At 43.2% G+C, this 288,358-nt stretch overlaps 1 protein-coding gene across 2 annotated transcripts; it reads right to left on the reverse strand.

Annotated features, from left to right (window-relative positions):
• Positions 1–37,623: 37,623 nt before the first annotated feature.
• Positions 37,624–214,143, reverse strand: LOC126355933 (CD151 antigen). 2 transcript variants are annotated; one of them, XM_050006504.1, is made up of 8 exons: positions 213,989–214,143; positions 165,836–165,873; positions 76,691–76,780; positions 67,494–67,685; positions 67,204–67,374; positions 57,148–57,225; positions 44,371–44,478; positions 37,624–39,006 (listed from the first exon to the last, which is right to left on the reverse strand). In XM_050006504.1, the coding sequence occupies exons 3-8, from the start codon at positions 76,766–76,768 to the stop codon at positions 38,959–38,961; spliced, it is 675 nt and encodes a 224-aa protein (XP_049862461.1). In that variant the 5' UTR covers positions 76,769–76,780; positions 165,836–165,873; positions 213,989–214,143; the 3' UTR covers positions 37,624–38,958. The 2 variants fall into 2 exon arrangements, with proteins under 2 accessions (XP_049862461.1, XP_049862462.1); XM_050006505.1 differs by lacking the exon at positions 165,836–165,873.
• Positions 214,144–288,358: the final 74,215 nt, after the last annotated feature.

The raw sequence follows: 288,358 nt of genomic DNA on the forward strand, positions 1-288,358 counted from the left end.
TTACTCAAAAGTCGCCACTCATGATGCTTCTCTAAAAGTCACAAATGTTAGCAAGCCAGGAAAAATACATCATTGCATTTTTGGCTAAATTCTTTTTAGATACTATCCAAGGCAGATGTGACAATGGCCACCATGCAGGTGTGGGCATTGAGGGCCTCTACTTAACATTTACAGAAAATGTGGGCATAGGCTTCAGTTTAGAATGTCACTTCCCCTCCTACACTCGGCATTTCCCCTACAGCACATGCCCGTAGACCCTACCACTACCGTTCTCCCCACACATTCCTGCAATATGCGCATCTAGCGGCATTTTGCATGCTCTATAGTTACCTTATCAGTCCACTTAATTTTCGACGTTCTTCTGGACCACCACATCCCAAATACTCCAATTCTCTTCTGTTCCAGTTTACTCACAGTCCTTGTTTCACTACCATTCGATGCTGTGCTCCAAATGTACATTCTCAGAAATTTCATCTTTCTATTGTTTGTACTGGTAGACTTCTCAAGGCCAGGGATGCCCTTTTAGTCAGTGCTAATCCGCTTTTTATGTCGTCCTTGACCTGTCTGTCATAGGTTATTTTTCGCATAATGCAGTCATTTCCTGAGAGTTTGATGCCATACTTGACACCCTGCAGTCTCTTCAAACACTGAATTCAGTTCTGGAGCATTCAGCCCACATTTCCTTTGACTCAAAAGTTGTAGATATCGATGCACGTGTTGAACATGGTTGGGCTGTGTGATGGAAGTCCTCAAAACTGTGTGTTGATTATAACTGATTCCATTTCTGCATCACATCACTTTGATGCCTGTGCACACATTGAGCTACTTCCTTGTTGACAAGCCTCCTTCACATTATGTTCACTCTAGTGTTCCATAGGTGTGTCTAATGCATCACTGCTGATGCTTTACTTTCAACACTGCGCTGCAGTCAATTCAGGTGGGGGTTTCTCCCCCCTAGGTATCTGCGTGTATGTTTACAAACAACATCAGGGGCAGATAGGTACAGGAACACTCACCATAGCAGCGGAGCTGCATGATGTATCGAGGTGATACAACAATTTTGTTGACGTGTGTATATGTATGCTTGCAGAAGAAGAGAAGTAAATTTGACATTTTCCATTTTTGAGATGGAGACTTATTTAATTTCCTCCCTTATAGTTGTCTGTCTTCATGTTACCACAACACAAGAAACAGAACTGCATCCATGTAATCAGTTCCAGAGTGTGGACCAGTTTGAATAAGTCACACTTGAAATATGAGGCTAGAATATGAAAAGCCATCTCCTAAACGGTGCCATTCTGTAGTTTCTGTAGTTTGTTGCAGCACATTAGTATCTGATGGCTATCATATCAAAACTTGAAAAAAGAGCAAATTCAAATGGTGCAATTGTTGTACTTGTTTGCTATAACAGTGCTCAGTGTGTCATTATCATTGTAAAAAAGAAATTCTGATAAAAATTATCAAAAGTCTCTTTTTCCCTCATTGTGGGTTTAGTTCATTAGTCTCATAACTTACATAATCTAAATCATTTGAGTTAGGTACAAGAGACATATTAGAATTGTGATAGAACTTCATCGTCAACATCGTTAATTGGCTCATAAGAGACTCAAAGCTCCTGTCGTACCTCTTATGTTGCCTTCAAATGCTTCTGTCTTGTGGTGCTTCCTGCCAATTACTTGTGCCCATCCTATTACACATTGTTTTTATTTTCATTTACTCATGTACCAAATGACTTCTCAATGAATATTCTTGAAATTACTCAATCCTCTCTCATCATCATCAGATTGCCTGCCCATTGAAGTCATCTGGCATTTATTGCTCTTTACTGTTGCTTATTGTGATGACATGTATATTTCTGTGTTGTGTCTTCACTTCCAGCTTTGTGATTCATTATTGTTGTTGTTGTTGTGGTCTTCAGTACTGAGACTGGTTTGATGCAGCTCTCCACGCTACCCTATCCTGTGCAAGCCTCTTCCTCTCCCAGTACCTACTGCAACCTACATCCTTTTGAATCTCCTTAGTGTATTCATCTCTTGGTCTCCCTCTACGATTTTTACCCTTCACGCTGCCCTCCAATACTAAATTTGTGATCCCTTGATGCCTCAGAACTTGTCCTACCAACCGATCCCTTCTTCTAGTAAAATTGTGCCACAAGTTCCTCTTCTCCCCAATCCTATTCAGTACTTCCTCATTCGTTATGTGATCTACCCATCTAATCTTCAGCATTCTTCTGTAGCACCACATTTCAAAAGCTTCTATTCTCTTCTTCTCCAAACTATTTATCGTCCATGTTTCACTTCCATACATGGCTACACTCCATGCATATACCTTCAGAAACGACTTCCTGACACTTAAATCAATACTTGATGTTAACAAATTTCTCTTCTTCAGAAACGCCTTCCTTGCCATTGCCAGTCTACATTTTATATTCTCTCTACTTCGACCATTATCAGTTATTTTGCTCCCCAAATAGCAAAACTCCTTTAAGTGTCTCATTTCCTAATCTAATTCCCTCAGCATCACCCGACTTAATTAGACTACATTCCACTATCCTTGTTTTGCTTTTGTTGACGTTCATCTTATATCCTCCTTTTAAGACACTGGCCATTCCGTTCAACTGCTCTTCCAAGTCCTTTGCTGTCTCTGACAGAATTACAATGTCATCAGCGAACCTTGAAGTTTTTATTTCTTCTCCTTGGATTTTAATACCTACTCTGAATTTTTCTTTTGTTTCCTTTACTGCTTGCTCAATATACAGATTGAATAACATCAGGCAGAGGCTACAACCCTGCCTCACTCCCTTCCCAACCGCTGCTTCCCTTTCATGCCCTTCGACTCTTATAACTGCCATCTGGTTTCTGTACAAATGGTAAATAGCCTTTTTCTCCCTGTATTTTACTCCTGCCACCTTCAGAATTTGAAAGAGAGTATTCCAGTCAACAATGTCAAAAGCTTTTTCTAAGTCTACAAATGCTGGAAATGTAGGTTTGCCTTTTCTTAATCTAGCTTCTAAAATAAGTTGTAGGGTCAGTATTGCCTCACGTGTTCCAGTATTTCTACGGAATCCGAACTGATCTTCCCCGAGGTCGGGTTCTACTAGTTTTTCCAATCGTCTGTAAAGAATTCGCGTTAGTATTTTGCAGCCGTGACTTATTAAACTGATAGGTAATTTTCACATCTGTCAACGCCTGCTTTCTTTGGGATTGGAATTATTATATTCTTCTTGAAGTCTGAGGGTATTTTGCCTGTCTCATACATTTTGCTCACCAGATGGTAGAGTTTTGTCAGGGCTGGCTCTCCCAAGGCTGTCAGTAGTTCTAATGGAATGTTGTCTACTCCCGGGGCCTTGTTTCGATTCACGTGTTTCAGTGCTCAGTTAAACTCTTCACGCAGTATCATATCTCCCATTTCATCTTCATCTATATCCTCGTCCATTTCTATAATATTGTCCTCAAGTAAATTGCCCCTGTATAGACCCACTATATACTCCTTCCACCTTTCTGCTTTCCCTTCTTTGCTTAGCACTGGGTTTCCATCTGAGCTCTTGATGTTCATACAAGTGGTTCTCTTATCTCCAAAGGTCTCTCTAATTTTCCTGTAGGCAGTATCTATCTTACCTCTAGTGAGATAAGCCTCTATGTTCTTACATTTGTCCTCTAGCCATCCCTGCTTAGCCATTTTGCTGTCGATCTCATTTTTGAGACTTTATATTCCTTTTTGCCTGCTTCATTTACTGCATTTTTATATTTTCTCCTTTCGTCAATTAAATTCAATATTTCTTCTGTCACCCAAGGATTTCTATTAGCCCTCGTCTTTTTACCTACTTGATCCTCTGCTGCCTTCACTACATCATCCCTCAAAGGTACCCATTCTTCTTCTGCTGTATTTCTTTCCCCCATTCTTGTCAATTGTCCCCTTATGCTCTCCATGAAACTCTGTACAACCTCTAGTTCTTTCAGTTTATCCAGGTTCCACCTCCTTAAATTCCCACCTTTTTGCAGTTTCTTCAGTTTTAATCTACAGTTCATAACCAATAGATTGTGATCAGAGTTGACATCTGCCCCTGGAAATGTCTTACAATTTAAAACCTGGTTCCTAAATCTCTGTCTTACCATTATATAATCTATCTGATACCTTTTAGTATCTCCAGGGTTCTTCCATGTATACAACCTTCTTTCATGATTCTTGAACCAAGAGTTAGCTATAATTAAGTTATGCTCTGTGCAAAATTCTACTAGGCGGCTTCCTCTTTCATTTCTTACCCCCAATCCATATTCACCTACTACATTTCCTTCTCTCCCATTTTTTCCTACTACCAAATTCCAGTCACCCATGACTATTAAATTTTCGTCTCCCTTCACTATCTGAATAATTTCTTTTATTTCATCATACATTTCTTCAATTTCTTCGTCATCTGCAGAGCTAGTTGGCATATAGACTTGTACTACTGTCGTAGGCATGGGTTTCATGCCTATCTTGGCCACAACAATGCATTCACTGTGTTTTTTGTAGTAGCTTACCCACATTCCTATTGTTTTATTCATTATTAAGCCGACTCCTGCGTTACCCCTATTTGATTTTGTATTTATAACCCTGTATTCACCTGACCAAAAGTCTTGTTCCTTCTGCCACCGAACTTCACTAATTCCCACCATATCCATCTTTAACCTATCCATTTCCCTTTTCTAATTTTTCTAACCTACCTGTCCGATTAAGGGATCTGACATTCCTCACTCCGATCTGTAGAACGCCACTTTTCTTTCTCCTGATAACGACATCCTCCTGAGTAGTCCCCACCCGGAGATCCGAATGGGGGATTATTTTACCTCTGGAATATTTTACCCAAGAGGATGACATCATTATTTATTTATACAGTAAAGCTGCATGCTCTTGGGAAAAATTACAGCCGTAGTTTCCCCTTGCTTTCAGCCGTTCGCAGTACCAGCACAGCAGGGCCGTATTGGTTAGTGTTGCAAGGCCAGATCAGTCAATCATCCAGAATGTTGCTCCTGCAACTACTGAAAAGGCTGCTGCCCCTCTTCAGGAACCACACGTTTGTCTGGGCTCTCAACAGATACCCCTCCGTTGTGGTTACACCTACGGTACGGCCATCTGTATCGCTGAGGCACACAAGCCTCCCCACCAATGGCAAGGTCTATGGTTCATGGGGGGGGGTCATTATTGTAGTATGAATCAAAGAGCTCCCTCTAAAGTTTGTTTTGAAATACTTGTAGTTGCTGTTTCTCCCTTTTCGTTAAACTCCATGTTTCTGCTTCATAAGCTAGAGCTGGTGTGATGATGGTGTTGTACAGCATCATTTTAGCTGTCCTTGTCAGTAGTTTAAAACTTAGAAGCTTTTGTATGGAGTGGTAGGCTCTGTTAGCATTTCCAGTTTCATTTTCAGTTCTGCTTGTCTTATTTTGTTTGTCTGTCATTGCACCCAGAAATTTGAACTATTTAACACATTTGAATTAATGTTTGCCAATTACTAGATGTGATCAGTTGTCTTGTTCATCTCTACTTCTTTGAACTATCATGTATTTTGTTTTCTGGTTGTTTGCTCTTAAGCCAAGTTTGAGTCTGCTTCTACTGTCTAATCTCTATTTAACTTTTCCAGTGAGCAAAATAATATCTGCGTACACTAAAACCTTAACTGTATTTCTTTGGACGATCTGAGAAGGTACTAGTTTGAGTTTCCTGACAATTCTCTCCATGGCTGTGTTAAAGAGAAGAGAGAAACATGTTAATAACAGCATCCTAAATGTAGTACAATTTTTTTATGTTGTAAAAAGAGATCTAATTCTAAATTACTTCTTGCTCAAATTATCATTTCAACCTTCATGAATTATTCTGCTGAATGGTAGTATTTACCTCATAGGATCTGCCGTAGTCTCATTATTAGACTCTCTGGCTTTATATTAAGTGTGTTTCCCATTAATTTATCATATATTTTGATTTGCATCTACTTCTATACCCTACAAAACACTTTGAATTACATGGTAGAGTGCACATTTCATTGAACTAATTATTAGGGTGTTCTCCAGTTCCATCATGCCTGGGTCACAGAAAGAATGCTTGCCCTAAGCCCCCATGTGTGTTGTAAGTAGTCTAATCTTGTCTTTGTGACCCCTATTGGGTCAGCATCTACATCATCTATTCAATTCAATTCAATTTATTAGTGTCCTTGTAGTATATCATCAAAATGACATAGGACTTCTCAATAAACTTTACAATTTAAAATACATGTACATGAAAATTTGTAATTGAATTTACTTGTCACTTAGACATTATAATTTTAATAGAACTATAAGAACATTAATACAAAAATATACAAGTAGGATAACAAAAAAAGCTAGTGATTCTCACATCAAAGATTATTTCCATTCTTACATCAACACTGTTTCACACTTTCATAGAAACAACAAGTATTTAAATGTGAGCAATTACACATATTTATTAACTGCTCTTTTATTGTCAATGTTTCATAAACTCTTCAATACTGTAAAAACTATTTCTCAATAACATATTTTTTTAATTCTCTTTTAAATATGTGCAGTTTTGGTATTATTTTTAGTTCTTTGGGGAGAGCACTGTAGTGGATTTTGGGTTGGTATAGTACACTTTTGTGATACATAGCTGTTTTATGAATTTCTCTGTGGAAATCATTCCTATTCCTTGTTTCGTAGTTGTGAAACTCTCTGTTTAATGTAGAAAATTCCTCATGTTCTTTTAAGAAACATATGCTTTCATATATGTATAAGGATGGTAGTGTCATGATTTTTAATTCTTTGAAAGCATGCCTAGAAGAGTCTCTATATCCTATACCTTTTATTATTCTGACTGCCTTCTTTTGTAGTCTAAATGAATGTTTTGTTAGACTGTTGATCCCCCAAAACTGTACACCGTATCTTAATAAACTGTTCATGAATGAGAAATAAACACATAACACTGTTTTAATATTACATGAGCTTTTAAGCATTCTAAATATATACTATGTATTAAAAACAAAGATTCCAAGACTTACCAAGCGGGAAAGCGCCGGCAGACAGGCACATGAACAAAACACACAAACACACACACAGAATTACTACCTTTCGCAACCGATGGTTGCTTCTTCAGGAAGGAGAGGGAAAGACACATATCCATCCGCACATACACAGACACAAGCAGACATATTATATGTCTGCTTGTGTCTGTGTATGTGCGGATGGATATGTGTGTGTGTGTGTGTGTGCGAGTGTACACCTGTCCTTTTTTTCCCCTAAGGGAAGTCTTTCCGCTCCCGGGATTGGAATGACTCCTTACCCTCTCCCTTAAAACCCACATCCTTTCGTCTTTCCCTCTCCTTCCTGAAGAAGCAACCATCGGTTGCGAAAGCTAGTAATTCTGTGTGTGTGTTTGTGTGTTTTGTTCATGTGCCTGTCTGCCGGCACTTTCCCGCTTGGTAAGTGTTGGAATTTTTGTTTTTAATACATTTTTCCCATGTGGAAATTTCTTTCTATTTTATTTACATCATCATAAATATATACTATGTTTGACTTAATTTTTTGTTCAATGATATTACATGCTTTTCCCATCTTAAGTATTCATCAAACCATACTCCCAAAAATTTAGTGTATGATGCTTGTTCAATCTTACACATACCCAGTTCTACTGGAAGGGTAGTTTTTATTTTATTTGTAATATGTTTGAAGTTGATCCACATTGTTTTTTTAGCATTCACAATGAGTCTGTTTTCATTACACCATCAGTCTGCTTCGTCTGTTGCTAATGTGACTTTTTCCTGTAAGTCAGCTTCACTATTTGCTTTAACAAACAAACTTTTATTGTCAGCAAACAGTACTGCCTCTGCTTCAGATAGTTGATTTGGTAGGTCATTGACAAATACACTCCTGGAAATGTAAAAAAGAACATATTGACACCGGTGTGTCAGACCCACCATACTTGCTCCGGACACTGCGTGAGGGCTGTACAAGCAATGATCACACGCACGGCACAGCGGACACACCAGGAACCGCGGTGTTGGCCGTCGAATGGTGCTAGCTGCGCAGCATTTCTGCACCACCGCCGTCAGTGTCAGCCAGTTTGCCGTGGCATACGGAGCTCCATCGCAGTCTTTAACACTGGTAGCATGCCGCGACAGCGTGGACGTGAACCGTATGTGTAGTTGACGGACTTTGAGCGAGTGCGTATAGTGGGCATGCGGGAGGCCGGGTGGACGTACCGCCGAATTGCTCAACACGTGGGGCGTGAGGTCTCCACAGTACATCGATGTTGTCGCCAGTGGTCGGCGGAAGGTGCACGTGCCCGTCGACCTGGGACCGGACCTCAGTGACGCAAGGATGCACGCCAAGACCGTAGGATCCTACGCAGTGCCGTAGGGGACCGCATCGCCATTTCCAGCAAATTAGGGACACTGTTGCACCTGGGGTATCGGCGAGGACCATTCGCAACCGTCTCCATGAAGCAGGGCTATGGTCCCGCACACCGTTAGGCCGTCTTCCGCTGACGCCCCAACATCGTGCAGCCCGCCTCCAGTGGTGTCGCAACAGGCGTGAATGGAGGGACGAATGGAGATGTGTCGTCTTCAGCGATGAGAGTCGCTTCTGCCTTGGTGCCAATGATGGTCGTATGCGTGTTTGGCGCCGTGCAGGTGAGCGCCACAATCAGGACTGCATACGACCGAGGCACACAGGGCCAACACCCAGCATCATGGTGTGGGGAGCGGTCTCCTACACTGACCGTACACCTCTGGTGATCATCGAGGGGACACTGAATAGTGCACGGTACATCCAAACCGTCATCGAACCCATCGTTCTACCATTCCTAGACCGGCTAGGGAACTTGCTGTTCCAACAGGACAATGCACGTCCGCATGTATCCCGTGCCACCCAACGTGCTCTAGAAGGTGTAAGTCAACTACCCTGGCCAGCAAGATCTCCGGATCTGTCCCCCATTGAGCATGTTTGGGACAGGCTGAAGCGTCGTCTCACGCGGTCTGCACGTCCAGCATGAACGCTGGTCCAACTGAGGCGCCAGGTGGAAATGGCATGGCAAGCCGTTCCACAGGACTACATCCAGCATCTCTACGATCGTCTCCATGGGAGAATAGCAAACTGCATTGCTGCGAAAGGTGGATATACACTGTACTAGTGCCGACATTGTGCATGCTCTGTTGCCTGTGTCTATGTGCCTGTGGTTCTGTCAGTGTGATCATGTGATGTATCTGACCCCAGGAATGTGTCAATAAAGTTTCCCCTGCCTGGGACAATGAATTCACGGTGTTCTTTTTTCAATTTCCAGGAGTGTATTAAAAACAATAATGGCCCTAATACAGATCCCTGTGGTACTCCGTACAAAACTCTCTCGAATCTTGATGAATATGCCCTATCTGCATGGCTTATCTCCACCTTCTTATACCTGCCGACAGATATGATTCAAACCATTTGTGGGCAACTCCACATATCCCATAGGCATATAACTTCCTAAGCAGTAACTTATGGTCGATGACATCAAAGGTCTTTGATAAGTCTAAAAACAATCCACAATTTAATTCCTTTCTATTTATGGAATTTAGAACAAGTTGCAAAAAATTGAAGATAGTTGTTTCAGTTGATTTATTTTTACGGAAACCATTTTGCGCATTAACCAATATTCTATTCTTAATAAAAATTTTGTATAGTCTATGATACATTATCATTCCTATTATTTTTGAGAAACCTGACAACATTGATAAATTGTGGAGTATGTGCGTATAATTTTAACTGGTCTTTGGGCAGTACAAAATTCTGTTTGTGTTTCATCTTGCATGTGTGGCTAAAAGATTGTCCTGAAATAATTTTTGCTTGCTGTGTTGAAAGATTATAATTTTCTAAATTTATGCAGAACAGTTAGGATTTGTAGTTTTTGAAATAATGAGTGACAAGATCCTTTTTGCTGTGCAGTATACATGCATCTGTCCATTTTTCTTCCGCAGTTTTAGTATTCAAGGCACACTATTTGAACTCCTCCTGAAAATTATACCATAATTAATGACAAATTCAAATAGCTGTGCTATTTTTGTGCACTCACTTGAGTAGAATTTACCATTATTTGCATTGAAAACAAAAAACTGCATAATTTATTTGATAGCAAGTCAGTATGCGTATTCCAGCTTAATTTTTTGTCCACATTTAGTTCAAGGAATCTGATCGTCTCAACTTATTCCATAAGCTAAACAGTGGAAAATCCAAGATGGAATATGCCAATATTATGAAAAGGATGGTTCCTGACACCGTATAGAGGAGGTGCTGAGCTGCAGATAGGCACAACAAAAAGATCATCAGAATGTGAGCTTTCAGCCAACTCACAGACACATGCTGCTCACAGTCTGACCCCTCCAGAGATTGTGGTCATGTGTGTGTGTGTGTGTGAATGTGAGCTTTCAGCCAACTCACAGACACATGCTGCTCACAGTCTGACCCCTCCAGAGATTGTGGTCATGTGTGTGTGTGTGTGTGTGTGTGTGTGTGTGTGTGTGTGTGTGTGTGTGTTGTCTATTTCTGACAAAGACCTAGTTGGCTGAAAGCATACTTTCTGACATTCTTTTTGTTGTGCCTATCTGTGGCTCAGCATCTCTGCTATATGGGGAGTAGCAACTATCCTTTTCATAATGTTCTTACTCAATAAGTTGATTGATATGTCATATTGTAAGTCCCACACATTCTGAATGTTTCATTTGGCTTTCATGTGACTTTTTGCACTGTTTAGTTTCAACCCAATTTACAGGAGCCAGTTTCCTAGGGTATCAACTATTTTCACAATAGACCTTGGAATTTTTTCTAAATTATCAGCTTCAGTTAAGGTGAAAGTATTGTCTGTGAACATGACTGACAGGGAATTTATACTTACAGGTAAGGTATCTATGTAGAATAGGAACAGGATTAACTTTGAAATGGAGCCTTGAGCCACACCTTGTGATACTGGACGCCATTTAGAAGAATAATTCACTTTTCTGTTCTGCGGGTATGATGTAAGCCATTTCAGAGCATTGTCCTCAGTCTCATATTTATCTAAATTGTAGATAAGCACAACACAGTTTGCTGAGTCGAAGGAATTTGTAAGGCCACTGAAGGTAACTGCAACTTTGCTCCTTTGATGTAATGCTTTGCTTATATTTTCAATAAATGTATTTACTACATCTAGAGAGCTTTTTTCCTTGTTGGAATCCAATTTCGTTACTTACAATAATATTTTTTACAGTAAAATTATGAATCTGGATTGCAGATATTTTCTCCAACACTTTCACCAAGGTTGTATGAATAGAAATAGGGTAATCTACATCTACATGACTACTCTACAATTTCGTCAAATCATATTCAAGCTATTTCTCTACTGTTCCACTCTCAAATAGTACGTGGGAAAAATGACACTCCAGTCTTTGTGTGTAAGCTCCGATTTCTCTCTCTCTCTCTCTCTCTCTCTCTCTCTCTCTCTCTCTCTCTCTCCTTTTTTTTGCAATGATCATTTCTGGCTATGTAGGTGGGCACAACAATTTTTTTCACATTAGGAGAATAAAGTGGTGATGGAAATTCTGTGAAGTGATTCTTCAACCACAAAAATGCCTTTGTTTTAAAGATTGCCATCCCAACTCATATCATATCAGTGACACTGTGCTCTTACTTTGCAATAGTACAATATGAGCTGCCCTTCTTTGAACTTTTTTGATGTCCTCCATCAATCCTATCCGATGTGATCCCACATTGTGGAGCAATACTCCATAAGAGGACAGGTGGGCATAAAGAAGTCTTTTTAGCAGACTTGTTGTTTCTTCTGAGTGTCCTGAGTTTTGGATCACCATCCCCACAACATTATCTATGTGATTGTTCCAATTTAAGTAGTTAATAATTATAATTCCTAGTCATTTAGCTGAATTCACTGGTTTTAGATTTGTATGATTTATTGTGTAACTGAAATTTAAGAGATTCCTTTTAGTACTCATTTGGATAACTTCATACTTTTCATGTCCCATAGTAGTAAACTAGAAATCTGATACAGGAGCACTAGCACGGTGGACATTTAAAGCCTCAACAATACAGTCAGCTTGAATGACAAATACAATACATTTCTTCAAACCTTTATTACATTCATTGATAGGTCTTCCCATTAAAATACTAAAGCAGATATGCAGTACTAATAATCAGCCGATTTGGATAACTAATGGCATTAGAATATCATCTAGGAACAAATGTGAGCTGTATCATAATATGAAGAACATACAGACTGGATACAGAATTTCACTACAGAGAATATAGTAAAGTGTTGAAGAATGTCACCAAACAGACTAAAACAGTGCATAACACTAGAGAATGAAAAGCTCTCAGGACAAAATTAAAACTATATGATCAGTTGAGAAAGAGATATCAGGGCAGAATGTGGTTGCTCAACACCTTACATATTTCTTGTGGGAGAAAGAAAGTGTTAGTGATCCATCAGAGTTGTACAAAATGTTTGATAATCACTTCCTGTCAGCAGTCATGAGCTTGAGTCAAAAGTGGTTCCCCCCCCCAAGTTGATGCTACAACACAACTACATCACATACTGTTGCAGGAAAATGAAACTGAATCATTTATTAAAAATCACTAAAGAGTAAAGACTCCCATTGGCGTGACATAATGTCAATAAAATTCTTCTGGGTTAGAGACCGCATTGTCATTTATAAAATTCCAACGTTTCGGCGTCTGTTGCAAGACGCCTTCCTCAGGCGAAACGTTGGAATTTTATAAATGACAATGCGGTCTCTAACCCAGAAGAATTTTATTGACATTGACAACGGCCGCAGAAGCCTACGGTTACATTTGGCGTGACATAAGTTCAAGTAGGATTACATAGACCAGTGCCCTCCCTTACACTGACTCTGTACTTAAGTCATCTGTGCAGTGAGTCTTTCAGGTACACTCTGTTGTTCCCTGACAGACTGAAATACTCAGTAAACCACTTTTGATGTTTTTGCTACCAGAGTCTTTTTGTAAAGGTTTTGAGAAGCAATGTATAGGAGAGCAGCAACACGTCTCGGTACATACAATTTGCTATCAAACTCACAGTTTGGCTTCAGGAAATGAGTAGGCACAGAAAAGACAACTTATTCTTTTGTATGTGATACACTAGTGGGACTAAATGATAGGTTGAGGACAAAAGGTCTTGATTTTGTGGACAATCATGAGATTAAGCAAAAAGTTCAAAAATGCTTCACACCATATCTGGAAAGTATGGGGCAGAAGGTTGTACTCCAGTTTTTAATCTCACTGAGATAATATTAAGTGGATGATGTCACAGGGTTATATTCTGAATCCTTTGCTTTTCTTGATAGTATATATCAATTCTTTCCATCAAAATGACAGATGACTCAAAACTTTTTTTCCTTACAGACGACACAAGTGTTATTGTGAAAGACATGAAACATAATATAAACAATGTAGCTAATAGTGTAGTTGGTATCATCAGGATATGGTTTTCAGAAACAGATTAACACACATCTGTAACAAAATGCAGTGCATACAGTTTCTTAAACAGAACTCCTATGAAAATGAATAATAATAAAATATGGTGGAACAGCCTAGTACAATTTTTCAATTGGCTGCCGCTTCGATGTTGTAAAAGCGAAATTATACTGCCTCCAAGGTGATCAGTCAATAAAGTTGGCTATTTTAAATTCTTAGGACTGATGGTAGATGGAAAGCTTTCTTGGAAGTATGATGTTCTAAACCTTGTGCAGAAACTGAATGCTGCTTTCTTCACTACAAGAATAATGTCCACAACTTCTGATGCTGAGACATGAAGGCACGTTATCTTTGATTACTTTCAGTCTATTATCTTGCAAGATGTATTTTTTGAGGGCATTTTTTTGTGTATCACCAACTTAGCCTAGAATATGCTCGTCAGATTAATCTGCGGTGTCAGTTCTCAAAATTTTTGTAGGCTGTTGTTCAGATGTCTCAAAATTCTAACACTGTTAGCCATGTACATATGTTTATGGAATTTGTTATTGACAATACTGATACATTCAGAAGAAACTACAAAATTCATTCAGTAAACACCAAATGGAAAAATGAAAAGCACTTGGGTAACCCGACCTTAAGCATTATATGGAAATTTTCAATAAGCTTCCAGCAGAACAGAACCAATTAAATGATAAATTCCAGACATTCAAAGCAGAGTTGATATGTACGAGGTACACTCATATACTGTACAGGAGTTCCTTTCAGCAGTTAATGTGTTATCCACTTGTAAACTCTGACAATTTTTTCATGTTTTACTGATTCTCTTGTTCACATGTTTTCTCATCAGCATTCTGTAACTATGTACTGACTTGTTCCTTGACCAAGTAGTTTTGGATTGCATGATCCCACAGAACCTTATAAATGTTGCTGTTGTTGTTGTTGTTGTTGTTGTTGTTGTGGTATTATGCCTCAAGGCTGGGTTGATGCAAGTCTGCATACTACTGTATCCTGTGCAAGCCTCTTCATCTCTGAATATCTACTGCAACCTCCATCAATTTGAGCCTGCTTACTTTTTTTATCTCTTGGTCTCCTTCCACAATTTTTACCCCACACTTCCCTCCAGTAGTAAACTGGTGATCAATTAATGTCTCAGAATGTGTCCTGTCAATCAGTCCCTTCTCTTAGTTAAGTTGCCTTCCAGTTCTATTCAGTACCTCCTCATTAGTTACATGATCTACCCATCTAATCTTCAGCATTATTCTATAGCACCCTGTTTCAAAAGCTTCTATTCTCTCCTTGTCTAAACTGTTTATTGCCCATATTTCACATCAATACATGGCTACATTCCATACAAGTACTTGTCAGAATTGGCTTCCTGACACTTAACCGTATACTTGATGTTAACAACTTTCTTTTCTTCAGATATGCTTTTCTTGCCATTGTCAGTCTATATTTTATACCCTCCCAACTTTGACCATCCTAGTTATTTTACTGCCCAAATAGCAAAATTCATCAACTGTGTTTAGTGTCTTGTTCCCTAAACCCTCAGCCTCGCCTGATTTAACTTGACTGCTTTCTGTTATCCTTGTTTTTCTTTTGTTGATGCTCATCTTTTACCCCCCTTTCAAGACACTGTCCATTTCATTCAATTGTCGACTGCTCTTCCAAGTCCCTTGCTGTCTTTGACAGAATTACAAATTGTCATCAGAAAACCCTATTTTTCTCTTTTTTTAACATTCCCTGAACTTTAACTACACATCATACAAAATTTTGCATCACTCCGGTTCCCAGAACTCCTGAAAATAGAGGTTGATTAGGGATATTGTATCACAGACACAGTCCCTTTGACTGTCCAGAAATGTCACAGCACCCGCCAAAAGATGTAAACAACCATGCATTAGCAGTACCTATTAGATGGAGGGGGTCTGACAGCCAATCAGTTCCAGTCATTCCACCAGTAAGGAGGTACACGGCTCGTGTTGTCTGTAGTTCAACCGTGCCTAGACGATCTACACTGCAGTTCGATCGCGTCCAACATGGAGGCGATACAGAGAGACAGGAACTGTCGGTGACATGTGTGAAGTGCCATGTCTTTGAACCGATGTTCTTTGACTTTAGTTCAATTTGTCTATGTCTTGTTGCATGTCATGTTCAACAGCTTCTCTTGTATTCGCTTTGTTCAGTGGTAAAATAAATGTTGATTCGACTGCAAAAGTTTGTCATTACGGTTCCACACCAAGTAATACCCACAGAGAAGAAAGGTAGTGGGGGCACATACACATGGTCCTTTTACAAAACCCTGAAGATAAAAACCACTTGGCATCAGATTGTGTGTGAATGTGGAGGTCATGCAAAACAAGCTTTATCATTTGGCCTCTTGCATCCAGTCCAGCAATCAGTTACAGTATCGTTTAACAAATTGTGTACTGAGTTATGCCAGTGAGACAGTGCACCATCTTGCTGCTGTGGTTTGGCTTCTTCTAGTTGAGGAAAGAGTCACAGGTCTAGCAGAACAAGATAAGAAACACCAGTTACAATTGCTTCACAAAAAAGGTAAAGCCAATAAACTTTCTGCCAGGATACAGGCTAAGAAAAATTCAATTTAAGTAAGTCTCGTTGCTACTGCACCATCTCTTGGGGATTTGCTGACCCCTGGATGCAGACATTTTGTTTGTTTGTGTGTGTGTGTTCACATTTCCACTCAGATAAAATGTTGATTCATCACAGAAGATGACATGATTCTGAAAAATTTTCATCAACATGGGAAACACTTCATTTGTAAGGTTGGCATGTAAACCTTAGTCTCTGGGTTTAGAGCTTGTAACAACTGCAAACAATAAGGATGCAGTTGTAAGCATTTCCTTAAAAGTCTGCACACATACATCACTGGAACTGCTAATTGACGACTAGCCTTCCAAACTGATTTCCTGCAGCTGCGCGTGAGATTCTCTCAGTTGTTCAGCACGCCCTTCAGCCACTCTTTCTCACTTTGTTGTCTTCCTTTTCCATGCAGCTATACAAACAAAACCATTTGAGTGCTCTTTCAATAGATGTATTATTTATAACTGTAAGTCGAATTTCATAAATGCAACAAAGGCTTAAAAGCCTTATATTCATTATGAAAGAGCCTGTATATTGGTACAGTGCACTGTTGTGCACAGACCGATAACATTCTCTTGAAATTTCTGTGATTTGTGCAGGCATTTGATCTGTGATCTACACAATTTCTAGGTGTCTTAAAATATCTCCTTTGTAAAAGATTTCAGGGATATGAAGAGAGCATTGGCTTTGACAGATAACATACTTTTTACTCAATTTTCATTAATGCATTGTTAATTATAAAAATATATGAATAGTGTTGCATTTATGTAAGTGCTTATGTGTGAGTCATGTAATGCATTGTGAAACACTGAAAATTGTTCTGTGATTTCAGGTGATGCATTAGGGGGAGATCATCACTACGTGTGCACTGCATGTGGTAAAACATATCTTCACTACAGAAGCCTTTACCGGCACACTGTTTTTGAATGTGGTAAAGAACGACAATTTTCTTGCCCTGTTTGTCCTTACAAAGCTAGACACAAGGATCATCTTAGGAGACATTTTGTAGTACGACATTTGGATAAATAATCATGAATCTGAATCCATAGACACAGATTGCAATTAAGCTGTGGAAAAGTACAACAGATGGATCCATGTGTAATTTCATTCACCTGACTGTTTTTATAAGTTTCATTTGTAGCTATAGAAAGTTGAAGTATAACCACTTAACCTTCTCTTTAGTTTCTTTTGCTAAGTCAGCAGTAGGTTTTGTTCCCATTTATTATTGGGAAAAAATGTTTGATAAAGTTTGATATTTCTGATTGAAGTGACAGATTTTCTGATATGAATACTAAACTGACATTAAACTCATGCAAAACACAGCACAAAGGGACTACTGTTTCCAAAATAATGAATATTATTTCATTAATAGTTGAACTATTCATATTTTTTGTAAGAAATGAATGGTGGATTGAGACATGCTCAGTCTCATGTCTACACGAAGAATCTAGATTCTCACTACCATTTGATTCAGTCTTCACTCTGATAGTAATTGAAGCAATTTGATCACTTTCAGAATGTACCATATCATTTCGTGATTTGTTTTTGTACTGTGAATTTCAATAAGCATGGCTCTCGCTGCCCGTGAAACATGAATGATGCCCTTCACTTTCCACTTCCCCTTCTCCCTCCCTCCAACCCCCACCCATTTGACCTGCAAAACATAAACACATTGGAAAGGCTAATTTAGCTTTATCAAGATGTTAGTGAAGGCCACATAAGGGCAATCATACATAATAACATCTGCACATCTCCGAGAAAATATCAGCACACGATAGGCAAGCAAAAACTGTCTAGGCCTAAGTGTATGTGTTTCCAGAGAGCTTAGAACACCATTGCAGCATTAGAGAAGTGCAGTGGTGATTGCTGTGAATAGCCGGAAGTCAGTCCCATGGGTAGTTCACTTAGTCTACTGGTTGCCAGTTAATTCGTGGAGGATTTTGAAAGACAGGTACTTGATTTGGTATCTTGTAAGCATAAGGTGTGGTGCAAGTATAAGTATTACCTTCATCATGTGAAGGCATGCTGAGGAACAGCTCAGTGACTTCCTAAGACATCTGAACAGACTCTGTGCGAACATTAAATTCACTGTGGAGATGTGCTGGTTACGAGGAGTAGTGAGAATCTGGGCCACAGTGTGTACCAGAAACTGACTCACATGGGCTGATACTTGCAGGAACTTCCAAATCGTCGTCCAAGGCAGAAACAAGGTGTGATTAATATGCTCATAATTTACTGTGTGGTGTTCCCTGTGTATATCTGTAAGTGTATATTCTCAGACTTGTGTTTCTTGACTTTTGGTGGTTTTAACTTTCTGTAGCTGAAATAACACTATTTTCTGCATGATGGTGCAGATTATCAGATGCTGTTGCTGTTGTAGTCTTCAGTATGCTGGAATTGAAATGCTTCAAGATATATGGAATTTTTATTAATAAATAGAGATTTTTCTGTAACAGTCTCCATATATCATTGTCTTATAAAATATAACAACTTCTTCTACTCGAAACTTTACCACATAGGGAGCATCACAAAAGCTGACTTCTCATGCTCTGACTTAAAACTGTAAAATCAATGAATATCATATTTACTATTACTGTTTCTGCATACATCTCTCACAGTATTGTTATTCTGCAGGCATTTATCCTGGGCGTGTCACACTACTCCAACCTGGGACAGAGACGTATGGAATGTGCATAAGCACCCACATAGGTACTTCATTTCGTGGAGTTACCTCGATCACCACCCCACTTTGAAGACACAGCAGCTCTCCACCCACTTATTACGTGCAAAAATACGCAAAGAAGCCTCTGAACACTTTAATTCTTATAACTGTGAAACTTTTATATAGCTTGAAGATTGCAATATCATTCACTGGCTAGGTAGATGTAGGTTTACACATCACTCTACGACAGCTTCAGATGAATGTATGAGCTGCAGCACCACAGGTGTGAGACACAATAGCTGGATTGTCTCCTGGGGTACAATGGGTACTCCACCAATTGTACGCACATCAAAAAAAAGTTTTGCAACACCCTGGTTCCCAGAACTCCTTAAGACAGACATTGACTGTAGATATTGTATCACAGACACAGTCCCTTTGACTGTTCAGAGATGTCACTAAACCTGCCCAAAGATGTAAACAACCATGCACGATCAGTGCCTATTAGGCGGAGGGGGTCCGACAGCCGATCAGTTCCAGTCATCCCACCAGGACAGAGGTACACAACTCGTGTTGTCTGTGCCTAGAAGGTCAATATCGCAGTTCAATCGTGTCCGCATTGTTACTTTGTGCCAGGAAGGTCTCTCAATAGAGGAAGTCTCCAGGTATCTGAGAGTGAACCAAAGCAATGTTTTTTGGACATGGAGGCAATACAGAGAGAAAGGAACTGTCAATGACATGCCTCGCTCAGGCTGCCCGAGGGCTACTACTGCAGTGGATGACTGCTACCTACGTATTATGGCCCGGAGGAACCCTGGCAGCAATGCCACCATGTTTAATAATGCTTTTCGTGCAGCCACAGGACATCATGTTACGACTCAAACTGTGCGCAATAGGCTGCATGATGCGCAACCTTCACTCCCGATGTCCGTGGTGAGGTCCATCTTTGCAACCACGACGCCATGCAGCGTGGTACAGATGGGCCCAACAACATGCCGAATGGACTGCTCAGGATTGGCATCACATTCTCTTCACTGATGAGTGTCTCATATACCTTCAACCAGACAATTGGCAGAGATGTGTTTGGAGACTACCCGGTCAGGCTGAATGCCTTACACACACTGTCCAGTGAGTGCAGTAAGCTGGAGGTTCCGTGCTGTTTTGGGGTGGCATTATGTGGGGGTAATGCAAACAGCTGGTGGTCACGGAAGGTGCTGTAATGGCTGTATGATATGTGAATGCCATCCTCCAACCAATATTGCAACCCTATCAGTAGCATATCTGCGAGGTGTTGGTGTTCATGGATGACAATTCACGCCCCCATCGTGCACATCTTGTGAAAGGCTTCCTTCAGGATAACGACATTGCTCGAGTAGAGTGGTCAGTACATTCTCCAGACATGAACCATATCAAACTTGTCTGGGATAGATTGAAAAGGGCTATTTACGGATGAAGTGAAACCACTCTAAGGGATCATCGCCGTTGAGGAGTGGGACAATCTGGACCAAGAGAGCCTTGATGAACTTGTGGATAGTATGCCATGACGAATACGGGCATGCATCAATGGAAGAGGACATGCTACTGGGTACTAGAGGTATCGGTGTGTACCCGTCACCCCTACCCCTCCCTATCCCCACCCCCTCCCCAAACCAGCACATCTGCATGGTCCACTTCTGACAAAACTATTTCCAATAAATAACCTCTGGATATCTGAAATCGCTTTATGGCCAAACAAAACTTCTCTGGTATTCCAAACTGCAAGCTACTTCAAAGATAGCAAAATGATAACCACCTCTGAATGTCTTGTTGTATGGTGGTACAACATACAAAGTGTGTTTTTCATAAGCAATAAAAAGGGGGAAAATGATTATGTTGATCTCTATTCCAATTTTCTGTATAAGTTCCAAAACTCTCGGAACTGACGTGATGCAAAACTTTTTTTGATGTGTGTAAAAGAAGTGTGCTGAAACCTAACAAATGGCAAAGAAACAAGTCAGAAGAATAAAAGTTAGTTACGGTTTTTTTGTCGTACATCCGCAGAGTGACAGCTGACAAAAGATCCCGATACAAAAGTGAAGAGGTAATACATCAACAAATGGCTATGAAAGCCTCAACAATTTTATAGGTCACATTGAAAAATTGTGACTGCCTGTAATTTCTCTATCAGGGAAATCACACAGGATCATAGTACAATAGGAATGGGATCTCATTAAAAATAATTGTCATTTTGCTATCTTTGAAGTAGCTTGCAGTTTGGGATACCACAGAAGTTTTGTTTGGCCATAAAGCGATGTCAGATATCCAGAGCTTATTTATTGGAAATAGTTTTGTCAGAAGTGGACCATGCAGGTGTGCTGGTTTGGGGAGGGGGAGGGGTAGGGGGGATGGGGAGACAACAGGTGTATGTGATGTAGTAGTGGGAGCAGTGACGGAGATAGAGGCAAGGGGGGGGGGGGGGGGCAGAGACTAGCAGATGTTGAGACTGGGGGGTTACGGCATCGAAAGTTATGCTGCATGGAAGAGTCCAGATAGCATAGGCTGTGAAGCTGTTGTTGGATGCTATGCTGAGCAATTGTGCAGTCCAGCAATCTCTGTACCACAGATCAGCAGTGACCATTCATGAGGCCTCTCAGAAATGTCTTCTTCAAATTGAGGCCTATGTCTGATACTACTTGACTTCTTTTGGTGAAATGCCAACTTTACCTGTACTAGCGTGGTTCAAGGACACCCTTACCAGGTTGCAAGGAGGGCATAGTCTCCCTCCCTCTCCCACCTCTCCTCTCCTCTCAATTCACTGAAAGGATAAAGATTAGTGTAGTATGATGTATTTCTTTCAAGAAAATGTTTCGAAAGTCACTATTATGCAGGTTTTTAACAGGGTTGGAACAAAAATTTTTTATGGCTATTTAAAAGGCATCATTCATCTTCCAATATATTAAAAATATTCCACCTCACCACCCGTTGTCATCGTCTTCAGTCCTGAGACTGGTTTGATGCAGCTCTCCACGCTACTCTATCCTGTGCAAGCCTCTTCCTCTCCCAGTACCTACTGCAACCTACATCCTTCTGAATCTGCTCAGTGTATTCATATCTTGGTCTCCCTCTACGTTTTTTACCCTCCACACTGCCCTCCAATACTAAGTTGGTGATCCCTTGATGCCTCAGAACATGTCCTACCAACTGGTCTCTTCTTCTAGTCAAGTTGTGCCCCATGGTACATATTATCATTTGGGCATCTTTGTCTGCTCCTTATGTCCTCCTTTCACTATCCATCATGTTTTATTCTGCTTCAAAGGTAGCAGAATTCCTTCACTTTGTCTACTTTATGGGCCACAGTTTTCATGCTAAGTTTATTGCTAATCTAATTTCTGGTATGCATTACTTTCATCTTTCTTCAATTTACTCCATAGTGTGTGTTCATTAGATTGTTCATTCCATTTAACAGGTCCTGCAATTCATCCTCACTTTCACAGAAAATAGCTCTGTCACCAGTAAATCTTATCATTGATATCCATTCACCCAGAATGTTAATTGCGATACTGAACTTTTATTTTATTTCTGTCATTGCTTCTTTGATATAAAGCTGGAACAACAGCGACAAAAGAATACATCCCTGTCTTACACCCTAGCTAACCTGAGCACTTTTCTTTTGCCTTCCAATCTTTTCCCCTTTGGTTTTTGTACATATTGTATTTGACCTATATCTCCTTATAGCTTACATCTATTTTGTGGTATTTTCGAACATCCTCCCCATTTTACACTATCACATGCTTTAAGTCGACAAATTCTAAGAACATGTCTTTATTTTTATTTATTTTTTTAAGTTTTGCATCCTTTATCAAGTGTTATGACAGAACTGTCTCTCTGGTGCCTATCTTTCATAAAGCCAAACTGCTTGTCATTTAACAGATCATTTTTTCATTTGTCTGTATAGTATTCATGTTTGTAACTTTGATGCACAAGTTGTTAAGTTGATTGTGCATTGATTCTCCCACTCATCTGCTTTTGCTATTTTGGGGTTGTGTGGATGGTATTTTCCTAAAAAGCCTCATGGTATATATCCATGCAACTAGTTTCCGACCTTATGTCCATTTTCAAACCAGTCTTAAATGTAAGTCTAATGAGACAGTCCACCAATTTTATTCATCATTAGAAACCATTACATGAATATAAAATGTTAGACTTCATACAGTTATATAATACAGTTTCCTCCAAAACAAATGAAGGTCGTGCTCAATTGGAAAGAAACCACATTAAATATTCATATGGAGTCTAACATTTTGTATTCACGTAATGATTTTTAACAATGAACGTAACATTTGTTCTCATATGTACATTGGTGGACTGTACAATTACACTTACATTTAAGGCTATTATTTGAAAATGGGTGATGGTTGGAACTATCTCCACAAAAAGATGACTTATCGCAACTGTGACGGGTATTAGAGAAAATAAACATATCTCATACCAAAGTTGCTGGTCCTACCTTCCAGTATGTTGGAACTTTGTAAATCATTTGAATGCTACTTCCCCAATGATTTTAAAAATTTTGAAGGAATGTTATCTATGCTTTTTGCCTTACTTGATTGTGAGTCTTCCAGTTCCCTGTTAAACTATGACTATTACTGGATCTGAATTTACGAGTGAAATGACTCTTGCACTATTAATACTATTAATGTTGATGCTTTTAATTCCACTGAAGGTTGTTTTGCCTTTTTTTTTTGCGCTGAATTAGTCCTTTGTGTGACTATTTCTTTTTCAATTTCTTTTCATTTTTGTTGTAGCCATTTCACCTTGGCTTCTCTGCACTTCCTATTTGCTCCTTTGTGTATTCCTTTCTTTTCCTCAACATTTTTGTACTTCCTTCTTGCATCAGCCAATTAAGTATTTCTTTTTTTACCTTCATTGTACTTAAACTCTGGCTTTGAGTTGAAACAGCATGGAATGACAGTCTTACTTGTCATCCAGTCTCAGTTTAATTCCCCTTCAACTGAATTGCCCATTGTGGTATTCATTATCACATTATCTACCTACAGCCTTAGAGAACTGCAGATTCACCTCACCATTTCTCTGTTCTTTTATTTATTTATTCATCCGTGGAACAATAAATATTGTATGAATATCGTCAGTTTATAATACATGAGCACACATTTACAATGAAACAGATTTCTCATATTTTGTGTAGTTTTTATAACAAGTCATACACACATTTATAAGTACATCATATTTTGGTGATAATGTCATATGTTGCTAATAATCTACAGGGTGTTTAAAAAATGACCGGTATATTTGAAACGGCAATAAAAACTAAACGAGCAGCGATAGAAATACACCGTTTTTTGCAGTATGCTTGGGACAACAGTACATTTTCAGGCGGACAAACTTTCGAAATTACAGTAGTTACAATTTTCAACAACAGATGGTGCTGCAAGTGATGTGAAAGATATAGAAGACAACGCAGTCTGTGGGTGCGCCATTCTGTACGTCGTCATTCTGCTGTAAGCGTGTGCTGTTCACACCGTGCAAGTGTGCTGTGGACAACATGGTTTATTCCTTAGAACAGAGGATTTTTCTGGTGTTGGAATTCCACTGCCTAGAACACAGTGTTGTTGCAACAAGACGAAGTTTTCAACGGAGGTTTAATGTAACCAAAGGACCGAAAAGTGATACAATAAAGGATCTGTTTGAAAAATTTCAACGGACTGGGAACATGACGGATGAACATGCTGGAAAGGTAGGGCGACCGCGTACAGCAACCACAGAGGGCAACGCGCAGCTAGTGCAGCAGGTGATCCAACAGCGGCCTCAGGTTTCCGTTCGCCATGTTGCAGCTGCGGTCCAAATGACGCCATCGTCCACGTATTGTCTCGTGCGCCAGAGTTTACACCTCTATCCATACAAAATTCAAATGCGGCAACCCCTCAGTGCCGCTACCATTGCTGCGCGAGAGACATTCGTTAACGATATAGTGCACAGGATTGATGACGGCGATATGCATGTGGGCAGCATTTGGTTTACTGACGAAGCTTATTTTTTACCTGGACGGCTTCGTCAATAAACAGAACTGGCTCATATGGGGAACCGAAAAGCCCCATGTTGCAGTCCCATCGTCCCTGCATCCTCAAAAAGTACTGGTCTGGGCTGCCATTTCTTCCAAAGAAATCATTGGCCCATTTTTCAGATCCGAAACGATTACTGCATCACGCTATGTGGACATTCTTCGTGAATTTGTGGCAGTACAAACTGCCTTAGACGACACTGCGAACACCTCGTGGTTTATGCAAGATGGTGCCCGGCCACATCGCACAGCCGACGTCTTTAATTTCCTGAATGAATATTTCGATGATCGTGTGATTGCTTTGGGCTATCCGAAACATACAGGAGGCGGCGTGGATTGGCCTCCCTATTCGCCAGACATGAACCCCTTCTTCTTTCTGTACCGCCAGAATCCAGAAACAATTGAACAGCTGAAGCAGTACCTCTCACCTGCATGTGAAGCCATTCCGCCAGACACGTTGTCAAAGGTTTCGGGTAATTTCATTCAGAGACTACGCCATATTATTGCTACGCATGGTGGATATGTGGAAAATATCGTACTATAGAGTTTCCCAGACCGCAGCGCCATCTGTTGTTGACAATTGTAACTACTGTAAATTCGAAAGTTTGTCTGTCTGAAAATGTACTGTTGTCCCAAGCATATTGCAACAAACGGTGTATTTCTATCGTTGCTCGTTTAGTTTGTATTGCCGTTTCAAATATACCGGTCATTTTTGAAACACTCTGTGTATCTATGTTAAATATTCTTTTACAGTATGACAACTTTTACTTACTAAGAAGGTTTTAAGCTTTTGTCTGGAAGTGATTGGCTCATTTATTCCTTTAATTTCCTGTGGTAATTTGTTATACCGTTTTATCCCATTATAAAATATACTTTTTTGCGTCTTTTCCTTGTTCTTTCTATCTAGATGGAGGTGGTGACAAGATCTTGTTTCATGGTCATGTATTAGACTGTTTGTGTTATACATGTTGAGATTTTTCTTAATGAACATTATTTTCTGAAAGATATACTCACAAGAAACAGTTAGAATGCCTAGTTTTCTAAATAATTCTACACAGTGGGCCCTGTTGTTGCTGTTTGTTATTATCCTTATGGCTCTTTTTTGTACTTTGAACACAGTTTGTATGTTACTGGCAGTTGTTCCCCAAAACATGATCCCCTAGCTGAGAACTGATTGTAGATATCTGTAATATGTTATTTTAAGACAGACATTATTGCATATCAGTCCAAGGATTCCTAGAGCATAGCGTGCTGTGGATAATTTCTTTGCCAAAATGTTGACATGGTTTGTCCATTTCAATTGTCTGTCTACATTCATCCCTAAGAATTTGGTACTTGTTACACATTCTAATTCTTTATTATTAACTTTTATTCTAGTGGCATTGTGTTTTTTGTTCAATTGGAAGTTAATATAGTTAGTTTTCTTTACATTTAGGGTTATTTTATCTTTTAATGACCAGTTGTGGACATCATTGAGAGTCTCGTTTGCTCTTTCTGACAGTTGCATTGGATTTTCACCTGTTGTTACTATGTTGCTGTCATCAGCAAAAAGAATTTTTTCTCCATGTCTGATACTTTTTTGGAAGTCGTTAATGTATACAGGGTGTTACAGAAAGGTACGGCCAAACTTTCAGGAAACATTCCTCACACACAAAGAAAGAAAATATGTTATGTGGACATGTGTCCGGAAACACTTACTTTCCATGTTAGAGCTCATTTTATTACTTCTCTTCAAATCACTTTCATCATGGAAAGGAAACACACAGCAACAGAACATACCAGCGTGACTTCAAACACTTTGTTACAGGAAATGTTCAAAATGTCCTCCCTTTGCGAGAATACATGCACCCACCCTCCGTCGCATGGAATCGCTGTTGTGTTGATGCAGCCCTGGAGAATGGCGTATCGTATTGTATCACAGCCACCCACAATACGAGCACGAAGAGGTGCGGATTCTCGTCAGCCCACACATGTTGATTGTGAAAATTTACAATTTGGTGATGTTGGAAGGAAGCCTCATCCGTAAAGAGAACATTTGCACTGAAATGAGGATTGACACATTGTTAGATGAACCATTCGCAGAAGTGTACCCGTGGAGGCCAATCAGCTGCTGATAGTGCCGGCACACTCTGTACATGGTACGGAAACAACTGGTTCTCCCGTAGCACTCTCCATACAGTGACGTGGTCAACGTTACCTTGTACAGCAATAACTTCTCTGACGCTGACATTAGGGTTATCGTCAACTGCACGAAGAATTGCATCATCCATTGCAGGTGTCCTCATCGTTCTAGGTCTTCCCCAGTCACGAGTCATAGGCTGGAATGTCCGTGCTCCGTAAGATGCCGATCAATTGCTTCGAACGTCTTCCTGTCGGGACACCTTCGTTCTGGAAATCTGTCTCGATACAAACGTACCGTGCCAGAGCTATTGCCCCATGCTAATCCGTACATCAAATGGGCATCTGCCAACTCTGCATTTGTAAACATTACACTGAGTGCAAAACCACGTTCGTGATGAACACTAACCTGTTGATGCTACGTACTGATGTGCTTGATGCTAGTACTGTAGAGCAATGAGTCGCATGTCAACACAAGCACCGAAGTCAACCTTACCTTCCTTCAACTGGGCCAACTGGTGGTGAAGTACAGTACATACTGACGAAACTAAAATGAGCTGTAACATGGAAATTAAGCGTTTCCGGTCACTTGTCCACATAACATCTTTTCTTTATTTGTGTGTGAGGAATGTTTCCTGTAAGTTTGGCCGTACCTTTTTTTGTAACACCCTGTATAAGAAACAATATTGGGCCTATTACACTTCCCTGTGGTATGCCTATATTCACATGATCTGGGTCAGACAGGTGTTTTACAAGGGAATTGTTTGAAACTTGCGATATCTCAACTCGTTGAACTCTCTTTTCCAAGTATGATTTGAACCACTTCTTTGTCACATCTCCTATTCCTATTTGCCCTAATTTATGAAGTAATATTTTGTGGTCAACTGTATCAAAGGCCTTTGACAAGTCTAAAAAGATATCACTTACATTTCCACCTTTGTCTAGTGCTTCTAAAATTACTTTAGTGAACTGTGCTATAGCAGATTGTGTGCCTTTTCTGGGCCTAAAACCAAATTAGTCACTGGAAAGGAGGTTATATTTATTCAGGTAATTTAGCAGTCTTTTTGACTAGTATTTCTATTATTTTAGAAATGATAGACAGTATAGAAATTGGCCTGTAGTTCCCTACATTTTCCACATCTCCGTTTTTAAGGATAGGTATAACTTTTGCTTGTTTTAGGTACTCCGGAAAGTATCCAGATTCAAAAGATTCATTTATTATGTCTGTTAATGGGCCCTTTATGTAGTTTATACATTCTTTAATTATGCTGACTGGGATTTCATCAAGTCCTACTGAAGTTTTATTGTTTAGTTGGTCTACTACTAATGGCACCTTCCTTTCTGTAGTTAGCAAGAGCACCGCTGAGTTTGTTGGCTCGTTCTGAGTAGGTGAATCATACGTATCTGAAAATTTCTGCTGTAATTTTTTTGCAGTACTACTGAAATATGAGTTTACAAAATCAGCTATTTTTTTAAGGTTACCTACTAGTACATCTTTGTTTTTAATATGTGAATTGAGGTCCTTTTTAGCAGAGTTAGATGTTTTCTGTTTGACAATGTTCCAGGCTGCTTTGCTCCTGTTTTCAACTTGAAGTAATATTTTGTTGTTTGAAAGTTTTTTTTCCAGCTAGCATCACCTTTCTGTATATTTTCCTGTACTTTTTGTAGAATTGCAGAACTTCTGGGTTATATTGATTATTTTTTATGGAGCTGAGTTATCTAAGAGTTTGAGGATTTTTTGATACCTGTAGTCACCCATTGATTTCTCTCTGTAGTTTTAATTTGATAAAGAGTTTTGGGGAAACATCTCATCAAATCTGATTTTAAAAATTGGCATGAACTTAATAAATTTCCGATTTGCATTAGTTTCTACATAGATTTCCCCCAAATCTTCATATTGTAGCTGGGATTTAAACTTATAGAGGGCTGATTTGGAAAACATTCTTTTGTATGTACACAGTTTAGGAGGAGTTTCTACATGAATGTTAGTTTTTAAGATCTGGCAGAGGTGGTCTGATAGGCCCAGGTTTTGGACAACGATATGACATTTTTTACCATCAATATCTGTAGCTAAATGATCTATAGATGAGGAAGATTCTTTCGTTATTCCAGTTGGGCAGTTAACATGGGAGGATATTCCATAACAGCTTAGAATATTCACATATATGTGGCTAGCCTTATCAGGCTTCATCATATTAATGTTTAAGTCACCACAGATAATTACATTTGCTTTTGGTCCAGAAACCTTGTCTACACTTTGATTCAGTTTTGAGAAGAATATATCAATGTGTCCACTGGCAGAGCAGTACACACAAAATATGACTAATTTTTTTTTTTGTTATGCCAGGTCCTATTATTTCCACAGCGGAAAGTTCAGAATGTTTATCCTCCCACAGATCTAAAACATCATCTAACTTTGAATGAATGACATCTTTTTTTTACATAGATACATGAACCTCCACCATTCATTGAGATTCTGCTATAGTAACATGCAAGATCATATGAGGCTAATGCAATTTATTCAATTTCCTTTCCTTTCCTTTCCTTTCCTTTCCACTAGTGTTCAGTGATACACAAAATTTGGCTATCAACAGTTTCCAATTCTACTTCTAGCTGTTGTGCTTTGTTCTTTATGGCTTGAATGTTTTGGTGAAACACTGTTAGGCATTTGTTTTCCCTTATCTTGGTGGCCTTCCTTCCCTTTAGACCTGATGCTAAAAAAATCCTTTAGATGAGCTGGTAGCACGGTTATTCTTCTGTTGATGACAGTGGAGGCGAGTCTGTTGCCAGTTAGACATGGAAGTTGGCATATCTAAAGGTATCTGCCTTGTGTTAGTCTTGTAACTGAGGCCGGGTACCAAAAATCCTGCAGAGTTTCAAGTTTCCTGGTTCTTGTGCTTCTTCTGTTACTGCTGATGATGGTGAAGCTGGTGAAAAGTCTTTCACTGTTTAAGACTGAGGAAGGTTCAATACTGACAAAAGGTCGTTGGCTGCTGGCACATCAGGCGGTATGAGTGGCGGCAACTTGAAATTAGCGGAGATTGAGCCCTGGTGGATAACGAGAAGAGAGGATATATTGAAGGGCAAGTTCCCATCTCCGGAGTTCGGATAGGTTGGTGTTCGTGGGAAGTATCCAGATAACCCGGACGGTGTAACACTGTGCCAAGATGTGCTGGCCGTGCACCAAGGCATGTTTAGCCACAGGGTGATCCTCATTACCAACAAACACAGTCTGCCCGTGTCCATTCATGCGAATGGACAGTTTCTTGCTGGTCATTCCCACATAGAAAGCGTCACAGTGTAGGCAGGTCAGTTGGTAAATCACGTGGGTGCTTTCACACGTGGCTCTGCCTTTGATCGTGTACACCTTCCGGGTTACAGGACTGGAGTAGGTGGTGGTGGGAGGGTGCATAGGACAGGTTTTACACCGGGGGCAGTTACAAGGGTAGGAGCCAGAGAGTAGGAAAGGTGGTTTGGGGATTTCATAGGGATGAACCAAGAGGTTACGAAGGTTAGGTGGACGGCGGAAAGACACTCATGGTGGAGTGGGGAGGATTTCATGAAGGATGGATCTCATTTCAGGGCAGGATTTGAGGAAGTTGTATCCCTGCTGGAGAGCCACATTCAGAGTCTCATCCAGTCCCGGGAAGTATCCTGTCACAAGTGGGGCACTTTTGTGGTTGTTCTGTGGGAGGTTCTGGGTTTGAGGGGATGAGGAAGTGGCACTGGATATTTGCTTCTGTACCAGGTCGGGAGGGTAGTTGCTGGATGCGAAAGCTGTTTTCAGGTTGTTGGTGTAATGGTTCAGGGATTCCTGACTGGAGCAGATTCGTTTGCCACGAAGACCTAGGCTGTAGGGAAGGGACCGTTTGATGTGGAATGGGTGGCAGCTGTCATAATGGAGGTACTGTTGCTTGTTGGTGGGTTAGATGTGGACGGACGAGTGAAGCTGGCCATTGGACAGATGGAGGTCAACGTCAAGGAAACTGGCATGGGATTTCGAGTAGGACCAGGTGAATCTGATGGCAAAGTAGTTTGGTAGAAGGAACTCATGGCTAATTACTCAGTGATATTTTGATTGGGTGGTTGTGTAGTATTTCAGAATCAAGTCACATATTTTGATATTGCAAATGAATTAACTGCTCACTATGTTTTGATCTCCGTTATATCACATACACAGGAATAGGTAACAAAAATTTACAAAAGAAAGTATATGAGTAATTCACCAATGTTCATGCAGGAAGTGTTGTCTTTTGTTACTGTTAGCATAGAATTTGGTTTCATTAAAGCAGTTGTTCAAAAAGCTGACTACAACAATCATCACCAACCACTCAGTGACATATTGTTGTTCCAGCCATTGTAGTGAAGAGGTTTGTTTATGTTTACACCAGATGACCCAAGAGGGAATCATCATCATCATCTAACCAGATTAATCACAGGACACGATTCATTGAACAGTGACTGTATCATGAGTAAAGTTTTCTGGTTCTTTCTCATGATGAAGCCACATCAGAAGGCCAGTAGAAAAAAATTCAGCGGGGAAAGGGGGGGGGGGGCGTACTTTCGAGCACCATTTCATGGGTTTCCATTTGTACTTGCAGGAAATACAATTATTTGATAATGATTTGTTGGAGACCACATGTTCCTACTTAATGCCATTCAAGCATTTTTTAACAAAATTCAGACGTTTGTCACATACTGTACCATGCGTTCTGTAGGACTGTTGTCAAGGTGTAGTACAATGATAACACAGAACACAAATACAATAATCGAAGCCAAGTAGGTGACATTTTGGCTGGCATAGCAAACCTCATGACATACATTTCTGTCAGTGGTCATCGCAGAAACAACTGTCAGATCGCAGTGTGCAAGCCACTTTTGAGAACATGCAAGTGGTCCTCTGCTAGGCATGTTGACAACTTCATTCCAATATTATTGCAAATTAGTCATGGAATGCAAATTTCATGGCAGCTGCAATGGGTGTAGATTTAGTATCCAACTGACAGATAAAAATCTGTGCCGGACTGGAACTCTAGCCCAGATTTCCTGCTTATTGAAAATAGTCACCTTAACCATTTTGCCTATCCATTCACACTCTCCAACTCGATCCAAACCTCCATTCATTGTCCACTTATATTGTAGTCTTGTGTATGTCTCTTTTCCTAAGCTCCCAAATTACTTGACTCCTGCTCAGGGAGAACAACATTACCACACAGAATCTCTACCATTTTTATCATTGTGCTCCATCTCTTCTTGTGACACATGATTTGACAATCAGTAGTTGTATGAAATATTATTGCAAATTATCAGGTTGGTTGCTGTACCTTTGTGATCCTCTTAATGTTACCTTTCAACGGGGTAATCAAAGATTGTATATTGCCCATTATGGCTTAACCTACCTTGATACTGATGATGTTCGTGGGTTGCTCCAGTCAGCACAGTCTCCAGGTGTCTCACGCAGTGAATATATCTCCTCATAGGTTGGCACGCCATCCCAAGTCAGCCACAATGATTGATAAATTCTGGCTTGGAGTTGAAACAGCATGGAATGACAGTCTTGTTTGTCATCCAGTCTCAGTTCAACACTATGCTCAACCTGATTAGAGGCACTGTTGTTGCCCAGGCGTGGCAGTTCTGTGTAGTAAATTGCACATCCTGTAGACAACAAAATGACCTACAAATTTAATCATTTTCTCTTCCTATTATACTGTGTAACCACAGAATTAAAATTTTGTTCTTTTCTATCCTTCCTGGTATGTATTCATTCACTCACTCACGTCCACAAACACAAGCTCCAATGCAATTTTAATGCCAGCAGTGTGTGTTTCTCTACATATTAGTTTTTCCTGAAGATTATAGAATACTTCTCTAAGTGAATAAATGCTGTGTGGCTCTCAGTTAAATTGTGTGTTATTTTCCTTTTTTTAAAAAAAAGGAAATTTCATCAAAATATGCCATGTGCCCCTAACCTTCCTCTATGAAGACTCATTTATTCTGATAAATAAATGTACTGTGCACTGTTCTAGTGCATGTATTGTATGCTGTGTCCAGCAAGTAAATACCTCAAGCCGGCCATGGTAGCTGAGCGGTTCTTGGCACTTCAGTCCGGAACTGCGCGACTGCTACGATCACAGGTTGGAATCCTGCCTCGGGCATGGATGTGTGTGATGTCCTTAGGTTAGTTGGGTTTAAGTAGTTCTAGGGGACTGATGACCTCTGATGTTAAGTGCCACAGTGCTTAGAGCCATTTGAAGCATTTTAAATACCTCAAACTCTGGTGGTTGCCTTTATCTCCTTTTTTAACAATGATAACTTGTCTCCTAACATTCTCCAATTACAGTAAATGTGTTAAGTAGGGATTTTTATCCATCCAATTAAATTAATAAATACAGTTAACTTGTCACCTAAGGTTGACAATACTGCTAGATTTATTCATTTACTGTTGGATATTGTCACACTTAAGAGAGAAAGTGAATAACAAGCAGGCTTAAAAATTTGCTTGTCTTCATTCCGTAAGGCGATGCAATGTCAAATTTTAATGCAGCTTCTGTAGTTGAGCTATAGTTTTTGTCATCCACAAGCACATAGCAGATTATTTACTATGAGAGTTCAGATAGTCCTGCAGTCTTTCAGTGGTTTTAGTATACTGATGAATACCTCATTTTTTCGTAATGAGATTTCCCATAAATCACACCAGCAGATCACTTCATAGATTCATTACTGAGGGTAAGGTGGTCTGCATAAAGATGTGAAAGTAATTACTTTTTTCAGGTTTTTTTCTAATAATTGCCAATGTTTATTTGCAGTAACTTGACAGCACCCATAAAAATTTGGACAATAATCTAAGGATTATTTTGTATGTTCTGATTATTTTCTTTATTAGAACATGCTTGTGACAATTAACATACTAGTTTATAAGCAAAGTTGTTCCCTTGTGTTTTACCAGAGTATTTTCATGCCACTATTATTTACACCATGAATATATGAAGTTTCCACTGCTTTAATTGGAATTCCTTCGATGTTCATCATCTGGATGGCCTGCCAGTGAGCACGTCATGTAGTATATCATTTTGCTTCTATTACATTTTTTCATGTAGCACAAATGTTTATGTTTAATCGAGAAAGTGATTTATATGGCTTAAAGACTCATTACAACTTCGAGTGACAGATTATCAGTGGCTCATGACGTAAAAACTCTGAATAGAATGTGAAACATTACGTGTACAATGGACTAACTTCTGATTGTTTCAGGAGTAGGATCACAGTAGAATTTTAATTAGCGGCATTGTTGATAACACTTCATATCGTACAAGAGGAAGATGTGTACTGAAATGCAGCAAGGAAAATCGTAAAATCGTCTATGTAAAATTATAATTTCATGAATGGAAAAGGTACGTTCAATTCTTTGGTTGTTTTAACCTCTCCCTTGTTTGTGCCTCAGAACATTGTTTGGTGTGTTGTAATTGTAGGGAATGTCATATCCTGGGAAATCAGTAGACCCAGCACCATGGTCATTTATGTTCAATTTAGTATATTAAATTTTGGACTTTATTGAAATTTATGTGCAGCTTGGACACTGATCCTCAGTCCTGCAGAATGAGTATGTCATAGCACCAAGACTGCTTCCCCATGGTGTACGATTCTGCCTCTGATTATTTTAAGAATTTTCAGAGTCTATGATCACCAGAATTCTGCAGAGCCACAGATATTTTATTCAATTTGGAATAATTAGTTTTATAACTGGGAAAGCGGAAGATAATTTAAAAATTTTGGAGAAGGGACTTCTCTTGCCCCAAAGTTTTCATTCAAGTTACTAGATATTATTCAATCATAGTAATCTAACTTCAGTTTCACAGGGTGAGGGAAGTTAAAATTATATCTATGAGCTGACATGAAACATCTTTAGTTGAGGGTCACAATCTGGAGACTACAATTTACTGGCATGGAAGACTATGAAAATGGCATTTTCTTTATTGAGTTTTCAAATTATAACTTCATTTTATTTATACTCACTTTCGTATGATTTTGTTACCATGTAGAATAGACTTAAGACCAAACCAATATGTTTTCAATGGAGTCAAGCTATATAATGTACTGCCACAAGATGTCAAAGACAGGAGTAGTATGTAATTTGAAACAAGTCTAAGTATATTTACTAAATTGTTTTTACTCTACTAAAGAATTCATCCAGTAAAAGTTGTTATTACCAATAAATAATCAGGTTGACCAATAATGCAGCTAATGAGAATGGAGTATATTTGTAAACAACATTATGCATTTCTAGTTTGTGAATTCAACAACATAATCTGAAAGTCGTACCATCAGAGACTGTAGTGATTCAAGAATTTCTGTGTAAATTCTAGAACCACTCAGCCTTCTACTGTCTTGAATACATGAGTGTGGGATAGCAGAATCCTACCTACTGTGCGTGAGCGTGCATTTGTGCAGGTTTACAATCAGTCGTGGGAAGAAAGTAGACATGGCGGACAAACGGCATTGACGAGTACTTGTCGGGCAATCCATAAAGGTTTTATTGAGTGTGTAAGGAAGAACCATGGAGTTTATATGCAGCTCTATGCTTATTGTGTCACTGACTATTGGTATTAAAACAAGGACAGTTGAAAAAGAACTCTTGACAAACTTGCTATAGACAAGACTTTTTTTTATTCATGTTAAAAATTATGGTATCCAAGTGAACTTTCTTTCAACTGTAACTCAATTTCTTTCTGATGTTCGGCTGTACGAGAGACTTACAGGAAGTTACATATTTATGTGAAAAGTGAGAGTTTTACTGTGTATTGAGGTCAAATACATCGTTAATTGACGAAAAGTAAAATTTGTATGTCTGCTTATTTCATAAGTAGCAAGAATCTAAAAATCACTGAACCTGGCATTATTTGATGGAGAAGTAGTCGAGAGGGTCTCAAACAGCCAGCTAGCCAGAAAAGAAGAGTGGCTGCAAGTTCGAAGTAAGTCACGTCATAAAGAAGTGGAAGGTGGTTTGAGAGAATAAACAGATGTAACCCAGATCCACACTCACACTTTAAGTTGTTAGAACACCACCTCTTTCATTTCTGTTGTTAGCGATAAGTTCCTTCCATTCCTTTTATCATACATAATTCATTTATTTGAAAGAAATTTCTCTAGAAATGAATGAATAAATAAATAAAAACTAATTTTTATTTTAGCTGTTATATAATGTATTATTTTTAACCTTACTCCATTTCTGATGCTACTTGCTTCTTGTACTGCAGTCATTGTGACAAAGTTATTTAATAACTCTACGGGTGCCACCCCATAAAAATAGCTTCCCATGTCAACTTATTACTTCCATCAATGTGCTATTTTCACAAACAAGATTAGTTTATTTTGGTATCTCACTAAGAATGGAGAAACATTTTATAGCCCATGTTCAATATTCTGTTATCATATTGACTGATTCCTTCACAAACACTTTGAACTCTCACTAATTGAATCATATCTCAGCAATAGAAAATAAATTGTAACGCATAATAGCCAAAAGTCACAGACTAAGTATAAAACGAGGTGTTCCTCAGGGCTCAGTGCTTGGCCCACCGCTATTTATATTACTTGTAAATGACTTTCCGAGTAACTTACCCTGCAAATCTATCCTCTATGCTGATGACACAACATAAGCTAATTCAAGAAAGGATATAAACAAATTTAAGGAGGAAAGTGAAGAATGTCTCAAAATATCTAACATCTGGTTTAAAGCTAATGAGTTAACTATGAACCGTGGAAAGCCTGTCAAGATAATCTTCAGTCTATCAAACAGCGACATTGAGTTATCTTCTGTTTAACTACAAGAAATACACATTGACTTGGAATTAACATGGAACACACTTACAGATTATGTGTATGTCTAAAGTTATCACAAGTTATCTACCTACTAGCCAAACTAAACATGTGTTACACAAGATTTATTACTTCATTCATACTATGCCTTCTTTCACTGCCATCTTCAATATGGCATTCTTTTATGCGGTAACTCCCCAGCAGCCAAAAAAATTTTCACTTGGCAGAAAAAAGCAATTAGATGTCTTTATGGATTCACTGACAAGACCTTATTTTAAACACTTCAAAATTTTCACAGTCCCATCTCTTTGCATATATTGTTGCCTATTAAACATAAAAGAAAACAAACTGCTACACTATAAGGAAATCTGTTCATCAACACAATACTCAACAAACAAATAAGATTGATATATCCACAACCAGGCTTAAGAAAACCCAATCTAGCTATGAATACATAGGCATAAAATTATTCAACACTTTACCCATACAGGCTCAATTGGTCTCACTGGATATTTTCAAAACTAAAACCAAAGTGTGGACGAAGGAAAATACTTCCTATAGTATAGAGGAATTTCAGAATAGTTGTAAAGATGACAATTTATCGATAAATTAAGGCATACTGCCAAGCACTTAAATGTGAATTGCAGAGTAATCATGTAGATGTATGTATAGATAGATATGGGTGTAGAGGCAGCTATAAACTAAGAGGGTACAACACTGCTATATTTTTACGATGCAATATTTTGCTACGTAAAACATAATTTACAAATAGCTGTAATTCTTCTGACTACATCAATTGCATGTCAATGCTGAAAGATGGATAAAATAAATAAATGAATATTAATAGGAATAAGGAATTTTTTAAATATTAATTTCTTTATTTGTATATTACATATTTTCACACATTCTCCTTTATTTAAAATGCACTCTCTTCAACTGTTACATCAGTACAAAAATTTAACACAGGTGTCTAGTTAATGGGTGTTCTTCATATGATACAGTGGTCAGCACTCAATAAAATAAAAAACTCTTCATTGTTATGTTGAATTTGCAGCACACTTCATTTTAACATTTTATCAACTACAGGAAGTTCACTTTAAGCATGTTCTTCACTACTACTATGTAAGAAAGAAAAACTTAACATGCCTGAACAAAAACATTCACTTACATTTTACTGACAAGAGTATCAGGTACAAAGAACATTTTTTAAGGAAATGGGTTGACACCATAACATTTTGTTTACACACACACACACACACACACACACACACACACACACACACACACACACACACACACACAGAGAGAGAGAGAGAGAGAGAGAGAGAGAGAGAGAGAGAGAGAGAGAGAGAGAGAGAGAGAAATCAAATGTGACATTGTGCTTTACTATCCATGCTATCACCCATGCTTCCTATTTTTGCAGTAGTGAAGCACTATCAAAATAACCCACTTCACAAACAGTATGTTCACTTTCTAAAGTGAAAATTCGACTTTAACATGAGAGGTAATAACTCCTTATAGACAATGTGCCAATAACTAAATATGTTTTGCCACTGACATAAAATGAAGAGTAAGTAAGGTTGGTGCTTTCCTATACCCACATAATGAATGTGGGGAATAGTTACCTTCTTGCTAAATGAAATAATTGTGATTTTACACAAGAATTATTCTAAATATCTAGAAAATGAGTGTGATGATGTGCAGACAATAGAGTTAAAGAGAATTAAAGTAACTGCAAACTGGCAAGAGCATTCTGCCAATACAATTAACATTTTTAACAATAAATTAAATTCTTGTAGAATATTTCTAAACACAGATGCATAAAGGAATGTTGGTGTAAAGTAGTATGAAAAGCCATATTTTGTATACAGAGATTAATACTGACACACTACAGCAGTCCACAATTCATATATATATGAATATGTACAAAGCAATATTTAAATTTGTGCGTGTTGTTTATATTAAGATGAAACTCACTGGTCTTAAGCTTACAGGACACTTCACTGTCTTGTAAAACCATCACTTTTTCTTAACAGATGACAATTCCACTATAAATTTCATGTCTAGCATCAAGTTAAACATCCTTTACATTTTCTTGTCTGTAGCATTTGTAGCTACAGATATTTACAAAAACACACTCTCTGGTTAAGTTCTCCGATTAAATTAAACTCCCTTTACACAACACACATCTGTGTTCCAATCATGAACACTGATTTAGAAGTGGGGTTTTATTCAATCATCATAAACAGTGCACATGAGAAAATCATCCCCAGCAACTGAAAAAGAAGTTTTCATTAGGCAGCTACAAAACAAATTTATCCTATTGTTTACATTTATAGAATGTGTGCAGTAACTCCAACACTAGAGATACACTTAATTATATAGCATGTGCTAACACTACATTCTTGAAGCTAATATGATAAGCTGCTGTTTATGTCAGAATATTATTTCAGATTATGTACAATCTGATCCTCAAATTCTGGCAACACAGCCAGTTAATTGCAATCTCCATCAAATAATTGTTATAACTACAGTTTATTTTTATTACATTTGATGTTAGTATTTACATTTCAGAAACTTTTCTCAGCAGAGATTCAGTAAAATTGTTTTAACTTTTCCACAGTTAATACCAAATTCAGCTGTCTTGTAATGTACTTTAAACATGATGCTCAATTCTTTCCTTAATAGGTTTGAAAAACTTATTTAGAAACATCCACAATAGATTTAATTAGTCATATTTGAATCCATCCTATAATATTTTAGAAAGACATGAAACATGGCTTTCTAAAGCTCATGAGGAAAAAAAGGTCGCACGCATCTTTCTTATCGGCACAACTTCCTTTATCTGTTCATTCAGGCTTGTTCAAGGCCTAAGTAGCAAGCAGCTGCTTGGAGCACCAAGCTGGGAGGTGCATTCCTTAACAAGAAATTTAATACTTGTTCAGTATCTACATCTACATCCATACTCCACAAGGCACTGTGCAGTGCATGACAGATTTACTATTACTAGTCCTTTCCTATCCTGTTCCATTCACAGACAGAGTGAGGGAGAAGTGACTCTCTCAAAGCGTCTACGAACTCAATTTTTCCATCTTATTTTCATGGTTCTTACACAAAATACACTTTAGCCGCAGTAGACTCCTATTTCAGTAGGCCTCAAATGTTGGTTCTCTAAAATTCTGCACTAGTGTCTCACAAGGAGAGCATTGTCTTCCTTACAGGGTTTTCTATTTGAGTTCACGAAACATCTCTGTAATACTTGCAAGCTGATCAAATCTAGCAGCATACCTCCGAACTGCTTTGATGTCTTCCTTTAATCCGACTGGTGGGGATGCCAAACACTAACTACTAAAGATTAGGTCACACTAGCTTCATACACACCGTTTTCTTTATGAGTGAGGAACACTTCCCCAAAATTCTCCCAATAAAACAAAGTTGAGCATTTACCTTCCCTACTACAAACTTAATATGCTTGTTCCATGTCATATTGTATTTCCTCATCATACCTAGATATTTATCCAATTTGGCTGTCAAGCAGAACCTTACTAATGCTGTATTCTAACATTACAGGAATGCTTTTCCTACTGGCCTGCATTAAATTATATTTTTCTATATTTAGAGCAAGCTACCATTCATAACCACTACAAATGTTGTCCAGGTCATTACTTGTCTCCTACAGTCACTAAATGACACCAACCCAAACACAGTAAATTGTTGCTCACCCTACTCATCAGATCATTGATGTAGATAGATGACAAGTAGTCCTGTAGCAACTCCCTGGGGCACTCCTGACGATACCTTTGTCTGATGAACATTCACCATCGAGCACAATGTACTGGGTTCTTTTACTTCAAAAGTCTTCAAGCCACTCAAATATCTAGAATCCTAAACTGTATGCTCAGACTTTGATCAACAGCCTGCTGCGGGCCCCTTGTCAAACACTTTTCCAAAATATGGGCATATGGAATCAGCCTACTGCTGTTCATCCATGGTTTGCAGGATGTCCTGAGGGAATGGCAAGATGAGCTTCACAAAGTGATGCTTTCTAAATTTGAGCAGAAGCTTTTCTGTCTGAACCAACTGTATTACATTCAGACTCTGTTTTCAAGAATTCTGCAGCACTCCAATGTCCAGGATATTGGTCTGTAATCATGCAGGCCTGTTCTATTACCTTTCATATATGCAGGAGCCATATGCACTTTTTTCCCACTTACTGGAGACACTTTGCACTGGGCATAAGAATTTCAAGTGATAAATGCGGGCTAAATAAGGGGCAATGCCACTGAGTACTCTCTGAAAATTGAATTGTGATTCCATTTGGACTTGGAGAGTTATTTGTTTTGAACTCTCATCTATTTCTCTGTGCCACAGATGCTTATTTCTATGTCATCCTTGTGGGAGTCTGTACAACTGTCAAATGACAATTTGTACAATTCCCTTTGTGAATGATCTGTTAAATCTGAACTTTAAAACTTCAGTTTTATTTTTGCTGTTTTCTATTTGCACCTCAGACTGGTCAACAATTGAGTGGATAGAAGCCTTCAATCTGCTTAGTGATTTTATGTATTATCAGAATTTTCTCGGGTTCTCAGCAACATCTTTCCCTAAGGTATGAGGATTGAAGTAGATGTGTGCTTCACATATTTTCATTTTATTATTTCCCTGTACATCATTTACATGATATAGGAATTGTCACAAAGTTATCATACAAGTACAAGTACTACAACACTTTCAAGGCATTTTGAAAAGTATAATTTAGACATGTAAATTAAAATTATTGGCAATAAATTTATACACAATCAAAGCATTCATCTGTGTAATAGAAAGTTTTGCTTAGAAGGTAATTTTTTAGGTCAGTCTTAAGTTTTACTTCATCTACTATTTCCTTTATGTACACTGGCAGAGTGTTGTAAAGTTTTATTCCAAAATAACTTACATGCTTTTGGGTTTGTGTTGTCCGTACCATTTCTACATACAAATTCTTATGACTTCTAGTATTATAATTGTGGCAGACCTCATTTGTACGTAGATTTTTCATATGTGCTCGTGTACATAGAATGCTTTTAAATATATACAGTGATGGTATTTGTAGCTGTTTGAAAAGGGGCCTACAAAGAGTTCTTGGAGAATTGTGTGTTATGATTTGTATAGCTCTTTTCTGAAATTTGAAGATGTCTTAAGATTTATTTAGTTTTACCCCAGAACACTATGCCGCAAAACACTATGGACTGAAAGTAAGCAAAATACACTAGTCTAGTACAGTCTGTGCTGCATACTCTAGATAATATCCTCAATGCAAAACATGCCAAACTGAGCCTGTGGGATAAATACTTGAGATGCTCTTTCCAGCTTAAGTTTTGATCAATGTGAATGCCCAAAAATTTTGTGGATTGCACACTATCTCCTTATCAATTAGTTTTAACTGGCGGTACATATCATATCATGGGTTGTTTTGCCATACTGTATATAATTTGTTTTACTTAATATAAGTGTTAACTCGTTAGCCATTGTTGTATATATTTCAGGACTATGTCCCTTGTGGTGGTTAATGATTTTTTACCACCACTTATAATTATGCTAATGTCATCTACAAATAATATTTTGGTAGAAATATTTGGATTTTTATGCCATTTATATAAAGCAAGAATAATAAGGGACCAAGAACACTGTCCTGTGGGACATCTATTTCCAGTTTCTTTGCATCTGAAACCCACTTTATTTTCTGTTCTATTTCTACCATCTGAATTCTATCTTTAAGGTAAGATAGAAACCATTGCCTCACAACTCCCCTTACACCTGTGTCCTCCATCTTGTTTAACAGAATTAGGTGATTTACAGTATCGAAAGCTTTAGACAGATCGAAGTTAATTCCCACTACACATTTTTAGTGTCAAGACTCCTGACAATCTCTTCAGTATAGGCACCGATACCTATTATGTGCTGTGGACCAAGTGAAAGCCATGTTGATTGCTGTTCAGAATTTTGTAAGCATCTATGTATTGATATATTGATCATCTTATTGTCACATGAATTTCTTTTAACTTTTGGATGTCAACTTACTTGGCACAAACATCTCCAGGGTGCAATTTACAATCAGTTTAAATTTTGCCCATAATTCCTTTATGTCCACCATATTGAAGCTAAATGATGTCCATTTTTTGTCCAAGTGGGATGCTAACAACTGTGTACCTGCTTTTTTCTAGTATAAATACTCTCCTTGCCATCGCGATGGTTTTATTAACAATAGTAACCACTGTCACTATGACGACATGATCACTAATCCCAGTTTCTGTGTCAACTGTTGAAAAAGTCAGGCCTGTTTCTAGCTACAAGGTCTAGAATATTTTCATTGTGCCTGGGTTGTCTAATTGTTCAAGGCTGCTTTCAGAAAATGTGTAAAAACTTACTTCACAAGGCTGTCTGCCCATACCACCTGCAGTGAATCCATAGACATCCCCGTCTATACTCTATAAATTAAAGTCACCTCCAACTAATGACAGATGATCTGGGTATTTCAGCACTGCTGTTTGTAAGATTTACTTAAATGATTCTAAAACTATTATGGCAGAATCTGATAACTAATTTAAGTTCACCTAGGTCTGCTACTAATGTCCACTGTCACACTGAAAATCAATCTAATTGGAGACAATATTTTTGTCAACAACAATGAACACCCACCCCTCCCCTGAGAATAATTTGAGTGTTACAAATACTTTGACAAATTACAGTTAAAATTTTGAGAGTCTAAGTACCTGCACTCCATACACAACCTGATTTTGCTTTCTGCATATCTAATGGCAAGTGTTCGGAGGACCTTAAACAACAGCTTAGCCTAAAAGACTCATATGCCTCTGCAAGTACCCTGCTACCTGAGCAACTGTTTCTTTGTGTAGTGCACCACTTAATCTATGAAAGGAAGTCTTACAACTCTCCACCCATAATGCAGATCCACAAATCTCCCACCATGACCCTCCACTTGACTCCAAACCAAAGGACCCCAATTGGTTTTGGGTACAATGCTGCAAACTGTGATCTCAACTTGCATCTTGCAACCAAGACCAGCAGTCTCCATCTCCACAAGCCACCTGTAGGAAATGAAGGAAAACACAAGCAAGTGGTGTCATTGTTGCTAAAATGACTACTATTCCCTGCACCCTCAATAGCCACAGGCAGGGCTGCCTTCACATCTCAGATGAGGTCCTACAGGAGACATACTGAATGCAGATTAGAATTCTTGCAGGCCCTGGGCTCTGTTTCCATCAGGGTTTACGCAAGACACCTAGCATTGGAGCTTCCATTAAGTAGTGACCCCCTCCAAGTGAACTCCAATAGCTCAGACCAAACTGTCCAAGATGGCAGTCATGCACATGTGCACGTGTCTCCCGTTCTTCTGATGAAGGCTGTGGCTGAAAGCTTTTGTGTAAGTGTCTAATTGTGCCCATCTGCGACTTAACATGCCATCTTTACATTAAGTAGCACTATCTCTTCCTACAGTGTTTATGTTCCAACCTGGAATTTCCATTGTTTGATTTAATCATAATACTTTGTTTTCTTACCCAAAACACTTCAACAATTTCATTTTGTTTAGAAAATGTTTTAATGTTGCTCCACTACTGGCAAACAAATTTATCACTACTCACCATGATGCATGCTACACCTATACCAGCACCACCAATCACAGTTGCATGATCTTGCACAAATTTTTCAGCTTTTTCAAGGCAGCCAGATTCCCATGGGTTGCAGAAAGTCTGAAAGTAAACACAGATGTAATTACATTACTTTTAGATACCGCTTAGGCCACATAGCATATGGTACTTTAAATACAAAGTTAAGACTCGTCCACACACTATTTTACTGGATACTTAAGAGATGTGCAATGCTCATTATACTCTTCCCTTCTCAAGGATTCATCAGTGATTTAGGAAGAGCTGTTGAAGAAGGCACTATTAACATTTTTCAATACACTACTATTGTTGCGTTCTCTATGATAGCACAAATAATTTCTTCATTCTTGAGTTTCTAAATGCCATCATTAGTACTAAACGGAGGGTCAAGTTTGTGTCACAAGACATTAATGACTAAAAATACACAAAAATGTTGACTTCTGATTTCTGTCCCCCAAAGTCCTTGTTTTAAAAGTAGTTGACAAAAAAATTAACATATGCTGGAAATCTTTTTATGGTGCACATTATCTTGAAGTAGTAGAAGTAGAAAGCATGTGTGTTAAAAATATAGAATGTCTCGTCTTATTTTCCTGCACTAAAATTACTAACACTTGTGTCTTAAATATATTGTTACAATAAAAATGCTCAAATGAGTCTAAAACACTAACTTAGGAGATGACTGGAATATCACCCAGAATGATTCAAACACAATTTAAATTTAATGCAAATCAGCAGGTAAACCTGTTGCTACACACACTTTCAGTTAAAATTTACTGTTCAGATATTTGTATACCACAGGTACCCACACAATGGTGGACCCTCTGTTAGAGAAGAAACCTGTGTATCTTAAGATGGCAACCTATCCTGGGATGCTGTTTCCTCAGTGGCCAGGAGGTGGTGTGCCACATGAGGGTTGATGGCTTGACTGATTACAGCCACTTACTTGCAGCCACTTTCACTCCCACTGACATGATGTGCCTCAGCAGCAAGATAATATTTAAGTGAATGGCACATTGGGCCACTATGTGTCATATGCAGGCACCCTCAGCTGCACATTTGCAGTAAAGTATTGTCTTATCCCCAGCATCACAATGCGTACAAGGGTTTTCTTCATTCAAGAATGTGAAGACTGTCCTGTCTCTTAAAATGGCTATTATAGTGTCTTGCACTGTACTGAATATCATCACAGTATTAGTATCGACTGCTGCTGACAGTGCGTCAACTAACTTGAAGAAATTGGTGGGACTTGCAGAAAATGAAATTTCACTTACTCCCACCCAAGGGCACTGGGGTAGCAGAAAGCTGACTCCACAGCAGCTGCAACAGTCACATATGTGTAATGTTCTGCCATTGCCCAAACAAGGTCTACAGTGCTTGTGTGTAGGCTCCCTTGTGCTAGCATGACTTAACATTGGAAACCTGGAGCGTGCGTTTGAAATTTCCCTGATAGCTCTCTGTGCTTTAGTGGAAAACTCAGTTAATCAAGTTCAGGAACTTTCACTGACTTTTTTATTACTTTCCTAATTAACTGGTCTTGCTTTCACCATAAAAAGCCAGAAGTCAGGTCGTTCATTGTTGGTCTTCACTTTATCTTTCATTGTTTCTGTTTGTGACCACAAAGCAGCAATCATTCAACCAAGGAACAAGCTGCTGTCCGAGATTGCCCAAAGACTAATGTGTCAGCAGCCTTGTGGATCACATCTGTTACTCACTGACAAATGGAAACTGTAATGCAAGAAGCTTCTGTTCAACATTTTTATCAGACTTTGTGGGGACTGGAAGGATTACTATTCTCACTGGTGTTATGACGTAGTAAATAATATAATATTACTCCTTACATATTGTTGGTTTCTGGAACTTTTGAAGCTGAGTGCACCTCTTCCTGGTGGAGGCATTGTCAGGAAGGCATTGTCTTTATTTTAATGTCAGCAATGACCAAGTGTAGTACTGGTAATGTTGTGCGCACATGCACATGTGTTTTTTTTTTGTGTTTTCTGAAGGCTTTTATCTACAGTTAAATGTGTAACAGTCTTTTCTTTGTGCTCATCTGCAGCAACTTACCATGTTACCTGTACCGTGACTAGCCATCTATCCTTTTCCAGTTATTATTGTTGCTAGTTGCATCACAGTTTAACTCCCTTCTTGTTCTAAATCTTTCACAGCATATATGTTGCTGGAGGGAATGAAATATCAACTGTACACCATGGTCAAATGTAACAATTGTTTCTGTCTAGTGACATGATGGATGCATATTCTTGCTTGTGTGCCTTAGTATGATTTGCAATGGATTTGTATATTTAAGTTATTGAATGACAATCTGGTGAGGTTTGTATGAATTACTACTGAACAGTAGTGACAATTATTGCTACTTCCTTTGGTAACAAGGGATTTTGTATTCCTTGGGACACACTACAATTGATGTCAAATTTTATAAAAAGATTCTTAGGAGAAATTGGCTTAATAATAAAGAGAATAGGTGTTTTTTCTTTGATTATTCCAATTTGGAAAGAAATAATAACATACTATAGTATTAAATTGCTAAATGAATTAGATAACCAAGCAGCTAAAGATTTATTTACTTACATTCCTTCTGCAACTATGTTTCCTGTATATAGTGAGAAGAAATCTATCCTTTTCATAATAATAATATTCTCTTGTATTTTGATACGTGAACGTGACATTTACATTGAGACTGAGGGTCAAGGAATAATGTTCATCATGAATTGTATAATATCGCTAGAATATGCATCACATTCATTGGCGAAGTGCTTTTTATTTATGCTGTCTGGTCTCAACAGCTAGAGCTGCATGTGTGTGAATGTGTGTGTATTTTCTCTCATTCAGAAGATGATCTTTTGGCTGAAAGCTTATTTGTTTGAGAGTCGTCTTCTTGTGCCTATCTGCAACTCAGCATCTCCGCTATATTGTGATTAGCAATCTCTCCTTTTCATAATATTGTCATTTACACAGTTGTACATTTGCAGAATCTGAAGAATGCTGCGCTTGTTAGTATCCAGGGTCACAAAGCAATAAGAAGGTGAACTAAATAATATCAAATAATTACAGGTGATGGAAAAATTAGTCACCAACACCAGAGAACACCACAATGTCCATATAAGGTGACCCCCATTAGTATGAATACACTCTTGTATTCATTGCTGCTTGACAGCAAATAGCCTCCAGATATCTTGAATTTCTTGCGATCCCCGAATGGCATGCTGTGTCATTTCATGAACACTGCTGTGTGCAAGTTTGTATGAAAGTATATATTTTTCCATCACATCCCACACATCGTATATGGGTGACAAAAGCAAAGGGGACTTACCAGGTCAGTCAAGCATTTTCATATTTTAGAAGGCACGTATGATGTGAACTGCAATATGGGATCTTGCATTAATCTGCTGAAATACGACATCTGGTACACTGATCAGTAAGAGTATAACAACAAGGTTACCATTCTTTCCATGTAGTGATGAACATTCAGCCTACTTTTGACAATTACCAAATCAGTTCTATCATCATATCCAACAGCTTAGCACAACACAATTCCACAAGTTGGAGAAGTAAAAGTGTTGAGAACAGCTGATTCATGTGACTATTCACTAGGTCATCCGCAGATACTTTGGAATTATTGTGTCCACCACAAACAAAAGTGAAACTCATTGCCAGATTCCACAGAATGCCACTAAAAGAGCCAGCTGACTTTGGTTCTACATTAGGCAAGTCACTCATCTACGGTAAGTGGTCATCAGTAAACGAAAGGTGACAACCTGATATCTCCACTAGCTTTCAGCAATCAGTTACCAACAGTTTGTGCTGTCACTGCCTGTAACACCTGCCCAGACTTCAACTGTTGCCTTTTGTTCCATGTTAGCTCCAGTTTAAGAACCCATGGTCATCTCATGGTATGGCCCTTTTTGTGTGTGTGTGTGTGTGTGTGTGTGTGTGTGTGTGTGTGTGTGTGTGTGTGTGTGTGTGAGAGAGAGAGAGAGAGAGAGAGAGAGAGAGAGAGAGAGAGAGAGAGAGAGAGAGAGATATGGATGGTTTGTTTAAAAGATGGAGGAAGGGACCGAACTGCTAGGTCATCAATCCCTTGTTCGGATTAAAGTAATTCCACAAGGGTGGGAGTAAAATAATCAAGACAGACAAAACGCAGGTGGAAGAAAGAGAAAACCACAACAATGACAGAAGGGCAACAAACACTAAAATTGACAAGAAAACCAGAGAGACCCAAGAAAAATGTAGAAGAGATCAAAATAAGAGAGCAGATTACCATGGCTGGCTCACCACTAGAATAAAAAGGAGAAGCCAGCCACTCTGTAATGCGTTAAAACCTCCACCCTAAAAGCATTAGGATGGAGGACACACAGGAACTTGCGCTAATTTAGATCAAATATAAAACCCACCCTCAAGAATAAAACATAAAACTAAAACTGCTGTTGAGCCACTGTTGCCACACACCAAAGGGTGCTGTGAAAGTTGAAAGTCCACCGCGGAGTGGCTAAAAGTGGGCAGTGCAGCAAGAAGTGGATGACCGTCATTCGTGAGCCACAGCGACACCGAGGTAGATCCTCACAAAGGAGGATGCAGCTGTGCGTTAGCCACATATGGCCAATGTGGAGCTGCCAGGGACAATTGATTCCCTGTGAGAGGACCGCATGGAAGACTTCCACACATTCGTAGTCTCCTTAATGACACAAAGTTCGTTGCATGTACTGTTATGCCATTCCATAACCAAAGCTGAAAAATCCTGCAGCATAAGACAGAACACAGGTCAGTTTCAGAGATGCCCATCTCCAGAAGAGGTTTCCGTATAGCCTGTTGGCACATTTGTTGCCTGTGCTTCCGATGTGTCCTGGGGTCCACACAAACACCACTGAACGACGGGTCAATTCCAGGACTTCTGACTGGACACTACCAAAGGAGGGTGAGGGTAGCACTGGTCAATAGCTTGTATGCCACTCAAGAAGTCAGTACACAGGAGAAATGAATCACCAGGACATGAGTGGATGTGTTCAAAAGCACGAGATATGGCCACCAGCTCTGCAGTGAAAACACTGCAGCCATCTGGCAAGGAGTGCTTTTCAAAATGTCCTCCACAAGCATATGCAAAGCCTACGTGATCATCAGCCATCGAGCCATCAGTATAAACCACTTCATGGCTCCGATACATGTCCAGAATCGAGACGAAGTGATAGTGGAGAGCCGCAGTGTTAAAGGAGTCCTTAGGGCCATGCGAAAGATCCAGAAGAATCTGCGGCCTAGGTGTACACCGTGGAGGTGTACATCAATGGACCTAGAAGAGAGGTAGTAATGGAAAGGACTCCAGTTCAGACAGAAGGGACCGCACGTGAACTGCAATCTTAAGCGCTGACCTGTGCCGCCAATGCGGGAGATGAACTGTTGTGGTTGGGGAAAGGAGACGGTAATTCAGATGCTCAGGAGAACTACAAATGTGCACAACATAACTGGCGAGCAGTTGTATACGTCGGTTCTGCAGTGGATGGACTCTGGCCTCCACAAGGTCACTGGTCACTGGACTCGCTCTAAAAGTTCCCGTCACTAGACAGACTCCACAGTAGAGCACTGGGTCAAGTACATGCAACACTGAGGGTGCCACCGAACCATAGTCAGACTGCCAGAGTCAAGGCAAGACTGAGAGCAGCAGCAGAGTAAAGCTATCTGCACCCCAGATGGTGTTGCTCAGGCAGTGGAGGGCATTGAGGTGCTGCCAGTACTCCCGCTTCAGCTGACGAAGATGAGGAAGCCATTTTGATCAAGTGTCGAAGACCAATCCTAAGAATCGATATGTCTCCACTACAGTGAGTGATTGTCATGAAGGTAAAGTTCTGGTTCTGGACGATTGGTGCAACGCTGACAGAAATGCTGCACATACGACGTGGCAGTTGAAAACTGGAAGTCATGGGCTAGATCCCGTGACTGCACCTTGTGGATGGCTCCCTATAGGCGCCGCTCAGAAAAACCAGTAATGGAGGAGCAGTACAAAATGCAGAGTCATCCACATACAGAGGAAACTGATGGCCCTACAGATGCTGCTAGACCGTTAATAGGCACTAAAAATAGGGAGACACTCAATATGGAGCCCTGCGGAATGCCATTCTCCTGAATACAGGAAGGGGGGGAGGTGTACTATGGGAGGTCCGACTTGGACATGGAAAGTATGGAGCGATGGGAAGTTTTGGATAAAAATCAAGAGCGAGACCCACAGACCCCACTCACACAATGTGGCAAGCATATTATGTCGCCAGGTCATGGCGTATGCTTTACATAAGTCAAAAAGATGGCAACCAGATGTCGGTGTCTGGACAAGCCTGTTCAGATGGCAGATTCGAGGGACATAGATTATGAGTGGTAGAGCGAACCTGACAGAAGCTGCCCTGACACAGAGCCAGTAGGCCACGTGACTCCAGTACTGGAGGAGCAGTACGAAACGCAGTCATCTGCATACAGAGAAGGTGAGACTGACGGCCCTTACAAAGAATGTTGGTGGGGCTGATGGGTCGATAGCTATCCACATCAAGCGGGTTTTTATTGGGTCTGAGCGCCGGAATGATGGTGCTCTCCTGTCATTGCGAAGGAAAGATCCGGCTGAATGTGATGAAAGGATGTTGCTTGTAGTTAGATGAGAGATGTTTAATCATCTGGCTGTGGATGCGATCATGCCCAGAAGGTGTGTCAGGGCAATGTGCAAGGGCACTGGGGAGCTCCCACTCTGTATATGGGGCATTATAGAATTTACTGCAGTATGTAGTGAATGAGAGGATGTTCCCTTCCAGCCGCCGTTTGTATGTGCGAAAGGCTGGGAGGCTAATTCTCTGACGCAGAGGCTCGAGCAAAGTGCTCAGAATTTGTGTCTGCGTCGGTACATAACTCGTCATTTATGGTAACATTGGGGGACAGCTGTTGGGGCCTGGTACCCGAAAAGACTTTTCATCTTTACTCAGACTTGGGAAGGTGATGTGTGGCACCCAATGGTAGAGATGCATCTCTCCCAACAATCCTCCTCCCATTGTTTGATAAGGTAGCAAACACGGGCATGGAGTCGTTTAAAGGCTACGAGGTGCTCCAGGGAAGGGTGCTGCTTATGCCGCTTTTGCGCCCAGAAAGCCTTTTGAATCAGACAACATACTCATGTTCGTGAAAATTCAACTTGTGCACAGATGACCACTGTCTCTGGCTGCCAAGGCCATACATTACTGGATGCAGCAATGACTGAGTGCAGTATCACGAGTCTCAGACAGTGCCGATTTAGCTCTTGCATGGAGAAAGGATAATTGTAAGACTCAAACTGGGATCTGAAGTCCAACTAGCCCCTCACTGCAGTCACCCAGTAGTAGCAAACTGCCATATCTTGGCTGGCAACCTGGCAGTAGTTGCTGCAAAATGCTCTGCCATTGTCTGAACAATGTCTCTGGGTGGTGTTTGGAGACATCGCTTCTTCAGCACTGTTGGTGTTGGTGAAATAGTGTTTATCAGAAACCTCTGGATGGCTTCCCAAACTTTTGTAAAAAGTGGAATGGTTGAGAGAGTCAACAAATTCTTGCCATGACCTCCCTTGCTCTCATTCATTACACACCGTGCCTTGGCTCTTGCAACCCGAATTGCTGTGAGGCTCTCTGCTGTTGAGAGGTGTTTAAACCACTTAAGAATGGCACTCATCGGCCCACCATGGTGCAAGTTTCCTCCTAAGATTGAGACTTAGGGATGGATATGTCAGTGGCATGATGTATTACTTGTGTAGTGTGGTCCATTCACGCCTGGATGCTGCCACAGTGTTCAACACAGTCAGGTGACTTAACAGAATCCATTTTGGTGGCTTCTGTTACAGCAATCCTTCATTCAGTAAGTGGATCCACTGTGGGAAGTGGTCAGTGGAATGAAGATCATCAGTTGCTTCTCATTGTGCTGAGTTGGCTAGGGCTGGAGAGCAGAGAGAGATGTCAGTAGCCAAGGACAACCCACAGCAATTGAAAAATGAGTGGGGCTGCCATATTGAGGATGCACAGCTTCCAAGACGTCACGAGTTTCTCAAGGACTTGACCCATGGGGAAATTTTAGCTCAAGCTCCGTAACACATTATGGGCATTGAAATCGTGCAGTAGAAGAAACAGGCGGGGAATTTTTGCAATAAGGCCTGCAACAGCATCAGAGTCTATCATGTTCTGTGGAGGTAACTACAGGAAACAGATAGTTATCTTCTGACCCACATGAACAGCAACAGCTACTGCTTGTAGGTAAGTGAGCAAGGGAGAAGAGAGGGAAGTGGTGTGCATGACTGACAAACACAACAACCCCTCCCTTGGCAGTTTCTCCAATCAGGTAATTCTTTTGGTGGAGGGTATAGCCCCATAGGTCAGGTGGCTTTGAAATGTGTTTCCTCTAAACTCAAGGACAGGGAGCATGCTTGCGTCAGGAGTTTCAGTTCCTCCAAATGAGTCCTGAACCAATTTATGTTCCACTTTAGTACAGGAGCCATTTATCACAGAGTTCCAGTTTCACCCTCTATTTTTTTCTATCCAGGTACTTATATTTTCAAAAATTGATTATTTCGTTGAAACATAGCTATAGTCACACTCGTGGTCATAACATGTTAGTGAATACACAAGAATCACTAAAATCATTTTGGTTTTACTGTGCTGATTTGAATAGGTTTTTTTTTAAATTGAAAACTCCTCAATGAACAATACCAGTAAGGAATATCACATGTGTTAGTGAAAATGCCACCTTTCTGGTAAAAAGGTAAATATGTGGTTTTTGCAAGTGGTGTCCCCATTCATTACCACAAATATTACCAATGAGATGACAAAATATTGTTACATTTTGCGATCGCTTGATAATGAAATTGCTGATCTGATTTTCACATTTTGTGTCCAAATCATCAACCTTTTCCCCATATGCAGACTTTAAAGTATGTCTTACAGTAGTATTTGAAGACTTAAGAGTCATGCAAAGCTAAAATATTGCTAACCAAAGTAGAACTAGTAAACAAAACAACCATTTTTTATCCAAGAGAAGTGTGAAGGCAGGTTGTGGGGCAATGCAGGAGCAGGGTACCACATGACATTCCAACCAAAAGCATCGTGCTACGTGCGCACGATATATTCTCAAGAGAACAGTGACAAAGAGGCTGCCAGTCAGTTCCAGAAACAAAAGAATAAGGAGGGAAAGGCAGGACCCAGGCCAGACTACCGTGCTAAATAGTGCTTGGTTAGCCATGGGTCCTTGGGTTGCAGCAGGCAATGGGACTTCCATCCAATCCCTCAAGCAACTAACAATGCTAATGAGTTCTATGTAACACTGAGTAGAAACCACCATCACAGGGAAAACGTAGACTAAATAAGCCACTTTAGGATTGTCCACTAACACCAGAGGTATCATATCAGCAACCTAAACGATTTGCTGTATGGTGGCCACATTAGGGCAGTCTAGTAGGATGCGTGCCATTGAGAAACGGGCATCACACCAACGGTGGGGTGGATCCTCACGGAGGATGTGGGCGTGGATCAGCCAAATCTGGCCAATGTGAAGGCCAGTGGAGTGTTAATGTATGGTGTGGTACTGTATGCCAATGCATCATGGCCCATATTTCATTGATGGCACTCCTAAAGGGGTATAATTTACCCCTTCTTGAGCTGTACCTTACTTTAACTAGTCCACTTCTTATAATGTGTCAAATAATCCAGTATCAGAATGTGGATGTCCTACGCACAATGTTTATTGTTGCGAAATGACAACTAGTGGTACAGTTAGTGGTAACACAATGGGTTTCACGTTTCTAAACCTCATAAGTTCTGAAATATGTAGCTTGTAGAGTACAGCAATGGCATCACCATTTCTGATGTGATGCACCACATGTAGTACTGTGCTCAGGGCAAGGGTTGCCTGCACTGGCACCTGCATACTGCCCTAAACATACCAGAATCACCACGGCACGCTCTACCTTCAGTGAAGAAGTGTCTCCTAATTTGGTCTGCTGAACTGCTCTCGTACTGTAACGTAATTCACATTTGCTGCCAAATTAAAACCTGTTTTCTAGTGGCTTGTTACATTTGTCATCTAGTCGATATGTTGGTCTTCAGTAATGAAGAAAAACTAGACATTTTAATTTATGGCGAATGTCACAGAAATGCCACTGCAGCTGTGACACTGTATGCTGAACGCTACCCAGATCGGCGGTGTCCGTCACGTCGAGCCATTGGCAACATCTGCAAGACACCAAGACATTCGTGGAAATAGGAAGCTGGGCTCCAACAAAAATGTCTATGTACAATGCCAGCGACTGGCAATGGAAACGAAATTGCTATTCTGGCTGCTGTAGTGCACAATCCACAGGTGGGCGTACAAGAAACTGCACGAGGTGTAGGAATAAGCCACAGTAGTGTGTGCAGAATCTTGCATCGGCATCTGTTTCATCCGTTCCATATCTCACTACATCGTGAACTGTACAGGAATGACTTTGAATCCCGCATTGCGTTCTGTCGTCGTGCACTTCCGCAGTTGCAAGGTAATCCAGTATCCCTAAGCAATACGCTGTTTACAGATGAGGCTTCATTTACAAATCATGGTAATACGAATCTGCAGAACATGCACTACTGGTCCTTGCAAAATCCCCACTGGGTTTGCAAAGTCGCTCATCAATGACAGTGGAGTGTTAATGTTTGGTGCGGTATTGCAGGTCACTATTTTTACCGTGGAACATCGAATGGACAGTGATATGCATCATTTCTTTAACACACACTAACACTCCTCATCGAGGACCTAGGATTGGAAACTCATCTATCAATGTGGTTCCAACATGACAGATGTCCCGCACACAGTGCAAAAGTTGCCGGAGACATTCTATATGCGACATTTCCAGATAGGTGGATGGGGCGGGGCGGTACAGCGCAATGGCCAGCACGGTCCCAACAATACAGTTTCTGTAGGTGACAGGTCACGAGTAAATGTGTTTAGCTAAGTGAATTCAAGTTTGTATCTCTAATTGTAGCTCTAGTTGTCATTTAGTTAGAACAAACATACATTTACAATTCGAAAAAAGTAACTTTGCGTTGGACGTGTTACTTGTTTATTTTTGTGGATTGTGCATACCTTCCCACTGTGTGAGCCCCTGACACAGGCAGTGTGAGGTGCATGCTCGAGTCTCAGGACTTGCACTTGCTGTGCGCTTAATTTATTTCAAGTGTCAACTTCGCTTCACAATTATGTAATTGATGTATTGCAATGCAACCAACGCCATTATTTATGTGATTTTTTTATGTTATTGACTGCATACAAAATAGTGGGTGCCCATTTAAAAATAAACAAGTTTGTGTTGAAAATAGTATTTTTTACATTTTAAAATTTTGGATAGTATTTGGTTTCCTAAGCCGCTGCCGCACATTCGTGCTGGTGAAAACAGTTTTTGAATATCTATTTATTGTTCCAGGATATTTGAGGAGGCCAGAGTTAGGTAAGACACCCTGTAATGGTACTCATTTGCTAAATCTCAATTTCCTATCCATTTTTGTTCTCGATATAGAATAGTTTCTACTTAGCATAGGACAGTTTCTACTCACTGTCAGAAGATTATTTGAACAGGAAACAACAAGTCTATGAGCTACATTCCATTTAAGCTTTTTGCACAAGGTTATCATTGCCCATGATATGCCACGATAATTTGGCCTAAATGTAGACACTCAGAGCAGCATTTGGGTTAAAATATGAACATACTTTAAATTAAAGAAATCTTAAATTTATTTTTTCTGGCAATAATGGAGAACTGAAATTCCATGTAATCACTGTCTTGCTTTAATTATGTTGGATACTCTCAGATGATACTTGCTACTGTGTAGTCTTACCTTATTTTTTCATTTTACTAATGGAAGTATAATTGCAAAGGCATCCAGCAACTGCTTTAAAGGAACCCACAATACTCTTCAGTGTTTCTTTGGGCATAAAATTCTAAGTTACGTTCCACTTGCTGGAGAAATTCACGAGAGAAAATGGGTTATGCCAATATGCCATTGTAACTTTATCCACATATGACTTGCTATCAAACATACGGTTGATGCGAGGGGGGGGGGGGGGGTTGAGACACCATAAGGTTTTGCTTTTAACAGTAACAGTGATTCATTCCAACTACTGTCTTTACACATACTTTTTCAGGACAATATCTTAATACCTAAATAATTAATTGGTTTGGCAAACAATATGTTGGTAGGTTCATTGTGGACAGAAACCTAATAATTATTTTACACATTATCTTTACTTACAATTTTTGTGTTTCCATAACTCACAGCATTACTTTTTAATGCCTGTTTAGAATGATAATATGCCAGTTTGCATTTCAATCAAACAGACATTGAAATTTAACTGCAAGAACTTTGGAACAATGTTTTTGACTTCCTGCAGAACATTTACGATTCCTCCATAACAGGCCGTAATACACTGCCTCCTAACGAACTGACCAACAGATTAATACAGAACACTGACAACTTTTTCGCCAGCACATTGATTTACTGAGTTATTCTTGCAAACTCAACAGATGATTATAAACTACATGCAGTACAAAGCTTATGTTTAATGCAGTATATCTTTGCAGAATACATTCTCTCACACTCTCTTACATCTCTTCTTTCACAGTTGTGGCACTTGTAATGACTAAATTATCTCCCTATAAATTTCTTATGTAACTTTATTCCTTATTTCAGACTACTGCAATAGGGAGATTTTTGCTGAAATACTGATACTTACACTTGTCTTTACTTTGCAGCAACTGTTTGGCAGTTCATCTCCCCAGCTGCTGTGGTCTTGGATTCCGCAACATTTCAGCTGCAAAAAGAGATTGTGTGTGTTAATATATTTTACGCTCAGTCGTTTGATTCTGTCACCTGACTGCACTGCATTGCATTACACTGTTTCAACTCAGTTGCAAAAATACTATAATCATTTGTAACCAGTGAAATAAATACATGTGTGGATTTATGGGATTAAAAGATCTGCCACATCTCACTCTGTTGCTATATGAAGGATTTGTTGATTAAGGGTCTCTTGGTCAAGACAGTCACCCGGTGTTAGTGATGTCTGCCAGAAATTTAATCAGATTGTAGTAGTATATAGAAGTGGCAAAATTGAGGCTCTAGCAGCAATATTTATGTCCAAGCTGAGAAGTAATTTAAACAGAACTAGAGGTATGTGAGGTTGAGCCAGCACATTACGGGTCTCCCAGGGCTCAGATGTGACAAGAGAGACCAGATCCTCATCCAACACACCTCGCCTGCCCCCACCACCTTTATTAAGGGCTAAGACAGTTACATAGCAAAGAACAGCTTCTAGCCAGGAGATTCGTAATAATTAAAGTGAGAAGGCTAAAAACACAGTGGACAGCAGTTGGACTGACATTATCAAAACCAGGAAAGATAAATCATAATGTCAGTACATTAGTGGCGACGGACAAATGCTGCCATAAATGTAATAAATGCTAAAAAGATCTTCATCCCCAATATTCAGTTCAAAAAACCTCAATATTCACTCTGAAACACCTGGTACTAGGTATTTTGAGCAACCAGAGTTGTTCCTGACTAATTTTAGAGCTGTCAGTGTCAATGACAGTAGCACCCTGATACACTGTAAGAACTGAATGGAACAAATGCTGATATGTCAAGGATGTAACAACATTTTGGACCTGAAATAGATCTGTCCTACATTATGGTCTGGGTGCTAAAAAAGTGGAAGAAGGGTATGAAGGTGTGGGTGCAAGAAAACACCAAGCACATTCTAAGCAGGTTAGGTGGAGGTCCCAGCAGAGTGCCTCAATGTGCATCACAACAGGTAACCCCACCCAAAGACCAGTTTTGTTTTGTTGTTGCTTTATGATGCAAAACTGAGGTCATAAGCACCAATGTCATAACTAAAAACGGTCAATTACCAAATGAATTTGAAATCTACAATACTCAATGTTTAATCAATTGGAGTAGAAAGATCGCAAAAAAACGAGCACTTCCACTCTGAGGGGGGAGTGGGAGGGGGGGGGGGGGTAGCGGGTGTGGTGTGGTGGGGGAGGGGGGCGGTGGGAGGGTGGAAGGGGGGGTTTGCTTATATGGTTAAAAATGAAATTTCCTTCGCCATATTACTATAATGAATAAAAAGTAAAACACTAACTATAGCTGATGCTGGATCTACTAAAATATCTGGTAATTTGGATGCCAAACATACATTAAAATATAATATAATATAATATAATATGTCTGCTTGTGTCTGTGTATGTGCGGATGGATATGTGTGTGTGTGTGTGTGCGCGCGAGTGTACACCTGTCCTTTTTTTCCCCTAAGGGAAGTCTTTCCGCTCCCGGGATTGGAATGACTCCTTACCCTCTCCCTTAAAACCCACACCCTTTCATTTTTCCCTCTCCTTCCTTCCTTCCTGACGAAGCAACTGCCAGTTGCGAAAGCTTGTAATTCTGTGTGTGTGTCTGTGTGTTTTGTTCATGTGCCTGTCTGCCGGCGCTTTCCCGCTTGGTAAGTCTTGGAATCTTTATTTTTAAAATATAAACAGTTATAAAATTGGCACTGGGTCAGAAAATGGTACACTGTCAAGGGTTGGTTGTAGTAAGCACAGAGTGGTGCGGAGTCTCCACTGAGACAATGGTGCCCAGTACACTGCCTAGCTAAAATTACCTCACGACAAGGGGTCAGAGGAAGTTGGCCAAGCTGTTGGACAGTTTAATTTCCCAGAGTTTGTTCTCATATAGAAAACACCAGTGTTCATGCCACAGGGACACAAATGTTCTTACGTGCAGCAACACACAGATCATCTTAACCAACAGAATAGCTAAAAGGCCTGGGTAATCAGCCGCAACATTGGCGGCAGCATTCCCCAACACTCCAACATGATCAGGGAGCCACATGAACATCATGCTGGCTCCATCATCATCAGTCAGTGAGTGAGTGGAGGCACTTAGGTTTGTTGTACTAAGGGGTGGTATGTGTACAGCACATAGAGGCTCTGGAGAGCACTAAGTGAATCTGAACGTAATACACAATTGAGAAGCATGTCAGCAGATGTGATGGGTGGCCTAACAGAGGGCAGAAAGCTCTACAGTAAGAATTAACACTGTTCTAGGAGCCAGTACTGAAATTATTTTATTGTCAATGATAAAAGTACATCCTGCACCGCGGATGGTTTGGTTGGTTTAAAAGAGTGCGAAAGGGATGAAACTACGAGCTATGAGGACATCATCAGTCCCTTGTTCCGAAGAAAACAATGCCACAAGTGAGATAATAAAACAAAAGAGACTGACAATTCGAAACAGAATAAAAGGGAAAAATCACAAGAACAATGAAGGGCAACCAACATGTAAATGGACAAAAGGGGACAAGAAAACCACAGAAACGGGATGAAGAGATTAAAACAACAGAGCAGATTACCATGGCTGGCTGACCATGAGAATAAAAAAGGAGAAGCCAGCCACCCTGCAACACATTAAAACATGCATCCTAGAAGCACTAGGGTTGAGGACATACGTGAAAACTTAAATCAAATGACAAAACCCACCCTCACGAATAAAGCATAAAACTAAATCAGTCAATGAGGCGTTATCAGATAAAACTAGCAGCAACGACTCCGGTAATCCAAGATTTCATCACTGGGCAGTCAATGTGGGACAGTGCACCAGAGTACGGGCCACTGGGCACCGCACCAACACTCAGGCGGGTCTTCACGGCGTAGGAGGTAACCGTGGGTCACTCGAGTGTGGCCAGTGTGGAGCTGGCAGATGACAACTGATTCCCTGTGAGAGGCCCGCTTGGAAATCTTCCAGACATTCGTAGTCTCTATCGTGACACGCAGTTTGTTGTGCGTACTGTTATGCCATTCCATCTCCCAAAGCCGAAAAACCCTACGGTGTAAGTCAATACTTAGGTGCACGAGAGATGGCCACCAGCTCTGCAGTGAATATAATGCAGCCATTGGGCAAGGAAAGCTGTTCAAAATGACCTGTGTGGACGAAGGCAAAGCCAACACGACCATCAGCCATCGAGCTGTCGCTGTAAACCCCTTCAGAGCCCCAGAACATGTCAAGAATCAACAGGAAGTGACAGTGGATAGTGGCAGGAGTAACTGAGTCCTTAGGGTCGTGCAAAAGGTCCAGACCAATCTGCGGCCTACATGTACACCATGGGGTTGTATGTGGATGGACCTGAATGGGAGGTGGTAAAGGGAAGGACTCCAGTTCAGACAGAAGGGATCCCAAGTGAACCGCAATCATTACCCGTGACCTGGGGCGCCGATGCGGAAGAGTAACTGCCACAAATGGGAAAATGAGATGGTAATTAGGATGCTCAGGAGAACTACAAATGTGTGCAATGTAACTGGCAGACAGTTGTGCATGATGGATCTGCAATGGAGGACTCCGGCCTCCACCAGGACACTGGTCACCCGACCCATTCTAAAACCTCCTGTCGCTAGGCGAATGCCACAGTGGTGCACTGGGTCGAGTACATGCAACGCTGAGGGCTACTGCCCGCACTTCCTCTTCAGCTGACGAAGATGAGGCAGCCACGTCAATCAGGCATCAAAAACCAATCCTAATAATCAATATGTCTCCACTACAGAAAGTGGATCATACAGAGCCCTGCAGAACATTATTCTCCTGGATGTGTGTGTGTGCGTGTGTGTGGGGGGGGGGGGAGACACATTATGGATGGGAGGCACCAACATTGACACAATGACACAAAGTCTGGAGCAGTAGAAAATTTTGGATAAAAATCTGAAATGGGCCCCAGAGGCCCCACTCATACAATGTGGCAAAGATATGATGTCACCAGATCATGTCTTAAGATTTTTGTAAATCAAAAACGACGGCAACCAGATGTTGGAATCTGGAAAAGGCTATTAAGATGGCACACTCAAGGGAAACTAGATTATCAATGGTGGAGCGGTCCTGGCATAAACTGCCCTGGCATGGAGCCAATAGCCACCAACTTACCATACGTTCTAACAGCTTACAAAGAACGTTTGTGAGGCTGATGGGCCAATAGCTATGCATATCAATTGGGTTTTTACCAGGTTTGAGTACTGGAATGATGGTGCTCTCCCACCATTGCGATTGAAAGATGCCATCACATCAAATTCAGTTGAAGATGATGAGATGTCGCTTGTAGTCGGACAAGATGTGTTATATCTGACTGTGGATCTGATCTGGCCCAGGAGCTGTGTCGGGGCAATGTGCAAGTACATTGAGGAGCTCCCACTCTGTAAATGGAGCATTATAGTGTTCACTGTGACGTTCAGTGAACGAGAGGGTTTTCCTTTCCATCCTTTCCTGACATATGCTATCAGGGAAATCAGCAGTACAACAGAGGGCAGTCTCTTCCTGGGATCAAACCATATAAACAATGATAAAACTGTGAAACATACTTAAAATGGAAGAAAACAAAGTTATGAAAATGTGATCTGAAGTACAAGTTTTCTTGTATAACATCAAGCTTTAGACCACTTTGGATCTCTGAATACACCAAGGCAGCAACATGTTCTGTCCCTGGCTGTGTATTCAGAGGTCTGACAGATCTAGATCCTGAAGACAGACAGCAGCACATATCCCAAATGGCTTGGTTGCATTGGGCTGATTCCTGAACAAAATGCTAATGACTGAGGTAACAGATTTTCAGTGCCTGACGAGCCAAAAGTGTGAGTCACTGAATTTACCTTTAAGTAGTATCAAACTTTTCCAGGGTCAAAAAATGCACAAACCAAATGGTTCTGCCATAAGAAAGACTGCTCTATTGCCATCTTCACCAGTATTAAGTTTTCAAGAGTGAAACAGTAGCACCTGAAACCACACTGGGAGCATCTCCGGTGACCATGGGATTTGAGCAACCAGACAGGGCCGTGGTTGACCGTGCTTTCAAGAGTCTTACACTTACTGGTTGTAAGGGTTACACTCAGGTAACTGTTGGGGGCACTACAGGTCCTTGCATGGTTTCCATATTGGAATTAATATTGCCTCCTTCCAAGTCATGGGACACTGTCCATCAAACCAGATCTGACTGAAACAAGATAGCTGCTGTCCTTTCGTTTTAGAACACAGATGACAGCATGGCATAATGAATCATCAGGTCCAGCAGCAGTGTGTCTGGCTGCAGGCAGAACTGATTCCACTTCCCACATGGAGGTGTAAGGTTGTAAATTTCCTCATTATATGAGCAGGGAACACCTGAAATGCAGGTGTTTGTCTGGATGATGCACTAATTGTAAGAAAGTGTTCAGCTAGAACCTGAGACCTATCTTCAGGCACCCCCACTATGATCTCATTATTAGACACTGTAACAGAACATGTACTGGCCTTGCCTGAAATCCGCCCTATTGATATCCAAATTTCTGCAGTTGAAGTGGACTGGTTAACTGAAGTAATGAATTCTCTCCAGGAATTTCTCTTCTGTTCTTTTATTACTTGCCTTGCATGTGCTATCTCAGATCTGAAGACATGAAGGCCTTCTGTAATTGGATACTATTTGAAGTTCTCCAGAGCTGTTTGTCTGGCTCTGATGGCCATGTGACAGTTGTCGTTCCACCAAGGTACAGGCCATCTTCTGAGGTGGTTGCTAGACCAGGGGATGGGCTGTGGCAGCCTGTTGGACCTCACAAGTGATGTGGGCCTCTGTCTCCTTTTTGTTCAAAAATAGCCTGTCAATTGTAATGCAGCCAATTTGGCCTTTGAATTGTTCATCTTCGTGGTCCCCTGTTTATCACCGTCCGAGTCAATAGACGTCCATATTGGAAAGTGGTCACTAGAATGTAGATCTGTAGCCACTTCCCACTGAACCAAGCTTGCAGTAGATAGGGAGCAAAAATAAAGGTCAATGGGTGAAAAAGACCCTATAGCTGTGGAAAAGTGTGTCATCTGACGCAAGTTCAAAAGGCAGATATTGTCATAATATATGACTCACTCAACTCGACCCCTGGAACAAGTGTTAGCCATGCCCCACAGCAAACTGTGTGCATTGAAGTCCTCCCCACAAGGAGGAATGCGTGTGGGAGTGCCTGGAAGCTTTGTGTCAGTGCGCCTGCATCCAAAGGAGCATGAGGTGGAAGATACAAAGAATACACTGTGATTTTTAAATGGCACTAGAACAGTCATGGCAACTGCCTGTGTGGCCATTTGTTTGTTTTGTTTCATTTTAGGGCACAAAAACAACTAAGGTCATACACACCCATGTTATAACCGTAGAACACAAAGATGAAAAAGGAGGTAAAAGGAGTTAAAAAGCAACTACACATTAAGCCCAGTTGACAGAAGGAAATACAGCTAAAACCAGGGACTTCCTCTTGGAGAAAGATCCATGAGATACACTCCAGAGACAAGGGAGGTCCTGAACTGAGAGGAATATCCATCATATTGCTGTGACACGTAAAAAGTAACACACAGTCAACAGCCCGTGTGCTGTTCACTAAGACGGCCAAAACTCATACGCCAAATGTAAATTAAAATGTAAATGGTTAAAAACATGGCATTTCATCAGGAAATGGTGAACTGTCAAAGTCTGATGACAATGAACACAAAGTGGTGGGTGGTCATCACTTACCAAATGGTGATGGCTAAGAAGATTATGCCCAATATATAGCCTAGTTAAAATGATGTGGTGATGTCAAAATGACATCGTCTGCTGTCAGGCGGCAACACAGATCATTGAAAGGAATGGAAGAAGTAGCGTGCCAAGATATGAGGACTACAGTCTCGGCAGCAGTGTCAGCGGCCTTGTTTCCCCTTTACACCAACATGACCAGGAACCCACGAACATCACAGTGGTTCCATTAAGAGTGAGCAAGTGAAAGCTTTCCTGGATCTGTTGCTCTAAGGGAGGGACAGTGTACAGCACACAGAGGCTCTAAAGGGCACAGACAATTGAAAAGCCTGTATCACCAGATGTACTGTGTGGCCTGATGCAGGGCGAAGAGCTCCACTGTAAATACTTAGCAGTGTTCCAGAAGCCAACACCAAAACTCGTGAGTGTCAATGACAAAGATGCACTCAACACCACAGTCAGTTCGAGAGCCATCATTGTACAGAAAGGTACTAGTGTAAATTTCTGGGCAAAGTTCGAGAAACTTATTGCAATAGTGCAAGTTTGGAGTAGTGCCCTTAGGAAGCGAATGAAGTCTGAGGTGAACATGGGCCACAGCATAAAGCCAAAGTGGTGAAAGGTTTGCACCCACTGGGAAAGTGGCAGGGAGTGTGAAGTTAAGCTACCAGAGCAACAGCCAAAAGCCAACTACAGGAGGTAACACAGAAGTAGGGTATGCCCCGTACTGGCGGTTGAAGGAGTCATTGAAGAAAGACACACAGGATGTGTGACCAGACATAGCAGACAAACGTCATGTGTATCTGCTGAGGAGAACACCATGTTGGTATTGCAGCAGTAATTCAGCAGTTTCTACATACAGACTCTCAAATGGGCTAGTGGCGAAACGGATGCCACGATGGTGGATTGTATTTAGATGGCATCTGTTATCAAGCCACTCCACCTTAAGCCTGTGTCTAGTAATATTGTTCTCCCCTGTGGGGGAGTTAACCCCTTAATGCAGGTGTGTCTGTGACTTTAAAATAAGTTTCTTGTAAGCAGATGCAGTATGGTTTCTCCTGGACCAGGAGCTGTAATTCTTCCAAATGTTATCAGCATCCATTCAAAGTCCACTGCAACACAGACATCCCTGTGGGAGCCATTGATTAGCAATGGTTGGTCTTGTCTTTCTCCCTCAAAGGAAGTGATTTACCCTAGAGGGCAGGGGAATGTTAGCTAATGCCTGGCTCTTGTTCCCCCCAAGTGGGAAGCCAAATCCTCAGAAGTAAAGTCTATGTGACAGGGAGAGCACTCACTGATCTGAAAGTTTAAGCTGCCACATTGACTTTTTTGAGGGACTTTTTCCTTATTTATGGGAGGAGTTGATTGCTTGGGTTGAGGGGATGGCTTAGAAGGCTTCTGATGGTGGGCAGCAGTATGTGGCTTAGGTTGTAAGCCTATTACCAGCATGAATAATTTCTGGTTCGAGTTTATCATGAGATGCTAGGGAAACAAATGTCAACCCATGCAGAGTCCTGCATCGCTGAGCAAGTCTTATACAACCGGGGGGAGGGGGGGGGGGGTGGCAACGAGTGCCACAGAGGTTGCCCACTAGAGACTTACTTCAACAGCCATTCACCTTATCGGCACATAGTACACTGAGGTCAAGGGGCTTCTTATAGATGTAAGTACCTTCCTCATGGCCCAGGCAATGAAGCCAAGGCCCCAACACACAACATTCCACCACCGCACCACACTGTGGTCACTGAAGCATGCCTGAAGCTTATGGTACCAGTTGACTGGCAGTGCATAGCAGTCCCTAGCCCCAGTTCAGGAACCTGGGGTTAGCAAGCCTGTATTCAGCAAATGAATGTTGAGCCCCAGGGAGGGAGGAGGGTGGAAGGATACTGAAGCTCTTGCAAACAGTTCAACATGAACCAATACACAAGTACAAACACTACCCTGAAGGAAAAAGAGACCAAACAGTTTTTCATCTTTGGCAGTTCAGTGGACTCCAAAGCTTGACCCACACCTGGATGAAGGGAGGAGGTGTTCCCAACGAGAAGATTTAGCGCTTCTGACATTCCTTGTACTGTGTTTAGTTAGGTAGTGTGCCATAGCACGAAGCTGCTTAAAAATTAGGAGGATGGACTGTGATGGATATCATTTGAGAGATGCCTGTTGACTGTCCTGAAATGGCTGTTGCTAATTCTTTGGTCCACTATGGTACCAGACAGTGGCAGAAGAGGCCTGTAGGAAGGGGAATAGCAGTACCAGCTGCATTTGTGACCACATCATGTGTGTGACCCACAACCTAGTTAATGCAATCTGACTGAGGGGCAAGGTGACAGAGGTATACAACTGTAAGCTGACCATTGGAAGAGCCCAACACTGTAACTGGTCTCTGCTTGTGACCCTGTCAGATTTTTGCAGACTACAGTAAGTATTCCTTTGACCAGAACATAATTGTCTTAGATGACTATTCTAGAAGATGGCAGAAAGTGACATAAATAAGGTGGAATTGGTGCCTACATGTGAAAAAATTATGTTTGGTGATCTTAAGGGTTAATCTGTCCCTGTGCAGCGACTGCATATTGTTTAACTATTATCTTAGACAAACAAAAGGGAATATTACAACTCCCTGAAGGATTCCATGTGGTCTGCAATTGTCATTTCATGTTAAATACTTGAAAGTGGCACACTGACAGTAACAACAACAATAATTTTACTGTCGCTATGCCAATTTTGGGCAGTGCGAGTCATTCAAAAATTCATAGCAACTGTCGATCCAAGATCAAAGGAAATTCAATTTTTAGGAGCAACTGTCTGAATTAAAGTTTTTAAACTTCACACATGCTACTACAGATAACTGAGTAAACATCCTGAATATCAAAATACAAGAAAAAGAATTTTTTTGGGGCGGGTGGGGGGAGGGAGAGGGAGAGGGAGAGGGAGAGAGAGAGAGAGAGAGAGAGAGAGAGAGAGAGAGAGAGAGAGAGAGAGAGAGAGAGAGAGAGAGAGAGGGAAGGCATTCTTTAAATTCTTGATTGAGTGCACCAGTGGCATGCAAAATTCTTTTGTCATTAAGAGGGCAGGTCTGTCATTGCATTAATGGAAACCACATCGTTTATCAGCGATTTCTCCCCTGCTACAAATTTCTACTACTGTTTTACAGTGAAGTGAACAAATTAAGAATCACATAGATACATACTTAACAAACCAACAGACATCTACAAATGTTACAATACTTACATTAATTTGAGTGTTGTCCCATGCCCTTTGCACTTCTGGATTCTCATGGTACCTCCTAATTGAACTTTCCATTTCTTTGTACATTGTAGTTTTAACTTTTTCACGGAAAACATATCCTAGAATTCCTCCAATAAGCATTGTAATGAATATCAGGAACACTATAATGAAGTACTGAAAAGATTAACAGAATTAGCTAAAAATGATAGCCTTTTGTTCCCAGTCATTGAAAGAAAAATAAATCGGTAACATGAATTTATGCAAAAAAAAATAATTTTAATAAAATGACATACCATGAGCAACATGCAACGGACTTCCTTTACCGCTCCAAGACAGCCTAAAAATGCTATTAAGGACACAATAGCACCAGTTACTATTAGTATATAGACAGCTCCCATGAACAAATCAGTTCCAAGAAGCTCATTAACATAGGATTTGTCAACCAGTGTCCATATTCCAATTCCCAAAACAACCAGACCACCAATCTGGGAAGAGAAAAGAATAAAACATATAAACTGGCCAAATAAACCTTGCAATTTTCTCAAATATTTTCATTATGCTAACTTTTGCAATTAACCTGTTACACTTTAGCAAGGAATGTAACTTTCTTCCATTGCATTTTAAGAGCTAGTATACTACATGTTGCAATAAATTAATACAATTCAGTATTTCACTGCCTGTTTACTGTCTCATTTAACAGCAGAATATGAAATTAAGCAGAATTTATTTTCAAAATGAATCTTTGGAAGACAATGGACATTCTCATGAAACTGTTGTGTAAATGGAGAGAAACAGTGTTTGAGGAAAATTTTTCAAGTTTGTTGACACCACAGTAACTTTGTGTCAGAACCTAGAGAGTGTGTGAAACTGGAGAAACACTGTGCCCATGTCTCTAAGCACTGTTAGATCGGTGCCTGTTGTAAGTAACTCCTTAAACTACTAATGTTATCTGGAAGCTAAAGTTAGAATATTAAACCTGCTGCTGTTTTACTTTTCCCATGTCGGAACTCCATTTAGTTATGTTGTTTGACGCTCATTATTAAATTAATATGTAGCAAATGTTCAAATGTAGGTATCAACCAAAAATGTTCCCAATTGTGTAAGAATTCTATTGAGGAAAGGCCTGTTACTGGCATGTTTAGCATCTCCAGTGATCAGAGTATTTTCAGCTTTAAGTACTAGAGCCAATAAAGTAGCCTTGAAATTTATCACTTTCACATATTTCATTATTAACATATGGGCAGTAAATGTAAAACCTGTAATTTCTATTGATCAGAAAAAAATTGCAACCTGTTGTATTTTGTAGTTATATATATATAATTTTTCACTGTGCAGTTTAACTGCCTTCCACAGAAAACTATGTAGTTAGCAACTGTGGCCGGTCACCAACATTTAAAAATTTAAGGACTGATTCACAGGTGACTTAATTCAGTCACATTCGCACAATTCAAAAGGAGGTTCCAGTTAACGATTTCCAGGCCAATAATGCAAACAAATATACTGAGCCTCCAAATATGTTAGTGATCACCTCATTTTCATTATCACTGCACCATTTCAGTCATCATCACAGTTTAAAATGTTGGATAATTGACAGCTGGCATGACAAATTTAACAGCCATGATAGTATAGTTTCATTTTAACTAATTAATGGAAAATCTCATATAAAGATGTGAAACAATTACTAACAAAGAGATAGAGGGGCTGGCCAGTACTTACCTCAGCTCAGTACAGCCGATAGAAACACAAAAAAACAACCGAAAATTTAAGTTCCTTCACCAGGGAGGAGAGAGGGGAAAGAAAGGGAAGAAGGGAAAGTGGATTTAGTTACTCACAACCCAGGTTATGAAGCAACAGGGAAAAGAAAACAGGGAAGGTAGCAAGGATGGAGACATGGTTGTAAGAGGGAAGCCAAAGATATTCTACTGTAGGTACTGTGCCAGCTTCAAACAAAAGAGGATGCATACAGAAGTAAAGAGGTGTATAGTATAAAGATGCATGAATGGCTAAAGAGGAAAGGGAAAGAGGAGAAGACTGAAAAGTAAATGGGAGTGAGGATGTTTAACGTAGGTTCAGTCCAGGGGGATGGCGGGATGAAAGGATGTGCTGGAGTGCAAGTTCCCATCTCCGCAGTTCAGAGGGACTGGTGTTAGGTGGGAGAAGCCAAATGGCACATACGGTGTAGCAGGTTCCTAGGTCCCTAGAATTATGCTAGAGGGCATGCTCCGCTACTGGGTATTGGACATCTCCTAGGCGGACAGTTCGTCTGTGTCCGTTCATGCGCTCAGCCAGTTTAGTTGTTGTCATACCAATGTAAAAGGCTGTGCAGTGCAGGCATGTCAGCTGATAAATGACATGTGTAGTCTCACACGTGGCCCTGCCTTGAATTGTGTATGTTTTCCTAGTAGCGGGGCTGGAGTAGGTGGTTGTGGGGGGATGCATGGGGCATGTTTTGCAGCGGGCTCGGTTACAGGGGTAGGAACCGCTGGGTAGAGAAGGTAGTCTGGGAATATTGTAGGGTTTAACAAGGATGTTACGGAGGTTAGGGGGATGACGAAAGGCAACTCTGGGTGGTGTGGGGAGAATTTTGTCAAGGGATGATCTCATTTCAGGGGTTGACTTGAGAAAGTCATATCCCTGGCGGAGTAATTTATTGATGTATTCGAGGCCAGGATAATATTGGGTGACAAGGGGGATGCTTCTGTGTGGTCTGAGGGTAGGAATATTGTTGTTGGACGGGGAGGAATGTATTGCTCGGGAGATCTGTTTGTGGACAAGGTCTGCAGGATAGTTGCGGGAGAGGAAAGCACTGGTCAGGTTATTGGTGTAATTGTTGAGGGATTCGTCACTGGAGCAGATACGTTTGCCACGAATACCTAGGCTGTAGGGAAGGGAGCGTTTGATGTGGAATGGATGGCAGCTATCAAAGTGAAGGTACTGTTGTTTGTTGGTGGGTTTGATATGTACAGAGGTGTGGATGTGAGCTTCAACAAGATGAAGGTCAACATCCAGGAAGGTGGCTTTGGTTTTGGAGAAGGACCAGGTGAAATTCAGATTCGAAAAGGAGTTGAGGTTATGGAGGAAATTAAGGAGTGTTTCTTCACCATGAGTCCAGACCACAAAGATGTCATCTATAAACCTATACTAGGCCAGGGGAAGCAGCTGTTAGGTCTTCAGGAAAGCCTCCTCCATGCGGCCCATGAAGAGGTTGGCATAGGACGGAGCCATCCTGGTTCCCATGGCAGTTCCCCTGATTTGTTTGTAGGTCTGGCCTTCAAAAGTGAAGTAATTATGGGTGAGGATGAAGTTGGTAAGTGTGATAAGGAACAAGGTTTTTGGAAGATCTTCGGGTGGGCGTTGGAAGAGGTAGTGCTCAAGGGCAGAGAGACCATGGGTGTGAGGGATGTTTGTGTAAAGGGATGTGGCATCTATGGTGACGAGAAAGGTTTCAGGTGGGAGAGGAGTGGGAATGGATTTGAGGCGTTCTAGGAAGTGGTTTGTGTCCTTGATGTAGGATGGGAGTCTGCGGGTGATAGGTTGGAGGTGTTTGTCTACCAGAGCTGAGATACGTTCTGTTGGGGCTTTGAAGCCTGATACAATGGGACGGCCAGGATGGTTCTCTTTGTGGATTTTGGGTAATAGGTAGAAGGTAGGGGTACGTGGCTCAGGTGGATGAGTAAGTCTATGGAAGCCATTGTGAGGCCTTGTGAGGGACCTTGGATTTTTAGGATTTTCTGCAGCTCAGTCTGGGTGGAGGGAATGGGATCCTGGGTAACAGCTTCGTAGGTTGAGGTGTCAGAGTTAACGCAGTCCTTCTGCCACATACTCCACACGGTCAAGTACCAGAGTTGTGGAGCCTACAACTGTGGTACTTGACTGTGTGAAGGGTTCCAGACACCGGACTGGTCCGTTCAACGTGACCGTGACTAACTTCATACACTCTCTGCAATGAGTATATCATAACTAATGAAAATTAGTGCAAAACTGACTCAGTCCCAAATTTCCAACTTTTTGCAAGCACTCAACTTCTACTATTAGGCTCCTTGCAGGTAGTCTAGAATCACCTCGTCAGTGTTCCATCCCATTACTTCTGAATGAACACAGCTGAATAGGACTAGCATGAAAACACACGATAGGCAATCACTGCATACTCTGCCTCAAGGGACATACCTCAGTCAAACTGAATTTACTAACAAAATTGATAAAAAGTAGTGGGGGATGAAATTAATGACAATATTATGTCATTGCAGCTTTGAGTGATATTGCCATTACCTCCATCCATTTTTTATAAGTGAATTAAGTTTGTGTGATAGACCACTAGTATTAGGACTTCAAGCCATATAATTTGTATGATCTCTCCTGGCTGTGGTAACTGGGATGAGCACACGCCCACACCCTCAATGAGAGAATTTTTAGTGGGCAAACATTAAATATGGTGTCCCATAAGGTTTGGTCCTTTGTCCATTTCTGATCCTAGCCAACAATTTTTTTTTTTACCTTTAAAACTAGAAAACTACTCAAAAACTCATGTTTCCATCAGAGAACAGTGGATAAGTCTACTGTCATGTAATTCTAAAGGAATCAAAATGCCTAAATGGTACCAGAGAGAGAGAAAGAGAGATCAGTGGTTAGACAATGAATGTGAAGTTCCTAAATATTCCAATAGATACTAAAATGAAGAACCACCAAGCATGTGGATAAATTAAGCAAAACACTCAGCTCTGTCCTATGTGTGAACCAGTAGATGGGATTTCTAATTGTTATACTCTGTTCTGCCCTGTGGCATAATCTTCTGGGTCAAGAAAGTACTAAATTTACTGAAGCATGAATAAGAATTTTGTGTAAGTTTGTGAAAGTCTCTTCAGGGCCCAGGGATTCTTACGTGTGACTATGTATTCCCCGATATTTATGATTAACAAAAGGAGCATATTTAGGGTTTAGTTTGTAACAACTAGAATTTTAAAAACAACAATTTTCATATATAATACACATCCCTTTCTACAGTTCTGGGGTATAAAATAATACTAGCAAATGTTACGAACAAAATTTAAAATATCCACATATCCAAAATAACATACCAATCCAGTTGGATGAAAAGTGGAATATTACTGGGATGGTTTTTGTCAAAATATTCCTCATTCCAGTGCATGATGAACCTCTGCCAGAGTATGTGGTGAGCTGTTCCACTATGGAGTTATACTATTTAACATCATGTACCAGGCCACCTGACAGTGTATGGTGGAGGGTGTATCTAGTATCACTAACTGATCCCCCTTGCTTGTTCCATTCGCAAATGGCATGTGGGAAGAATTACTTTCAGCAAGCCTCCGTATTAGCTCCCATCTCTCAAATTCTCTCATCTTAGTCATTTTGTGAAATATGTGGGAGGAAGCAATATGTTGTCCGACTCTCCCCAGTTATACTTTCTTGAAATTTCAATAGTAAACCTCTCAGTTATGCACATGCCTCTTTTGTAGCCTCTGCCACTGGAGTCCATTGAGCCCATCTGTAACACACTTGTGCCAACCCAACAATCATACGATGGAGTGTGCCCCTCCTTGTTTGATGATCTCTACCTCTTGTCAGTCCTACCTGGTAAGAGTCCCAGCATGATGAACAGTAATCAAAAACTGGTTGAACGGGTGCCTCGTAAGCCACTTCTTTCATGAATGACTTACACTGCCTTAAGATTCTGCCTATGAATCTCAGTCTGGTATCTGCTTTTCCTACTGTATGTTTCCATGTGGTCATTCCTCTTAGGTCACTCTGCATAGTTACTCATAGATATTTTATGATTCCTAGTGTTTCCAGCACTATCATCAATAGTGTAGTTGCACAGTTGTGGATTTCTTTTCCTATGTATGCACGATATGTTACATTTATTTATGTCCAGGGTCAACTGCTGGAGCCTGCACCATTCATCAATTTTCTGGAGACCACTGCTAATTGTTACTATTTTCTGGCATTGCTACTTTCTTATAGACAACTAAATCATCTGCAAACACTCAAAGAGGTTCCAACACTTTCTACTACATCATTTTACATACATCCTAAACAGTAAAGGTTCTATTCGATGAGATTTCGGGATTGCAGCCGGATCACGTTGACTTCTTGCCACGATATTTCGGCTGGCAATCGTCCAGCCATCTTCAGGTGAGTGTGCGTCACTGGAGACTGCAAGTTCCGGGAGTCAGCTTTATAGCAAAAAATTGGCGCGAAAACGCATGCGCATTGGCCACCGTCACAGGAGCGTCCTCTGTCGAAGTCCGCGCCCTCTGGAGCTACTGTTCTATCTTTGGAGCGCTCCAAAGATAGAACAGTAGCTCCAGAGGGCGCGGACTTCGACAGAGGACGCTCCTGTGACGGTGGCCAATGCGCATGCGTTTTCGCGCCAATTTTTTGCTATAAAGCTGACTCCCGGAACTTGCAGTCTCCAGTGACGCACACTCACCTGAAGATGGCTGGACGATTGCCAGCCGAAATATCGTGGCAAGAAGTCAACGTGATCCGGCTGCAATCCCGAAATCTCATCGAATACTCAGTACGCCGGGAAAACTTCAAGAATCACAGTAAAGGTTCTATCACACTTTCTTTGGGTATTCTGAAATTACATCACTTGATTTTGTTCCATTAACAGCAAAGTGTTGAGTTCTATTTGCAAGGAAGTTTTGAAACCACTCGCAAATCTGGTCCAATACTTGAAGCTCTTTACACTAGATGGCAGTGCGGGACCATGTCAAAGGCCTTCCTGAAGTCAAGGAACACGGCATCAAACTGAGCACCATTGTCTCCATCACTATGCGAAGCTCAGCTTGCTCTGCTCATCCATGAGATTCAAATTTTCACTTGGCAGAATCCATGTTCATTTTTATAGAGGAGATTTTTGTTCTCTAAAAGCTTAATATTAGAGCATAAAACAGGTTCCATAACTTGTACAACAGTTTTTATGTCAATGATATGGGCCTATAATCACATGAGTCTGTCCTAAGACTTCATGAAAACTGGAATGACCTGGAGTTTTTTTTTTAGTCACTAGCTATGCTTTGTTGCTGCAGTGTTCTATGATGAACTGCTGTTAGAAGGGGAACAAGTTCTTTCACGTAATCTTTGAAGACTCTTACAGGTATCTGGGCCTAATGTCTTTCCACTACTAGGCAGTTTTCGTTGCTTTCCTATTCTGTGTTAAGTTCTCAATATTTGTCATTTCAACATTTGTACAACAACTGAAAGGCAGGATGGACCATATTAGCATCTTCCATACTGAAACAATTTTGAAAGCCCAAATTCAGTATTTTGGCCTTCTCCTATCTTCCAGTTTGGTGCAATTATGGTCACTGAGTGACTGAACACGATTTCTAATCACTTACCAGTACTTATGTTATTTAACATCAAAACCTTTTAAGGATTTTAGTCAGATAAATTTAGAGTATTTTACTTCACTGAATGTTGCTCTCTTTGCTGTCCTTCCACTCAAACGGAACATTCCACTGCAAATGGTTGGTGAAAGTTACTATTAGTAGCATAGGAGCACATGGCAAGGGATCTCTCACAACCTATATAATATCTTTGTTAAACTTTGTGTCATTGATTTACTTTCTACTTTGAGACAGAGCCAATTGCGAAAGCTGCCATGTTGTATGTCAATTTACTGCAGTTCTACACAATCTTAAGTGGCTATGAACAAGCTTTTCACTTCTTCTATTACTATGAAACGAAAGTTGCCAAGAACAATGACATCACTGGCAGAGATTGCTTCTGAACAAAACTGTCAACTTAAATGGCTGTTTCACAATTTATTTTATTTACTTCTCTTATGACGCATCACCCTTCTTTCCACTAAAAGAAGGAAACTTTCCTAATTGCCCTGGTAATAACTATCTACATATTTATTGTCTCTCCTATTTCCCTGGTCTAAATATTTCCTGCACTTCACCTACTCCTATCCATCACAACTACCTAACCATATCATCCCCCCCCCCCCCAAAAAAAATCAGCTTCTTACTTTTTCACCCCTCAAAAAAAAAAAAAAATAATAATAATAATAATAATAATAACAATGGTTTGATTCAGAAGTATATGAATTATCATCCTTTCCGTTCCAACTCTGCCTATGCAAGCACACATCCTCTGAAAAATAGAAGGTCACAGGTGTGTGTGTGTGTGTGTGTGTGTGTGTGTGTGTGTGTGTGTGTGTGTGTGTGTGTGTGTGTGTGTGTGTGTGTTTGTTTTTTGCCTTTTCTTTTCATAATATTTTTACATTCCATCCTGGATTTTCCAGTATTTGATATTGAGGGATTAAATTGTTCCCACTCCTCCCAAGACTTTCCAGTAGTGTAAAAATGCCCTGAATTTTTAGTACCTACTTTCATTCATTTCTTGAAAATTGAACTTCACATAATTAATGCATTATGTATTACTTAATGAAATTAAAAAATGATAAAGTTTTTGAAAGTTTAGATGTCTGGCATGCAACCTCCTTCCAAAGCTCTAGAGAATATTTCATTGGTGGGAAGATAATTCAAATAAATTTATCTGGTAGTCTAACTAGTTTATTTACATACCAGTAGATGATGTACCAACTATCTTATAGATTTCCAACAACTGCACTCTATTTTATTTATTATTTACTTATAGAATTCTTGCTACTACTTTTTTACCCATTATGTTTGCTGCAGGTATTCTATATTCATTTAATTACAATACTAACAGCTTCTAATGCAATACAAAAATTTTTCAGTTTTCAGTCAAAAGGAGGTTGGCATCTAATAATAAAGCTGCATGCAACTGAAACATCCATCTGCCACTATGTTTTAAAATGTTTGCCAGCTTTGAAATGTAATCTAGTGATTATTTTTATCAGCTCTGCGATTTATAACTGACTTAGTTCTCCCACAATTGAACCTTAAAATACTATATGACTAAGCAGTTTCACCTTAAAATACTATATGACTAAGCAGTTTCACCTAAATAAACTTCTAATTAAAATACAAGAATATTTCACACCAATGAAAAATTATCAGTACAAACATTGGTATATTTCTCTAGGCTATAAAACATAGTTACAAATTTTAGTTTATTAGTAATCTGAGTGGACACACTTTGGGAACATAACTGAACTACACGTAAAATTAAGCTTCGAGTCAACTTTCAAGCCATGCCAGTATAACTTTGTTGGTAGGAGTTGGCTGCAAAATGAGTAACGCTTAGGATCTAAACTTAACCATTTTGTAGTTACTGTACTTTAACAAAAAGATAGTCCAAAGCGATAATCATCCAATCTGTCATTGGGTAGACGCTTATCACTTTTTCCTTTTGCTTCTGTAACTTCCACATCTAGCACGAAGCTTTTAAGCAAATATTTCTGAAGTTCAACAGGCTTGAATGTTCTGAAATTTTATCAGCTGTTCCTGAGAACTACTAAACATTTTAAGAACATCAAATTATGTTATCAAATCAGAATTGAAATTAAGAATGAAACTTCACATTTACTTACAAATATTATGAAGTTAGCCACAAACATGCTGTACTTCATACATTGGCCACAGCCATCCATCTCCCTGCCGAAGCCCATTGTTCTTTAGATCTGCGAAGGAAAAAACAAAAATTAGTTGCAACCACTCTAAGTACTTTATATGGTAGGAGATGTCTTACTGTAATGCATTAACTTTTGTGTATTTGTTTACCTTGGGGTTTCTCTCATGTAAGATATGTCATTTTATAAATAGATGCAGCATGTAATCACACCAAATTTGTTTACAAAATAGCAAAAATTTTGAGGATTGGGGAGGCATGTGTGTGTGTGTGTGTGTGTGGGGGGGGGGGGGGGGGGGAGGAGATAGTTATTGTAAAAGTAAGGTTTTGAAACCTATTGTAAAAGTAAGGTTTTGAAACCTAACACATCGGACACATTGGACATTGGGTAACTATTCTGAGAATACATGTGACGGCAAAATTGTTTCTAATCTAGGACTCCAAACTGAGTCCTACTTATTTGCAGTCAGTACCCTGACTGCCTTTCAATCACCACTAATTTGTCTTGCAGCTTCTATCCGTCCTGCCTTTTAATAGCATTCCAGTAAACTTTGCTGCAATGTGCAAGATTCAATCTAAAAATATTCTGGAAGTTTAGGACTATTTCTACACTACACTCTCCTACAGGAGTTCTGGTGGAACAAGGTATGCAGGAGAGCTGTTGAGACAGACAGAAGGAAGTGCTAGCAGAGAAGTTAGGCAACTTGTGAATACATCCTTTAAGAATAACACAAAGAAGACCATTGCCCACAGAAGCCAGTTTTCACCTGTCATGGGATTTCAAAATGGTGTGACTTACACTGAGATCTTTAGGGATTTTGATATCTGGTGAGAAGCAATCAGTTTATTCTGAATCAGTTAGAACAGTTTATTCCATATTTACATGCTTGCTACATAGGGGTGACAAAAGTAATTTAGTGTGTAAGGATTCAGTGTGTGTTGAGTAGTGCTCATGTAGAAATGCTTTGAGAATAGGTGTGAGGAAAGGGGAGGGGTATATTTATTTAGGAGCCAATGGAGCAAACAAACGTGGAGAAATTACATAATGATCTGATGATTCATGCCATGTTTAGACTTCTAGTTGCAGGATTGGTTCATACATTGGTTATTGTTCAATTCATATTGTGCCCATGAAGAACACAGAAGAAACTGCCACAACTATTGCAGCATGAATAACGATTGCTGGTTTGACCTACTATAGACCATCACTGAAATGCTGAAAAACAAAATAGCAGATGATGATATGGGATATCAAGAAAGCCTTCTAAAGAAGGCTCAAGAACTAGTATCAAATGATTAAGCTAGGAATTGACTATGATCTAGTACATATTATATTAGTTTAATTTTAGCAAGCACCAACGCGCTTGAGCTGTCATTTTCCTCGCACTCCACATGCAAAATAAATGGAAATAACACCTAATTAGCAGCACAATGGAAAATGTATATGCTATGCACTTTACACTGTTTTGTGGAGTATAGATATAGATATAGATGTAGATGTAGATGTCCACCAAAGCACACATGCGTTTCCAAATTATGCATTTCCAAATTTTGTGCCAAATACGAACAAATCAACTATATATTAGAGGGAACACAAAAATGTGGCATCAGCACCTGCAGCTTCCTACCGGTGGCCACAGTCGCAGTCTAGAATGTACTACAAGACAGATGGCGACTTACTGTGAAGGACACACACACACACACACACACACACACACACACACACACACACACACACACACACACAAAATTGCTGCCTGCGCGGGGTCACTGGTGAAGGCTGTGACCAAAAGTTTAATGTAAGTGGCTTTTAATTGTGCCTGTCTGAATCTTAAAGTGTCTTCTTTATGGTAAGTAGCAGTGTCTTTTCCTACATTGTTGATATTCCTACCCAGAGTTTCCATTGTTTGAAGTCACAATCTCTGTGACAAGGTTCAGTTACTGTTACAGTATGTACCTTTTTGTTAACTTTAATCTGGCAGCAATGGTGCCTGTGGCGACAACTGTGTACTAAAACAGCAGGTGCATATGCCAAGCATACAGGTGAATGGAAGGCTGTCAATGTTGACACCCTTGACGGAGATATGTTCCTAAAATGTGGCATCCTTTTCAGCTGGATCAGACCATATCTCTGGGTTTCACTATATCTCTGCCTTTCATTTTAATAGGTGCATACAAATGATGTATGTCCCACGTGAACCTCTACAACTATCCCTTCGTGTCCAATATCCTTGTATATATTCTACAGATGTAGGATTTGAAGGACTAAATAAATACAATGCCTCCAGGACCAGTTTAAGGCTCAAGTGACAATAGCAGTTGCTTGGCGCACAAATTGAGAGGAGCGTACCTAACACTTGTACACAGTAGGAATCTTAGGCCCCTAATTACCAGGGGCCATCAAAAGATTCCACTCGAGGGAGGTGGTGGAGTGTATACGATGGGGTTATATGTGGGATGACATGTAGGTAAGGAACAAGAAGTTAGTGTGGCTTTCACATCTTAAGCATGTGTGGTAAATGTGGAAATATTATTACCAAAAACTTGAAGAGGATGAATGTGCTGTTATTCTTTCCTTGGCGCCAAAGAACAAACACTGGTTACATCCATTAGAGACTGGGGAATGTGTGTGGGGTACTGTGACTGTCTGAATCACCATTGTGGAGCAGTGCTGGCTGCAGTTCGACACAGGAGACCTGTCGATCTTGAGACCAGCCTCATCCACTCCAAAATCAAGTGGGCAGTTGATATGATTAGGGCAGACTGGCACATAACCACTCATGTGCTAGCACAGGACTTCAACATCAGCTTCAGTAGAATACGAAACATCGACACTAGCATCTTCCCCACATGATATAGGAATAGTCATATAGAAAGAGAGAGAATGTTAACAATTAAGGGAAACAACATTTTGTTTGTTACACTTTACACATTTTACATGAAACGTGAGAGAAAAAAAATTACAAGATTTATGCAAAGAAAAATCCATTAAGGGGAATAACCTTTTCTTAATTACACTTTAATATTTTTCTTTATTAAACTTAACGTATTTCGTGTTCTATTTACATGCATGTTGGAAAAAATGGATTATGCAGAAATATCAAAAGATGATCACTATCTGTTTAGATAGAAATTCATCAACATTATAGAAACTCTGACCTTGAAGTAGCCTCTTTAATTCTTTTTTGAATATATGTAAGTTTTGTATGCTTTTTATTTCTATTGGTAAGGCACTGAACGTTATTTTTGGTACAAGGATTTTGAATGTATGTTTCTATGGAAATCGTGCCTGTTTCTGGTCTGATAGTCGTGTACTTCACTGTTTAGAGACGAGAATTCTTGATTTGACTGCAGGAAACATTATGATTTATTCAAGTGAGTTTTGTCGCCTACTTCGATATTTTTCACGGTTTTTTAATAACTTTGTCAATATAGCTGCATAAGGCTCACACTCCTTTTAGTTTTAGCATACTTTTGATTATTGTAAATCATGTTTCACTTTCTGGGCATTGTCAGTACTAACTGATGATGAAATTCTTGCAGCTTTTCTAAAAGATTTGTCGGATAACTAAGTATGGGATGATAAAGGCAGTGGTATCAATGCAAATTCTGCTAATGATCCTGCGGGTTTAGGTTTTGATGCGAGTCATGAAGAAGCTTTAGGTTTTGATGCAATTGTTTAAAGCGTTTGATGCAATGTGCACCAGTGGAGCTGTAAATCAGTGTACCTGAAACTGGGATAAATGAGTACATGTAAAATTCTCTCAAAAGTATAAAGATATCAGAGACTAAAACTGACATAAGGTGGAGGTAATTTAGATACCTATTTTCTTCAAAGGAAGAAACACCGTGAAACAATGCATCGCAATGAAGCATGTACATCGCTGTTACAAACTGGCGTACTGCAGACCTAAAAGGCTGCATTCTTGCGTTCTATTTTTACCAAGCGAAATTAAGCTAGGGTGCCATTAAAATCAACGTTCAGCGCTCTTCTATAGTAAAATACTACAGTTGTGATATGGAATTTGTAACCATGCTAAGACTTAGATCTGCTTATGGGCTGAGAAAAAGATCAATTAAATATTTGTAACTGCTTATGAACTGTACTGTGAGCTGTATGGGAAAATTTCACTTAGGGAGTTCTGGAGAAATGTTACTGTGGGACAAATGAATGCAAAACATATCAATCCCAAAGCTGGAAGCAAAGTTCCAAAATAAAGCAATATATGCGAAAAAGAGGAAGGTTTGCAAGCCCGGATCGGGCGTGTGGGCAAACTGGGTATCTGCCCAAATTCATATTCTCTAAGAAAAAGAATCGCGTTTCGCAAAGGGCCTAGCATCCAGCGCATGTCGGTCTGTCGATTGTTCATATGATTTTGAAACGCATCCCTGTTGGTTTTTGAATAATTCTGAACACATTCGAAGTTGATTTCTGAACGAATCATAAGTTCATTTTTGAATGCGTGCATAGTGTGCGCCTATGATGTGTGTGCCAGGGTAATCCCCGTCGCATCTAGAAACAAAAAAAAAAACTTTCCCGCAGACAAACGGGGACGGGGCTATACGAGACAAGCTGAATAAACCTTAACGAATGAATGAATTCCAATCGCTTTTTCCTGGGTGTGCCAATGATAAGCTTTGTTATAATTACGAGCGAAATCCATAGATACAGATTACCACGGTGGAAATAACTAACAGGTAAGAAAGACTACGTATTAGCTTCTCTGTGTACCCACGAAAATGAAATTTTGGCAAAATTTTCGCCTGATAGTTACCCGGTTAGCAGCTGCTTAAGTTCTATTTTCGGAATAGCGCGGAAAACGCGTTATATGAACACACAGTTACGCCTAGCTGGATTATAAACTTGGGATTGCTAAAATGATGATTCTGGCAGGGTTAATGAAGTAAACCGGAGAATGTTTTGACAAGATTTCGTGACAAGGTTGATTGTTAGAACATGGCAGGAGAGGAAACGGAGACCTCAAACAAGTTATATAGAAGAATATGATTTTCAATTTATATAAAAATACCGTACTATTTATCGGTTTCATGCTTGAGAAACTGGAGCGTAAGAATGAAATGTAAAATTACTTCCTAACAAGAAACTTTTTGCTTTTAGTAGGCCTATAGGCATCTGATATTACTTCGTGCATTATATTGTATCGGTTTTCTATGTAAATGAGGTAGATAAAAACGACCATTTTCTACCAAAACAGTTTCGCTTATTTGGTGTGTTAGAACTGGTGCAATTATAGAAATCCGCATTTCGTTTTTATCTGAACAGTGACAAAATTGACACAGGCCTAATCAAATCCAGAAACCTCACCAGTCTTGGGTACAATTAGTCTTAACAGCTTTTTCAGTATTAGACCACGACATTTTTATTTTTCATGTAGCAAAACGTTTGACGAACATTGAGGTAATAGATTCTTTCACAGAAAGGAAAGCAAGCCGTGTAAAACTGTAGCAAGATTAGAGAGGGGTGAAAAAAGGAAAAAACACTGTTACCTAAGGACAGAGAATGTGTACTGTCTTGCTTGTCTCTACTGGTTGTGTGTTTCCTCAATTTGATGTCACACAAAAGAGAACGTCATTAGCTAATAGGCAATAAAGAGTGGAAATTTTCTCCTGGTCGCAAATAATCCCACCCATTGAGTGTTTTTTTAAGGGAGTTAGGATGTCAAACAGGCCCACTGGAAGCAGGAGAGGCATAGCAGAATTTTAATTTCCAGTGTCTTGAATATACGTTTGATGGTTTCCGTTACAAAATATACACGTTCGAATTCCACAGAGCGAAATACGGCGACATGCGATAGAACAATGTTGTGTGAAGAGGCGTGCGACTGCATTTCGCTCACGTAAGACCAGACCACGTATCTTCCATTTATTAAACATGTATGTTTTATATGTATGTTTTATCAAAAAGATGTGAGCTACATAATTAACACTTTTCCAAAAAAATTTTTTTCTTTTTTGACGTTTATCTCGTATGCTTGAGGGGTGGGGAGGTGCCACTATCAAGTTTTTGCCCCGGTTCAGGAATATCGTAGATCCGGGACTGAAGTTTTGATGTAGGTAGTAACTGAAAGGTTCAATATGGGCCAAACTTAAAATGTTTGCTTTGTGGAGTATTTCTCTGCTGCAATAAAAATATTTTTGCTGCTCTCCAGTTAGTAACTGTAACTGCCTTCCTATGCCCAATGATTTGTAATCTTAGTGCGTTCGAACACCTTTGGGTTTCTTATGTAGGAAAAGTGCTGTACTGATAACTGTTGGTCGGCAAACCACTGGAGCTTCATGAAATGCTGCAAAAATAAAATTCCTAGAAAAAAATCACTTTTGTTATTTACTGCTTGTCCATGAAAAATTGAAATTTGTGTGGTTTTCAAGTTCTTGCAACAAAGGGTGAAGCTAATTACGGTTAAGACTGACCAGATAAGTTAATAACTTCCCTCTGGCGGATGCGCTACGAGAATAAATTCTAAGCGAATCGAGTATGTTCCAAGCAGCCAGCTGGACGATCGAATTTTAACGACCGATGAAAGTGAGAGCCACGCAGCAAAGCACATTCTTGCGGAGAAAGCGAAGCCGCCTCTGGCGCTCTCCGAGATTATTGTTCTTAGTCGTCTGCGCATGCGCAATACCCGCTCAACCACTTCGGCAGCGGTGCAATCTGAGAAGCTATAGGACCGAGATCACTTGAAAAAGAGAGGGTATAGCGGCTTAGGATGCAGTCACTACGTTAACATGGGGCTTCCCAATGCAGTTTTTGTGAACAGACTTCCCAATAACGTACCGCTTCTCAACAGTCATGAAAACACTCCAATATACGATCCGGACGGATTCATCTTCCACTATCTACATCTACATCCATACTCCGCAAGCCACCTTCTATTCCAGTCTGGTATTGTTCGTGGAAAGAAGGATTGTCAGTATGCTTCTGTGTGAGCTCTAATCTCTCTGATTTTATCCTCATGGTTTCTTCGCAAGATATACGTAGGAGGGAGCAATATACTGCTCGACTCCTCGGTGAAGGTATGTTCTCGAAACTTCAAGAAAAGCCCGTACAGAGCTACTGAGAGTCTCTCCTGCAGAGTCTTCCACTGGAGTTTATCATCTCCGTAACGCTTTCGCGATTACTAAATGAGCCTGTACCGAAGCGCGCTGCTCTCCGTTGGATCTTTATCTCTACTATCAACCCTATCTGGTACGGATGCCACACTGCTGAGCAGTATTCAAGCAGTGGGCGAACAAGCGTACTGTAACCTACTTCCTTTGTTTTCGGATTGCATTTCCTTAGGATTCTTCCAATGAATCTCAGTCTGGCATCTGCTTTACCGACGATCAACTTTATATGATCATTCCATTTTAAATCACTCCTAATGCGTACTCCCAGATAATTTATGGAATTAACTGCTTTCACTTGCTGACGTGCTATTTTGTAGCTAAATGATAAGGGATCTATCTTTCTATGTATTCGCAGCACATTACACTTGTCTACATAGAGATTCAATTGCCATTCCCTGCACCATGCGTCAATTCGCTGCAGATCCTCCTGCATTTCAGTACAATTTTCCATTGTTACAACCTCTCGATATACCACAGCGTCATCCGCAAAAAGCCTCAGTGTTTTCCGATGTTATCCATAAGGTCATTTATGTATATCGTGAATAGCAACGGTCCTACGACACTCCCCTGCGGCACACCTGAAATCACTCTTACTTCGGAAGACTTCTCTCCATTGAGAATGACATGCTGCGTTCTGTTATCGAGGAACTCTTCAATCCAATCAGACAATTGGTCTGACATCCCTTATGCTCTTACTTTGTTCATTAAACGACTGTGAGGAACTGTATCGAACACCTTGCGGAAGTCAAGAAACACGGCATCTACCTGTGAACCCGTGTCTAAGGCCCTCTGAGTCTCGTGGACGAATAGCGCGAGCTGGGTTTCACACGATCGTCTTTTTCGAAACCCATGCTGATTCCTACAGAGTAGATTTCTAGTCTCCAGAAAAGACATTATACTCGAACATAATACGTGTTCCAAAATTCTGCAACTGATCGACGTTAGAGATATAGGTCTATAGTTCTGCACATCTGTTCGACGTCCCTTCTTGAGAACGAGGATGACCTGTGCCCTTTTCAATCCTTTGGAACGCTACGTTCTTCTAGAGACCTACGGTATCTCCTATGAAAACGCTGACACATTCTTGGCCGGCCGCTGTGGCCGAGCGGCTCTAGGCGCTTCAGTGCGAAACCGCGCTGCTGCTACGGTCGTAGGTTCGAATCCTGCCTCGGGCATCGATGTGTGTGTGATGTCCTTAGGTTGGTTAGGTTTAAGTGGTTCTAAGTCTAGGGGATTGATGACGTCAGATGTCGAGTCCCATAGTGCTTAGAACCATTCGAATCATTTGAACACATTCTTGAGACTTGCTTGGGTTGTCGGGTTTCTACTTGATTTTTAAAATGTCCGCTAATATGAACGATGTGATTTTTTGCTGTGAAGGAGGAGAAATACTGGGTTGCTAAGACCTTAGCCATTTTGTAATGTGAAGGGAACAGCCAAAATGCTAGCTCAATCGAATACTGCAGTATATTTCCAGAAGCTGTTTATGCTAAACAAAGATTGCAAAGCAAACCGAAAATCATGTTGACAAAACAGATTCAGGCTTTAACATGTAGATGCATCAGCAAAAATTGTTTCCGACATTCTCTTTTTTGTTCGGAAATCCGATTACGTACGAAGTGATACACGGGACTTTAATCTCATGAGGAGTCAAGCGGATATCCTCTGGTATTTCAGTACCGCATTATGTGGATCGTGAGTAAAAACAAATAGTGCTCATATGTTTCTTTCGACGCCTATGATGCCAACAAAAATGTTTCCCATTATAAACAGCTTTTTAAAGTGGAATTTACTTTCTTTGTTCGGTGGAGCTGTCCCAAATTCGTCTTGTAGGGTATTTTGTTTAACAACGTTTACGCTGCTGCAGGGGCTTCACACAAGAAGAGTGAAGTCGAGCAAGGGAAACATAGTCAACAAATGTTTCCAGAAAAGCACTTAACGGAATATAGGTAAAAAAACGCATGACTGAGCTCTTAATCAAATAGACACGTCGCATCAAACATTTGAATAGACTCCTTTTGTAAAAGAAGGATTTCTTACATAGGACAACACTGAAATCAGACGTTTATCCGGATCTGTCATTTTTACCAAGAGGCCAAGGAGGTCAAGTTTCTCAGAAATGGGAGACGTTTGGATTTCACCTCATAACATGAAACGTGGTGTGTAAAGCGAAGACTTTATGGGCAACAACCAAAATCATAGAAGATACGCAGCATATGGATTGAAGAAAGAAAGAAAGAAAGCTCGTGGAAAAAGCTCTAGGTCAGTGACAAGCCTGAATGGCATAAAAGATTGAAATAACCCATAGCTGGCACCAGAACAGCATTAGTGGCCATGAAAGTTTCGTTACAGTAAATTATTACAATGACAGTCTTATTTACGTATGCGTTAGTAATCTGTCGAAAATATAACAATTCTGTCACCAGTGTGCAGTGATTTACCAACATGAGCATTGATACAGTACGAAAGACTAACCTAGATCAAGAATGAAGTGGAATGAGAAATGGTGATTAATAGGGGAATTTCAACAGAAGGACTAAGAAAATAATCAAAACAGAAGAGAAGAATAGAGAGGACGCGACAGCAATCAGAAAAGCTTAGAAAGATGATAGGACTGGAAAAGATTGTCGCTCGTTTGTCACGTAGTAAACTGCAGGAATATACTAAAATAGAATCTACGCCAATGAAGGGGAAGATGTAACCACCTCTTGAACGCCACTTGGTTTTGGATCTCTCAGCTTTGTTACAGACACGTGACAAAAACGACAATGGAAACAAGAACAATTTAATTACGTTAACGTACAGCCAAGACGTTGACGCTTGAGCTGTTTTATTATTTACGGAATTACGATCAATACTTCAAGTTTGAAGTCTTAGGCACTACGAAACCAACGAAGAGTAAACAGGTTGAAATGTTTTCTGGTCTCGTGTAAGCTGTCTGAGGATAACAAATACTGATATCAGGTAACCTCTGCAGTCTGTCATATCTGCATTTATAGACAACCATTTATGTATAGCTGTAACCTTATGTGTGTGTTCACTATTCGTACCCTGTCTTACAATATCGCAATAGTCTGAATTGGAGCTCTACCAACTCCTGTTTGGTAAGTGAAGAAATTTCTCAAATTTAGATCTACATTTAGCAAGAGCTTTCCTGCACATTGTTACAGTTGTCTGATCAATTTAGATTTTTATTTAGCATTATGAAGAGATCTATCACATTAAAAAAAATTATTTGGGTAGGTCTACCTTAAACCGTGATATATTATTCATAATGTATTTATTTATCAAGTTAGGTTCAGTTTAAGACAATTTTCCACTCATTCCTTGACAATGAAGGAAGGTTAGTAGAAATTCTATTCTTAGGACTAGAACTAAGATATGGATAGAATTCATTGACGTATCATTGGTACAGAAGCTTGACATTAATGCAAAGTCCGCTCCTTTTCTCACTGTCTATCAATGCTGTCAACACAATCTCTCGTTCAATTTTTGTTTATGACTTCTATTCCGCAGTTGGCTCATTTGTGTGTGTTCCTCAAGCAACTGAATAACCACATCAGCACACTGAGCAAGTAAGCAATTTCATTCTGAAAATGAGCTGAACAATTACAAACGTCGTCTCGAAATCAGTACAAAAAAAGAGTCATTTCACACCTGTTCATGACATTTTGAAACCGGCACTGCAATGCCACAGTTGAGCGAAGACTAAACGTGAAAAGTTTATTTGCTTTGACAACTGCAGGAAAAATGCGCGAGGGTGCAATTTGGAATAATCTCATGGGCTTAGTTGTAACTAAATCAAATAGGTAATTTCTTCGGTAGGAAACTGGAAAAAGGTCCCTCAGTCTACGAAAGTCATATACAGTCGCTACAGCATGCATTTAAATACTGCTAAAATTGTTGCTGTGGTCTTCAGTCCTGAGACTGGTTTGATGCAGCTCTCCATGCTACTCTATCGTGTGCAAGCTTCATCATCTCCCAGTACTTACTGCAACCTACACCCTTCTGAATCTGCTTAGTGTATTCATCTCTTGGTCTCCCTCTACGATTTTTACCCTCCACGCTGACCTCCAGTACTAAATTGGTGATCCCTCGATGTCTCAGAACATGTCCTACCAACCGGTCCCTTCTTCTTGTCAAGTTGTGTCACAAACTCCTCTTCTCCCCAATTCTATTCAATACCTCATTAGTTATGTGATCTACCCATCTAATCTTCAGCATTCTTCTGTAGCACCACATTTCGAAAGTTTCTATTCTCTTCTTGTCCAAACTAGTTATCGTCCATGTTTCACTTCCATACATGGCTACACTCCATACAAATACTTTCAGAGATGATTTCCTGACAAATCTATACTCTATGTTAACAAATTTCTCTTCTTCAGAAACGCTTTCCTTGCCATTGCCAGTCTACATTTTATATCGTCCCTACTTCGACCCTCATCAGTTACTTTGCTCCCCAAATAGCAAAACTCCTTTACTACTTTCAGTGTCTCATTTCCTAATCCAATTCCCTCAGCATCACCCGATTTAATCCGACTACATTCCATTATCCTCGTTTTGCTTTTGTTGATGTTCATCTTATATCCTCCTTTCAAGACACTGTCCATTCCGTTCAACTGCTCTTCCAAGTCCTTTGCTGTCTCTGACAGAATTACAATGTCATCGGCGAACCTCAACATTTTTATTTCTTCTCCATGGATTTTAATACCTACTCCGAATTTTTCTTTTGTTTCTTTCACTGCTTGCTCAATATACAGATTGAATAACATCGGGCAGAGGTTACAACCCTGTCTCACTCCCTTCCCAACCACTGCTTCCCTTTCATGCCCGTCGACTCTTATACCTGCCATCTGGTTTCTGTACAAATTGTAAATAGCCTTTCGCTCCATGTACTTTACCCCTGCCACCTCCAGAATTTGAAAAAGAGTATTCCAGTCAACAGTGTCAAAAGCTTTCTCTAAGTCTACAAATGCTAGAAACGTAGGTTTGCCTTTCCTTAATCTATTTTCTAAGATAAGTCGTAGGGTCAGTTTTGTCTCACGTATTCCAATATTTCTACGGAATCCAAACTGATCTTCCCCGTGGTCGGCTTCTACCAGTTTTTCATTCGTCTGTAAAGAATTCGCGTTAGTATTTTGCAGTTGTGACTTATTAAACTGATTGTTCGGTAATTTTCACATTTGTCAACACCTTTTTTGGGGTTGGAATTATTACATTGCCTACACCACACCTGCTTTGTTTGGGATTGGAATTATTATATTCTTCTTGAAGTCTGAGGGTATTTCGTCTGTCTCATACATCTTGCTTACCAGATGGTAGAGTTTCGTCAGGACTGGCTCTCCCAAGGCCGGCAGTAGTTCTAATGGAATGTTGTCTATCCATAACAAGTTAGAGAAGTGACAATCATCGTATTTAAAGAAAGGCAGCAGGAATAATTTGTTTTATGCCTCTTAGAAAAACAATTTGACAACATCTAAATTGAAAGACAGCAAGAACTTATCTCTCGAAAACCAAGTTAGAAAAGACGAAGCATGGGTCTTCAAAGCGGAATTTACCAATATTCTTACGCTCCCTCTTAGTTCAAACGCACCCTAACAACGGCTAGCAAAGGTGCACGTAAGCTCACACTTCAATTTCTCCACCCATGAAAGGAACGGGTAGAAATATGTAGCACAAGGAAACATATCCTCCGCCGTTCATTTCTTGATTTCACTAACGCCAGGATTTCGCAGAGAGACATCGTGCTTGCCTTGGGGCACCTTTCACTGCTCCGTGGCCTTGCAGAAGTTACGCGTCTTTCACACCGCGCGCTGTTAAAGGCGAATGGCCGCCAGTGTCTTCTCCCTACTACCTATGGCGGGAGGGAGACGTTTGTATTTCAGCTGCCATTACAACGAATTTATCACCGCAGCAAGTAGCGGTAGGAATAGATGGCATCTAACCGTGCAATGCCTGCACCTTGTTGCCAGCTAACTGAATGCATTCCATCATTTTGTCTTGTCCATATCCTAGAAATATATCCCTTGCGTTTATTACAGATATTTGTAAACACTTTGTATAACGCGCCATAAAAAGAGAACGACCGATATTGTAGCTAAGTAATGAATATACACGTTAGTCAGAAACAGACTGAAAGCCTTGTAAGGGTGTTGTGGCGTAGGTTGTGGTGCCAGATCTCTTAGCGCACGAGACTGTTCAGCCCTTAGGTCGGGTTCGATCCTTACTATCCTACCATGCCCAAATTTTGTATCGCTCAAGTGCGGTTTTAGGAAACCGAAGCAAGAAGCAGAATCTTGCGGGCCGCTTGATTGTGCGCGCGACCACCTGATTGGTCAACTCGAATGCTGATTAACTCTGGAACAGGGCAACGCTCGAATGTTTTTCTTGACAGTTATTTCTCAGCACAACCAACCTTGCAACACCCTTACAAGCTTTTCAGACAGTTTCTGACAACCCTGTATAACAGAAGCACAGTACAAGAAACCTTCGCCATAGTCGCAAAACAATCGACGGAGGATCCTTTGCATATATCGATGGGAAAAGACTAGGAAAATCTTCCTCTGTTCGTTTGTCCAAGGTTCATTATACCAAGAGGAGAACACGATTTTGATCTCAGTATGCTTATCATGCGTAGGAAGTGGCAAAGAGGTTTCTCGGCAGATAGCGATCATTCGACGGCATTCCTGTTCCAGTGACCAATTACTTTTTCGCATAAGGAAGTAATTGTGGGAGAATAATATTCGAGCTATTACCAAAGCTTTTCGAAAATTTAGAAATGTGAAAAACATTGCATGCCTTACAATGTTTGTTACAGAGCTTAAACTGAACTGTATTTTTTAAGTGGAAATTACTAGAAAAGCTGTTTTGATGACTTGTTACGTTCATACCCGCGATTTTACGCAAGGTCCATCCATATTCGTTTACTTTGAACGTGTCTCTGGAATGGGCGGCGGTTCGTTCCAGTTGTGGAATGCAGTTTACAGGTAGCGCCCAATACAGTTATCACATACTCACCGGTTGTTGCACTTTTTTTCTCAGACGCATGTTGCCCTGTTTTTTCACCTCCTGTTTGGCTCACGAGGACAATACGGCAAGTGCCATAACGTGATTTATCAGGAACTTCTCTCAGTGGGTCAAAGTAAGTGAACCCGTATTTCGGCTTATCCGTAGATACTCGACCTTTTCTGGGAAAACGACGGTCAAAGTTTTCGTGGCACTTAACGAGGGGTACTCTAAAAAGCGGATTTTTTTAAAGCTATATATTTTAATTTTTTTACAAAACCTTATCCCCTTCAAAATACTCTCTATTACAACTAATACATTTGTCCCACCGGAGCTTCCAGTGTTCGAAACATTTTTTGCAGTCATCTTTAGAAATGGCTGACAGCTCTTACCTCGTTTTTTCTCGACTTCTTCAATGTTACAAAACAGCTGTCCTATCACGCCCCTTTTCATGCGCCGAAATAAAAAGTAGCACGGAGCCAGAGGTGCGTGGGGCCGCTGAACCATGCCATTTTGAGACACAGAGATGCCTGTGTGCAGGTGCGTTGTTGTGGTGGAAGAACCGGTCTCCACTCTGCCACAAGTCGGGTCATTTTGACGAACACTGTTGTGCAATCTTCTTAAAATTCCAAATAAAAGATCTGATTGACAGTCTGCCCTGGGGGAACAAACTGAATGAAGAATACCTTTGGCATGAAAACAGCAAATCAGCATTGTTTTGATGTTTGTTTGACCTTTTTTTGAATGGGGTGACGATGACGTCTTCCACTGTCATGACTGTTGCTATGTTTACAACTCAAAAACAAAGCATTATGACTAGAAACAAATTCGACAGCAACCGTTTTCATTCGCAGATATTCCGTTACAATTCGCTGAACCGAGATGCAAAATAAGCAATTAATCTCACAGCTCATCAGTTTTCTGTTGGTGGTCTGTAAGCACAAGTGCTCTAACTTCTTAAATATTTTCGTCGATTCGGGCACTTTATGGACGTGCAGAACAAGGATTGTCATAAACCGAAATGTCGCAATTTTTTAAATCTAGCAAACCACTCCTACACGGAATTTTTACCACTGCGCCATCTTGGTAAGCTGGTTTTAACATTAAACAGATTCAGCAGTGTTTTTACCTAGTAGAAAGCAAAATTTTACAGCTTCACGTTGTGCACTTAGACTTGCCATCATAAAAAAGCTGGACAAGAACAAAACAGCGCCAGCAATAACAGTCACTGCAGAGGAACAGAGCAAGCCAGGTCGACAACAGAGGCGGCACTGAACTGGCTATGAGTTGCGCTATACACGCCTAGCGGCAGAAATGTGTACTACACAAGCCCCGCCCACGGCAATGTTATTCCGGTTCTTTTTTGGGTACCCCTCGTATGTGCCATTTAGCGAGAATATAGTTCAAGCTTCTGTGTTCCGTGTTCGAAACCTCAATATTACTTTTATTTTTTTGTTTTTCATTTATGCACCCATGTCTGTGAGAAGATTACTACACTAATGTTTTCCGGTGTATATTTATATAACGTTGTTCTAATTTGTCTGAGTTGTATGTCAGGTGACTGAATTAAAGAATTAGAAAATTTGGAATTGTTTTTGGTGAAATTTCTGTAGAGTATTTTGGTTCATGATCAACTGCAAGCGCCAGTTTTCGGAAAAGTAATCCGTTATGCATAGTTTGCGCCGAAATTATCTCCACTGCACGAATTATTGCCACTGTGTCAAACCCACCTTTCGTGTGATGATAGGCACCTCAACTGAGCGAGTGCATAATATCCTCCATGGAGAATTGGCTATGAAAAAGCTATATGCGAGTTGGGTGCCGCAGCTGCTCAGTCCTCCAAAAGCGCGTCCTGCACAATATTTCAACGCAGTGTCTGGCTATGTTTAATCTCAAGACGTTTTGCGCCGATTTGTGATTGCTGATGAAACCTGGATCCATCATTACACACCGGAGTCTGAACACGGACAAAGGCTGAGGGAAGTGCACCGAAGAAGACAAAGGCAATTTTGTCAGCTGGTAAGATGGTGGCGACTGTCTCTTTTGGATTATCCAGGAATAATCCCTGCAGATTGCCTAGAAAAAGGCAGAATCCTAAGTAGGCTCTATTATGCTAGATTGTTGGACCGTTTAGAACTTGCATTGGCTGATAACAGACCGCAGTTGGCAGTAAAACAAATGCTGTTTCTCCAGGATAATGCGTCATCCCACACATTAGCGATAGCAACGATGAAAGTACATGGACCGGGCTTTGAACTGGTTCCTCAGGCGCACTATTCTACTGGTCTTTGCCCCCCAGTGACTTCTTGTTTCATAACTTACAACGTGGGTTGCTGGGAAGATAGTCTTGTCAAATGTGTAAGTGGTAGTTGTCAACGAGTATTTTGCAGAGTCTGGCAACCTATTTTTCCAATGGAGAAGCTAGAAGGCCACTGGGTCTGATCTCTCAAAGGAGACTATGTCGAGAAGTAAGACGAGTTGTTTACTATTTTTCTTGATTGTTTTTTTCCAGATTTATCAGACCACCAGTGTATTTCCCTGCTTTGTACTCAGCCGGATTATGGGCCGCTTCTGGTCCAAATGTGAAGTGAAAGACCAGAAACGATTTAGCACAGGCAGTGTAGTAGCTAGGCACCCTGCAGCGGATCGCTCAGATTAACTGACCTAATTCACGCCCACCGCGTGCCAGAGGCTTCTGTCTGCTTGTGGGGCCTGAGTCACAAGCCCTGGTGAGCTTGCAACGTGACTCACTATCCTTGATCTCGACCCACGATAGGGGAAAGCAGGCGTTACGGCTGGTAGGAGGTCGACCGCTCCAGCGCCGCTCTACCGTAGAAACAGGACGGGCTAACGAGCTGGGCACACCGTCTCTGGAGAACGTATACTCTGCGTACAACTGAGGCGTAGCGCCGTATACCGATCCTGTCTTTGGAGGCGATTAAGTGGGAGATGTGTCTCAGAGCTGTAGAGTGGCAGATGGTGACGCGAGACTGGACGCGCACGTAGTTTATGTATCAGCCGATAGAGGGCAGTATTGGATAGCGGGACTGATTTTAGTTTCGATTGTGCCCACTAGAGTGCACTGAAGAAATAGAATGTTATTCATAGTGTTATGTCTTTTTGTGTATGTAAAATGTTATGTGTTTTAGCAGTATGAATGATACGTGAGTGTGGTTTAAGGTTAATATGAAGATAATTGTTTAACGAGCTATGTAGTGCGATTTAGTGTGGGAACATTTCGAAGTAGTATGGACATGGACAAAGGGGATTTTTGTAGAATAGATTTGTCAAGTAAGTTTATGGTAAAGGGAAAGTTAATTCAGATATAAATAACAATAGCAAATAACTTTATGAATAAGAAAAACTTCAGCATATTGGATAATTGCGGCGGAAAAACTGCAGTCGTTAGGTTTACTATTTTGCGATTGGTTATTGGTGAAAAGCACGGACTGACGCGGGAGAATTGTTTTGCTATTGGCTGTTGAGTAAACTGACCAATGGTAAGGCAAAATTCTTCGCGCGCCTTTCTCTGCTGATAGAGAAGACAGAGTATTCTAGAGAGGAGTCGGAGCCTAGCCATGAAACAGTTCGGACGTGTGTAGAAGTAGTTCCGATGGAAACGGTAAGTTGCCTGATCTAGCAGTGTTTCATACACCAAAAGTGTGGTAAAGTGAGGGCATAATTATTCCGATGGGCGTGTAGAAATTTCGGAATTATTAAGTGAGTTTTGTGAAGAGAAAATACATATATTCCGCGTGGAGTATTGAGCAGCTCGGTGGCTAAAAACTGTGACTGCATTTGGTACCGACAAACTTAATATTTGGCGAGCATTCTCAATCAAAAACAATCAGTATTTTTGTAGCTATTGCGTTTTCTGGAAATGCAACACCATGAACTTGCTAACGTGAGTGAAAGGGATTGTGAGTGACTGTTGAGACTAGGCAGTGATACTAGTTCATCCAAGTTTCAGAATATATTAATTGAGGACAGAATTTCCAACCTATCATTTCGCGTGAAAACTTTCTCCCGCAACGTAGATTAGTGACTTTAATTGCAGCCTGGTTCACGGCGAAGTGCAGTAGGTTTCACTCGGCTTCCCTACTGATGATCTGCTGAGACAATGTTCACAGGTAGGTGCAGGTTCGTCGTAAAGGGACGGAAAGAACCGCACAACGAAACTTATCTGTCTTATACGTTTTACTTGTGCTGGTGCGTGCAATCTGCACAAATAAAAACGGCGAGACTCATCTGTTCATTAAATTTCTCCACGATACCTTTGTTGCAACCATTAAGCCGATGTGATCTTTGTGTTTTGCAGGTTTATCGAATTGATGAAACTTGCTTTGATGTATAAGCAGGTCATGACCTAAACTTAGCAAAGCTGAAAATATGAGCATTAGAATACATTCTCTGTTCAGTTACTATTGGTTTTTTCGTTCTTGGGCTTGCTGTAAGTAAAAAATAGTAATTGACAGCTGCTGCAGAAGATGGCCATTCAAACAAACATTTTATGTTCAGTTTTATGATGTATTGCTCGACCAGTCAACACGGAAGACGCCTTTTGCTGTGTGTAGTGACTAGTCTGCGCGTGAATCGCTGCAGCGTCCTACGCTTAGTGCCAAAGTGGCGTCCCTTCCGCGCATTGTCGGTTCGTATTCTTTTGGAAATTAAGGTAACACTGTAACGAGTTTTTAACGCTTTTCTGCGTATGACGTCAGTCTCTACCATCAACTGCCGTTCCGCCAAGATGGAGCGACATCCCATACTTCAGGTCTTTCCACGGAAGTCCTGAATGAAATGTTACCACACCGAGTCATTTATCGCTTTTGGGACAACTGGTCTGCTCGTTCGTCCGACCCAATCGTGACCAAAACGTGAAGTTTACAAGTAATGCCCAGCCAGTATCGCCGAGCTACAAGATCAAATTCGTCGTGGATTCCGGAGATTCCGAATGGCATGTTGCGGCTACGTTATTCTGTTTTTCCATATGGTGGGCACTGCTACAAAAGAGCAATCGTGCTACAAGACTTCGCACAATGCAAAACCATTGCCATACATACAGTAGGAAAGGAAGTTGATTGCAGCAATTACGGAACACTAGCAAATGGTATCACACCTCCAAAATACTGACAGTCAAAATCAGAATGAAAGGAAAATTAGATAAGCTGACTGAGTTGAGGTGGAGGTAAGAAACCTAATGATGAGGTCATTAGTTCCTCGACCCAAGAATGGGGCATCAGGAAGTGGGGACATCCACTGCCAACGTTTTCTGTTCTAGTCAGTTACAGTAAAAGCGAGAAGGCTAAAAATTTAATGGACGTATTTTGTAGCATCAATAAAAACAGCAGGATGAAGGAAATAGGGAAGTCACCAGGTGGGTGTTGCTGGAGCGCTGCGCGCGACAGGAAACGCCGACGACAACTGCCCTACCCCTGATGCATTACAATCGCGAGACCCCGCTATTCAAAGTTGGATACCCAGAACAGAAAATTGAGTGCTGCAGAAACGAGGGAAACAACCGATCAAAACAGAGCAAAAAAGAGATGAAAGTTTCCTTGTCGGGGAATCCCCAGATCTAGTACATAGCGGTTGACACCCCACCCCCAACCAACCTACGCCTACTCCGGGGGTAGATTAAAACCTTCGAACTGAGAATGAAAACCACTTTCACAGAGAAAGTGGAGGACCAGTTCAACCACACGTGAAATGTCCGCCAATATCAGAGGTAATTACTCCTGCAGTCCCCACTTAGCATGGAGGCCACAAGGAGAGGGCATTCCACCAAGATATTAACTACTGTAAACAAAGGCTCCACAACCACAATGTGTGTGGAGGGGACTCATTACATAAAAGGAAACTGAGTTAACCTGGTGTGGCAGATATTGTCCACGTGAAAATTAGGTAAATCTATTGGGGAAGACCAATTTAGATCTAGAGGAAGCAGAGGAACAAGAGAATCAATTTTGGACTTGCACATGTTATTGGAGAGAAGGTAGGATGTGAATAGAAGAACTTAACCTTACCTTTAATAACTTAGGGAAAGCTGTTGACAATGTGAACGGAATGCTTCTCTTTAGAAGTATAAAAGAATAGGACTAAACTGGGAGCACAGAAGAAGAATTACTCAACTCTGAGTCGAAGCACAAAAACAAACCCGTAACAAAGAGGAAGAGGCCATGATTAGAAAATGAGCTAATGATATCGTGATAGTTGCACACTCCGAAACAGAACTATGTTGCGAGTCCTATCAGAAACTATGGAAACTACAAGTGAACAAACGAAAAAAAAACAAGCGTAATGGTAGCACCGATAAGTATGGGAGGAATTAAAACCAATATTAAAATTATTGTCAGAACTGACCAGGGGAAACAATTTTGTGAGCTCGCCAATCACAGAGGACAGTAGACGCTTAACGGAACTGAACGGCAGCATTGGCAAAGCAGGCATTTATGACTAAGAAAAAGATATGAATACAGATCCTTTCCGTGAAGTGCACTGCTTTTTGGAAGGGGAACTTTGACTGTGGGTAGGTTGGAAAGGAATAGACTAAGCTCCTGAAAAGTGAATAAGGTGGAAAATGACAAGAACGAGTTGGACAGAAAGTAAAACTTTTAGAGCTCAAGGGACGCCAATGAAGAGAGAAGATTATTGAAGGAAATGGGAAAAAAGAGAAACTTTATCATGTCAGACAACACCGTCGTTAATATTCTCGAAGGGAAAGTTCTGGGAAAGAAAGTAAGAGGAAGGCATAGGATGAAGTATTTGGAAGACATCGAGGAGAGGATAGGATGCCGGCATGTGAAACTAAAACGAACAGACGATGACGTGTGATTTTATCAAGTAGGCGTCAGCCTTCAGAATGTGGGTGTATGAACACATTACCCAATGTTATTTTCATTAATTACCGATACGAACTAATCCTCCATAAAAAGGATATGTATCTTTAGCAAAAAATAAATATTTACACTTTCCTCTGCATTATTATTTTATTTTCAAAACCGGCAGGCACTTCTGGCACACCGTGTGTAAGACGCGTTTCATGATACCAAGTGTACCGGTATCAAATGAGCGTTTTTTTGTGAAAATGAAACACTAATTTTGAATTGAAAAGTAAAAACATTTTATTCAAAGTACTGACCATTGATATATGTACATTTTGACCACCTTTCTGGCAATTTGTGGACACCACGCCAATAGAAATGATGTTCTTTTGAACAAACCAATCGGACACCCAATTTTCGACTTCTTCGTAGGAATCGAAGTGTTCCTCAGCCAATGCGTGTCCCATTGATGAAAACAAATGGTAGTCGCAAGGGGCCAAGTCTGGTGAATACGGCGCTTGGGGTAGCAGGTCCCTGCCAAGTGTTTTGATTGTATCCTGAACCAGTTTTGCTTTGTGTGCAGGTGCATTGTCGTATAAAAAATTACTTTGACATGTTTTCTGCCCAATTCTGGTCTTTTTTCGATCAATGCCTAGTTCACATTGACGATTTGTTGTCTGTAGCGATTAGTATTCACAGTTTCATCGGGTTTTAGAAGCTCATGATACACCAAATCTTTCTTATCCCACCAAACACAGAGCATTGTCTTCTTGCCGAATCGATCTGGTTTTGCAGTCGATGTTTATGGATGGTCCCGGATTAACACATGATTTTTACCGTTTAGGATTCTTAAAATAAATCCATTTTTCATCGCGAGTAACAATTCGATGTAAAATTGATTTTCCTTCATGTCTTTGAAGCAAAATTTGACAAATGGTTTTTCGGTTTTCCATCTGTCTTTCATTCAATTCATGTGGCAGCCATTTTCCACACTTTTTGATCTTTCCCATAGCTTTCACGCGGTCAGAAATTGTTTGTTGTGCAACATTTAGCATTGCTGCCATTTGCTTCTGACTCAAAAGTATCATCTTCATCCAATATTGCTTGCAATTCGGCGTCTTCGAACTTTTTTGGTGGTCTTCCACGTTCTTCATTTCATATCAAAATTATATCTGAACCGTTGAAACCATCTTTTGCATGTTGCTTCTGATAAAACATGATCACCATATGCCTCTACAAGCTTTCGATGCGACTTTTTTTCAAATGAAAACAAAAAATTAATGCTTTCCGCAGATCATCACTTTCTGGTACAAAATTCGACATTGTTAACACGATGAAAACATATGATGATGAAGATTGTTCCGTGACTTGATGTATACTAAATATCTTTGACAGATGTCATACCAACGAAACAAAAAAAAAAATTAAGGCTCGTTCACAACAAATGTTCCCTATTGACACTTTTGTATCTTGACGCTCATTTCATACCGGTACACCTGGTAAAGAGTAACATATGAAAGCAGGGCTCTTCCGCCGTCCATACTAATCAGGTAAGATTACTAGAAAATTCTGGCGAGTGCAATGCCTTTTTCCATCCGACTTACATCTAGCAGGGCTTTCCAACGAACCTTTCGTCAGAAGTATGTAGGTGTAACGTGTATGTGGGAGGAAACAGCAGACCCGCAGTGCTCCGATTCTTATCTACAGCTTGCGGTGACACAGATGCCGCCGCTAAAAACCTGACGGTACTTGCTGTTCACCTGCACCACTGACTCACTCCTACTGGTACTCAAGTGTTAGTACAATATCTCGTCGGTTCTAAACTGAACGCTGGTAAAAAGGATCTCTTACACTGCTTGCAGTATGACGTTCTTTGGGCATGGATATTGTATGATGGTATTATTTCTTTAATGGGACATAACTACTGGCTCATCAGTCCCTCCATTTCATGAAACACACAAAAAGTTAAAGTGAAACGTGGGGACTTGGGCGTTCCAACAATATAATCAAGTCAAAGAGTTTAAAAATGGCGCGAGAGCAGTCTTAAGACGATAGGTGAAAGAAAACTGAGATAACCCAGGCAGCGTCGTGCACAAGAGAGTCTAAAGGCACAATAAGGTGAGGGGGCGGAGAAAGTAACCTGCGCTGATTTGGGGGGGGGGGAGGTACCCATTGCAGGCGGAGTCTCTCTCCCCCCCCCCCCCCCCCCCCCCACAACCACCACTGAACACTGAAAGTGGAAGAATATTATAGTTTATTGTAAAATACGGTTTCCCCAGGAGATCCAACACTTTGGCAGTAGCTGTCCCGTCATCCTTAAGCACCTGAGGTAGTGAGGCAGGCAAGCTGAGAGAGTGCCACAGCTCGGCCAGCAGGCCGCACGCGAGAACTTGATTTATGATGAGACTGACGCAGTCGCAGTGGCGACGGGTCTCCTGACGCACAAGGAACCAGCTGGTGAGTCGTGTGACCAATGCGTAGTCGGCCCAACACAGTGGCAGGCCTAGAAAGATGTACGCCACACCTTAGGACTTCTTAACTGCTTTGGGTCGTAGTAGACCGCCATTCCTATTCCCAGAACCTCAAAATATTGAGTCGAAGTTGTGATCGTAAGTCTGGGCCAGGTGTCCTGACGTCAAGTCCCGTTCGGCGACTTTAGCTAGACAGCTGGCAAGTTCATTTCCTGGAATGCCTATGCGGCTTGGTGTCTAGATGAAGGTCGCTGTCGTTCCCGAGCTGTAGAGGTCAACCATTGTCTTGGGTGTTGGGGACACACAGATTATTTTTGGGACAGCAGAGGGATTTGCCTTTTCAGCAACTCGTTACAAATCAGGCAAGGAGTCTGACGTACCGCAAAGCCTGAGGTATGGCAACCAATTCTGCAGTGTAAACACTGCAGGCGCTCGGCAGTGAGTGCTTCTCGTGTGCCTTTGCATGTGCAAAAGTGTAACCAATCTTGTCGTTGACTTTTGATCCATGTAGATGCATACTGAATTAAAATAATCGTGGAGGATCGAACGAAACAGGTGTCTGAGAAGGGTAGGGTCAGCGACCTTCTTGGGGCCACAAAAGAGGTCCATATGTATCACAGGATAGGGTGCAGACCAGGGTGGGTGTCGAGAGGGAGTCCTAGGAACAAGGACTGCAGGAGGCTGTTGGAGGTCCTTCAGTAGAGTATCGAGTCGAACCCCAAAGGGTCTACCCAGTTTCTGGTTGTGCGCGAAACTGTTGGTTGTGGAACGGGGTAGAGTGATATGACTGAGTAGTCATCTGACAGGTCCTGACTGCACAATTATCCAGAAACCGGTGTCGTCTACTCCGTAGAGGTGGGACACCGGCTCCTGCCACGAAGCTACCAACAGCACTCGCACGGAGGACTCCCCACCGCCAAGCGCACGCCAGTGTGGTTAACAGGCTGCAGCAGGCTGCTACCGACACACAGGGAGCACATCTATAGTCCAAGCGAGATAAAATCAGCCCTTTGTAGAGTCGCTGAACTATGTGGTCCGCGCCCCACGTCATGTTACTAAGAAAACGGAGAGCATTCACCTTCATGCATGTTGACTTGACCGCGAGAGCGCTACGGTCGCAGGTTCGAATCCTGCCTCGGGCATGGAAGTGTGTGATGTCCTTAGGTTAGTTAGGTTTAAGTAGTTCTAAGTTCTAGGGGACTGATGACCTCAGATGTTGAGTCCCATAGTGCTCAGAGCCATAGAAACCCTTTTTTTTTTGGAAAAAGTTTGTTACTTAATGTAACTGCTGAACAAGGTAAATTTCTAGGTGCAAGTGCACAGTCCGCAAAAATGCACAAGTCGTGATTTTGCAGGAGACAATTGATAGCAGTGATTCTAAGCCCACTCATGTACACTCCAGACAGTCCCCTGAAGTTGACGAGCAGCTGTGCGCAATTATGCAGAGGCGTAGTACATCATAGATCATTCACATCCAATGGCGGATTGATGGCGATAGATAACAGCGTTACTCACAGAACCGATTTCTGAGGCACTCCAGTTTCCTGTACATATTGATTGCTAAGAATCGAACCTATCCAGACCAAAAAAATTCGCAGATAGGAGAGTCTGAATAAAAAGGCGTAAAATGCCCCAGAAACCCCACTCATGCAATGTAGACAGGACGTGATGTAGCCGGGTGGTATCGTGTGCCTTCTGCAGATCAAAGAACACAGCACTCAGATGTTGGCCATGCGCAAAAGCATTGCGCACAGCAGAATCCAGAGGAACCAGGCGAACTGCCGTGGAACGGAAAACCCTGAAGCTACTTTGGAATCGTGATAAGATTCGTGCCGGCTTCAAGGCACCAACAAAGACGGCGGCTGACCATTCGTGGATATTGGAATCTGAGCGCTTTATGTTTTGCCTATAAGAATCTATGTGCGCTTTGTGCGTTTTGCCTGTAAGAATCTTACTGTCCTGCGTGCTTTAACTTTGGTGAACATTTGCATGGATCTGTGTATGCAGGAAACCTGGGACTTATTCACTCTTCTGATAATATGCCACTTGTTGCGCATGGTCTTAGCGTGGAGCGAAATGCGTAACTGTCTGAAGCGCCCCCCCGCCCCTCCCCCCTTCGTACTAGCTGCTAAGACTTTCTCTTTAATGGATTGAGCCATGAGAATCTGAAAGGGTAATGCCTGCAGACAGCCACACACTTTGCGCAAGGATTTCAGAGTTGCAGCAGCGAAAAGATTTGGCTATACCAACCATAGGCTAAACAAGGATCGAAAAGACATCTGACGCAGATTGTACTGGATTCTGAAATGGAAACCAGACCTAAATAAGCGATTATCAAAGACGAAAAATGTGTAGAATGGAATACAGCATTAGCATCAAATACGTCAGCATGCCGTAATATTTTGCGTCTAGTGTGTAAGGCAAGCCTTTGTAAATTGTTCAGACGAAAGGTGGTTACAGTGGCACACGTACAGAACACGGCCTAACTGCAGAGACTGCACGCTTATCCGCAGTGACCGGAGTGTCCGAACACAAGAGACGGCGGCGAACAGGTGTCGCCAAGGAAACGACCAAGTGGCCGCGCCGGGTAAACACGGCGGCGGCGTCAAAACGTGTTTTGGCGTGGGTCATAGACCCCTGAGCGGTCGATAGGACTGGACTGCCCACGGCTGCTGACCCATCCACACTGCGAGGCTCCGGCGAGGCACTTCAACAACACTGCGGTGTCGCCTGTCTGAATCTGTAGCACACCGGCAGGGTATCAAACCAGTTACGTGATAAAATTGATTTCTTATTACGGAGAACTAGTATGTTACCTTTGAGACTCGGACAGATGACGCAACTTTAGCGGTATCACAAACATATACAACCGCTCGCTAGACGAAAGATCCGTACCAAAATACTGGGAAGTTGCACAGATCACACTAATATTCAAGTAAGGTAGGAGGAATAATGCACTAAAGTAGAGGTCCATATCATTAAGGTGGATACGCAGTAGGATCTTAGAAAATATATTATGTTCGAACTATGAATTACCTCTAAGAGAATGGCCTATTGGCACACAGCCAACACGACGGCCCGCACGTCGTTCGCTAGAACGGCCGATAACTCAGATGGCAAACATACGTTAGAACTTAAGTGGTTAAAAAAGGTTGATGACAATGAGCACAAATTGGTGGAGGATCAGTACTTAAACGGCGATGGCTGAAACGACAGTGCCTAATGCGCAACCTAGTTAAAATGATCCCGCGACTTGAGGGCCGAGAGGAGGTCGAAGTTTAATTCCCCGGACGTTGTTCCTACGAAGAGCAGTGGTGATGCCACCTGCCGGCAGACGCGAACAATGAGATTACCGGAAGGAATGTAAGAACTAGCGGGCGAGGTAGGAGGACTGCAGTGTCAGCGGCTGCATTTTCCGTCAGACCGACGTGACGTGGAACCTGTGTCAGCACAGTGGTTCCATCAGGAGTGAGCAAGTGCAAGCTCTGTCGGACCCGTTGCACTAAGGGATAGACTGTGTGCAGCACACGGGCTCTCAAGGACGGCACATTTCAAAAGCCTGTGTCGCCGGATGGATTGCGTGTCCCGATACAGGGCGAAGAGCTCTGCCGTAAACACGGAACACTGTTCCGGAAGCCGATACCGAAAATCGTCGGTGTTACTGGCGATGGCCCACCCGACTACGGTCAGTTTGATAGCCACGAGTGTACATAAGGGTACTGTCGCTGAGTTCAGTACGAAGGTCGACAAACTTACAGCGGTACATCGAATCTGGAGCAGTTCCCTTAGGAAGCGAATTAAGTCCAAGGTGAACACGGGGCATCGCACGAAGCCAAGTTGGTGAAGGTTTCACACTCATCGGGAAAGTGGAAGTTAGCTTGGAGTTAAGCTGCTGGAGCAATAGCCGAAAGGTAACTCCAGGAGGTAACAGGCAAGAGGGACGCGCCCCATGCTGGTGGTCAAAGGAGTCGAAGTTTGGTCAAATTGGGACCATTTCACCACGGTTGGAGGCGGTTTTGCATTTGATCCTAATACCCCAGAATTTGACGGTTTATCTGTGTGAAATTTAGATGTTAAGTCCACAAAAGTCTCACTGTCTCGCGTATTTCAGCTTTCGAGTGCTTGGCAAGTTGCCACCCCAGTCCACTCGCACACTGTGCTACACCTGTTAACCGTACACTGCAGAATGGTCTGCAGGACACCTGGAACATGTAATCCCTACTTGCACTGAGGTGTGTGCAGTCGTCTTAGAGTGGGACGAGATGGTCTAAGGTCCGTAAGTACTGAAAATGGAGTGGGCGGGCCACGTGGTCAGGTGAACGGGTACTGGGACGGCGGAGGAAGTTGTTTGCAGGGTTCCAGCAGGTAAGGCACCAGCGACACGGCGGCCTGGTGGGAGCTGGGTAGAGGAAGGAGAACACACGAGCGTGTTCTTTGGAAACGTGAGGGCTCGAGGCTGTGGCTGTCTAATGACCACCAGTGCTCTTCATCCCTTTATAACCAAATCAGGTACCGCGTAGTTCATCTTCGACACTGTTTGCGGAACTAGTGTCCAATTGTAACACATCAAACACTTCGATACTGTGTGTGTAGAGGCTCTCGTTCAGGACGATGTAGGGAAAAATATATTGTACTTCCTGTTGGTTCTTTTTTCGTCAAGAAAGAATCTGTAAACCTCGTATGTAAGCACCAGTTGTTTGGATAGTTGGTCATTGAATCACATGTACAGCCAGATGTTCAAACAAAGAATTAATCAGCAGAGAGTGTGCTTTTCCGTTAAGCATGTCACGTGCAGCGCCTGTCAAATGATTATCAGGCGGGCGACGCCCATTCGTGACAGAAGCCAAGTTCAGCTCGCAAGGTCACTGGGACAGGCACGCATTTGTTTACGACCTTTAACACGTGTGGTTCTCGTAAAAGGCCCAGCAACAAAACACACGGGCAGTATGGAGACTCCCTACGTCGGTCATTGGGGGATGTTCGTTGGCTACAACATCCCATCAGTGCCCCCACCCCAACGTAATCTATACGGTATTCGTTATTTTAGTTTCATCTATTAAATCACAACCGGTTTCACTCTATATGACCATCAAATGGTAGAGTTACAGGAATGTCCCGATGACATGATTTGAAGTGCTTAATCCCCTAATGAATCGTTGAGAGCCAGACACGGTGTCCATGAAGTCAATCGTCAGCTTGGAAACTATTAAATAATCTTCGTTTACTGTAAAACTTTTAGCAGCTCTCAATTTTTGTTTTCCTTTGTGTTTTATTGGGGTTTTAGCTGAAACTGGCGACGGACCAAGAGAAGGAGCAACGCGTCTCGTATGTATAATTTAAATCTAGGGAAAATGTACTGTGGGAGGGCAGCACGGGCGCGAACAAGCCTACGGATGCGGTTCAGAAACTGTGCACGGGCATAGCCGAGGACCTTTCTCAAGGTGGACTTTCCTCTGTGTCTCAAGCACAAACTGCCCATAAAGTGTTACGCATGTAGTTACCTCGTTTTGCGTACGGAGTACAAATGGCACGAGCTTTGCAGCCAAACAATCGTCTTCTGCGGTAAGCAATAGCGCGTTCCGTGCTGGGCTCCAGAGATACCGACAACTACCACCTGAAAAAGTGCGTGTTCAGATGAAGCAATGGTCCAAGTTTCTGCAAATGTTAGTTGCCACAACATTAGGATTTAGGTCTCCGAAAATCCACAATATACACTAACGCATTCGTGACAGCCCAACACCGGGTGTTTGGTATGACCTAATTCACGATAGGATGATGGGGACCCATATTTCTTCGCAGAGAAATCGGATTTTTTTGCACGGGCATGCCCGAACAGTTTCTGCTACTACACGTCGAAGAGCTGCAGCGATTCATCACCTTCCAGCTTGATGGTGCACCGCCATATTGGAATGTAAATGTGCGGTATGTGCAGAGTGACATTTCCTGAGAGGTGGAGGGGTCGTGATGGTTCCATCGTATGGCCGCCGCGCTCTTTCCCTGTCACGCCATTTTAATTTTTTATGGCGATTTACGTTAAGGATCGCGTTGACACAAAAAATCAGTCAACGTAATCGCTACCCTTCCTGCAAGTCAGTGAAGCACCGAGAACAGTTGTACAGTGCTTACTCCTATATGGGCAGAATTGTAATATCGCATTGGTGTTCTAAAAGCGACGAGGGGGGGGGGGGGGGGGGGGGAGCAATTAAATTCTGGCACAATAGGGAAAAAAAGGGATGCTACACGTTTTGCAACAAACCACGATGCTATCTCTCTATTAATTTAGAAGTTATGATCTTTTGAAATGATAGCGGGGCTGTATGGACACCCTGAATTTTGGAATACAAGTATAATGTGAAACGTCCCCTTCATATCGCTCTTTATCTATTCTGATCAACACTGAACTGACACACAATATTTTTAGCGCAACGCAATCTGACTTTCAATAATCCCTACAAAAGAATGCCCCTGACTAACAATAACCTATACGTTCCATGAATCAATTACCTCACAAAAATCTTCGTTACTCTAACTACTGCAATACAGCGAGCTCCAACTGCGCAACGCTACGCGCTGTTCACATCCAACTGCCCAACACCACAATAGCGAATATACCAACAATTCAAACCAGCCACAGACTGCACACAGCACAGTCAGTGATTTTCATACAGAGAGCTACGTGACGTTACCAACATAAAAACCTAAACAGCCTACTTACAAATGTTTCATTTCGTTGACTTTGGTGTAAGCACAGCCGGCAGTACGCGCTGGGCACAAAAACCAACATGCAGCGCTTACTAACCATATTCCCTCGCGGTATCTGACACAAATAGTGACTAGACGGAATTCAGCAAAATAATATGCCGCAAACGTTATGCATGAAATATGTAAAACATTCTCAGTTTTCTTGTTGTGCCAGTTCGGGATAAGATCTTTAGCTTTCGGCGATAGCCTCTACTGTCATCGTTAGGAGTAACTTTTTTCACTGCTGCTGTTGTGGCCTTATATAGCCCGTGGATGACTTCTGATTGGTCTGCTGTCGCAATACTGTAAGAGTCACAGGTGTGTGGTGTCGGCAGGCACGCGGGACATCTGGCAGGTTGTTGCGATGACAGGCGCCTCGTTCAACGACTCGCCGTGCTTTTTCTTACTGCCAGGCCTCTGTAGACATTCTGCAAGCCACTACTAACTAATACCTGCAATACTCAGTCGTAGCTAGTGTGACCAGACGTCCGGATTAATCCGGACATGACCTTTTTAGCTCTTTGTCCGGTGTCCGGCGGATTTTTACAGTGTCCGGCTTTTTCGCAAAGTTGCGTGTAATACAAATTCACAGTTCGTCCCGTTCTGTTGCTATTTTCTTAAGTACTTCAACTATTGGCACAGCCTTAGTGATAAACACGCACGAAGGCGGTGTCAGTAGGTGGCACAAGGATCGTCGATGTTATCGTTGATCGACCTATAAGCGAAGGCAAATATCGATTATTTAAAATTTTCGTCTCGTATCTTCGCTTTGTATTGGCTTGGGTTCCTGTAGTGCACGTTGAATTTGCGAGTGTAATTTTTAACCGAGTGAGTTACGTAAAATATTTGGCTATGCCTCAACGAAAGTGTACATTTCCTGATGTTCTTTCCTGCAAACATCCGGCTTTCAAGAAAGGGAGAAATGAATTTGAAGCGGAATGTAAGATATGTGGAGCTGGAACGTACGTCTCAGTGGCCAATAAAGGTAAGAAAGAACTCGACAAATTAACTGTCATGGTTTTATTTGTTGTTTCACAGTCATTCAATTTATTTGTATTCGGAAGGTTAAAGTGCAGTTTACATGTCGTTAGCTGCTGTTTGAATTGTAGATGTTGCTAGAGGTGAAGGGAGGGGAATGGTCCTACGTTTTCCACTTTGTAAACAATTCCGTGTTGTTGACAACAAAACAATTGACGCCACACAGTCACCACAATCAATGTTTTTAATTTTTTATATTGCTCAGTTAACTACCAAGGACCATCAGTAACAACTGACAACTAGTTTTAATTCCCGGCAGGAACACGCAATCTTATTGGCTGCCTGAACGCTATAAGACGAAATGGAAGTTGCTTTGTCACTGAAATGTTAATTTCTTGCACAGGTGGCCAAGATCTTTAACATCACATTGCCACTCAGAAACATAAAAGAAAACCTTCAGGCTTCCAGCTCAATGTCTAGGATAGAGACATTACTTCAGCAACAACAATCTACTTCTGCTATAAGCCACAGAGTTCTTGCTGGAGGAGGAGCATTAGCATTCCATAATGTTAGACATCACTTTAGCTACAAATCAATCGATTGTACGCCAAAGAATGTATGTATGTTATGTCTATAAATAATAAACTCATTTATTTAAATTGAACGTATGTTTGATGGGGAATACTGCAGATGAATATACCACCCGTCAGCTTTGACCAAGTCACATAAAACTAGCCAATCAGGAGTGGCGTTTAGGCAGCCGTCTTCATTAAATCTTAAAACTAAACATAAAAACAATTGATGCCACACAGTCCCCACAATGTTTTTTAATTTAAAATAAAAAAATATTGTTCTGGGAATCACCACCTGAGCACCACTAACAATTAACTATTGGTTTTACCGGTAATTCGATGCAGTCACGTGACTTGTCCAAAGCTGACGGGTGGTATGCTCGTCTGCAGTTGACCCGTTTGATGTGTCCCTTTTTTCTTCCTTTGTCCCTTTTGAAGCCGTTTGTCCTTTTTAAACAATTGCATCTGGTCACCCTAGTCATAGCTCTCTGCTTAGAACTCACTTCCTTTATAGACGCAGTTTAGTACGTCACGCATAGCGCTGCCACCTGTGAGGACTTCATGGGCTGGAGCGGCACTGTTCCACGGTGTCTCATTTTTTCAAGCAAAATTAGCGAGGAAGGAAGTGCAACATTACTTATTGAACGCCCCATGTAATTTAAGAACACAAAAATCCTGGTAAAACTGCGAATGTTCAGAATGGCTTCGAGTACATGTGGTAGATGAGATAAAAGTACAGTATTCGATCGAGTGTGAAAGAAATCAGATGAACAATTGCGCCAGAGCTTTGCTAAGCACGCAGCGATTACCTCCATACTGGAACTTAGACTGCAGCGTAGACAGTCCTCTCGGCAATGCAAGACACGTCTCTTAACACCACTTTCCATCTAAAAAATGGTCTCTCGCTCTATGAAAACCGCTGGCCATTCTTTGGCGAATCTCCTGCACTGGCTCATTCCGTGTTAACAGCCCAACTGATCTTGTATACAGGCACCTACTCCTACAGGATCAACAATTTTTTTCTGTTAAGTTTTCTGGTAAGGTCGATATTGCACGAGGCCTGTGACTGTCTCCTCAGCCGAGTTTCAACTGAATGCTCTCGCTCTCACTTCCTGACCAAAAACACGGTCATTATACAAAATGCTCTGCAACACGCGACCAAGAGCCTTGCATAACCAAATGTGTACCATGCTATGTATCTGTTATCTCCCTCTCTCACGCACAGTTTTAAAATTAACTATGTAAACTTGATACCGCGTCCTGGCACACTTCCTGTTAGGTAGCAAGGAATCAAAATATTGTGATCGCTACATTTCCTTTAACAGAGCAGACCAACTGAGTCCATGTACCATTTATTAAGAACTCGTTGTGGACGCAACTACACGCGTCCTCTCGGCTATGTTAACCATGCTTATTTCAGCATGTACGTGAACACCCAAAAAGTAATGCACCACATTTTTTCACAACAATTATTTGGAAACCAAAGAACACAAGTTATCAAAAGAGAATCGACATTGACATTGTAAATGTTCTAATGAATTTTGTTTGCATTTGAGGTGGTTATTACCACGCTTTTAGTATTTGTTGGACATTTCAGGATGGCGTACACCCTTCGTTCCTCTCTGGGATTCAGAAGAGCAGCATATGAAAGATAAGTATTTAGATGAATTACGTACAGGTTTGGAATTTATGTTTGGTAGTATAACCGGCGTATTTATGTTCGAAGTTGTTAGAGTAGGAAATCTGCTTGAATTTATATAACCAAGTATGACTCTGAGCCTTTGTCTAACTGTAATGATTCCGCTTTGTCGTTTAATGTCAGGTTACGCAGATGCGCCGAACGAACTACTAGGTTCGATTACACTGATTCGCCTTTTTTTTTCATGTAATCTCCTCCCCATTCTATTGCCCCCCCCCCCCCTCCACCAGCGAGCCAAGGCCTGTATGTCCTACCGTATTTCCAAACGAAAAACTGGGGGATATTAAAATCTTCAGGTGAACCACAATAGCTTACGTTTTCACAAAAGCATTTTTCTCGCTTCCAATACCCTTTTTTAAGTAACTCTTTCTTGGATTTTATGTTCAGTATCGAGAACGAGCGAGATCTTAATATTTGTTATTGACGATCAACACATTCTTTACACATTGTGCAGGAAGGCTTCCTTCCATCAATGCATTGTATATAGATAAGGAAACTTTACTTTCCCCGCAGCTACATTGTGGGCAGAGATCGATTAAATAAAGTATTTACAAACGTTGTATGTTCGTCTCCGCCATCTACCAAATTTAGCTTTCTCTAAAAATGTTGATCCGTTTTCCGGTTTGACCTGTTCTCTTACAAACTTCTTTTGGTGATTTTCTTCAAACATTTCAGTGTCCTCAGCAAGAACATTTCTATTTATCAAACTGGCTACAGCATCTCCGACACCTTCCCGATCAAGTTCTTTGCTAATAGTTAACCTGTGTAACATATTCATCGTACTGTCTCATGCATTTGCTAATGTAGTTTAATTTGCTAAAGTAATCACTTTTCAGCCATTCTGGAACCAGCGAAAGCCTATACAACCAGTTTGTTAGTACAGTTCGTGGAGCTAAAACCGATGGTGCTTTACTGTATGAAATTCACATGCTGCCTGAGCTGCTATCTTCATATCACTTTTACTGTAGGTTTGCTGGAAGAACTCACCAATTCTTCCCAAATTGCTCTGTGCTGCTTTACTTTTTCGTGCTTTTTGGTACTAACATGATCCATACTAGCTGGTCTCCCACCATGTAATCTAGATGAGAAAAACATGAAAGTAAATACTCTTAAAATTATAATAGTAATAAGCTACATGTAAGATACGGTCATGCGTGGACGCAGGAGGCGAAGCTGCAGGCTCTGCACCCAATTTTCTTTATTTATATTTGAGACAAACCCACAGCATGCATTATCTCACACATTTCTTCCTTCAGAAAGAAATTCATTTAGGTAATTTTTCCTAAATTTGTATTTACGGTCACCTTTAGGCATATCCGAAACATTCTTTAGTTTCACAATAGCTAATATTAATGACGTAGCGAACACCACGGCCAACTCTTAAGCACTGTACACTACTCTAGAGGCGTGAAGCTGAAGATCAAGTCGCATGCCACGACAGTCAACGATCGCCTGAAGTGTTGCCAACCTTCTTTCATCTCTCCCAATTTACACCCACTTTCACTATCAGACCGCCAGTTGTACCGACGTCATAGAGCAACTTGACACAGAAGTCCAAAAATTGGAAGTGGTTTTACAGTTTTATAAATTTGCAAACGGGGGTTGAAACAGAGTTAATAGACGGGAGGAATCCGGACAAAATGGGACATTTGGTAACCGTAATCGGTACTACATTGTTCTGGTCACGAAACCATTTGGTCACTGTGCTCTCACCTCTCAAAACATCTTCCACAAATGGCGTTCTTTAATGGGTCAAACAAATTCCAATCTGGAGTTAGGTCACGAGTGTAGGGTGGATGGTGTAACACTGTCCAACCCTGTTTAGTGATGTATTCCGAAGTCCTCAAACTTGGGAGGCCAATGACCTGGTTATTGACTGCACACACACACCACACACTTCTTTTGCATATTGACAGCTTCAGCGCTAACTGCCGAGTCGTTATGAATCGCTCCTCGTGAATGAGAACATCAGCAAGCTGTATCTAGTCAGATGACTGCCGCGAATGGTGTCCGCGAACGCTGCAAATCTGGAATATCTGCCGAACCGCCGTCTCAAAATGGCCTCACTCTGTTTCACATCTCGAGTGCAGCCTTCTGCTTTTACAATGATTTTAATTTAGCTATCATATCCGTCAGCCTTTGAGCTACAAAACTATGTCTTCTGAGAAATCCAAATGTTCCAGGCGTTCAATGAATTCCCCACAGTAATCGTCTCCTGCCCGCTGTGACTTATCTGAGTCCAGGACAAGTAGGAAGAGAATTGGCGTCAAAACAGAACCCTGCTGGACTTCTGTTACTCTGTTGGATCTGTGAGATTTCCCTTGTGGAGCACACAACATTTCTAGCCATCATGTAGACCTTTGATGATTAGACTCTTCTGTGGTACATCATACTTCCACAACACCTACCACAGCACCTACCACAGCACTGTTTTACAGAATCGAAGGCCTTTCCAGAATAAATGAAGTCAGTTACATGGTTGCCTGAAATTACACTACTGGCCATTAAAATTGCTACGCCACGAAGATGACGTGCTACAGACGCGAAATTTAACCGACAGGAGGAAGATGCTGTGATATGCAAATTCTTAGCTTTTCAGAGCATTCACACAAGGTTGGCGCCGGTGGCGACACCTACAACGTGATGATATGAGGAAAGTTTCCTACCGATTTCTCGTACACAAACAGCACTTTACCGGCGTTGCCTGGTGAAACGTTCTGATGCCTCGTGTAAGGAGGAGAAATGCGTACCATCACGTTTCCGACTTTGATAAAGGTCGGATTGTAGCCTATCGCGATTTCGGTTTATCGTATCGCGACATTGCTGCTCGCGTTGGTCGAGATCCAATGACTGTTAGCAGCATATGTAATAGGTGGGTTCAGGGGGGTAATACGGAACGCCGTGCTGGATCCCAACGTCCTCGTATCACTAGCAGTCGAGATGACAGGCATCTTATCCGCTTGGGTGTAACGGATCGTGCAGCCACGTCTCGATCCCTGAGTCAACCAATGGGGACGTTTGCATGACAACAACCATCTGCACCAACAGTTGGACGACGTTTACAGCAGCATGGGCTGTCAGCTCGGAGACCGTGGCTGCGGTTACCCTTGGCGCTGCATCAGAGACAGGAGCGCCGGCGATGGTGTACTCAACGACGAACCTGAGTACACGAACGGCAAAACGTCATTTTTTCGGATGAATCCAGGCTCTGATTACAGTATCATGATGGTCGCATCCGTGTTTGGCGACACCGGGGTGAACGAACAGTGGAAGCGTGTATTCGTCATTGCCGTACTGGCGTATCACCCGGCGTGATGGTATGGGGTGCCATTGGTTACACGTCTGGGCCATCTCTTGTTCGCATTGACGGCACTTTGAACAGTGTACGTTACATTTCAGATTTGATACGACCCGTGGCTCTATCCTTTATTCGATCCCTGCGAAATCCTACATTTCAGCAGGATAATCCACGACCGCATGTTGCAGGTCCTGTACGGGCCTTTCTGGATACAGAAAATGTTCGACTGCTGCCCTGGCCAGCACTTTCTCCGGATCTCTCATCAACTGAAAACGTGTGGTCAAGAAAACTTCTGGTCAATGGTGGCCGAGCAACAGGCTCGGCCCAATACACTAGTCACTGCTCTTGATGAACTGTGGTATCGTGCTAAACCTTTATGGGCAGCTGTACCTGTACACGTCATCGAAGCTCTGAGTTAATGCCCAGGCGTATCAAGACCGTTATTACGGCCAGAGATGGTGGTTGTGGGTACTGAGTTCTCAGGACCGATGCATCCAAATTGCGTGAAAATGTAATCACACGTCAGTTCTAGTATAATATATTTGTCCAATGAACACCCGTTTATCATCTGCTTTTCTTCTTGGTGTAGCAATTTTAACGACCAATAGTGTATTTGCTTCGCTCTAATGTGGCCCTAAGAGTGTCACAGGCAATCCTGTCTTAGGAACATCGTCAATTGAGCATTATAGCAGAGGTTGCAAATACCTCTTCAGTTGTAAGGTTCTTTTTATTTAGAACACGACCGGTTGCTCATGTGCCCATTATTAGGTGTTATACTGAAAATATGAGTCCGGAGGTAGTAATAGTTTTTACACGCAGTAGCACACAAAAGAAGTTCCATATACCGTTTTAGAAACCGGTTGTCCGACTAGATGCGGTAAAATCTAAGTGAACGGCAAAGTGACACCAGACAGTACTACGAACGACCTCGTCGTGGGTAAACAACTATTCAACTAACAACACTTCCTGCTGTGGCCACGAACGCCGAGCAGAGTTTTGAATTAGTGATTTACTTTCGAAATGAAAATAAAAACCATCACTCACGAACTTACATGAAACGCGTTAAAAGTACAATGTGAGTGGTAAAGGTACATATTGAACAGGGGAGCACAGAACTGACGTAAAACTAACAAAACTGGCGACATAAAATGTATAAACCGTAAGAAACAATGAAAATTTTTCCCTTTCCACGAGTGGCGCATAAGTTTTTAATTTCGTGGGGATACGTTGGCGACATGGAAAAGCACATGACACGTGAGCGAAAAGAACACACACATGTGCCACTCCTATTAAAAAGCATCTCGCTACTGAACAAAGTGGAAGGTACCAACACCTTACAGCTCACACTGTCGAGAAGTACTATGCCAATTAATAGCTGGACTTGCAAGCCACCCGTGGAAAAGGAGAATTTTTCATTTTTTACGGTCTATACACGAATGAATGTCACCGTCTTCTAGTTAGTTTTATTGTAATTCTGTACTGTCCCTGCTCAATAAATTCCTTTATCACTCATAATCTACTTTTCACCCTTTTCATGTAACTTTCTCTGTAATGGTTTTTATTTTCACTTTGAATGTAAACGCTAGTTGGCGTCTCGTTCTCCTTCCTATCAACAGACGGTACTACTTTTGCCACTGTGCTTAGTCAGTTATCTTCCCCCTTCTTGCACGCTACTCCGTGCTCTGCGGTCGCAGTCATATGCCGCGACCTGTGTTCTTCCACCGCGGCGCTCCGGGCCACAGCACGAAGTGTTAATTGTCCAGGCGTTCGTTGTAGATTTTGTACCCAGCCAGTGGTCCGTAGTATTGTCCGGTGTCACTGACTTCGGTTTTACCGCACACAGCCCGACCGCTGTTTTCTAAAATATTATGTGGAACTTTGTTACTACTACGTGTAAAAACTCTTGTTAATTTTCAGAACACTACTTGATGTTGGGCATATAAGAGCACGAAACCGGTCGTGTTCTAAATAAGAAGACCCACAACTGAAGCGGTATTTTCAACCTCTATCCTAAGAGATTAATAAGATCAACTGCTGTGACCGAATACCGGTCTGTTCTTTTAAACTAAATTTTTAATCCTATTTTAAATAACTCTGGTCAGGATCTTACTGTGCACTCACTGGCAGCTATGTAATACCACGCCAGTTGTTATAGTCGAAAAATTTGCTGTTCTGGGATCTTTACGAACTACCTAATTTTCCATTCCTTTGGGGATTTGTCTTCGAGCCAAGTATGCTTCAGCAAGGGATGGAGCATTTTAACGATACTTTTCGAAATTGGTTTTCAAAAGTTCCGGTGCTACGTTGTCTACGCCCGGAGCCTTTGCATTTTTTTAGGCTTCTCAAAGCACTCCTAATGTCGCCCTTTCTGAGACACTGCAGATTTACATCTTTATCTGCTCCCAATTCCTCTAGAACATCCATCACCCGTTCCTCTTGGTTGTCTTTACGATTTAACAACTCCTCGAAATGCTCCTCCCATCTCTGTCTCTTTTCGATTGTAACCACCACCCCAAATTACCAGGGGATTTATGGCATGTAATATAACTGTGTGGCACTCATGGTGTACAACAAGGATGTGGATTTGAGAGAACGTTTATAGATTTCTGTGAAGGGGAGTTTGCAGTCTCGTGACAGCAGCAAGGCTACGTCAGGAGAGTAATGAACTGCAGCGAGCTTGTCAATTTCCCGAATATTTCACCGACGTTAGGGGCGTTGGAGCTCTGGCACTGTACAGATGTAACCAAGGTCTAGATGTCGAGAACCTGTGTGTGTGTGTGTGTGTGTGTGTGTGTGTGTGTGAGAGAGAGAGAGAGAGAGAGAGAGAGAGAGAGAGAGAGAGAAAATCACGAATAATCAAGTACGGGCAAGTGGCCAGAATCTTGGTAGTGGTGTGGGAAGATTGTCCACTGCGAGGGCTGGAGGATGGCAAGTCAACAACAGTTGTGGCGGGTGCTAAGCGCAATTGTGGGAGTGAGGTCATGGCGGCTAATTGTGTGCGCTCCCACGGGCCAGCTCAGGAAGTCGCGCAGCATATTGAGGCTGCTTCAGTTTAGTGGGTCCACGCAGCCGCGAAGAGAGCTCCAGTACGAAGCCCTCCAACGATCGTGGGGAGGAACACAACACGAATTTTTACTAACACCCACTTTTGATTTTATTTACATTTTTAACATTCGTGATCAATGTGCAACGAGTACTCCAAGTTTATCACGTCGAAAAATAAATTTACGTAATGTTGTTTTGCTTTGTTTGCAGGTGCATGTCTCCAGTCTTGGCATGCACTGAACTCCCATGCCCCACTACGGTAACGGACGGCTACAGGGGTCTCTCAATGTAGCACAGCCGTTCCTAAAGTGGAGCATCGTGAGGTAATTCGTTTTCTGTACTTTAAGCAGAACGCTGCAACAATCCGCACTAACTTGCGAAAGTGTGAGGCGAGAACGCACCATTATTAGGACTCAGCGGTTAAGTGCAGCGCGCGGATAAACATGTCTGAATGACCGACAGAGAAGTGGCAGACCATTCCTTTGTGAAGAATCGTGGATCTCAACACAAGTGGGAGAGCCTTCTCATTCGAATACGGCTGAGGCTGTAGTGAAGAAAGCCCACCAGACAGTAGGTCTGAACATGTCGCACCACACTGCAAACATGGCGAAAATCATTCCCAGCTGGGAGCGGCGAGCACCCACAATAATATGAAGAAAAACAGGAATGATCGTATGGCACTGTGGGCCGGGATGCCCCATTCGGGGGAGTTCGGCCTCCGTACTGCGAGTCCTTTCTAGCTGACGTCACTTTGGCGACTTGCGAGTCAATGATGATGAAAATAATGGACACACAACATCCAGTCCTTTGGCGGGAATCTAAACCGGGCACCCTGCGTGGTAGCCGCACGCATCTGTCGAATCGAGGCAGCGGCGGCATCGTTGGAAGTGCAAGGTCCACCCAGGGTATTTCCTTACCTGCCCAGCATATAAGGGTCGAGTGTTGCTTGTCTGAGTACGACCCTCAGACAAAGTAAGCAAAGCAAGCCGTTGTGTGGATTCACAACCGCCGACAAGGCTGAACGCTTAACCACCGAAGGATGGTAGTGGTGCGTATCTTTCGGGATTGTTGTGCCGTGCTAACACGCTCATACGGGAACGAACCGTGACAAAAGAGTACCACTTAAATCTCCGGACGAGGTAACGGACAAAGTCATGCACGTGCTGCCCTGGGCAATCAGATTTTCTCTTTCCCACCATTCTCCTGACATGGCAGCCAGCGGCTTCTTCCTCTGCCCTCAGATGAAAAACCATTTCATGGCAGGCATTTCCAGAATCTGAATGACGACGTGCTTTTAGAGGGGAACGTTCCATTACCAACCACAACGCGGACTTTTACACCTACGGTCTTTGCCAAGTCACACACAATCGGAAGAATATATCATTCGAGGGTGAAGACTTGGACTAACACGAAGTTCCATGGTGACATTTTTCCCATGCTCTTCGTGTAAGCACGAGGGTCATTCGATAAATTAAAAAGCTACAAAGTTCTCGTCGTCCACTAAGCTATCTCCCAGTGTATCACGCTCAACTCAATGGTTCAACAATCTTCGTTGCGACAGAGTCTACAGCTGCTATGAATTTTTTGAAGATTTCGTGTTGCCTTCAGCTGCCATACTCTCTCTGTAAGATTGTACAGTTTCGACCTTAGGCCATTTTGAAGTATTTTATGGGCTTCTGTTTAGTTATGTATTATGTCATGTACTTCCTTGTTCCTATGACTGCATGTAATTTTCACAATACATATTAGAAATAACTTTTCGCTATTTTAGGGGCACATTACTTGTGAGTAGTAGTTAACATCGAGGAATTAAAGAAACTTTTTCTTTAAAGTCAGTACCACCAATAGATTTGTTTATTTATAGTGTTTCACTTACACAACCACGATTTCGGCTTCAAAGTGCCTTTATCAAGTGTTTTAAGTGTTATAAATTACCTAAGATGGCATAGTGTCGTATTAAAATACACTATTAGACAAATTGTCTAAGAGTCGGTATTTCTGGCAGAACCTACTGCTTTGTTTCATTACTGCGGACACCATCTTGACTCAAATTTATAACATTTGAAACACTTGATAACGGCACTTTGAAGGCAAAATCATGGTAGTGTAAATGTAACACAGTAAGTATACAACAGTCTAATGGCGCTACTGACTATGAAAAAAATTAAAGGAACGTCCATAAAATACTTCAAGATGACTTAAGGTCAAAATTGTACAATTGTATATCAAATACAGATAATGGTAGCTGAAGGTACCATGAAATCTTTCAAAAAATTCATTGGTTCAGTTATGCAGTTCCCACCGCGTCTTGTAGCATTGTTATACCGTAGGAGTTGTGCTATTTAGGAAGTAAAATAACTGATGATGGTCGAACTAGAGAGGACATAAAATGTAGACTGGCAATGGCAAGGAAAGCGTTTCTGAAGAAGAGAAATTTGTTAACATCGAGTATAGATTTATGTATCAGGAAGTCGTTTCTGAAAGTATTTGTTTGGAGTGTAGCCATGTATGGAAGTGAAACATGGACGATAACTGGTTTGGACAAGAAGAGAATAGAAGCTTTCGAAATGTGGTGCTACAGAAGAATGCTGAAGATTAGATGGGTAGATCACATAACTAATGAGGGAGTATTGAATAGGATTGGGGAGAAGAGAAGTTTGTGGCACAACTTGACTAGAAGAAGGGATCGGTTGGTAGGATATGTTTGGAGGCATCAAGGGATCACAAATTTAGCATTGGAGGGCAGCGTGGAGGGTAAAAATCGTAGAGAGAGTCCAAGAGATGAATACACTAAGCAGATTCAGAAGTATGTAGGTTGCAGTAGGTACAAGAAGATGAAGCAGCTTGCACAGGATAGAGTAGCATTGAGAGCCGCATCAAACCAGTCTCAGGACTGAAGACAACAACAACAACAACAACAACAACAACAACAACAACAACCTCTATCTAAAGATCTCTCTTGCGATGTGAGGCAGTTTTGGCACAAAGTTGGCATCTCCGTTTGTATGGAAAAAACGCACTTACTTTATATACCTGGTGTTCTGTACAGAAGGTCAATATACAAGCTATATTTTAATCAGAGGGTTGGTGGTTTTACAAATTAGAGAGAAAGGTACAGATGTGATTGTTAATGTTGTTTTTCAAATAATTATCAAGTGCTTATCTGAAAAAGGACTTTCTAAATTTTGAAGGAAACACTACACTCAGTTCTGTACAAGTAGAATCATACTAACAATAGAAGACATGCGCGGAAAAACAGACTAACCGTCAAATGTAAAAGCTTAGATTAGTTCTGCCATCCGTTGCTCGGCACAGAAACTATCAGAACTGACCGTCTCCCCAATTTTGGTAGGTCCCGTACCCAGCAACAAACCGATAGCAACCCTTATGTCGAATCTTCTACATTTGGGGGTTAGCCCGTTATTTCGCTAATTTCTTCAGTCGATGCAGCAAATGAGGAGGAGTCAGTAAACAGTAGAATGCAACAATTTGTGTATGCACATATTGACGAAAACTTAATGGAAGAAGCACATTACTAGAAAACTGAACGAAAGAAGCACATTACTAGAAAACTGAACGAAAGAAGCACATTACTAAACATCTCAAATAATTAAGGTCGGCTACTTTTTGCTCTTAAATAATTAAGGTCGGCTACTTTTTGCTCTTCGTGTAACTAGTTTTGGAAACAAACGAATCAGCCACCTGACATTTTGTCATATCCACGCAGTGTCTTATGGAATAATTTTCTGGGGTAACTCACCATTCAGTGCACAAATGTGAGAGGTAGGAAATGTTGTGTTCACTCACAGTTGTCGTGTAGGTAACTTTTCGAAGAGTTGGACATTTTCACTGCGTTGTCACTGAACATACATCCACTAACGAAATTCGTCATAAATAATTCAACATAGTTTGAGAAGAATAGTGATGTGTATAGCTACAACACTAGAGGAAAAATGGCCATTACACATTACTGAAACCGTCAATGGCTTAAATGAGTTCAATATGCACCAACAAAAATTTCTGATCATTTACCCAATAATATAGCATGTCTGACAGGTAGCAAAGCAAGTGTTGCATCTAATCCAAAATAATTTCTCTTAGTGAACTCTTCTTCTATTAACCAATTTCAACTCGGAAAGGAAAAATTTCATGATCTATGGAAGTAACCAGAACAGTGAGCCGTACCTTGTCCAGAATTCTAAACTTTTAAGTAGATTAAAAAGACGACACGAATGTTTCTGGAGAATCTGTCCATGCATTTTGATTACGAGACCACAAAGCATCAACATGATTGGAGAAACTTTAACAAGGTTACCAATATGACAAGCGACCGTCAACCCATTAGCGCCCATAGTTCTTCGAAGAAGTCTTGCTCATTAGTCGTTATACGTAGCTGGACAGTCTACTGAAATACAAGACTAATTCCCAATAACGGAGAACAGCGCGTGGTGCTCTAAAAGCAGCCAGTTGTAGCAATGTGTGTCCAGACTGCGTCAGTACGCTTAGACGAGGTCCGAGTAGTATCAGCGGTGCCCACAGAGTATCACACACTGCTCAGCACCAACTTACTTGCTTCAGGACATTTTCCAATATTGTACAAAGTGACAGAACTGTGCGCCTCGATTCGAACGTCAAAAATGCTCCCGTCACACGGCTTCTAATCATCTACGCAACAGGTCCACATGACCATGAATACAGACAGCTACCTGCGATTGCTTAGTTCCAGAGTCATTTTACCTGATCCTATAGTAGTTCGTCGTTGCCAGCCGCCGCCTCCCCCGCCCTTGTTCCTACATTTGCAGTACTATCGTATCCGCATTCGATGCCGCCAATGTTAGGGTGAATCAGATCTGTTTCCCGAAGAACGATAATTCTGCAGCGTCCGAACTCACAAATACTGCAACACAATCAGGACGAGGATTAATGACATTTGCTTTTATTTCACAGCTCTTCACTAGCTGAACTTTATAGAAACTATTTTTATGCGAAAAACGACCAGTAAACTGCCGCATCAGTTTTTTCCTACTATACCTTTTTGGGTCACAAATAGCACTTTTTCAACATATGCTTGTTTCAGTTGTACAAGAGAACCTAGAAACGGTTACGGAATACCCTATTTCCTACTCTGAAGGAAAGACATTACGATATGTGCTGTATATTCGTTAAAAATGAAGTTCCTTCTCTAGGAACGCAGGCGCCGTAATGAGGCCGCTGGACAGATGTATTTGTGTCAAGAACGGAGAGCGTAACATTGGTGGGAGGGGCCTCTTCTCTGGGTCACAGCTCACCGTCACATGGCTGCGCCCGGACAATCTCTTCGGAGACAATCTGTTCTGTCTGCCTGTTGTCGGAACATCTGCTTTTCTGTCAATCGTGCACTTTGGAGGATTTAATATTTAGCTAGTAGTTGCTTTGGTTTATTACTACGTACGTGTCCTAAGGCTCTACTTTACAATGTTTGTCCATCTTACAAAGACGTAGTCCTTTCTGCCAAGAAGGACGTTAAAAAGTGCACACGTTTTCATTATTATGAAAGTTTCTACTAAGAACGATAACCCGTTTTATTCGACAATGATTTCTTAGTTTTCAGCTAGCAGAAATATAGCCTAATCTCGTCATTCGGGAGTGCTGTATTTTGGCAAACCACTAAGAAATAGTCATGCCCTTATCTCCCTTCACCTTCGAAGGTCATTTTACATTATTATTCTTTCAATCTGGATTTGAGGTATAGAATTGATCAGGAATGGACGAGTGCGAATTTTTGAAACATTTTCACTGACAGGGCTATTGGAAAAGAGATCTCTGTTAATGAGAGAAGCTAGGACAATATTTGATGCCGATAATGCAGAGAATCAGATTATTCAACTTTGCACTTTCCTCATCCTTGGATGCATCTGTCGCTTCTTACAATGTAAAAACATCATTTACTGCATTAAAGAATGGTACTGCGGATACACGCATGAGCATAAATGGAAATAATTTGCGTTATCATCTATCATATGCGTTTTAGTGGCAGGAGAGTCAACAGAACCGTTCACGGTTCGACTTCGATGCAGCTCTTTTCATTTAAGCAGAGAGGTTGTATTTTTAAGGGAATTGGAACATGTCTGGAAAGAAGGATAGTGGAAGGAACTGGTTGTAGTTTATAGTAGAGACCAACCCCGTAATTTATCTAAATAAGAAGCGGGAAACCAAAGAACATTAATTTCGAAGTTGTCGACGGATAGTTTCGAACTACCTCAGCTCTTTAATCCAGGGGTTGCTCGCTGAGCGCCTCAAGGCGCAGAGCTATTTCAGTCTATAAACTGAGAACTAGTTGTTGTACATTGTTTTAAAATAAAATGAATCACAACAATGGATGGAATTCTGACTGCATGTTTTTCCTTTAACTGTGCATGTTTGGTCATTTGATAGTGTACGAATGTATGCATATTTTCAGATTTAATTGCGCATGGAATTCCTGGCTTTAATTATTGAGCCTTAGAAGGGCGTAAGCAGTTCTTGGATGAAAGGGTGGAGGTGGGGGGAATACAGGGTGAAGTTTTCTCGGACGAATTCAAGCAGCCCACTGAAATAAATCTTTTATAGACGAACTATAAAACGTGCTTTCGTCACAAATCTCTTCCGCTCTCCACAAACCCCTCCCCATTGTTCCGTAACGGAACTGGTTTTCATAACCACGCATCGGCTGAGTGACTAGATTAGGCGATATTTTTGCCATTTGTCCTGCTAATGATACAAGTTTTATTTTTAAAAAAAAAAAAAAAGGTACAGAAAGGAAATGCAACCACCATCGCTTGGGCGATATAGGCAAACTCATGTTTATCTTTATGCACTGATATCAATTTAATGTTATTTGTAATAGTTATGTTTACCGTTCCTCTGCCTTGTGATACTGAAAAATGAAAATCTATTTTCCTCTTTCTTCTTGTTACAAAGTTATCCATAATTGGAAACTACACACCAGTAAACGACACAATAAAAGTGAACTACAGCATATACAGGGTGATTCAAAAAGAATACCACAACTTTAGGAATTTAAAACTCTGCAACTACAAAAGGCAGAGCTAAGCACTATCTGTCGGCGAATTAAGGGAGCTATAAAGTTTCATTTAGTTGTCCATTTGTTCGCTTGAGACGCTGTTGACTAGGCGTCAGCGTCAGTTGATGCTAAGATGGCGACCGCTCAACAGATAGCTTTTTGTGTTATTGAGTATAGCAGAAGTGAATGGACGACAGTTGTTCAGCGTGCATTTCGAACGAAGTATTGTGTTAAACCTCCTGATAGGTGGTGTATTAAACGTTGCTATAAACAGTTTACAGAGAATGGGTGTTTGTGCAAAGGGAAAAGTTCTGGACGGCCGAGAACGAGTGATGAAAATGTAGCACGCATCCAGTATCTGGAGACGTTATAGAATTGGCTGTTCCCTCAGCTCGAACAAGAAGCACAATTCATATTTCAGCAGGATGGAGCGCCACCACATTGGCACTTATCTGTCCGTAACTACCTGAACGTCAACTACCCGAGGCGATGGATCGGCCGCCAGGCAGCCCGTGACAGAGCACTTCATCAATGGCCTCCAAGAAGCCCTGATCTTACCCCCCGCGATTTTTTCTTATGGGGTATGTTAAGGATATGGTGTTTCGGCCACCTCTCCCAGTCACCATTGATGATTTGAAACGAGAAATAACAGCAGCTATCCAAACTTGATATGCTACAGAGAGTGTGGAACGAGTTGGAGTATCAGGTTGAAATTGCTCAAGTGTCTGGAAGGGGTCATATTGAACATCTCTGAACTTGTTTTTGAGTGAAAAAAACCTTTTTAAATACTCTTTAATGATGTATAACAGAAGGTTATAATATGTTTCTTTCATTAAATACAAATTTTTAAAGTTGTGGTATTCTTTTTGAATCACCCTGTACATTAAATTCAACTACAAGTTGGGACTGATCTGATTAACAAAAGCAATAACTGATCTAAAGCAAGGTCAACAATGTAGGGCAGTTTGTCTTGGCTAAAGTAGTAATGGGGATGTAGCCTGTTGTCCTCTCGATATCTAGATAAATACACTAAATATATTCATGGCCTTGTTGACTATAGGTAATGTGCATCCCTTCTTCATCATATGATTGAATATCAACATATCTTAATTTCACTACGCAGCACCTGATTTGTGTGTGGTTTTTAGATGACGGGAGTGTCCGGACCCTTGACCCCTCCCCCTTTTGGATAGGCCCTATCTTATTTTTTGGTTTTTGATATCGAATACCTATACTTTAGAGGTATGGAAAATGTTCTTCGCAACAGCAGACATTTCTTTGATTCGCGATTAACTTTGTGATTTCCTCATGTATTGCTAATCACTTATTTTTTCGTCATCGTGGCCGTGTTTATCAGCGCCATCTTCCGCTATCCATTTAGTAGTCGCTGTGAAAGTACTTTGAGCAGTGCTGTTAGGCAGTTTCCAAAGCACTAACAGAAATCTCTCAAAATCTTAACTCAGAGGTCTGATGAAGCTGAATCGGTCTTCGTGTCGAGCTGGAAGTGGAGTCGCTCAATGAGTAACACACTTGGAAAAATTTCCAGTGCCGCAGTGATTGTCAGAAATGGTGTGATAATTTTCCTACAAAAATATACTCAGATGAAGTGCCGGTTGGGCCCACACACTTCGAGCAATGACATCAAACGATGTCATTTGCCATAAGCAGACATCTTTCTCAGTGGAACAATTAGTTCGATTATGTCACAGTGATTTTAGTTCTCTTTCTCTAACGAGTGTAGTCCCCTTCCTGTTGTTGCATATAGTTACGTACAGGGTGACCAAAGAGTCCGGAATAATATAGGTAGAAGATTAAAACTGTCGCGCATGCTTGAAATGGCATGAGGCTTATTGAAACTGAAAAGTGCGCAAAATAAACAATAGATGGCGCTTCACGTGATACAACAGAAGTAACTGGCATAACAGTTAATTTTTAGAATTTTTAGCAAAGGCTGTGTTCTGTGCAAGAAATACTCAACATGTTTGCCGTAGGATATTGTCTTTCGATTTCGGGTAATCCCACAACCAATAACCACACGGGGACCTGGGGGACCACACATGGCAGCTTTCCACGCAATCCTCACCAAATGATGTGCGCCAGAGATCTTTCACAAGCTTAACAACATGGGGCGGAGCGCCGTCCGGAATGAAAGTCGTAGCTTCCAGCAGGTGTTTATGAGATAGGCTGGGAATGATATGACTCCCTCTCCCACGAAATACAATTCCATACAAGAACAACATGCGTCGTCACTGACTTGTTTGTGCCCAGTGCGATCTGTTTGCCAGTTTTTGCACTTTTTTGCTTTCAATAAAATCCCATGTCCTTTTACGTATGTGTGTGAATTTTTACGTCTCTACCCATGTTATTCCGTGAATTAGTACATTATCAAATGTTAACGAACTTTTGTGTCACCATGTATACAGTGAGTGAGACAGGGTTGCAGCCTATCCCCGATGTTAGTCTTTGTATTGGGCAAGCAGTAAAGGAAACAAAAGAAAAATTCGGAGTAGGAATTAAAATCCATGGAGAAGAAATAAAAACTTTAAGGTTCGCCAATGACATTGTAATTCTGTCAGAGATATCAAAGGACCTAGATGACAGATGGACGTAATGGGCAGTGTCTTGAGAGGAGGATATAAGATGAACACCAACAAAAGCAAAACGAGGATAATTAAATGTAATCGAATTAAAACGAGCGATGCAGCGGGAATTATATTAGGAAATGAGACGCTTAGAGCAGTAAATGAGTTTTGCTATTTGTGGAGCATAACAACTCATGATGATCGAAGTAGAGAGGATATAAAATGTAGACTGGCAATGGCAAGGAAAGCGTTTCTGAAGAGAAATTTGTTAACATCAAGTATTGATTTGAGTGTCAGGAAGTCTTTTCTGAAAGTATTTGTAAGGACTGTGGGCATGTATGGAAGTCAAATGGACGATAAATAGTTTGGACAAAAAGGGAACCGAAGCTTTCGAAATGTGGTGCTACAGAAGGAAACAGAAGATTAGATGGGTAGATCACATAACTAATGAGGAGGTATTTAATAGAATTGGAGAGAAGAGAAATTTGTGGCACAAGTTGACAATAAGAAGGGATAGGTTGATGGGACATGTTCTGAGGCATCAAGGAATCACAAATTTAGCATTGGAAGGTAGCGTGGATGGTAAAATTCGTAGGAGGAGACCAAGAGATGAATACACTAAGCATATTAAGAAGGATGTGGGTTGCAGTAAGTACTGGGAGATGATACTTGCACAGGATAGAGAGAGCTGCATCAAACCATTCTCTGGACTGAAGACCACAACAAACAACAGTATGCATTGTTTCCACGTGTCAGCATCGCCTGCCACCTATCCACTTCTTTACATTGCAGCCCGTGCTGTGTGTCAAAAGCTAGTTGCTACCAACAGATCTAGGAATATAACGAAATGGTAGTTGGACTGCGAGTGGATAGGCTAGCAGTGGTTTGAAGTGCGCCAGCAGAATCTAGTAAAGCCACTCGCAGGCGAGTATAAATAGCCGGGGACTGCCGCGACGTGTGCCCGGCCGACTCTGACAGTTACGCAGAATCTGTGAGAACACCGGCTGGGCACAAAAACTGCTGCCGGCGCCATTACACAGATCTGCTCGCTCATCAAGGTCTTTATCCAGGTCGACGACGTCTGCAGGGTACGTGACTGACTCATCTGTCGACGGGGGCATCTGTGGAGGACTCCTGCGCGGTCGAAGCAAAATGTTTGGCACTGCCTGGCGAGAAGCTTTTGCTTCTACAAATATATTTAGCTTTTCCTTGCATTAACGTAACATATTTACAATGCATATTTTCCTGGCCTTCACACGTGCCTCGATACAAAAAATTCATTCGATAATACACGCTAACGCGCAATAAATAGCAACAATGGCAATTACAAACCCTGCTATTGTACCTTAATTCGAGTTCTTCCGGCTCACGCAAATGATGCTTCATGTTAAGAGTATTTCAAGAGGGAGAATTCTGGGTCTGAATGTTTAATCAGTCTTGTGTGCTTTATTCCTAACTATATACTATTAAGTAGTTACAATTTAACAGAAAATGGCCTTTGAAGCCAGAAGGTTTTAGAATGTGCTCGAGACTCTAGAATAACTGAACAGTTCGAAATATAAAAGCTAGCGAGACTATGAAATTTAATAAAATATTAATAAAAAGATTCAGGAAAGTGAATTGTGAGTAAAGGAGGTGGTTAGTACTTCAGGAATTAAAAAAAAAGACGTGAAATACTGAAGCAGGTCGCTAATTTAACCTGTACTGGTATAGTGAATATATATGACAATGCTACAGTTTTCATTTCAGCTTATCAAGTAAACACGGCGAACCGAGGGACACTGGTTACACTGTTTTCATAAACAATTCCAGTGACTGCGCTATAAAAAAATAAACTTTGCGCTATAAACTGACGCCACCGTTCTCTACCGACCGAATTTTGAAGGTTTTTCAGAGATACATTTGGAGTGTGTTGGTATGAGGTACTCGCGGAATCCAGTGATTCGTTACTGAGTGACAGTGTAGTTATGTCCGCCCCGAAATCCCCAAACAGTAATGAATGAGAGCTAGAGAGGTAAGAGTGAAGTGGCTTTCACTGTCAACGGTTAAGTACTGCGGGTCAGTGCAGCGAGTTTTTCCAAACAAGACGCCCAGCGCATGCTGTCGACATTTGCACTGTTGGGCACAGAGCGCAATGCAGATAGAAAGGTAAATGGAGGGACAATAAGTAAAAAAAAATGCAGTTAGTTGGTAACGTGGCACAGGAGACCGCAGTTCCTTGTACCGAGTACTCAAAATATCCATGAACCAAAATTTTGTTGGTGTTCGGACTCACGCTGTAAATATCGTCTCAGCCAACATGGGAACCACAAGTAATAACCGCTCCGAATACACCTCAGTCTCCTCACTTAAGGAGGAAAATACGGCTAGTTCTGTTGCGCAACATACAAACAACTGAGACATTCCAAAGACTAAACCTACTCTATATATAACGCGTATGTGCGTGTTTACCGTCATTGTTGTATGTTTTGGTGTGATTGCTCCTTCACGCAACAGGATGTGCGGAGATGATGTCAAACAAGTGAGAAAAGCATAATGCTGGTATTATGAACAGTGGCGTACACAATTTTTCCAGTATGAGCAGCAGAGATGTGAACGAGTAGCTGTACATCTCCAGATTTGCACCTGGTGGCAAAAACAATTTAACTAATTTTTCCGAGTGCATTAGAATATCTACCAAGTTTCGCTGTCATGCTATAATTACAGGCCACAATGGACTCCAGGTAGCTGCACTTTAATTACATGTCGGACCTCCTTTTAACTGGCGTGGTGCAGCAACTGGACGCGGCATGGACTCAAGTCTTTGGAAGACCCCTGCAGAAATATTGATCCTTGCTCCCTCTAGCCGTTCACAATTGCTGAAGTGTCGTCAGCGCAGGATTTTATGCACGAACTGACCTCTCGCTTATGTCCCATAAATGTTTGATGGAATTCACGTCGGGCGATTTGGGTGGCTCGAATTGCCCAGAATATTCCTCACATTTATCGTGAACGATTGTGGCCTGGTGACATGGCACACTGCCGTCCATAAAAATTCCGTTTTTGTTTATGAACATAAAGTCCACTAATGGTTGCAAGTAGCCGAACATACCATTTCCAGTCAACGATCGGTTCAGTTTGAGCGGAGGACCCAGTCCACGTAGAAACAGCCCTCACCATTATCGTGTGCTTTGTTGACAACTTGTTTCGTGATGGCTGCGCACCAGCTCTTACCAACTAAAATGGAGAGTCATGTGATCAGGTCACGGCTTTCCATTTGTCTTGGGTCCAACCTAAGCACTTTCCAAACTAAGCACCAATTCATTCTGGAACTAATTTCACGTTTTATGTATGGATCGTCGTGTGCTCAACACTTTGGATACGTTATCACGTTCTTAGCACAGATTTTCGAGCTGTAGTTCATTCTGTTTACGCAAACACGTAGAAATTTTTTGATCACCGTGCCACACTGTGCTCCGTTTAAGCCTTGTCAATGGCTGGCAAGAGGACTAGCCTTGTACGGAAGATGTTTGACGATTTTTCATCCAGCGACGATCGCTCTGCCGCTGTTTAAGTCTAGGAAAAACAAGTAAGCGGGCGAAGTGACACCTACGGCCAAGGGGATTCCAAGAAAGTACTCGATGCGACGGTTGAGGTGGTTGCGTCACATCATTCCACTGCACGCTGAGGGCGTTCTGTTTATTCTTGCACCGACGCACAACTGCCTGCCAGTTCTTGGATAGGCGCCAATTCCTAGTAGTCATTAGGGAAGTCAAACAGCCACATGTTCCTCAATATACTACCGCCGTTTTCTTTTGAGGCACGATTTTATGTTCGGTGAGCTGTACTTTTGAGTGCGACAAAAATTTATTGCCGACACTTCCTTCGCAGGGTGCTTAGGGGAATGCGTGCATCCGTTCCCGGTGAGGACAACTTTGGTTTTGTCTGGAGCAGTTGAAAAACGAGCTTACATAGAGTTACAGAAACACCAAATCTAACAATTTAATTAAAGCTCGCCTACTGCTGTTAAATGAATTTACTAACCGCTGTGTTTGGCAGACAGCAGCAGATACGTCCTGGAAAATACTGTTAGAGTCCACAGCAAAGCAATTTTACTGCATAACAACAGCAAAGCCGGCCGTGGTGGCCGTGCGGTTCTAGGCGCTGCAGTCCGGAACCGCGGGACTGCTACGGTCGCAGGTTCGAATCCTGCCTCGGGCATGGATGTGTGTGATGTCCTTAGGTTAGTTAGGTTTAAGTAGTTCTAAGTTGTAGGGGACTGATGACCTAAGATGTTAAGTCCCATAGTGCTCAGAGTCATTTGAACCACGACAGCAAAACCTAAAATGCTTCTCAGCATATCATCCCCCCCCCCCCCCCTCCTGTGCATTATCGCTTCACTGATCTATTCATCTCCTCCTCCTGATGTCCATTTCAAACCTCCCCCTCCCCCCCCCCCTCTCTCTCTCTCTCTCTCTCTCTCTCTCTCTCTCTCTCTCTCTCTCTGCTCCCCCCCCCCCCTTCTTCCCTCCACCCTCTGACTTTGAACCTTGTTTACTCGCAAGGCAAACGAAACCTTGATTGAGAGTTGAAGCTGCTTAAAATGAGTGGGTAGGTCTTTTGGGATCACCAGTATACGGAGTTATGAAAGAGACCTGTCCACTGTCCAGCTGTTGGATCTGGATCTTTGAATATAGTAGCTCTAATGACAGTATCTCTGGTTAAATCTGCGAATGGATAGCATTTCAAAGTTCGGGCATTGAGATACCGTACTAATATTCTAATTACAAACCGATAAGGCATAAATAGAACTTGAGACGAAGCAGCCCTGCAGTCAAGCGACTAGCGTCAGTTTTGGTGTTCTCATAAAGATAAGTAATTTTAGATTATAACATTCAATTTAGATACTGATTACGTGGTAAATATGTGTATTAGTGTGTTCTTTAAGCGTACCATTAAATGTTTGATTTTTCTTTACGTAATATAGCAGAAATCGCTTTAAGATCGTACAGTCGAGTTATAGTCGTATTTTCTGTTTACGTTTTGCCGCAGCAAATCTATAGAATTTCGTTTAATTGTACTTTGCACTCTTCAGCAATTTAACTCACATTTCTTTAAAGTAGCGTAAAGTTTAAGTTGTTTCAGAAATTTTGTTTACACACAGTTGCATATAGGGCAAATTTGTGGAATCATTTTCGTGTTTATCTGTAATTTCACTGACTTATTCTTAATAAACTATTACTTTTATCATGAGCGAAAAGTGCTTGACTTGCTGTAGAATTGCCAGGACGGAGCTTTGGTGTGACGGGTGCTGTACTTTTTTCGATGTGGGTGACTGCAGTAGCGTGGGAGTAGGGGAAGTAAATGAGACTCAGTGGTTTTGCAGGCTATGTAGTCGAGATAGGAAGGTAGTAGAACAGGAGGGGAAAATTGCCGCCCTTCGGGCTGAGTTAGACAGGGCCAGGGGAGATCTTGACAGGTTAAGGAGGGAGAAGGGTAAAGAGAGGAGGAACAGACCCAGAACTTTGACAGCTTCGTGGTGAATGTGGAAAGAAGATTTGACCTGTTGCTTCAGTTAGAAGCTGGTGAGCCTCAAGCAGTTGCAGGTGTAGACAGGGCACAACAAAATTTCAGCAGCAGACTGAAAAGTAAGAATGTAGGGAAATCAGTCAAGAGAAAGAAAGTGTTGTTGTTAGGTAGTTCCCATGGAAGAGGTGCTGGCCAACTTTTGCAGGATGAACTAGGATCAGAATACCAGGTCACCAATTTTTTTAAACCTAGTGCTGGTCTGGAGCAGGTGACAGGATTTAGAATCACTTTGCAAAGATTTGATTAAGGAAGTGACCGTGGTTGTAGTGAGTGGGGCAGGTAACAGTATCGACAGAGATCCTGGGTACAGTATAGAGTGTGACCTGCCAAAGATTGCAGCAGCATCGAGGCATACTAGTGTTGAGTTTGTATCTGTTCTTGGGCGCCATGACCGACCGCATTTGAACTCTTCTGTCAAGAGAGTTAATTTGGAGCTGGAACGGTCGCTTATGTCGGGTGCAAGGTCACACATTGGTGTGGTTCCTGTTGATTCTCTCAGTAGGTGGGATTATACTAGGCATGGCCTTCACCTCAACAGGAAGGGGAAGGGTAAACTGGCTGGGAAAATAGCAGGAAAGTTAAAGGGGGGAGGCACTGTCATGAGTGGTAAAATACCAGTGGTTGTAGGGTTCAGGAGGGTAGAAAGAAACCAAGTTTTAAGAGAGGTTAGGATTGAGACAAACCTTCAGTTTGAGAAAGAAACAAAAAGCGTAATTCTAGCTTATTACATCAGCATAAACAGCTACTGGTTAAGAAGTGTCAACAATCAGCAGAAATTTCAACTCTGCTCAATTTTAGCTCAGTAATGTGAAATGTTAGCTATCTTTATTGCATCAAAATATTCAGGGACTGAGAAATAAAATTAATGAATCAATTATCCGCATAGAGTCCTCAAACCCACCTGACAATCTGCCTCTCTGAACGCCATGTGACCACTGGCATAGAACTTTTAAGTGTTACAGAATTTAGGTTAGCATCTCACTCGAAATGGAGAAAGGAGGAATTTTCACACTCGTCAGGAACTGTCAAATTTAAGAACACAGGCATTAATATTTTTTCCCTAGAAGAGCATATGAAAGCATGTGCAACATAATACGAATTTCATTAAAAAACTTTCACTCTATCAATTGTATATCGAGTACCTGCAGGTAACTTTAGTCTGTTCATAAACCACCATGAAGCTGTACTGACCCAATTAAGAACCAAAAACAAAGAAATAATGGTTGCAGGTGATTTCAACGTAGATCTCCTTAAAAACTCTCAATACGGACTTATTTGAGTTAGTAACACTATCATTCAATTAAATTCCCACTGTAAAGTTCCCAGTTAGGGTAGCCAATTGCTGACAAACAGCCATTGATAATATCTTTATGGATAAGTACATTGAACAAAATATTACAAAACCGATAGTCAATGGTCTCTCAGATCATAACATGCAGTTCTTTCTGTTAAATGTTAATTCTGAACATGATATAAAATCTGTTAAATCCGAGCTCAAGAGCAGGCAATAAGCCAAAAATTGATTATTTTAGGACACTACTCAGAGACCTTCACTGGAGTGATGTTTACAGTGCTCATGGTATGAATGAAAATGGCAACACTTTTGCTAATAAAGTGCTTATCTTATTTGAACACAATTTTCCCCAAAACTAACCAAGGTTAGAGCAAATTCTTCAAAGAAGCCATGGATTACTCAAGGAATAGGGGTATCTTGTAAAATAAAAAGAATACTATCTGTCAATCTGAAACAGTTCTGATGTTGATGCTACAGCACATTACAAGAAGTACTGCAAAATATTAAAGACTGTAATACGGACATCAAAGCAAATATATTACAAGGAAAAGATAGTCATATCAGATGACAGAAGAGAGAGAACATTGGATACAGTAGAAGCAGACATGAAGACGAACAAAGAGCATTAAGAGTAAATGCTACATGGTGACATGTGTAGTGTGTTGCAGAACTTTTTAACAAACATTTTATAACTGTTTCTGAAAAGATGGGGTTGTCAGGTTCTGTAGATGCTGCTGTGGAATACCTCAGACCAGACATTTCAAGTAAGTTCCATAATACGAATTTGACCCTGACTACCACAGCAGAAGTAATGTCCATCATAATATCTTTAAAACCAAAAAACATCTAGTGGGTATCATGAAATATTAACAAAGTTAATTTAAGAATGTGATTCTGACTTCAGTAACATATTAAGCTATCTGTGTAACCAGTCGTTTATCAATGGAATATTTCCTGAATGGTTGAAATATGCTGAAGTTAAGCCACTCTTTAAGAAGGGAGATAAGGAAATAGCGCCGAATTTCCATCCAGTTTCACTTTTGTCAGCATTCTCAAAAATTTTAGAAAAGCTAATGTACAACTGGCTTTACAACCATCTTATTTCAAATAACACACTGTCAGTCACAGTTCGGATTTACACTTGCAGTGAAAATGTGCTTAATTCATTAGACAAAAAATTGCAGGCAACTGGTATATTTTGTTATCTGTCAAAGGCATTTGTGTAAATCACAATATCCTGTTGAGTAAATTAGAATATTGTGGCGTAACAGGAGATGCTACAAAATGGTTCACATCTTATCTCACGCCGGCGCGTATTTACACTTCATCTGGTAACACTGCTTTCGTGTTTCTCCTCATGTGGCGGCAGTCGCAATCAAACGCCCCAGGCTGCTACTTTAATACACAGACCTTTACTAAAATAACCACAAATTTTGCGATCTCATTTTGTCGGAAAGCTGTCTATGAAGGGTAACAGAAAATACCTGTTTTCACAGCTGTTCGTTGCGCCTGGCTGATAGGTGAATCCATTATACGTTATTGTTTAGCTGAGAGCGTAATTGGAAGGCAATTAAGGCTGAGCGACCTGCCGCCCGATCTCTGAGAATCACATTAGCAGCGGCACAATTACACACTACAAATGGACTTTCGTACTATTTTGGAAGTAAAGGGCCCGATATGAGTATACTCCACTACGTGTGTTACTGTACAAAACCATTAACACGACGAGTTGCCAGAGAGCTTAAACGGACATACTGACAGAACGTCAAAACCAAGTTTGTTTACTTCGTTTGCAGTTATTGTTGAATTGTATTCATACCGATTCATACTGAATCATTAAGTTACTTTCTTTTTACCTTCAAGAGGCTCCTCTTCAACAATCTATTCGCCGTTACAACGTTGTGTTGGAAGCTATACATGAGTCGTGACGTTTATTGATCCTGACGATCAGTTGCGTTAAACAATAAAACCAAGAATTCGTGACTATTGCAATGTATACGATGCCTACGTAACGTTAATGTCGACTATTTTATATAATATGAATCAGTGCACTGTATGGCACATTTTTATAACTAAGGTTGATGCCGTTCATTTAATACCGCCTAGCACGATGTAAATGCCTTATGAACACGATGATGGACATTGGACAGAAACTTGTTGCTGAAGAAAGAATATTTATCAGCAGCTCTTCACGGTATTACGTTTTTCAAATAGCGGCGAGTGTTGTGTATATTTTGGCTATAAATATACGGCCACTACACTGTTCATAGTAGCCTAATCGTAATCCTATTTCCTCATTAGTTGTTAGACCTATTGCCGCTCAAATTACTCCTGTTGCTAGCAGACGTGAGGTGCTTGCAAAGATTACCGATTTGTTTCTCCCCAAGGGATACAATCTTTCCTTGCTAGACTTCGTTAAACAGAGTGTGTCAAATAGTTAAGTCTTAAGGTGGATCGACGTTTCACAGCCGAAAGATCAAGAGAAATGGTTTGGTTGCATTCCCAGAACCTAATAGAGCAATAAGTAATTATATGCAAATTACATTTTAAGAAAAACGTATTCGAATAAGCTCGAAACAGGTACCACCTTGAGTGAACAACAGTACATGCTCAGTGGCTAATATATGATCGTTACCAGAATGAATTTTTATTATGCAATGGAATGTGCGCTGATTTAAGCTTCTTGGCATATTAAGACCGTCTACCGGGGCTGCACAGAGGTGAGGATTGATCGCGTAAGTCTTATGGTGGAAGATCCTTCTACGGCATAATTCCCATGTACGGTCTGTCAGCAGGTTGGTTTATTTTTGTGTGTTGAGGTCAGGGGAAGTTTGAAGCCGAAGTACAGGCTCTGCTTGACCTATGCACCTTTGACCGTACTGACGCGTATGACGTCTCGTCAACAGTACATGTGCCTGTTCTCCATTACACATGGAACAGTGATTCTCATACTTTTTTGGTTAAGATCCAATACCGACATTGTCGAGAGATCGAGCTGTGATAGTAAATTTGCGATCTCCCTACCTCGGCCAGGAAGCAGGGTTCACTCCACAAGCGGTTATGCGTGTTAAAATCTCCCAAAAGTAGGAAAGGTTTAGGGAGTTTATCAATCAGTGCAGCCAATACATTCAGGGGTACTGCACCATCTGGAGGAAGATATACATTGCAAGCAGTTATTTCCCGTCGTCCTTACCCTGACAGCCACAGCTTCAAGAGGGTTGAAGGGTCACAGTTTCACTACAGAGTTCTGGACCCTGGAGGGCAATTTTCTCCTCGTGGTCAATACGCGAGATGTATGTGTGGCGAAGTAATATGTTTTCTAACTCCTGGAAAGCGCTGTCCCGAAATTTCAGTAGTAAATCTCTCCGTGATACACAACGTCTCTTGTAACGTCTGCCGGTGGAGTTTGCTTAGCATCTCCGTAACGCTTTCTCGCCAGCTAAACGATCCCGTGATGAAACTCGCCACCCTTCGTTGGATCTTCTCTACCTCCTCTATCAGTCCTACGTGATAGGGATCCCAGATAGATGAACAATACTCAAGAATCGGGCGAACAAGCACCTTACAAGTCACTTCTTTCGTGGATGAGTTACATTTCCTCAAGATTCTTCCGATGAACCTGAGTCTTGTGTCTGCTTCTCCCACTATCTGTTTTATATGGTCATTCCACTTAAGGTCGCTCTGGACAGTTACGCCTAGGTATTTCACAGCACACGCTGTTTCCAGCTGTTTCTCAGCAATAGTGTAGCTGTATAGTAGTGTGTTTCGTTTCCTATGCATGTGCAATATGTTACATTTATTTTCCCCTGCTCTAGTCTGGTCTCATATCCTTCATTTCCTACCTTTTTGCGATTTCTTCTGCTTTGATCTACAGTCCATAACACGATGATGCGTTCAGAGTCCACAGTTGCCCCTGGAAATGTCTTCAAATTTAAAATATGGTTCCGAAGTGTGTCTTACCATTAAATAATCAATCTGAAATCTTCCGATTTCTCCCGGTCTTTTCCACGTATACAGCCTTCTTTCATGATTCTTAAACCACGGGTCAGCGATAGTTAGAAACTGTGCTCCGTGCAAAATTCTACCAGGTGTCTTCCACTTTCCATCCGTTCCCTCCGTCCACATTCACCTACCATTTTTCCTTCTCTTCCGTTTCCTACAATCTAATTCCAATCCATCACAAATTTTCGTCTCGCATAACTATCTAAATGATTTTTTTCATCCCATTATACATTTCTTCAAATGTCTTCATCATCTGCGGAGTTAGTTGGCATATAAACTTTTATTGCTGTCGTGGGCGTGGGCTTCGTGTCCATCTTGGCTACGATAATCTGTTCATAGCAGCTTACCCGCATTTCTATTTTATGATTCGTTATTAAACCTGCTCCTGCATTACCCCTATATAATTCTATATTTATAACCCCAAATTCACCTGACCAGAAGTACCATTCCTGGTGCCACCGAACTGCGCTAATTCCCACTATAACTTTACCCTATCCATTTACCTAGACAAATGCATTTCCTAAATTTCATTACTTTGCATTAATTATTTTTTTGCGCCGAGATTTTTTTTTGTCAGAGTACTTCAGCAAGAAATCGGCAGCATACCGGAGAGAACGACATGCTTCGAGAGCCAGAAGCGAAACAAAAGGTCTTACGTTAGACGACGTGCATACGTAACAGCTGTGCAAAGATGGCAGTTAGTTCTATTAATAGGTGAGTATTCTACAGGAATTCGCAATAGACGTGTGCTGAAAGATGTGTACACTTCTCAGAATTTCGGTAATTTAACGCTTGTAGATTGGAGTAGTGTCAGGGGCTGCTTAAACATGTAATTGCATGTAATACATATCGACACTCTTCCCCCCCCCCCCCTCACCAATTCAGACAGATCGCAAGGGTCAGCGATTAAAAAGAATGGCTTCTAAGTACTCGCCAATAATACGCGCGGTGGTAAGAACCTGGACTAATAGTTACTTTACCTACTCTTTATGCAAAAATAATATAAACACAGCGACTTGGTTGCATTATATACACGGTCTAATTCACTCGTTCCTGACCTGGGTGGTAACAACCCCTGTGCGGTAAAAACAGAAGGTTTCAATTATGTTTCAGTCACAGCATTAAATTGATGAAAGACTTGTTATCACTATTTCGTAAGAATGATACTGATTACGTAAGTCACCATTAATTAAATATTTTATTTGAAATTCTAGCAATAACGCTTGACAGTGCCTTGTGGGGTTACAGCTTGTGAAACTAAAGCTTATATACATAGCTGACCCACCACATATACCGTATAGTTTGTACCATTCATTTATGACAAAATTGAGACATATGCTTAAATATCTCGTGAAAATACGTTCCGGGTTGCAGGTGGTTCCCGCAATAGACCAGAAACTGCTTCATTACTAATTTCACAATGATAAATGCTGTAATTGACAACGTGTTAGCAACTATGTAACGCTACTACACTGCTGTAGGCCCTTTACAGTATTATGATTGGTATTAGTGGGAGTACTAAGAGAGACAGCAATGGCAGCCTGAAGTCTTCCAATTTCTACTAATTTGGAAGGAAGGCGTCCAGCAATGAAGTGATTTATGAGATAAGTATAGTGCACGCCTTTTGACTTGGTTGATTTTTAATGGGATTGACGCTAGTTCTCTGAGGAAGTCTAGACTCAGCATGGGCCAGCGGCGGATACGTCGACCAGACTGGACCGAGTCATCGAGTAGTTGTGCTTTCCTATGTAACACGGGGCCAGAAATATTTTAAATTCATGATAAAGGGGCTTCTTATTCGTGTAAGTTAAGCTGAATGAATGTTTGTACTGTGTTAGTCCAACTACAAGTAAATGACTTGAAACTGTGCGTCCCTACAGCATTTGCGAGAGTATGCTGTTCGTTCTGAATACTCGATATGGATGTGTCCGTTTTTTAGTATTAATTGCGTTCTGTGCGTGTTTTGTTTTTAACAATATGATTAAATCTTTAGGTGAATGTATGACAGTTGAAATAGATCTACGTATAATTGTCTTATTGTAGACGTCTTTTCACATTATTCTTATTTGTGTAAGGCGTAACTGAGGCGGAAACACTCATTCACAGCCCATCAGTGCCTAGATGAGTGCGGGTAGCCGCCTGGAAACCCCATACAGGCCGTCAAAACAGAACCCGATGTCGAATCGATACAGCAGTCACTTCAACGATCTGAGATTCTAGACGATACTGAGTAGCGCCTTCAGCGGGTAAACAATTTTCTATTTATGATAATGATAGACCAGTTACACTGCTCTTTATGAGTTTTATTGCATACATCACAATGAGCTCATTTCGCAATATTCCCATCGTCGGGTGTACTGTAAATACATTACTATAGTTAGTCTATTTTAAGCTGTAATGAGTTGTAAAGGTATTAAACATTAGATTCATGTTTTAACCGTACGTGTAATATCGATGTTGCCATGTTCTGTCTTTATAGGAATTTGAATTTAGACATCACTACGGCGTCCGTTGTAGACGTGCTGTTGTAGCTGATTTTTAGATGTAGATTAGTCAGTTTTTTTGCGTTATTTTTCCTCTTGGCGGCTTGGCTGACATTGGATCAGTGATATTACATGTTTACAAAGTTACCACTAGAAGCAGGTGGTATCTGGAAAATCTGTTACATTTTGAGTACCTACTTAGGTTCACCTGAAAGCACCTCAGGCTTGTGTTGAGACTTACTTGTATTTTATTTTTACGTAGTAATTTTGTTATGAGCGGTGTGCTGACCACATGCTGCTCCGTGTCAAAGTGACTGCTGAGGATGACATCGCGGCCGCTAGAGGTACCGTTGGGCCTTCAAACCTGTTCTGGCGGTTTTTTTCGTTTTATGGTCTGATGTTTACTTGGTGTGTATCTTTGTTGTTCTGTGTTTATGTTGTAACTATGGAAATGTGTTAGTATCACCGGTTTGTTTCATTTCCTGCTTTATAATATCAAAGTTTTCAATATATCGGTATTTGTGTATGAGGTCGGTTTGTTCGTTCAGTGTGCATTTCAGTATACTGTACCTGTTCCTTCAAGGATTTCTCCCTTTTGCACTGGAAATCCTCCATATTACGCAAAAGGGGGCAATCATGAACACCTTAGGGGAATAAAGATACATGCTCAAAGTAACTCCTTATAAAACACGAAAACGGGCAAAATAAAGAAGATATTCTTAGTTGTAACTATGTTAACATGTGATGGCGCTGATCCACTGTTATCCAAGAGGTCAAGACTTAAAACAACACACAAAAACTTACTAATGTATATCTAAAAATCAGATGTAAGAGCATATCTACAAATAAAGTGTAAATACAAATTACAACAACGACAGCATATGGCAGCATCAATATTACACGTAAGGTGAAATGAAATGATCGTATGGCATTTATTGGCTGGTATATCCCCTTCGCGGTTTGGCCGCCGTATTTTAAGTCCTTTTGGCTGACGTCACATCGGCGACTTGCGTGTCAGTGATGATGAAAATGATAGACACACAACATTATGTCCCCTGCTGGGACTCGAACCCGGGCCCCCTTGCGTAGTAAGCGGTAACACTACCGCTACGGAGGTGGACTAGACGAAAGGTAAAAACACCAGTTCAATGTACACCACCTTGGCGATCATAGCTACAGTTCAAAATAGACCATCGCCTATTAACGTATTTTATTTACACAACATCTGACAATGACATTAAACCGAAATTCCCTCACTGACGTTTGCGCAATAAAACTAAAAAAGAACAGTGTAATTGGGTATCATCGTCACATTTCGCATTGTACGGCCCCAAAGAACAAAAATTTACTTGTTGTGAAGGGACACAAAATCTGGGCTAGCTTGTATAAACCAAATTTTTTTCCGTTACTCATATTAATCCATGGAGAAGAAATAATGTTGAGGTTCGCCGATGAGATTGTAATTCTGTCAGATACAGCAAAGGACTTAGAAGAGCAGTTGAACGGAATGGACAGTGTCTTGAAAGGAGGGTATAAGATGAACATCAACAAAAGCAAAACGAGGATAATGGAATGTAGTGGAATTAAGTCGGGTGATGCTGAGGGAATTAGATTAGGAAATGAGACAAAGTGGTAAAGCAGTTTTGCTATTTGGGGAGCAAAGTAACTGATGATGGTCGAAGTAGGGAGGATATAAAATGTAGACTGGCAATGGCAAGGAAAGCGTTTCCGAAGAAGAGAAATTTGTTAACATCGAATATAGATTTATGTATCAGGAAGTCGTTTATGAAAGTATTTGTTTGGAGTGTAGCCATGTATGGAAGTGAAACATGCACGATAAATAGTTTGGACAAGAAGAGAATAGAAGCTTTCGAAATGTGGTGCTACAGAAGAATGCTGAAGATTAGATGGGTAGACCACGTAACTAATGAGGTACTGAATAGAATTGTGGAGAAGAGGAGTTTCTGGCACAACTTGACAAGAAGAAGGGACTGGTTGGTAGGACATGTTCTGAGGCATCAAGGGATCACCAATTTAGTACTGGAGGGCAGCGCGGAGAGTAAAAATCGTAGAGGGAGACCTAGAGATGAATACACTAAGCAGATTCAGAAGGATGGAGGTTGCAGTAGGTACTGGGAGATGATGAAGCTTGCACAGGTTAGAATAGCATGGAGAGCTGCATCAAACCATCTGAGGACTGAAGATCAGAACAACAACAACAACAACATTAATTCATCAGGGAGTTAATGTTTTTTGTTACCATGTAAAAAATGTTCAAATGTGTGTTAACTCTTATGGGACTTAACTGCGAAGATCATCAGTCCCTAAGCTTACACACTACTTAACCTAAATTATCCTAAGGAGAAGCACACACCCCCATGCCCGAGGGAGGACTCGAACCTCCGCCGGGACCAGCCGCACAGTCCATGACTACAGCGCCTCAGACCGCTCGGCTAGTTAACCATGTAAACTTGACCGCATGCGCAAGGGATTTTATATGCTCTTGGAAAAGCTGGGACATGTTAACAGTTCGGATTGCCGAGATTGTTGAATCTTGGAACTCTTACCTGACTCTCCAGCATTAGATGGCGAAATGCTAGGCACTGAAATGTGCCTTGGACCGCAGCCTAACGCCCACAAAACAAAATTCACAAAGGACGCAAGTACCGGCCGTGAAAACTTGCACTGTATGGTCTGCCATTAACACATTCTACGTAGACAAACTACATTTAAAAAATATATGAGTGCACTTCACTGAATATGTATCAGGGCAGTCCATCGAAGATGCGGGTCCCACGCAATCATTAAACCGGTTGTGCAACCTGTAATGCACTCGGGCGAAGATTGAAAGCAACAGCAATTTCACGAACAGACTTTGAACACAATGCGGCGACCCCTAGTCAGGTACTTTGATGACAGACCTACAGAAAGCTGGCTAATCTGCTTGTAGTTCCACTGACCCGCCCCAATACGTTTGGGAGAAAGGAGAAACCTTATGCCGACTGCTGTTTGCCTCGAAGCACGACCTCGACCCCAAACGCGAGTAGCGCAGGCGGCTATCTGGGCTGTGACGGCAACGAGGCCTTGATCTCGTCACACTGGAGTCCCTCGGCGTACATCTAGGCTTTCCGTACGCCGTTAAGGACGGGGTTGCAGTCACATCGCACTGAACATTGATTTCATACTGAAAGGGTACCACTAAAGTTTTTTTTTTTTTAAAGTTCTACGTATCTTGAGAAATGTGTTCCCATTTTAAGATGTATTCGTCGATCCCCTAATGTGCGTCTTGCTTTTTGTTATAGCCACCAGTCCGAATAGCCGCTCAGAAATTCCCTTCTCTCTCGGGGTACTACACAGGCGCTCTATTCGCACTATCATATCCAGCCTCAAAATCAAGGAGTAGGTATGTGTCAATAACAGATCCACTGCTTTTTCGTTACGTAAATAAATTGCAATGAAACTTGCTAGGTTCAATAATTTGAGTATTAGCATTAATAGCACAAAATACTAGAGAGTTACGTGACGTTGCTTAATGTTAGAAAGGCTGCTTATTACTTAACTGACAGACCGGAAACAGCTGACTGTAGGAAACTAATAAATCCAGCGTAACTAAGGGAAAGTTGGACAGTGAACGCTAGTTCAAAGAAATAATTAGGAACCATCAAATCGTTAACGTAAGCCTTATGCAATACCCGTTACGCTGTAACGAACGCGTTACATTAGTATGGGGACGACTGTATCGTTCACCCTGTGTCTGAAAATGGTACACGTTTCATTTTGTGGTGTTTCTGCGCGACATAAAAACTCGGACGGGTATTTTCCTGAAAGTTGTCAGGGCTGATAACGGCCTTACTGACCGTACCGCAACAACGGCGGCGGGTTTCATGCGGGCGTTACTCACTCGCAGCGCTGTCTCAACGACTGAGTCCTGGCCGCCAAGAATGATACAAAATTGGTAAGCTAGAATGAATTCATACTCTGAACACTAGAACTTCCATTTTGATATATACGAGTTAATCATATTGCTGAGGTTGGCATCTCCTCTTGACGTTTTTCCATGTTTTTTGCGACTTAAATTTTTTTTTAAAAATCCTTTCTATGCAAAACCTTTTAATTCGCCCAAGCATGTTTCGAAACCTGTTACCTTGTGTGGGTTTATTTCTGTGAAGTATAATAAAACATTTATTAAAGCTTGTATTATACTTTGCAAAAATGAACTGAACCCACACAAGGTAACAGGTTTCGAAACATGCTTGGGTGAATAAAAAATTGGTGTTTTGCATAATGCAGATTTAAGAAAAACCCAGAAGCTTTGACTGATACAGTTTGGAGGGAATTTTATAGGTGACAGTACTTATTACATACCAGGGAATGTGTTTGTCCACTGAAAATATGAACGAAATCTCCGTTCTCCAGATTCAACGGGTGGGGGAGGGGGGGGGGGCGTGAGGGGTGTCGGCTGCTGGTAGTGAACCTCTGCCCCCACCGCTTACCCCTTACCCCTTACCCCTCAACCGTCCCCTTGCGGACACCTATGGTAATATCTGAACCCTGATGCAGCACGGTATGGATTACGGTGCACCAGGGGAAACTGGGTACGGGTTTTTAGAAATTACCACAACCAGTCGCCTTTTTAAATAGATGTATTTCAGTAAACTGTTTCGAGTTGCCTAGCAGCTCATCACGTGAAACTAGGTATAACTAAAGACATTGTTAACGTAAGGTCATTCAGTTTGTAAGTGTACTGTGACATCGCTGGTTTGGTTGTGGAGTATCTTTGCGGGCAGCCGCGCCTGCAGAGTCGATCGCGGGACACGGAACTGTTTAGTTGTGTAGCTCTGCATGCGAGAGGCGTTGTTAGCAGGACGTTGAAGTGTTGCTAAAAGTATTATTACAGTAAAGTGATAAAGTAAGTGAGCAGTGCTGCTGATAACGCATTTGTGTGCCCTCTCGTTGCGCGTCGTACCTTATAGTATCAATCATCCGCGCCGTGTTCTGCTTCCCACAATGAACTAATGTGAATCGGTAGACATTAGTTACCATGAAAGAGTGCAGTGTCTTGTAGCGAGCGTAAGGACGTGCGTTCGATCATCGCGTTTCCGCATCATCAAGAATCACCCGCGTCGTGTCGGTTACGTGTACGCTCGTCTAAATATTTTGTGGACTGTTAATCATCCATTAATTGGGATAACACTTCTGAATTAGAATGTAAACACTGCAACCTGCGATTTTCCTTTAATCGTCTCAGAAAATAGATGTTCATAACAGACATAGGACAGTGTTGTTTTAACGTTGAGTGGCTCCCCTAAACCCGCTTGCATATTTCGATAGGTAATTCCAGGCAAGCCAGCAGCAGTGTGGAGCAGAACAGCACGGCCGCCGCAGGGTTACCAGGTACGTGGTGTGGGCAGAGCGCACGGTCAACAAAAGCAACCGTCACGGAACGGCAAACAGTTGAAAGGGACCTCCACCACCATCTGTTCTACCGGGCGTGTTACAAGTTGTGCAAACACCGTCTCCGTTCCGCCAGTACATCTAAAACCTGCGAATCTCTGAAGTGCATGGCAGAGGGCACGTCCCACTGTACAAGTTGTTTTTTTTTTTTTTGCCGTTCCATTCATGTGTGGAGCGCGGGAAAAATGGTTGTATTCCTGTGAGAGCAATATGTAGGACATTCCTACAGTCATTTAAAGCTGATTCTAGAAGCAGACTTTCTCGGGACAGTTGGCGACGCTCTTCAAGACTGCGCCAGTTCTGTTGTTCCGACACCTCGGTGACACTAGCGCTGGTCACACCTGCAACTACCTTGTGCTGCTCTTCTCTGTACGCGTCCAATATCCCCTGCTAGTCCTATCTGGTACGGGTCCCACACACCTTCGAAATATTCTAGGATGGACCGTTAGATGATTTGTAAGCGGTCTTTTTAGACAGATTTGCATTTTCGTACTATTCTGCCAATACACAGAAGTCGCTAACATCCTTACCCCTGACTGAACCGATGTGATCGTTCCACTTCAGTCCCGACTAAACCTTACACCCAAGTGTTTGTATAAATTCATAGTTTCCAGCTGTGACTCACTAATACATTCATAAGACACTTTCGTTTTTTTTTTTTTTGAACTGCACAATCTTATAGTTCTGAACATTTAAAGCAAGAGGCCAATCATTGGACCACTAAATACTATCACGGTCTGACGATATTTGCACGGGTATGCCCAGACTGTACTTCGTTGTAGATGACTGCATCATCTGCGGGAAACTGACGTTACCAGTAGTATTGTCGACATTATCATTAACCCACAAGCTGCAGAGATTCAACAACAGATGCCTGTGAGACATCCTGGGGATACGGTGGCCAAATGTCATCCCTAACGAAACTCTCTGGGAAAGAGAACTGAAGCAAATTCAGCTGCAAATCACAAGCAAGAAATGCAGATGGTTAGGACATACTTAGAAGCCCAAATGAACATATTGCGAGAGAAGCACGTGACTGGATCCCGGAAGGACGACGGAGACGAGGCAGGCCCAAAATGACGTGGGGACGGTCAGCTGGAGAAGGCGGCCATCTGCAAGGAGTAGGATGCGAAGAAATGAACATACTAGCAGAAGACAGAACAATATGGCGATCCTTTGTTGCAGATCTATGCTCCACATAAGGAGTTAAAGGAATTAATAATAATAAATCATTAATATACAGCAAGGGATCGAAGACACTTCCCTCGGGTACACACGAAATTATTTCTTTATCTGTCGATCACATCCAAGATAACATGCTACGTTCTCCCCACCAAGAAAGGTCAGTGGAGTCATGTTTCGTTTGGTACCCCATATGATCGAACTTTTGACAATAAGCGGAGTAGTGGACAACTCAGATTTAGTGGTACAATGGCCCGTGGAAAAAAGCAGAATGAAAGCAGTCAAAGGTCTAAGCTTATTAAGTGCAATACGTAGACAAACTGAGCAGTCGGGGAATCGCAGTCTAGTGGTCAGCTATTTTTCTGTAAGCCAGACGAGCCGTGGTCAAAACTTTTTTTCGCGACGTTATGAACTGTCCAGTAGCTGAAACGTTGGTTCTCTAGTCTTCGCAGTTGTCATACTATACATTGGTTAAAGAATATGAATCATGCAAGAACACGTTACCGTCGCAAGTAATGTGTTGAATAGTGAAAGCAAGCGAGATACATGTCTCTCAGAAATGAAAACAAACAGGTGTGAACTATGTCATAAAGGAATCCAGGAGTGAGAACTTCCGAAACGGAATGCAACTTCAAAAACGTTAAAAACATACGTTTTGACAGAGCACAGACAAACCGTGTTTTTGTAAAAACTTTCGTTCATTTATTGCAGCTTAGGTGACAAACTACTATGTTTCCATCATTTCCTTGGGAGTTATCACATTCATACAGTCATCTAAGTCGGGCAAGCAGACGTATCTCACCAGGCGTACAAATTAGGTGCACCGATAAGAGATTCCTGTCATATGACACACGTACTGTCAACAATGCCGAGTGTGACACACAAGACGTTTTGTGTCTGAGGATTCGGTTAGCCTTGTCACCAAACGTTTTGAGGTTCCCATTCGAAGGGCACTTCCTTTTGGCTGCTACTGATAGAGCAATTGTGCGGAATCAACTGTCGTTATAGACCCTACCGGTTGGCAGTCCAACACGGTGACCACTTAGCCGTGACGTCGCTGCTCTACATTGCGCTTCTTGTCCTTGGACCGTCCCGTTCACCGTTTCTATTTTGCTACTGTTACCACAGTTCAGTACACCACCTCCCTGTTTTCACGCTTCATCTGTGTTCCATTTTTGACAAGCTGTACATTGGGCCCTCTTACTGCTAAATCTGGGAGGGAGGGAGGGAGGGAGGGAGGGGGTAGAGTTTGCCCTGTGAGTCGAATGTTTTTCGGAAAACGAGAAATGCTGCATCAGCCTGACTGCCTTGACCCCGGCTTTCAGGAGATCGTGTGAGAAAAGTGCGAATGAAGTTTCACACGATGTATATTTTCGAAATCCAGGCTGTCCTCTCCGAGGGACCTCAGTGTAGGCGAGTGTTGGTGGGAGAGGTGAGCGGCGGGGCAGTGTCAGGTTGTGGGAAGGCGGGGCCGCCTTTGCCATGCCGGCCCGGCCCTTCACGGACCGACGCCCACGCCACAGCAGAGCACGGCTCGGCTCGGCACGGCACGGCACAACACAGCACGGCAGGCTCTGCGCCTCGCCTCGCAGCTACGGCCGTGCCAGGGACGGCAACACCGCCGGCGCCGCAGCCACTGCAAGCCTCCTGCCTTCTGCAGCGCCGGTTGGCGGAATGTGCCAGGGCGCGCGACGCGGTGAAAGTTTGCCTCGTCTGCCACGCTGTACTGTACACAGGAGGTGCGCGAACACACCTACCTGCTGCTAGCGTCCCACATACTCCGGGCATTGCAGTTTACCTGATACAGCCCACACAGACCTGTATCCTGAAAGCCATGCACGAAGGGCAAGTGAACAGTCACTAGCGTTGCCAGCTTTTTACAGAGATCGAGGAGGAAGCCTACAAAATATACAATTCAAATAGTGTTTTCTACTAAGGAATATACTGGGTGGTCCGATGATCATGACCGGGCCAAATGGTGGTGTTGTCGTCTTCAGTCCTGAGACTGGTTTGATGCATCTCTCCATGCTACCTTATCCTGTGCAAGCTTCATCTTCTCCCAGTACTTACTGCAACCTACAGCCTTCTGAATCTGCTTAGTGTATTCATCTGTCTCCCTCTACGATTTTTACCCTCCACGCTGCCCTCCAATACTACATTTGTGACCCCTTGCTGCCTCAACACATGTCCTACCAACCGATCCCTACTTCTAGTCAAGTTGTGCCACAAACTCCTCTTCTCCCCAATTCTATTCAATACCTCATTAATAATGTGATCTACCCATCTAATCTTCATTTTTCTGTAGCGCCACATTTTGAAAGCTTCTATTCACTTCTTGTCCATGTTTCACTTCCATACATGGTTACACTCCACACAAATACTTTCAGAAACGACTTCCTGACACTTAAATCTATACTGGACGTTAACAAATTTCTCTTCTTCAGAAACGCTTTCCTTGCCATTGCCCGTCTACATTTTATATCCTCTCTACTTCGACCATCATCAGTTATTTTGCTCCCCAAATAGTAAAACTGCTTTACTACTTTAAGTGTCTCATTCCCTAATCTAATTCTCTCGCCATCACCCGATTTAATTCGACTACATTCCATTATCCTCGTTTTGCTTTTGTTGATCATCTTATATCCTCCTTTCAAGTCCTTTGCTATCTCTGACAGAATTACAATATCATCGGCGAACCTCGAACTTTTTATTTCTTCTCCATGGATTTTAATACCTACTCCGAATTTTTCTTTTGTTTCCTTCACTGCTTGCTCAATATACAGATTGAATAACATCGGGGAGAGACAAACCATGTCTCACTGCCTTCCCAACCACTGCTTCCCTTTCATACCCCTCGACTCGTATAACTGCCATCTGGTTTCTGTGCAAATTGTAAATAGCCTTTCGCTCCCTGTATTTTACCCCTGCCACCTTCAGAATTTGAAAGAGTATTCCTGTCAACATTTTCAAAAAATTTCTCTTAGTCCACAAATGCTAGAAACCTAAGTTTCCCTTTCCTTTATCTTTCTTCTAAGATAAGGCGTAAGGTCAGTACTGATCTTCCCCGAGGTCGGTTTCTACCAATTTTTCCATTCGTCTGTAAAGAATTCGCGTTAGTACTTTGCAGCTGTGACTTATTAAACTGATTGATTGGTAATTTTCACATCTGTCAACACCTGCTTTGAGATTGGGATTGGAATTCGAATTATATTTAACGAAATAAGCGTCAAACGAAAAAACTACGAAGAACGAAACTTCTCTAGCTTGAAGGGGGAAACCAGATTGCGCTATGGTTGGCCCGCTAGGTCGTGCTGCCATAGGTCAAACGGATATCAACAGCGTTTTTTTTTAAAATAAAAACCCCGATTTTTATTACATATTCGTGTAGTACGTAAAAATGAATGTTGTAGTTGAACCACTTTTTCCGCTGTGATAGATGGCGCTCTAATAGTCACAAACATATGGCTCTCAATTTTAGACGAACAGTTGGTAACAGGTAGGTTTTTTAATTAAAATGCATAACGTAGGTACGTTTGACATTTTATTTCGGTTGTTCCAATGTCATACATGTACCTTTGTGAACTTATATCTGAGAACGCATGTTGTTACAGCGTGATTACCTGTAAGTATCATTAATGCAATAAATGCTCAAAATGATGTCCGTCAACCTCTATGCATTCGGCAATACGTGTAACGACATTTCCTCCAACAACGAGTAGTTTGCCTTCCGTAATGTTCGCACATGCATTGACAAATGCGCTGACGCATGTTGTCAGTGGATCGCAATGGCAAATATCCTTCAGCTTTCCCCACAGAAAGAAATCCGGGGTCGTCAGATCCGGTGAACGTGCGGGCCATGGTATGGTGCTTCGACGACCAATCCACCTGTCAAGAAATATGCTATTCTGTACCGCTTCAACCGCACGCGATCTATGTGCCGGACATCCATCATGTTGGAAGTACAGGGTGTTTCAAAAATGACCGTTATATTTGAAACGGCAATACAAACTAAACGAGCAGCGATAGAAATACACCGTTTGTTGTAATATGTTTGGGACAACAGTACATTTTCAGGCAGACAAACTTTCGATATTACAGTAGTTACAATTGTCAACAACAGATGGCGCTGCTATCTGGGAAACACTATAGTACGATATTTTTCACATATCCACCATGCGTAGCAATAATATGGCGTAGTCTCTGAATGAAATTACCCGAAACCTTTGACAACGTGTCTGGCGGAATGGCTTCACATGCAGATGAGAGGTACTGCTTCAGCTGTTCAATTGTTTCTGGATTCTGGCGGTACACCTGGTCTTTCAAGTGTCCCCACAGAAAGAAGTCACAGGGGTTCATGTCTGGCGAATAGGGAGGCCAATCCACGCCGCATCCTGTATGTTTCGGATAGCCCAAAGCAATCACACGATCATCAAAATATTCATTCAGGAAATTAAAGACGTCGGCCATGCGATGTGGCCGGGCACCATCTTGCATAAACCACGAGGTGTTCGCAGTGTCGTCTAAGGCAGTTTGTACTGCCCAAATTCACAAAGAATGTCCAGATAGCGTGATGCAGTAATCGTTTCGGATCTGAAAAATGGGCCAATGATTTCTTTGGAAGAAATGGCAGCCCACACCAATACTTTTTCAGGATGTAGGGACGATGGGACTGCAACATGGGGCTTTTCGGTTCCCCATATGCACCAGTTCTGTTTATTGACGAAGCCGTCCAGGTAAAAATAAGCTTCGTCAGTAAACCAAATGCTGTCCACATGCATATCGCCATCATCAATCCTGTGCACTATATCGTTAGCGAATATGTCTCGTGCAGCAATGGTAGTGGCACTGAATTTTGTATGGATAGAGGTGTAAACTCTGGCGCACGAGACGATACGTGGACGTTGGCGTCATTTGGACCGCAGCTGCAACACGGCGAATGGAAACCCGAGGCTGCTGTTGGATCACCTGCTGCACTAGCTGCGCGTTGCCCTCTGTGGTTGCCGTACGCGATCGCCCTACCTTTCCAGCACGTTCATCCGTCACGTTCCCAGTCCGTTGAAATTTTTCAAACAGATCCTTTATTGTATCGCTTTTCGGTCCTTTGGTTACATTAAACCTCCGTTGAAAACTTCGTCTTGTTGCAACAACACTGTGTTCTAGGCGGTGGAATTTCAACACCAGAATAATCCTCTGTTCTAAGGAATAAACCATGTTGTCCACAGCACACTTGCACGGTGTGAACAGCACACGCTTACAGCAGAAAGACGACGTACAGAATGGCGCACCCACAGACTGCGTTGTCTTCTATATCTTTCACATCACTTGCAGCGCCATCTGTTGTTGAAAAATTGTAACTACTGTAATTTCGAAAGTTTGTCCGCCTGAAAATGTACTGTTGTCCCAAGCATATTGCAACAAACGGTGTATTTCTATCGCTGGTCGTTTAGTTTTTATTGCCGTTTCAAATATACCGGTCATTTTTGAAACACCCTGTACATCGCCATTCTGTCATGGAGTGAAACACCTTGTTGTAACATCGGTAGAACATTACGTAGGAAATCAGCACACATTGCATCATTTAGATTGCCATCGATAAAATGGGGGCCAATTATCCTTCCCTAATGGTGCACCATACATTAACCCGCCAAGGTCACAGATGTTCCACCTGTTTCAGCCATCGTGGATTTTCCGTTCCCCAATAGTGCATATAATGCCGGTTTATGTTACCGCTGTTGGTTAATGACGCTTCGTCGCTAAATAAAACGCGTGCAAAAAATCTGTCATCGTCCCGTAATTTCTCTTGTGCCCAGCGACAGAGCTGTGCACGACGTTCAAAGTCCTCGCCATGCAATTCCTGGTGCATAGAAATATGGCAGCGGTGCAATAGATGTTGATGTAGCATTCTCAACACCGACGTTTTTCAGATTCCCGATTCTCGCGCAATTTGCCTGCTGCTGATGTGCGGATTAGCCGCGACAGCAGCTAAAACACCTACTTGGGCATCATTCGTTGCAGGTCGTTGTTGACGTTTCACATGTGGCTGAACACTTCCCGTTTCTTTAAATGACTTAACTATCTGGCAAACGGTGCGGACCCTTTAATGATGTTGTCCAAGATATCGAGCAGTGTACATAGCACACACCGGTTGGGCATTTTGATCACAATAGCCATACATCAACACGATATCGACCTTTTCCCCAATTGCTAAACGGTCGATTTTAACACGGGTAATGTATCACGAAGTAAATACCGTCCGCGCTGGCGGAATGTTACGTGATACCACATACTTATTTGTGATTCTATCACAAAGCGCAAAAAGTGGTTCAACTAACACATAGTTCTTTACGTACTACACGAATATGTAATAAAAAATTGTGATTCATATTTAAAAAAACGCAGTTGACATCAGTTTGACCTATGGCAGCGCTATCGAGCGGCCAACCACAGCGCCATCTGGTTTCCCCTCAAGTTAGACGAGTTTCGTTCTTTGTAGTTTGACGCTTATTTCGTGAGATATTTGGCCTGGTCACTATCAATGGACCACCCTGTATTTAAAATGTCCATACCTGCCTCATTTTACATTACTGATTGTGTCTATTTACAGACATTGCTTCTTTTTCCAAAGAATCATTAGATTTCACATTCGTAAATAATTCTCTACAATTAAAATTTACTGCTACTCGCAGCTCTGCTTTTACAAGCTCTATGGTACATTTCTTGCGCACCTCTGTCCATTTATGGTTCATTAGGGAAAAAATTCTTTCTACCTCAGCATTTGAACCAAGAATGCTTAATACAAACCCAACTACTTTCAGCAAGTTGGGAACCTGAAAATCTTTGGCATACAAGGTACAGGAAACACTAACCCACCTTCTGTTTGCATTGCCTTCCATAGATAAGCTTTCCTTGAAAATATTCTTTACATAACAAAGTTCCTCGTGCAACAATTCTTCATCTACATTATCTATGTGCACTGACTCCATTATTACTTGAAGAGGCTTAAATTTTTGCTCAGAACTTAGACAAAGAGATAGCGAAGACTCAATTGACATTGGCAGTTACCCTTCAAATTTGAAATTCTTGAGCAGCTATGTTTTCAATGACGCACAAAATTCCGTAAGATTATCTTCAATGCGTTTCTGGTTAGGGAGCAAATTAACTTATTTAAGACGTGCTGTATCAGTAAATGACTGGCCTTGAATCAGTGTCAACAGGCCAAGAGTGAAATCTATGGACTCATGACCAGTGTACGGAAACTATATGCATACTGTTTTCATTGTCCTGCCATTGTGGTTCTGTTCGGTAGCCATCGGAAAAATCCTAAATTCGTGCCGCAAAACATCACATTTTCCTTTTTCCAAATATCTTTTCTTAACGTATTTTTTCAAACTCCCCTACCATCACAAAACAGTTAATTTTCTTCACTGAATGAAGGCAGCCTGGGCGATGCAGTATTTCTCGACCCCAAAAACATCTAACTCTTGACTGCACCTACGTTTATTAATCAAGGACTGTCAAGGGCTTGGTCCATTTCGAGAGTGCAGCCGCATAAACTTAAACGTCCCCTTTGAAAAATTATACAAGACTGTGTGTAAACTGACAATATTTTTAGCGCAACGCAATCTGACTTTCGAAAATCCCTACAAAAAATGGCCCTGACTAACATTAACCTCTATGTTTCACAAATCACTTACCTCACAAAAATCTTCGTTACTCAAGCTACTGCAATACAGCGAGCGCCACTACTGCCAGCTAAATAAAAGATTCAAACTACTGAAGGCACTAACTACTGATAGGCATAGTTTGTAAATGAAAGATTTTAATACAGAACAAACAATGTATTTACCTTAATAGAAATAATATATATATAGCAGTTCATGACATCCAGTCTTACAAATTTCAAAACTCCGCCATATCTCTCCCCACGTCCACCACTGCTGGCGGCTCACCTCCAACTGCGCAACGCTACGCGCTGTTAACGTCCAGCTGCCCAACACTACAATGGCAGACAATAATGCAAACCAGCCACAGACTGCACACGGCACAGCCAGTGATTTTTCATACAGAGCGCTACGTGGCGTTACCAATAAGAAAACCTAAACAGCCCACTTACAAAGCTGATATTTCGGCAGTATACCTTAGTCGATTTCAAGGTGAGCAAACGCACTGGAACTATAGTACATGTTCCGTCGCTTTAACCTCGCTGTCTGTTCTGGTCTATACGCCCAGAAATTTTTATGAATTTCGTTGCTCATTGTTTTAAAAATCAGGTAAACTTTAAGAAATGGGTGATTCAGAAAACGCATAAGCAAGACGATTAAAAAGTTTTGTTAGTTCGGCCATTAGGGGGTGATCACTTCAGACTATACTGCGCGGTCAAATACTCATTAGTTTTCTACTTTATAGTAATAAATATTTTTGTCGTTCCAACTTAATCTGAAAGAACAAGACCTCCGGACTTACAACATCGTGTTTGTTTTTTGCTTTTTCCGAAACATGGTTTACCACTTCTCAATTACGAATATTTATTGTATCTGCTCTGTTCGAACTGTGACACCATGCCAATTAGATCATTAACAAATGTTGGGCTGGAAGAATCAGTAAATCCAACAGACGAAGGAAAACTTTCCAAGTTTGAAAATTATGGAAGTAATGCATCCGAAGGCAAGTGTTCTGGCGGTGGCGACGACAATACGCAGCCTGTACTAAACAGTTTAGGCTCTTTCTTCCTAAAAATGGGAATGTTGGATGGCTGGCTATAAGCTTCGAACACCGCCGAGAGTACTCCAAGAGTTACCAGTTAACGATCAGCACGACAAGTAGTATTTCTACAGTGCTTCAAAATTAAATAACGGAGATAAATACTGAGGGCACAACATTGTTGGAGAAACTTTGCAAGTCTGCTCGCAGAACAATGCATCAAGCAAGTGTTTAAGAGCAGTAGATTCTCAGAGTCACCTGATGCATTCAAAATCCAGAAAATGTGGCAAATTTGTCAATCAGCGGCAACAAGAAAATCTACTAAAAGTGCACGCTTTAATCCGTGTGCAGAAAGCAATGAAAAGCAATGACAAGAAAACATACATTGTCTGGAAAACGTAATAAACATCTTTCCGAAATGTCACCTCGGCGAATCTCTATGATAAAATCTTCGAGTTGACAGCCGAGTCAATGTGTTGTTTTCCAGCAACGTTTCAGCAAGTTTCTTACTTGCCATCTTTAGGCGAAGTGGCAAGTAAGAAACTTGCTCAAACGTTGCTGGAAAACAACACATTGACTTGGCTGTCAACCCGAGAAGATTTTATCATGTCACCTATTTGTGTCCATACTGCAATCAGCCGAATAAAATAGTATGGAAAATTTAATACGGATCTCCTACATTTTGGTACGTAACAAAGTCAAGAATTGTATGAAAAGGTATTGGAAGTTATTCTGCAGTTTTTTAATGTCGGGTCATACTGAAACAGTACATTTGAATAAAACGTTCTGTCTTCAAGCGGCGTCAGTTCGAATTAAATCGTCGAGCTTTCGATGACCAGCTTGGCCACCGTCGTCAGGAGTTCACTGACTGCCGGGGCTGCTACGGTTTCTCGCGTATGTAGGGATGTTGGCATTATCAGCAGCCAATCACATAGTTCCAATGTGGCGCGTGTATGAATCGTCACGTGGCGCCAGGGGCAGGCGCCACGTTTGAAACTGCCGCCCCTGCGTCGCGCATTTGTCTTTGCGTTCTTTCGATGTCCAAGCCCGCCTCCATGCCCTGCTCAAGCGGCCGAGATTCGTTAAACGACAACAATTTCAACAGAGACCAGCGTTACAGACTCAGCAGGGCTTGGGGACGGGCGTTGGACGTCGAAAGAAAGCACAGACAGATGCGCGATGCGGGAGCGGCAGTTTCAAACGTGGCACCTGCCCCCTGGCGCCACATGACGTCACCGGTGCTGCCACGAGCGATAGCTCCACTAGCTGCCCGGGTCTATCTGATTGGCTGCTGATGCTATCATGCACACACAAGCGAGAGACCGTAGCAGCCCCGGCAGTTGCACCGGACACCCCACAGAATAGCGGGAGTCCCGCTGCTTACACACCGATTCCGACAAGCGGCACATCGTTTCTACGCGGCAGCACGGATGTCGGAGAACAAACTAGTCCGCAACCTGGGCGAACAGGTGGCCGGGTCTGTTGCCAGAGTGAAGGCACGCCGCAACATTAGCGAGACGATCCACCAGCAGCAACGCAACCGCGAGGACGATTCGAACGAGAAGACAACACTCAACACCCCAAGGAAGTAGGAAAGGCGCGATCCGCTCACCCTGCAACTCACCGGAGCATGAAGCTCCGTGAATTAGCGTAGCGTAGCCCTGGCAGACAGTGAACTCCTGACGACGATAGCGGAGATGGTAATCCAAAGCTCGAGGATTTTATTCGAACTGACGAGGCTTGAAAACCGAGAACGTTTCATTCATGTTTGCCGTCGGGGAAGACTCCGAGGGCAAACAGTACATTTGTACGGCAAAAGTGAACAGAACAGCAGCGTTAAACCATAGAAACCACAAGCGCCAGAGATGGTTGGTTGCTTGATTTGGAGGATGCGACCAAACAACGAGGTCATCGATCCTATCGGATTAGGAAGTGATGGGGAACGAAGTCGGCCGTGCGCTTTGAAAGGAACCATCCCGGCATTTGCCTGGAGTGATTTAGAGAAATCACGCAAAACGTAAATCAGGATGGCTGGACGCCGGTTTGAACCGTCGTCCTCCAGAATGCGTCCAGTGTGCTAACCACTGCGCCACCTTGGTCCGTCGCGAAGAGTGCATATTTTGAATCTGTGAATTGAATAGAACTGCACGTCCAAAATGTTAAACTTTTCGTTTTGGCCTGTTGAAAACTGCAATGCCCTCATGTGTTCTCTTTTCCTCCAATATTTTTCATCTTTTCACCACGTCGTTTTATTCATTCAGGTTCATATTTTTTCCTTACTGCTTCCTCCTCGGACTCGAGAAATTAACACTTTTCTGAGAATTATTTTTCAGCTGCTTTTTCTGCTTTTATGTGCTTTTCTTTTAAGTCTTTGAATCCAGCTTGTTAATTTCCTTCACCAGAGATACTTGATATCTCTGATAACCTTGAGTCATTAATCATGTATAAACGTAAAAAGTTTCCTCGTCTCAATTTTTTTGTATTTCATGTTCTCCGGGCTACTTTCTTATCAACACAATTTAACACAATGTTTTAGCAAATTTCTGCTCTAAAGGCAAAAGTTTTGTCGTCGAGTATACGTAACTACGACAGTAACAACGTCCGCCTTGAGGTTGAAGTTCACTCTCGTGTCCGCGTTTGCTTAGAAATTTATTTTTGAATAGCTTATCCCTTGGGCAAATTTTTTCTTCTTTTCTATCTAATAAAAAGTCCACTGATGTTGCTATAACTTCAGTGAAGCATGTAGAAAAGTACACTAAATGCTCTACGGTTGATGACAAACTGTGAAATGAAGAGTTGTAACACAAAATACAGAAAGCAACGAAAACCACACGATGTGCTACAAGGTTTTCAAGTATGTAAATAATTACCTTAAAAACTGATATTGTTCTATTATGTGCAGGTAGTTTAACAGAGACAGTAGAAAACCCACTGATGCTTTAGATTCAGCAAAACATGTAGAAATTGGTAGAAAAGTAAAAATTGCTCAAGTTCAGACCTATACAAAAACAAATAGGACAGGTTTTATATTCACAACAGGATGTTAAAGTAAAATTCATTTAAAACTAAGTTTTACAATACAGGTATAAGACTGCAAAGCAGGCAATGAATATTTGATATATTTAGTTAAACTTAGCTTTCATATGGTTCTGCCTTCTCAAATAATTCTTGTGACAGTAATTTGTCCATTTACACTGTGTTTTTATAATTATCTCATTCTTGTTTGTAGCTCTACATGCTCTGTCATTTATTTGATTTCAAAAGCGAAAAGAGCGTATTCCTCACTAATGTCACATCTCAGCTCAAGCTCACAAAAATGCTAGCAGAGTTGGCAGTTGACTTCACTTATCCACTAACGATCTTTATGTGACGAGTTCTAAGCTTTGGTTGGAAAACAGCACGGTGTTGAGCGTTCAGAAAACTTTTCGTATCACCACGTCAGTTCGTTGGCAGGTTTTCTGCTGGGGTTAGTTCGTAACACCTAGCGTTTTGGTAGAAGTGGTGCTGTGTCGAAGCGATATCTTTTCCTCGAAAATAATTATTTCCTGTGCTGAAGCGCAGGGGAATTTATGGGACTCACTGAATGACCAACAATGTTCTTAGAAACTTCGCAGCAACGACAGACGGTAATGAGCTGACGTCAGTAGACTTGTCTCGTTTCGAAACTTAAAGCTCCGCGACCGTTCTGGCCACTGTTGTTGGAGGTGGGACGGCATACATCACCACCATCGTACATTCAACGGAATTCGTTGAAATATTCATTAATGCGGTCGCGCCTACACCAAGCGTCTCTAATTTGGCAGTTGCTGCATGAGCTCACCCCTTTGGAGCAAACCAGAACTACTTCATCGCAATTCTTATTTTTCGTTACATATGAGTTTCAGTAATCGTCTTCACATTCTGTGGAATAAGCGAAGGACAAATCAAATGCGTAACGTGAAAGCGGGCCGATACATATGACAGTACTTACAACCTAAAGACAACAATTTCCGTAAAACGTCAGTTTTACGATCATTCCAGAACACGTAGGCCGGGTGCAGACTGGATGTGAAGTAGACTGTAATACCATGGGAAGGATAAGGAAACCATAACCGTCGCTAGATGAAAGCGTAATGCCCAGAAATATTGTCATGATGGCTTATACGTAAGGAGTGATATGACTCAATTTACGCATTATATACTCGAATAGCAAAATAACTTTTTTTACGCTTTCGAAAGCCTACTTTTGAAACGGACACGGTAAAGATGATACCCAACAGAAAGAAAAAGCAAACTTTTTCGATAATAATATTGTGGCAGTATACAACAGGCATTTTTTAGTTCAACATTTTGCTGATACAGGACCAACAACCTTTAGTATTTCACGAAGAGTTTATTATCAAATCCATCATGAAATGAAATGTTTGGCTAGGACCTCCCGTCGAGTAGACAGGTCGCCTGGTGAAAGTCTTTAGTCGCAGTTGAGCTACATACGTTTGATGACTAGTTTCGGACCAACTGCTTCATTCTCAAGCATGACCTGAGGCTGCACTGACAGTGCCTGATCTTATAACAATGGCAGTAGATGCTTTACACAGTAATCATGGATAAGTGTCGCCATCGACGCGTGCCTACTTCGCAAGTCAAAATTCTAACTTGCTAAGGAGGCACATGTTGATTGTGACATTCGTCTACGATTACTCTGTAAAGCACGTATTACCATTGTAACGTTCGTCATTAACATCGCGCAACGTCAGTGCAGCCTCAGTAGGTCAAGATTGAGAACGAACCAGTTTGTTCGAAACTCGTCGCAAAATATATGTTCCGGTATGCCGTATACAAGAACTTACTTAAACACATCATATGGCAGTCTAAATAACACTACAGATACAGTAGAGGATTGATCACACTATCTGTAAACATTAACAACCATGCAGAAAGACAACAGTAACAAAAGATACAGTTCCAAGTAAAAATGTAAGTACTATCTGACATCCGCGTGGCTGAGCAGAATCCGTGTATGCCCGTTTATTTATTAAACCTGACCTGATTAGAGCTGTCGGTCACTCTTAGATCGGACCAGGGTTACGAATACTAGCTTTTTACGTCATTGTTATCTAAGAAATAACTTTTAATTACATAGTCTTCAGAACCCATCTTAAGCGTCAGCAGCTGTGGGGCCTGGATACAGAACTGAGGGCAAAAGCCGATACTTGTCACTGTTCACTAGTTTCAAAACAATATGGAAGCGTTCATCCTGATGGTAACTTAATTAGCTATGCAATTATTTCAGGCAGAGTTTAACTCATCACAGGGACAGTTAGTTTGGGGGATGGAGGCAGAAAAAGTGTACCAGAAAAAATGATCCATCCGATATTCCGTATTGATTTGAAGATCATTGGGTATTGTCGAAACCAATCTAAGATTGTGGAACGAACTTTTTTTTAACTGACGCATTTTATTACCAAAAGTGTTCAAGTGAATTTGACAAAGCGTTCTTGGCAGTTTCGTTAGACTTACATTTTTATTTATTTTTCACTTTTAGATTATACTGTAAACGAAACGCTCTTCTCAGACAATTGACTTTTGTAAAAGACGTGAATGCAGTCCGGATGGACACGTAGCTTACATAGGTAAAGCAAATTCGACAGTACTGCCTTTACTCTTCGCAACAGAAAGATAAAGCGTGTCCGAGACCACTTTACGGAAACAGTCCAAACTCCGCTGGCAAGAGACCCAGGGGCTGACGCAACGGTATTTCTGAAGTAGCGGAAACCTCCAGTGCTGCTAACTTGGGCAGCATTCGTCCATCACTGGCCTACTTGATCGCACGTCTGCCTAGCATTGCCTCTCGGACTTGCGAAAGTCCTGTGGAGAAAGCAATACTGTCTACAGTTTCTTCATTTTACCGTGGAAGTGCCCTTAGCTTCTTACGCCAGGCGTCTAAGCTCTCCAAATTATAATTTTGTGTGCTGGATCTGCTTGTGTGACAAGCTAAACTGCGGCTTTGGTGCAATTTTTTTACAAGCAAATTTCTATAAATGTTTACCCCATATGGGTTCATTCAGAGGCCCTACCTTTTTTAAATTTATAGATCTTCCGGAAATCAGAACTGTGAAAATTCCTAGTATCTCCATGTCACATGGTTTGTACTTTTAAATGTCGTTTGTCTCCCCTAAGGACATGAAAAGTCTCGAATGCTGAAAAATCGATACCCGACATCAGTGATCGCTAGAGATGTGCGGTTACGTTTCGACGCTTCTGGGAAACTATGGTACTCCGCAGTCAGGCTTTATGCACGTCTCAGAGACTACACTGACTGTTTTAGAGCTATTTCTTCACAACAACAACCACCCTTGCGTAATCCAAGTGCCCAGGAGTTTTCCTAAGCCGCAGACCACCGGTTTCATTTCCTCCGACGCTGCACTTCCGCTGTACGCAACTTAGCAATGCGAACTCACGAGCCACATTCGTCATCGTCGTATTTCGCCGAAAAGTTGCTAAGTACTCTGTTGGCGTCATCTTCCGCGTTTCGTCGTCTCGGTATTTCAGTACGTGAGTCCTCTTTCAGCGGCAATGTTTGGGACGCTGTAATCGCACGAATGCCTCTACACATAGGCTAAAATGTTGCAACACATTCTTTCCTAAGGAGAACTGCGCTATACTATTATCGACAACTTTTTTCTTGCTGATTGTAGTGGCAGTTGCTTACCTTAAGAATATTACAATACACTTCTGTTGTGCAATCACCGGTAGTAGCTGGTTGCTTGTAATGTAGATGATTGACAAACCCAAATCGAATAACTACATGAACGGTACTAAAACTGAGAAAATAATGTTTGCCGGTACTGAAACGTTAAAAATGCTAAGTGTACACTGTTCATTTTCCACTATTTTGCACATATTTTCCGCGTTCGACTAACGAAATTCATAAACTAACATTAAACCTTTTCGTGACAGGTATACGCATTTCACCTCAGTCAAGAGACGAAATAAAACATGTATTAAGACAAATTACACCTGACGATGGACCCACAAGATCCGAAAGGCATCGTGTCGTTAATAAAAGACGAATACGTTGTGGCTAATGGTGTTTAATTCATACCTCCAATGTTTTGAACACAGTCAAGGATGTAGGTTGCAGTAGATACTGGGAGATGAAGCTTGCACAGGATAGAGGTGCATGGAGAGCTGCATCAAACCAGTCTCAGGACTGAAGACAACAACAACAACAACAACAACAACAACAACCCAACGTATTTGTACCTCCCTGATTTTTGTAATGCAGAACAGAATATGTTTTATCGTAAAATTTATTTTCGGTATTACCCATTAACACAAAACGGTGATTTCGACGATGGAGGAACTTAACCAAATACAATATTTTAACAAGCAGTAAGTAGGCTAGTGTAGGCTATGTGATTTCTATACAAATTATTCTCAGTCCAAAGATTAATCTGGGGAATATTCCGAACTATGCGCTTCCAGTGAGGTAAGACAAATGTAGCTATTTAAAATGTCGCATCTGTGGAAGTCTCAACGAATGAACATTAAGTCCATACAAGATGAAGCAGGGCATACTCTTTGTTGGCATAATGATACCTCACACAAGTGCCGGAGTGCGTACCGGAAGGTACTAGAATGGTTCGTAATGGGCAAAAGTCTCACAAAACGTGCCGTAAAACAACCAGTTGACTAATCTGTATCATGATAGCGATCGTTGCTGTGGTGGTCCGGAATTCTGAAACGCCTTGCAAAAAGTGAATTGTACTCTTTGCATAGGGCACCACAGCACTCCAGTATTATGCAAACAATACCAAGATCCAATTTACATCTGTGTCCAGTAATCCAGTTTTCTTTCATGAAGAACCTGCTCATATTGAAAGTATTGGTATCTGGAGCACAGTATCCCAACAGCTCATTTTTGGTCTAGTGTTCGACGAGGACGTGCAAGTTTTCCCTCCAGCCCAGTCGTCAACCAACGGAACATTACTTTGCACCAAGGTAGAGCAGTTTGCAGCAGACATTCAAGTTGTATGCGTGCATATCGAAGGTAGGATGCTTTTCCCGTGATGTTAATGGTGCCTCATTTTGGAAATTTGTCTACTCCAATGCTCCTTAGTGGGTTGAATGAGCCGCTGTATAGAGTTAAGTGAGCCTCACCTCCTCTAACATCTGATGCTTATCGTGAGGGATATCGCTGTGCTACACGTGTGAATGAAGGCTATGCAATAAAACAGCAAGTTTTCCGCCATCGGGTGGTCACCGCAGGGCCTCAGTTTATTAGTTGTTGGACAGGCAATGCTGTACAATGTCTCCGTGAGAGTTATTTTCGATTGATAATATCCTAACCAGAAAATACGTCTATTTTTCGTAGTGTTAGTAGCAAAAATCGCCAGAATTCATGTCTAACGAGTCCAGTGGCATTCTGGCACACTCATACACAATTTATAGCTTTCCCTGCATCTTCCATTCGCTACGCTGGGGGGCAGGGCACACTGTTGAATTAAGTTACCCCAGAACTATCCTAAGATAGTGATGTGTGCGCATCGACCTAGCGGTTATCGATCCCGTCTGGCGCAAAGTTTGCCTGTATAGAGCGCTCCTGAGGCGAGGAGCAGACACGAGAGTGAACACGGAGCCGCTAGGAGGCGTGTTTTGAAGCACGCCGGGCGGCAGTGAAAGCTGGCAATGCGGAGAACTGAGACTGTTGGTGATTCTGACGTCCACTGGTTGACGGGACTCTGAGTGGATAGCCTTGTTTCTGCTCACGACGGCATTGGAACCATAGATGTTTTTGGGTGGGTGGGGGGATAGGAGGGTTGAGCAAAATTACAGCCTATGAACAGTGGTAACAACGTCATTTAATTATTGTTGCCTCATTCGAAATTCTCGTCCCCAGGGAAGCGTCCTGGGACCTCTGCTGTTCCTGATCTATGTAAATGACCTGGGTGACAATCTGAGCAGTTCTTTTAGGTTGTTCGCGGATGATGCTGTAATTTACCGTCTAGTAAGGTCACCCGAAGACCAGTATCAGTTGCAAAGCGATTTAGAAAAGACTGCTGTATGGTGTGGCAGGTGGCAGTTGACGCTAAATAACGAAAAGTGTGAGGTGATCCACATGAGTTCCAAAAGAAATCCGTTGGAATTCGATTACTCGATAAATAGTACAATTCTCAAGGCTCTCAATTCAACTAAGTACCTTGGTGTAAAAATTACGAACAACTTCAGTTGGAAAGACCACATATATAATATTGTGGGGAAGGCGAGCCAAAGGTTGCGTTTCATTGGCAGGGCACTTTGAAGATGGCAACAAGTCCACTAAAGAGACAGCTTACACTACACTCGTTCGTCCTCTGTTAGAATATTGCTGCGCGGTGTGGGATCCTTACCAGGTGGGATTGACGGAGGACATCGAAAGGGTGCAAAAAAGGGCAGCTCGTTTTGTATTATCACGTTATAGGGGAGAGTGTGCCAGATATGATACACGAGTTGGGAAGGAAGACATTAAAGCAAAGACGTTTTTCGTCGCGGCGAGATCTATTTACGAAATTTCAGTCACCAACTTTCTCTTTCGAATGCGGAAAGATTTTGTTGAGCCCAACCTACATAGGTAGGAATGATCGTCAAAATAAAATAGAAATCAGAACTCTAACAGAAAAGGTTTAGGTGTTCGTTTTTCCCGCGCGCTGTTCGAGAGTGGAGTGGTAGAGAGATAGTATGATTGTGGTTCGATTAACCCTCTGCCAAGCACTTAAATGTGAATTGCAGAGTAGTCATGTAGATGTACTTCAATCTGTGCTATGGGTATTGCCAACTGCCAGTCCTGAACGATTTCGTTAGTAGTGACATCCCCGTATTTTGATGATTTATCAAGTGTGGTTAATTTTTTTTATTTTATTTGCTTAACCAATTGATTGCTTGACGTTTTCCAGGCCATAGTTTATATTGCCATTATTGTCTGGCCTGCATTCCTGAAGCACGTATGAACATGTGTTGAGGCTTGTTGAATTAACACCATCTGTTTGTGTGTTTCAGAAGCTTGTCTTGTTCCTTTGTGTTCTCTCCCGTGTGTTCAGCAACCTGCCTGAGGCGGCCTGTTGATTGTTGGAGAGTAAAAGGGCTCGTGCCAAGAGCGGCAGTTCATTTGTAATGAAAGGTAAGCCGTGCAATCCTGCTTTGAGGAACGCCTGCGATTATAACCATTATCTCTTGGTGCATTTGCAGTTGCGTGAGTGGTGGCTTAATGTTAAAACCAAGAGTTTCTTTAATGTACACAGTAGTGTTGAACTATTGTCGAAGTTAACTCTAAAGTCATTCACTTGTCAACTTTTGAGAGGTTTCTATATTTAATTAGAGTAAATTTTATGAGAAACTTTGTCCTAAAATTTTATGCTCTGTGTGTGTGTCTTTTTTAATTTTGATTTTATTAGTAGATGCCAGCTTAGAGTAAGACCAAAAGTTATATTCTCGCCTAGTTATTTTTCTAGTTGAAGTACCAGGCTTATTTATTCTGATTGCTTTGATAGTGGTCGTTTAAATATTACTACTTGGTAAAATCTATTTTAGTCTTATTATTTTAATAGCTTGCCTAAAAGTTTAATGCTAAACGAGCTGACGTTTGTCTACCTGGCTTAAGATCAAGTCTGGTAGCGCACTGATTCTGTATGTATATTTCGCACTTTTTTTTTAAAGAAGTACCAACGAATGAAACTTGCTCAGAGTTATATTGTAATAATGTCCATCATGTTTGAGAATTATGGCCTGTGCTAGTGTAAAGTTGTGCTACAGATAGTATGAGCAGTCTTAGATATTGGCCCTTTGTAGAGCTCGGGTCTTTTCGTCCAGTTCTCAGTTAACGAATTGGGTCAGGCTGGCAAGTCCCTACTAACCACATCAACATCTTCATACATAAATACTACTCTGGTCATGTAACAGCGGCACTCACATTTGCGGAATATAGGGATCCAAAACCAGTAAAGTTTACCAGACGGCTATTTTTTTTTAATATGCCGAGAAGAATTGTCTTAGAACAGCGTGAAATATGAGTAAAAGATACTTACGTGCAGCTGTTTCAGTTCGAGCGGGATCTCTCTAAAATCTGTAAAGAGAGAAAATTTAACAAGTGATCAATTTCTCGGTTCATGCTAAAAGATATGTAGCATGGAGAATTCAATGGCGTAGGTTAATGTAATTCACGTAACTTATATGTTTACACTGCAAATAGTAAAATCGTGCAAAAATTTTTTTTTCAGACTACCAACCAGTTTTAACCCAAATGTTCAGTAATAACACCGTATTTCGTAACAAATCATTTCGCACATGCTACCTGCAGTTTCGACATACTGCCCAACAATTCTGTTTACCCTCTTTGCTAACGCCAGCCTCTTCTAGCGGGGATTGTCCGCTTGTGTCTTTCGCTGTCTGTCCGTATTTCGCATGTCTTCATTTTTCTTATATTTCTGTGGCAACTCCGTCTTTCTCAAAGTTCACATTTGATAGAATAGTATGTCCCAGATTCTTTACTAGACAGGTCAAACTGAGGTGATAACCACTGTATGTTCCACAATCTTATCTATTCTTAGACGTACATACTCAGTTCTTCCATAAGAAAACTAATACGTATCAACCGCATGATGATAAAAGAGGCAACAGGAACAACTTTTTTCAAGGACAGTACCAACAGCACCTTTATGCGGGAAACAACAAACACTTCAAAGTATACTCTTAAATCGCACTCTGCAGGTATTCTGTAATAAGTTCGATTCACCCTGAACGTCATTACATCATAAAAATCAACTTCAAAAGGGTTGACATTACTGATAAAGCAATTTCCGCAATGAAAGTTTTTCAGTAGCTTCTCTATGTTATTTATGCACAGCGCAGGCTATTACTTTGTTCATGTATCGCAAAACGTAAATATTTCGCCGGTTGGTTATGGGCATCATCAGGAGATAACACTCACAGGAAACCAAAGCACTCCCGCAACCTACACAGCGCGTCACGAAAACAAAACGCAAGCACTGGAAGATTAAGAAGCCGTAAAGGCACCAAGTCCGCTACAACATGTGCAATCGCAGTGAGAACAGGTCAACATCAGATGACAGGCGACTTGGCTGTGGTAGGTGAGTCACCTAACGCAAACCTCCCGTCAACGTCCTAACATTCTCTAGAATCTCAACACCACCTACACGAGTAATACCTACCTAAAGCACTTTGGGGTTCAGACCAACCATCGGGGTGAGGACAATTTTACTTCTGATTAGGGGAAACCCAAAATGCCTCAGTACCAATTCTCAGTGTCTTGAGGTGCGAGTGTACTCAGTTGCCAAAAGTTACACAGGCTTAATTTCATTTGCTTCCTCACCAGTTCCTTTATTTGGCCCGGCCGTCATACTCAACGCTCTCTGTACTACATTTCCAGTTTCAGTTGTTACCGCTAACGCCCATCGCAGCACAAAATCCGAAACTGGCGAGAAACAGGAAGTTATGGAGAAACTAGTTTAGAGTCCTGTTATCTATTTGCAGGAAATTTTACAGGGTCTCTACACCGAAATGTCATTTTTGAAGCGGTTTAAAAATAGTAAATCTGTTTCAGGTCTGACTTGTCCGTTGTGTGCAGAAACACCTAAAGTTGCAGCTTAATTTGTCAACGTTTGGGGCGTATTCATTGTTGTCCGTCCAAGCGAAAATTGCGTCATTTCAGAAGGCACAAACCGTACTTTGGTGCTCGGAGTTAAAAAAAAAAACAGTTTCGTTGTGTTTATATGAACGTAGCACCAGTCGCCATGAGGATAAAATCATGGCATAGGCAGTTCCTGGACAGTAGGCAGCGTTCTGAGGAGTCACGCAGCGGCCACCGTGAGCCTGGATATTAACCCTAGGACGCCTAACGAAGGGGGGGGGGGGGGAGGAGGGGGTTCGTTGAACTTTATGTCCCCTGCTTTTGTCCAAGTAACTTTCACACTGCATATTCCCTTTGAGTTATTGTCTTGTCTACTTTATGAAACAGTGTCAATATATTTTATAGAAAATTCCTGCTTTGAAAGAAAAAAATAAACTGATTATGGGCCCAACAACCCCCACCCCCCTTAGGCTTCCATGCTATAGAAAATTTCCCTTAGTAGGACTTCGTATTTCTCATCTCTTCAACAATGCAAGTTTCTTGTGGGTTGTTCTTGGTATTCACAACAATCGGTTTACTTTCAGAGGAAGTGATTGTTGATGTCAGTCAGCTGTTATTTATCTTGTAAACTTGCAGTGAGTTAGTGCAGTTTCCTACTCTTCACACCCAGACTTAGAAATGACAAAGAATACGTGACTTGTATTTAGAAAGAGTTCTGAATGAAATTTTAGATGAAGATTCTGAGTCGGGGAGTGAAAGTGAATATGAGGATGGTGTTACAGAGTATGAGTCAGATCGGAAAGTGATGTTAGAGAAGATGAAGATAGTTCAGCTTCAGGCAGTCACCATCAGGATGTTATTGTGGCTAAGTCTGGAAGAAGGTACGTAACCACACAGCCTACAATTCGTAGGAGGTCTGTTGCTAATATAGTAAGAAAGAAGGCAGGAGTAACTCCAGCTGGTGTTTGCCGTTCACCTGGAGAAGCCTTGAAGTTACTTCTTACGCCTGACATCATGGATGTTATAGTAAAACATTCAAATGAAGAGGCAGTTAGGCGAAATGTTACTTTGACTAATGAAAAAGAATTCTATGCCTTTATAGGAATCCTGATACTTAAGGGGGCAAATAAGGACAATTCTGTCAGTGTACACGATCTTTGGTCAGACCTAGTGGGTCGGCCAGTTTACAAGGGTATTATGGCAATGAAAGGTAGGTGTCATTTGTGTAAGAGAAGCTAAAACAAAGAAGCAGAAGTACAACAATGTAAGTCAACCAAAACAGTATTGTGGACAGTGCCATAAACGTGTGTAACACACATTCAGAAAAAATTGTGAAGTATGTCTCTTGCCTTGAAGTGGAGGACTACTCAGTCTATTGTATATGAACACATCTGTGTTTTGTATTGTAATATGTCAATTTTTTATTCACTCAATCCAATCTTCATAACAATTAACAACATTTATAAACCGATGCTTTAGTTAAAATACATAAACCATTTTGAAAGTTGTTATTTTTCGTCAGTAAACTTATTTAATACCTGTGGGCTCGCCGAACGCTCCCCTTAGGCATCCAAGTTAGAAAAGAGGGCTTGGGCGTCCTAGGGTTAAGTGAGAATGTCTGCCTAGCATGCCAACCAAGTCCTAGGAAACGAATTCGTCAGGATTCACGGAACTTCAGATGTCAGTGAAACTATCACATGATCTTTAAAAATCCGTTGCGTATTCATAAAAGGTGCAGATCCACAGGCCGTAGAGCCCGATGATAAGTACGGCGGCCCTACACAGTATCAGCAAGACCGGTTCGAGAGCATTTTCCCATAGAAACGACATATTTGACGCAACACAACCACCTCCCCCCCTCCTCCCTCCTCAACGTTTTCCTTCCCTTCCTTATACATTCCTTGCCGTTACTTCGGCTCTTGATGAGACCCTTGAAAATGCATCTAAATCCATTGAGCGTGGAAATGGACTGTTTTCGCTATTAATTACGACACACATAGCTTAAAAATTTTGCACTAAGGGCGCCTCCATCGGGGTTTCAGCTTGGTGCCCTAAGCGACCGCTTGTGACGATTGAGCCTTAAAGCCAGCTCTTAGTACCACGAAAAGGTGCGTGATAGTCCGAAAGTGAATGTGTGGTGTGGTCTCACTGAGGAGACAGTGACAGGAATGAGGCAGCTAGAGATGGTGTACTTTGGTTTCAACGAAATGGTGCTCCCCTTCCTGGTCGTTGGATGCTCTGACAATTCTGAATTTAACATTTCCAGGAGACTGGACTGGACTGGACGTGATGGACCCACGAATTGGCCTTCTGGTGACGTCACGCCAGTGGATTTACACGACGGTCAGGGTCACCAGTGCCGGACCTTCGAGACCTCCGTACTAGGATGGTGGAAGTTACCAGCACCCTCTCTCCAGACACGTTGCAGAGGACCCGGGTGGATATTGAACGCAGACATTCGTGTCACTGTACTGGCTCTCGTGAAAGCTTTTTGGTATGTAAACAATTTTTTTCAAAACTTAACACAAAACATTTTTAAGAGGGGAAATAAAATTTAATTATGTGTCGGGAACAAACTGAAAATAGGGCATTTCGATGTAACTGCCTTGTATATTGTAGTCTCAAAATGTTAGTGTTTACAGCGACGGAACGTAATCATTTTTGCAAAGCCGTATATTTGCGTTGTTAAGGCCTAACGCTCAGAGCTTCCAAAACTGGTGCAGCAACTACAGCTTTGTACAGATGCGGATGTCCGGAATAATACAATGGGGCGAAAAGAGTCATGGGTAGCGCTGTGAACAAGTGGCGGTAGCATGCAGAACACAAAGCATACATAGGCAGTGCATTGTTAAGCTATCATTTGTTATCAGAGGATTCGTGTGAAAACGTTTCCGATGTGATCATGGCCGCACGATAACAATTAATAGACTCTGGGAAATCTTAGAAACACTGGGTAACAGAAGAAATACTTCAGTTGATCGATGAAAGGAGGAACTACAAAAATGTTACGAGAAACTCAGGAACACTGAAATACAAGTAGCTGAGGAATAAAATAAATAGGAAGTACGGAAGCACAGGGAAGCTAAGACTAAATGGCTGCATGAAAATTGTGAAGAAATCGACGTGATAGTCGGGAGGACTGACTCAATATAGGAAAGTCAAAACAACCTTCCGTGTAATTAAAAGCAGATATGGTAACATTAAGAGTGCAACGGCAATTCCCTTGATAAATGCAGAGAGAGAGAGAGAGAGAGAGAGAGAGAGAGAGAGAGAGAGAGAGAGAGAGAATAGGCGGAAAGAGTACACTGAAGGCCTGTATGACGGGGAACGTTTGTGTGATATGACAGAAGAGATAGAGGTGGATGTATTAGAATCAGAATTTAAGAGAGCTTTGGAGGACTTGAGATCAAATAAGGCAGAACAGATAGACAACATTCCATCAGAATTTGTAAAATTATTGGGGGAAGTGGCAACAAAACGACTATTCACGTTGTTGTGTAGAATATGAGTCTGGTGATGTACCATCTGACTTTCGGAAAAATATCATCCACGCAATTCTGAAAACTGCAAGAGCTGACAAGTGCAATAGTTATTGCACAATGAGCCTAACAGCTCATTCATCCAAGTTGCTGACGAGAGTAGTACACAGAAGAATGGAAAAGAAAATTAAGAATGTGCTAGATGACGATCAGTTTGACTTTTGAAAAGGTAAAGGCACCAGAGATGCAATTCTGACGTCGCGGTTGATAGTGGAAGCGAGACTTAAGAAAAATCGAGAAACATTCTTAGGATTTGTCGACCTGTAAATAAAGTTTCAACAATTTAAAATGGTGCAGTATGTTCCAAATTCCGAGAAAAATAGTGGTAAGCTACAGGGAGTGACGGGTAATATGCAATGTGTAGAAGACCCTAGAGGATCTAAGTGTGGCCGACCAAGAACGAAGCGCTCGGATTAAAAACGGTGTAAGACAGGGATGTAGTCTTTCGCCCCTACTGTTTAATCGGTACATCGAAAAAAACACTACTGAAAATAAACGAAAGGTTCAGGAGTAGAATTCGAGGTGAAAGGACATCAATGATACGATTCGCTTATGAAATTGCTATCCTGAGTGGAAGTGGAGAGGAATTACATGATCTGCTGGATGGAATGGACAGTCTAATGAGTACACAGTATAGACAGAGTAAATCGAAGAAAGACGAAGGTAATGAGAAGAAGTAGAAATGAGAACTGTGAGAAACTTATCAGGATTGATGGTCACGAAGTAGATGAAGTTAACGAATTCTGCTACCTAGGCAGAAAAATAACGAGTGACGGACGGAGCGAGGACACATCACAAGGAGACTAGCACCGGCAAATAGGGCTTTCCTGGCCAAGAGAAGTCTACGAGCATGAAACATAGGCCTTAATTTGAGGAACAAATTTTGAAAATGTACCATTGTATAGTAGTGAAACATGCACTCTGGGAACATCAGAACAGAAGAGAATAGAAGTATTTGAGATTAGTGCTACAAACGAATGTTGAAAATAAGGTTGACTGATAAGGTAACGAATGAGGAGGTTTTGCCTAGAATCTACATCTACATTTATATTCCGCAAGCCACCCAACGGTGTGTGGCGGAGGGCTCTTTACGTGCCACTGTCATTACCTCCCTTTCCTGTTCCAGTCGCGTATGGTTAGCGGGAAGAACGACTGCCGGAAAGCCTCCGTGCGCGCTCTAATCTCTCTGATTTTACATTCGCGACCTCCTCGGGAGGTATAAGTAGGAGGAAGCAATATATTCGATACCTCATCCAGAAACGCACCCTCTCGAAACCTGGACAGGAGCGGAAAGGAATATGTGGGAAACACTGATAAGGCGTAAGGCCAGAATGATAGGACATCTGTTAAGACATGAGGGAATGACTTCCATGGCACTAGAGGAAGCTGTAGTGGGCAAAAACTGTAGAGGAAGACAGAGATTGGAATACATCCAGCAAGTAATTGAGAACTTAGGTGGTAAGTGCTACTCTGAGATGACGAGGCTGGCACAGGATTGGAATTCGTGGCGGTCAGTCAGAAGACTGAAGAGAGGAAAAAAAAAAAAACAGTTCTTAGGCGCATAGGACACGCCATTTCGGAAATTGTTAGGGGATCAGTATTCAGAAACCCACAGTGTTAAGAGTGTGGCGAGAGTACCAAATTACACGCATTACATTTCGCCACGGACAACGCAGTGGCCGACGGCCTTCACTTGAAATCAGATAGCAGCGGCGTTTGTGTGTCATTGCGAAGAGACAAGCACAACAGCGTGACATAACCGCGGGAATGAATGCGGGACGTATCCGATAGGACAGTGCGGCGAAATCTGGCATCAGTGGTCTGCGCTTACCAGACGGCCTACGCCAGTGCTTTTGCTAACAGAGTGGAAACTGTGGCCTGGTCACATGAGTTGATAAAAGCTAGTGGTAGGGTTCGAGTACGGCGCAGAACTCACGAAGTCACAAACCCACATTGTCCACAAGGCACTGTGCAAGCTCATGGTAGCTCAATAGTGACGTAGGCTCTGTTTTCATGGAATCGACCATGTCATCTGGTCCAACTGAACCGATCATTTACTGGAAATGGTTACGGTCGGTTGCTTAGGATGATTGGCAGCCTTTCACGTACTTCATGTTCCCAAAAAATGATGGATTTTTTATAGACAGCAATGCGCTATGTCATCGGGCCAATTGTTCGCGATTGGTTTGGAGAACATTCTAGAGAGTTCGGACTAATAATCTGTACAGCCATATCGCCCGACTTGGGACATAATCGAGAGATCAGCGTGTGCGCAAAATCCTGCACCGGCAACGCTTTCGCGAGTATGAACGGCTATAGAGGCAGCAAGGCTCAGTATTTCTGCAGGCGAATTCCAAAGACTTTTAGAGTCCATGTCATATCGAGTTCGCTGCACTACGCCGGGCAAAAGGAGGTCCGGTACGATATTGGGAGATGTCCAATGACTCGTCACCTCAATGTATCCACTTTTTGGTTTAAAGTTGAAGGACAGTGTCGGCTTATACGGTATGCATCAAAATATGTTACTAGCACTCGGCGAACGAAATTGCATGAATCACCGACACATGAATGTATTGCCTGCGGGCATGCTGGGGATGTGTGCGAGGCGCAGGTGGGGCGGCGGCCTACGAGCGCTTCACGCGCACCTATCGCGACCTCCTATTACTTGCAATCTGTGGAGCGCGCTCTAGCCGTCGTTAGCTACAAAACCGGTGGATTTATCAACGTTTCTGATAGGCATACTTAGAAGCACAAAACGCAGTCGTCACACTTGCGCCACAGTGATATGATTTAACATTATGGTGAATGAACACGGATTAGGTAAATGAACCATGTGACTTACATTTAACGATGTGCAACATGTAACAACTTCATTTGACTTCCAACTACCAAATGTTCTGCTGAGAATTTCACGAAATTCAATTCAGTAATTACGACACAATGTTGCAATCTGTGGAGTGTGTGAGGAATATGGCAGACTATATTGTATTAAAATGTTACTGCGAGCTATGTTCAAGATTTTATTCTATGAAATGTAAATTACGAGGTTGCTTCGTTCAATACTGGGTGGAAATAAACAGAGCGTAGCGAGTGATTCGGTGCAGGCCACATACATAGCGAGTGATTCGGTGCAGGCCACATACATAGCGAGTGATTCGGTGCAGGCCACATACATAGCGAGTGATTCGGTGCAGGCCACATACATAGCGAGTGATTCGGTGCAGGCCACATACATAGCAGGCTGCTGAAACATAGGTATCGCTACAGTCGACATAATCGTCCTGAGAGATTCAGCAACTGTTTATTATTAAGACAACTCATTTATTGTTCCGTCTCATTTACACAATTTCAATTAGATTACATGTATCGATCAGTCTGGGTCATCAGATCTACATAGTAGAGTCAGCAACCAGTCTTGTCTATTCAGAACGCCATATCAGATTACTCTGATACGTGGTTCTGGGCAGAAAAGATCGGTTGCTGACGCTACTTAGATCTGAAGATGTGCTGCTCCGAACATGTAACCTACGCCGGAACATGTAACCTACGCTAATTAAAAAGGGTAGAACTGTGACAGAACAATAAATGAGATCGGTCTTAATTATCATAGCTATGTACAACAATCGGTGCGTTCGCGGAAAATGCTCAAGAAAAATATTTCCGCTTTCTGCAACTAGGTTAAAATATTGCGCTTTCTGCAGTCATAATGTGGTGAGAGAGCAGGGAAAGGGAAGTAACGATCAGACACACAATGGTGGTTCTGACACATTTATAAGGATGTGGTCAAATTACAAGTCTCCCGACTCAGCAACATGCTACATCCTTAACGAGGCGAGAGCTGCTCGCAGCATATCTAGTGTAATCAGAGCCATACGTCGCCGTATGCTATCCTTCAGATCAGTAAGAGTTGATACATGACTGATAGACACCGTCTTTCGGATAGTCTCACAACTGAAAGGAAGTTGGTTGGTTGGTTCGTTGATTTGGGGAGGGGACGAAACAGCGACGTCATCGGTCCCTTACGATTAGTGAAGAGTGAGGAAGGAAGTCGGCTGTGTCCTTTCAAAGGAACTATCCCGGTATTTGCCTGAAGCGATTTAGGGAAATCATGGAAAACTTAAACCAGGATGGTCGGACGCAGGTTTGAACCGTCGTCCTCCCGAATGCGAGTCCAGTGCGCCGACCACTGCACCACCTCGCTCGGTACAACCGGAAGTCACCTGGATTTAAGTGAGGGGATCTGCAAGGCCACACATCTTGGAACCTCATACAGATGATGCGGTCGTCACCGAAGGTTTCTTCAAGCAAATCTTTCATCCAGCAAGCGACATGAGGTGTCGACCCACGTTGCACGAAAATAGTGGTGTGGATACAGTTGCGTTCTTGCGAAGCTGTAATCACGTGTTGTACAAGGCGGTCCTTTAACTTGCAGGTGTCACTGTACACATATCATTTCCGCGAGGTCTCATCTGTTCCAAAAAAAACGGACCGAGAATGAAGGAGCTTGTGAGATCGCACCATGCAGTCACATAAGTCGAATGCAGTGGATGTTCGTGCTCGACATGTGACGGAGTAGAACCGCAGTGAGACAGTTCTGTGCAGTCAAGCACTGTTCACAGTAAAATCGCTGTTGTTCGTCCAAAGAATGTTCTCCAGGCACATGTCTTTTCCATACGTGCCGAAAAAACGAATGGCAAAGTCACGGCATTGTACCCTACGTTGGGGCTTCATTCTGAATGTTTTAGGGATACCAGAGTAAAGTGAACCTAAAATCTGTTGAACCGTTGAGCAGGGAAGAGACTTCCCGTGACAGCTCGAGTTCTGGCTGCAGAATCTGAGGCACGGTCGGGTACAGCTACAGCAACTCCATACACAACCGCCATGGGAATGCCCCCCCCCCCCCCCTCCCATCTGTTTCTTAAAATATCTCCATAATTTCTTTAGCCTCTTCGCAGCCGTTTCTGTCGATGCAGCGCTGCTATTACTGCACGTTCTCATGAAACAGCATTACCACCAGGGTACGATCTTTCTTCTCCGTAACCATTCCGTTTCGTGTGGAAAACTTCAACCTCCTTTACACTAATGGCTACTTCACAAAAGAAGTCAACATGCGTCACCAAATGAAACAGGATATTGATGTCAAAACAGGAAACATTTCACATTCTGACTGCTTACAGCGCCGTATTTTCACCTGCTGACTGGAAAGTGGAACTGCTTTTCGGCAAACCAATGAACATAACTACGACCTTTCAGCGTACTCCACTAATCGGTGAACATACCTGAGATATTTCAGCGTCCTGTGATGCATACAGCCCGCACTGCAGCAGCGTGAACACATTAAGTTAAATTATAGCACTTGGTATTAAAATTTAAAAAAAATAATTTTTTCTAGGAAGATGGCTTGAACGTACGTGAGCAAAAAAAGTGTTGTGGCACTTAAGTGCAGTGAGAAATGAGTTTAAATTTGACACAGAAATACGTCCGGTTGTTAATTCACAGCAAAGCTTCAAAGTCAAGTGCGGGCTTCCGCAGACAAAAATTCATGCTAGAGTACTGTCACAGTAGTGGTGTTTTGTGAAACACCTAATGCGGATAAGGGAACATCTCTCTTATCCGCACAGAATTCGACATATAACATTTTGTATATTGAAAACACGGACAGCTTTTATGAATTCTCTCTCCGTACTACTTAGCTTTCGTTAACATCTCTAAAATTCAAGAATGAAATCTTGACTCTGTAGCGGAGTCTGAACTGAGATGAAACTTCCGCAAAAGCCAAAGGTCTCGAGTTAGAGCCTCAGTCCGGCACACAGTTTTAATCTGCCAGAAAGTTTCATATCACCGCACACTACACTGCAGAGTGAAAATTTCACTCTGGAGGCATCCCCCGGGCTGTTGCAAAGCCCTGTCTCCACAATATGCTTTCTTCCAGGAGTGCTAGTTCTGCAAGTTTCGCAGGAGAGCTTTTATGAAGTTTGGAAGATAGGAGGCGAGGTACAAAGCTCAGATGGTTGAGCATTTGCCCGCGAAAGCAGAAGGTCCAGAGTTCGATTCTAGGTCCGGCAAACAGTTCTAATCTGGCAGAAGTTTCGTCTCTAAAATTTATAGTCATCAGTTCGAGAGGATCACTGCGTTACTGAAGATATTACTCTGGGAAGACTGTGCAAGACGCGTTTCCCCATTGCAACTCATACGTATAGAAGAAGACAGGCAGTTTCGGCCTGACACGCCATTCTTTAACGCAGCTAGCCCAAGGTCGTAAGACAACGCTGTGGCAACACAAGGTATACACAGTGCTTCCGTGTGTTGCACGTCGTCTCCAAAAGCAGGGGGTGGGTGGGCATGCAGCAACTACAGCTTCTGAGTAGCTGGTTGCGTGCTGCACTGCTGTGGGCGATCCCTTCCTGTTCTTGGAACGCCATAATCTCTACAGTCGATAGACTGAAGCGGCCACGCTCAGTGCTTACTACATCTCAGCACGTTGAAAGTGTACGCCTGTAGTAGGTAATACGAGCAGAGCGGGCAAGCGTAGAAGTGAACCTATCTACAACATATAGATCTGGTATCTCTGACCGTATTCTAACTAGCTTAAGACTAATTGCCGGGTGAAATATTGCATATGTAAGCTAATATTTCACTGGTTATCATTTAACGCATGGCAAATACATAATTGTCAGCAGATAATGATTGATTGAGCCGCTGTGGGGACTAAACTGGTGAGGTCATCAGTCCCACCATTCAAAAGTTACATATGTAAGGTAGAAGTGTCCGCAGAAAGCTGGTGGATCCAGTCAGAGGGGTCAGAATATAAAGCGAGGAAATTACGAATGCACACAGTAGAAGGCATGAAATAAAAGAGCGTTCTTTGCAAGGGCGCATGGTCATTGGACCCAGACTCAGAGGTCACAATCACCTTTCTCCTGCTTCCGGAGTAAAGCAAAACCTTACAACTGAACATAAACCACGTCCACGTAGAAAACTGAGAAACAGATCAACCATCGGTGGATCGTCTGCTAACATTAAAGACAAAGAATCTAAAAGGCTATACGTAGTAAGAAAGCCCAAAAGAAGGGGACATTCCAACACTATGTGCTCCCACAAGTCTGGCTTCACAGCCACATCATGTGGGCGGCTGGTTACACAAGAGAAAACAATGGGTGAGCCTAGAATGATCAATGCACAGACAGCATAAGACAGTGGACTGCTACTGAGAGGAGCGGAAGGAAGAGCGTCAAACTGCAATAGACTCCTTGATTGTGTGGAGTTTATTATAGAGCGCAGTAACGCACCAGATTTCATTAAACTTTTGGATAAAGGAAGATTTGATATGCACCCACATATCTGCGCCTGGAATGGTGGCAATTGTCTGCCTCTAGTCAAACAGTCAGTCTTTTTCATTCCATGGGGTGCCCACATGACTTGGGACCCAGAGAAAGACAACTCAGTAGGTGGCATGGCCAAGGACCGAGAGAAGATCATGGATAGCAGAGATCAAAGAGAGAATCCCACCCAAGGGCTGGCATCAGGAGGAAGACCTCCCTAATTTGCAAAGAGGACACAGTACAAAGGGTGGTCACGTAAATGTCGAATGACAGTTGCATAAGAAACCAAGATAATCTACACTGGACAAAAGCACAGTGCTATAAATATGGAGATTAGTAGCAGTGTCTGCACCCCAAGATATGCAGGAGGTGCAGAGCATTAAGCTTCCGTATGCAGGTAATCTTTGGGTGGTGAAAATGGGGCAGCCACATCAGCTTTTTATAACAAAGAAGGCCCAAGAAACGGCGCTTTGCTACAGCATCTAGGCGCTGGTTGTCTAGGTAAAGTTCTGGATTGTGGTGTACTGTGGGTCGATGACAAAAATGCATAACCAGCGTTTCGGAGGGAGAAAGCTGGAAGCCACGGGAAAGGGCCCACGCAGAGGCCCATCAGATGGCACCTTGGAACTGACCTTCAGCAGCTGCCATCGAGTCAGAGCTGCACCAGGTGCAGAAATCGCCGACATGCAATGCTGGGGTAAGCAGCGGCCCAACAGAGCTTAGAAGCCCATTGTGGTGATGACTGACAACACAGAACCCTGTGGGGGTACCATTCTCCTAGGTGTGATGGGTGCCAAGGGAGGTGCCACCTCGAATTCAGAAGAGCCAGTGGGATAAATACTCACGGATAAAGATCAGAAGTGGGCTGTGAAAGTCCCATTCGTGGAGGGTACCTGTGACAGCACCAAGCTATGTCATATGCTTTATGTAGGTCAAAGAAGACTGCAACATGTCAGCGTTTAGAAAAAGCCTGTTTGCTATTTCAAACCTGAGTAAATAATCGGTTGTAGATCATCCTTCCCAGAAGTCACTCTGAAATGGCGATAAGAGGCCCAGAGATTCGAGTACCCAATATCGTCTCGAGCGATTTTCAAAATACGTACCTGATTCTATGTCTACGAGGGCATGGTCTAGAAATAACTAAAACACCTTGAATAGGCCGCTAACTGGGTGGTAGCTATCAAGATACGTTGGGTTCTTCCCAGGCTAAAGAACAGGGATAACTATGCTATCTCACCATTGCGAGGAGGAGACACTTGTGAAGCAAATGTAGTTGGCAACCCTTAGTAGATGTCTCTAGGAAATGTCCAAGTGTTGGATCATCTGGTTATGGATGGAATCTGGGCCAGGGGTTGTGTCATGTGAAGAGGTAAGAGCCTGCACCAATTCTCACACAGTGAAGGGTTCATTATAGGCTTCAGCTCAGTGGAGGTTTAAACAAACAGTGGATTTCTTGAACTCGTCGTTTCTTTCAGAGAAAGGTATCAGGGTACGATGAGGACGCCGATGGTGTCACAAAGCGTGTTCTGCAAGGACCGATGGATCAGTACACAGAACAGCCTTTAGGACCCTTGGTAGTTAATTGTCGCCTAGATGGCTATGGAGCTTGGACTAAACCTGAGATGAGGCATACATCCCCAGGGAGGAAGCAGCACTCTCAGCATTCCTTTTTATTGTGCTTAATAAGGTAGCAAGCCTCAACATGGAGACACCTAAAAGCGATTAGGTTGGTCTCCAAAGATTCGTTTAAATCGTTGTTGCGCCTGTCAGCAGCTCTGTACAGCGAATGCTACATCCTTGGTTCACCACAGTATCGGTCGACGAAGGGGGGGGGGGGGGGGGGTGGAGGACACACACCTATTGATGGGGTATAGCAGCGCCAGTGGCACCAAGAAGAATGGCAGAGATGTCTTGCACCACCACATCAATGCAACCCAGGAGAGAGATTTAAGTGCAGAGCAGATGTATATAAAGGTCAATTGGCTCTGCAGAATGCCCAACGCAAGTGTTATCTGTCTGCTAGTGGCTTATCGATACCCAGTAAAGGTGGCACTATATTTGGGGCACCGTTGAGGTGTTTCCGCGTCGTGAGTCGGCAGTACGGTTGGGGACAGACCAGCAGGCAGGTCGACCACAGGCACTGCCGGATGGAAGGGCTGTAGCCGCGAGGGGCACAACCTAGTTGTCAACCGGACCCACGAAGTTTGAGTGGGCCTTCATTCAGTAGTGAAACTACCATTGTGAGATCTCGCGTGTTGCTGCTTGCAGTGTCGCCGAGATGAAGAGCAGCGAATGAAGCGTTTGGCGAAGGCCTTCCACCACTTATTAATTGTTGCATTCTGTGTGTTATTTGTAAAGTTCAATCTGTGGTATTTCTCCTGCCTAGTGGCTGCTAACGCCCAAGTTACCTGCCCTGGAGCTTAGTGTATGTTACTGCAGTGTACTTTTCCTCGCCTTGCCGCTGCTGTACGGTAAGAGGTGTAGTTCGACAGTTTCCTCGAGTTGTGGCCTGGAAGATTTTTTTTCCTTCTCTGGTGGCAGTGGTTCGTTTCTGCTTCTGGTTGCTCTAAACACCGGAGTCCTAAGACGTAGTGCTGACCACAGGTTCCGGCTTTGTGTTATTCCATCGTTATATTGGACGTTAGGTAGATTCGGCAAATGATTATTGGTCATGCGTTTAAACTGCAACTAGTCTGAGATACCATCTCGTGAAGTGAATACAACTCTTGGCTGTCTGTGTCACAGCTTGCAAGGTTTGACTGACTTTCCCAGCCTTGGAGCAACGTCTTAACTCGTTGGCACAGCAGAATTTTCTGGACGGTATCAGGAACAGCGTGACAAGTGATCCTTTGAACAATCTGCTGTTGAGCTTCCTCTTCTTGCTTATCCTTATTCCAATGATTACCCTGAACTTCCACTTTATTGCCTCTGACAAACTGACCGACTGCAAATATTAATAACGTCATGAGCCAATTTTATAAGCCGTAACACAGAGTGGTCGAATTAAATCAAGATACGCTCAGGGGTTTAGATTATGAAATCAAAAAAGGAGTAAAGGAATTTTGCTATTTGGGCTGCAAATTAACTGACGATCGTCAAAGTAGGCAAGATATAAAATACAGACTTGCTGGAAACCGTTTTTGAAAAAAAGAACTTCTAAAATGTTAGAAAGTCTTCGAAGTATTTGTCTTTAGTGTAGTCTTGTGCGGAAATGAATGCAGAAGATCGGGTGCGGTAGATCTAATTGACGAGGTACTGAATCTATATGGGAAGATAAATTTTTGGGACAATTTGACAGAGGAGGGATCGGTCGATGGGACAGGTACTGAGGCATCAAAGGGTTGAAATGCAGTGTGAAGGGGGGGGGGGGGTTAAGTTGTAGAGGAATATGAAGACTTGAATACAGTAAACCGGTTCGAAGCGATGCCGGTTGCTAGCACTATCCAGAGCCGTTTGTAGAGACGTACTAGTGCGTGCAGAGAGCTGCATCAATCCAGTTTTTACACTGAATAAGACAACGTATTGTCTGTTAATGACGCCATATTGTAACTAGAAGAAAATTTAGAAAATCAAAGCTTCCAGATATCAAAATGTTCACTTAAACAGAATTTGGGGGGGGGGGGGGGGAGGGGGGTGAATGTGTTATAGTATAGTCCCCTTTGGCGCCTAACGAGGAGTGATGTTCAGCAAAGGAGCAGCACTTCGCCCCATGGAAGCAATTTTCCGAGTTATTGATCATGAAAATTTGGAGATGGTGCCAGATGCTAGTGTTAACTTGCAATAGCTTGCTTCGTTTAAAGAAGACAGTGCCAATTTTATGTACCGTAAGATGCAACCACGACCTTTTACCCTAGATTTACTCAGATGGTGTTAGTTCGAAAAACATTCCACGAAGTATCTGATGAAATTCTCGACAGCCGCCGATGCTGTGGAACGAGATGAAAATTGTGGGTGGGAGGGGGAGAGTCATCCGTGTCCTTTTAAAGTAATAATCTGACTTTTTTCTTCTATTTATTGTTCGAGCTTTTTAAGAGAGATGAGAGACCTAACATAGCACCATGATGTTGCCTAAGGATTTCAACAGGCTGAGAGTGCTGGGAATCTGGACTACATTAGTTAGTCTGCTGGATCATATTTGGCTTCGATGCCCCACGTGGAACTACGCTACACTGAAGGCATGAATCTCCAAACTACTCCACTTCCAAAGGTAAGTGCAACATTCAGGTGATGTCCTCTGTAGATTAACAGCGTTTGAGATAGTCAGCCACGAACGGTCACGAAGCTGATAATCATACAAGTTAAGTCCAGCGATTGTCCCTACTGATTTCTTCTGTTTTCCATTGTGTTCGCTATGCTGCCTCTTGGAGGTACTAAACTCATTCGATTATGAAAACCCGTGCCATCAGATGGCCAGTTAATGTGCGTGACAAACAGCTTCCTCAGAAAAAAGGCATACTTACAAGTCTCTTCCACTGCGGAAATTACCGTTTCAAGAACCAACTGTCGCGCCTTAACCCTTCGGTGGGCGCGCCTGCGGCAGATAACCGCAACATTTTAAGAAAATGGTTCAAATGGCTCTGAGCACTATGGGACTCAACTGCTGTGGTCACTAGTCCCCTAGAACTTAGAACTACTTAAACCTAACTAACCTAAGGACATCACACCCATCCATGCCCGAGGCAGGATTCGAACCTGCGACCGTAGCAGTCGCACGGTTCCGAACTGCGCGCCTAGAACCGCGAGACCACCGCGGCCGGCGCGCAAGATTTAGTTTCCTGTTAGTATCAGAGACAGCGTTACAGTTGCGTCCACGTTCGGGTACGTATTTGTTCTCGGCGGATGTCATCACTAGACCACGGATTTTTAGGTCGTAAAAAAGTGTGTTTTAGGCACCTAAAAGAGGCTCTTTCAGTAGTTCATTTAGGCTATATAAAACCTGAAATAAGCTCTAATAAAAATGACGCAGAGAAAATAAAAATAAATTAAAATACACAGTGTTCACAGTTGTTGTGGTCTTCAGTCCTGAGACTGGTTTGATGCAGCTCTCCATGCTACTCTCTCCTGTGCAAGCTCCTTCATCTCCCAGTACCTACTGCAACCTACATCCTTCTGAATCTGCTTAGTGTCTTATCTCTTGGTCTCCCTCTACGATTTTTACCCTCCACGCTGCCCTCTAATACTAAACTGGTGATCCCTTGATGCCTCAGAACATGTCCTACCAACCGATCCCTTCTTCTGGTCAAGTTGTGCCACAAACTTCTCTTCTCCCCAATCCTATTCAATATCTCCTCATTAGTTATGTGATCTACCCATCTAATCTTCAGCATTCTTCTGTAGCACCACATTTCGAAAGCTTCTATTCTCTTCTTGTCCAAACTATTTATCGTCCATGTTTCACTTCCATACATGGCTACACTCCATACAAATACTTCCAGAAAAGACTTCCTGACACTTAAATCTATACTCGATGTTAACAAATTTATCTTCTTCAGAAACGCTTTCCTTGCCACTGCCAGTTTACATTTCATATCCTCTCTACTTCGACCATCATCAGTTAGTTTGCTCCCCAAATAGCAAAACTCCTTTACTACTTTAAGTGTCTCATTTCCTAATCAGTATGAACATCTTTTTAGTCATTAAAACAAGGAGAATGAATATTTACACAGTTACAGAGCGCACAGCAATCTGCAACATTAATGTTGAACATAACTCCAAATTTTTGAGTTCCTGCAAGATAAATATCTCCGTAAAAAAGATGTGGCAATGGTTTAATTAATAAATTCGTTGTTTCACACATTCTGACCATAGTTGGATTCACAATAAATAACTAGTGAAAAACTGTGGCGCTTGGCAGTCAGAATCTATTTATAGGCTGAAAACGAACTTTCTACATCAACAGATGTGACAGGGGCGTACTTCATTTTCGGCACATGTTGGACAGGAATGTTGCAGTCAAGAGTGCTGGATTTTCTACTAAGTATGTCGGCAGCTGCACACAACTCCTTCAGGCCAGTGTTCTTCTGCAAAACCGTTTGCATTTTTGCCCGTACTTTTTCCCCTACTTCACCTGGCTCTTCATTAATTTTCATTTTGACTTCTTCAAGCAAAGAAATATTGTTGTAGATAGGTTTCTCTGAGCCTTTCAATTGTGAATTTATTCTTGCCATAAATGTGTAGTGGGCCCTAAAGTAAGATAAGTCCCGTTTTGAAGAAGAATCTTTGAGTAACTCCATTGCTCCTCCGGTATATTTTCAACGGCCTTCTGGACAGTTGAGAGATGCGTACTATAGTATTCTGCTGCTATCAGCCACGTGCCCCAGCGGGTGACAACAGGCCCTGGCGGCAGTTGGACATCTGGAAGCTGTTCTTTCAATGACTGTATTCTTGATGGTGCCTTAACAAAAATTTTCTTCACCACAGATATTACTTTATTTACTTTAGGAAATTTTAGCCTTACTTGCTGTGCTATGCGGTTGATCCCATGCACTACACAAGTTTCGTGCAGCATCAATGGATAGAATAATTTTAATAGTTGAAACGCTTCTATCATATATGCAGCAGCATTAGTGACGGCCAGAAGCACCTTATTCTCATCCACTCCGTTTTGGTATAGCACCTTAAGCACATTGTTCACAAACTATGCTATTGTTTGTTGGTTAGTTTTTGCAAGCTGCTTTGAGTAATCAAATGAGCCCTGGATGCAGCATCTGGATCTAGCTTGCCAACAATCAGGTTTGCAATGTAACGGCCAAGACTGTCAGAAGTTTCATCCACAGAAATCCATATACAAGATTATCCAACATCATCTCGGATTATGTGCAATGCAGCATTGGAAGCTAAATCCACATAATTATTACGTAAAGTTGACTCTGCAGGAATAGACTGATGGCAGTACTTCTCAAGAAAACCTCTGAAAATAGGGTTTTCTAGTTTCCGAAAGGGGATGTTTGCTGCCACAAGTGCATGACACAAAGCACTGCAGAACTTGTTTTTTTCGGAGGATTCACCAGAGTTATTGGTTAAAAGACTTTGCTTCAATTTTGACTTTCGTTCAACATTAGCTTTATGTTAGATCCCATCTGTATGCCGAGTTAAGTGAGATTTCTTAACACTCGAAACCTAATACGAGAGAAAAGGGAAATGCAATTTATAATCGCATATAAAGAGTATTTCGTATTACTAAAGGATAGCGATAAAAAAAGAATCCTAAGTTACAGGAAAATAAGAAGCCTCAGAAAAACATCAACTAACCTACTAGTTGCATGCTTGGCAGAAAATAATTTTCCCATTTGTTGTGTAATGCGGAAAATGTTGCAGCCACTGTCTTGTATGAGTAGACTTTGAACTAGCGTAGTATTCTCACACAGATATTGGAATTTATTTAGCACTTAGAACGTCAGTAGCAGTTGACACGTCGGTCGCTACACAGTGTACTGATTTGTTTTCGCTGCGGAAAGTGAACGACGACTTTTTCCTTTTACTGCGTTGCATGGGAGCGGTAGGGGAAGTGCCGTACCCGCTGCTGGACACGTGGCACCTGGCAGATGGCCGCCTCTTCTGGACAAGCGAATGGAAGCTACCGGTGCTTCACATGAAAACATCTCAATACTCGCAAATTATTTTTGGAACCGGAAAATTCACGTCTAATACCTTTCACGAAACAGTAGTTTGATAGGGCTACCTGTAGGTAGAAGCGAGAAAAGGCGCGAAGGGCACTAATTTAACTATAGAGGGCGTCTACGATTAACATTGTTATTTTTTAATCCGTCCTCCGCTTAAGGCCTATGAAACAATTTCTTTGCAAATATACACAGCTGGCCAGAATCCTACGATCGAAATATTTTCAAACATAACATTTAGTACTATCACGTTCGATTCTAATGTGTAACTCAAATCTTCCACCGGTTCCCATTCGCTCACCGAAGTTAAGCACTGTCGCGCTCGGCGCGTACTTGGATGACCATTCAACCGTGCCGAGGGCTGTTGGTAGTAAGGCAAGCAAAGGAATTGTAAACAGTCTAACGAACTTCGCCTTCGACGAGACGTAAAGCCCCAAGTTTACTTCCTCCTTCTAATCTTTGAAAACACAAGAACTCTGTCAGATTAACGAAGTACGTACTTTTTAGGATTTTGGTGCCGAATAGGCGTCAACGTCGAAATACGCCATTTTAGGTCCTATAGAACTAACGATATTCAGTTTAGTTAGTCACGAAACGCTTAAGTACCAACTTATATGCAAATTGGAGCTTAGGGAAAAAATTGGTTTTAACCTAAAGAGTCGTGATCTACTTTTTACATATGAATAATGAAACACCTATAAAGAGTAATTGGTATTAACAGGGATAGCGATATAAAAAAATAAAGCCCGAAGTGTCAGGCAAATACAAAGCACGAGCGCTTATCAACTAGTCACCTTGCTGCACGCTGGGCAGAAAATATTTTTTCCATCTGTCGTATAGCGTGGAAAAACTTGGAGCCACTGTGTTATACGATGAAATAGGCACTTTTTAGGATATTAAAACCGAAATACGCACAAATAGGCACTAAGGTCGAAATAGGCTTTTTTTGGTCCTATAGAATTAACGCTGTTAAGTGTAAATAGTCATGAAACGCCTAAGTACAAATTTTCATGCAAATAGGAACTCAGGAACAAAATAGGTTTTTACCTAAAATCCGCGGTCTAGTCATCACTTACTACAATGTGCTATTCATGCTTTCGGCAGTTTAGTCGCTATCGTTTGAAACTTGAGTGTTGCGTTTGCGGTGCGTTTGCCGCTACGCGCCTTGTGATGTAAATATTTTCTATACTTGTGTTTTTCTTTCGCCTCAAGGCAATCTTTCTTTTATATTAGTATACAATGAATACTCGAATCTAATCAAAGTTCCCATATGCAATTTTCATTACTTTTAACGGTCTAGGATATTGATTTGCTACAATATATTACTGTAAAAACAGTGTGTTTCGTTAGGTCTCAAAAGCATGGAAATTGGGGAAAAAGAAGGCATTTGACAGGCACCATCTAATTTTATATCCTGAAGGCTATAAGAAAGTACTGCGTCAGTTGTCAGAATAATTACAACAATTGTCAGGCTGATGTGAATATCCAGTCGAAAAGGAAGTTGTGGAAGAAAACCACAGCAGTGACTCCGAACAATCAAAAGAGGAAACAGATAGCCACCGGGTTGAAGAGGGGAGACAACAGATGATTACCGATTTTACGTAGGAAAAGATAAACTATTTGGATAAGTGAACCGCTTCCTTCGTCTCCTAAAGCCAAGGCCAAGGACATTCTAAAATTTTTGCCAGGTCCAAAACCAAGTGCTGAAATTACGGAAAAAGAATTTTATCCATTTTACCTATTTATTACTGATGGGATGATTATTTTTCCTTGGGTTAAAAATGTATAACTGCGGTGCAAAAGCCGCAACGCGATCACTCATTGCAGTATGAAAGACGCGCCCACAGGAGGTTTAAATTTTTTATGTCTTCACTATTTAAGTCAGCAAGAAATATAAGAAATCCATATTTGGTTGACAAACACTGTATTCGGTGAAGTAAAGATAAATTTCAAACAAAAAGCATCTTTAGCCGCTGACATTATTGCACAGAAACAGTGATAATGCAAAGATGTCTCACGATCGTTGCCCTCATGCTGCCAAAACAAAAGCCACGTAATAACTTTAACTGTGTTCTCGCCGATAAGATCCAGATACAAGCGACACGGATTAGTTTTTCAGAGATTCAACTTGAGGACACAAAAACGTATCTCTGGGGACACAAATGATTCTCTTTAAAATGTTCAGAAGTACAAATGAGTGAAGACATAAGTCAACGAGTAACTTACAGTAAGGGAGCCTCCTGTGCGTGATTTCTGTTCATTCAGGGACGAATTCGACGAAATTTTATCATTTATGTATCACTTTCGATCAGAATCAATGACATGAGGAAGAAAAGCCTTGCTTCAACTGTAGTAAAGGACTACTAAGAATGACAAAGTTGAAACCCATCCGATATTTTTCGTCGCACTGCCTGCGACTTCAGGCATATTCTCACGAGCTTTAGCGTAAGAATGATTCACACCAGAAAAACCTAACGAGTTACTAACGACCTTCCATTAAAAATCTCTCAGCAGCCGAATAATAACGAGAGAGAACGCTGAAGATAACAGATCAGCAGTGTGATTGCATCACTTCTGTGCCGAAGGCTTGCTGCCTGGATTACCCACATAGTGGGAAAGTTTAGCTACTAGCAAAGGAAATAAAACATTTCACAGAGCTGTAGAATCTCCTGCTCCTTCCTGATCGTAGCTCCCCTGGGCACAATTTTACATTTTCGTTATTGTGTGAACATAAATTCAGTAGTGGCAAATGAAGTAAGATCCGTATACCTGCAACAAGGGATGAGTTATTCAAACGCGACCGTCAATGAATTGAAGAGAGTTTATGTTATTCAAGGTAATCCCTTGTTTCAGACTGCATTGCTGGGACGATAGCCGTCCTCCGGACCTAATCAGTGCTAAAAAAACATGCCTTGTAAACACTTTTTGGATATATTAGTTTGTGCTACGCCGACATATCTCCACTGTGTAAGTATTCAATCACTATCTGGTGGTGAAGATTACGTGAAATCTTACCAATTTTTTTTGCAGAGATTGAGTGTCGGCCATTTTCCAAAGACACAAAAAATACGTGGCATTCCGCTTACTCTTAAAGAACTGAATCCGTGGCCAATGTTCCGTCATAGCATATTAGCATTAGTGCCTGGAAGATATTTCTGTGTTCAGAAATAGCTGCGTAACAGCATGTACTGGAAATGATGCCCCACTACGTTAAATAGTGAAGCAATTTCTACTTTTAACGAAAGACTACCAGCTGAGACCAATAAAACCAATGACTGGTAAATTTTGCAACAGGAGCTACGCTCCTGCCATTATATTATGCTTTCCGGAAGTATCTGAAGTAGAAGTATAGATCGCCTGTGCCTAACAAATAGTAACAAGGACTTGTCTGAGATTGAGACATAACAGAATTTTAATACAGATAATTTTCATTTGCAACTATGGAAAATCAAGTTTCATACCCTCAACTTCGCTATCAAGTCTACTTACTTTCTTGCTTACTACTAGCCCCAGCAAGTGATCAGTACCGCACGAAGAGTTCCTGTCGATACGCCAAAATCTCATAGTAACGTAGATGTGGTGGGGCAATTCTGAAATGTACAGAAAGTTAGTAGTACATCCCAATGTAATGTTCATCTGGTCTCCAATCTAAACCAGTTAGCTCTCTGTAGTCTCAAAATAATCATGTTCCGTGAAGGGGTGCACTATCAGTAGGAAAGCGTGAACCGATAGTATTCACAGTACTCTCATACAGTTTCATTAATATTCCTCTGCCGTGTTTCATCCATTTCTTAACGCCTGAAACTCCTTTACCTTGACTTTGTCATAAAGAACGACAAATATGAAGAAAGCATTCTGGTACTAGAAAATTTCCCTTGGTATCTAGTGAAAGTCCAAATAATCATTTTATATCTAAATTTCATTGGGCCTAAAATTATTTCAGGCAGATGCCTTATTAAGCAGGTCACTGACATTCTCTTATATTAATAATTAATACAAAAGCCGAAGGTGAAGCTAAGATTGGGTAGTAGCTTTGATTTCACAGGAATGGGGCAGTAAATGTTATCCTCGCGCTGAAGAAATTATTCCAAAGATACCTCGACTGCAATGGCAGTCATTCCCCCCCCCCCCCCCGCCCGCCCCCCCCCCCACACACACACACACACACACACACACACACACACACACACACACACACACACACACACACACACACACACACACACACACACAGAGAGAGAGAGAGAGAGAGTAATGTTATCTGTACTTGTATCCACTGATTGCTTCCACAAACAGTCTCGAATTTACTGCAAACGGTTCAGATTAAACGTCATATCGACGATGTCGGCAGCGAGGGAAGTGTCACTCAGTCAGTAAACGCCACTTAATATGGAAATAGGGAACATTATCCGCAGAACGAGTACGCCATTTGTGAACCTACCCTCGTCCCTGAAAGATTCTGATAATACGAAGAACGGAAAGTTACTTTTACTGACCCAGCGGAGAGATGTAGGGTTTCTTGGTTCCTTCAATTGTAATGAAGGCATCGTTAGGGGGGTACTTTATCTTCAGGAAAAAAAAGCTGCTGATTGTGCAGAGGGAACTACTAACAGACGGTTACCTTAAAACCTCAGTCAACGATATGGCGATCCATGCGCTTTCTGAGTGTCATACAACCTATCTCATCGTGCCGTTCAAGGTAAAGCAGCGGGGATATAATACTGTACAGTGTTTAATGGCTGTGCTGTGTTTCAGAGAAGCAGATGGAGCTATTCGTGTGCTCGAGACAGGAAAAGTAGAGGGTGGGGGGGGGGGGGGGGGGGAGGGGATGAATGGCAGGATGCCGTGACCCCCTCCCCCGAAGTATTTGGACTTTTACTAGATTCCCATGGAAATTTTCTAGTACTAGATGCTTTCTTCATATTATTCACTCTTTCTTGTGACAAAGTCAAGCTAAAGGAGTTTCAGATGTTAAGAAATTTTTGAAAAATGGTGGAGGAATATTCATAAAACCGTTGGTTGGTTGGTTGGTTGGTTGGTTGGTTGGTTTGTGGGGGTTAAAGGGACCAGACTGCTACGGTCATCGGTCCCAGTTTCCAAAAAACTTTAACCTCCTAAGGAGAAGAAAAACGAACAACAGGAAAGACGGCAGACGACACAGGACAAGAAATACTCAGATGAAGAACAGACAAAACAAAGTAAAACCACATAGAGTGTGGCGGTGGTTGGCCAACCAGAGGGATAAAAGAGGAAAGGCCAACCACCGAAAACACATTAAAAACCCAGTTTAAAATCGTAGGCCAAAGGCCAGAATCAACACAATACAATAAAATGAAACAAACACTCAGCTTAAACGATAAAAAAACCCTGACCGAATAAAACGTAAAACTAAGTCAGCCATAGCAGAGTCATCTGTTAAAAGCGCAGGGAGCGTGTCAGGCAGTGCGGACGACTGCCTGAGCACAGCTAAAAGTGGACAGTCCAATAAAATGTGGACCACTGTCAAAACGGAGCCGCAGCGACATAAAGAGGTGGCCGTGCGTCAGCCACGTGTGCCCAATGCGCAGCCGGCAGAGGACAACAGACTCCTTGCGAGAGGCCCGCACGGAGGAGCGCCACACACCGGTAGCCCCCTTGACGGCCCGAAGTTTGTTTCGTGAAGGCAGGGCGCGCCATTCAGTGTACCAAAGGTCCAGAATTTTGTTGCGTAGGAACGCTCGCAAAACTGTCTCCGGCTGGCGAATGTCCAGAGATGGTGTACTGGTGGCCTCTTTCGCCAGGCGGTCAACATTCTCATTGCCGGGTATCCCAACATGGCCTGGGGTCCACACGAAGACCACAGAGCGGCCGCAACGTGCAAGAGTGTGCAGGGACTCCCGGATAGCCATCACCAGACGAGAACGAGGGAAACACTGGTCGAGAGCTCGTAAACCGCTCAGGGAATCGCTACAGATAACGAAGGACTCACCTGAGCAGGAGCGGATATACTCTAGGGCACGAAAGATGGCGACCAGCTCAGCAGTGTAAACACTGCAGCCAGCCGGCAACGTACGTTGTTCAGAATGGTCCCCTAGAGTTAGTGCATAACCGACTAGACCAGCAACCATCGAACCGTCGGTATAGACAACGCCAGAGCCCTGATACGTGGCCAGGATGGAATAAAAGCGGCGTCGGAAGGCCACCGGAGGGACTGAGTCCTTCGGGCCATGTGTCAAGTCGAGCCGAAGGCAAGGGCGAGGCACACCATGGGGGTGTATGCAGAGGGGCCCGGAAAGGAGGTGGTACAGGGAAACACCCAAGCCTGTAGAGAAGCTGTTTGACGCGTACGGCGATCGGACAACCCGACCGGGCCGACGTTCTGGCAGACGGACGACTGACTGCGGGAACAGGACACGATAATTTGGATGCCCGGATGAGCTAAAAACATGGGCAGAATAAGCGGCCAGTAATTGTTGGCGTCGTAACCGCAGTGGAGGGACACCTGCCTCCACAAGTATGCTGTCCACAGGGCTGGTTCAGAAGGCACCAGTGGCAAGGCGTATCCCGCTGTGGAGGATTGGGTCCAGCACCCACTACGCAGATGCGGATGCTGAGCCATAAGCCAGGCTCCCGTAGTCCAGACGGGACTGGATTAACGCCTGGTAAAGCCGTAGGAGAGCAGATCGGTCGGCGCCCCACCTGGTGTGGCTCAGGCATCGCAGAGCATTTAGATGCCGCCAACACGCCTGTTTAAGCTGCCGAATATGAGGGAGCCAAGTCAATCGGGCATCAAAAACCACCCCCAAAAACCTATGTGACTACCACTGGAAGAAGCTCGCCGTCAAGATAAAGCCGCGGCTCCGGGTGAACTGCGTCGCCGGCAGAAATGCATAACGCAGGTATTGGCTGCCGAAAACTGAAAACCATGCGCTACAGCCCAAGACTGCGCCTTGCGGATTGCGCCCTGTAGCTGACGTTCAGCAGCTGCAATGCCAATAGAGCTGTAGTAAAGGCAGAAGTCGTCAGCATACAGGGAAGCGGAGACAGAATTTCCCACGGCCGCAGCGAGCCCGTAAATGGCTATTAAAAACAGACAGACACTTAGAACAGAACCCTGTGGCACACCGTTCTCCTGGACTTGGGAGGAACTATATGAGGCCGCGATGTGCACGCGGAAGGTACGATACGACAGAAAATTGCGGATATAGATCGGCAGAGGGCCCCGAAGACCCCTTCCATGAAGCGTAGAAAAGATGTGATGACGCCATGTCATACGCCTTCCGCATGTCGAAAAAGACAGCGACCAGATGCTGACGGCGGGCAAAGGCAGTACGGATGGCCGACTCCAGGCTCACCAGATTGTCGGGGGCGGAGCGGCCTTTACGGAACCCACCCTGAGACGGAGCCAGAAGGCCCCGAGACTCCAGTACCCAATTCAAGCGCCGGCTCACCATCCGTTCAAGCAACTTGGAAAGAACGTTGGTGAGGCTAATGGGACGGTAGCTGTCCACCTTCAAAGGGTTCTTCCCCGGTTTCAGAATGGGGACAACAAGACTTTCCCGCCATTGCGACGGAAACTCACCCTCGACCCAAATGCGGTTGTAAAGGTCGAGGAGGCGTCGCTGGCAGTCCACTGAAAGGTTTTTCAGCATCTGAGAGTGGATGCTATCTGGCCCAGGAGCGGTATCAGGACAATCGGCGAGGGCATTGCGAAATTCCCACTCAATGAATGGAACATTGTACAATTCAGGATGGTGGGTGTGAAAAGAAAGACTCCGACGTTCTATCCGCTCTTTAATGGAGCGGAAGCCCAAGGGGTAGTGCGAAGTGCTCTGCCAAGCCGTTTGCAAGGACGTCGGAGTCAGTGCAAACTGCTCCATTCAGTGAGAGCGCAGGGACGCTGACAGGGGTCCGATAGCCATAGAGGCGTCGAATCTTGGCCCAGACCTGCGATGGAGTGACATGGAGGCCAATGGTGGACACATACCGCTCCCAGCACTCCTGCTTGCGTTGGCGGGTAATGCGGCGGGCTGGCGCACGCAGCCGTTTGAAGGCGATAATGTGTTCGATTGAGGGATGTCGCTTGTGACGCTGGAGCGCCCGCCGGCTAGCTTTAATCGCTTCAGCGATCTCAGGCGACCACCAAGGCACAGTCCGCCGCCGAGGGGACCCAGAAGAACGGGGAATGGCAGATTCGGCGGCAGTAACGATGCCGGTGGTGGCCGATTGAACCACTGCATCAATGGCATCGTTAGAGAGAGGCTCAATAGCGGCAGTGGAGGAGAACAAGTGCCAGTCAGCCTGATTCATAGCCCATCTGCTAGGGCGCCCAGAAGACTGTCGCTGTGGCAGGGACAGAAAGATCGGAAAGTGGTCACTACCACACAGGTCGTCATGCACTCTCCATTGGACAGACGGTAAGAGGCTAGTGCTACAGACGGAAAGGTCAATGGCGGAATATGTGCCATGCTCCACACTGAAGTGTGTGAAGGCACCATCATTTAAGATCGAGAGATCGAGCTGCGCCAATAAATGCTCAACGATGGCGCCTCGACCTGTTGCCACTGACCCACCCCACAGATGGTTATGGGCGTTAAAGTCGCCCAGTAACAGGAAAGGTGGAGGCAATTGAGCTATCAGAGCAGCCAGGACATGCTGCGCAACATCACCATCCGGTGGAAGGTAAAGACTGCAGACGGTAACAGCCTGTGGCGTCCGCACCTGAACAGTGACAGCCTCTAAAGGTGTGTGGAGAGGTACAGACTCGCTGTGAAGAGAGTTCAGGACATAGATGCAGACGCCACCAGACACCCTTTCATAAGCTGCCAGTTCTTATAATAACCCCGATAGCCACGGAGGGCGGGGGTTCGCATTGCCGGAAACCAAGTTTCCTGCAGAGCGATGCAGAGGAAAGGGTGAAGGCTGATAAGTTGGCGGAGCTCAGCTAGATGGTGGAAGAAACCGCTGCAGTTCCACTGGAGGATGGTGTTGTCCATGGCTGAGAAAGGCGTGACGGGACTGGGAAGGGAGATTACGCCGCTGGGTCACCTGCTGCCTCCGATGGAGCACCCGTGCGAATTCTATCCATTGCGTCTGTGGGACCGGCGAGATCGCGAGGTCCTCAGCGGACGCAAGAATGTCCACCGCATCCTCAGACGCAGAGCTTGTAGGTAGTGGTGGAGTAGGAGCCATCGCAGGTGCCTTGGTCTTACGGGGCTTTAATGCCGTTTTGTCTCGCTGTTCCTTCGGTTGCCGACGTTGAGAGGGCTGACTGGTGTCAGTCTCCGGAACCGAAGATGATCGCGAAGCAAGACGACCAGCGTCCTGTGGCTTCTTCAGCCGCTGGCTGGTCTCTGCTGTGCCGCTGGTAGGAACCTGGGAAGGGAGTGACCCAAGGGATCCCTTCCGAGGGAGAGAAGCCGAAGAAGACTTACGCTTCTCCGGCTTAGAAGTGGCGACTGGTGTCCCCGGTGGTTTAGTGGGTGCTGCCCCCGACGTAGATGGTGTGGGAGCAACAGCAAGAGAAGGGGCCCCCATCGTCAAGGGGGCAGGTGAGGTCCTCTGACGCTGAGAGCTGACTGTCTGTGGTGGAGCAGGAGTGACAGTGGAGGCATAAGATGACATCATGCGCACGGGATGTAGCCGCTCAAATTTCCGCTTAGCCTCAGTGTAAGACAGTCGGTCCAGGGTCTTATATTCCATGATTTTGCGTTCTTTCTGTAAGATCCTGCAGTCTGGCGAGCAAGTTGAATGAGGCTCTCCACAGTTGACACAGATGGGAGGCGGAGCACATGGAGTATCGGGATGAGATGGCCGTCCGCAATCTCGACATGTGAGGCTGGAAGTACAGCGGGAAGACATATGGCCGAACTTTCAGCACTTAAAGCACCACATCGGGGGAGGGATATAGGGCTTGACGTCACAACCGTAGACCGTCACTTTGACCTTCTCCGGTAATGTATCACGCTCGAAGGCCAAGATGAAGGCACCGGTAGCAACCTGATTGTCCCTCCAGACGAAATGAACACCTCTACGCTCTAAGTTGGCGCGCAGCTCGTCTTCAGACTGCAGAAGTAGGTCCCTATGGAAAAGAACACCCTGGACCATATTTAAACTCTTATGTGGGGTTATGGTAACGTTAACATCCCCCAACTTGTCACAAGCAAGCAACCTGCGTGACTGGGCGGACGATGCTGCTTTAATCAAAACTGACCCAGAGCGCATTTTAGACAAGCCCTCCACCTCCCCAAACTTGTCCTCCAAATGCTCTACAAAGAACTGAGGCTTCATGGATACAAAGGATTCCCCATCAGCTCTGGTACAGACGAGATACCTGGGCGAATACATGTCACTATCATTCAATGCCTTTAGTTCCTCCCATGGTGTGGCCAGGGATGGGAACGATTTGGGGTCCTAAACGTTAGCTTTAAAATGAGTCCTTGAACGCTTAGAGACTGCTGGTGGCTGGCCACCAGCAAGAGACGATGTACCACGCTTCATTGCAGGACATCAGCCCTGATGCCACCTACTCCGACCAAGGGCCCTCCCGATGGGCGCCACCCAGCCACAGCAAGAGCCACCTGGCAGGATGGCCGTTGCCGGGAGTCCTGATGCCCCAGGGAGATGGGCATCTACTCCTTGGCATACGTGGGGAGTTAACGGCGCAGGCATCAGTAGAGCGATCCCTGGGTTGTCAGGGGGCTACAACCAACAGGGTACATGGCGGCCCCACCACAACGGACTGGCTACCGTGCTGGATCTTAGGTGCAAAAATGTATAAGGTCGTCGTCGCAGCGAAAAGCAACACTGCACAGTGCAGCGTGGTAATCGCACCCAGGGACGTATCCTCGCCCAAGAGATGGAAAACGAGCGGGACACCACTGCAACGACGAGAAAGCCGGCTAAAGGTCTCAATGCACGACGGATACAGTGCACCATGTAAGGCGCCCTTCCTCAATTGGCTCGCTCTTAGGAACAATTTAGAAAGATGGAGGTCAAACCCGAAAGGGGACCATCATATAAGGCCAAAAAGGTTGAGACTACTTTTAGTCGCCTCTTACGACAGGCAGGAATACCGCTGGCTTATTCTTACCCGCGAACCGGCAGAGGGGCATAAAACCGTATGAGGCTTCAACTCTTCTAAAGCAAAGTGGACGATGAAGAGTTTCGTAACATAATTACACCTATATTTGGGTTAAGATTTCCGTATAGCTGCAAATAATCACACAAGGGCCATACAGGGAAAAATGTAGGTGCAGCATGGGTGCGTCTGGGATAATTCGGGACAGAAGAGACTCAAGGTTAGTATCTTTAAGAATTTGTGTAAATTAAATAGATGCCTTATATGAAGGAAAAATAGCGAATGATTTTGACTTTACTTCGTAGCCTTCTGACAGTTTCGGTGTGAACTTTTCGAAGTTTGTGTTTTTCTACTGCGTACTATGTCAGATTGATACTTCAGTAACACCACTCTAAATTAATATTTGCACAGTAATTTTGCGGAGATTTGAGCTATTAATACCTTTGGTCCATTTAAAGCGAATGAAAACAGACAATTCTTGTCCACCTGTGATCTATTAAAAGGTTTAATCGAATCTATGTTATAAAGTTTCACTAGGTAAAATTAGCTTTCAGGTTCTCTCCCCCCCCCCCTCCCCACCCCGAAAAAATTATCCTCTGTGCGGACCTGTCTCTGGATAAAAAAATACACAAGAGTGTTACCGAGAATGAACTTAGCATACTGTGCGTTAAATGGCTCTGTAATTGATCGTTTTCCCTCCACACATGTCGCGTTATTCCGATTCTATCCGCACGCATTTCGCAGACGAAATCAGTACACTTAACAGTATTTAGAAAGTTGAAGTAACATTTCCCTTGCCGCGTGATCGACGTGTGAACAGCGGATAGAGACAGGTCCTGGGCTATTTGTGTGTTCACCAAGACGCTGTTGGTGATCAGGTTTGTGACAGCTACTTTGTTCGCACCAGCAATGTTCATTTCTCTGTGAAGTCTTCATTCCTTCCACTGGATCAATTCAGTCCGTTCATCTGATCCTGTGTTCTGGTCATCTTCAAAGGTCAGCTACGAGTAATTTCTTTGATACGTTCTGTCTATGTCACATCTTGTCACTGCTGATCTCTTTCTAACCCGAAATGAATTACTGCTGTCACTGAAAGCAAGTCATTCTTAACCAGTTTCTAAGTGAACAGTGCAAAAGGAACTGCATGCAATGTACCTTTGAAATCTGTTACATCACAAACGGCCGTTGTTCATAGAGCACATATAGTTGCACGCCTTTAATGGCCTAAACAACACGAATTAGCAACTGTCTGGAGGCGTCCAGTGTGCTCCTCTTCCAGTAGTGACGTGTTTAACCTGCAGTGTGTGGGGCTTAGTTCAGACTGAAGGCAGTTCCGCGTATCATGGGCCCATTCATGTGAGTTGTCACGAACATGAACCACAATGTCTACATCAACATTCTCAATGTCAAGGTGTACTTTCCTTTAGATCACGATAATACTGTGGACATTCTCGACGAAAATGATGATAGCCGTACACAGAGATCTGCACGCATATGTTCCTGGGCTTGAACCGTCAAGTACCCTATGGCGAGACTGGTCTACTGAACCATCCTATTGTAAGCCCACGGAAAATGTCTGGGACCATTTAGAACAGCGAGTCGTACGTAGTAATCAACGTCCCCACAATGGTAACTCTGCTGGATCTAATCAAATGGATGTGGCAACTTTAAGTTGACTGTTTTCCTCTCCGATTTGAGCCAATTACCAAAGCTAGAGGCCATGTTAGACGGTATTAGCGCAATTTCCCTGGTAGTGCCAAACTTTTTGTCCGCAATGAATTTATCATTCGCTCAACGCTGAACAAAACTGTGCTGGTCGTCATTTCCAACGTTACCGCGAAGTGACTACGTAGAGATCTTTGCTATTATATTAAGAACGAATTTACATTGGCGAGACCGAGCGAGGTGACACAGTGGCTACCACACTGGACTCGCATTCGGGAGGACGACAGTTTAAACCCGCGTCTGGCCACCCTGATTTAGGTTTTCTGTGATTTCCTTAAATAGCTTCAGGCAAAAGGGGAATGGTTCTTTTGAAAGGACACGGCCGTCTTCCTTCCGCATCCTTCCCTAATCCGATGGGACCGATGACCTCGCTGTTTGGTCCCCTTCCCAAAACCAACCAACCAAGGCGAGTTTCTGGGACTGCTAACCTTTTAGCTTCCCCTTTACTGCACGAAATCCGAGCACCGTTCCACAAGAACGAACTGCGGTCTAACATCCGCTGCCAGAATGTGTCAGGTAAAGGTAGAGTTTCTCGGTGAAGACTCACTGCAGCTCCGAAGACGGCATCGGCTGCCGGCTTTAACTGGCTTAAACGCTCGGCGCCAGGCAGCCACAGCGGGCGTGGGGACCTCCAGTCGAGACACTGTGCGTGCGTGCAGCGCCAGCTGCAGGGCAGGTGCGGCGGTGACCACAGACCGGAGGGGACAGGTCACCAGGGCTCTGCACAGCCGCATCATCCAGATATCCTGGGCGGGCGAGCCACAAGTCATCACGAAACTTACGTCTGCAGTCCTATTAGCTGCTACCGAATGTCTTCATCTCCATTAGTTGCCATCTTATTTTTCCGTAGTGTACGTGTTGGTCATTAGATGTGCTACAGACGAACGTCGAAAATTAGTGGACTGATAAGGTAAGGAATGAGAAGGTTCTGCGCAGAATCTGGGAGGAAAAGAATGTGGAAAACACTGAGAAGGAGAAGAGGGAGGATGATAGGGCATCTGTTAAGATATCAGGGAATGACCTCCGTAGTATTGGAACTGTAGAGGACAAAAACTGCAGAGGAAGACAGGGATTGGAATATATCCAGGAAATAATTGAGGGCGTACGCTGCAAGTCCTACTCTGAGATGAAGAGGTTGGAACAGGAGAGGAATTCGTGGTGTGCAGCATCAAACCACTCAGGAGAAAAAATGGAGTGTCGGGTTGAGAAGAGCAAATTCGAGCATTCAGTTTAGAATGGAATGCCTCACAGCAGTTAATAGTCCGTTCGGAACTAATACTAAGTTCGGCCCACATAGTGGGCGGAAGTCGCTATCAGCGAGAATGTAGGCATAAAGTAAATAACTGTTAGGTCTTCGACGAAAGTCTTCAATTTGGTCAGGCAGCAGGAGAGACAGCCCAGACAAAGCTTCAGAAGTCTTCCGATTAAAGATTCCTTTGATTTAAAATCGTTTGATAACCTCAGTGATTTAATTTTTCAAATGTTTTTTTCCGGTCTTTGAGCATAATATCAATTCTTTAGACAATGCCTGGTTTTAGACCGTAATGACCATCCTCAGATCTACAATATACAAATATATTCACCAAGTGAGCAGTGTGTCTTTCAAAATACAGAAATACGTATCACTATATACTATCATACAAACAGGTAAATGTACAGATAAAATACGGTAAAAGTGCCTTTTTCACACCATGTCCTAAAGTGATGAGGCCATAATGACATCGTCAAAACAGTCAGCACAGCATAGTCACAAAGATCTGAAATAAGGCTTAGAATAGGCCACATCGTCACAGTGTCATCATTGCAACTCGCTACCACAAATCTGTTTGCCTACATCCTCCCCAGATGTCGCTACTGGGGGCTTAGATGTAGTCATTTACGCAAAAAAACAATCTGATGAAATCACACTTGGCAAAATACACACTGCAGACTTAAAACTGATAACTGTCATAGAAACCAATTGTGACACATTAAAAGACGAATACAGTTACCCATATAAAATTATTCAAACGAAATATATTGAGAGAACAGGTCCGACCTTTTATATGGCGAATTTATGGTCAACAGTGAGTATATATAATACATTGCCTATGAAAGATAAAATGTCTATACGACGGCTGAAAACAGATCAACGATCAGCGCCCTCTGTTGGGTCGGCCGCCAGGATGTTATGTAGGCGCGCACAGATCGTAAGAACTTCAGCCACTAGAGGGCTTGACATACATCGTGATATGTCTCCCACAGAAAACGTTTAAACAACATATTAACAGTCAATAAATAAAATTATACAGTCTGGCTATACATTCCATGAATAGGTAGGGCAGTTACAGTCTTCAATGTCTGCCTGAGAAACTCTGAAACCCTTTTTATTTGTTTGGAGCCAACAAGCAATTGCCTGTTGAACTTCCATCGCAGAGTCAACGTATATAATGTGCAGATTGGTGTTATTTGCAATTCGGGACAACGCATCATTATGTATTTTGTTTTTTTAGTTTGCGGGCAAAAAACAATACCAATGGGAAATAGTTATTTTCATTTATCCCAACATTTACAAATATTTGATGGAACGGCTCAGGGCAACTCTTAATGGTCCTACTTAAGTTCTCGACGGTTTCAGAAAATTCAAATTGTTTCGGCATGAAAAATCACAACATTCGTTTCAGTCGTACACAAGACATTTGTTCCTCTGTGTGGTAAACATTTCTCGTCAGTGCTTCATGCAATTCTGGTTAAGTTACTGGACAACTTTGGAAGTTTGCTTAATCGAGCGGCATTAATACTTTTCCTTATTCGATCAAAGTTCTTAGTGTGTCAATATCACCATTAGCTAACTCAAGAGCTTTAGGTTTGGACGGCGCTCACACATTTTTTTGTACTTCTCTTCGCGACATTACCGATCTCGGCCGGTTTAATATACTAGAGCCATCGTTTTCATGCTTATGGTGTAGCTGCGAACCGACAGTACAATTAAAAGAAATTAATATCACAAAACCTGTTTCTCTCTTACATTTTAATCTATCGAACCCATAGGCGAGACACTTAAACAGAATTTATATGCCCTTTTCACTTTATGAACGTACGTCGCTCACACAAAGTGCACTTACTACTTGCAAGCCTCACTGACGTGAATGTGCGGCGATGGATTTGAGTAGCGAAGCCCCGCCAGCTGTAAAGTCCCGCGGAATCAACACTCATGTTATTCTTCGGCGATTGCATCTAAAGCGAGAACAAGTGTTTCAGTATTTGACCGCAGGGGGCCGCAAAAGGGCGAACGATTCACTACTACAGTAATTTTGCACTGTGCTCTGGTACATCTAAAAATTGGATTCTTTTAACATGCGCTTCTTTCAAACAACCGCAGACATTCAACGAACACATTGCAAAAGACATATGAAGCTATGCGTCACTACATTTTCGATAGACTTCCGCAACGGCTGAAAAGGGTCAGTAACAAGCTTCATATTTCCGTTCCGAAGTTAAAGGAGTTTTTCCCGGTAATCTACTGCTATGCGCGAACACCTAAGTTCCATTTAACTGGTTCGTTCGTTGGATTGTGGGGGTTGAAGGGACCAGACTACAAAGGCCGTCGGTCCCTCCAGTTAACTGTTGACGCTTGGGTCTCTTATTTGAGCAGCCTGCCTGGTTAGTTTTCAATGATTTCCCTTCATCGTTACAGGCAGATAACAGAATAATCCCGGATCGCATGCGAAGAAAATAATCATTCCTAGCTCATCAGGGACGGACTGGACACCCACGTCGCCAGCCTACTTCTAAGACTACCCCCAGCAAGTTTTAGCGTGAGACTTTTTCGCGCGTGATACATTAGGACCACCCCCAGCCCATGTTAAAAGATAGAGCCCTCCAGAGGAACAGTATAGATCTTACGATAACGCTAAAAGGACCACACCAGCTGCAGGTTTTAGCGTGAGACTTTCGCGTCTCTGTTACGTTGCAAACTTTTATAAACATTGCCCCACCACGAAAAGTATAACTTTTCTCATTGGATAGAAAGAATTTTTGTAGGCCGAGCTTAAGGTTAACATTGACACCCTGATTGGTCAGATGAAAACACAGCCAGTTTTTTTTTTAAACCAAATTCGGTAAACTGTAGTAAGGAGAAGTTAGGAGGAGAGTTAGTTCCGAGACGGCGAGCTGGATGGCTGGTGCGCCGGCCGCCGCCCCCCTGACGCTGCCTAAACACCGACAAGGTAATGGACGCACGCGATGCCGCATTTTTGAGCGCATAAGGCTTCACTCAGAACTGCAGAAGTCTCATCTGTTACACCCCCTTCTTGCGTAATACTAGTGTCGATCGTCAAAGCTCATGGTGTTCACATTTGCCACTTGACGTAAAGATCTGAAACGCTACGAATTTTCTGTTATGTAGTTATTGAGAAGCCACATCAGCCACTGTAATTTACGACAAGTTAGATAAGTAAAGATAATTGAGGGTCACTGTAGACCATTTTGTTAGTTTTCTCTTTTGTGAAACTTAATTTAAACCTAGATTATAGATGTGATATGGCATAGGTCATCCTTCGATCCATTGTAGAACTTGGAAACCCATTCAGGCAATATTCGTTCACATTTTTGTTGAACGCAGTTGGTTTTTACCATCCTGTATTAAAACATTTCCTTTTATCAATAGTGCAATTTATAAATGATGTTTTGTGAGTAGAATAAAATTTCCAATGGTAAACGTAACTGCTTTTTCGACATTTTACCAGCTAACTAAAAATAGGAAAGCCTTGAACCCCTTCCACTAAATTTAGTTAGTATTAAGATTCTTTTACAGGGAGTGCAGTGGAGCTGACGCTGAGATCATTTAGTATTTGGTTATATCATCGCTAGTCTCACTGAACTCTTCTGAATTCTACATGTCATGTGTGGTCTGGCGTCTGCTTACCAGCAACAGGTCCCAGGTTCAAACTAGTCAATTCCCTAAAAAAACACGCTCAGAGCGTCGTTGCGCGAAAGTGGTAGGGACACACGATATAGAACGAACAGACACCACCATGAATGTTTAGATATTAACATTTAATGTACTAGTTATCCACTTCACGTAAGAGAAGTGGACTGTGTTTGTAGGTTGTGAATGGACAAAGGAAACAAAACACTGCAATCCGAGTCAAGGAATCACTCTTGCTCCAAGTTTAACTAGAAACTAAAGCTATCAACGTAGGCCATCGTGGTGTTGGTTGGTTGATTTGGAGAGGGGACCAAAAAGAAAGGTCATCGGTTCCATCGAAATTGGAAAGCGGTGGGGAGAAGGCTGTGGCTTGTCAAAGGAACTATCCCGGCATTTGCCTGAAGCGATTTAGGGAAATCACGGAAAACCTGTATCAGGATGGTTGGACGCGTGTTTGTACCGTCGTCCTCCAGAATGAGTTCAGTGTGCTTACCACTCCGCCACCTAGCTCCGACATCGTGGCTGTATTACGAATACTGCGCAGCTCCAAGTGCTACCGTCATTGACATTTCAATCAATTCTGACACCTAGGAAACAGCGTTGCCAATTTCCCAGTAATACAAGTTGGTGCTAAGATAATATTTTTGGCTGCTAAATGAAACGCTAGAAATGATGGATCTCTTCCCATATCTATCTTTTTATTTTTATTTCCTCTATGAACTTCTTTTAAGTGATTCAAATTTTCCTGTTGCCGTCAGTTCACACACACGTGTAACCTGAAGTCGTACCCGAAGGTTCTTTACACCACGACCTCAGCGGTTTGCAGATCGTGCTCATACTCGCCGACGATGGCCATCCGAAGCAGTGCAGACCCAGGACTCATCGCTGAAGAGAGTGCGACGCTGTTCACCACACTTCACGGTCGCGGCGCCATTGGAAACAGCCGTTTTTGTCGTGTTAACGGTAGCCTAAGCGTGCGACAGTAAATCCACAGTACGACCGCCGCTGGTCTCTGACCAACGGTGTGGCTGACAATGTTGCAGGGAGTCCCTCACTGGTCGGATGGCAGACGTGGGCGTGAAGCGGGAGGAAGTGCTGGGTGCACGGTACGGTTACGGTTCGGCGATCCTCCCTCGCTGTCGACAGCAACCTTGGCGAGCATGACCGCCCTTGCGTTCTCACACAGTCTAACATCGGGGCAATCAGTCAAAAATTTAAATACGAGGTATCTCCAAAAAATTCCGGAACATTTGTGATTTCGCGCCAGTGGTGTGTTCGAGCGAAATGCTTTTGGAATCCCGGCACACCCCTGTGTTTAATGTGTGACTTCCGGAAGTTTCATAGATTTATGTCTTTTGGTTATTGTTCAGTGCTGTATTGAGTAGAACATTGTGTCGCACAGTTTGCGAATTTCGAGATGGCACAGTTAGAGGAACAACGCATCTGCATTAAATTTTGCGTGAAAATCATGAAAACCGTTACGGAGACACACCAAATGATGCAGGAAGCCTACGGTGATGAGTGCTTAAGCCATACTCGGTATTATGAATGGTTCACAGCTCAGAAATGATCGGACGGAAGGTAAAGATTACCCTCGCCGTCTACCGACGACGCTCATGTCAGGAAAGCCAACGAAACTGTGAGCGGTAATCTAAAACAGACTGTCCGGCAGACTGCAGAAGAACCTGACACTTCAGTTGGATCGTCTCGTGAAATCCTGAGAGCGTATTGGGATGCATCATGTTGCCACCAAGTTCTTCCCACGGCTCGTAAGTCAAGACAAGAAACACCTTCGCTTAGCAACCTGTGATGAAGTTTTGGATCGCGTAAATGAGAACGACATGTCCCTTAGTGAATCGTAACCTGTGAGACATGGATGTACGTTGAGGATGAGACCAAGTTTCAGTCTTCACAGTGGGTTAGTAAAGGTTCTTCAAGACCAACAAAAGCTCGTCCGGTCAGGTCAAATGTCAAAGCTAACCACATAGTTTTATTTGACTTTGAAGGATTAGTTCATCGTGAATTCGTGCGACAGGGACAAGCTGTTAATCGATTTTACTATCGGGCCGTGTTGCGTCGCCAGAGAAAATGTGACAAGAGAACGACCTGAAATGTGTCGAGGAAATTCATGGCTCTTACCACGATAACGCACCCGCACATTCAGCTCTGCTGGCGCGTTACCACTGCTCAGAAAATGAGGTCACTGTGCTGCCTCACCCTCCGTACTCTTCAGGTCTGTCCGATGTGGACTTTTTATTTTTGAAGTTGAAAACCCCAGTTGAAACTATGAAGATTTGTAACGATAGACGAGATTCAAGAAAATTCGCAAACGGCCCTTTGCGCGATCCAACAAAAGGCGTACCAAGACGGCTTAGTGAAACTGCTTTGGCAACTTTATCAATTGTTGAGGAGAGTATTTCGAAGGGGGCAATTCACAGTAAAAGGTAAGCGTTGAAAAATTTTATGGACAAATTCCGGAATTTTTGGAACAGACCTCATATTGAACGATTCGGCAAGTTGGCCAATGGATACCCAGAACGATGCTGCTTTAAACCTGCCAGGTGGTAATAACGCTCTATGAGAAGGGCCACTGTGTTTACAGTTATCATTCACCATCTGGCGCTATTAACGTCTCCTACCCTCTCATGCTTGGTAACAACACTAATTCACCTTGGTGGTCGTATCTGACAGAACTGCAACTTATTTACGCACCCGCCGTTGGTGATTGTGCGAAGCTACATTGTCGTCCGACTGTCGCCTACGCCCTTGGTTTTCTTGTCGGACGGTGTGATGCGTGGGCACTTCACGTCTGCAGCCCGTAACCTACTGATTCTGGATGGTATGGCAGGTCGCCAGTTGCTGCCCACTGCAGACAATACCCACTGATCTGTCAATGTGTTGTCCATAACAGCAGACGGGAACGGAGGTAGTTTTACCCGGAACTAAGCACACCACTTACCGCACAGCCTCGACACCGTGGACTAGCGTTACGATCTGACAGCGATCATATGCGCTGACATCGTGGGTCTTTCCCATCTTACTCCCCCGACTGCCACTCCAAAAGGTCATACGAGGTCTGGCGGCACCCAGGTTATGTGCCCTATCTACGTACTCCATTTTTAGAGGCTGCAGCAGGATTATCTTTGTCAACATAGTACGTTCAGGTGCTCGCAAGAATACGATGAACTGTCGCCGAGGTTATTCGCCATATGTGGAAATTAACTACCTCTGCATAACTGCTCAGCGTGGTTGACAGAGGATTCATCTGACCACGACTTTCTCTAGCGTTCCATTCCCGAACAACATGTGGGGGAAACACACACTAATCTTTCCGTGCGAGCTCCGATTTGTCAGTTTGCGACTGTATATGGCTTGTCAGTGGGCCACTGTTGGAATCCGCCAACTCACACAAATACCTGGGTAACACTTTGTAGGGGTATGAAATGGAATGATTAAGGTTCAGTCGTTGATGAAGCAGCTGATAAGACGTCTGTTGTTGGTAGAATACTGGGGCAGTGCAATCAGTCTACAAAGGAGGTTGATTACAAATCACTCGTGCGAGCCATCCTAGAGTATTGCTCAAGTGTGTAGTATCCATACAAGAGGACTAACAGGGGATACTAAACATATACACATAAAGGGCAGCTCGAATGGTCACAGGTTTGTATAATACGCGGTAGAGCGTTACAGAGACGCTGAAGGAACTGAACTGGAAGACTATTGAAGATAGTTTACGTCTATCTCGAGAAAGTCTGTCAGTAAAGTTTCAAGAACTAGCTTTAAATGTACTCTAGGATTATACTACAGCCTCCTTACGTATCGCTCACATAGAATAATTACTGCACGCACAGAGGCTTTCAAACAATCATTGTTCCCGCCCTCCATAAGTGAATTGAACAGAAAGAGACCCTAATAACTGGTACAGGAGGATGTACCCCCTGCCACGCACCTCATCGTGTTGTTCAGAGTATGTATGTAGATGTATTGCAGTGATGTGTTAAGAATAACGATGCAAGAACAGGCACTGCAGCCGACGTGTGGAAATTAGCGGCATGGCCGGGCGCCGTGCACGGATAACCGATCACGACACGGGAAATCCGAGTCCACGTCCCGTTCCGCCAGAAATTTTCATTGTTATTCCCTAACACAGCTGATGAGTGATTGTATCCACAGCGTTAATACATTTCATTTATTGTGTTACTACAGTGCTCATTTTTCCCTATGTAGGTGTAGGCCAAAATATTTTCACATTCGTGGGAGAAAGTTGACAAATTGCGTGGCAAAACTCGAAACAGCGGAAAACGCCTTCGTTTTAACGATTGCCACCCCGACTCACGTATCCACCCGTGACACTCCCCTACTTCGCCATAACAAGACGATTTGTCCTCCTTTGAACGTTTTCGATGTCCTCCAATTCTATCGGTAAGGATTCCGTACCGCACAGCAGTAGTCTAGCAGAGGACGGACAAGCGTAACGTCAGCAGTTCTTGTATTGGACCTGTTGCATTATCTCAGTGATCTGCCAATAAAACTTAATCTTTGGTTCATCTTTCCCACAACATTAAGTGATAGTTCCAATTTAGGTTGTCAGCAATTGCAGTGTGTTTTTCCTTTTAACTGACAATCTATAGATTGGTGCGATTTATCTTTTAAGAGAAATTAACGGACTCCTTTTGGTACTCATCTGGTGCATCTCATTATTATTTAGAGCCAGTTGGTCGGTTGGATTAAAAGGGGGGGGGGGGGGGGGACTAAACTACGATAGAGGCAGTTGCCACTTTTCTAAACTATTTTGAAATTGGTTTTATCTTCTCATGACTACTGGAGGAAAGAAAGTATCACCTGCAAACAGACTAAGATTGTCTCCAGAATCATTTATATAGATTAGAAACCGAACAAAACCTGCAGCACTTCCTTGGTGAACGCCAGGTGTCACTTTCTGCTCGTTTCCTTTCCGGCCGGTAATTACTTTGTCCTCGGCAGTAGGACTTGATATTTCTAAAAATATCAGGAATACGATATATCGATATTTAATAAAATATTAGAATTACTCCTCTCGACATCGAAAAAATTATCGATGTACGTGCCTACAAAAATATCGGCTGCGCATTGTAAATATACTGCTGGTTTTAGAGCTGTATATTTAAGCACTGATTTACTATTACTGATTTACTATTAATTATTCTGTAAATCAACACGCTATCCCTCTTACAGCAAGAATTGAAAACTCTGCACGTTCGCGCTTTGCAATAATCAGCTGAATAGCTGGCACAAAAGTGTGTGATGGGTCCATCGTTCGGTTTCGTCACGTATCGGATTTGTCCGGAACACTTTGTCGACTTTTTTTCGTCCTCCATTTCTGCAAACACCAGAGACAGTAGTTGTCAAAATTTGTTGGTGAAGCTGAACGTTGCAGTTTGTTAGTAGCTCCGAGCGCCGATTACGTCAGCATTTTCCCCCCTCACGTCTCCTACCACCGCAACGACCAATCTTGTCATTAAGATTTTTGTTCATTTTCAGCTGGTGTTTATGAAGAATGCCGATGTGGTAATTGTTTAACACAACCGGTCTGCTGTATCTTCACACCGGAAATCTCATTCCATTCACACTGCCACCCCCTCCCCAGCGCAATCTGAGTAGTTTTTTTGTACCACACATACTTTCTTCACACAAAGAGAAAGACTGGACGTAATGAAATCTCAAAGTAGTAAGACACATTCACACAGTTAAAGCAAAATTATGCCCTACTACAATTTTAAAAGTTCAAATATTTTCCGCAAATTGTGAAGAAATGTAAAAATATCGGCACTCGATATTGCTGTTTGATATCGATATTTTACCAACAGCCCTTGTCACGAGTGACGTTACAAACGGCAGATTCAACCTCGTGTGCTTCAGTCTACTATGGCATGTGTGAATCAACAGGAGCAGCTTGCTACCAGAGCTGTGTAGAGAGGCATCAGACGCACAATGACATTCTAACAGCGTGCTTGCCTCTGCTCGATATTGTACAAGCAGTAAGGAGGTTTACGACTTTGTATAAGGACGAAATAACGGAGGCGGCGGTTCGTGATGACTCAGTAATTATTTTTCCCCACGCTCAGTTTGCGACTGGCTGCTGACAAACTGCATGAGCTACGAAGAGGAACGTAGCAGGATACCGATCAAGGAACAGCCTGTTTTAGATGAGCCAGGGAGTGCAATCTACTGCATTATCACATCTTTAGTACCACAATACTCCCGTGAAAACCAAGAAATTTACTTGTCAATAAAATATTTCACTAGACTACTTCCGAATGGAACTGTTTTAGTGGGGCAGACAAGTGGCACCTTAATGATGAACCAGTCCGTCGGGCCAGGTATGAACACTGCGAAAGGCAAATGGGTCACGGAAGTTCAGCTCTTATCAAGCTGCTGATGAAGCGGTCAACCGATTCAGATAATTCCTCAGGGCCACAACAGTGCATACTGCTAAATGCATTCACGAATAAACACCCTACCACAGCTTGAACTCCGCACAAATCCACAAGCGGGCGTCTTTAAAACTAACAACCTCGTCGTCGGAAACAAAACTAGTTTAACATGAATACTCTAAAATTAACACATTGCCTTGCCCAGTTATCGATAATCTTTCACGCCGGAGAACGACCGACGACTAGAAAGAGATCAAGATTGTGCATATTTATAAGAGTAAGATGGCTGCACTCAATTACATATGTAGTGCACGTCTGTTGTGGGATACTGAACAGAACAAGTTTTCCACCAGAAGAAACATGAGACCACCTGTGACGAGTGTTGTGGTGCCCGCTTTTTTCGCACAAGGTGTTTCAGTTAGAAACACTATAAAACAGAATACGTAGCGGTAAGACTAATAGAATAGCAGTTATTCTGGACGGCGAACGTTCAACGAATTATAAAAAGCCATGGCAAGTATTACTCGCTTTTTTATTATTATCTACATTGCAAATTAGGATCTTCAGATATTCATCGAATGATGACTCGTCAAAATTTCAGTGCTACGCTCCCAAGTGTGACTGGTGTTGAATGCAGAGCTCAAACTTCTGACGTGTGGCCATCAGGGTGATGAAAATCTGAAGAGGCTCTGCGGGGAAACTAGTAACAAACGGCAAGTAATACGCCATCTGTAACGGTTTGTCTTGCGTTAATTTTTAACGGTCGCATGATCGCTTGCAGGCAATGCTTGTATCTCTACAACAAAACAATAGGACCACAAATGTGCTCTCGATATCTACAGGAGACAATCATCGGTGAAGGAGTGTTGAGTTGCCTGGGGATGTAGAACAATTTTCATGAAGTGCACGCCAGATGGCAGCTCACTTTAAATAAAGTATTAATACTTTGTCGTTAATAACTACGAGGCAATAACCGGAGAGGGGCGGGGGGGAGGTTCCAGGAGTGCTGCAGTGGTCTTAGAAGTGTAACGTAGCCCATAGGGAGGTGAAGCAAATGCTTGGGGATCAGTCAGTCTGCGTTTTCACATGAAAATCTGTTGGTTGAGGCAAATTCAGTCCTCCCTGCACCCCTCCAAACGTGGGTGGAACAGGAATATCGGGTTATTAATGCACCGTCCGTTGCACTTTGCGGCGGTTCGCATGCGGCTAACAGATCAATGGCTGGAGTGTGGTAAGTCACCCCTCGGATTACGTTCTGAGACGGATATGCGGCATAGTCACGGCTCAAAGCTAGTAAATCCGCGCTTAGCGCAGAAACTACGTGACAAATTTTAAAATGTGTTACACAATAGATCTCCGAAGAGGATATTGCTGTATATTAACTATGAAACTGCAACGGTGGAAGGGAGCGAGCGCTATATACCCTTCTTACTCTTTAGTATATCCATACAAAACAGGTATTTACTAGAAAAGAGCACAAGAATTTCCTGCAATGTGTGGCAACCTTTCGACAAGTGGACAAATGCACTGGCTCGAGACCGCCGGAAATTCTATTGTTAGCAGTACAATTACATTTTTTTTAAAAAAAAGTAGGTCATTTATTTACACTCTGAAGCATCTGTATCATATCTCCGAACATGGTCATAAATCTGTACCGATCACCGTTGTTACAATGAAATTCTGGAATGCTGATTTGCTTTTGCCTGAAAGGTAACGCACCCTCTTAATGTTCATTTCCCCTCTTACATGTGACAATGGAAGATCGGAATGTTAGATTCAAACTGCTGATCCCACAACATGTCAATAGTAGACACCAAAATATATTCCGCAACAAAGTTTTTTCGATCAATGGAAAGCAAGGTTCAGAATCCTGGAATAATGCCCGTTTAGCCATTACTTCATAAATCTGCTTTTTTGGGGACGCGATCTATGTGACATACGGCCTCATTTGAGAAATACAATGTTTCGCGCCCACTAGACCCTTTGGCTGCAACTTTAGTGTGTTTACGTATAGTAAATTATTGGATGATTGGTTTTTTCAGGGACTAAGCGTATCTTGCCAATATTGCTTGTATGGGATTTACTTTATAACCTTTCAGTTGCATTTTTTTTATTTTTTAATGGAACTCATTCTCCGAATGTTGGTCACTGGGGAAGAGACATTTGCTCTCGGTAAACTTAAATCGACAGTTGAAGTCAAAGTTGGTGCAACAAGTAAGTTTAGTTTTATCTGAATAAACTGCGTAACTGACGGCTACTTTCCACTGAATTACAGCACTCTTTCTCGATATTCTATTGTCATTTGCTGAAGCCTAAAATTTTCTCCGTACTCATCGTGTGAACTGTAAATTTGCCTTTCTTAGCAAAGTTCAATGCTTGCCCGCTAAATAGCCGCTTCTCCAAAAGAGGGCTTTCAGGAATGAATGTAAATGTTGCTGGCTGCCTATGTCAACAGCCGAAGGAGAAACATTAGCTTAGTTAACTACAGCCACTCCTAGATAACTACTAAACACGAGAATGTAGTCATGCGTGCACTATTACGGTAGCATGTAATAGATGTATACATCAATTTAACTGGCAATACTAGCACTTTAAATAATCGTTCGTGTGTGCCGCCATCTGGAACAACATTCACTATCTTGCAAGACTATCTCATCCTTGTAACATCCTCTACAAGAGTCAGTTTATACCTGTGCACATTTCGGTAAGGAGCAGTCATGAAATTAGCCGCCGTACCGAAGTACTACGAACCTGAAGTGAGAACGAAATCCAACAGCGAATAAGAAAGCCAGAAACACGGACAGCGCCCGGTTTGCAGCCCGCAGGGAAACGGCGGGATAAATCACTGCGTTCCATTCCGCTTAGCATACACTCTCTCTTCCCTTTGTCCGCTCGGCGCACAAGTGCGAACGCCATAGAATTCCGCTAAAATACCAGGCAGCGGCACTTATAGGGCAGCACCAACGACTTTTTCCCGCCGAGTCTGTGGCAATACAGCGCCCACTGTTCCTGCCTGCAGTCGGTAAGAAGTTCCAGGAGAATTTTCTGGAGAAAGTAGGCGAACAGCACACACTATAGGCTACATACGGCTGTTACCAGATCCGGTGAGGTGCAAGCGAGCGGTCTAACAGTACAGCCAACCTCCCCCCCGACATTCCACTTTCGGTTGAAATGCTGGTTACTTTTAATATTTTCAAGCAAACTTATCTGAAACCGCAATTACCGACGTACTTTGCAGATAAAATACGAAAGCTCTGTCTTTACTCTTGCGAAGCGCAATGGAGCGCACAGAAAACACGTGGTCGTGACAAGAACTGAAGAGTGGGCTACAACCCAAGTCGAGAATCGTTAAAAGCCACGATACATATAATTGTTTACCAGTTGCCTAAACATCACTCACACACACGGAAACTTGATCCAGTCTTGACTGTGAATAACGCTTTCAGAATCCGTCGTTGAACTAAGGTAACTCGAGTTTTATTTATTGTCCAGTCTAGTAAGAGAAACCGTTAACTTTTTGAATTCATGGTTGTGACGTAAGACGTACAAAAGTGCTCAACCGCTTCGGCACGAAAACACTGCTACACGTCCATAACGGCAAGTAGTAACTATTCCCACCACAAATGTCTGCCAAGAAATACGCGGACTTCAATAAAAAGGTGAAAGCACGACAAACTACTCTCATTGGTGGTAAGTATCTGAAACGCAACCATTCACCCCGCTCCAAACAATGCAAATACACACCTTAATACCCGTACGCAGAGAACAGCCCACTCTGGGAATCCCAACGTTCGATTTTTGGAGGGGCCGACGGAATCTGCGCTTCCTTTGCTCGGCGTAAACAGAATGCGCAGACGTCGCGTGTACGAAAAGGCATTAACCGTGCCATGCTGTTGCCTCTAGTTGCACAATAGGTATTCGTTATACGACGGGTTCGTCCGCAGACGAGTAAAGCAAGCGAGATTTCACTAGGCGGCGTCCAGGAGTGACAGTAAACGTGCCTACCTCTGTCGGCGTGACGGCGCGCTGGGGGGCACTGACTGGCCTGCGACGCTGCCGGACGAACACTGAGCCGTAGCGGCGGGCACAGAGCCGGTGGCCGGGCTCTCGTGACGTCACGGCTGCCGCGGCTCGTTGCGTCACACACCTGTTGCCAGTGTGAGGCCCCCACCCCCAGGACACGGCGGCTCCGGCGGGCGCACAACAGTCATACAAATCCCAGCAGATGACGGCAGTTAGAGCTAAACTCGGCAGCTTGTTTTTTCGTAGCTCTGTCGAAGATTTGTTTATTTTTTCGTCCTCCTGTGTCACGTTCGGCGGCAGATTGCAGGTTTTCGTACTTATTTCAGTTCCGCCTGTTCCTTTGTTTTCCGTTACTCCGCTGCAGAACTGGTTGGCAGAAACGAGGCTACCTGAATGTGATGCAGTTCAGTATTTGAAGGTGGTTCGCTTGGGATAAAAAGAAGAGGCAAATCGAACCTAATATTAAGGATTTACTAAGATGGTATCTGTTCTTTCGGACATGTCGGAAAGAACAGATACCATCGGTGACCAAGCAGCTCGTTAGAATGAAATTACAACGAAATGAACACCCTTAGGCGTTGACATACGTCAACAGGGACAGATGAAAATGTGTGCCTCGACCGGGATCTCCTGCTTACATGGCACACGCTCTATCCATCTTTTTTTTAAAAAAAAAATCTCATTTTGTTCGCCTTTGTTCGTTGCATCTGGACCGGGCGGACGTGGTAAGACATCCGTTTTTGTTCGTTGTTGATCCATTAACTCACTTTTTTTATTACAGAGGGCAGTTAACCCTCTGACCGAACACGCCGAGCTACCGTGCCGGCAGATCCATCTGAGCCATCGAGGACACAGAGGATAGCGCGCCGTCAGCGATTTATCTCTGACACGCCTCCCGCCAAACCCACATTCTCAACGTAACATTTATTGGTATGCAGACATTCGTAGCACGCGGCACGGACTCTCTTAAGGTCTCCTAAAGAGCGCCACACACGCTCCAACCGACCGACCGACGAGTTGGACGTGTGTAGGCAGTTTTACCGACCGACCAATAGTCCTTGTCGGACGGTGGCACTGAAACATTTCTAAAGGGCTCTTTGCTGTGCCAAGGATGTTTGGTCACACTGGTTCTGAATTCGTTAGAGTTTCACTGTAAAATTAGGAGACACCTCATTGGCGAAGTTTTAAAAAATGGTTCAAATGGCTCTGAGCACGATGGGACTTACCTTAGCCGGCCGGAGTGGCCGTGCGGTTCTAGGCGCTACAGTCTGGAACCGCGAGACCGCTACAGTCGCAGGTTCGAATCCTGCCTCGGGCATGGATGAGTGTGATGTCCTTAGGTTAGTTAGGTTTAAGTAGTTCTAAGTTCTAGGGGACTGATGACCTCAGAAGTTAAATCCCATAGTGCTAAGAGCCATTTGAACCATTTGAACTTAACTCCTGAGGCCATCAGTCCCCTAGAACTTAGAAGTTCTTAAATGTAACTAACCTAAGGACAACACACACATCCGTTCCCGAGGCAGGATTCGAACCTGCGACCGTAGCGGTCTCGCGGTTCCAGACTGCAACTCCTAGAACCGCTCGGCCACTCCGGCCGGCGGTGAAGTTTATTTTGGGTTTCTTCCTCCTGTTCCACACACTTATAGGGTTTCCGTCTTTTCCAGTTCTTCTAGGACAGTTTCTATTTTAGCGAGCTGTCACGGCCCGCAAACAGAATTTGGGGCTGGAGTATTTTGAATTCACATCTCTTGTAGCACGCCATTTGTATTCCATCTTTAAACTAATCACAACACTTGACAGACTGATTATTTCAGAAAAATGTAGTTTCCTCTTATAGTACTCCAGTTATTTGAATTTAAGTAATGTTTACATTACTCATTCTCTCAAAAGATGAAGTCATGTCAAGCCTTGAAGCCTTTTTTAAACGTTCCTCAAAACAACCTGGCAATATTATGGCAAGGATGGATTGCTAGTCATCACACACTAGAGAGGCCGAGGCACAGACAGTGAAACGTCCCCTTAGAAAAATTTATTGAATTACTGTGCTGATAAACCTCTTACATTATTGGCTCTTCAAAGAGGTGAGCAAAACTGAACGTACTCAGACATTTCTCGCTTTACTTCTTCTGTTAATCACTAAATTGACACACAATTTTTTTAGCGCAACGCTATATTACTTTCAAAAATCCCTACATAAGAATGGCCCTGACTAACAATAACCTATACCTTTCATGAATCACTTACCTCACAAAAATCTTCGTTACTCGAACTACTGCAATACAGCGAGCGCCACTACTGCCAGCTAAATAAAAGATTCTAACTAATGAAGGCACTAACGTCTGATAGGCATAGTTAGCAAATGAAAGATTTTGATAGAGGACAAACAATGTATTTACCTTAATAGTGTTCAAAAGTTCATGACATCCAGTCTTACAAATTTACTGTCTCTGATGGACACAGGTCCAGATCATCCGCACTCAAAACTGCCATCTCTCTCCCCACATCCACCACCGCTGGCGGCTCACCTCCAACTGCACAACGCTACGCGCTGTTCACATCCAGCTGTCCAACACTACAATACCAAATTCCAACAATGCCACCCAGCCACAGACTGCACACAGCACAGCCAGTGATTTTCATACAGAGCGCTACGCGGCGGTGGCGTTAGCAATATAAGAACCTAAACAGCCTACTTACAACAGATAAGAACAAAAAAACCGTTAAACAAGTAAGCTCTTGGTCAGAAGGCCTTCTTCTGAACTGGACAGCATACACTCGTTCGACTCGCACACATGTCTCTGGCTGCCAAGGCCGTACTGGGTGCAGTCGTGATCGGGTGCAGCAGCGCCGGTTCCAGCTCCTGCACCGAGAAAGGGCAGTTGTAAGACTCAGAATAGTGGGATCTGAAGTCCAGCTTGCCCCTCTCTGCAGTCGCACGGTAGCAGTGAAATGACAGACTGCGGCTGTCGCTGGCTGTGGTTCCCCGGCAATGCTCTGCCATCGTGTGAACGATGTTCTGCTCGTTGTTTGGGGACACCCCTATTTCGCAACTGTTGCTGTAGGTAAAGACTGCTTACCAGAAATCTTACGGATGGCTTCCCACACTACTGTACAGCAAGTGGAACGGATGAGTGTGTGCACGAACGCTTGCCGCGACCTTTCCTTCCTCTCCTTAATTACGCATCGAGCCTTGTCTCTCGCAACCTGAAAGGCTTTGAGGTTGTCTGCTATCGGGCGGTATTTAAATTGATGAAGAGCCACACACCTTTCCCAGGTTTTTGAACTGAACTCATCACTCCACCGTGGTACAGGTTGCCTGCTAAGATGACCTGAAGACGTAGGGATGGATAAGTCAGTGGCGTGATGCATCACTAGTGTAGTGTGGTCCACTCATTCCTGGACGCTGCCGCAGTGTTCAAACACAGCTGGCTGCACAGCGTCCAATTAGCCCTGCTGACCATTCAATTCGGTGGCCTGTGTTACACTAATCCTTAATTCTTTAGGTCGATCCACTGTGGAAAGTGGTCATTGGAACGAAGGTCATCAGGTTCTTCCCACTGTGCTGAATCTGTAAGGGCAAAAGAGCAGAAAGAGAGCCTTATGGCTGAGAAAAACCCAGTAGCAGCTGAGAAATGACTGGGTCTGCCTTTGTTGAGGATAGACAGCTGAGACATCATGAGCGTCTCCAAGACTCGAACTCTGGGGTGAGTATAGTTACAGCCACATAGTACATTATTGGCACTGTAATCACCCAATAGGAGAAACAAGTGGAGGAGTTGTTCAATGAGAACTACAAGTTGAAACTTCTTGGCAGATTAAAACTGTGTGCTGGACCGAGACTCGAACTCGGGACCTTTGCCTTTCGCGGGCAAGTGCTCTACCAACTGAGCAACCCAAAGATGACTCACGCCCCGTCCTCACAGCCTCACTTCCGCCAGTACCTCGTCTCCTACCTTCCAAACTTTACAGATTCTCTCCTGCGAACCTTGCAGGACTAGCACTCCTGAAAGAAAGGATATTGCGGAGACATGGCTTAACTACAGCCTGGGGGATGTTTCCAGAATGAGATTTTCACACTGCAGCGGAGTATGCGCTGATATGAAACTTCCTGGAAGATTTAATCTGCCACATACTTTCATATCAGCGCACTCTCCGCTGCAGAGTGAAAATCTCATTCTGGACGAGTCTCAAAGTCTATCGCTTCCTGCAGAGGTAAGTACTGGGAGGGGATAGTGATCCTCTGACCCACGTGAGCTGCAAAGGCTGCTGCTTGTAGGTCAGTGACCGAGCACAGAGCAGAGGGGTGGTGTGTGTTATTGACAAACACAGCAGTACCTCCCTTGGCTCTTTTCCCATTCAGGTCAACTTTTCAATGGAGGGTATAGCCTTATAGCAGAGGGTCATAAATGTATTTCCAACGTGTTCTCTGTAAACAAGAGCACAGGAGTTGTGCCTGTGAGAGAAGTTTCAGTTCCTCCATATGTGGCCTGAACCTGTTAATGTTCCACTGTAATCTGGGCACCATCTTTCGAGGAGGTTGCGCTTTCACCCTGCCTTTCCACCAGGCAGTCGGGCCTGTAAAGGATGTAGGCTCAGTCTTGGAGCGAGATGACTGCCCCAGTCTAACATCGATGTCCATTACATCTACAGAAGAATCAAGATAGATGTCAGACAGGGTGACATCGACATCGTCAGACTGTTTACTTTCTGACTCTGTTGGTGGTGGACACTTGACCTTTGATTTTGTCCTGGGTAAGGCTTGGGCCTCAACTGTGGCAGTGGCAGTGGCAAGGCTGGAGAACTGACCAAATTGAACTTTTGGAGGAGCAGGGAGCTCCGGAGTGCCAGCTACCGTGGCCTTGTCTGATGTTCTGGGAGAAAGTGTAGTCTTCAGAGTAACTGTTGCAGCACGAGTGCACTGACAAACGCAGGTACTAGTGCTAAGACTAAAAACATCCTTTTCTCTATTAGCATTGGTTTTCTAAACTTACTGTTTAACAACTGAAGCAAAGGAAGTAGCGAACCTGGGGGCAGCATGGTCGTATAAAGATTTTTTAGCCTCACCATAGGGATCCATTCTGTAATTTTAATGTCCTGTATCTTCCGTTCTTCAGCGAAGACACAGCAGGGTGAGTCCCAGACACACTTTGGAGGAGATGAACATCCGACTCCTGTGTGGGCAGCCTTACGAAATTTTCCATCCTTACATCCAAGCACTGGAATTTAAAACAGCGCATTGGGTTGTGGTTATAAGGCCGCATGATTAACTGAAGAAAACCTTTATAAAGATGCCTTGGGAGTTTCGTGCCATTGAAAGTGAGGATGAACGAGTCAGATTTGATCAGATCACCTTCTACCCTTTTCATGATATTATGCATGTCTTCTGAGACTGACTTAACATTCAGGTCTTCTTTGGGAATGTCCATGAGGCTCTTGCATGCCACAATATCTTTGCTGTAGCTTAAGGTTGTATTTCCCCAAGGCTTTTGGCGTTCTCCAAGTTTGTTCCTTATTGAGCACTTGAGGTTTCGATCAACTTGAGGTTTCGACCAACAATATACCATCCTGCAAGCACTTAACAGATTTTAATGTACCTACATTGTTCTGTCGTAAGTTGACGCCAGCACACCAGTCGGCAAAGCTGTAGCACGAGGATTGATAGTAGCTGTTGGATCATGAGAGGGACCAAAGACAGACTTGCAAGCAACACGCTGGCAACGCCCTCTCAACCACTGACCACAGGGCTTCAGGCGCTCAGTCACTGGCTTCACTGCCTCACACTTCCAGTTTAGCGTCTATCACTCTATCCGCAGAGCGAGCTTATGCTACAACAATACATAGCGACTAGATTAGTGTTTATAGCAGGACTTATACTTCACGTGCAGCTTCTACCACAACACAAGGACTTTGTTAAACTTCAGTAGCATCTATCTGTTCATGTAAATAAAGAACTGTGCTATCCACGTGTGCGAGGATACCGGCTGCTCATAACAACATCCTCTCCCTTGCTTCCCGTGGTACAAGACACTACATACAATACCCACTAAACCATTTTGAATGTAAAAAGGCGACACTTGTTCAAAACTTTCCCCTTTCCTGTTAACCAATAAAAACACCGCCTGACCAGCAGTATGCATTCTGTTTTTAAAAGCACTAGAATTATTAAATTTCCTGAGTCGAGATCTACCTACACAACCGTTCTTATTTGATTGGGTATTAGGACCTACCAGCGGCCACCCATTCTGCTGGGAGGCGGAGCAGAAAATTCCGAAGGATCCATCTTGTTCCCACGGGTAGCTAGGGAATAAATGTCAACCTAGACATAGCCCCACGTGCTTAGCCAAACCTTATACAATGAGGACTGACAGGTTCCCCAGAGGTTGCACGCTAATGACCGTTCCACTTCAACAGCTATGAATATCATCAGCACACAACGTGCCTTGAGACTGAGGGTTCTTTTTATAGAGGTTTTTACCAATCTTAGCGTCCGGGCGGTCAAGTCAAGATCCCCATTCCTTGTGACACACAACGCTCCACCGCCGCGCCGCAGAGTAGTCGCTGAAGCATGCTCAGAGTTTCCAGTGACAGGGGACTCGTGGTGCTTACTAGCTCAGGAACCCTAGGGTCTTCAAGCCAGTACTCAGCGAACGAATGCTGAGCCCCTCAGCACTTACTTTCAGCTGACTGTTACGTGCTGCGAAGAGTTTGCGAACAAGAAAAGAAAGCAATTAAAATGCCTCATTGTTGTCTGCATCGAAATTGTGCAATGAGGCTTTGAGTGTAATGGGATTCATGACAGTAAGAGAAACACAACAATATTTTTTTTTCCTTTCTTGCTATGTACCGAAAATGTATGGGACCTACAAAAATATATAATGATTCTAAAATAATATTAAAATAGTCGGAGTCTCGCTCCAGCACACAGTTTTAATTTGCCAGGAAGTTTCGTATCAGTGCACAATCCACTGTAGAGTGAAAATCTCATTTTGGAAACATCACCCATGCTGTGGCTATGCCATGTCTCCACAATATGCTTTCTTCAGAAGTGCTAGTGGTGCAAGGTTCGCAGAAGAGTTTCTGTGAAGTTTGGAAGGTAGGAGACGAGGTACTGGCAAAACTGAAGCCGTGATGACAGGTCCTGAGTCGTGCTTGCGTAGCTCTGCCGGTAGGGCACTTGCCTGCAAAAGTCTTAGGTTCCGAGTTCGAGTCTCAGTCCTACACGCAGTTTTAATCTGCCAGGAAGTTTCAATATTAAAGTAAATACAAGTATGTGGTACAGTGTGAAATATGTATTATGCCTCAAAATTTGAAAAATATATAATTTAAAAGTTTGAAATAATGGTATTCGTCGACTTTTAGTTTTTCTTATAACTATGTATAAAGAAACAAAAATGAAATTACATAAACTCTGGAAATTTGTGGTAACCAATGTTTTACCAATAAAAATGTACGTGTGTTTACGGAATTTTAAATTAATTGTAAGGGTAACCTGTTATCAACCTGAAGGTTGGTTTAAACACCACAGTACTTTACTAGATATGGTACTATTGGAGGTGGTATGTCGTCTTCCTCCGACCTTACGCAGTTACCCAGCCATTACACAGAGGGACCCACAGTTTAACATGGTTCCCGAACCGTGGTGCGGCTTAACGAACATTGAAAGTGGTGAACCAATTGGTTAGTGATGGAAAAATATCAAATAGCTCTGAGCACTATGGGACTTAACTTCTGAGGTCATCAGTCCCTTAGAACTTAGAACTACTTAAACCTAACTAACCTAAGGACATCACACACATCCATGCCCGAGGCAGGACTCGAACCTGCGACCACAGCGGTCGCGCGGTTCCAGACTGTAGCGCCTAGAACCGCTCGACCACTTCGGCTGACTGGAAAAATATCTTAGACTGATCTGTGGGTTCATATTCCGGTTCTTAACCAACACATTTTAACAAGATTTACGACATATAGTAGTTCTTGAGGCACATGGTTCAGAACAATTTTGGACAGATCACAAACTGTACCTGAAACAAGAAATGAAACTTGGACAGTTCACAATTAAGTTCCATTGATCCAATACGAATATAATAGTGACAGACATTACAATTCTTATACAAAAATATGTGGTATTGTAATCTGGAAAGCAACAAATACTTATGGCGAATAAAACAATAAAGAAAAATACAATATTACTTTCATTCGTTATGGACATAGATCGATGGAACAGTGATGAATAAACGTCTTCTGAAACAATTGCTACCAGCCATCTTTCGAGATGGCTCAATTTTTAACATGCCTTGACCAATTTCAAGTTGCCTAGTACCTATATCACCAGATGGTACACACTTTTAATCATTTATTTGTAGTACTGTGGGGGTTGTGAAGAATTATTACCACCCAAGACTTGTTGTAATTACAAACATAACTCTGGAAAACATCTCCCAAGTGTAATTCTTCAGTCTTTCCCGGCGATCTGTTGACATTTTGGAAAAACGGGACTTCTGCCGGATGTTCGCGTCGTTCTCGCACGATATTTCCACGGCATAACTAGCTGTCTTCTTCAGGTGCTACCCGAGAATGGACCTTGGCTGCCGCCTGATAGAGACAGATGAGCCCCTGTGGGTCGGTGGAGTGTAAGTCGGAAGGCTATTCCTCCAAACTGACGGAGCGTGTGATGTGTCCTGACTTCGTGTTTGATGTCCTGTCAGTCTGCTGGGACGGTGTTGTGAACTTGCTGGCAACTCAGTGGTCACGAAGTAGGTGGGGCCATATGGTTGCATTAAGACGCTACACCGGGTGGCCCAGTACTCGAAAGAGCGGATTTTCGGACCGCGCGTTCTTATCGTAAAAGAGTCGTGCAGCCTGACGAAATCTGTCTCGAACAGTAGAGATGTTGGAGACTTGGTTAAGGTCGTCCGACGGAAAGTCCCGAGGGAGGTGCAATGCCAGACGTAGAATCCGGTTCTGAAGTCTCTGGAGTCGGTCGACGTGGGTCGCTGCAGCATTGCCCCAAACCACAGCGGCGTAGTCGATGAGTGGGCGTATGAGTGTAAGTTAAAGCGCAACACCTATTTATGGCGGGAGCGCAGGTGTCGGATTTAGGAAGGGGTAGAGTTGAGTCATTCTACCCCCGACCTTTTTGACGATGTCGTTGATATGGTGTCTCCATGTGAGCCCTCTATCCAGCGTCACACCCAGGTACTTGGCGGTATTGCCCCAGGTACGGCGGTTCCCCTGATGGTGATCCGCGGTAGGTCTGCTGGGATATGCTTCTTGGTGATAAGTAGGGCTTGCGTCTTAGCCCCATTGAACCTGAGGCCCCACCTTCTGACCCACTGACTAAGTGTGTCAGCCACTGCCTGCATGCGTCATTGGAGCAGAGCTGCATTCATGCTGCGCGTGTACTCACGGCATGTCTGCGGTATACAGGATGTACAGTATGGGGCCGAGGACGGAGCCTTGGGGAACTCCAGCCCTGACCCGGCGGCGCGTCGACAGGTCCTCCGTGCGTACACGAAAGCTTCTGTCTCCGCCACACACCGTCAGCTGGCTTGCGGAGTATGGATGTAGATGTAGATGTAGATGTAGAGGTAAGATTTTAAGAGACGGACATGCGGCAGGGGCACATCGAGGTCCAGGAGCTTGAAGAGAAGCCCCTCATGCCATACAGAATCGAACGCCCGTGAAACATCCAGGAAGATGGCTCCAAAATATTCTCGCCATTCGATGGCATCAAGGGCCTCTTCAACGAGGCGAAGCAGTTGGTGCGTTGTTGCGTGTCCGGGGCGAAAACCACATTGTTCGTCCGGTAGGAGACGTTCTTCCCTGATGTGACACAAGAGGCAGTAGAGATACAGCTTTTCAAAGACTTTGCTGACTGCTGGTAGCAAACTGATGGGCCTGTAGCTGCTCGGGAGACGAGGGTCCTTCCCAGGCTTCCGGATGGGGATGACCTTTGCGTGTTTCCGCTCCTGAGGATAGCAGCCAATGCAGAGGATGCTGTTGAAAACGCAAGCCAGGTGTTCAGCGGCTGTCGGTGGCACCCGTCGCAGCATTTCATTCGTAAGCTGGTCAGGGTCTCCCGCCTTGCGTTTGTTGAGCCGCCAAAGTTGATTGGAGACTTCAGCAGCATCCACCTCTTCGATACAGTCGTCACCCGTAGGGGCAGTGAGGAACAGCGGGAGACGTTGAGCAATGATTCGAACGTGGTTCGGATGCATGGGGACCGTGATGGGTTGGAAATTTTGTTCGAAAACGTCAGCAATGGCGTTGGCTTTGTCCACTGGGCTGTTGACGTTGTTGCGACCAACTTGCAACGGTGGAATCTTCTGATGCCGGCGGAGGAAGAGCTGTGTGGCTTTCCAGGAGGTACCATTGTCAACCCGAAGATTGGCCAAGCAGTTGGACCATTCCTGATGGCAGTGGTTTGCAATGGCAACTTTTATGTCCGGTCTCATCTCTTGAGAGCCCTATTCGTCGCCGCGTTGCGCGTCAGTTGCCATTCACGAAAGAGGCGGTTTTTGGCAGTTATCGCCACCATGAGGTGTGGTGGTTGTTGCTGGTATTGGTCAGGTTGGTCAGATCGCGGCCACAGTGTGGCCCGGAGCACCACTTGTAGAGCACAGTCTTCGAGGAATTGGGCACAGTCATCAATCCCAACATCGTCTGCTTCAGGTGCGTCACAGAGACCATCTTCGAACAGCTCCTGATATCGGTTCTAGTTGGTGTTCCTGGTCGGGATTCCTCTCTGCTTCATTGGCTGTGCATCCACATCGATGTCAAATATAATCGGACCGTGGTCCAAAGATAAGGCACTGCGGGTGCTGGTGGATATAACGTAGGGCACCCCCCCCCCCCTTGGCCACAGCAATGTCGAGCACGTCCGGAGGTCCACCATTGTCGGGAAAATGGGTGGGTTCGTGAGGTCCGAGGACGATGGCGTTCCACCGCTGGGCTGCTCGGAGAAGTTTTCGTCCGTGGTTGTTGGCGACACGAGAATGCCATTCGGTGTGCTTTGCATTAAAGTCACCACCAGCAAAAACCTTTCCAGGCAATGCTAGCAATGCTTCAATGTCCTGGAGGAGTAACTGTCGGGCAGGTGGACAATATACAGCAACAAACGTGATGCGCCCATGTGAAGTGCCTCCATCGGTTGTAGTGGCCGAATTGGAAGTTGATGGTGCACCAGTGACGTCCGGATGTAGACCGCTGTGCCACCGCCACGTGTTGGTCTGTCGGTCCGGTAACACACGTAATTGGCAGCTTGGACATGGAAACCAGGCTCGAGAAAAGTCTCGGAAACCAGACAAACGTCGATGGCCTCATCCTGCAGCAGCTGTCGAAATTCACCATCTCGGGTGTGGATGCCCTGGGCATTCCACACGCAGACGGTGAGGCCTCGTTGACTACGGGCCGTGCTGGGAGGCCAGTGGTCCGGTGGCGATTGACTGAATGGCTGCACTCACAGCGGCAATGAGTTGTCGTGGGATATCTTTGAGAAGCTCCCGAAGTTCTTGCAGGAGGAGCTTCATTTCGTCCATGCTGGAATCGGCCGCCTGGAATGGTACAGTTGCAGCTCGTGAGTGTTGAGCCGGGCTCGCCACGACGTCAGCCTGTCGTCCCTATTGGGAGTGGTCGTGTGGGCCCCGGTCTTCACCCTGCTGCTGTGCAGAGCGCTGCGCCGATGGTCGTGCTGCGGCCTGTGGACGGCGGTCCATCTCGGTGTCGGTAGCTGGTGCAACAGTGACCGGCTTCGGCGCAGGTACGGAGACCTGCGTAGAGGAGCCGGAGGTAGTAGCAGCAGCAAAACTGACCCCAGGTCAGACTGGTGCAGGCCACTTTATGGAGCTGGGTCGTTGACCACGGCTCCATGCCACAGCCCATCAGTAGCTGGAACAGCCGCGGTAGGAGGCCACACGGTCCCCACCGTATCCAGCGCATTTGGGGTGTCCATCCGTCCGCTGCCGTTTGCAGTCTCGACTGGCGTGCTCCCCTGCACACTTAACACAGCGTGGGGGCAGCGTGCAGAACCGTGTCACATGCCCAACCATTTGACAGTGGAAGCATTGTGGTTCGCCCCTCTTTGAGCGCAGTTTTTCCATAGTGACAGGTGTCGCGGGGATCTTCGTGACCTGCCACAGCCTGTGGTTGAGTGGGATATCACAGGTGAGCACGAGGACCAGCGGAGTCTAGGTTTCAGGTTCGTCGAGATGCCGTCGGACGTGATCCAGGCTGTAGTTTCGAGGGAGCCATCGAAAGACGATCTTGAGTGTCTTGTCCGTTGCAGAGGGATAAGTGTAGAACGGCTTCTCTTGTTCCCCAAACGTAGCTGTAACCTTTCTGTAATCTTCTGTCGTTTTTAGGGGTTAGGTTAGTGTTATTTAACATCCCGTCGACAACGAGGTCATTAGAGACGGAGCACAAGCTCGGGTTAGGGAAGGATGGGGAAGGAAGTCGGCCGTGCCCTTTCAGAGGAACCATCCCGGCATTTGCCTGGAGCGATTTAGGGAAACCACGGAGAACCTAAATCAGGATGGCCGGAGACGGGATTGGACCGTCGTCCTGCCGAATGCGAGTCCAGTGTCTAAGCACTGCGCCACCTGGCTCGGTTGTAGTTTTTAAGGTGACGCCCGCTGGCTTCATAGTGACGTTTTGTTGGCCGACAAGACGGAGGAGCAGCCTGTAGAGGCCGTCGTACTCCTGCTTGTGTTGGACCGCGATGGGCGGCGGTTTGGGTTCTCTCTTCTCAGCAGGCATCTCCACACCGTCAGCGAGCTCCTCGTCGTGTGAACCATCGGCGCTGAGCAGAGGTGTGCCTTCCTGGCTGGCCGTTTGACGAGCTGAAAGCCTTCGTCATCGACGACGACATCTGCCTGTTTCGCCTTTTTTCCCTTAGGAGGGGCGCAGGTGGTTCCCGTGGCAGTGGTCGCTCGCCTTTTCGTCGCCCTGGCGGCGGCGGGGACGTCATTTCTTGCCGTCGACTCGTCGTCCGAATCGGGCAGCGGAACTTGCAGTGCGTCCGAAACGTATTCCATTCGTAGGTGGGAGGCCGGACTGCGATCCGACACACCCTCTCGCTCCGACATCTCAACGCTAACTGGCGCGTTTACGTCGCCGCGTGCGTGCATAGAATGGTTGTTGGGCGGGTCGGTCCATAGTTGACGCCTGTGAGTGCAGTGCGCTCCCTAGTCGCTCCGCGCCGCAGCGGGCGTTCCCCCGTGGTCGGCTCCCGCCAGACGAGGTTCCCACGGCCCCCTCTGGTCGCCGGTGTTCCGAACGCTGTCCGCTCCTGGTGCGGCCGTAAATGAGGTCGTGGTCGTCGTCTGAGGTCTGTCAAAACTGGTCTGTAATGTCTGGTGTTCTGTATAACTGCTGTTTCCTCGGTTTCCACTTCTGTCTCTTTCTGGGTACTCCGTAATCTGCCTTCGCTCTCCGAGGTGTTTCAGCCCCTGTACGCCAGGCGCCTACTTCGCCTCGTGCATCATCCCAGACGAGCAGTTCGGCTTTAGGAGCGGCCATTCCACCTCACACCATCTGATGCAGCTGGTGGACAGGTCATACCCGCTCTGGAGACTCGGAAATTCCTCGGGGCGATGTTCCTAGACGTCTCCAGGGCCTTTGACTCTGTATGACACTACGGCTTCGTGTACAGACTTTTTGTGCATAGGGTCCCGATGTCCCACGGGGTTCTACTTCGCTCCTATCTGGCTGACAGGAAGTACCACGTCTGGCTGCAGATGAAACCTCGATTCATCACTGGAGTACCGCAGGGGTCCGTTCGTGGCCCTCTGCTGTTATCTGTTGGTTGGTTGGTTTGAGGAAGGAGACCAGACAGCGAGGTCATCGGTCTCATCGGATTAGGGAAGGAGGGGGAAGGAAGTCGCCCGCGCCCCTTGAAAGGAATCATCCCGGTATTCACCTGGAGCGATTTAGGGAAATCACGGAAAACCTAAATCAGGATGGCCGGACGCGGTAATGAACCCTCGTCCTCCTGCATGCGAGTCCAGTGTCTAACCACTGCGCCATCTCGCTCGGTGCTGTAGTCTATCTTCACCGTCAACTCCGTGCGTGTGGCGCCAGTGAAGTTGGCACTATACGCTGACGACATTGCGCTATTCGTGTGGGGGATGAAGGTGATGGGAGATGCATCATTTTCTCCAGCGTGACTGTGAGGCCATCGGTGGACGGTCGACCGAGTGGCGCCTCAAGCAGAATGCAGGGAACAGTCAGGCAGTACTGTTCACTCGAAGACTACTCCCCCCAGATCTCCTACCAGCAACCATCGTGGGAAGCCCCATCCCATGGAGCAAGATTGGCCGCTACCTGGGGGTCATCCTTGACCTCAGCTCTGCCTCCTTACCACGGCATTAGGCTATATCTGGCTATCTAGCTCTGGTATGCCCAGTGCTGGAATATGTGGCATTTGTGGCGGACAAAGCAGCTGATACCCACATCAACAAACTGCAGAGGCTGCAGAACCAAGACCTCAAGCTCGCTAGGCCCCTGCCAAGGTCCTATTGCACTGCTTGTCTGCACGAGCAGACAGACATTCCACTACTCTGAAACCGATCCAGACATTTGCCGCGAGCCTTTTACAAACAGGCTGAACGGTCTAACAACAGGCTCATCAGGGAGCTGGGCGATTCATTGGCCTTATCTGTTACGGGAGTAACATCCCATAACAGAGTCGGGACGCCACCTTAGGCCAATCCAGAATGAGAGGCTATCATGGTGACATGACAGGAAAATCACGAGCCCGCCGCTGTGGCCGAGCGGTTCTAGGCGCTTCAGTCTGGAACCGCACAACTGCTACGTTCGCAGGTTTGAATCCTGCCTCGAGCATGGAAGTGTGTGCTGTACTTAGGTTAGTTAGGTTTAAGTAGTTCTAAGTTCTACGGGCCTGATGACCTTTGATGTTAAGTCCCGTAGTCCTCAGAGCCATTTGAAAAGCAGGAATAGCGAACAACTGTGAACCTGCCCTAACACGAGCTAGGGTAGACTTGTTTGGATAAGTGCAGTGCAGTGCAATTTGCATTCTGGTGTTCTGAACGCCGCTCGCTCCAGGTGCGGCCATCCTCTGGAGTTGTGGTCGTCATCTGTGGTCTGTCAAAACTGGTGTGTCATGTCTGAAGTTCTGTCTCACTGCTGTTTCCTCGCTTTCCACTTTTGTCTCTTTCTGGGCGCTCCGTAATCAGTCCGCGCCACGTCGAGTGTTCTGTTTCCGGTCCGCGCACGCCAGGTGCGGCTCCAGTGGTTTCCTCTGATCTGACAACAGCCACGAGACAGAGCACCAGATACTACAGATTTTTTCCGACACTACTGAGATGACAACCGTGACCCCAGGACGTCGGTCGGAACACCAGAGGGCATCGTGGGAGCCGGGCCTGGCGGGCGCGGACCGCGAACGGAAGACTCGACGCGGTGCGGACCGCTTACGAAGCGCCCAGCAAGAAACTCAAGTGGAGACCAATGAAACGGCTAGGATAGAGAGAACCAGACACTGCAGAAGACGACCCGAGCCGGGCGCGGACCGCGAACGGAAGACTCGACGCGGTGCGGACCGCTTACGAAGCGCCCAGCAAGAAACTCAAGTGGAGACCAATGAAACGGCTTGGATAGAGAGAACCAGACACTGCAGAAGACGACCCGAGCCGGGCGCGGACCGCGAACGGAAGACTCGACGCGGTGCGGACCGCTTACGAAGCGCCCAGCAAGAAACTCAAGTGGAGACCAATGAAACGGCTAGGATAGAGAGAACCAGACACTGCAGAAGATAACCGAGCGGGGCGCGGACCGCAGTGGGAACACCAGCGACCAGGGAGGACCACGGGAGCCGCGTCTGGCGAGCGCGGACCGCTGAGGGCACTCCCGTATTTTCAAAATGTTATCTCCCATGTGATTTACAGGGTATAAACAAACCAACTCTTTGGTTATCTCAAGTATCTTTGACTTATTTTCCTCCTCCAATCAGTTACGGAGTCAGCACAATGTTTGGCTGCCATATATGCTCTTGTCGCTGTTGTTGCGACTGTACTTGATTTGAGCACCAACTTTAGCGTGAATTCTTTCCTCAGCGGAATTATTAGTGGAAGTGAATGCATTGTTTGCATGGCTTTACAACTTGTAAGACAACATTTCGAAACTATGGGACTTCAACTGTTAAATGTTATGTTCGACGTGACTATTATATTTCACTTTTTTGTGGGTAGATGTCAGGCTTACGGTATGACGATGTACAGCGTGACCCAAAAATTGATTAACATTTTAAAATGAACTAATTCTCGGAATAATGTTGGTAGAGAGGTAAAACTTGACGCAAGCCTGAAATGACATGGGGTTTCACTGAAATCGAAAATGAGTGCAAAAACCAGCTAGCAGGTGACGCTGGAAAGTAACAAGTTAGTGACGGCGTATGAGAATCATGTAAAAATGAATTGTAGTGGGAGAGGTAGTCAGCTGCTCCAGCAAACGCAGCGTGTTGACTTTACCAGAAAAGTCATTGTTAATGAAGCTTACTATCAAAATGGCGAATCCGATAATGCAGATTTACGACTCTGTCGCCATAAGAAGGAGATTCGAACAGGTACAGGTCCTCTGACAAGTGTAAGTGTGAAGAAAATAATCACGAAGTTGGAAGCCATGCATTGTTTAGACAATCAGCTCTGTTGTGAGCAATGAGGCACGAGTGCTACTGCTGCTGTGACAGTTCAGGAAGAAGTAGAGCCTTTGGCGCATTCATCTCCGCGTGGTAAAGTCAGCACTCGTAAAGTTGCACTACTGTCAGGAGAGCTCTAAAGCGCACTGTCCAATGCTATCCATAGAACGTCCAGCGCCATCATGAACTGTTAGCCACTGGTGTTTTGACACACACAGCATTTGCGGTATGCTCCGAAAAATGGGGGAAGGCGAGCATTGGTTGTCTAATGTGTTGTGGACAAACGAAGCTCATTTCACAATCTAAGGGTCTATCAACACCCACAACTGCAGAATTTGGGCCATCGACAGTCATAGAACTGTTGTGGGAGCCACAATGAATCATGAGGAAGTCACAGTGATGTGTGGATTTACCACGTCAATGGTGATAGGACCCTTTTGCTTCGAGCGTGCTGAGCCGCCACTTCCATCATGGTTGGGCTCCCAGGTTCCCAGACCTCAACTTGTGTGAGTATTCGTTGTGTGGCCACCTCAAGTCGTAAGTCTATCGTGATCATCCCATCTTATTGGGGATGCTAAAAGATAACATCCAACAACATTTTTTCGTCATACCTACATATATTTTGTACAATGCTCTGTTCACAACATTGTCCCTCGACTACAGGTATTGCTGATGAATGACGGCTGACATCTTAGCCATTTATTATAAAGAACATCGTCATTGCTGAAAATGAATTGTGCTAATTATTGCTTTTGTATAATATAAAGCGCCATCTGTTGGTAATTTTCCTCATTTTTTTTGTTTCAGTGAAACCCCATGCATTTTAAATGTGTGTCAATTTTTACCTCTCCGTCCATATTATTCTTGTCATGCTAGGTCTGTAGCGTGTCCCCTTTTCTTTCCATTGCACATTGAAACTACCTTGAGCTTTTGAATATTTCCATTAATGTATTTTCAGGTCAATATTTCTGTAAATATTTCGTGTACTGAGTTAAGTTCAAAGACAGAGAAGAGGCTTTCTAATTGTCAGGGTTTCAAGGCCAGAATTCTGCTGTGATAGTAAACTCACATTGATGCCTTCGCTACCAAAGTCACCTAATCTGAAAACTATGAGACACATCTGGGATGTTATGGGGCTCCAGCCCCTCGTCCACAAACTACCAGCCCGTAATTTATGGGAATCGCGTGATCTGTGGACAGACGTCTGGTGTCGCACACATCCGGAAACCTTCCCGTAATCATGCTACGCAGAATCACTGATTTATTGTGTTCCAAAGGCGCCCGCACACATTGTTCAGGAGATGTTTCGGATCAGTGTACAGGGTGATATTTTCCACTGTGTTCAAACTCTAGGGGTTAATTGATGAGAAGATACAGAACAAAAAAAGGTTTAATGAACTTATGTCTGGAAACGCGTGGTTTCCATTCTAGAGAACATTTATTCACTCATACTTTGTTTCAGAGACTTCGGTCTAATACGTGCTGTACCATGCAGCCACAGTTTCAGTATGCACGGTTTCCTCCTAGAGGGTGGTGCTGTTCCTCGTGCATCATGTACTAATGCTCTATCCTGGCATAGTAATTGGCAGTATTGTGTCCGATTCACTTCTATTGTTAACTCACCTTGTAGTGGAAGTGATAGAGCGTTGTACATGATGGCTCCAGATTCGAATCGGGAGCTCGCCGGCACGGTGTTTACTTATGGAAAGAGAATGCTAATGGGCAGCAGGCAACAAGGTTGTATCAGGGGACCTATCCCAGCTGACAAAAACCACAGCATTCAATGTCTGCAACAGTGTTTCGCCGTTTGCTGGGACGGGATCGTTTCAGGAAGTAGGAAATCATGAAGGACGTACCCGAAATGTTCAGACACCAGACTCGGAGGAAAATGTGATTAACATGTGGAAGGCGGCTGCCATGTCAGTGCCAGGCAGTTGGCCCGCCAGTACAGAGTAAGCCGGACGACCGTGTGGAACGTTCTCCATTATAACTGTTACTACCCTTATCGCTTATAGCGGGTGCAGTGCTTACTAGCGACAGACTTTCCACATTGGTAGCAGTTTTGTCACTGGTTTCCACACCAGGCAACCCAGATTCCAGGCTCTGTGTCATCTATCCGATTCACAGATGGAGCCACCTTTACACAGAGTGGTATCTTCAACTTTCATAACCGTCATCTGTGGGATAGTATGCAGAACCCCCATGGTATGGTGACAGCGAATCATCAGCGTCGATGCAGCTAAAATGTGTGTACCAGGATAACTGGTGACAGTATTTTGGGCAAAGTCTTCCTTCTGCGTCGCCTAACAGCCCGGAACTATCGGCTTTTCTTGTCGGCGACTTTGCCTCCCCTGCTGGAAGAAGTGTCATTGATGATACGAAGGGTTATGTCCATATTACTAGTGTCTTCCCTGGTCAGTGGATCAGACTTGGGGTCCAGTTGTATGGCCCGCTCGTTCATGAAAAATCAATCTGTGCAATTTCTGGTTATGGGTCCGTCTTACAAGTATCACGGATGCAGAGCCCATTCCAGGTGTGGAGACACTCGAAGAGCATATTCATGCTGCCCTTGTCGCTGTTGAGCCGTGGTAAAAATTTCTGTTTCGAAGAGTGCGTCGCAGTGCGTAGTGTGAGGCAGTCGTCCTCCGTTTGTGGCGGTGGCGCCGCTGTGGCAGTCGCATCTTTGGTGTCTCCCTCTGGTGGGGAAGGGGGAAGGTTGCCTGTTCACGTGCATTTAAGGGGCGCTATGAGCTCGCCAGTCGGTCAGTCTGGGTCAGTCTCTCATCCCCAGCCTGCTAGTCTGTCTCTCGTCTGCATTTGTTAGGCAGTTAGTGTCTGTCAGTCGTTCGGATCAACCTTTAAAGCCGCCAAAATGAGAGTGGTTGTTGGCGGTCGGATCGATCGGTTGGTGGGTCGCGCACTGACACACAAGATGACTGGTCCGCCTGGAGTGTCGGCGCATGTGAGGTCTCCACGTGAGTCCATTGGGCCGCGGCGTATAGAGAGGGGTAGTGGCTTCGCGGTCGACATGAGAACAGCAGGAGTCAAACCACGGCATCGGTCTGGCCGGTGCGAGCTGCGACGCCGTGAGGCGGGAGGTCGGCGCGCCTTCCTGCGTCCGTTGAAGCGGCTGGCAGCGGACGGTTCGTGAGAGCGATTTGGGGGTGCTGCGCCAGGTCTTCTCGAGAAGCCGCAGTTTATTAGAAGTTAAGTGATTGGAGATATGTTTGATTTGTTAAATTCTACTTGTTTTCTCGGTGAAGTCATCAGCCGTTTTGCTTTGGGGTCGTCCGACCATTCTGTTTCCCCACCAGTGGGAAGGTGGTTGTTTATAAATTGGGTGGTCCGTTTTTCGCTTGTGGAGTAGTTTCAGTTGTTCGGTAATCTCCCTATCAATCTAACGTTAGTAGCTAACTCTGTCATGTTTGTCGGATTTAGTGTGTTAACGAATTTATTGCTTGGAGTGTAAAGACCTAATACCTGAAATATGTTTTGATCTTTGGAAACTTTGATATTATTGCCTATGATCTTGAGAGGAGGTATCTGTGTACTGTAGAGCATCTTAACTATTGTTTGGCCAACCTTGTAGAATTTTATATAAGATTGCATTTCATGGGTTTTTATTTAAATGATCATTTTAGTATATAAGGTTGCCACCCTTTCACTGTAAGACTTTTCTTAATAGTTAAAATCAAATTGCACCTTTGGTGGCAAGGCTAATATTTTAATTGTTAGTGTTTTGTACCATTTCCATCTCTCCTTTATGGGGTGCATAGTTTGTGTGCTTGTGTGAATTGTTAAAACTCTTAGTTTAAAGTGTGCTGCAGATTTGCACCAGTGTAGTCTTTCAGAGGCTGTTGGGACCGGTCGTAACTACGGCCATGTCAAAAGGGAGTGGCAAAGGCCTCTGCCTGAAAGCTCATACAGTCAAAACTTGTTTCTTTCTGCCTCTGAATAAATTGTAACTTTGATATTTGGAGGGGTCACTCTGATTATAATTTTAAATCTGTTTCTTTTTTAAAAAATGCTTTTAGGGACTATTAAAGAGAATAAAATTCCTATTTGTTAAAAGGAATTTGGTTATATCATCAGTTACTCCCTGGCAACCACTTTCATGCTTACATAGTATGATTAAATATGTTAATGTTCTTGATAAATCGCTAGTAAAAAAAAAAAAATTCTTAAGAATATGGGAGGTGGCATGAGCCCCCTCTCACATTTCTATTAACTACATATGGTGAAAAGTTGCTATTCCTTCACATGCGGACTTCCCACGCAGCGTCTCCCGTCACCCGGGTGGTCCGGTGACAGACGAGTTCTGCTGATCTTGAGAAGGTTGTGCCGGCGGGTGTGAGGGAGTCGAGTGGATGCTTTCCAGACGCCGACATCGTCATAAGAGCGGGGGCGACACTCCCACAGGGGCCTGACGGAGTAGCTGGGCTAGAGATTCCGTTACTTCGCAGAAACTTTGTGAAAACACTTTCTGGCAGGCTACTAGCGAGGCGTGGGAATGATTTGTGTTGCCAGGCAGTCTTTTCGGGCAAATTCTCGCGTTTTCTGCAAAATCATAACTGTGATTGGCTTTTTCAGGGGATAGCTCCGTGACGTAGCAAAATCGGGGCAGAAATGGGCGTCAAGTGTCTCCATTGGTGGAATGGTAGTGCTTCGGCAATAGAGTGGAATTTTCCGCCGGTTTTCGAGTTGCTGATTGGAACGTTTAACCACAGCCACTGTCGTGGGGGCGGGAATCTTCTGTGTTCGGCTTGTACGGGTGCTTGCTCTTGGAAGGGTCGGCTCTCGCCTTTCGGTCAGAGTAGGTTACAAGACTGAGCTCTCGCTGCTCTGGACAGCCTGCCTTCCGTTGGCTGTCTAATATACTTTCATTTAATTGTAACTGTTTGACGAAGTTTCGACTTCAACGTAACTCTCCGAGTACAGTTGGCAATTGAGCGTTCTGCGTACAAGCGGCCTATGTTGTCTGTCCTGAGCAGTTTTGGCTAAAGTTGACTGTGTCGGAGTTACCGTATGACTTCGCTTGTTAAAATCAATCACTGTACCGTCAGTGATTGTGTGGCGAGCCTTCTTCGTCTCCCTCAGAGGCGCATTTGTATAGCTAGGAAGTCTTTAGTCTGGAACAACCAGACCACGACAATTTGTTTTGGGCTATACTCACATTATCATCACCACGACGGGACGTCGGAGCAACCAGCCATCGCCTCCGGTACGCCAGACCGTGTCCTTGCAGTTAAGAAGACAGCTTTGTAATGTATGTCCGCAGCACCGGCAGAGACCGAGCGATGTGGCGCAGTGGTTAGCAAACTGGACTCGCATTCGGGAGGACGGCGGTTCAATCCCGTCTCCGGCCATCCTGATTTAGGTTTTCCGTGATTTCCCTAAATCGCTTCAGGCAAATGCCGGGACGGTTCCTCTGGAAGGGCACGGCCGGTTTCCTTCCCTCACCCGAGCTTGCGCTCCGTCTCTAATGACCTCGTTGTCGACGGGACGTTAAACACTAATCTCCTCCTCCCTCCTCCCTCCTCCTCAGCACCGGCAGGCTGGGGAATTTGGACTGTGATAATCAGAGCTCAGCAGAGCGCGCCTGTTCGTCTTTTCTAATTTTGTTCTGTCTCAGGTGTTCATTGTAGGAGTTCTCACTACTGTAGCAGCAATTAATGTTGGGTTGCCTGCGTGTTTCTCTTGAGATTTGAGTTGCAAGGAAATGGCTCCACATACCACTTGGTCATAAACGTCACAAGCTAGTTTATGGACAACTTCACCTTCACAGCATTTGAGTATCCAATCTGACGTACTGTAAATGTTTCATGTGTTTTGTTTATTATTTTGAGTTTAGTCATAATAAATCAAATTGTTATTTTGGACAGAACTTTCATTTTGTTAATCGGTAGAGCAACCCTTTCATTTCTCACTACGTTAATGAAACTTCCCTTTATCAAATTAATTTCTATCAAATTAAATTATTGCAGGTGCCAAACACTTCTCTATTCGACTTGCAGGGTCGATTACAGTCAGTTCGCGTTTCTTCTTAATCCATGTGCAACAGCGAAAGTCGGAGTTAGAAAAGGGGGGGGGGGCAGAGATCATCATTTCCATATGAAGATTCGAGAAGAATTTAGTGTCAAATACACTGCTAGCCCCGGCACCTCGCAAATATTCCTTGGAAATAAATCACCGTTCAGCTGTTCAGATGCAGACTGGCCAATGCGAACGCGTGAGAGAGAACTACTACATGCATGAGTTGAAGCACATGGTAACCATTTTCAGCACATACTGTAACTGTGGCTGCATGGTGCACCACATATCAGACTGCAGTCTCAGTAAAATTTATGATTGAATAAATGGTCTCTAGCATGGAAACCATGCGTTTCTGGACGTAAGTACATTAGATATTTCATGTTCTGTATCCTTCATTGATCAACCCCTACAGTTGGTACAGTGTGGCAAAAATCACCCTCAGTAGGGGACGATCAGAGGAGCGACCATACGATCGTTTGTAGGGAGCGGAGGAGGGAGCAAGATCTGGGGATGGAGAGCATTATAAATACTTTGCATAAGAATGGCGATTTGTAAGTAGCCATTAATGAGGTCCAGTCCCAACTCTGTTAAATACCTGACTTTACAGTCATTTCATTGAAAGAAACAACCCGAGTGCACTTCAGTTTTTGCTTTTCCTGAGACCTGACCGCCCCTATTTGATAAGCAAATGTGCTCACTATCACCAAAGTATGTTCAGGTGAAATATCAATCTATTCTTTACGACATATAGAATCTCATGTAAGGTGCCACCTTACAATACCAATAAAGAGACTTGCCTTTAGGTGTAAGTGTACCGTTTATTAAGTTCCTATAGGTGTGTACTACGGTAGATGTGGAGCGGCGTCATCGCATAGTGTAGAAGGGCAGAAGAGGAAATTCGAAATTGCAGAATCAGTGCCGGAGAAGCAGACAGAGCACAGAACGATGAACTGTTTGCTGACAACTGACTGCCGTTACGGTGACGACTGCCGACGAGCGGACGATGATGGAGTGGACGCAGACGGTTGCTGATGGGCGCCGCACAAGGTAACGGGCGAACTCAGCGACTGGCGGAAGGACTGACGAAACGACAGTGCACTGGAAGAAACCGGACAGTGACAACACAGGTTCTTGACGAGAGCCATTTCAACGAAATGGCAGATGCACAGGGTGTCTCATATCTTTTGTGTCAAATTGAAGCAGGTGACAGTGGGACCCCAACAGACTGTGTTGAGGTAGGGAACCAGTGGTGGGAAATGCATATTTCAAAATGGTTTAGGTGGTTCTAAGTACTGTGGGACTCAACATCTGAGGTCACCAGCCCCCTAGACTTTGAACTACTTAAACCTAACTAACCTAAGGACATCCATGGCCGAGGCAGGGTCACGCGGTTCCGGACTGAGCGCCGTATGTAATGGAAGAAGGTATGACACTCGATTATACGGTATTAACACATCGAACCGTATCCTGCTTGTCAATGAGTAAAAGATGAAAAAAAAAGTACCTGCAGGAAGAGACGTCTGAGTTTGGGACGGAATCGGCTTGCCCGACAACGGCCTGCATACAACGGAAGTAAAGTTCTGTGTACCGACTTGACAGAAAATCCTAGGAAGCTCTGGTCTTACGGTAAGTCAGTAAGTGGATAGAAACAGCATATCCAGACACTCTGGGATGATGGTGGCATTGAAACAGAGGATGACACGAGTAAAGCTGAAATACTTAACACCTTTCTCCAAAGCTGTTTCACAGAGGAAGACCGCACTGCAGCTCCTTCTCTAAATCCTCGCACGAACGAAAAAATGGCTGACATAGAAATAAGCGTTAAAGGAATAGAAAAGCAACTGAAATCACTCAACAGAGGAAAGTCCACTGGACCTGATGGGATACCTATTCGATTCTACACAGAGTACGTGAAAGAACTTGCCCCCCTTCTAACAGCCGTGTACCGCAAGTCTCTAGAGGAACGGAAGGTTCCAAATGACTGGAAAAGAGCAAAGGTAGTCCCAGTCTTCAAGAAGAGTCGTCGAGCAGATGCGCAAAACTATAGACCTATATCTCTGACGTCGATCTGTTGTAGAATTTTAGAACATGTTTTTTGCTCGCGTATCATCTCATTTCTGGAAACCCAGAATTTCCTCTGTAGGAATCAACATGGATTCCGGAAGCAGCGATCATGTGAGACCCAACTCGCTTTATTTGTTCACGAGACCCAGAAAGCATTAGATACAGGCTCCCAGGTAGATACCATTTTCCTTACTTCCGGAAGGCGTTCGCTGTCGCCTGATAAACAAAGTAAGAGCCTACGGAATATCAGACCAGATGTGTGGCTGGATTGAAGAGTTTTTAGCAAACAGAACACAGCATGATGTTCTCAATCGAGAGACGTCTACAGACGTTAAAGTAACCTCTGGCGTGCCACAGGGGAGTGTTATGGGACCATTGCTTATCACTATATATATAAATGACCTAGTAGATAGTGTCGTAAGTTCCATGCGGCTTTTCGCGGATGATGCTGTAGTATACAGAGAAGTTGCAGTATTAGAAAATTGCAACGAAATGCAGGAAGATCTGCAGCGGATAGGCACTTGGTGCAGGGAGTGGCAACTGACCCTTAACATAGACAAATGTAATGTATTGCGAATACATAGAAAGAAGGGTCCTTTATTGTATGATAGCGGAACAAACACTGGTAGCAACTACTTCTGTAAAATATCTGGGAGTGTGCATATGGAATGATTAAAAGTAGAATGATCATATAAAATTAATTGTTGGTAAGGCGGATACCAGGTTGAGAATCATTGAGAGAGTCCTTAGAAAATGTAGTCCATCAACAAAGGAGGTGGCTTACAAAACACTTGTTCGAACTATTCTTGAGTATTGCTCATCAGTGTGGGTTCGGTACCAGGCCAGGTTGACAGAGGGGATACAGAAGATCCAAAGAAGAGCGGCGCGTTTCGTTACAGGGTTATTTGTTAGCGTGATAGCGTGACGGAGATGTTTAGCAAACTCTGCAAGAGAGGCGCTCTGCATCGCTGTGTAGCTTGCTGTCCAGGTTTCGAGAGGGTGCGTTTCTGGGTGAGGTATCGAATATATTGCTTCCCCCTACTTATACCTCCCGAGGAGATCACGAATGTAAAATTAGAGAGATTAGAGCTCGCACGGAGGCATTCAGACAGTCGTTCTTCCCGCGAACCATACGCGACTGGAACAGGAAAGGGAGGTAATGACAGTAGCACGTAAAGTGCCGTCCGCCTCACACCGTTGGGTGGCTTGCGGGGTGTAAATGTAGATGTAGATGGCTTTTATCAGGGTGTGACCCATGGCGAGGGAAATGGCAAACGGACCAGGTGGTCCATCGAAGGGAGCAGGTGACGGCCAAGCGGTGCCTTCGACGAAAAAATTCTTCAGAAAATTGCACTGGAGAATTTCCAGATGGATACAAACAGGCCTGAGACGCAGTTAAATAGAGTAGCATTTTCCGATCGCGTGAAAGATCCGCGAAGCTCTCGTGATGTACTTGTGTAACTTTTAGGCCTCAGGAGCTGGCACAAAATGTCCAATTGCCTGAAATAAACGTGGAAGAAGTGTCGAGATTACAGCGCAATTTGAAGGTACGCCCTTTGCGATTGGTGGGGTTGTTTCCACGAGATGAAACAAATGCTTCCATTGGTCTAAAAAGCCGTGACGTGAAGCACAAATGGACACAGGTTGGGGACAGTTTGCTACACCGAAAACTTTGCGGACTCTCCACTGAGGCAGCGTCAAGTATAGAACAGGGCGCATCCCCCTCGGCACGACTCAAGAGGAATTTTGTGCGAATACTTCGTTCACTTTGGCTGACATTCAGCTAGAAATCAGCTGAAGAGTCGTTGAGCTCCGACAGCAGGGAATCGAAACAGCCACGTAGTTAATTGTTCTCACAAGAACTGAGAGGGCATTGCAGTACACATGCTGCTCCATCTATGTGCGTGTATATCGCCATATTTTTCAGACTAGGGATGAGTGCATGTTTTCTCACCTAACAAGAAACATAGGGCAGTTTCAGATGATAAAATCAGTAAGGATCTTGATCAGCTTTTTATAGGATTTACAGAGGACGAGGGCAGCAATACAGCCAACAACACGTCGCAGCTAAAGGTAAATATCGCTGGCAGAGGTGTAAAAAATATTGAATCACCAGCTTGCGTCCACCGTGAATACGAGCAACCTTTGTAACACCATAGCTCTAATGCTGTACGGATTTATTTTGCTTTTTTGCTTTGGTTTAATGTTATAACGTTGAATATCTGTAAATGTGTATGAACCGATAACATAAAATTGTACACTCTTTTCTTTGTTTAAAACTTTGATGTCGTGGCTTGATTCTATGCAACGTAGTATATCTGTCATATAAATTCTTTGTCTAATTTGGAGGGAACATAACTTACTATATATAATTGTAATTTATGTGTGAATAATTTTTGTAGAAATGTCAGTATGCTCAATTGTCCTGTTTTATTTAATGTGTTTGGCTGCTGTTATGTAAACTGCTGACCTTCACTTAGAATTCTTAGTTATGTGGTATGTAAAAGGTAGTGTGGTTCCCCTCGGGAACGGAACTTAGTAGCGCGCGCAAGTTGTGGTTGGCCTAGGTAGAAAAGGTGGAACAAGAGTCAGTCGGGGGCGAGCTATCAAACTGTGCACTGCCCACGTTAAAGTTGTATGTTGTGCTGGTTCCGAGAGAGGCTTTTCCTGACGCTTTCCAATGTCTCGGATGGATGGATAAATACACTCCTGGAAATTGAAATAAGAACACCGTGAATTCATTGTCCCAGGAAGGGGAAACTTTATTGACACATTCCTGGGGTCAGATACATCACATGATCACACTGACAGAACCACAGGCACATAGACACAGGCAACAGAGCATGCACAATGTCGGCACTAGTACAGTGTATATCCACCTTTCGCAGCAATGCAGGCTGCTATTCTCCCATGGAGACGATCGTAGAGATGCTGGATGTAGTCCTGTGGAACGGCTTGCCATGCCATTTCCACCTGGCGCCTCAGATGGACCAGCGTTCGTGCTGGACGTGCAGACCGCGTGAGACGACGCTTCATCCAGTCCCAAACATGCTCAATGGGGGACAGCTGGCCCTTCTTGGTGGCGATGATGGATACCAGTCCCAGAATCGTCCTATCTACACTCCTGGAAATGGAAAAAAGAACACATTGACACCGATGTGTCAGACCCACCATACTTGCTCCGGACACTGCGAGAGGGCTGTACAAGCAATGATCACACGCACGGCACAGCGGACACACCAGGAACCGCGGTGTTGGCCGTCGAATGGCGCTAGCTGCGCAGCATTTGTGCACCGCCGCCGTCAGTGTCAGCCAGTTTGCCGTGGCATACGGAGCTCCATCGCAGTCTTTAACACTGGTAGCATGCCGCGACAGCGTGGACGTGAACCGTATGTGCAGTTGACTGACTTTGAGCGAGGGCGTATAGTGGGCATGCGGGAGGCCGGGTGGACGTACCGCCGAATTGCTCAACACGTGGGGCGTGAGGTCCCCACAGTACATCGATGTTGTCGCCAGTGGTCGGCGGAAGGTGCACGTGCCCGTCGACCTGGGACCGGACCGCAGCGACGCACGGATGCACGCCAAGACCGTAGGATCCTACGCAGTGCCGTAGGGGACCGCACCGCCACTTCCCAGCAAATTAGGGACACTGTTGCTCCTGGGGTATCGGCGAGGACCATTCGCAACCGTCTCCATGAAGCTGGGCTACGGTCCCGCACACCGTTAGGCCGTCTTCCGCTCACGCCCCAACATCGTGCAACCCGCCTCCAGTGGTGTCGCGACAGGCGTGAATGGAGGGATGAATGGAGACGTGTCGTCTTCAGCGATGAGAGTCGCTTCTGCCTTGGTGCCAATGATGGTCGTATGCGTGTTTGGCGCCGTGCAGGTGAGCGCCACAATCAGGACTGCATACGACCGAGGCACACAGGGCCAACACCCGGCATCATGGTGTGGGGAGCGATCTCCTACACTGGCCGTACACCTCTGGTGATCGTCGAGGGGACACTGAATAGTGCACGGTACATCCAAACCGTCATCGAACGCATCGTTCTACCATTCCTAGACCGGCAAGGGAACTTGCTGTTCCAACAGGACAATGCACGTCCGCATGTATCCCGTGCCACCCAACGTGCTCTAGAAGGTATAAGTCAATTACCCTGGCCAGCAAGATCTCCTGATCTGTCCCCCATTGAGCATGTTTGGGACTGGATGAAGCGTCGTCTCACGCGGTCTGCACGTCCAGCACGAACGTCTCCATGGGAGAATAGCAGCCTGCATTGCTGCGAAAGGTGGATATACACTGTACTAGCCCCGACATTGTGCATGCTCTGCTGCCTGTGTCTATGTGCCTGTGGTTCTGTCAGTGTGATCATGTGATGTATCTGACCCCAGGAATGTGTCAATGAAGTTTCCCCTTCCTGGGACAATGAATTCACGGTGTTCTTATTTCAATTTCCAGGAGTGTATGTTCATGATTGCTAAGTGTTTGTCTCTCTTGTGAATTGGAAGTGCATATTAATAGTATAACAGGATCCACAGTTTGTCTATTGTGCTAATGCTAGGTAACAAGTAATGGGAAGACCACTGTTTAGAAAAACCATAATTTCTTTATTCGAAAGACAGTGACAAATAACCTGTTAGTGAATTCCATTTAACTTTTATCCTAAATAGTAAGTAGCTAACTGAGAGAGACTTAACCTGTTTCCAGCTCATAATTTTGCAGTGAACATTTATAATTCTATATAAATTAGGAAAGTGTTTGAAAAATAATACTTTACGTATGTCCAATTAATGATCCTGCAGTGAATATTAATAGTAATGTTATAAAGAGCATTCAGTTGGAATAAGCCTTGAAAGTTTCAATATTTGTTTTATTTATGCAAATAGTTTGTGCTGCTCAGGTTTTTAGCGTCAATCTTACCGTAGATATATGTACGTGTCAGAGGTCATTGCACTCGAGTATGGCTGAGTCTAGCTTGTGTCCGTTGGAGTTACTCACACATACTTTCTTAAACGAAAATGTTAATCTTTCTCTTGCCTAATTAGGCTGGCGACTGTTTTCCTTATTCTTTAAACAGTATAGCTAGGCAAAATATATTGTTTGTTGCTGTTTGAATATTTACGTAATTCTGACTTTCACTTCCGATAAGCCACCTCTCTTAGGTACAACACGGTCAACATAACAAAATTCCTCTCAGAGGATAACACTGCTCTGTTGCTTTATACCGTAATTGCTTTAATTAGATAGTTTTTATGTCACGACCTGCGTCCAACTTTAAGGTTATGGTATAGCAGTAGCGGACAGGGGTGTTATACCTTGAGTAGTCTTTTGCATGTCTTGTGACAAAAGTAACCATCCTCCAGAGACTTGTCATCCTAAATACTACCGAACTTAGAACCTGGTATCGCATGATTTGACATAATATAGGCCAACTCAGACAGTGCTCCACTGTAGGAAAAATTTGTAGAGAACCTTCTATTTAAATTTGATATTGTTGTGTTCAGTGTTATTTTTGCTAATTTGTACGTAATACGTTATCATGACAATTGCCCCGAAATTGTCATGTCACTCTCTATGTAAACCAGCGTGCTTAATTGACAATAATACAGTAAATTAACCCATTTTGTACAGTTAAATACCGACGTGCTATGTCATAGAATAAGAGTCAACTCCTACCCAATTAATTTATTGTAGTGACGCTAACGCACTCACAGGGTGTTTCTGTGATGTCTGACGAATGTGGAAAGGAGTTGAGTGTCAAAGTATGTGGAACAACATGATAAATAACTTCGTCACGTACACAATTACCGTCCCGCTCTCTATTTCACTGTAAACGGCGTCCGACAACCGCACACACTCCGATGCTGGCGCCCCGGGAGGGAGCGACCGACCTTCTGGCTGTCGGAGGGCGCTGCCTAGTCTTCGTTCGTGTTTCGCGATGTTGCCAGTGCATAGGCGTGAACTGGCCTGCGAGCTCAGACTGCTGTACGACTGCATTTCCCAAACTTCAGCAACTGTACCCTGAGGCTATCGAACTTTACAGCAAGCAGTTCAAGAGGAAACACACAGCAGATCTCGTAGGACTCAAATGAACGCATCTCCAACTTCTCCATCTCAAATTAATAAAATTAAACATTCTCTCAAAAATAGAAGCTCATCTGGTTTTGATGCTGTTTGTTCCCATGCAATGACCATTGTCTCATCTGAAATATGTAATGCACCACTAGCTCAAGTCATTTCTCCAGAAAGGCTGAAATGTGCCATTGTCAAACCCTTCCATAAGAAAGGTGATAAGAGAGATGTCATTAACTACCGACCTGTTTCACTGCTGACATCATTTTCCAAATTTTGGACAGGGTCATTTGTTCTAGAATAGTATCTAGGCTTAGCATCAAGAATATCCCCATCAAATCATAGTTTCGATTTAATAAGAACTGTTCTACTAATAATGTCATTTACACGTTCACTGAGCATATTTTAGAAGCATTAAATAATAATATAGCGCCGGTTGGTATTTTCTGTGAACCATCTAAGGAATCTGACTGTGTGATTCACAATATTCTCCTAGATAAATTGAAGTTTTATGGGGCTGATGGTATAAACAAACAGAGGATAATGTCATATCTAACAAAAAAAGCAAGAAGTTGTGTTTAGAAATGTAGCCAGTGTTGTCTGGGGAGCCGTCCGGAGTGGCCGTGCGGTTCTAGGCACTAGTCTGGAACCGTGTGATCGCTATGGTCGCAGGTTCGAATCCTGCCTTGGGCATGGATGTGTGTGATGTCCTTAGGTTAGTTAGGTTTAAGTAGTTCTACGTTCTAGGGGACTGATGACCACAGCAGTTAAGTCCCATAGTGCTCAGAGCCATTTGAACCATTTGTTGTCTAGGGTCATTACTTGGACTGGGAAGAAATCACTTATGGGTTTCCCCGAGGCTCAATCTTAGGTCCGCTATATTTCCTCATACATGTAAATGAACTTCCATATGATATACAAGAAACGGAATTAATTATTTTGGCAGATATGACGAGTATTGCAAGCAATCCATTCACATATACAGAAGCAGAGGAAATAGTAAACAAAGTTCTTAAAAGTATCATTTACTGCTTTTCTGCGAATGCTTTTGCCTTCGATTTTAAAAGACACAGCATATTCAGTTCTGTACATCTTGTGGCACTACACCAATGATAGATGTAACACAGGTGAGGAAATAATAAATAGTGCAGCCACGTTTGCAGAAATAACAACTGCAAATCTTGGGGAGAGACAAATCAGTAAGCTGACATATTTTGAATATTTAAATTCAATGATGTAATATGGAGTAATATTCTGGTGTAACTCATCTTTAAGAAAGAAAGTCTCCATTGCTCAAAGACATGCTGTAAGAGTAATACGTGGTGAACACCTACGTTCGCCTTATAGACATCAGTTTAAGCAGTTAGGCATTCTGGCTACTGCTTCCCAATATACTTATTCCCTGATCAAGTTTTGTTGTGTTTACTCCACTGCAGTTCGAAGGGGACAATGATGTACATAATTACAATACCAGAATGACATCTCACACGTACCCATCCACCCAAAATAACATCAAAGAAACACGATAGACTCAGCGCCAATGAGAAAGTGACCAGCCTGAGACACCAGACCCAGATGACATGCACACTGAAATTCACTTAAACAGCCCAGCCATATTCATCTTCGCTTCTGATGAGCAGATATAGAAGAGAAGTCTTTAATTCTCAAGCACACAGTAGTCACACAAAATACATACTCAGTCATTGCAAATCCTGTAACATCCTCCACACATTCTCTATAATACTGAAAACCCGAGAAGACAGTGTTATCAAGAATAATACCACAGTCGCCCTGAGCAGACCGCCACCAAATTAACCACAACCGATAAGCTGTCTTACCCATTAACAACAGTGGCAAAGGCGTTCATACAGAGGAATGAGAAATTGAAACTGAAAGAAATTTGTCAACAGAGATCAGTGCCCAGAAAGCATGACACACCTGTAATAACAACACACTATCTTTTGTGAGTGTTGATAACAAATGAAGTCATGGCGTGCCATTGAAGTACCGAGTAGAACCTTCAAAGGCAGCATTACAACTTTATCAGTGTCAGTGTTGTCTAAAATAGAATGACCACCTCGCCGAATACTACGCAGTCTCCTTATCAATCTTCAGGACAAAAAACTACCACCTTTATAAAGAGTGTCGTGACATATCACGAACCTGCAACACATACTACCAGCGACGTCAAACCTACTCCTGTTCGTACACGTCAGAACAACATCCAAAACCAGAGCTCACCGTCCCATACACGCTGCAGATAAGCCACTCCATACCGAGAATTCACTTGCTTGCACCACTATAGTCCTCCACAGGGACCATCCATTTTGAAAACCCCACATCCTGTAGCAGATGTCCCTCGCCACCCGCACTCTCTTCGATTCTGACTCATGTCACTTGCTCTCAAAATCAAGCTCACTTCCTTCTGAAGCGTGTACAAAACTTGTTTGATCCTGTCATCCGAACTCCCTGCCCCAACTTTCCGAAAGACGTACAGAGTTATTTCCCAGGTCACCTATTACTTTCGTTCCACTAAACAATTCGCTGCCCACACCACGAAAGTGAACTCCTCCAGACCTGAAGTCCAGATCCAGCCACTTACCTTCCCCATATTTCCCGTCATTCACAAAGAAAGTCCAGCCTTCACTCATCTATCCACCCTGATAAATCCAAGTTTATTCTAATGCCTACTGAAGTCATAGCTATGCACAAATTAACGACCACAGTTCTAAGCTTCAGAACCCAAATGACTTATACCAGAAGGCTGACATCCTACAACACACTATGACAAATCCATTAACCAATCATATCTCTACTCGACTGTTTACTATGATCGTCTCACGCTCACTGCACATACACTTGTCTTTCTCCACGAATCGCACCCTCTTCATAAAGTCTTCTGCACTCGTGAATTAGACACTTTCACACGCCACTAAGACTCCAGTGACATGACTGGAATTCCTTACAAGCAAAACGGCTCCGGGACTGGTACATAATATGCATTAAATGGATCACTTATAAGCCGAAGAAAGTACTGAACGTCACTATATAGGCACCCCACCCCATATCCCACCCTACACAAGAATAGATCCCCTCCTCGACAACCTCACCAGAGTCAAGCAAATTACGTCCTCTCCAAGAAAAGAGTTCCACCATCTTCTATGACCCCAACTTTGATTACTCACTGAATATAAATATCTATGAATGTACAAACAGGCATCCCAGCTCTCGTACAAAACTTGCAGTAATTTCAAAGCACTCGATGAACTGGACTTAAAACAACAATAACAACTGAAAATATGAGACAAATGCTCGCTAAAAAGTGAAACATGGCAATTAATTTAAACTAAATCAAACTCAACTCCTCCCGAGCAGGCCATGAAGTCCCAATGGTACCGACCGGCCGCCGTGTCGTCCTCAGCCCACAGATGTCACTGAATGCCGAGATGGAGGGCATGTGGTCATGATGATGATGTTTGGTTTGTGAGGCGCTCAGCTGCGCGATCATCAGCGCCCCTAATAAGTCCCAATTTTTTAGACAGTCCACTTTTTTTCACAGTCCAGTCTAGCTACTGTCACGAATGATGATGATGATGATGAGGAGGAGGAGGAGGAGGAGGAGGAGGAGGAGGACAACACAAACACCCAGTCCGTGGGCAGAGAAAATCCCCAACCCGGCGGGGAATCGAACCCGTGACTTCGGTGATATGTCGGGAACTGGGGACTGTGCAGTTGGTCTCATTATTTCACTACATACCGGCATCTCAGTCTCCCAGAGTCTACCACGAGACCGTTGCTATCATTTGCAATATCGTCGTTTACACATGTTATTACTCAGAGCAGGAAAATATCCCAAGTCATACCTAAAGCTGACAAACTATCCTCGCAGACCGTATCCTACCGACCCACCAACTTGAAATAGCTTTTCAGGAGATCCTCCTGCGATGAATCCATCTACAACTAGCAATACTGCTATTTATCTCAACGCCAGTCCTAATTAGATGGTTACTCCTCCATTCATCCTCGTTATCTGCCATAAACTAAATGCAAATTTCCGCTGTTTGTTTTCCTTTCTAAAAAACCTTTAAGCTGGTATGGCCTTCTGCTCTGTTCTTCAGACTACTGGTATATGTGCTTCAAAATAACTAAGACCACGTCCTACATGTGTCAGAATCAGACACATTTGCTCCTGCACCTTTTATCTTACTGCTGGTGTATTTCATAGTGTATGTATTGACCACGGTATTTTGCTGTGTGCATCCTATTGCTGACATTAGCAAATAATGCAATAGGTATAACCTTCTGAAGAAGGGCACTAAGTGCCCGAAACTGGCAAAGAAATTTAATTTCTTTTATGCAAGTGGTTGCTTATTATTTCGTTTAATACGATTGCAGTTATTGAGGACGGGTAAAATACTAAAATTAACCAATCAGTTCATTCTTCTAAAATTTATGAAATTACTTTACTTGAAATTATAAACACATACTTCATATATAGTTACAATGAGATATTTATCATCTTGCTCATTTCTATACGGGGTGTCCCAGGAGGAATGGTCAGCATTCGAGGATTTGAGAGGGGCGATGATTCGAAGCACTGAGCCCTAGACAATTTCTTCTTGTTTTGATCCATGCTACCTCCCCCCAAAATATGAAAAGCTTCGATCTTGCAAAGCAAAGAGCTTGCAGAAGAAGAAATTTGTTTCACAGTATCAGAAATGAAGAAGTTGCAATAGCTCTTAAGGTATGCAGTTTAGATCCCGTGTTTACTAGACCTTTTTGCTTCGAATGATCGATCTTGTCATATTCCTGAATATTCCTCCTAGAACAACCTGTATTTTAGAATAATCATAAAATTTGAAGGCTTTTGAGAATTGGAATTCCGGAAGAGACATTGGAAAGCTTAGCATTAATCTAGAGTGCGTTTAGAGGCAACACGTTTTGGCAGGTTGCGTTTTAAGTGAGTGCAATTCAAAAGCAACGATAGCTGCTTACAAGAAATTCGACTGTGAGTCTCAAAACTTGAAGTGAAAAGAAAAATATGTGGGTACTACTGAAACGCAAGTTACTTGTACACCTGAAGCAAGAACCGTTCAATTCTCTTGGGACGTTGTGAGTGTCCGTGTGGCTATCGGACTTGTTGCAATTAGATGCCGGGTTCAGTTCGGCCCATCGTGGGTGCAGCCTCCTGGTATCCAAGACTCACAAATGCTGGCTTCTTTTTTACGCAGTTCATTAACATACTGATCTCCACCTCCTAATGATATGCAGAATAGCACCTTGAGAATGTTTCCTCAGCAAATAAAAGAAACTGCAATGTACTTTCATCAGGTTTCTACAACCTTTTTGGGTCATCATTCATCTGACTCTTTTGATACGACCCACGACGAATTCATCTCGTGTACCAACCTCTTCATTTCGAAGTAGCACTTACATCCAACGCCCTTAAATATTTCTTGGACATAGTTCAAACTGTCTCTCCATGTAATCTCTATCCTCTGCACTTGCCTCAAGTACCATGAACATTATTACTTCATGTCTTGACGCATATCAAACTGTCCAGACCCTTCGTATTGTGAAAGTCTGCAGCGGTTCCTCTAGTTGCGCAGAACCAACTCATTTCTTCTCAGTTCACCAAACTATGAACATCGTTGTATAGCACCAAATCTCTTGCGATTCTTTTCTGTTATCCTGCATTCCATGATTCATTTCCATTCAATGCTGTTGTCAAATGTACTTACTCAGAAATTTATTTCTTCAAATTAAAGCCGATATTCGATACTACCACGTTTTTCTTTTGACCAGGAAGACCCTCTTTTACCTGTGTAACTCTGTTATTTATGTCCTCCTTGCTTTGTATCTCGCGTGTAATGTTGCTTCCTAAGCAGATTAATTCCTTAATTTCTACTCCACAGTCCCCAATTTTGATATTAAAACTGTTGCTATTCACATTTCTGCCACCACTCATTACTTTAGTCTACGGTATACCCTCACTCCAGTTTCTGTTCTGAGCATACTATTTACTTCATTCAATGGGCCCTGTAATTCTTTCTCCATTTCCACTGAGGACAGCAGTGTCATCAGTGAATCATGTCATTGATATTCTTTCCCTGTTAATTTTAACCGCACTCCTATTCCTCACTTTCATTGTCGGTGATTATTTCTTCTATCTATATACGTTGTAAATGAAACTGTTTTGCAATATTGCCGAAGGCAGAAGTATCGTTTGTTAGTAGCTCTATGTGTGTAAATATTAGTGAATATAGTTGTTTCGAAATTGCCGCTCGGGATTAGCCGAGCGGTCTCAGGCGCTGCAGTCATGGACTGTGCGGTTGGTCCCAGCGGAGATTCGAGTCCTCCCTCGCGCATGGGTGTGTGTGTTTGTCCTTAGGATAATTTAGGTTAAGTAGTCTGTAAGCTTAGGGACTGATGACCTTAGCAGTTAAGTCCCATACGATTTCACACACATTTGAACATTTTGTTTCGAAATTCAGAAACTTTATTTCATTGAATAATGATTAGAAGCCACCTGAACAACACGATTCCTCCACTGGTTAATTTTTCTTTCGTATCAGAAAAAGGGACCAAAACTAGCATCAAATTTCACAGAAGAGAACGAGACCACTATCGAAATAAAAAGATCAATAATTTCTTATAATTCTAAATATGGATGACAATTCTGTGCAGCTTACTTAAAATTAATGGTCAACGTCAGTTTAGAAGGCAGATCATTTAATGTCTAGCATTTGAACAACCCCCATTCTATCGTGCAGATGTGAAGAAATAAATAAAACAATAAACAAATGCTATTGTGGATGGAACATCTTATAAAACAATTGCGGACTTCTCAAGAGAGTGTAATCTACACGTATAATGTCCTAGTATCATTCTAGAACAAATTTCTGTATTTGTACTCTTCTTTACCTATTTTTCGACAGTCTACAGGAATTGTATTTGCTGCTGATCACCATGCTGTTTTATTATGATTTGGTATCAGCTATTACGTTCTATGTGTGGTATTACACAATTTGTTGTAGTCATCAAACGTTCCACTAGCGTAATAAACAACTGACTGCGTGGCTTGTGCAACAAAAGTCAATAAATTAAACGAAACTTCCTTAATTTGTCATCTATTGTTCCGCACGGCTGCTCGACGCATAATATGCCAAGACGTGTATCTTCATTCGACATCTCTACATCCCTTCAAATCCGTACACAAAGGTAGCGAGCTCTGCACGTGCATAAACAACTCAATTGAACTGACCCAAAATGTCAGCTAAATGTGCGCCTAATTTTCTTCTACCACTTCAAAGAGCTACATTTCAATCACGTGTGGAGTTTAGACTGAATAAATGGGCGACTGGAGGAGCGGATTCTGTCTTGTGCTATTTTAACTGCTTCGGGTTTCTAAGTTGTGGATCCTGTAATGATACACATATGGACTTTGACCGTGCTTCGTGGTACTCAGCAGACGGCGGTAGATGGGCTCTGCGAAGTCGGTATAGCTTGGCGTGCTTCCGATTTCGTTTCTTGTGCTGCGCCCTTTGCAGGCTAATGAGAATTCCTCAGTCACTTATGTGATCAAAAGTATCCGGCACCTGACTGAAAATGACTTGCAAGTTCGTGGTGCCCTCCATCGGTAATGCTGGAATTCAATATGGCCCACCCTTAGCCTTGATGAAGCTTCCACTCTCGCAGGCATACGTTCAATCAGGTGCTGGAAAGTTTCTTGGAGAATGGCAGCCCATTCTTCACGGAGTGCTGCACTGAGGAGAGGTACCGACGTCGGTCGGTGAAGTCTGGCACAAAGTCGGCGTTCCAAAACATCCCAAAGGTGTTCTGTAGGATTCAGCTCAGGACACTGTGCAGGCCAGTCCATTACAGGGATGTTATTGTCGTGTAACCACTCCTCCAAAGGTCGTGCATTATGAACAGGTGCTCGATGGTGTTGAAAGATGCAAACGCCATCCTCGAATTGCTCTTCAACAGTGGAAAGCAAGAAGGTGCTGAACACATCAATGTAGGCCTGTGCTGTGATAGTGCCACGCAAAACAACAAGGTGTGCAAGCCGCCTCCATGAAAAACACCACCACACCGTAACACCACAGCCTTTTTACTGTTGGCACTACACATGCGAGCAGATGACTTTCACCGCGCATTCGCCATACCCACACCCTGCCATCGGATAGCCACATTGTGTACCGTGATTCGTCACTCCACACAACGTTTTTCGACTGTTCAATCGTCCAATGTTTACGCTCCTTACACCAAGCGAGGCGTCATTTGACATTTACCGGCGTGATGTGTGACTTATGAGCAGCCGTTCGACCATGAAATCCAAGTTTTCTAGAATCTCGCCTAACTGTCATTGTACTTGCAGTGGATCCGGATGTTGTTTGGAATTCCGTGTGATCGTCTGAATAGGTGGCTGCCTATTACACATTACAACCCTCTTCATCTGTCGGCGATCTCTGTCAGTCAACAGACGAGGTCGGCCTGTACGCTTTTGTGCTGCACGTGCCTCTTCACGTTTCGACTTCACTATCACATCGGAAACAGTGGACCTACGGATGTTTAGGAGTGTGGAGATCTCGCATACAAGCGTACGACACAAGTGACACCCAATCACCTGGCTACGTTCGAAGTCCGTGAGTTCCGCGGAGCGCCCCATTCTGCTGTCTCACGCTGTGTCATGACTGTTGGGGTCGCTGATATGGAGTACCTGGCAGCAGGTGTCAGCACAATGCACCTAACATGAAAAACGTATTTTTCTTTTTTTTTTTTTTTTTTTGGGGGGGGGGGGGTGTCCGGATACTTTCAATCACATAGTATATGTACACTAGTAGGTCGATAGTGATCTTGCCTTCTGACTGAGCTATGCAGTAGCTGGGACTCACGACTCATTCTCACAGCGTCGGACCAGTCAGTACTTCTGGACTCTTAGGTTCGTATGTTAGCGGCCCGCTGCTCCTCAGTGCAACCTTCTGGGTTCGGGTCTGACTCACAGTTATAACCTGCCACGGGCCGCCTACAGCTGCAGAGTGAGATTCATTATGGGGGCAAGCTGTAGCCTGACGCAAACCCTTTCTCTGTGATAGTCTTCCTTCCACAGCACAGTATACAAGAGAGCTTCTGTGAAATTTCGAAAGCAGGCGAGATTGTGAGAACGGGTAGTGAGATGTGGCTACGGTAAGAGCAGTGCCCGCCAAAGGCAAGCAATTTCGGATCCTGGTGCGGCACGAGAAGTCATCTGATGCTGTTATTTTAGTTGCAACACGGTCCGGAGCCTTGATAAACTTCTTGAAATAAATAAGTTTCCCGCATTGGCTGTTATTAATTTGAATTTTATTGTTATTTTGTGTAGTGTGACATTTAGGCTGTTTCGCCATTTTCAGGTAAAACGTTTAACCAGTTAACTACGCATGTTTTGAGTTACAGTCACATAATTTCATGACCGTCCGTGGTTGGTTGGGTTCGAGAGCTGTAGCTATGATTTCCATTGCAGTGCCAAAAGTTGCATATATAGTCTAGTCATTTCCTAGTGTGAAAGATGCTAACATGTTAAACAATTTGCCTGCAAAGGGTATGCAACCGAAACATCGTAATACACAAAACATAAATAAAATGGAAATAAATAATAACCAATGCGGGAAACTCATTTCTACAAGATGATGCTGTTATCTTTGGAGGACGCGAAAATCCGATAGTACAGAACAAGCTGGTGTGACGCGGGCTAACTACCGCTGCTTGCCTTTGGTAAGGAGGACTCGTAGAGAACACACATATGAAAGAAATGAATTGATAGACAAACACATACTCATGTAAACATTATATGGCTCAAGGTCTCCTGATAGTCATATCTTATTCGTTGTAAATTGAGAATTATTTAAATAATAGCGTGATGAACCTTATTTTTCTGCTATCGCTGGTGTATCCTATACGATAAGTTCCGACCTAATGATGGCAAAACTTGTTCCCAGTATTCATGAATAGTAGCTGTTACAAGTTGTGATGTAACCGACGCTCCAGTTTCTTGCAGAGACGTCTAGTGGTGTTCAGGTCGTGACTCTCAACTGGCCAGTCCAGCAACTATCTTAGAATCACGGTGCAGTTATAAAGAGAGGTCCTGTGGAAGTGGCGAAAGCTTCCAAGGACGATGGAAGGCAAACGTGTCAGTGGGAGATGAGGAACGCTGGTTGGGAATGAGTGACTCGAAACCTATAAATGAAAATGAGAAAATTAAATTTGGCCTAGTCAAGATTTTCGTTATTATTTCATTTATGTATATAACGTGGAAAAGGCGGTACATTTGCAACTGCTCCTCAAAGTGGCGCTCCCAACTTCTGTTCGCACATGACATCGTCGCACAAACGTCTGCAACATCGGTTGGAACAGCTCCAGAGTTACGAACTTCCAGCATACTGGAGTAACTTGGGCCAACAACTACTCTTAATCAATAGAACGTAAAACAAGTCGAAGTTGCAAATATTTTATTTTTCATCCAGTGACTAGTTTCGAGCCGAGATCCATTTTCAAATCAACATAACAAAGTTGAAAATGGCACTTAATGTACATTACATGTGTTTCGACGTCTTCGGAAATGCCTTTTTCGACTTCGTTATGTTGATCTGAAAATGGAGCTCGGCTCGAAACTATTCATAGAATGGAAAATAGAATATTTGGAAGCTGGACTGTTTTAGGTTCTGTTAACTCCAGAGTTGTTTGGACAATGTCAGAGGCAGCGAAAATCCCTTGCAGGAGGTCCTCATGGACATGTAAGCTCACGTGACAGAAAATTAGTCATTTCAGTGATCAGCCACGAATGAATCGTTGAGTCTTTGTAGATGGCGCAGCGACCAAGTCACGCTCTCAACCGCTCGCGCGCACTCTCTCTGTGTCTACTTGAGCACAAGCCGTAGCGATCAGTGAGACAGTCAGGATTCAAGCGGACATGGTGCGTAAACACGGGAATGCAAGGCCATGACAGAGTGGCAGAAAGGGACAATTGTGTTTGGCTGTGCCCATGGCCGTAGGGTGTGTGAAGTGCTGAACTGTTGGTTTTTCGCGGCCGATTGTTCAACGTGTCTACAAGCAGTGGTGTGGCACATCTGGCCTCGAAACGTTACATCAGAATTGTGGTCGGGAAAACTGAGAGGGACCAGAGACGCGTTTACGGCTCATGAATCACAATCACTTCCAAACCCCACGGAATTTCTGCAGGTCCATCCCAACCTGTTTGCGAGACAACATTACGACGGGAACTGCATGCAATGAATATTTGGAGTTGGTGAATTCGAAAGACGGCATTGCTCACACAGGCACATAAATCAGACAACAGCAAAGTTAATAGGGCTGGAAGAATGTGGCTTCCAAATATTCTATTTTCCATTCTATGAATAGTTTCGAGCCGAGCTCCATTTTCAGATCAACATCACACTCTGTTACATCTCAACTAATCTAAAAATTCAGCTAAATGAATCCCATGGAAAATCTGCGTGACATGTTGGAGCAGTGGGATAAACGCCACTAGCATCGCCGCAGTTTAGTGGAATTATGGTCAAATCCTCAACGAGTGGCTTAACTTTGATTTGACGTGGCTTCACAACCTTGTGGACTCTCTGCCTAACCGAATCCAGATGGCTCTTAAGCCCAGGGGCGGAAATACGTGGTATTACGAGGTTTGTCCGGAAAATACGTATAAAAGTTGAATACTATCTTTACGTTACCTGTTGCAGTCACCGCCAGGTGGGATTACCGCTGTAATCAACCCCACCAACGCTCAGTTCGAGTCAGAGCACTCTGCGTGCAGGTGGGAGTGTGCGGCAGCTTGTTGACAGTTGCCCTTTTTCACCTGCCGTCGACATGGAGCTCTCTCTGATTGAGGAACAGCGCGTCAACATCAAATTTCTTGCAAACCTAGGCAAGAATGGCCGTGAGATTTTTGAGTGGTTGAAAAAGGTTTACGGAGACGATTCTCTGAACGAACAAACTGTGAAAAAGTGGTTAGAAAGGTTCCGGGATGGCCGAGAAGAAGTGAACGATGAGCCTCGCCCAGGACGACCGTGGACATCGAGTTCCGATGCAGATGTTGAACGAATTCGGGCTCGTGTTCTTAAAGACCGTAGGTTGACAGTCAGAATGATTGCTGACGAGCTGTCAATCCCCAAAACAATCGTTCACGAAACCCTGACACTCTAAATGAAGAATGGTGTGCGAAAATCGTACCGAAGCTCTTGACGCCAGAACAGAAAGCAAAGAGGGTTGAGTGCTGTGAGGATTGGTTGGAAGCAGAGGAACGACGGGACTTTCTCAACCGAGTCGTCACCGGAGACGAGTCCTGGTTTTACGAATTCGATGTGGAGCTCAAGTCTCAAATCAAGGAATGAAAACCAGCAAGAGAACCGAGAACAAAAAAGTCGCGAAAATCAAGGTCCAATGTGAAGACAATGTTGATTGTTTTCTTTCATTCTAGGGGCATTGTTCACAAGGATTTGTCCCTCCCGGCCAGAGAGTGAACGGAAATTTTTACGTCGAAGTTCTGACACGTCTCAGAGCTCGTGTGGCCCGAGTTCGACCGGAGCTGGCAAAAGGGGGCAGGTGGATCCTTCATCACGACAATGCGCCCTCTCGTTGTGCGTGAGTTTTTGGCCCGAAGCTCAATCACCGTGACAGACCACCCGCCTTATTCACCCGATGTAGCCCCGTGTGACTTCTTCATGCAAAACGGTGCTTCGGGGGCGGCACTTGGGAGGCGTGGAAGCCGTCAAGGCGGAAACGACACGGCAACTGAACAGCATCACAACTGAAGACTTTCAGCATTGTTATCAACAGTGGAAACGACGTTGGCAGAAGTGTATCGCGTCCCAGGGCGAGTACTTTCAAGGAGACCATATTGTAATACCTGAATAATTGTAAAACAAAATTATTATTCAACTTTTATACGTATTTTCCGGACAAACCTCGTAAATGAAGCTTGTAATGACGTCTGCCGGCCACTGTGGCAGAGCAGTTCTAGGCGCTTCGGCTGCTGTGGCCGAGCGGTTCTAGGCTCTTTAGTATGGAACCGCGCTACCGCTACAGTCGCAGGTTCGAATCCTGCCTCGGACACGGATGTGTGTGATGTCCTTAGGTAGTTAGGTTCAAGTAGTTGTAAGTTCTACGGAACTGATGACCTCAGATGTTAAGTCCAATAGTGCTCAGAGCCATTTGAACCATTTTTAACGACGTCTCTAGCGTACCTGATGTTTTGTCAGCTAAGCTTATCTCCCACTCAAGACTTTTCTCATGACTCCAAAAGAAGACCAAGTAATGACCGACCAGATGAGAGAACTAGTTCCGAAATACGACCTCCTCATTAGTGGAAGTCTGATGCAGATATTCATCAACAAGAAGTGTAAAGTGAGCTGGGGCACCATCATGATGAAACCAAATAAATCCACCTTGTAACAATGTGTGGTGTTGGTTTCTCAGAAACATGTCGAACACTGGTGCAGTAAATCTAGGAGGAACAAATACAGGCTATTTAACAAATCACTCATTATGTTTGTCTACAAATTCTCTGTCAATCTACACTGATGAGCAAAAACTTTATGCCCACTGCCGGCCGAGACTTTGAATGACAACTGGTACCTCTGCAAGCATGTGACAAGAAAAGAGAAATATGTAAGTTGGGCAGTGAGAAAAGGTGCATCATTCTAGCGACGATGCGGGCTGCAAATGGGGAAACCCACTGGCATAAGCTGTGGCGTCACACAGCGATACCACCCCACAGGTACTACCGTTGGCAATGGAATTACAAGTTTCCGTCAGATACAGATAAGAGGCGCGCAGGTTCTGGCGGACACAATGGTGCACGCCCGGTGCGCCACACCCCCAGAGGCTCTGTGCCAGGAGCGCCTCTGCCTCCGCAGTACAGCTGTCGGGCAGCCGCTTACACTTGGAGCTTCTGCACCACGTGGCGCTATGCGGGAACCGCCTAGTCGTGGCACAGACAACATCAGTCACGCTCAGCTCACAGCGCCTCATCCTTATTGACACTCTGATAGCTGCACTCTCATCTCTTGCTGCATTATTTGTAATGACTCTTTGTATGCTTTAAGTAATACAAGATAAGTAAATATTCTGTTTAATGCGTTAACTTGTAGGCTAATCGTTTCGCTTCTGTCCGGAATTCCTACAATGACAGTTGCTGCACCACCCTGTAGACCAACTCTTCTTCCTCTTGTGTAAGAACTCGTATGCAAAATAAGCGACTTGGACAGAAAACAGATGATTTCGACGCTGTGCCTGAAAATGAACATTTCAGATGTGGCGAACCTGGTTCAGACATTACTGTCGCGAGCATCTACAGAAAGTGCCGGAAGAACAGTGGAACCACGGGTGGCAGACAAGGTGCGACTCATCACAGAAGATGCTTTGTAAAGCAGGGTAGTGGGCGACATGCTTTGTAAAGCAGGGTAGTTGGCGACATGCTTTGTAAAGCAGGGTAGTGGGCGACATGCTTTGTAAAGCAGGGTAGTGGGCGACATGCTTTGTAAAGCAGGGTAGTGGCCGACATGCTTTGTAAAGCAGGGTAGTGGCCGACATGCTTTGTAAAGCAGGGTAGTGGGCGACATGCTTTGTAAAGCAGGGTAATGGGCGACATGCTTTGTAAAGCAGGGTAGTGGGCGACATGCTTTGTAAAGCAGGGTAGTGGGCGACATGCTTTGTAAAGCAGGGTAGTGGGCGACATGCTTTGTAAAGCAGGGTAGTGGGCGACATGCTTTGTAAAGCAGGGTAGTGGGCGACATGCTTTGTAAAGCAGGGTAGTGGGCGACATGCTTTGTAAAGCAGGGTAGTGGCCGACATGCTTTGTAAAGCAGGGTAGTGGCCGACATGCTTTGTAAAGCAGGGTAGTGGCCGACATGCTTTGTAAAGCAGGGTAGTGGGCGACATGCTTTGTAAAGCAGGGTAGTGGGCGACATGCTTTGTAAAGCAGGGTAGTGGGCGACATGCTTTGTAAAGCAGGGTAGTGGCCGACATGCTTTGTAAAGCAGGGTAGTGGCCGACATGCTTTGTAAAGCAGGGTAGTGGGCGACATGCTTTGTAAAGCAGGGTAGTGGGCGACATGCTTTGTAAAGCAGGGTAGTGGGCGACATGCTTTGTAAAGCAGGGTAGTGGGCGACATGCTTTGTAAAGCAGGGTAGTGGGCGACATGCTTTGTAAAGCAGGGTAGTGGGCGACATGCTTTGTAAAGCAGGGTAGTGGGCGACATGCTTTGTAAAGCAGGGTAGTGGGCGACATGCTTTGTAAAGCAGGGTAGTGGGCGACATGCTTTGTAAAGCAGGGTAGTGGGCGACATGCTTTGTAAAGCAGGGTAGTGGGCGACATGCTTTGTAAAGCAGGGTAGTGGGCGACATGCTTTGTAAAGCAGGGTAGTGGGCCGACATGCTTTGTAAAGCAGGGTAGTGGGCGACATGCTTTGTAAAGCAGGGTAGTGGGCGACATGCTTTGTAAAGCAGGGTAGTGGGCGACATGCTTTGTAAAGCAGGGTAGTGGGCGACATGCTTTGTAAAGCAGGGTAGTGGGCGACATGCTTTGTAAAGCAGGGTAGTGGCCGACATGCTTTGTAAAGCAGGGTAGTGGCCGACATGCTTTGTAAAGCAGGGTAGTGGGCGACATGCTTTGTAAAGCAGGGTAGTGGGCGACATGCTTTGTAAAGCAGGGTAGTGGGCGACATGCTTTGTAAAGCAGGGTAGTGGGCGACATGCTTTGTAAAGCAGGGTAGTGGGCGACATGCTTTGTAAAGCAGGGTAGTGGGCGACATGCTTTGTAAAGCAGGGTAGTGGGCGACATGCTTTGTAAAGCAGGGTAGTGGGCGACATGCTTTGTAAAGCAGGGTAGTGGGCGACATGCTTTGTAAAGCAGGGTAGTGGGCGACATGCTTTGTAAAGCAGGGTAGTGGGCGACATGCTTTGTAAAGCAGGGTAGTGGGCGACATGCTTTGTAAAGCAGGGTAGTGGGCGACATGCTTTGTAAAGCAGGGTAGTGGGCGACATGCTTTGTAAAGCAGGGTAGTGGGCGACATGCTTTGTAAAGCAGGGTAGTGGGCGACATGCTTTGTAAAGCAGGGTAGTGGGCGACATGCTTTGTAAAGCAGGGTAGTGGGCGACATGCTTTGTAAAGCAGGGTAGTGGGCGACATGCTTTGTAAAGCAGGGTAGTGGGCGACATGCTTTGTAAAGCAGGGTAGTGGGCGACATGCTTTGTAAAGCAGGGTAGTGGGCGACATGCTTTGTAAAGCAGGGTAGTGGGCGACATGCTTTGTAAAGCAGGGTAGTGGGCGACATGCTTTGTAAAGCAGGGTAGTGGCCGACATGCTTTGTAAAGCAGGGTAGTGGCCGACATGCTTTGTAAAGCAGGGTAGTGGGCGACATGCTTTGTAAAGCAGGGTAGTGGGCGACATGCTTTGTAAAGCAGGGTAGTGGGCGACATGCTTTGTAAAGCAGGGTAGTGGGCGACATGCTTTGTAAAGCAGGGTAGTGGGCCGACATGCTTTGTAAAGCAGGGGTAGTGGGCGACATGCTTTGTAAAGCAGGGTAGTGGCCGACATGCTTTGTAAAGCAGGGTAGTGGGCGACATGCTTTGTAAAGCAGGGTAGTGGGCGACATGCTTTGTAAAGCAGGGTAGTGGGCGACATGCTTTGTAAAGCAGGGTAGTGGGCGACATGCTTTGTAAAGCAGGGTAGTGGGCGACATGCTTTGTAAAGCAGGGTAGTGGGCGACATGCTTTGTAAAGCAGGGTAGTGGGCGACATGCTTTGTAAAGCAGGGTAGTGGGCGACATGCTTTGTAAAGCAGGGTAGTGGGCGACATGCTTTGTAAAGCAGGGTAGTAGGCGACATGCTTTGTAAAGCAGGGTAGTGGGCGACATGCTTTGTAAAGCAGGGTAGTGGGCGACATGCTTTGTAAAGCAGGGTAGTGGGCGACATGCTTTGTAAAGCAGGGTAGTGGGCGACATGCTTTGTAAAGCAGGGTAGTGGGCGACATGCTTTGTAAAGCAGGGTAGTGGGCGACATGCTTTGTAAAGCAGGGTAGTGGGCGACATGCTTTGTAAAGCAGGGTAGTGGGCGACTATGCTTTGTAAAGCAGGGTAGTGGGCGACATGCTTTGTAAAGCAGGGTAGTGGGCGACATGCTTTGTAAAGCAGGGTAGTGGGCGACATGCTTTGTAAAGCAGGGTAGTGGGCGACATGCTTTGTAAAGCAGGGTAGTGGGCGACATGCTTTGTAAAGCAGGGTAGTGGGCGACATGCTTTGTAAAGCAGGGTAGTGGGCGACATGCTTTGTAAAGCAGGGTAGTGGGCGACATGCTTTGTAAAGCAGGGTAGTGGGCGACATGCTTTGTAAAGCAGGGTAGTGGGCGACATGCTTTGTAAAGCAGGGTAGTGGGCGACATGCTTTGTAAAGCAGGGTAGTGGGCGACATGCTTTGTAAAGCAGGGTAGTGGGCGACATGCTTTGTAAAGCAGGGTAGTGGGCGACATGCTTTGTAAAGCAGGGTAGTGGGCGACATGCTTTGTAAAGCAGGGTAGTGGGCGACATGCTTTGTAAAGCAGGGTAGTGGGCGACATGCTTTGTAAAGCAGGGGTAGTGGGCGACATGCTTTGTAAAGCAGGGTAGTGGGCGACATGCTTTGTAAAGCAGGGTAGTGGGCGACATGCTTTGTAAAGCAGGGTAGTGGGCGACATGCTTTGTAAAGCAGGGTAGTGGGCGACATGCTTTGTAAAGCAGGGTAGTGGGCGACATGCTTTGTAAAGCAGGGTAGTGGCCGACATGCTTTGTAAAGCAGGGTAGTGGGCGACATGCTTTGTAAAGCAGGGTAGTGGGCGACATGCTTTGTAAAGCAGGGGTAGTGCCGACATGCTTTGTAAAGCAGGGTAGTGGCCGACATGCTTTGTAAAGCAGGGTAGTGGGCCGACATGCTTTGTAAAGCAGGGTAGTGGGCCGACATGCTTTGTAAAGCAGGTAGTGGCGACATGCTTTGTAAAGCAGGGTAGTGGGCGACATGCTTTGTAAAGCAGGGGTAGTGGGCGACATGCTTTGTAAAGCAGGGTAGTGGCCGACATGCTTTGTAAAGCAGGGTAGTGGGCGACATGCTTTGTAAAGCAGGGTAGTGGGCGACATGCTTTGTAAGCAGGGTAGTGGCGACATGCTTTGTAAAGCAGGGTAGTGGGCGACATGCTTTGTAAAGCAGGGTAGTGGGCGACATGCTTTGTAAAGCAGGGTAGTGGGCGACATGCTTTGTAAAGCAGGGTAGTGGGCGACATGCTTTGTAAAGCAGGGTAGTGGGCGACATGCTTTGTAAAGCAGGGTAGTGGGCGACATGCTTTGTAAAGCAGGGTAGTGGGCGACATGCTTTGTAAAGCAGGGTAGTGGGCGACATGCTTTGTAAAGCAGGGTAGTGGGCGACATGCTTTGTAAAGCAGGGTAGTGGGCGACATGCTTTGTAAAGCAGGGTAGTGGGCGACATGCTTTGTAAAGCAGGGTAGTGGGCGACATGCTTTGTAAAGCAGGGTAGTGGGCGACATGCTTTGTAAAGCAGGGTAGTGGGCGACATGCTTTGTAAAGCAGGGTAGTGGGCGACATGCTTTGTAAAGCAGGGTAGTGGGCGACATGCTTTGTAAAGCAGGGTAGTGGCGCGACATGCTTTGTAAAGCAGGGTAGTGGGCGACATGCTTTGTAAAGCAGGGTAGTGGGCGACATGCTTTGTAAAGCAGGGTAGTGGGCGACATGCTTTGTAAAGCAGGGTAGTGGGCGACATGCTTTGTAAAGCAGGGTAGTGGGCGACATGCTTTGTAAAGCAGGGTAGTGGGCGACATGCTTTGTAAAGCAGGGTAGTGGGCGACATGCTTTGTAAAGCAGGGTAGTGGGCGACATGCTTTGTAAAGCAGGGTAGTGGGCGACATGCTTTGTAAAGCAGGGTAGTGGGCGACATGCTTTGTAAAGCAGGGTAGTGGGCGACATGCTTTGTAAAGCAGGGTAGTGGGCGACATGCTTTGTAAAGCAGGGTAGTGGGCGACATGCTTTGTAAAGCAGGGTAGTGGGCGACATGCTTTGTAAAGCAGGGTAGTGGGCGACATGCTTTGTAAAGCAGGGTAGTGGGCGACATGCTTTGTAAAGCAGGGTAGTGGGCGACATGCTTTGTAAAGCAGGGTAGTGGGCGACATGCTTTGTAAAGCAGGGTAGTGGGCGACATGCTTTGTAAAGCAGGGTAGTGGGCGACATGCTTTGTAAAGCAGGGTAGTGGGCGACATGCTTTGTAAAGCAGGGTAGTGGGCGACATGCTTTGTAAAGCAGGGTAGTGGGCGACATGCTTTGTAAAGCAGGGTAGTGGGCGACATGCTTTGTAAAGCAGGGTAGTGGGCGACATGCTTTGTAAAGCAGGGTAGTGGGCGACATGCTTTGTAAAGCAGGGTAGTGGCCGACATGCTTTGTAAAGCAGGGTAGTGGCCGACATGCTTTGTAAAGCAGGGTAGTGGCCGACATGCTTTGTAAAGCAGGGTAGTGGCCGACATGCTTTGTAAAGCAGGGTAGTGGGCGACATGCTTTGTAAAGCAGGGTAGTGGGCGACATGCTTTGTAAAGCAGGGTAGTGGGCGACATGCTTTGTAAAGCAGGGTAGTGGGCGACATGCTTTGTAAAGCAGGGTAGTGGGCGACATGCTTTGTAAAGCAGGGTAGTGGGCGACATGCTTTGTAAAGCAGGGTAGTGGGCGACATGCTTTGTAAAGCAGGGTAGTGGGCGACATGCTTTGTAAAGCAGGGTAGTGGGCGACATGCTTTGTAAAGCAGGGTAGTGGGCGACATGCTTTGTAAAGCAGGGTAGTGGGCGACATGCTTTGTAAAGCAGGGTAGTGGGCGACATGCTTTGTAAAGCAGGGTAGTGGGCGACATGCTTTGTAAAGCAGGGTAGTGGGCGACATGCTTTGTAAAGCAGGGTAGTGGGCGACATGCTTTGTAAAGCAGGGTAGTGGGCGACATGCTTTGTAAAGCAGGGTAGTGGGCGACATGCTTTGTAAAGCAGGGTAGTGGGCGACATGCTTTGTAAAGCAGGGTAGTGGGCGACATGCTTTGTAAAGCAGGGTAGTGGGCGACATGCTTTGTAAAGCAGGGTAGTGGGCGACATGCTTTGTAAAGCAGGGTAGTGGGCGACATGCTTTGTAAAGCAGGGTAGTGGGCGACATGCTTTGTAAAGCAGGGTAGTGGGCGACATGCTTTGTAAAGCAGGGTAGTGGGCGACATGCTTTGTAAAGCAGGGTAGTGGGCGACATGCTTTGTAAAGCAGGGTAGTGGGCGACATGCTTTGTAAAGCAGGGTAGTGGGCGACATGCTTTGTAAAGCAGGGTAGTGGGCGACATGCTTTGTAAAGCAGGGTAGTGGGCGACATGCTTTGTAAAGCAGGGTAGTGGGCGACATGCTTTGTAAAGCAGGGTAGTGGGCGACATGCTTTGTAAAGCAGGGTAGTGGGCGACATGCTTTGTTAAGCAGGGTAGTGGGCGACATGCTTTGTAAAGCAGGGTAGTGGGCCATTTGTGGCAAATCTGGCGACAGAGTGCACTGATGGTGGAAGCACAAGCGTCTGTTCAGCACAGATGTTTCAATACGGAGCTCCGCAGCGCGTGGCTCCTATGTGCTGCTGTGTTGACCCAGTGATATCGCTAATTACGATTTGTATGGGCATGGTATCATCGATGTGTCACCTAGTCTGATGAATCGGCTTCCTCGTCACAGTACGAGGGTGATTTGATAAGTCTGATAAAAAAAAATCAAGGAGAAACGTTTGTTTCTTGAACAGTCCACCTTACTTCTTGACAAACCCCTTTGAGGGATACACGCTTGGTCCTCCGATCCTCCAGCTTTTGCGTTCCATCAGGAAAATAGGTTCTGTCAACTCTGCAAAATACTCGTTGATTGCAGCTATCAGTTCCTCATTTGATGAAAATTCCTTCCCAGCTAGACAATGATTCCAGTTACGGAACAGGAAGAAGTCACTTGGGGCTAAATCTAGCGAATAAGATCGGTGAGTAAACAATTTAAAGCACAATCGTGCACTTTCGCCATTGTTATCGCTAATGAGTGGAATGGTGTATTATCCTGGTGAAAGAGTACTTTTTTGCATGCCAATCTTGATCTTTTTTCAGGCAGCACTAGTTTCACATGATCTAACAATGAAGCCTAATTGGGTCTAGTTACGGTTTGCTTTTTTCCAAGTTATCAGTGAGTATTAGTCCTTGAAAATCCCAAAAAACAGGGGTCCTCAGTTTACCAGCTAACAAAATCGTCTTTGCCTTCTTCGATAGATTTTCACCACCCTTCGTCCATTGTTCTGACTGCCGTTTTCACTCTGGTGTGTAATGATTGATCCGGATTTCATGAACAGTCACAAATCGGTGGAAAAAATCTTGACTAGTGCAATTAAACATCAGCAGACAGTATGTTGAAATGTAGTGTCGGATGCGCTTTTAGTCGACTGTGAGCAATCACAGCACTGCAGCGGTCTCACGGCCGTTCTACCTCTCACAGAATAACTGCAACTCTAAATCATTTACGTAGCTGCCAATGGTGTTTACGTGCAAGAAGATACTTGACATCCGACCATATCTTCTGGGTGCTTCAACCTTATTTGCCAGGCACCGTATACCCATCACGGGACTCACCCTGATAGAAAATACGGCTGTGACGTTAGTACATCTTGCCTGCTCTAATACAATTCGATTGAATGTCCTAGCTTCACGCAAAAGAAACGAGACGTTGGCTTTAGTAAGACATTGTTAGCCGTGATGCACTGGTTTCTGTTTGCTTTTCGGCCACAAGCTTTATAGTTATACTAAGAAGAGTTGCATTTCAGTGGCACGAGGCGAGAAATTTACTGCCTGTATCTGCATTACACCCTTTCACTGTTCAGGCTGGCTGCATGGATTTTTAATAACACTGCGTTTCACCTCCACTAGTTACGCTTTTAGGAGGAATACTATAACATATCTTTATCGATGTTGGCGGAACTTGGCTTAGCGTTAGGACATAAATCATTCTAGTATGTAAAGTGGCTTGACTGAAGACAGAGCGTCTAAGTGGTGCTTAAGAGACATTTTGTGAAATAGTGACGTCCTGTTCGTTTACTCGTTCAAAACCAGTTCGATCATCTAAATTTAGGTTTTCCGTGATTTCTCTAAGCCAGTTAGGTGGGGATGGTTCGTTTGAAAAGGATACGGTCGTATCTTCCTCCAATAGGCCTCGTGCTCCGTCTGTAATGACAACGACGTAGGCGGGTCGTTAAATCCTCACCTTCCTCCTTCCTCTCCCATTGCTGCCAACTAATTGACGGTTATCGTTACCACGAACAACCTGTATCCACGTCACGGTGTATTCACTATCTACAGAAAGGAGCCACCTGGGTTAAATCTCCATCATCGAATAAATTGCAAAAAGTGCTGTGTGGAATGAACTGTATGCTTCTACATCTACATCACATCCATACTCCGCAAGCCACCTGACGGTGTGTGGCGGAGGGCACCTTGAGCACCTCTATCGGTTCTCCCTTCTATTCCAGTCTCATATTCTTCGTGGAAAGGATTGTCGGTATGCCTCTGTGTGGGCTCTAATCTCTCTGATTTCATCCTCATGGTCTCTTCGCGAGATATACGTAGGAGGTAGCAATATACTGCTTGACTCCTCGGTGAAGTTATGTTCTCGAAACCAACAAAAGCCCGTACCGAGCTACTGAGCGTCTCTCCTGCAGAGTCTTCCACTGGAGTTTATCTGTCATCTCCGTAACGCTTTCGAGATTACTAAAAGATCCTGTAACGAAGCGCGCTCCTCGCCGTTGGATCTTCTCTATCTCTTCTATCAACCCTATCTGGTAAGGATACCACACTGCTGAGCAGTATTCAAGCAGTGGACGAACAAGCGTAGTGTAACCTACTTCCTTTGTTTTCAGATTGCATTTCCTTAGGATTCTTCCAATGAATCTGTCTGGCATCTGCTTTACCGACGATCAACCTTATATGGTCATTCCATTTTAAATCACTCCTAATGCGTACTCCCAGATAATTTATGGAATTAACAGCTTCCAGTTGCTGACCTATTTTGTAGCTAAATGATAAGGGATCTATCTTTCTATGTATTCGCAGCACATCACACTTGTCTGCATTGAGATTCAATTGCCATTCCCTGCACTATGCGTCAATTCGCTGCAGATCCTCCTGCATTTCAGTACAATTTTCCATTGTTAGAACCTCTCGATATACCACAGCATCATCCGCAAAAAACCTCAGTGAACTTCCGATGTTATCCACAAGGTCATTAATGTATATTGTGAATAGCAACGGTCCTACGACACTCCCCTGCGGCACATCTGAAATCACTCTTACTTCGGAACACTTCTCTCCATTGAGAATGACATGCTACGTTCTGTTTTATGTAGGAACTCTTCAATCCAATCACACAATTGGTGTGATAGTCCATATGCTCTTACTTTGTTCATTAAACGACCGTGGGGAAGTGTATCGAACGCCTTGCGGAAGACAAGAAACGCGGCATCTACCTGGGAACCCGTGTATATGGTGGCCCTCTGAGTCTCGTGGACGAACAGCGCGAGCTGCGTTTCACACGATCGTCTTTTTCGAAACCCATGCTGATTCCTACAGAGTATATTTCTAGTCTCCAGAAAAGTCATTATACTCGAACATAATGCGTGTTCCAAGATTCTACGTTCTTGGCAAATGCTCGTCGGAGAGATTATAAAAACTATAGAGAAAGAAGCTTCGAGACCGACTTTATATGCGCCGTAATTTTCTTATCTTGTTTTATGGCCCTTATGCGGAAGATAATACTGTACGTAGCAGAGCAGTTCCAGCAGCCTTTAGTGAAATAAACGCATGGTCCCGTAGTCTAATGCACTGAACACTTCCTTCGGAGATGTGGGAGTGAAACAGATTCTCTGACAAGTATTCACTAGGGTTCGATTACTATGTCGTATTCAAGCTTTCCGTTGAACGCCAGGTGTTACGACTTTCAGTATCGCCTATTAACATTTAATTTTTTCAGAAACTTGTGAAGTATTTTTTAATTTTATTTAATGTTTAATGTTTGTCAGCAGGCACTTTATGTGTAATATGCGCTATGCTTTGACTGCTGTAGCTGTGTATTATAGATGATTGAAGTACTGGATCCATTTCATGACACATTTCTTGTGACACAAGGATAGTTAGATAGGGCCTTCTATACTAGACAAAATGAGCACATTAGAGTGGAGTTGTGTGTACAAGTGAATTCTTGCTTTCTGTGACTAAGCTTCCACAATTGTATTTTACAGCCAAACAAAACTGCTGAAAGTGAGCTACATTGTTGTTCGCTAGAAGCCACACTTCGTTGTTTTTCATCAAGACTGTGCATCCCAATCTGTTTCATTCGCGCATATTCGGCTAGAAGGACGATTAGCTAGTACTTATCCATTCAGCCCAGAAGTTCTATAATTGAAGCCTCGTGGTTATTACCCGATATACAAGATCAAAGAAGTAACATGATTCACAACCTATTTTGGCACATGGACCCTGGGAACTCTATGGTAACTTTCTCTGCAGTCGACAGCGCCTCTCGTGTAATACCTCCCACTGAAATTTGTTAACCATTTCCGTGATTAAATAAACCGCTGACGAAATGCGCATCTCTTCTTTTAATATGCTTTGTCTCTTCCGTTAAACCATCTCCGTTAGCGTCAAAAATCAACGAACGGTACTCAAGTAGTACTGATGCCATGAAGAATGTACAGCGGGGCTAATACGTTTGAATTAAGAAATGTTGCAATTGTGCTCTAGTTCCTCACAGAGTTAGGTCGTTTCGCCTTCAGTGTGTGCCAGTACCTCTGCGTCGCCGCGTGATGTTGTAAGAAGTGTTCTCTGTTACATTGTTGACAGGACAGAACAACCTATAGAGGAAGGCGAATTGTGACAGATTATTGCCCTAGTCAAAGAATACAACCTAACGAATTAATGTGTATCATGCACAATAGCGTGAAATTTTAAACGCTTATTGTTACTTGTATAAGAACACAGATTGTGCAGCGTGTGTATCATCAAATATTCGTAGCTTCTTCCACAAAGGCCTGATCTACCTCGTCTTTCGAACTGTGTGCATATGGGGTTATTTCATCTTGAACACTTGCGACTATTTACGCTCAGTAAAGTTATATATTTCAATTGTTGTTTTACTGCGAGATTCTAGAAACACGTTCTCTTGCTTTCTTTTCAGATGGCCCTTACACACAGAAGGAAAAAGCAAAGTGCTTCATGGTCCGAGGAAGATATAAAGCAAGCAGTAACAAGTGTCATAGGCATCGCCTCTGGGTAAAGTGCCAGTGTGTGTGCGTGGGTGCAAAAGAATGGAAAAGGTTTGCTTTCCGTAAATGCTTGTGAGTTTTCACATTGAAATATACTGGGCGCTATGACCTCTTGATTGGAGGGTAGCCCCATCATTTCTATACGTAGCGATTTCTGTCTTCTTCAGATGTTTGTTTAATACTTCGTTCGTTCAAAGGAATTTCGATCTTTTGTATACTGTAATGTATTCACAATTAATATAATATTATATCATTGTATCACACTGACAGATTTTTTATGGCTTCATGTCATTTACATAGGAATTACAGCTCAAATGATAGGCATATGCTATTTTCTCAAAAACTGATATTTTGAGGCCTTGGCTGTGTACAAAATTATAGATTGACTCTTACACAGAAGACAACAGCAACCAGACACTTTTTACAATGCTGTTTATTTAAACGGCTCCGTTAGCGGTTTCGAACCGACAGGTTCATCTTCAGACGGCTAGTTCACGTTTTATATTAGATTTCGCTTTTTGTTTCTCCAGTTGAAGAAACTTCCTTAGGGTGGTGATGCCGATGAAGAATCACTTGTAACGAAACTTCTTAGTGTGTGTGAGTGGTTCTTTACAATAAGTGCATATTTAGACACAAAAAAGTGCAAGATGATAAGCAGCCTACACTGGAACATAATGGCGCTGATTCTTCATCGGCAACGCCACTCCAAGGAAATATCGTCAGCTGAGGAAACGAAAGGCGAAATCTAATGTAAAACGTGAACTATCCGTCTGAAGTTGAACCTGTCGGCTCGAAACAGGTAACGGCGCAGTTTAAATAAATAGCATTGTAAAAAGTGTCTGGTTGCTGTAATCTTCTCTGTAATAGTCACCCCTTATGCGTCTGTTGTTATTTTTCGGGCCTGGCTTTAACCCCGACAAAAGTTCCATTTGCATTTAATACATCAGCCAACCCACTTAGCTACACTAAAGATCTGTCCCAAGGTGAGATTAAGGCAGATATTCAGAATTCTGGGGAAAGCTGTCCTTGAAATGTTCGTACAGAAAAATCGTCTTCAAGAAAGTAAAACTGAAACTGAGCCGAAAGCGTTTATAACATATGGGGAATAAGATAGCGTTGAAGTATCTATCACTTTCATTGTAGAATATTTATTTTGTGCCAGTGGTGCATCAGAATATACGTACTTGAAAAACTAATTGTAAACGAGCCGTACCTGTGTTTACAACGTTTAATGCTTCTCTGTATGTCATGAAAATGGCCCTCCATGGCAGTCCAGCGTGACTGCTTACGTCCACCAGATGACGATAAAGGTACAGGGACCATCCGTTGAAGAAATAAAGTTATATGAGAAGCTTCTCGGTGGACAAGGTTTCCTTTTCAAGACTGTCAAGACTGATTGCCAAAAAGACGATGAGGGTATACCACAAACTAGCGTGAACAGAAACGAGAAATATAAAAGAAAAGTACAAAAGTATTGAGACACACAGAGGATGCTACTGAGTAGAAGGTCGAAACAGCAGTTCGCCAGAAAAAGTGAACTTCCTGGTAAAAGACAAGGAGAGGTGGCAGAACCATCAGTCACTAGGCACGCACAGGGAGAGAGAGAAAGCGACAAAGACAAGTAGGAGCTACAACAATGATAATTCGCTCAAGGCAAGGGAAACGACAGTGTCTGGTTTGCGGTAGCCACAATATCTGTAATGAGATATCTGCTTTGTGCGTGAGATTTTTGAAAGAGAGAGGCGAAAAATTAGCATGGACAAGGAAACCTTAGCGACAAATAATGCTCTAATGTCAAAGACTGCTTTCAGGAGGAAAGATATCTATAAAGTAAGACAGTGTTTACCTCACTATAGCACGAGATATTTCCCAGATTTGTCATTCCTCTCATACTAGGTGATGAAACTTTGGTAGTTTTTACGTTATTTTTATTCCAACTGGAAACTGCTAGTCAGTGTTTTTATTTTAAACTGAGTTGCCGTTTCCGTCGCTGTTTCATCAGCATTTGAATTTTATGATGATGACATTCCTGGAAGCATTCAGCTGTCTTTGATTGTCAAATGGCCTCATAAGACAGATGCCAGATTGAGATTCTTTTGAAGAATCAAGAAATTTAACCCACCCACAAAGGAAGCACCTTACAAAATTCTCGTTCGACAAACACTTGTGAGCCGTGGCTGGCTCATGTTATGCGTTGGATTAAACCTTGGTTGCTATTCTGTGTTTAGTCTCCTGCGGTTATCGCTATTATGCTGTTATCCTCTCTCTCTGCGAGCGGCAGGAGCACTGTGAATCGATATTCGCACCTTGTACCATCTTTGGCCTGGCGCTTACAGTTTCCAGCTGTGCTGTGTGGGACCAGATGGTCGGTTGGCGTGGAGCAGCGAGAAAACCTCCGCGGCGCCAAGTTTGGCCGAGGCCGCTGGCGGAGTGTGTGGTGGTGTTCCCATTGCTACGAGGTCCGTGGCTCACCGATCCTCGACACTAAAGTTGAGTTTTGACTGAAACTACCAGCAGGTCACGACTGTTCGCATTGTGTCGTTTCGATTTAGTTGTCGGCTGCTGGGACATTCCCGCGAGCAACAACGTGTGTTTTCAAGTTGGCACATTTTAGCCACCCTCTGGTGGAGTTTAACTGTACTTGGTTATTTTGAACTGAAGTGCACCAGCGGAATCTTCTACGTTGTGGCCGTTAACGTTCCGGTTACCTACCCTGGCCATTGACGTAAATTCAGGCAGTGTATTTTCGTCTTTGTGTTGTCGCTGTGCAGTGTGGTGTGTAGCTGGACAGCTCAATATATAATTGGTTGTGGGCGCCAATACTTTCTACGTCGTTCCACTGAACTCCCTGTTGTGCGCTGGTCGGGTGGAGCGGAAGTTATCTTGCCGGTGGGTCCGGTGACTGTCTGCCGGTTGGGTTGTCGTCGGATCGAAAATGGTTGGGCCGACTGCCTGTCTCACCTGAGCGGGTGTCAGTGTTTCAATTCCAGACCGCCCTCGGAAACTTCTGAGTGCCGTTGGGTCTACTGTCTTTTCTTATTTGTTCTTGTTGTTTGTATTAGTATGGCTTGTAGACGATTTTTAAATTAAGGTTGTTTTGCCCTTAAGGCGTAAGGTTGTTTGGGCCTTCAGCCTAAGTTAAAGAACTGTTCTAAGCAAGGCCTTTGACCTTTTTAAAAATTTGCGTTTGTTGAGTCTTAAGTGATGGGCCTTCAGCCGATTTATTCTTAAAGTGTCAGATTGTTTGGGCCTTCAGCCTAATTAAAGAACTGTTTAAAGCTAAGGCCTCTGGCCGTCAATAAATTTATTTTGGTTTGAGTCTTAAGTGGTGGACCTTCAGCCGATTTTTAAATTAAAGTTCTTTGCTCTTAAGGTGTCAGATTGTTTGGGCCTTCAGCCTAATTGAAAGAACTGATTTAAGATAAGGCCTTCTGCCTTTTAAATTTCTGATTTTGGTTTGAGTTTTTAAGTCATTGGCTTTGAGCCGATTTTAAATTACAGTGGTCTTGCCATTAAGGCATGAGACTGTATGGCGTATTCAGCCAGTTATTAAGTTCCAAAAATTAATGCTGTTTTTTTTTAAATTTCCTTGGCTCTTGTAATTTTTTGACACATAAATAAAGTTGTATGTTCGAGTGTAACTGACAGCCACTTATTTTGGCCCCTTTCCACAATTTTAACTACCTGTCCTCTCCTGCAGGTTTATCAGGGCGCTTCAACTTGAATATTGTTGATCAGTCTGGGATCCATATCAGACAGGAATAACACAGAAACATAGCAAAGACGAGCAGCGCGTTTTGTTACAGGTTTATTCAGCAAGGGCGAGACGTTCAGCCAACTACCAAAAAAAAAAAAAAAAAAAAAAGGTTCAAATGGCGCTGAGCACTATGGAACTCAACTTCTGAGGTCATCAGTCCCCTAGAACTTAGAACTACTTAAACCTAACTAACCTAAGGACATCACACACATCCATGCCCGAGGCAGGATGCGAACCTGCGACCGTAGCGACAGTGCTGTTCCAGACCGAAGCGCCTGGAGCCGCTCGGCCACACTTGCCGGCCAGCCAACTCCAGTTGCAGATGCTGCAAGAGAGGCGTTCGTCTTCATGGGGTGGTTTACTGTTAAACTTCCGAGAACGTACGTTCCTACAGGACTCAATCACTATGCTGTGTCTTGTTATGTACATCTCATGAAAAGATTATGAAGGCAACAGTAGAGAGATTTGAGCCTACACAGAGGCTACCAACAATCGTTCTTCCCATGAACGTTTGGTGGATGGAACGGAAAAAGGGGAAAGTGACACTTACAGAGAACCCCATGAGTGCGAGGTCGCAAGTTCAATTTTTAGTAAGGCTCATTTGAAGGTAGTGTGTTAACAGTTATGACAGGAAAAGTATTAGTTGCTAATCACTCACCACATTTATTAGAAGAGCGACAGACAATGAGTTTCAGGATGTACAGAGATGAACCCTCTATGGGATGTTACCTATACGTATTACAGTTCACAAAATGGACATCGTTGACATACAAGAAATGTTCAAAACAACCATTAGCTGACAGCATGAACACCGAATGAAAAATGGCGCCACAGTGATCACAAAGGTTCGCACCATCGAGATCCTTGGGTGTTACAAAACACACAGGGCGTTCAGCTAGGTATCCACTCGTAAGGAATGCATGTAGCATCATATTGTTATAACGAGGTGAGAGCTGACGGAATGTGATGGCATGTAACGGAATGCGGAACAGTATGTCGCGGAGCTTTGGTGAAACTGGCTATCCCCTAAGGCGTAGCGATAATGTTTTATAGGCAGGGAAAAAACATCCAGAGGCTGAATTTGTACAGTGGTTCCAGGTGGTATAAATCGTAATATCACACACTTTCCAGATGGGATAGTTTATCTAAAGGAGTATGATCTTATATATGGACAAGGAATCAACCAAAACCAAGTTATTTCGATCAGCTATTGACCAAACGCAGTGCTCGTAACATAGTTCTCTTAAGAACGTTCTCCCGCCCTTGGTTGCTCTGACATAGGTATTGAGAGGGAACAGCTTGTTCCATCTCATTATAATTATCTTGTTCCATCGCATTATATTGAATACTATAGATGTTTCAGACACTTTCATCATTGTATCCAAATTTAAGAAATGTTATAACTCGAGTGAAGAAATGGACAACCTGTTTATTTAATTCATAATTACATGAATGCACTTCCTTTCCTTGATACCTCTACGTTGCCGTGGGGTAATTAACTTAGAGTTTGTATTAAGTGTTTGTCTGCCAGTACTGGCAAGGCAGAGATGTAGCCACTGTAGGTTGGTTAGAGCTGTTGAACTGAGTGGACGGAATCGAGGGCGATCTCCATCTTTGCCGCCTAATTCTGTGTGGGATGAGGTATAATTTATTATATTGTTAATAATTAGCTCTCTTTCAGGATAAAAGTTACGACCATCCACATGATGAAATGAAATTTTGCCTGTAAAAATTAGAATTTTCAGTTAGGATTTCTTTTCCATAGGTGAGCATGGAGGGCTCACATTATCTGTATGTAGTAATGCAATCAGTCAGTGCCTTCAGCACACGAGAGCAGCAATAGTAACAATAATCATGTAGTTCCACTTTTAGCAGTAGCGTTTTGCACTTTTAATTTCTAACTGGTGTTGCTGACGTAATATGGGACTTCACCCCGCCAAGTTAGCTTAACCCCTGCTCGTAACTGCTGATGAGAAATTTAGACGATGATTCCGTGTGAAACCTGCTAGAACATGCGTGTGTTTCGTGTTAGTTACTTCAGGCTCTAAGCGTGAGACGTAATTTTTTTAGCAAATCCATAAATTTCGTGCACGGATCTCTTGATTCATGACTAACGTCCATTTGCAAGCAGCAACCTAGACGATGCTCCACGTCCTAAATAATTGGTAAATAATAGGTTGCGGGTGTTGTAAATAGGTTGTTTAGGTTTTTATGTTGGCGACGCCACGTAGCGCTCTGTATTTAAAATCGCTGACTGCGCTGTGTGCAGTCTGTGGCTGGTTGGACTCATTGTTGGATTATTCGCTTGTGTAGTGTTGGGCAGTTGGATGTGATTAGCCCGTAGCGTTTGGCAGTTGGAGGTGAGCCGCAAGCAGTGGTGGATGTGGAGAGAGAGAGAGAGAGAGATGCCAGAGTTTTGAGATGTTAATGTGAGTGGACGATCTGGACGTGTGTCCGTCAGAAAAAGGAAATTTTTCAAAATGGATATCAAGAATATATATATATATATATATATATATATATATATATATATATATATATATATATATAATGACTTTTGAACACTATTAAGGGAAATACATTGTTTGCTCTCTATTAAAATTTTTGATTTGCTAACCATATGCCTGTAAGTAGTTAGTGCCTTCAGTAGTTCCAATCTTTTATTTAGCTGGCAGTCTTGGCGGTCGCTGTATTGCAGTAGTTCGAGTAACGAAGATTTTGGCGAGGTAAGTGATTCATGAAGAATAGGTTATTGTTAGTCAGGGTTATTCTTTCGTAGGGATTATTGAAAGCCAGATTGCATTGCGCTAGAAATATTGTGTGTCAGTTCAGAAATGATCACAATAAGTAAAGAGAAAACTGTTCAGTTTTACTCAGCTATTTCAGTATCAAATAACGTAGAAGTTTACCAGCACAGTCATTCTTTACATTCAAAGGCGAAGTTTGTATGAACAATTGTATGGATTGAAAACAAGAACGAACAGTGGGGTGAGTACAAAAAAATAGCCGTTGTTGTGGATCACCCACGTGGTGTCGAATTGCACCGCCAGCGAGCTACCAGTTCGTTCTTGAAAATAGTTAAGGTGAGGATGCTTGCGTGTGCTATGAACTGCGTGTGCCAAATTTTATGGAAGTTTTATTTTTAAGAAATTTTTTATGTATACCAGAGATGTTTTGTGTCTGCTTTGGTCCCCCGTTTTCCCGCCAAGAATCTTTGGTATAATTTTGACAAAGGGAACGGTGCTGAGAAGTAATGGAGAGAGCGACCATTGAGGAGCTGAAGCGCGGTTCGTTAGTTGATAACGATTCGGTCCAAGGAACAACATGGGGTGCGAATTTCAATCACTGTCCAAGCAGACGGACTACATAAGCAGCAACGTAGATCCCTCCCTTTCCCTGTGCACAATATTAAAAACAAGACCAGATTTCTGATAGGATGAGCACCTTCTGATAATATGGACAGTTTCAGTGCTAAATAAGATAGAATTTATACGTCTTTGCTTTGTTAATTGCAATTGCGAGATGGCTTAAGTAGCGAGTAAAAAAAGGATGATTATAACATTTGTAACGTTTCTGGATAAATTATAAAAAAACGTCATGTGTACTTAATTTCATGGATTCAGATACTGATCATAACACCGCCATCCTGTGTAGAGAAGAATGTTAGTACTAAATTGAAGTAATGGTAATCTGGCGAGAATAAAAATTAAGAAGGATAGAGAATATAGACCATGTTAGAGTGCGGTAATTAGTTACTTGCCCACTTGGTTGCTGACACTTCCCCGCGTTATCCGTAGCGAAATCTTAATATGATAATCACCTAATCAATAAGACACTTGCTTCTGACTGGTCCCCTTTCAGTGAATCCTTCCGAGCATTGGACCAAGTGGATAAGCAGCGTGTATACGAGAAGCTTTGGCACACACGCAATTGGCACGCTCTAACATAGACTGAGTGAGAAAAAAGATAACAACGGAGACCGTTTAATATTAGCTGCTGTCCTTGCAATACCACGCACCCGAGAAAGAATCGTACGAGGCAGAGCACCTCCAATTTCTCGCAACACAAGAAATACCTTTCCAGAATATTTATCATCCAGATTAACTGTCGGCATAATTGTATAGGAGTACGTTAAGGCATAGATGTTAGTTTACCTTGATACGACTCTCTCGGTACCTCTAATTTCCTCGGTTCCTGTCACATGCATTCCCTCTTCAAATTCCGATTAGTGGAGCTGGAAACAAAATGTTTATTGAACGATGGGGCAGACGCACAAGGATGATGAGCTGCACGGCTCGACACCTCGTGTATCACGTCCACCTGCTGGCCACGCACCGTCGTCACTGCACTCCTCACGTACACTGTCCGCACAGTCGACCGACACATTCCACTGACTCATCGTGCAGAAACGCTACTATTTCATCTGCCACTTGTTTCTCGCTCTGCGAATTTCCTTGGGTTCCTTTCTGACGACGTGTGAACCGTGGCAACTGTTGTTGTAGGTGCAACGCAATGTCTGCTTAGTTTCTCGCTGCCGCTGCTCTGCTTTGTATCAGCACCTCTGCGCCTTGCCACGTTTCGCGCCGCTGCCGCCGTCGGAGATTCGAGTCCTCCCTCGGGCATGGGTGTGTGGGTTGTCCTCAGCGTAAGTTAGTTTAAGTTAGATTAAGTAGCGCGTAAGCTTAGGGACCGATGACCTCAGCAGTTTGGTCCCATAGGAACCTATCACATACCTACGGATTTTACTCGTCCATTGACCAGTCCAGCTTCGCTCGTTAGCCTCCTGCTGCAGTCGCCATTATCCACTCCTGCTGCCTGTTGCCACTGGCAGCCAATATTGTGGTTGCATGGTAGACGTCTGAGTGAAAATCAGTGGTACTCTGGTCACCGTCTGTTAGCTCAATGAGATCGGCTGGAAATATTTGCCTCAAAAGCCTTCATCATTGGCCTTTTGCGATCTCTCATTCCAGGGGTACCTTGTTAGTATTGCAGTTCAGTTAGGCTGTTTCCTTCCTAGTTTCAAGAAGAAGTCTCATCCCATTTTCCCTGTTATTGTGTTCACTCCACTTTCGTCACACATTTTATCTTCTTGTCACTGCTAGACTATATTTCAAATTCTACCACTCTTGTTTTCATTTATTTAATCTGTTCTTTCATTACCATGTTTTGGGCAACAAGTTATTGCTGTGCGTTTTCAGTACACAGTGTTAACTGTTTCGGTGAAACCTACTGTATTCTGTATCAGCGAGACAATTTATAACTTCGGTTACTTAGAATCTATTACAAACAAGAGAATCCTAAAAAAAACATTTGTTTTCTGGCCTGACATAAACTCTGCATGTAGCCACGTAGGGCGTGGAAACCAGAATCGACGGTAAGTCAACGGCCGAAAACTCAGTTAAGAGCGAATGTTGTGAATGGAAGCAGTATCAGCTCAAATCAATATCGTCGAACAAAGCCGGAATCGTCATCCATAACAAGACACAGCCAACAGGGCACTAAATCCAAGACCAAGGCCAGATAATCGAGGCAACCGTTCTATTCTCGTTTCGGTGTAACGAAGGTTTCAGAATCCAAATACGTATAAACGGCTGCTGCCCCCCAGCCGGGCCGGGTACCTGTTTCCCGTGGTGAACCAGCGGCCGTCTCCGGAGGGAAGCGTTAGCCGTGGCCCCTGGTGCCGGTGTCACAGCAGCCGAAAGCGGAACTCTCTGCCACACAGGTAATACAGGCGCCACTCTCTGGGTCTGCTTCCTTAGCCATGGAGAGGCACGATGTTAGAGAAACTCTTTCATATAAGGAGAAACGTGACACGTACCTGAATATCTCGAGGATTGGATAGCTTTTTGATAGAGGGCGTAGCACAGTCAAAAATACAGGTTGTACATAAAGTCTGGGAACACTTTTATTTATTGCTCAAGAACTAACCATTGTACAGATGTCATACATATTGCATTTTGAAGAGAAACTCTGAAAGTTTCTTTTTCAAACATTCTATGTGCGAACCATCAGTGACCCGGCAGACGTGAACACCGTAATCGAATGCTTTCCATACCCCTCCCAGCATGGCATCGTCAACTGTGGCAGTCGCTTCACGTATCCTCACCCAGAGCTCTGATACATCACGTAGTAGAGGCAATACATACACTAAATCTTTAATGTGTCCTTGTTGGAGGCTTCTTGCCGTGCTTGGTTCTAAACATTCGTTGAACAGCTGTAGCACACTTGTTTTTGACGAACTCCAACACACAGAAAGCTCGCTCCGCACCTGAAACCGCCATTTTTGCGACTAGAGCTATCGGCAAATTACCAAACTACGCTGTGGCGGTATACATGAAAAAAAAAGCTTTCAGGTTTTTTCTTCAAAATTACATATGTATGATATCTGTACAATGTTTGGTTCTTGTGCAACAAATAATTGAAAGTGTTCCCGGACTTCATGTACACCATGTATTGCAGCGACTAATGTTAGTATTAACATTTAGCTTGTAGTAATCGAAGCTCTGAACTGATCTGAGAGTACCCTGCGTTGCCCAGGTGTGTGCTTGTTCCAATATTTCATAACTCCATATCTTTCTTCCCTATCCCTCTGTCTGTCTCCTCCTTCACCCCCTCTCTTTCCATTTCCTCCACTCATCTCTCTGTCCACCCCCTCCAAACCCACTCACTCGCTCTCCTCCTATTCCTCTCTGCGTCCATCTCTTTCTCCCCTTTCTCTTCCATGTCCTCCTTACACCCCTCTCTTTCGATTCCACATACACTATGTGATCAAATGTATCTGGACACCTCGGAACACACAAGTTTTTCACATTAGGTGCATTGTGCTGCCACCTACTGCCAGGTACTCCTTATCAGCGACCTCAGTAGTCATTGGACATCGTGTGAGAGCAGAACGCGGCGCTCCGCGGAACTTACGAACTCACGGACTTCGAACATTGTCAGATTGGGTGTCACTTCTGTCATACGTCTGTACGCGAGATTTTCACACTCTTAAACTACCCTAGATCCACTGTTTCCGATGTGATAGTGAAATGGAAACGTGAAGGTACACGTACAGCACAAAAGCGTACAGGCCGACCTCGTCTGTTGACTGACAGAGACCGCCGATATTTGAGGACGGATATAGTGTGTAAGAGGCAGACATCTATCCCGACCGACCAGGAATTCCAAAATGCATCAGGATCCACTGCAAGTACTATGACAGTTATGCGGGAGATGAGAAAACTAGGATTTCATGTCGAGCGGCTGCTCATAAGCCACACATCAGGCCGGTAAATGCCAAACGACGCCTCGCTTGGTGTAAGGAGCTTAAATATTGAACGATTCAACAGTGGAAAAACGTTGTGTGGAGTAACGAGTCGCGGTTCACAATGTGGCGATCCGATGGCAGGGTGTGGGTGTGGCGAATACCCGTTGAACCTCATCTGTCAGCGTGTGTAGTGCCAACAGTAAAATTCGGAGGCGGTGGTGTTATGGCGTGATCGTGGTTTTCATGGAGGTGGTTGCACCCCTTGTTGTTTTGCGTGGCACTATCACAGCACAGGCCTACATTGATGTTTTAAGCACCTTCTTGCTTTCCAATGTTGAAGAGCAATTCGGGGATGGCGATTGCATCTTTCAACACGATCGAGCACCTGATCATAATGCACGGCCTGTCGCGGTGTGGTTACGCGATAACATCCTGCAGCGCGGAGTAGCCCTCCTGAAGAGGTTCAGTAGCCTTTTCAGTAGTTGCAGAGGGCAATAATAGTCTCGATGATTCACTTATCTGGCCTTGTACAATTGACCAAAACGGCCTTGCTGTGCTGGTACTGCGAGCGGCTGAAAGCATGGGCAAACTACAATCGTAAATTTTCCCGGGGGCATGCAGCTTTACCGTATGGTTAAATGACGATGCCGACCTCTTGGGTACAATATTCCGGATGTAAAATAGTTCCCCATTCGGCTCTCCGGGCGGGGACTACTCAACAGGACGTCGTTATCAGGAGAAAGAAAACTGGCGTTCTGCGGATCGGAGCGTCGAATGTCAGATCCCTTAATCGGGCAGGTAGGTTCGAAAATTTAAAAAGGGAAATGGATAGGTTAAAGTTAGATATAATAGGAATTAGTGAAGTTCGGTGGCAGGAGGAACAAGACTTCTGGTCAGGTGACTACAGGGTTATAAACACAAAATCAAATAGGGGTAATGCAGGAGTAGGTTAAATAATGAATAGGAAACTAGGAATGCGGGTAAGCTGCTACAAACAGCATAGTGAACGCATTATCGTGGCCAAGATAGACACGAAGCCCACGTGTACCACAGTAGTACTAGTTTATATGTCTAATAGCTCCGCAGATGACAAAGAGATTGAAGGAATGTATGATGAGATAAAAGAAATTATTCAGATAGTGAAGGGTGACGCAGTTTAATAGTCGTGGGTGACTGGAATTCGATAGTAGGAAAAGGGAGAGAAGGAAACGTAGTAGGTGAATATGGGATGAGGGTAAGGAATGATAGAGAAACCCACCTGGTAGAATTTTGCAAAGAGCATAACTTAATCATGGCTAACACTTGGATTAAGAACCATGAAAGAATACTGTATACGTGTAAGAGGCGTGGAGACATTGGGAGATTTCAGATAGATTATATAATGGTGAGACAGAGATTTCGGTACGAGGTTTTCAATTGCAAGAAATTTCCAGGGGCAGATGTAGACTCTGACCACAATCTATTTGTTATGAATTGTAGATTAAAACTGAAGAAACTGCAAAAAATGTGGGAATTTAAGGAGATGGGACCTGGATAAACTGACTAAACCGGAGGTTGTACAGAGTTTCGGAGAGAGCAATAGGGAACGATTGACAAGAACGGGGGAAAGAAATACAGTAAAAGAAGAATGAGTAGCTTTGATGAACTAGTGAAGGCAGCAGAGGATCAAGTAGGTAAAAAGACGAGGGCTAGTAGAAATACTTGGGTAAAAGAGGAGCTATTCAATTTAATTGATGAAAGAAGAAAATATAAAAATGCAGTAAATGAAGCAGTCAAAAAGGAATACAAATGTCTCAAATATGAGATCGACAGGAAGTGCAAAATGGCAAATCAGGGATGGCTAGAGGACAAATGTAAGGATGTAGAGGCATATATCACTAGGGGTAAGATATATACTGCCTGCAGGAAATTTAAGGAGACCTTTGGAGAAAAGAGATGCACTTGTATAAATATCAAGAGCTCAGATGGAAAACCAGTCCTAAGCAAAGAAGCGAAAGCAGAAAGGTGGAAGGAGTATATAGAGGGTCTATAGAAGGACGATGTACTTGTAGGCAATATAATGGAAATGGAAGAGGACGTAGATGAAGATGAAATGGGAGATATGATAATGCGTGAAGAATTTGACAGGGCACTGAAAGACCTAAGTCGAAACAAGGCCCCAGAAGTAGATAATAGTTCATTAGAACTACTGATAGCCTTGTGTGAGCCAGCCCTGACAAAAATCTACCATCTGGTGAGCAAGATGTATGAGACAGGTGAAATACCCTCAGACTTCAGAAAGAATATAATAATTGGAATCCCAAATAAGCAGGTGTTGATAGGTGTGAAAATTACCGAACTATTAGTTTAATAAGCCACGGCTGCAAAATACTAACACCGGAATCCCAAATAAGCAGGTGTTGATAGGTGTGAAAATTACCGAACTATTAGTTTAATAAGCCACGGCTGCAAAATACTAACACCAATTCCTTACAGACGAATGGAAAAACTGGTAGAAGCTGACCTCGGGGAAGATCAGTTTGGAACGCGTGAGGCAATACTACCCTACGAATTATTTTAGAAGATAAATTAAGGAAAGGCAGACCTGCGTTTCTATCATTTCTAGACTTAGAGAGAAAGCTTTTGACGATGTTGACTGGAATGCTCTTTCAAATTCTAAAGGTGGGGGGGGGGGGGGGTGAAATGCAGGGAGCGATAGGTTATTTACAATTTGTACGGAAACCAGATGGCAGTTACAAGATTCAAGGAGTAAAAAAAGGGAAGCAGTGGTTGGGAAGGGAATGAGACAGGGTTGTAGCCTATGCCCGATGTCGTTCAATCTGTATATTCGGCAAGGAGTAAAGGAGACAAAAGAAAAATTTGGAGTAGGTATTAAAATCCATGGAGAGGAAACAAAAACTCTGAGGTTCGCCAATGACATTGTAATTCTGTCAGAGACAGCAAAGGACTTAGAAGAGCAGATGAACGGAATTGAAATTGTCTTGAAAGGAGGATATACGATAAGAACATCAACAAAAGAAAACCTAGGATAATTTAATGTAATTAAATTAAATCAGTGATGCTGAGGGAATTGGATTAGGAAATGAGGCACTTAAAGTAGTAAATGCGTTTTGCTATTTGTGAAGCAAAATAACTGATGAAGGTCGAAGTAGAGAGGATATAAAATGTAGAGTGGCAATGGCAAGGAAAACGTTCCTGAAGAAGAGAAATTTGTTAACACTGTGTACAGATTTAAATGTCAGGAAGTCTTTTCTGAACGTATTTGTATGGAGTTAGCCATGTATGGAAGTGAGACATGGACGATAAACAGTTTAGACAAGAAGAGAACGGAAGCTTTAGAAATGTTGCGCTACAGAAGAATGCTGAAGATTAGATGGGTAGATCACGTAACTAATGAGGAGGTACTGAACAGGATTGGGGAGAAGAGAAGTTTGTGGCACGACTAGAAGTAGCGATCGGTTGGTAGGACATGTGCTGAGGCATCAAGGGATCACAAGTTTAGTATTGGAGAGCAGGGTGGAGGGTAAAAGTCATAAAGGGAATCCAAGAGATAAATACACTAAGCGGATTCGCAAGGATGTAGGAGGTGAAGAAGCTCGCACAGATAGAGTAGCATGGAGAAGTGTATCAAACCAGTCTCAGGACTGAAGGCCACAACAACAACAACAAAAACGTGCATTTTTGCAGGTACATTCAACGACATACGTGGGTATTGTGTATTGCATGTGTTGCGAAGAGGCTTAGTAGCAACGAAGTAATAAATTTAAACGTCTTGGTACTATGCGACAGAACTTCACGCATCTCAGGGTTTATGATGTCATATTTCCTAAATATGCGTCGTCCACTGGTTTAATTTTGCTGGTGCATTCAATGTTGCATGTGAATTCTGTTTGTAATATGTATCAGGAATGCAGCTAATACTAAAGAAGTAGCAAATTAAAACGTCATGCTTCGTGTGGCAGTTTTCCTGGATGAAGAGTGAAAATGCGGTAAGCGGAAAAACCTTTTTCCTTTCATCATTTTGTGGAGGACACACACACACACACACACACACACACACACACACACACACAAAAGAACAAGTTTTGTAAAGGTTTTAAATCATGTATAAGGTTTTTTGCAAGTCACTAAACGCTCTCATTCTGAAATATTAGATGTCTGAAGTATTGTACTGAAATTCGTATGTAGAGGGCAACTTTTCCTTTTTACCCACACTCCACCCTTTTGATAAGTGGGTGGTTATTACCCCCACAGCGATTCTTTCCAGACGGTATGAGTATCAACTTTGACTGGAATCGGTCTTGTGGTTTAGGGGGAGACGTGAAACATCCATAGTCATCAGTCTTCTGATTGGTGTGATGCGGCCCGCCACGAATTCCTGTGCTGTGCCAACCTCTTCATCACAGAGTAGCACCTGCAAACTACGCCTTCAATCATTTGCTGGATAAACTCCAGTCTCTGTTTCCGTCCACAGTTTTTGCTTTCTACTGCCCCCTGTAGTATCGTGGAAGTCATTCCCTGATGCGGCGGTGGTGGTCGTGGTAATCTCGTATGGGACCAAACTGCTGAGGTCATCGGTTCCTAGGATTACATACTATTTGATCTAACTTAAGCCAAGGACAACAAACACATCCATGCCCGAGGGAGGACGCGAACCTCAGACGGGGGCAAGTCGCGCGAACCCTGGCAAGGCGCCCGAGACCGTACGGCTATCCCGTGCGGCATTCCCTGATGTCTTACAGACGTGCTATCATCCTGTCCCTCCTCCTTGTCCGTGTTTTCCACATATTCCTTTCCTCTCCGATTCCGCGCAGAACGTCCTCGTTCCTTACCTTATCAGCCCACCAAATTTTCAACATTCATCTGAAGCTCCACATCTCAAATGCTTCAGTTCTCTTCTGTTCCGGTTTTCCCGTGGTTCGCGTTTCACTACCAGTCAACTCTGTGCTTCAAAGGTCATTCTCAGAAATTTCTTCCTCAAATCAAGGCCTGTGTTTGATACTAGCAGACTTCTCTTGGTCAGGATTGCCCTTTTCGCCAGTGGTAGTCTGCTTTTTGATGTCTTCCTTGCTCCATCCGTCATTGGTTATTTTGCTCACTAGTTAGCAGAGTTTCTTAACTTCATCTACTTCGTGACTATCCATCCTATTGTTAAGTTTCTCGCTGTTCTCATTTCTACTATTTCTCATTACTTTCGCCTTTCTTCGATTTACTCTCAATCCATGTTCTTTATTCATTAGACTGTCCATTTCATTCAGCAGATCATGTAATTATTCTTCACTTTCTTTCACGATAGCAATGTCATGAGCGAATCATATCATTGATACCTTTGCACCTTGAATTTTAGTTCCACTTGTGAGTCTTCCTTTTAGATCCATCGTTGCTTCTTCAGTGTACATATTCAACAGTAGGGGCTAAAGACTGCACCCCTGTCTGACATCCTTTTTAATCCGACCACCTCGTTCTTCGCCGTCCTCTCTTATTATTCCGTCATGGTTCTTGTACATATTTGTATATTACCGTCTCTCCCTGAAGCTTAGCCCTATTTTTCTCTGAATTTCGAACATCTTGCACCATTTTACATTGTCGAAAGCTTTTTGCAGGTCGCCAAATCTTATGAACGTGCCTTGACTTTTCTTTAGTCTTCCTTCCGTTATCAGTAGCAACGTCAGAATTGCCTTTTTGTTGCCTGACACAGTTTCCGACCACGAAGGCAGGCGCTTCCTAGTTGCGCAGTGGCAGTGCGTCAAACGGATGGCCCGGGTGACTCACGCGTCTCCTGGTGAACTTCCCGGCAGCGTGCCTCTGAGGTGTCGCTAGTCGAATTCCATAACGCAACGCACGCACACACATGGGCGCGCGCTCGACGCACACATTCCCCGAGATAGAAACGAGATCTATTAGCGCAGGTTCTCACATGCCGCGGCTGCGTCGGCGGGTCAAGTCTGAACTAGAGCGACGATTGCGGTGCGTCAGACACGACCTTGGATTTTCTACGTTCCTTTCACTTACACAAGTATTTACAAAGGCCTGAGTGTGCAGAACGACGCGTGTGAAAGGGGGTGATGCAACTATACGGTTACGGTACGCTTCAGCGACTAACTGGCGTTGAAAATAAAACGGTTGGCCACGTCGCTGCAATTTAACCGAGTGAGGTGGCGCTATTGTCTCTATGTTATCCTCGATTAAGGGCGAATGGGAGTGAAAGCACTAATATTTAAATTTTCCGTCGTTTCCCCAGAAATACTTCGTATAAATTTATTCGCATCTTCTTATCCGTAGTTGTTGTTATTAACGCACCCGAATGCAATTATGATACCTCTAGTAGTCTATCCAGTTTACTCTCCCTCTCTTCCCTTTATAACCATATTAAATAATCCTCGATGCCTCAGGATGTGTTCAATCAACTTATCCCTTGTTTTATATACGTTGTACATTAGAGCCCTTTTCTCTCCAACAAATTCACTATTCTTAGTTGTCAGATATATCTCTATAATCTTCAGTATTCTTATGTAACGCAGCTTTTCAGTAGCTGCTATTCTATCCTTATTTCTGGTGTTTACCATCCGCAGTTCACACCCATTTGATGCAAAACTCCATAAAAATACTTCTTGGAAGGACCTCATAACATTTAAATTAATTTTTCAAAAGAGGTTTTTCTTCCTGTTGTGAATCAACATGCTTTCACGCGTCAGGTTGTAGTCTGACAGAAGCATAGACTTATGGGTATTTCATTCTCAAACGCTGTAAGTCGAAAATATTCCACAGCTGGAAACGCAATCGTTTTTTGATGATTTTTTGTACCGATTGTTGGTTCCTTTGGCTTATTCTACTGCACTTACTGCACCTAAGGATGGCCTAACAAATTACCTATGACCACGACAGAAGTTGCTCATTTGTACCATCTCAGATTGCACCGTCTTTCGAACTACCTTTCCTTAGTTTGCTACTGAACCCTGTAAGTGGAAGACGACTTGTGTAAAGCCACACAGATCTTGACAGTTTTCTGTCATATCTTTGCTAATAATGTGTTATCAAATTGTTCAAATGACTCAAAGTACTATGGGACTTAACATCTGAGGCCATCAGTCCCCTAGAACTTAGAACTAGTTAAACCTAACTAACCTAAGGACATCACACGCATCCATGCCCGAG

The sequence above is a fragment of the Schistocerca gregaria genome, chromosome 3, assembly GCF_023897955.1.
Source record: "Schistocerca gregaria isolate iqSchGreg1 chromosome 3, iqSchGreg1.2, whole genome shotgun sequence".
Lineage (NCBI taxonomy): Eukaryota > Metazoa > Arthropoda > Insecta > Orthoptera > Acrididae > Schistocerca > Schistocerca gregaria.

Bases quoted from the DNA above. Each gene is read 5' to 3' on its own strand.
- LOC126355933 (XM_050006505.1), bottom strand. From the start codon at position 76,768: ATGGGCTTCGGCAGGGAGATGGATGGCTGTGGCCAATGTATGAAGTAC. The intron at 57,226-67,203 runs GTAAGTATTGTA...CTCTTTTTGCAG, and splicing joins GGGACAACACTCAAATTAAT to CTGAAATGTTGCGGAATCCA. The intron at 44,479-57,147 runs GTAAGTATCAGT...GTTTACTTTCAG, and splicing joins GCTGCAAAGTAAAGACAAGT to ACTTTCTGCAACCCATGGGA.